Source organism: Zonotrichia leucophrys, chromosome Z, assembly GCF_028769735.1.
Source record: "Zonotrichia leucophrys gambelii isolate GWCS_2022_RI chromosome Z, RI_Zleu_2.0, whole genome shotgun sequence".
Lineage (NCBI taxonomy): Eukaryota > Metazoa > Chordata > Aves > Passeriformes > Passerellidae > Zonotrichia > Zonotrichia leucophrys.
In genome coordinates, this window is record NC_088200.1 from 58,186,286 (window position 1) to 58,464,240 (window position 277,955).

A 277,955-nucleotide genomic window follows, 5' to 3' on the forward strand; every position below is an offset into this window, starting at 1 on the left:
GGGGCTGGCCTCCGATGCAGCTGAGGTGTCAGCCACTCGACCACAGCTAGCCGGACTCCTCTCAGGTGGCCAAATATGCCCGGCCGCAGTTTGGCGCTCAACGTGGGGCCAGAAGTGGACTTCTGGACATTCGGACAGTTGACCACCTGACCCCGCGGGTTGGAAATTCCGTTTTCCTCAGGCCGCCAAGCTACCCCAGATAGAAGCAGCGCTCCCTGGGGATCGAGGTCCCAACTCCCGGCACCCCATCGAGGAGGACCTCGGGGACGAGGACCCCCGTTTGGATTTTTCTTTTCGTCATCGCCATCAGACAGGTAAGGTCGGGCCCCGCTCTGGGGACCTTTCCGACTTCCCCCCTGCCTTTTTAACTCCCCCTAGGAGTGCATGCCCTGCTCTGGGGACCCACTCCCCACCTTTTACCCCTAAGGGCTGATTTCCCCGACTTGGGGACAGTCCTCACCCCTCGCATTTTTTATTTTTCCTTTCCTGTGGGGCCAGCTTCCCCAGACTTGGGGCCCAGACCCACCACCCAAATTCCTTTTTTCCCCTCATTGAACCCCCAGACTTGGGGACAGTGGGGGGAGCAGGGGCTGGCGGCGGGCGTCCCAGTGTTTTAGTTTTCTTTCTTTTCCAAGCAGGTGTCATACTATCAGCGGTTTTCCCCCCTTCTAAGACAGCATTTTCTGGCTTAGAAGGGAGCCATGGGTGTGGGCTTAGGGAAAACCCAAAAAGGAGTGTATTATGTTGTTAAAGGTTTGTTGCTTGGGGGTGGTCACCAAGCCCCCAAGTCAGAGTTTAAGTTTTTAGTTAGATGGGTATTTTCTCAATTCCCTGATGTTTCCCCGGAGATTGTAGAAGAGCCACGGTTTTGGGCAGCCTTTGTGGCCAAATTGGATAGAGCCATTGACTCTGGGGAAAATAAGCTGGCTCCCGTGGCTTACTGGGCGCGCAGAGTACATGCTGCACTGCGTCCATCAGGGGGATTGAAGAAAGGCCCATCCAGTTCCAGTTTAGTCCCCGGTTGTCCCAGTTCTGTTGCCCCTACCCCTCGATCCTTACCCTCTTCCCTTAGGCAGGAGCCCTCGAGGGGGATCCTAAAGGCCGACAAGAGGCAGGGGGTCCATCCTGCCCCTGCTCCCTCTCGACCTGCTCGGCCTCCCCCTCCAAGGGACCCTGGCCAAGTCCCTTGGAGTTCTCTTCCCGCTCCCTCTTTCCTTATCCCAAAGTCCCCAGTTGTTACCCCCAAGGTTGTTCAGTTTGTTGGTGGCTTGCAAGATGGCTCCCATGGAGCCCAAAATGGCGGGGGCCACGTGGCCTTTCCCGCCTCGGCTCCTTCTTCTTCCCCCAGTCCCTTCTTACCCAAAGCCAACCCCTTCCAACCCCTTCCTTCCCCGGGACTCAATCCCTCCTCCTGCCCCTTCAGATTCGGTTGTCCCTCCCTTAGCTCCTCCCTTTTACCCTCCCTGTCCTCCGCCCTCGGCTCCTCCCAAGACTCCTCCTTTCAACCCTCCCGTTGATCCGCCCCCATTTGACCCCTCCCTCGCTCCTCCTCCGCATGGGGCTCCGCCTCCGAATTCCACCCAGGAGGCGGAGTGGGGTGGTGTGCCGCGCCCACGCCCTCGTCCCGCCTCTCAGCCAGACCCCGCCTCCACCGCCTTCCATGCCAGTTCCCACGCTCCTCCTTCCGGTTCCTACGCTTTGTGTTCCGGGGGCGGGGGGGGGTGGATGACCGGAAGCCGGAGCAGGAGCCTATATTAGAAGCCGCTCTGGTCACATACCACCTTGGTGGAGATGGGAGCTCCCAGGCCCAATGGATGCCATTTGCACAGGCCCGGATCAAGGAACTGTGCAAGGCGCAGAAGGAGTACTCCCAGGAGTCTGAGTACTTCCGGGGGATTCTCCGTAATGCCCTTGCGCAGGGAGATCTGGTGCCAGCGGACCTGAGGGCCCTCTTCTCCAGCCTTACTAGACCCATGGAGTTTAGGGTCTGGGTGGCAGAGTGGAGGAGGGAGATCTCGGAAGTTCTCCCAGTTCTGTGGGGAAGTCCTTCGACATCTCACGACGCGGATGGTCTGGTGATTTCCCAAGACCATCTGGTAGGCGAGGGACAGTGGGCAGAGGGGGCAGCTCAGGCCAGGGCTCTCTTCCCACAGCAGCTAGCTGAGTCCACTAAAGCCGCGGAGCGTGCTTTTTACAAGCTGGCTGTCGTGACATCGCAGTGGGAAGATGAGGAGATTCGGCAGGGGGCACAGGAGCCCTACATGGCCTTTATCGAGCGCCTCTACCGATACGTGGAGGCACAAGAGTTTGGGGACAGTGAGAGGGAGAGTTTGCTCCGCAGAATGGCGTATCACAACGCCAATGCAGAGTGCAGGAGAGCTGTGGCGGGAAAACTGGGAAGGGCAGAACCATTTCATATAAAAGGGGGAATACACTACATAAAATGGGGGAGTAATACAAAAAACTCAAACCACACATTACAACAATGCTGCTCCATGCTCTGCCTTGCTCTGTGGCCAAGGTGACAGGAAGGACCCTGTGGTCCCTTGGTCAGAGGGGTTTCTGGGCAAACAGGCTGGCAGGATGGCTCATGCCTGCCAGTCATGACAAGCTATATGACTGAAAGGATGATGTTCCTCCCAGGGTATACAGGGCACTGGGATGTCAGAGCAGTTTCTCTGAACCCAAACACCACTTTGTAGGAATAACCAGAGTTCTGTGGCTGATCACAGATTGGCTCTGGCAAAAGAAAACAGTGGCCTTGATGCTGCTTGTAGAGCTACATTTGCATGAAGAAATAGGCTTCAAGGAAGACACTCTTTAGGTGGCCCCTTGGCTGATCCTCAAAGTCAGGAAGTGTCTGGCTGATGGAGTGATTCTCCCTCCCTCCCTCCCTTTTCTATTTTCTTTTCCCTATCTCTCTTCTGCACCTCTGTCTCACTGAAGAAAACATTTGATGGGACAGCACATCCCATCGAGACCAGGATCTTGGTCTTCCTGGAGTAGAAAAAGGTTGTGCCTTTTACCTTATTCTGGAGGGACAACCTTATTCTGGAGGGACAGCTCCTTCCTCTGTCTATGGCAGCGGGTTCCATTGCCAGTGGTTTTGAGGAGCACCAATACAATAGCTGGCCAGAAGCACCAGCTTCCAGAAGCATGGCAGGCATGGTAAGCGGAGAGGGACCTGGCACTGTGGCCATGTGCCAGTGGCAGTGGATAGAAAGGTATTGTGGTTTAACCCAAGTCATCAATCAAGCATCATGCAACCACTCTCTCACTCCACTACCAGGGGCAAGGGAAAAAGAGCTGGAAGAGAAGAAGTTACAAAACTCCTGGGTTGACATAAAGACAGTAATAGGTAAAGCAAAAGCTGGACATAGAAGGAAAGCAAAGCAAGGAACTCACTCACTGCTTCCTTTGGGCAGGTGACGCCGCCAAGGGGCTATTTACACACCACAAACAAGACGGGGCAACGCTCTGGAAAGTGTCTCGAGCTGTTTATTTTTCAGCATCAGACTCATTACATGATTATGATACTGGGAAGATGCTAGCAGCTCACAATCTAGGCAGCAGGCCAAAAAACTTAATGTTACAACATACTTTATAAGCTTTTTGACCAATCACACAAAGCAAAAGCATATTGACAGTAGTTCTATCCAATCACCATAAGCACATATACGTTTGGTTAAAATAATGCTTGCTTATTTCAAATACAATACCTATTTGTAAACCTTAAAACACAACACACAGAGCTCCATTCTTGAGCTTTAACCTTCCTAATATCTTGCTAGATAAGTTTTCTGCAACTTAGAGAGCTATTCAGACAAGCAGTAATATGCAGGCCATTGTTCAATTTGCCCTTGCTTTTTCTACAGTTTAAATACTTTTTCTGCTGACATAACTCATGACTGCTGCTTTAGCTCTTCTCACAGTTCTTGCTGTATCTGAGGCCTGCCTTTTGCAACTTTCCCAAAACCCTCTAATTTTATGGATTCCCACAGGCAGGCAGATGTCCAGCCATTCCCAGGAAAGTAGGACTCCATCATGTGTAATAGTTACTTGGGAAGACAGACATTACAGCTCTGCATGTCCTCTCAGTCCTCTTTCCTTACTCTACTTTGCATGCTGAGCATGATGCTTTTGCAGTTACTGCATCAGAAGTCATCCATCCCATCTTTGCTTCGTCTGTGTAGCTGAGTGTTCCTGATCACCCAGAGTTATTCTTCCTGTGTACTGCCATGCAATAATGAAATATTCTCCAGCAGAGACTCCAAACCTGCCTGCCAGCTACTGAGAGCATTGTCCAACCACTCCTTGAACTCAGACATGCTTGGTGCCTTAACCACTTCCCTGGGAACCTGTTCCAGTCCACAGCCACCCTCTGGGTGTAGAAACTTCTCCTGAAATCTAACCTAAACTTCCCCTGATACAACTTCATGCCATTTCCTTGGTTCTATCACTGATCACCAGAAGAAGAAATCAGTGCCTGCCCCTCCACTTCCCCTAATGAGGAAGCTGTAGACTGCCAAGGTTTCCAGAGTTTCTTCTTTTGCTTTTTTTATTAGGAGGCCTTGTTGTGTCCATCACTTTTCCTTCACAGACTGTGTCCATACTTGGACTTTTTTTCTTTTTGTTGCACTTTGTCTCACTGCATGCTAGAAACCCTGAAAGGCTGTGTGTCACAGACATCTTTTGTGGAAAATCTTTTCTTTAGGATTTTTCCCCCTTCTGGGAAGCTGAGGCCCCAGAAGAAGAATGTAAACAATGGTTATCTGCTGCTGTGGAATGCAACAGGTGCACCTGTGATTGGCCCATGTTCCATATGTACAATTAAGGGCCAATCAAAGACAAGCTCTCTCTGGGACAGAATCGGAGAGAGCTCCGTTGTTGATTCATTCCTTTATTATTCTTAGCTTAGCAGCTTCTGAACTTTTCTCTCTATTCCTATTAGCATAGTAATAATGTAATATATATTATAAATTAATAAATCCAGCCTTCTGATCATGGAGTCAAGATTCTCGTCTCTCTCTTCCCCCCTGAGGAACCCTTGCAAGCCTGTTAATAGCTGTGTTCATCTGTGTAGCAGTCACTAACTTATGATAGTTTTGTCAAGGTCATTTTCTCTCCGTAGACTTGCAAGCTCCTAAATTGTACTCTCCATATCAATTTTTGTATTTCCTTTACCCAGCAGATTTTTCACTTTTTATCCTGCTGTTTTCTCCAGAAGCTGCCCAGTTACTTTATCAGTTTCTTGATCTGCTGCTTTTTTCAGAGTGTTAGCATCTGCTGTGGTGTCCCCTCTAGCTCTACAGACCTCTCCATTCAGTAAAGGATTTTATTCTGTCCAATAGATTGCCATAAACTGTGACCAATAGTCTGAACCCTTCTTTGCAGAAGGATTAACAATTATTTTCAACAATCTTACAAAAAGCAGAACCTTCCCAATATTTACTATGCTTACTGTCTCTTCTATAATATTGATTGCTATATCTGTTTCTTTATTTCCTTTTGTCTTTTTCTTTACTACACAGTCCTGATCTGCTTACTTCTCTGAATGTAGTACTCTTATGACTCAAAGAACGAGAGGCTGTCTGTAGAGAATGCAGAGAACACAGAAGCACAGCATGGTTGAGGTTAGAAGGGATTTGGCATTGGTGCAAGAGGGTTAGGTCAGGGACTGCTTCAGCAAACTAGAAATAATTAAGTCCATGGGCCCTGATGGGATGCACCCATGAAATACTGGGGGTTGAGGAACTTGGCAGATATAACTGTGAGGCCCCTCTCAGCATCCTCTGACCAATTGCAGCAACTGTGGGTACTGCCCAAAAACTGGAGAAAGAAAATGTCATTCCTATCTTCAGAAGGGTAAGAGCCCTCCCCTACCTTTTCCTGTTGCTTTGAATGTTGTATATTCCTTGCAGAATAAAGAACAGAATTATGTTCATGCAAGAAGCTCTCTGGATGTCATTTGCAAGGTTTTTCAGGTGATGCAATAAACAATTTCCCATTTTCTTCTATGACAGATAAAGGCATATGATTTTTGTGAAAGTTAAATGACCGGTTCTGCTATTAAGGTTCCATGGTGAAACTCAGTAAAGACAGCAGTGCAAAATATTTTTTATGTATTCTTCTGGAGGACAAATAATATTTTTTGATAATGAATATGTGGAAGGGTTATGTCTGTCATGTAAAACCTCAAAATTAGTTAGCCCAAATCCAACATTAGATATCTGTTATGCAAACATTGATGTAATTTAATCAACACCCTGTATTCTCGATACTTTTTTTTACCACTATGACTTTACAGACCAAAGCTATTATGGCATAACCTTTACTTAGGGGAGATATTTTCATTGTTATGTTCCATTTACTTACCTCGGTTGTTACCTCCACACTTACAGCATTTATGAAATGACTTTGTGTATGGCACTTCTGAAAGTATTTATTTTGCTTTGAAGTGGCCTGCTGATAAATTGAAAAGCTGGGATTACATTTGAGATATATTAGCTGTATGTCAGAGGGTAGAGAGCTGTGTTTCTAGGTTTAAATTGTAAACATGAAAAAAAATATTATTCTGGTGGTAACATTCTATGTTTGTATTGTTTTGTGAGCCTTAGTAAAAGATGACAAATACCTCTCATTAAAAACATTTTGGCATTTTGCAGTTCATGCCATTACATGGGTAAATGGATGGGGATATCCAAGAGAGGTTCACTGTGGCTTACTTAAACAGCTCATATATAGTGTAGAAAAACTAAATAGTCCTAAGGTAACCTTAAATTTTAAATAAACTATCTTGCATTATATAATCACCAGAATTACAAAGAAAACTTCAGAAAAACAAGGTAACAGTTTTACAACTTCTACACCTGATATGTCAGAATTAGATACTCAAATCATATTGCACCAAACACTGTTGTCTTGCATTTTATTTAATGGAGACTAATGAGAAGGGATGATTGTGTCAAATGAAAACTGCTCAGTCATTCAGGTGTATCACTTAGATAACAGATTTGTTCTCGGTGATATTTTGTAGATTTTGGGGAGACCTCACCTTGATGCTGATCTCTTGAACACTATCAGAATATAATGTTGCTTTTTGCACTGGTAATTTTTGTTCTGCATTTTTGTATGTGTAACACAAGCAATACATTCCCTTTGGTAGTATTAATGGATAAAATGGATGCATGGTAATAATGGGGAAAGAGGCAGATAAATATATAACTGTTAAGTTCTCTTAGTTCAATAGAGATTTTTCATCTGCCTCTAAATCCAAGTGAGGGTTTAAAACCTGAGTATTAAGTTAAAGGAAGGTTTTTTCCTTGTAGTTCATATCATTGTAAAAAGAGTTCTTAGAAAAATAACCTAAATGAAAGGTTTTCTTTGTCTTTTTATATTTCAGTGAGAACTTATAGAAGTCATGCAAATAGATGAGAAATTATTAATTGAAGAGAATGCAACTGAAAGATTATTTATGTATATTTGTATTTCTGCTTTATTTATAAAGAAGAAATTTAAAAGAAAGGCAAGCTGTACACTCATCAGAGCTAGAATAAGTAACCAAGAATGCCAGGTTCTCTTTTAGATCAGTAGTTCATTATTTAAAAAATACTCCACACCCTGTGTTTGGCTTAAGGCACAAAAGTCGAATGGAGGTTGTTTAAGTGACCATGTGCTAGTTTAGGTGACTAGGGTTGCCTTCCTAATAAAAAAATTCTTTTAGTTCTTTTATTTATAAAACCTTTTCTGTTCTTTTTTTTTTTTTTTTTCCCAATTTAGAACATTATCAGTAGTGGCCTTAAAAAATGAATCATACTCTTTTTCAAATATTAAATCAAAAAATATCAACACAAATGATTGGTGTTTACTATCTCAAACATAAAGTGACAGCAGTATCTGGAACAAGGAAAGCATAGTTGATATTTCAGAAAAGTAGGAGATGCAAGGGGCAAAGATACTTTGATCTGTGTTTTCCATGCTCAAGGGGAAATAATTTACTGCAAAAGTTATAAGTCTTTGATTCATTTTTTCATTCTCAATGAGAAAAAAATATCAGCTTCTCTAGCTAGGTTTGCTAAGTGAGGCTTAAGTTCACCTCTAATTAATGCTTGGACATAATAACAGTATAAAAACAGTATTAAAAGTTTGTGGTAACTTGGATTGCAACTGTCTACATCCATTAGCTAAATAGCACACGCTTCAATAAAGATCTACTACATGTATGTAATAAAACTGGATAACTAGTTGCAGTAAGTTCATGTGCCATCAACACAGCAAGCCAGGTAAAAAGTCACCACATCTGCTGCCTTGCGTGAAAGCAAAATTTCCTTTTTGTACAGAATTTACACAGTGGCGTGGTTATGTTTTGTATTTCTCAAAGATTCCAAAACAGTCCTGCAGCCCCTCAGCTACTGCTTCACTTATTTGTGTACATGAGTGTGATCCCTTCTACTGTTTTTTCCTCTCTCCTTTTATCTCACCTCCTTTATGTCTGTTGTCAGAGAGAAATATGTGTGAACTCCTTCCTGATCTAGAAGGTTTTTCCACCTCTCTTTGCAGCCCTATCTCACTTTCTACTTCTATATAATGCTTTCCATTTTCCTTTTATTGAAAATATGACATTTTATACACTCAGATTATGTACATTTACTTCCTGCCTGCTCCCTATATGGGGCCACAGTGTGAGTTTTTAACATTTAAAAACTGTGGTTCATAAGAATTTTAAACTTATTATACTGCAATACTATCTGCACTCCACTAAATCAGGACCCATGATGCCATTGGCTGTCCATGTTTAGGCAACAATTTAAAGTTCCAAAGTCATTTGAAGAGAAGTAAGGAGATGAGGGGATATGAAAACAATTTAATAAAGCATAATGTAACTAATTAGATGTCAACTATGTAACACAGACTACGCAATTAAGTACTTACGCCTGCATCAAGAATATCCTAGGAACTGAAAACAATGTAACATAATGGTCGATGGAGTCAGAAGTTGCTATAAATCTTGTTCCAGATACATGTTAAGATGCTATTATGCAGCTACACAACTCGGTTCTTGCTTCTTCTCATCTGTATTCTAATTTTTATAGACATTGCCTCTCTTTCTCTCTGACCAGCTGACTATAGGGGGTGGAACTTTCTTTGCTGCAACCTTTTTTCACAGGTGCCTTTGATCCTTCTGCTCCACAATGTCAGAAGGAATCTGAGCTCACCTTTCTCTAATCACCAGAGCTAAGGCAGCAAAACATTCTGACCCTGCACCTCACCATTAGCTTTTGTGAAGAAAACAACCTTCCTCCTGCATGACTTCTCAGATCATGAATGCCAGCTCCCTAACCATCTATCTTAGATTTCATAGGATATTTTTCCTTTTACAATGCATAAACCTTGGACTATTTTTTTCTAACTTGTTTATTTCTGTTTTGTTTGTATGTTTTTTTAATAAGGTGCTGTAAAAAAAATCACATATGTGTGCAAAAATGTTCAACCTATATCTTCACCACAGCTGTGCAAACTTTTTTTTGTACATGGATGATGTCAGAGATACAATGAATACTTAAGTACTGCTGTTGTCCTTTATAGGAATAATACCTAGAAATGAGAATGTAATTTCTTATTCATATATGCATTTTTTAATACCCTGAAACTGAACTTCTAGATTCTTCTCTAACTCTTCATGAAGGCTACAAGACAATTATTTTCTTACAAGCTAGATTTCTTCTTATGTCTAGTTTAGTGTAGGTGACAGTGACCTTAATGACTGTTAAACTACATCCAAAGTAAGAGGTTTTGGATTATATCTGAGCCCTAGAGGTTCCTTATCAGTAAAAACATAAGTGCTCGGTGCTTTGAGGGAGATACTACACATAAATCTGTTAGATAAGTAAGTAGTGCAGATAAGATTTCCATTCAATGTTAAACTGGTCACATATTTTACTAAAAGCTACCTTTATGGAAACAGATGCTTGAAGAGGTACATTTGTATTTTTCCTTGAATGGAAGAATAAATTCATGGCCTCTTACAAATTTTGTTCTCTGTGTCCAAGTTAGTATCTCTCTGTATTTCTGAGAGAATCGTAATTCCTTGTCCATGGAAACAAAAGTAATGTAGAAATACCGCAAAATATTCCCAACATTAACTTTAAACTTATGCAGTTTCAACCACACTGTCATGTAAATGTGACAGTTTTTAAGTGCTTATCAAAAGTAGCTTGCTTATGAGATACCAAAGCACTTGTCAATTTTTTACATTTGAACCAATACTTTCACAGAGTGCAGCAAAAAAAAAAGTATATTTGTCTGCACTGATGGCAGAATTTATGGTTGAAGGATAAAAACTGTAATTATGATATCCAGTAAAGGCAGAAATTGCGGAACTCACCATATTTGTGATCTGTATTAACTGCTTTTATATTTTCTAGATTCAGTCTTCAGCAGCTTATGTGTAGTTATCATTAAAGGCAACTTGCTGTTTTTCCTTGCACAGAGTATATAGATTAATTGTGGCATAGCAGGTTTTTCACTCCTGTTTTGGTGCTATGTTCCTCTCTTACAGTATCAAGAGAACAATCTTGTTCCAAAATCTCTTTTCAAGCTGCTCTTTACAACCAAAGCATAGTTAGATGGAGCTACTGCCTTAAAATGCTATGTCATTAGCTGACTGAGTGTAACTCTTGCATTTAATTGTGAGGTAGTTGTTCATTCGTTGATTTTTGGGTTGGGTTTTTTTATCAGTAGGCATACTGACACATTTTTTGTAACTGAAAGTATCAATACTACATCTCCTTTTGCCTAAAACCTCACATATCGTGTATAGATATGGTGGGTAAATAAATACGCTTCTAGTCACACAGACACATAGCCAAGACTGAAGCTCTCCTGTTAGGTTTGTGTTGTGAGGAATGGGTTACAGCTTGGGAAACTGTTGAGAAGGATTGTAAATCACTCAAGTGACCTTGCAGTTGGAAATAACTCTTGATAAGCCTCTGAGAACCACAGTCCAGTGATCCTGTAGCATGAACAATCTCTGCTTGTGTGCCTCTGCCTGGCCGCTGCTCTGGGGATCCCCTCATTAGCAAGGTAAATGTAAATAAATTTATTGGTTTTGTTCTAACTGCAAGTTTGTAGCTGTTCTGGCTGCCTGCCTGTGTCAACTCACAATTTGAAACAACACCAATAACATCTTTAAAACTTAAGTAACTTTATAGAATTAAATAAGTATTTGTCCTGTCAGAAATGAGGCATATGTTATGCTTTAGAAATACATGAGTCAGGGTCCTCATGTTGCAGTATTTTAAATCCTTCATCTCTTTTTTTACTGCATGGATTTCAGGTGTTTGTGTATGTTGAATTTGTGATGTTATTTGCCATGCAATCTCTGAAGTCCTGGCACAATTCTTCTGGCAGAGCACATCCTTACAGGCCTAACTTAGCATCAGCAGCAAAGCTGCTCATCTCAGTCTTCATAGGGTTCCCTTTTTTTCACAAGGTTACATTTAGGAATGTACTGGATAGCCCAGGTCCCAGCACTGATCTCTGCAGAACTGTAGTGGCAAGTTTCCTCCATTCCAGGAGTTAACCATTAACTCATACTCCCTTCTCCAATTTCCTTCCCATCTGTTAATTATTTATCAAATCTAAGAGTGAAGTTCTTATTTTAGGCTTAAGCCTTCTTTTATGGCTTAAGGTTCTTTTAAAATAAGTCTGCTGCAGGAGATGTGGTGAAAAGCCTTTTGGAAATCCCATAGACTCTATTAACTAGATCCTCATTGCTTACTGATCATTTTTAAGGCTTTAAAAGCTTTTCCTTGTGATAATAAACAAAGCCAAAGTTTGCAGCACATTTTAAACATATGTATGATGCAGCAAGTACCAGGCGATTACTGTGTATGGTATGTAATCCAAAAAACAGTGTTTAGACACCTGGGTCACTAAGCTATGTTAATTACTCCTAATAAAAGGCTTTATGTCTTAACCAAGGCTTTACCATCTGGATTAATTCATTTTTCAATGTGTGTAATGATAACTGTGTGATAAATACATAGCTTAGGGACTGTAGGACTTTTATTATTTGGAGGCAATCTGTAAATATGTTATGAAAATGTGAGAAACACTTCAAATATATATCAACTTTGGTATCCAAACTAGTGCAAACATAAACAGGACCACTTAACTAAGCACATGAAATAATTATTTTCCAGTGCCTTTAATTCTAAGTGCATTTTGATCTACCCAAAATGGTACTGGTGATTATTTTTCTTAGGTCAGATTTCTTTTATGCAAGAAGACACTACTGTAAAGGTATTTTGGGAAGTAAGCTTAGAACTTATTTTTTTAAGAACACCTTTTTTTTTTATTAAATTAAGGAATAACTCTTTATTTTTAACACATTTTATTTACTTTGCATTTGTACAGTTTGTTCCAGAGTCCACGATTAGTAAGTTGAGAGCATTTGAAGGTTTAATTAAAATTGATACTTTAAAAATGATCACTGTTTGGAATTTTAAACCTTGTAAAAGAAGAGACTGAAGCATACCATAGACAATTCAATAGGCCATAGTGACAATGTAAATAAAGCTCCTATGCATTAATGCTGTTTTGTACTTAGCTGCAGATTTTGTGGTGAATGTAGAAAGTCATTTGCAGAAGACAACGGTGCAGCACGCCAGATTTCTTCTTCAGCTCCTGAACCTGAAAAACAATGGCAGAAGTGTTGATTTTTCAAACAGACTGCTCGGTGGCTTGGCTTTCCCTGTCACTGGGCCAGCTCTGTGCCAGGTGTCGCCCAAGCACCAGCCGAGGCTGGGACTGAAGCGCAGCTGTGTTGGAGAAGGACCGTGGGGCGCTGCAGGACAACCAGCTGTCCATGAGCCAACAGAGCCCCGTGGACAAGAGGGTCAACAGGATTCTGCAGGGCATTAGGAACAACCTTGCCAGCAGATCGAGGCAGGAGATCCTGCCCCTCTACTCAGCCCTGGCAGGGTCGCACCTGGAGTGCTGTGTCCAGTTCTGGGGTGCCCAGTACAGGAGAAACATGAAGCTTCTTAAGGGGAGGGCAACAAGGATGATGTGGGGACTGAAGCATCTCTCTTACCAGGAAAGGCTGAGGAAGTTGCGCCTGTTCAGCCTCGAGAAGAGATGACTGAGAGGGGACTTTATCAATGTTTGTAACTACCTACATGGAAATATCAAGAGGATGGAGCCAGGCTTTCCTGAGTGGTGCCAAGCAACAAGACAAGAGGAAAAGGGCAGAAACAGATGCAAAGTAAGTTCCACCTGAATATGAAGAATACCTTTCTTACTGTGCGAGTGACGACGCGTTGAACAGATAGTGGAATCTCCTTCACCAGAGATATTCAAGAAGTGTATGGACGCGATGCTGCGCGATATGCTCTAGCACGACCCTGAGCAGCTGAGCAGGCAGGTTGGAATACCTGTCCCTCTGCGGTCCCTTCTAACCTGACCCATTCTGTCATGCTGTGAGTCACGGCGCCAAGCCCGGCCGCGCCCCGCCGGCACCGCACCGCGATCTCGGGAAAGCTCCCGCCGCTCCTGGCCGGGGCGGTCCCGCCACTCCCGGCCGGAAGCTCCCGCCTCCCCGGGCGAAGGCCGTGGGGCCGCCGCAGGTGAGGCCGCCGGGACCCCTCAGGTGTTGGGCGACTGCTCCCGGGCCAGTGGGCGCTCTCCGCTCGGCTCGTCCTTCTCCGGCGCCGGCTGCCCTTGGGACCCCGAGGCAGTTCCCTCCCGTTGGTGAGGCGAGCGGCGCCGAGGAGCGCCCGGGGCCGGGCTGAGCGCCGGCCATGTCGCGGAGCTCGCAGGGCGGGCGACCCGGCAGGTCCCCGCTGCCCCGCGGGGCCAGCCCCGGGTCCACCACCGCCCCGCTGCCGCCGCCCCCGCTGCCCCTGCAGCCCCCCTTCGGCCCCGGCAGGGCCAGCCCGGGCCCCAGCGGGCCGGCAGAGCTCAAGCCAGTTCGGCGGTTCATTCCGGATTCGTGGAAGAACTTCTTCAAAGGGAGACGCCACCCCGGTTCCAGCTGGGATAGCACGGCCTCCGACATCAGGTACATATCGGACGGGGTTGAGTGCTCGCCGCCTGCCTCTCCCGCCCCCCTGCAACCGGGGACCAGGACGGTGCCTGGCTCCTACACCGACCCATTCGGGGGGTCGGGCGGGAGCTACAACTCTCGGAAGGAGGCCGAGGCCATGCTGCCCTCCGGAGAGCCCTCGGGCTCGCTGGAGCGCCGCGGCGGCACTGGGCAGACTTACAGCGAGCGAGTGGAGGAGTACCACCTGAGGTACGCCTACATGAAGTCCTGGGCAGGGCTGCTCAGGATCCTCGGCGTGGCCGAGCTGCTGCTTGGCGCCGCCGTGTTCGCCTGTGTCACCGCCTACGTACACAAGGACAACGAGTGGTACAACATGTTCGGGTACTCGCAGCCCTACGGATACGGGGCGGGCAGCGCCTACGGAGGATACTCCTACAGCGGGCCCAAAACGCCTTTCATCCTGGTAGTGGCGGGAATGGCGTGGATCGTCACCATAGTGCTGCTTGTGCTGGGCATGTCCATGTACTACCGAACTATCCTCCTCGATTCCAACTGGTGGCCTCTGACCGAGTTTGGGATCAACGTGGCCTTGTTCATCCTGTACATGTCGGCTGCCATAGTATATGTAAACGATACCAACCGAGGTGGGCTCTGCTATTACCAGTTGTTTAAGACGCCGATAAATGCGGCTTTTTGCCGTGTGGAGGGCGGTCAGACTGCGGCGATCATCTTCTTGTTTGTCACGGTGATCCTCTATCTAATTAGTGCGGTGGTTTGCCTAAAGTTGTGGAGGCACGAAGGGGCCAGGAGGCACAGGGAATTAATGGAACAGGAGGTAAGTCATTAGTTAACATTTTCTATCTACCGGTTACCACATGATGGTGAGCAGCTGTAAGATCTTATCGTGGCATAGACGATGTCAAATCAAGTGTCTTCTCTACAGCAGATCTGTAGTCCTGAGGTTGAAAAGGCGTTTTTAAGGTGTCAGAAACAAAGTCTTGGACATGTTTTTTTTTTCTTATTCTTTTTAATGTTTATAATTCATCTTGAGTAAGGACCTGGCTCTGTTCTCTTCATAATACTGGTCTCTGTTCTTGAGTCAGCTGATGAACTACTTCCTAGTGTGTATTTTCCAAACAAAGGAAGAAACGAACAATGTTCATCTGTTCAGTAGGGTTAGGTGGCTTAAAGCCACCTAGCATTTACTCAAAATCTGTGCGTTCAGCACATCAAGTGCTAGTGTGAATAAACCTAAGAATGTGAAATACTTATTTTTACTTTGCAAGCAAATCTCCAAACAACTTCTTAATGCCTTTTCAGCTTTCTTCACTATAGTTATCAGCAAATATTTGTAGTAACAGCCTTGGCTAGATTTTGATGTGTCAAATTTTAGTCAGCCACCTCTTTTTCACATCAAATATTTTGCCTGACTACTGTCCTTGCCCATACTAGAAGCGTTCAGTATTTGTCTGGTTAATGATAAATTATAATAGTAGAGATTTAACACTCTTACCTAGAGAGTTCAAAGTAATTTGTGTAAAACTTCCTTCATTTGAAAACATCGCCAAAAGACCCTTTAAAAATGAGTAAGACTTAATGTAGCATGAAAATTAATGCATGTGAAACGTACATAAGCCTAAATTAAGGAGGGGTCTGCCTTTAAGGAATTTTAGAAGAAGAGAATTTAAAGCAGCATGTCCTCTGCTTTCTGACTGCAGTCTGATTTACAGCATTTTTATTTAGCGCTGGTTTCCAGTACAACATCTTGCATAAAATTGAGACTTTTCTTTTGCAAACTAGTTATAATACTTCAATAAAAGCTTTTTAGCTAACTGATAGTGTGTCCTGCAAGAGTGAGGGGATTGCCAGAGTTGTACACAAGGTGTTCATTCTTCCTTGTTGCTATCCAAGTTCTTTTAGTCCACTGACTAAACATTTCTAAAGGGAGTACTTTAATACTAGAGGTTAGAGACTGGACGGTGCTGTGCAAAACAGCTGCAGGTTGAGCTACTGATCAGTGAGTGCACTGTTGTGTGTTCTAGGCAATGAATTAGGCTCAGCCTGTTAGTGAGTTAACGTGGGCTGGAATGTGAAACAATAATAAAGGAGCTTGAGAAGTGGATGGAGTATTTCCTGCAGGCTGTTCCTTACAGCTGTGCTCTGGGAAATCCTGTTGTTCTGGGGTTTGGATGGTTGTTTTCCTTAAACAAGTCTTTAAATAGTGGATCTGAAAATACTCCTTATGCTACATTTCATCATACCTAAGAGTAAAAGTAATTTTCTGTATAGTATGTTTTTGAAAGTGTTAAAATTTTAGGAATCTGTGCTTTTCCATACTATTTTTGCTGAAAATAAAACTTTGTTCTTTCCTTTTTTTTTTTTGATAGATGAAAACGCAATCCTCTTTTCCAGAAAAGAAGGTAGGAAATAGGAATTTATTTTTCTGTTTACTGGTAATTCTAAATTATTATTATTTTCCTTGTGACTATTTTTATTTATTTATTTATTTATTTGACCTCAAAGAGATTATGTTTCGTTTTTTAAGCTAGTTTGGACAGCAGTCTCCTGCCTAGAAGATTCAAAAGGAGCTTGTAACAAACTTACTCCTAGTTAGGCTAGGTTATAAAATCTACAAAATTGTAAAATAGCAGATGTGATGGCTGCCTCTCCGTGTGCTCTTACCCTTTTCTCTGAGGTGACAAGTTCTGTAGCATTCATCACAGAGTTTGTAGATATGACTAAAACAGCAGGTCGTCTGATGCATGATAGGTTTGAGTCTCTGTTTATTCCTGGCTGTGCGCTTAATTTGCAGGAGAGCCAGTGGAAGCACAGAGTAGGTGCCCTGTGAGTTGAGCTTCCTTCTTTGTTTCTGAGACTGCTCCAAAGACCCTCTTGCCAGTTAATGCCTCAGCAGTGTTAATGTTTCAGCCACACAAGGTGTCATTGCATACGCTGCAAAGATTGTATGGGCTTTCCAGAGAAATTACAACATTAATTTCACCCTTAAATGTCTCCTGATAGACACTGTGAATTTCCTACCACCGTTTTCTCTGTTGATGTAGTGGATCAAGATCCTTTTGTTTATGTTCTAAGATTTCACATTTTTTTATTTCTGGATCAAGGGATGAATTGTACAATAGGAATCAAGGAGAAAAGGGAACTCCAAAGAACTGAATTATTCCAGTTCATTCACAAATTAAATGAATACTGAAGGAAACTTCCTTGCGATATTTTTTTAAACATGCAAGCAATTCTTTACAAAGCTGCAGAAATATTTATCTGTACTGCTGTTAGGACAAACTTAAGAAGAATACTGTGTGAGAAACATTATTTTAAGTCAATAAACTGATTTTCTAATTAAATAAGTGTTGTAGAAAATATCTGATTTGCTTTTACTGCTGCTCAATACATGCATCTCTGTCTTAAGGTGTATTTTGTGATTTATGTAAAACTGATTTCATTAAGAACAAATTTTCTCTTTTAAAACAGTATGAAGGTGATGACAGACCAAGGGAAGAAGTCAGTTCCAGGCAACTCAAATCACTGGAAAGAAAACCCGAGCTACTTAATGGTCATATACCTGCAGGCCACATTCCTAAACCTATAGTGATGCCAGACTACTTAGCGTAAGTGACTTGATTTTGATGGGCCAACTTAGCAGAGGATACTTGAATCGTGTTTTTCACTGTGCATTTCTCAAGTGGTTTCTCTCCCATGCACATGATATGGGAACTCGTAATTGTGTGTTAAGTTAACATTAAGAAGCAGAGAGGATGGGGCTGGTAACAGTGGCATTAAGTCCCGTAACTATAAATAAGGATTCTTAATTTAAAAAAATAAACCCACACAAACCTCAAATGTTGAAAAAGAATATCATAATCTAGCAAGTACTTTAACTGCCAAAGGAAGAGAAGACCATTACATAGATATGACAGGAAAAAACTAAAATACATGGGAAGTTGCCTTTTTAGGGCTAGAAATTTGACTACTCTTACACTTTCTAATGCTGCATCTCTAACGTGCTGCCTTAATTGGAAAGGATAGGCCTTTCCAATTAATAAATTAGTTTGTATACTATTTGCTGTGGGCACAAGTAGAAACAAGGGAGGTTGCACCTGAATATTAGGAAAATATTTTTCTCTTTGAGGGTTGGCACAGGTTTCCCAGAGAGGCTGAGTCTCCATGCTTGGAGATATCAAAGCTGTATGGACATAGTCCTGGTCTAACTCCTATTTGTGCAGGAGGTCAGATCAGATAACCTCCAGACATCTCCTATAACCTCAATTATACTGTGATTCTCTGATTTCAGTGCTTTACAGACATGCAAATTTCAGCAGCTTATGAGATTAGCAAAAAATACAGAAATACTCTGTCAAGGTGAAGAGTCTAAATGTTGTTAGTAAGCTGTATCTCTAAAACTAATTCTTAATTATTTTTCTTTGTAGGAAATACCCTGTAATTCAAACAAATGAAATGAGAGATCGGTACAAAGCAGTATTCAATGATCAGTTTGCTGAGTATAAAGAACTGTCTATGGAAGTTAATGCTGTATTAAGAAAGTTTGATGAGCTGGATGCATTGCTGAAACAGCTTCCACACCATCCTGAAAGCATATATGTAAGTACCTGTGAAATGGGCTCATGAAAAATAGCTGTATTAGGTGGTATTAGACAGTTTTTGACTGTCTTTAGCTAGAGCACAATGTCTTACAATAGTTAAGAACTATACATGGTTTTCTGGGGGTTTTAGTTTCTTTGTTTCATACTAGTAGCTTTTAAGTTCTAGTGAGTCACAGCTGATGTATTTTCATTATTTCTCAAATACAAGATTTACATCTAAAATGTTATAACCACAAGGTATTGATCAAATGAGAATTCTGATGAGTATTTTGTAGTATTTACATGCATATATGGAGCACACTCAAAGTTTAAAAATCTGTGGTTTCTCATTAGGAACAGGAAAGGATATTAAAAGTTCTGCAGGAATACAAGAAGAAGAAAAACGTAAGTGTTTTAAATTTACATTGCTATTGAATCTAATGACTGGCAAAGAGAGTGTAAACAGACAATACTTCTGATGCTGGGCAGATTTCAGTATCTCAGGGTACCTGTAGTGTTTTGCATATTTTGTCTTCTAAAACGTCAGCAAAGCTATGGCACAACCCATACACTCATGGCAAAAGCATTTTAGAGAGTAATGATTCCAGTAGCCACATGTGGGGAAAAACCCATCCCAACAGTTGAGCATTTTCATCTTCTGAGAGTATGTTTAATCACTGAGCATTCTGCATTCAGTTATATTCACTCACTGACACAGCCAATGGATAAAAACAGAAAACATAGTCTTACATTTGAAAAGACATTTTTGTATTTTTTTGAGGCATGGAATTAGACACACTAAAAAAGTAATTACACCTCTTGGAAGAGGTTTCTCTGTAATTTTTAAATGCAGACAGCATATATGTATCTGTGTTCCATTAAAAACATTATGCGTTACAAATACAGTTTTTTTTCCCATGAGATTTAGAGTTTATGTCCATGTTAGTTAAGCTTCATTACTTTTTGAGGGGGAAGGATGTATTGCACGTACAACAAATACATGTGTAAAATCTAAATTACATAGTAGGATGTCATTTATATTTGCAAATTTCTGCTTTAAAGCAGCTCTGTTTACTAAGAGAGCTGCTACAGCATATAAAGGCAGAACATTTTCTTCTGTCCTTTCATGAAGGAAGGGGAAACAGGAAATAAGAAAGGGCCAGGGGAAAAGAGTGTGATTTTTTTGAGAATTTTTACATACTGTCCTTTTAGTCAAGAAGATAATTGATAATAGACTATTCTTGGAAGAGTCTGAAAGCCTAATATATACTAATGTATAGGTTTTTGTATTTTTGGTAGGATCCTGCATTTCTGGAGAAAAAGGAGCGTTGTGAATATCTGAAGAATAAGCTTTCTCACATAAAACAACGAATTCAGGACTATGATAAAGTTATGAATTGGAATGTAGAAACCTAGTAATGACTGCACTTCATGGATACTATTTTCTGGTTTTAAAATTGATATGTGTATTTTAAGCTATTTATTTACTCTTTAAACAGTACACTTATGGGGATTACTTAATCACTGTCATATGTTTGGATGTTGTACATTACTGATAGTTTTGTATGCAGATCCAATTGTAATTGAAGTTATGACATAAGTTAGGAAACTGCTGCTAACATTATGCTTTCATTAGTGCAAATCCTGGCCTCTTAAATATGAATACTTTATTTGAAAATACTTCATTTGCAAACTTGCAAAGCCGACCAGAGAAAGCAGTTTCCATATACCTTGTGGAAACTTTGCATAGAAATGCTGTTAACAATTTTGGATTTTATTTATATGTGATGTCTTAATAATATCAGAAGAGCTGATCTTTCTGTGTGGGGTCTGATGCATTGTCTGATTCTCTTGAATATTTTGGGCAATTCAGAAGCTAGTTTTATATGAATTTTTGTATTGTATTTCCAAATGCTGTCAATTATACCAGAAATCATCTTGAATTTTGCCTAACAAGTGAGGAAAAATAGCTTCTTATTTAACCAGCTGGGGGAGAGGGACTTGGGTTTGGTTTTTGTATTGTCCTCTTCAGAGATGACACAACAAATCTATACTTGGCCTTAAAGGTACAGGACGAGGCATATTTAATGTCTCATTAGTGTTGCTATAGGTCAGTGTGCTCTGCCTGCCTTCTGGATCATGCTGTTCGGGGTAAATGTGTTTAAGGGCTTCACTCTTCATCAGCAAGTAACAGGACTTCTTGTCTGTACAGCAGCTGCTAATGAAGTTGGCATTCAGAGAGCGAGTACAGCAGAATGAATTCTCATTCAAAGTATAAATTGTTAGTATCTTCTTTAAGGCCAGATAAAATGTATTAAAAGACATACTTTCCAGAGCATATTTGCATAAATTCTATATATATTTTTATATTTTCTTGGGGATATTATGCTGGCGATAGGTTTGTATGTGCAAGTATTTTCATAAGCCAGTAAATTTTCTCTTTGCATCCTTTTTCATATCTTTATTTACTTTAACTTTTTTACATACTGTCATTGTTAGAAGCATTGATAGTTTTTGTACAGTTTTCTACAACTGCAATTTGTCTGTTCTGAAATATGTTTTTTAATATTAAAAAAACCCCACCAGTGTAGCCATATTACTCTATTGCTTATAAAGGTATTTTGTTTGAAAAAGGTGCTCTGATTACAGTTACTACAAATTTTTGTTAGTGATTTGGTTTTTTTCTTTGAAAGTTTTAACTTCTGCCTTAACTTTAAGGAACAACATCAGGAAAGCCATTTCCAGTTTAGTGTGATCATGGTAGTACTACCTCTGCTCTTCACTGCATACCTCACTCTGACCATTGTAGCCCTGCTGGTTTTTCAACTCTTATCATTGATGCTGCAGTCCTGATGGCCATGCACCCACCTTCATACTTGTAAAATTGACATTCAAATTTTCTCAGCCATTTAATTCCAAGAGCTTTAGTGGATGAAGTAAATAGCACAAGATGCCATGAGCACACTCAGAGAATTTGAAAATTTGGCACCTCTTAATTTCAAAGCTTTCAGTCCCATCTACTGGAAGGTGCCTCAGTATTTTCATCTTTCTGAGAACAGGTGACAGCCAGTGCAATGCCTTATTCTCTCTCTTCAGTGCCTTTCTCTCTGGTTCTGGTTTGTATTCATTTCAAAGGAAAAACTTCTCTTCCTTATAAAGGAGATGGGCCAATTTTTTATACTTGTTGTGCTGAATACCTGTTAAATTGTTCTTTGTAAGAGAAGTACTTGTCTAAATCTCCACAATCTAAATAAATTACCTGTCACACCCAGGTTTCTTGTTTTTTTCTCAGTGAGAGTTCTGGGCATTGCATCAATAACAGGAGAAGATTAGCACAGGTTTGAGGATCAACTGGTGCTCCTAAAGTTCTAACAATAACATGACTGATGTTTTCTTTGGAAGATTCACAGTCTGCACACTTAATAGGTCTTCTTTCTGTAGCACCAAGCTTCTTTTGACAGTGGTGTGAGTTTTAGTCTTTGAGAAACTGGCTCCTGGTCTCTCAGACAGTGTCTGCATAGCCTGTGGAGAACGGTCGTTCTGCTTCTTTCCTACAAAGTTTCCAGTAAATGGATTGGGAAAAGGCAATAGCATACCTGTGCCAGGAATAAGGAGATTAAGCAGCAACATCTGTATGTGGATTCTCATGTTTCTCAGCAAGATGCCATAGGTGTGCTAAGTAGATTTTCCAAAGGTTGGAAAGAGAAGCTGGGAGAGGTATACTCCCTTCTGCCTGCCTTTTGGATTTCAAACAATTGAGGGAGGCCACGACAGAAGCAAGCTACCATCCTAAGGTACACAGGCCATCCTAAGGCTGCAGCAATGTGTTGCAATCATTACAGTAAATGACTTGCTCAGTCCTGTGTCTTGTTTCAGGGCTGCTGAGGCACCTCTGGTGGGTACAATCTGTGCACTTGTTTTGCTCTAACCTGTGGGATCTCAGCACCTCAGGACTGAGGTGCCGAGTCACCGAGACCACCCTTGGGGGGCTCGGGAGTCCTGGAATGTTGCCAGAAGTGTCTGGTGGCTGGACTTTGATCCTACACAGGAGACGACACCTGTATGAGGGTAGGAGGATCCCACCGGGGTGAATGGTGAAGGGATTAGTTAATTAGAGGGTGAGACACAGGGTTTAGGATTTATGTACAGGGGGGTTTAGAGAAGTAAGATGGAGGAATTGGGGCGTGTCCTGTCCTTCTTCTTCTTCTTCTTCTTCTCCTCCATCTTCTGTGGTGATGGTGGCACTTTGGGATTGGTCATTACTGAAAGTGCACCGGACAATAAGAATAAAAGGTATTGGGGAAAAATGATAAATATTGTACACGTAATTATGGGTATAAAGATAGGTGACTGTCCGGAGGGCAGGACAGTGTGCTCATGGCTGGCTGCTGAGCAGACCTCTGTCGGGCCGAAAGAAAATCTTTTAGATAAACAATTAATAAACATAAAGACCGAAAGAAGAACTGAAGCCTCTTCTCGTCCTTTGATACGCGGGCTGCCCCAAGGCCACTCCGGGCCCTTCCAGGCCCTCCAAACAGCCAAAAACCGGACACTAACCTACCAATGGACAGCTGAAAAGGGTCTTGTCTACAATGCTACAGCCACGCTGGAGAAAAACTGTTACTCTAAGATTAGTCTAACATGTTCATCTCTCAGAGAAATTGAGATGAACTAAATAAGAATTAATAGCTGGAAGCTGAAGGAACTTGAAGCAAGGAGGAAAGTGATGGGCGAGTCCCTCAATCTGAGTTACCATAAGAACTATCAAGGAAAGTGGCTTCTTGATATTAAAGAATAGAACGCATACTCCAGACAAAACTGGAGTTTTGGATTATTATCACCTTAATCTCTCTGTGCAGTTCCTCTAGGCTCAGCTCTGAACCTACATTTTTGCATGTATGTGTAAATGATGTGCTGTGTGGTCTTATGCGTGTGTCTGGGTTTTTGCAGAAGGTAGTTAACAAATTAATCACCAAGGAATACTGCCTTAAATCAGTGGGCTTGCTTTTAATTACAGCCCGTCCTCAAACCCTGAGTGTATACAACAAGAAGTTTTATCATTCAGCCTTCCTCTTAGAAAACACTTACGTGGCTTCACAGATCTACAAATTGAGATGCTCAAGATTCTTAGTGTTTCCACAAATACCATAGTTTCTAAACTGTATTTGTGTTTCTTCTTGTCTTTGTAAGCAGTTGATCAAGACAAATGTGGCAAGATTGGCATACTTTTTACTAAACTGTACATTTTTTCAGGCCACATAAAGTAATGACTAACAAACATACCCCAAATTTTGTCTTGCCTAACAGCCTGACCAGCTTTCCTGGCAGCACAGTGACTACAAACGCTCATGGCAATGAAAAACCTAACTGCTTTGAAATTGTAAGTGAAGGTGTCCAATATGTCATTTATGAATTTCAAAATCATGGTGGGATTTCAAGCACTTGTACAATAAAGTTTTACAAAATTATTGCATATCCTGTGTTCCAGTCCAGCACTGAGATTCTTGGTCTTGAGAATAAAAAATACTCCTGTTCTGAAAGAAGTCTCATTTCTCACTTATTTTATTCAAAGTGTTAGCTTAGAAGACACATTGTTTTGGAGATTGGACTTTTTCCTTCTAAAGAAAAAAATGGTGTATGTTCTAATTGGAGTTGTTCAAACAACAACTATTTCAGTTCCAAGAAGAAAATGCTGAGTTTTCAAAGAATTCTTCTTTTCCTGTCTTCAGATTGCTTTCCTTCAAAAAAATAATTGCTTTTTCCCAGGTATGGTTTAACTGAAAGCTAATTAATTTTTCCTCTCTTTCTGTTATAATTATACACTTCTCCTGATAAATGCAATAAGCTGAAGGGTACAAAAATGGTTAATCTTAACCCCAGTCTCGCTTCAAGGATTGTTACTACTGTTTACATGTTTCTTCCTCATGTATTGTCTTGCTTGGATGCAGAGTGAGACTCCTTAGAAACGGATGTTCAGTAACTTTCCTGCAATTCAAGAGCTGAAGCCCGGTTTTGGCATACTTCCACGTATCCAGTAAAGTTTTAATTGCTCTGCAGAGCAATCAGCAATTAGCTCAGCTAGCTCTGAGCTAATCCTCACTGTGGTGCTTATGAAATGGAAACTCTTGGTGATGTGACATGAATACTCAGAAATATTTTAGGTAGATGGAAAACATGATTACTTAACATCAAAATACCTGAAACTTCTTGCTCTCGCTGGTGGGGTGATAGATGGCTGCCTTCATTAACCGGTGTGTGAGCACAATCATGTGTTAAAATCCAGTGCTTTTTCCAGGCTCCTGCGTTCTTCCATTAATTACTGAAATGTCTTCGGTTAATTGCAGAAGCGCCACCGACACCCAGGCAATGCCGTGAGCCTGGCGGCTGAGCCCGGGCACACGAGCGAGGCGCTCCTCATGGGGCTCCGCGCCATGTCTCCGTCAGGGCGTCTTCCCTAGGCGCTCGTCCTCTCCATCGATGTCTCCGTCAGGCGTCTTCCCTAGGCCCTCGTCCTCTCCATGACCGCATTCGGAGGATTTTGATGACCCTGTGGAAAACACAACGGAACCTTCCCGGTACGGTCGCTCCGCGGCCCGGGCGGAGGCCGGGACGGTTTGGCGGCGCACCGAGGCGGAAGAGGGCGTCCGCCAACGTGTCGGAGACCGCGGGGCCTGGCAGCGAGCGCGGGTCTGGCTCCTCTCCGTGTCCCGCGCGCTACTCAGTCTTCCTCGGCTGCCCTTGAGCCCCTTCGGCCCTTCTCACCCCTCTAAGTGTCCCTCGGCTCCTCTCAGACCCCCTCTCACCCCCCTCTTCTTCCCGCAGTCCCCCTCGTCTCCCCTGAACTCTCTCATCTCCCCGGAGCTCCCCTGATATTCCCTCAGCGCCCCGCATCTCCTCTGGTCTCCCCTCAGCTGCCGCGGAGATGGATGACGAACCCGAGCGGACCAAGCGCTGGGAAGGAGGCTACGAAAGAACATGGTGTGTTCTTCCCCCCCTCACCTCTCTCTCCTTTCTGGCGAAAGAGGAGGAAATGCCTCCCCTCTGCCCACTGTAACAGTCTGTTCTGCCTAGGGAAATTCTTAAGGAAGACGAATCCGGGTCTTTGAAGGCAACCATCGAGGACATTCTTTTCAAGGCGAAGAGGAAAAGGTACGTGGTGTGGCTACGAGCCTGCTAACAGCACTGATTTGGTCAGTCAGAAGGGCTTGATCATCCCGAAACTGGTTCCTGTGGGATAAATTAGCCATAAGGCATGCCTGCAGGATGTCTTTATGGCCCTTTTCCTTCAGAGGGACAGGTGCATGCCAGGAAAAATGATGAAAAATTAATTTTTATCTTTTAACACTGAATGTATACAGGCTGTGTATCCCATGTGTATGCAAGCTACAGGTCTTGATCTGATGAAAAGCTGCGGAGCACTGCAGCTGCAATCTGCACAACTTAGAGGAATCTTCCATCAGTGTGGGTTTTTTTTTGTTTAGTATACAAATCAGAGAATCGCAGGATAGTTTAGGTTGAAAGGGACCTTAAAGATAACTCACTCCAACCTGCCAGGGGCTGGGACTCCTTTCATTGGACAGATTGGTCAGAGCCCCATCCAAACTGACCTTGAGCTCTCCCAGGGATGGGGCATCCGCAGCTTCTCAAGGCAACCTGCTCCAGTGCCTCACTACCCTCGTGGTAGAAACATGTTTATCTCCAATCTAAATCAACCCTCTTTTAGTTAAAAACATTGCCCCTTCTCCTGTCACAGCAGAATCTACTTCTGGTATCACAGCTACAGATTTCTGTTTCAAATTTCAGAAAAATGGCTAGAAGAAAATCCTGAGTTTTATGTTATTTCAAGTTATGCTAGAACTTGATTTGTCAAGTTTGGATAAAATTTTAAAGCTTCATTAAACCTGGTAGTAAGAAATAGTTCTTATTTATTTTCTGAGAGTTATGAAATCTGTGATTGATCTGTGGGGTTTTTCAGCATGAATAACTGTCTGCAGTTTGTTGCTTCTACATTTTAACTTGAAGTCTAGTATTGGATTTGTTTGGACTTTTGTTTTAGGAGCCATTCACTCATTTGAATTTGACTTAAAACCTTCTGTGTTTTGTTAGACTCTATGAACACCATGGACAAGTTCGGCTTGGAATGGTATGTTAATACTTTAAACCCCTTCTGTCCTTAGTGCAAAACTATTTGGCTGGAGGTGGTATGCCAGATCTGAAATACACTTCTGCTGGCCTGGCATACTTCGTACCAAACACTGTGTTTTCCGCTGTTATTTATTGGTTCTTTAAAGCATTCTTTTTTTGTTGGCAGTGTGTACGTGAAGCATGGCTCTTCAGGGTTGGAGAGTTGACACACAGGGTGTGTTTGGCAGCGAAAGTCAGATCACATGTGCTCACACTGTCCATTTCTCTTCATGTGAAAAATGGACATGGTGGAAGTGGGTTGTAAATAACCACATTGCTTTGTACAACACTGAGCTCTTCAGGTGAAGACATGAATGTTCAAACTATGCATGTTTTGTAGCTTGTCGTGAGAGGAGAATAACAGTGTGCATTTTTCAAGAGAAGGGTTTTTTTTATTTTAAGAAAAAAATGGAAGAATGCATTACTTTTCAGTTGCTGTTAATTGTATCTCTTTATCTACTGAATCTTCCCTGTCAGAGGGAGGACGTAGTGGCTTTTTAAAGTAAATGGAATAATTAATTCATTTCACTACGTATTCTGTGAGTGATTTTCACATATGGTGGAAATGCAGATGCGTCACCTTTACGTGGTTGTTGATGGATCAAGAACGATGGAGGACCAAGACTTAAAGCCAAACAGACTTACTTGCACTCTGAAGGTATTCCTGCACTCCGGTTTTTTCTTATTGAGCCACCGTTTCTCTATAAACTGGTTACATTTTGCATTTCAAAGAATTGCAGTCTCCTGTGTCTGCATAGCCTCATCACTCATCCCTACATTTGTCTCCTGATTTCTGCCTGTCACTTTCCTATTTTTTGAATAGTAAAATCTGTGTGGCATTATTTTGCCTTGCATATGTGCTTCTGTACAGCAAAAACACTTTGCACAGGCATATTATGGGAAGACACATTTGGAAACTATTGCTCAGATTAAGGGGATGACATGTTCTCATTACACATCTAGAATTGGTTTGTATTTTTTTCTTACACTTGAGTTTTTTAATTAATTCTTACTTGAAAGGATGCTAGATGAGTGTTGAACTGGATTGCTGTTTCAGATTGTGGGCATATTTCCACTGTATCTGGTATTGGTATTGAATATATATGGATGTATAATATTGAACTGTATACATTGTGTTCTGTGTGGTCTTCTCCAACAATACTTGAGCCTGAAATCTTGCATTTTGATGGTTTTGTACAGAGTAGTGCTTTTTGGTGTATTAAAAACCTCCACTTGAAACAGCAGGAATCTAGAACTTTAACATTGGACTTCAGTAAAATAAGGGGAGGTGTAGTTTCTGAAATCTCAGTTAATTGATTACTTGGGATGAATGGGGAGGGATAGGGTGAAAGAAGAATGGAAAGAAAAGGCTCATTCCCCCTTTTTGTGTTACTCAACAACTTTGTTTTGCTTTTTTAGTTTAGTAGATGTTTTGCATCTACTTAATGCATGTGTGTAATAAAAGTATAATTAGTTTTTAACTGCCTTGACTTTTCTTTATAGTTATTGGAATATTTTGTTGAAGAGTACTTTGACCAGAATCCTATTAGTCAGGTATGTACAACCATGCAAGAAGCAAATAGCAGAAAACTATTTTAAAAGGTAGTTTTGGTTATAACACTGCCAAGTAAACTGTTTTCAATTTATGTATACCTTCCCATCCTTTATTCATCAGTCTAGTGAAATTCTTGTTTCTGCCTGTTTCTACAATTTAAGTTTTAGAAGATTTCTTTTTGTACTTTTTGGCAAAAGTAATGAAAGTATGGGAGTGTTTATAAATTAATGCCTCAAGTTGTGCTGCTGTTGTTACACTTGAAGTAAAACTTTTATTATAGCCTTGTATGATTAAACAATTCTGGTCCTTAAAGACGTAAAAAAGTACAGTAAAATTCTAAATAAACTCACTGTAAAACTTTCTAAGAAAAGTTTGGTCTTTTTTTTCCCTGTTTCAGATTGGCTTAATTGTAACCAAGAGTAAAAGAGCTGAAAAAATGACAGAACTCTCAGGTAGGGAAGTAGTATTCTTTTCTTAAATTGCAGATGTTTTTGTCCTTTTCATTGGTGTTCTAAGCTGTGCCTGATACACTGCTGAAAATGAAGTTATGCTATCATAAATAGTTTTAATCTAAAAGATAAATTATTGCAAGTTGTTTGAAACCATAATCTACATTCTGATCTGCTTTGATCCAGAATCGTCATTGTGTGCTTGTTTGTGATCAAGTTTCAAACAGAATGCAAGTCTGATATGTTCTGGTTTCCCTATAGTTAATTTTCTACCCTGTTTGTTAATTTTGTATGTTACAACATCTGTGGTTTTGTGAGATCTGATCAGATGTTAAGAAGTGAAAGTTTGTTTGGTTCCTGCCTGCTGTTAGGCCAGTCTCTACGGCTTCAGCAGGTTTCATGGGGGAAATTGGGGATCAACCAATCTTTGAACCATGCTTTGAGGATAACAGAGGAAACAAAACTCTCTTTCTGTTTGTGGGAGATGTCACGCTCATGTTGAGTGCTTAATGATTCCCAGCAGTGATTTTACTCTTTTTGGCTTCTAAACTTTCTAGCATCTGAGTGCCTATGGAGTAAAAGTCTTTTTTACTCTTTTCTGCATTCTGATCAAAATACCAGTTTCTAAGGAAAAATACAGACCTGCCTCTGAAACCAGTTCCTGTTGTACAAGTACACTTCATTACATATGCACTTTAAACATTTCTGTTCTTTAACTTGTTGTATCAGTTAAATTGATTTCATTTTTTCACTTACAGGAAACTCAAAAAAGCATGTAACTGCTCTGAAGAAAGCAGTGGATATGAACTGCAGTGGAGAGCCTTCTCTATATAATTCCCTAAATTTGGCCATGCAGACTTTAAAGTTAGTACATACAGGATGTTTTTTTGTTTTCTTTGTGATTGTGGCTTTTGAGAGGCAGAGACAGAATTTTTTCGAAGTAGCATCTTGCATCATGCTGACTTGAGTCTTTAAAAGGCTACTCTCCTCTTACAATACAAATCATTAAGTTAAATACTCCAGTAGTGCAGAATTTTATCTTCTACCACTAGATGCTTGCATTTAGGGTTGTGTTTCTTACAGAAATGAAATTTGGAAACCAAGTTGATGATGGTATGTAGATATTGAGATGAAAGACACTGCAGTTCTTTATTACTGAAGGGCTGCAGTATGAGAGAGATCATAGTTAGGGGTTAATAATGTAAGAGAACAGGAAAAGAAACAATATTGTGTCACAATAAACTTGTGAGAATTTTGGCATACTTTAGAAAGATCAATTTTCAGGTAGGATAGATTCAGAGCACTTTTTTGCAATGTGAGGTATTGAGATGCATCCCAGTTTGTGGAAAACTGAAAAAGAATTACAGCTAAAGATACTGACTGAACAAAGTGGATAATCAGTGTCATGAAAAGCCATTTAAATACTAGCAGGAAGGGAGTTTTCAACTAAGAACTACAAGTAATTAGAAGTAATGGATTTACACTTAAAAACTGATTAGAGCTTTTTAAGAAGTCAGGAAGATTTACTACAGTATGCTAGTTTGGAGATTAATTTTACATGTGAGTTTGGCTAAGGTACAAAGGATTCATTACAGGAAATAATCAGGTAACAACTACCCAATTAAATACTGTATTTTAGATATTGGAAAGTTTGGCTTTCAGAAGGTGAAAATCTGGTGCTCGGACAAGGATCTTACTACAGTTTGTAGAGTACTTCATATCGTGTCATCTTCTGACTTCAGCACACTAAGGTCCTTGGAGATGTTATCATACAAGTAGTTTAGTGTGCATAAGTAAATTAACTGTGTACTTTCCTTAGGCACATGCCAGGACATACAAGCAGAGAGGTTTTGGTAGTCCTCAGCAGTCTGACGACATGTGATCCAGCCAACATCTATGATCTAATTAAGGTACAGAACTGAAGTTTCACTACTTCATTGAACATCCAAGCTGCTGGACAAAACACAGGCAGTTGTAGTGTTATCACCAATTAATTTTCATTTAAGACTTAAACGTTTTTACTGTTTCTTGTTCTGCACATGAATTGAGTATGCTTTTTTTTTCTCTTTTTTAAGTGTTTAAAAGCAGTAAAGATCAGAGTATCTGTCATCGGCCTAAGTGCTGAAGTTCGAGTTTGTACAGTACTTGCTCGAGAAACTGGTGGTATGTATCTGAAGTTCAGTAATTATATTACTAACACAGGTTTAAAATCAAAATCAAGTAATTTGTTATATATTTATTGCTGCATTTTGTAATTTTTAAGGATAAATATTTCCCATTTTGCTGGCAGAAAATTAAAGAGTTGCCCAAATACACAAAATATACAGTAGTAAGTGAAATTACTAGCAGCTGGTAGCTGCAGCTCTAGAGAGAAAAAATACGTATATTTGCAAACCTTTTGTCCCATATGTAAAGCTATGTGGTGTGAAACTTCATCTGTGTAACATGTTAATATCCATTGCTACAGTGGTAACTCTTGCAGTATGGTTACTACAGTTAAATGCTGAAGAAAAAGCTCTGTGTCTTCATATCTAACTTAACATTCTGTTATTACTAGTTTTAAAACTTGTCATTTAGGGTAGCATTAACAGGGCTGCTTTTTAGGAAGAGGTTTGGATAAATTGTGTTTTCTACCTAAGTTATTTTCTGTCATTTGGAGTATATGTTTGTATTTTTTTTTGGCTCGTAACCTGATAGTAAGGCATCTCTTTGTCTGTGACAGGAACATACCACGTTATTTTGGATGAAAGTCATTATAAGGAACTGCTGATGCACCATGTCAGTCCTCCACCTGCCAGTTCAACTTCTGAGTGCTCCCTTATTCGAATGGGTAGGATATGGATTTGTCAAACTCCTAGCGTGAGATTTTTTCTTTTTCTTTAATTGCCTCTTCTGTGTTAAGGCAATACAAATAGTAAGACATGTAGTAAAGACATTGTGTAATTTTTTTTTTTTGTTTTAACTTTTATTTTGCTAGATTGGTGTTATTCCTGCATCATAGTGAGCTTTTAAATAAAGCTTATTAAGTAAGACAAATTACTGAACAGAATTTGGAAACAATGAAGTGGAATGATATTGATGGCACAGTAATTGTTATAAATTTAATACTTAGAAATGAAGGGTGAAAAGCTGTTATTTCTCCCTCTGCTTTCTTCCCTGCAGAAGGCAACTATTACAACTATTAATTGATTTAGGAACCGTGGATAGTACACATTAGCAACTTCTTGAGTGTTCTTTCAAGAAGTAGATTACCTTTTCTTTTCTTGATCTGTTTCTCAATAAATTTAAACTTGGAGTTAAACCAGTATAGGAACTGTAATGCTAAAGTAGAGCATTGAGTTCTCACTTTCATCCATCCTTTTCATAGATAAGAATGCATGTATTTTTATGTCTAGGTATAGATAATGAAAAGGTTTACTTCTTGTAGGTAAAGCCTGAGCAGCAGTTGGAAAAACCAACTTCTCACCTCTCATGATCTTTAAAAAATAAATGATACAAGGAAAGAAAGATATCAGTCTCCCAAAAGTCCTGTAGTCTCATCTATCATACACTGCACTTAGAAAGTGAATATAGGCTGGATGAATGCTTACAAAAATATTTCCTCCTTAATTAGAAACTATTGTTTAAGTGAACATTTGTATGCTGCTCACTCTGCTTTCCTACCGTTTCACATATTTTACTTTTTAGCTGTTCTTCTAAAATGGGGTTCCAGTGCACTTCAGTTAACACAAAGTCTATGGCAAAGACATTTTTTCAGCTGAGGTGAAGTCAGAGAGGTGTGGGTGTAGGTAGAGACCTTTGGGAAGAATTTGATATAGCAAGAGTGTATCAGTTCTCCTGTAATAACAAATGGGAAAGAGAAAGGCCTGAATATCTAGAATAAACTTTGAACTTCTTCGTTGAAGTAAGAAATGGACACATTATTGCATGTTTAAAATTTTTACTATGGGATGTGTTTCTCTTCAGGTTTTCCTCAGCATACTATTGCTTCTCTATCTGATCAAGATGCAAAGCCTTCCTTTAGCATGGCGTAAGTAGCATTGATTAGAATTCAATGAACTGATATGAATTCAATATTAATTAGTCATATTTAGAAAATCTGCTCAACAGTGAAAGTATTGCAAAATAATCTGAAAAAGGCTAAGCCTTGTCTTGTGACTTCTTAGTAGACATTTTATTTCCATTAGTAGCTCCAGTATTAAAAATATCCTCTGTTAAATATGTGTTTTAAAATTTGCATTTAAATTTTTTCAGGGTAGTAAATGATACGTAGTTTTGTTACACAGTGATTGGGGCACACAGGTGCTACAAGGTGTTGAGTAATTACTTGCAGCTCTTGATTTAATTACTACTATCATTATAAAAGATAATAATGAGGATGGAAGAGTATTATCTGAATAAAGTATTTTTTATGTATTTCCTAACATGACTTTAAAGGGAAGTATAAAATAGAGGCCTCATTTGATGATTGTACCAGTGCACTTCTCAATGAAAAGAGTCATTGTTTGCCAGGGTGATAGGGGAGTCTGAATTTCAGAATGAAACAACATCTAACAGCAGTGTGCTATTTGAAAGAATAGTTACCATGTGCATCTTAGAGGCAATAGAATGTTTTTGTCTCTAAAAAGAAACAAGCATGCAGTTATTGTTCATACCTTTATTTTTAAAGATTGGCTCCTTTATATGGAAATGTTTGGTCTTTGGTGAGAAAATGTGGTAACTGATATCTGTCCATATCAATTGTTTTCTGACACTTATACATTAAACTGTTACATGCAATCTAGTGAAACTTTTTAAATTATTTGATGTGAAAACATTATTTGTACTTATGTAGTAGCATGGTATTATTTCTTAAGTACTGAATTGTTTCTTTCTGCTGTAGGCAATTGGAAAATAACAGTGACCCAGGTCTTACACTGGGTGGATATTTTTGTCCTCAGTGCAGAGCCAAATACTGTGAGCTTCCTGTGGAATGCAAGATCTGTGGTAAGTGGTAAGAAGAGGTGAGCAGATGAATCAAGAGTTCATGGTAAGAGAGTTAAGGGGTAGAAAAATTCAGCTATACTTATTTTGAGTCCTGCATTTCTGTGACCTGGGATGTCACCTTCATAGAAATGTCTCTCAGGACTGTACCTGTAACAGTAAAGCTGTATCATATTCGTTGGTATAACGAATATACCTAAGGCAAAATAGGAAAGAGAGGTGATGCACATGGGAATGATAACTTCTCAACACACTCATGTTTCAGAGTTCTCAGTGTAAAGCCATGAAAATAGAGTGCTTTGGAGCAGGAGGACAGAAGTACTCTCCTCTCCATGTGTATGTGGGTGGAAGATTTCCAAGTTGAACCCAAGGGCAGTCTGCACAGTGACACAAGACAGGCTGTAGAGTTGTAAACGGGGCCCTTTGGTCTTGCGAATGTTAATGGACTGTGCAAGCAATGATGCCTCTCTCCATTGCTCCTAGTGAGGGTGGGAGGGAGGATTAGTGTGGTTTATAATATTAATATTTTGAGGGGGTGCTGTTCTCCTAGCTTCCAGAGGCATATGACTGAAACACAGTAGGTATTACCAGGATGCCTGTATATGGCAACAGGATGAAATAATTATGGGCTTGGATCACTTTATCCTAGTTTAATTTCAAGTTTTTCCCACTGGCATGAGTTGCATTCCAGCAAGGGGATAGTGTAACTGGAGAAATCCTGTGTATCTGCAGTGGATTCTCCACAGCTGCAGTGATCAGGAGAACTAGTTTGGACATGTACAGTACGAGTGAGTGAGTGAGACATTTGTGCCAGCCATGCCCCACCTGTTCTCATGGTCTAACCCCAGCTGTCAACTCAGCCCCACACTATCCCACACACTGGTGAGATGGGGAGAGAATCAGAAGAGTAAAAGTGAGATAACTCACAGGTGGCATTAAAGGCAATTGGAAAGTTACGGCAATAGCTATGCACACAAGACAAGCAAAGTAAGTAATTCATTCACCACTTCCCATCAGTAGAATCTCCAGGAAAGCAGGACTCTTGTAATGGGTAACAGTTACTTGAGAAAGTAAATGCCATCATCCTGAACATCCTCCCCTTTCCTCCTTCTCCACCCAGCTTTATAGGCTGAACATGATGCCACATGGTGTGGCATATCCCTTTGTTCTCTTGGTGCACTGTTGACTGCAGTCCTGACTGTATCCCCTCCCAATGCCTTGTGCACCCCCGAGCCTACTCACGGGTGGAGTGAGAAACAGAAAGGGCCTTCTTGATTGTGTGTAAACACTGCTCAGCAGTAAAGGAAACACTCCTGCCTAATCAACCTTATTTCCAGCATAGATCCAAAACACAGCCACATGATAGTTAGTGTGACAAAAACTAACTGTTTTAAAACCAGCAGACCAATGTTAGCTGAGATGGGACTGTGGCGTGATTTTGGCAGTAGTACAGCAAGCTGTAGTAGAGCTTTGTAACAGGGCATCATTTTAGCTGGTGGTGAGATACAGCAGAGCCATCATTGCCAAAAGGAGCTTCCTAACTTCACCACTGTGTTGTAAATGTATTTCTGAAGGCTGAGTTAAACCTTTTCAGTAAAATTTTATCGATTTGCTTGTTCTTTGTGTTTGGATTTAAAACTGGATTGCAAGTTTAGGTAATGGAACAAGTAATTTTACTTTTTAAAGTTCTTAGAAGCTGTCAACCGCTGAGTAATTAAAAATACTATTTTTCCTTTTTAGCTTATTTTATACAGAAAAGCTTTTCAGTACCTCTTCCCTTGTAACAATTCTGTTGTCTGTTTGCAGGTCTTACGTTAGTGTCTGCACCTCACTTGGCTCGGTCTTACCATCACTTGTTTCCTTTAGATGCCTTTCAGGAAGTTCCACTGGAAGAATACAAAGGGGAACGGTATGCAAATCTTACTTGTGATAATGAGTGTGCTTGTAGATTCCATAACTTTTTTGTCACAAAAGTAAGAATAGCTGGCAACAGCTTCTTTGCTGCTGGAGATCCTGGGTGTTTGGGTGGTGTGGGGCATCTCTGGCATTAAGAAGTACTTGTAGTTTCCATGATCTGTGAGTTCAGTTGAATAGGTGAAGTAATTGCCAGAAATTGTTACAATGTATGAGATCTTTTTAAAACATTGATTTACACAGTCTTGACTCCTTTTTTTTCAGTTAAAATATAAAATTTTGCTTTTAGGTATTGTCAAGGCTGCCAAGGAGAAATGAAAGATCAAAATGTAAGTATGTTGAAAGGCATTGTAACTTGCATTGAGGGGTGTGAGAAATAAAGGTGATCCTTTAGAATTATATTCTAAATACCAGAAGAATACTTATGAAAGTTAATGTCATGGTTAATTAGACTTAGGTGTTAAACAGTCACAATTTATAGACTGCAAAGTCTGTAGAAGTGTGGGAAGTAATTTCCTAGGGAGCTGCATAAAAAAAAGCTTCCCATTTGGAAGCATTTACAGTGTTCTGAGCTCAAGCCTGCGAATACATTTGCTGCCGGAAGATTTAATTCAGTTGAGTTTCTGTGATGCTAGCAGTGCAGTCTGTTTACATTATCATGATGATGTAACTGTTGCCCTACTGTAGTGCGATGATGATAAGTTCCGCTAATTTGACTTGTCTTTCTATCCTTCCCACACAGGTGTACATATGCAAAGTGTGTCAGAATGCATTTTGTGTGGAATGCGATCTGTTTGTTCATGATTCGCTGCACTGCTGTCCTGGGTGTATTCACGAGCACCCTGCTCCTGTATCTGTATGATCTCATATGTTCTTAAAAAATTGCTGTATCTTTGTCATTCTTGCATGAATCTAATTAGTTTATTCAGCCATCGCTCTAACTGATGCACCTCTAAACAAGATGATTACAGAGGGATGAGCAGTGGAGTAGGAATGTTGATTATTATGTTAAAATGCTAATTTTTGAATTTTTTTATTACTTTTAATATATACTTGAATTATCTGTATCTATTTTTTGTTCTTATCTAAAGAACTGTGGCTTTTTCCAGCAGGTATTATAATAACATGTATATTTGTAAATGTGAAAGTGATAAAACTGCTTTTTATGATAATGTGATGACTCATCTTCATTTCATTACTTGTTCAAAAAGAAGCCCTGAAAATGCATTTTACACATCTGTTGTTCCAAACTTTTGGTTTTGGCAGATGGTGGATTTCTGTAGATCTGTCTTGGTGTGAAAAGACAGATGTCTACTAAGGAAGGCAGGAGCCTCTCTTGAAATGGAAAATGTAAACCCTCTCCCTCTGTATTATTACAATTTTGAAATTAATGACCTCTCAGGCAAAGATATGAGAGTAGGAATAACAGTTCTTTATTAGGAAAAATAGAAATAAAAAAGGAGAAATACAAAAACCACTGACAGAGTCAGAATACAACCTGACACTCTGTAGGTCAGCGTGTTGTTAGCAGTCTGATTGAATGGTGGCTGCAATCCTCCTGCAGTGACAGGGGTGGTTCTGTTGGAGCAGGGATCCTGTAGAAGGGTGCAGTTTTCCTCTGACGGTCCAGTCGGTCCAGTTGGGCCTGGTATACTTCTGGGAATCCAGTGGGAAAAGGCTTCCTGTTGTGTTCCATATCTCAGATTGTATTTCAGAAGGAATGCTTGGCTTCTCCCCCTGGGCAAAGCATCTCACAATAGGATGATGTGATTTTATGAGTCATGCAGTGAGACTCAGTGCCCCATTAACAGAGGATATTTCCTGGAGAGAGGATTGGCTGTGGAAGAGATAAAGAAAATGCCCAATTAACAGACAATAACTGCTCCACTTCTAAAAGATGGCAATAGAATACACACCCCCAGCCGCATCTTGCATTTGCAAGCTAAGACAAAATCAAAATACTCTTTTCAAGAATTTGACAAAGATTGTTTTAAGCAATTAATTGGTGGACATTTCATGTATTAATTTCAAGTATTATGAGTATTCACCTTGCAATTCGGTAAGGCAGCTCAAATACAGCTGTTATTAATGTGGTGAAAACATATTTTAGGTTTTAATGGTGCAACTCAAAGGTAACTGAATTCTATTACTCCTGTGTCTCGGTTAAGTTTCATTTTTTTTGTAGGAGGGTAAGGTTGCTGAAAGGCTGAGAACTTGCAAAAGAGCAATACCTGAGTTAATACAAACTATTGTTTGGTGGACTCAGTGTTAAAGACAAAAAGACACGCTGTTCGGTTCTGAAGCTATACTGAATTGACAGACGTGCGCGTCATCTTCTCTCCTTGGCTAAACCCTAGAGCAACGGTAAAGTAGGTGCAGGAGGGGAAGTGTCTATCCTTACCTGAACTTTGAAGAGTAGAGATTGAGACAAATGCAAGACTGCCATTTTGCAGTGTCTGTTCAAAGTGTGTTTGCAGCTTGAACCTGTGAGAATTGTGATGTGCTACACCTCAGTAAAAGGAAGTTACGGGTGCAGTGTCTGAAGCAATACATCACAATGGGTTTTCATGAGTTACCTTGTAATGATGGTAAATATATCAGTGACTGAGTTGCTCTGGGTGTATATGACTTAATTTTTGAGCTTTTTTTTTTTTTTTGTCAGATTGGAAATGGCAATATAACAGCTGAAACTTAACACAGAAACAAGCAACAAACCCAAACCTCTCATCTTATGTTAGTTCAATTTTTCATGCTCACTTCATATAAGTGATACATGCAACTTTTCACTTAACTTCAGGAAGTTTTCATTCAATTGTTAGTAAGCTGTTTCTATGCTTTTTCTACTGATAGTGCCTGCTTGCTGAATAGAGTGCAGTCATTCTCTTGTGTTGTCAGAAAAATTACTGTTGAGCATCTGCATCTCATTTTGTGCTGAGTCAGACAATCCCTATATAAACAGTTTGTGCTGTCAGGTGGTTGCAGTCCTATCACTAAAAACTAGCAGAAAAAGGGCATTGAGTGTTCTGGTCTAACAGGTCACTCCAAGCTCTGAGCATCTGGCTCTTATATATTCTGATGCTGGTGACAGCCTCTTGAGATAGCGTTTTCTGGTAATATTTTCATCTTTGCAGTCAATATTTTCTAATGGAAATCAAAGGAAATTGTCAGAGCACTTCTAATCCTCCTTCTTCTCTTGTTAGATACCAAAATAACATACTCCTACCCAGCTTCTATTAATGAAAGTTGGAGTTGCAGTTGTATACTCCATTATCAGCTTGTGATCACAGCGGTAATTTGGTTTGTTCTTTCCTACCCTTCTGTCCAGGTTTAGAGCAAATTTGGGGAAGAATCCCCCCAAAGGAGCTCCGGTGGGAAAAGCAGATCAAATCGCCCCCCCCCCCCAACTGGTCCGGGAGGAAAGAAAAATACCTCCTTGGAGAAAGGTGGAAAAACCCCCCTGTTTATTAAACAATAAGACCAAAACAGTATCAAAACAATGAGACCCCTTGCCACTCTAAAAGAGATGACAAACTGAGAAAACCCCGGGTTCAAGCAGCAGCTCACTCAGTCTCTGATCAGTCTCTCAGTGCTGGAATTGTCGCAGGCCAGGGCCGGCCCAGTGGGCCACAGCTGCAGCTGCCGGTGCTCTCCTGGGTGTTCAGTCCAGAGCAGTTCCAAGAGGTCCAAAGAAAAGGGAAAAAAACAGTCCAGGGAACTTCTTTGCCTCAGCTAGCTAACACTAACTAAAAAGCAAAAGAAGAGCTCTCTGTCCCGCTGTCTGTCCGCAGACAACACAGTCAGGAGCAGGAATGTGGAGGAGTGAGTGCAGTGTCTGAAAACAAACTGCGCGCTTCTTCTCTCTCCCCCTTCACTCTCTGTAACACTCTTAAAGGTACAAAACTTATTATTATTCAACATAAACAGAATGAGACGATTGGGGATAAAAGCATCATATAGTCAACCCAGGACATTCCACCCCTTATCCCCATATCGTCTGCTTACTACTAAAACTAATATAAATTCTAACTCTACAAGTACATACATGATACATCCATTATACAACTATACACAGACAATGGTAATAACATTCAGGAAACAGTGATATTTATACAGGTTTTATCCAACAATCAGGTCTCCCTGAGGTACACATCGTGTTCTTCCATCTTTTTGCATTATCCACCATGTGCAACCTGGTCCCTGAGCAAAAACAACCCCACGAATGGGTTTGTCTGTATCTGAGGCAGGATTAATCCAAACTGTCTTCCCTAATAAACCTCTGACATGTACCACTGGGACTTTGTCTCCATCTACTCTCTGCAAAGGCTCAGATTGGGCAGGGCCCACTCGGTTAGTAGAGCCTCGAGTGTTAACTAACCAGGTGGCTTTTGCCAGATGCTGATCCCAGTTCTTGAAAGATCCCCCACCTAATGCTTTCAATGTGGTTTTTAACAGTCCATTGTACCTCTCCACTTTGCCTGCAGCTGGTGCATGGTAGGGGATATGGTACACCCACTCAATGCCATGTTCCCTAGCCCAGGTGTTGATAAGGCTGTTCTTGAAATGAGTCCCGTTGTCTGACTCAGTCCTCTCAAGGATACCATGTCTCCACAGAACTTGCTTTTCCAGGCCCAGGATGGTGTTCCGGGCTGTAGCATGAGGCACAGGGTAGGTTTCCAGCCATCCAGTGGTGGCCTCCACCATGGTCAGCACGTAGCGCTTGCCCTGGCGTGTCTGGGGCAGTGTGATGTAGTCAATCTGCCAGGCCTCCCCATACTTGTACTTGGACCACCGCCCACCGTACCAGAGGGGTTTCACTCGCTTGGCCTGCTTGATGGCAGCACACGTCTCACAGTCATGGATAACCTGAGAGATACTGTCCATGGTTAGATCCACCCCTCGGTCTCGTGCCCACTTATAGGTGGCATCTCTGCCCTGGTGGCCTGAGGCATCATGGGCCCATCGAGCTAAGAATAACTCTCCTTTATGTTCCCAATCTAGGTCTATTTTGGACACCCCTATCTTTGCAGCCTGGTCTACCTGCTCATTGTTTTGGTGCTCCTCATTAGCTCTACTCTTGGGTACATGGGCATCTACATGGCGGACCTTCACAGGCAGTTTCCCTACCCTGGTAGCAATGTCTTTCCACTCTTCAGCAGCCCAAATTGGCTTTCCTCTACGTTGCCAGTTAGCCTTTTTCCACCTCTCCAGCCATCCCCACAGAGCATTGGCTACCATCCATGAATCAGTATAAAGGTAGAGCTTTGGCCACTTCTCTCTCTCAGCAATGTCCAGGGCCAGTTGAACAGCTTTGAGTTCAGCAAGTTGGCTTGATCCACCTTCTCCTTCAGTGGCCTCTGCCACCTGCCGTGTGGGGCTCCATACAGCTGCTTTCCACTTCCGGTTCATTCCCACAATGCGGCACGAACCATCAGTAAAGAGAGCGTATTGTGTATCTTCTGCTGGCAGTTGGTTGTATGGTGGAGCTTCTTCAGCTCGTGTCACTTCTTGCTCCCCTTCGTCAGAGAGACCAAAGTTTTCACCTTCCGGCCAGTTTGTAATTATTTCCAGAATCCCAGGGCGATTCAGTTTTCCAATATGGGCGCGCTGTGTGATAACAGCAATCCATTTGCTCCATGTAGCACTGGTGGCATGGTGCGTAGAGGGAACCTTTGCTTTGAATATCCACCCCAGCACTGGTAGTCGGGGTGCCAGGAGGAGTTGTGCTTCAGTGCCTATTACCTCTGAGGCAGCCTGGACTCCTTCATAGGCAGCCAAGATTTCTTTCTCTGTTGGAGTATAGTTGGCTTCAGACCCTCTGTAGCTTCGACTCCAAAATCCCAGTGGTCGACCCCGAGTCTCCTCAGGCACCTTCTGCCAAAGGCTCCAGGACAAGCCATGGTTCCCGGCTGCAGAGTAGAGCACATTCTTCACCTCTGGTCCTGTCCTGACTGGGCCAAGGGCTACTGCATGAGCAATCTCCTGCTTGATCTGTGCAAAGGCTTGTTGCTGCTCTGGGCCCCAGTGGAAAGTGTTCTTCTTACGGGTGACCAGGTAGAGAGGGCTCACGATCTGACTGTATTCGGGAATATGCATCCTCCAAAAACCTATGGCGCCTAGGAAAGCTTGTGTCTCTTTCTTATTGGTGGGTGGAGACATTGCTGTGATCTTGTTGATGACATCAGTGGGAATCTGACGCCATCCATCTTGCCACTTTACTCCAGGAACTGGATCTTTTGGGCAGGTCCCTTGACTTTGTTCTTCTTGATGGCGAAGCCAGCTTTTAGGAGAATCTGGATAATTTTCTCCCCTTTCTCGAACACCTCTGCTGCTGTCTTCCCCCACACAATGATGTCATCAATATATTGCAGATGTTCTGGAGCCTCACCCTTTTCCAGTGCAGCCTGAATCAGTCCATGGCAGATGGTGGGGCTGTGCTTCCACCCCTGGGGCAATCGGTTCCAGGTGTACTGCACGCCTCTCCAGGTGAAAGCAAACTGAGGCCTGCATTCTGCTGCCAGAGGAATGGAGAAAAATGCATTGGCAATGTCTATAGTGGCGTACCACCTTGCTGCCTTGGACTCCAGCTCGTACTGGAGTTCCAGCATGTCCGGCACAGCAGCGCTCAGGGGTGGGGTCACTTCATTCAATGCACGATAGTCCACAGTCAATCTCCATTCTCCTTCAGATTTTCGCACAGGCCAGATGGGGCTGTTGAAGGGTGAGTGGGTCTTGCTGACCACCCCTTGGCTCTCCAGCTCTCGGATCATCTTATGGATGGGGATCACAGCATCTCGATTCGTTCGGTACTGTCGGCGGTGCACTGTTGAGGTGGCAATTGGCACTCGTTGCTCTTCCACCTTCAGGAGACCTACTGCAGATGGGCTGTCTGACAGTCCAGGCAAGCTCTTCAACTGCTTGACACCCTCTGTCTCTACAGCAGCTATTCCAAATGCCCATCTGAGTCCCTTTGGGTCTTTGAAATACCCACTTCGAAGGTAGTCTATGCCCAAAATACATGGGGCCTCTGGGCCAGTCACAATAGAGTGTTTCTTCCACTCATGTCCAGTCAGGCTCACCTCAGCTTCTACCAAAGTAAAATCCTGTGATCCCCCTGTCACACCAGCAATAGAAACAGACTCTGTCCCCACATGTCTTGATGGGATTAATGTGCATTGTGCACCAGTGTCAACCAAAGCTTTGTATTCTTGTGGTTCATATGTGCCAGGCCAACGAATCCACACAGTCCAAAAAACACGGTTTTCCCCAGTCTCTACCTGGCTAGAGGCAGGGCCCCTCTAAGCCTGGTTATCCTTCTTTCCCTGGGCATATGTCTTGGAGGTTCCTTCAAGGGGATCAAAAATATTGTCATTATCATCATATGTGACAGTTCGGTTACTGGCCACTGGAGCTGCTTCCCTTTTGGAACTTCCTCTCTGAATCTTCAGTTGTCTCACCCGTTGTGCCAGAGCAGAGGTAGGTTGTCTATGCCATCTCCTCATGTCTTCTCCACAATCACGCAAATAGAACCACAGCTCAGCTCGTGGGATGTACTTTTTCTCGCCGTCTGGGGAACGTCTGCGTTGGGTACCAGAACCTCTGATCTGTACCGCCGAGATTTGGAGAAAGCTCTCTTTAATCTCCTCCCTCAGTTTCTTGTGACCCTCCTCTATCTTGTCCTCTAATTTTTGAAGACGTGTTTCCACCGCTGCGATTCTGGCATGTGTTGGGCCATTCACAGTGTCTGCATACGCTCGGAGCTTCTTTGCCATATCCAGCACAGTCTCCTCACCATCATCCTGCTTCATCATTGCTAAAGCAGAAGCATATTCTCGTGGCCCAAGTCGTACAAGTTTTCTCCACATCACAGATGTGCATGGTACCAAGTCTGGAGTTACAATGTTTCCATCATCTGAGAAGACAATCTCAGCTACTGCCATTTCCCTCAGGCGTTGAATCCCTTGTTCTATGGTTTTCCACTGGGTTTGCTGCATATAGAGATCGTCTGAGCACAGGTATCTTTGTGCTACACTTCTTAGGACCCGTTCCCAGAGGCTGTGTGGATTAGCCCCGCTCATCATTCCTTGGATGGCAGGATCCTGTGACAGGGATCCCAAATGCCTGGCTTCAGTGCCATCCAAAATTGTAGCCTCGCCTGCAGCATCCCAGAGACGGACCAGCCAACTAATTATGGATTCATCAGACCTTCGAGTGTAGTCCTTCCTTAGGCCACGAAGGTCCTTCAGGGAATAAGACTCAATATTTGCGTCTGATCTTGCACCTGCTGCTTTGACTCCTGATTTTACGTCAGGAGGCATTGAGGTTCCTTCTCCTGTATCACCATCATCATCATCCACTGGTCGATCAGTTTTTTCCGTGCATTTCCCACTTCTAGTACTGGTAGCAACAGCCATGGGTTTAGATGCTGGCTTAGGCTCACTGTCTGGTCTGGCTGCTGGCTCCGAGCCTGGGCTGTTGGCTACAGCTTGAGTGACTGGGATAGCTGATTTATCTCCCTGCCCCCCTGCCTCTGTCTGCTGCCCGACAGTATCTAACAAAGTGCGATAAGCATAGGCCAGGGCCCAGCTTATTGCAATTAGCCTTTTCTCCTTAGAATCGTCATGGCACTTCTCCTTTAGGTATTTCCCCACCTCTGCTGCGTTCTGAATTTGTTCCCGTGGGAAATCCCAGTCTACAGGATCAGAAAATTCCTTCAGGGTTTGGCCTATATTTTCCCATTCTCCACCCCACTCAGGATTTTTCACGCCTGCATCTGCTTCTGGATCAGGGGTCTCACCAGCTCCTCTGGATATCTCAGCCCTCATTCTAGAGAAGCTGCAGACCATATAGAGGAAACTTACCAAATTAAATACCAGAAAGATGGTCTCTTTAACATTCAGGGGAAACTGAACATTCTCAAAAAGTGACATAACCGATCCAAAGGAGAAGAGGGAAAGGGAAGGCTGGAAAGTCTCATTCTTAGCTCCTCCTCTAACAGACTGAGTGTAGTTACTAATAAATTCCCAAAACATACCACTGGAATTGGGATGCAGGGTAGGATGAAGAAACCATAAACCATACATGCTGTAAACAGAGGTCAGTATCTTTTTGAACGCTTTATAAATCAAGGCCAGCACAACAGCTATTCCAATCCGTACCCCTCTACCGTAAAAATTACTTGTTAAGGACAATAATCCTAATGACCAGAAAGGTATTGAAACCTCAAAAAGGTCTAGAGCCCAGAGCCATACAGAGGCTTTCACAACCAGAGACATCAGGGGTTCAAGCAGCATAGCTACTAACTGCTTTAACAACAACAGACACACAATTAATAGGGCTTTTTTCCACATTTTCCAGCCGCGCGTTGGGCGCCAATTCATGTATTTGTCCAGGTTTAGAGCAAATTTGGGGAAGAATCCCCCCAAAGGAGCTCTGGTGGGAAAAGCAGATCCAATCGGCCCCCCCCCCCAACTGGTCCGGGAGGAAAGAAAAATACCTCCTTGGAGAAAGGTGGAAAAAAACCCCTGTTTATTAAACAATAAGACCAAAACAGTATCAAAACAATGAGACCCCTTGCCACTCTAAAAGAGATGACAAACTGAGAAAACCCCGGGTTCAAGCAGCAGCTCACTCAGTCTCTGATCAGTCTTTCTGTGCTGGAATTGTCGCAGGCCAGGGCCGGCCCAGTGGGCCACAGCTGCAGCTGCCGGTGCTCTCCTGGGTGTTCAGTCCAGAGCAGTTCCAAGAGGTCCAAAGAAAAGGGAAAAAAAACAGTCCAGGGAACTTCTTTGCCCCAGCTAGCTAACACTAACTAAAAAGCAAAAGAAGAGCTCTCTGTCCCGCTGTCTGTCCGCAGACAACACAGTCAGGAGCAGGAATGTGGAGGAGTGAGTGCAGTGTCTGAAAACAAACTGTGTGCTTCTTCTCTCTCCCCCTTCACTCTCTGTAACACTCTTAAAGGTGCAAAACTTATTATTCAACATAAACAGAATGAGACGATTGGGGATAAAAGCATCATATAGTCCACCCAGGACACCTTCTCATTGGTAGAACAGTTCAAACCAGAAAAATCAGCTTCTGAAAAATCTCTACTAAGGCAGTATTTCTCTTGTGTATAAAGACTTTAATCTGTATCATGTGTATTTAAAGCAGCATGGAGGAAATCTTCCCTCCACCTGTTCTCTTTGGCTGGGATTCACTGGCTCTCAAGTCTTCCTTGCTTGTGGGAAACTCCAACCTTCTTAATTCTTGTTTATTTCCTTATTTATTCTATCTGCCATAAGATCAATCAATGAGGTTATTAGGAGACCTGTGAGAAATTCTTGTAGGTCTTGAAGATGTGTAAAAGGTTTCAGACTTAAAAGTACTGAAGGAAGGCACCCTGTGGTGCTGTTGAGGATGCAACTGTGGCAAGAATTTTTGAGCCTAGAGAGTGCTGCCATGTGGAAAGGAGAGGATTTCAAAAAGGCAAGGGCCTTCACTTTCCTTCCAGTTTTTATTTTCTTTGTAGCAATAGAAGTTTCCCTCTGCAACAACACTCATAGCTAATTTCCAAGAGTGGAAATGGTGCAAATGCATTCATGAGCATAGGAGTGAAAGAGGACCCCCACTGGAGCAGGTGAATGCCTGAAGGAGGCTGTGACCCTGGAAGGTCCACACTGAAGCAGATTCTGTGCCCCATGTAGTCCTGGAGCAGGTTTGCTGGCAGAACTTGTGACCCTGTTGGGGATTCATGCTGGAGCATGAATATCTTGAAGGACTGACTGTACCTTGTGGAATAGACTGGATGCACACCAGAGCAGTCCTTTAAGAACTGCAGTCCTTGAGAAGCAGAGTCCCACAATGTGGAGTCCCACATTGTAGAAGTTCATGGAAGACTGTCTTCCATGGGAGGGACCATCCTAGAGTCAGGGGAAAGTGTGAGGAGTCCTCCCCAATGGAGAAGGAGCAGTAGAGTTGTGTGATGATTTGATCACAGCCCTCATTTCTCTGCACTGCTGGGGGGATGGAGGTAGAGAAAATTTTAAGGGAAGTCCATAAAGAAAGCAAGGGTGGGAGGAAGGTGTTTCAAGATTTGGGTTTATTTCTCATTAACCTACTTTAATTTGGTAGCAAATTAATTTCCCCTGTTTAAGTCTGTTTTGCCCAACAGTAACTGGTGAATAATTATTTGCCTGTCCTTATCTTGACCCACAAGCCTGACATTGTTTCCTCTCCCCTGTGCAGCTTTGGTGGGCACCTCTTGTCCAGCTAGGGGCAACTCACCACAGTAATTTTTCAAAATACAGTAGGACTGGAAGTATTTTGTTGCGATCTTAGCATGTTTTGGTTTGGGATTTGGATGAGAGAGAGGAATGTGACTTTTATAGCCAGAAAAGAAAAATAGATTTGAGATCCTGGATTTAGAATCACTTTCTTAAGGATGAATTTGTTTGGCAAATGTCATAAATCTTTATGATCCCTCAATAACTTGAGAAAACATAGCTCTTTAGACTTATAGGGAGCAGAATTTGAATATATATAGCTGAACTGCAGACATCTGCTACATTCTGAACCATCGCATAGTATTTTCTATCATTGTCTTACCACAGTACTAATAATGACCTGACAGAATTGTATGTTTTGCCACCTGTTTTTCCCTTAGTCTAAGCAGAAATTCAAAATGTGCTATCAGCAGTCAGTAATGGCTTTGAGATGGAAGAAATAAGATTGAGAGTTGTATTGGTTCACTGAGGCCACTCTAGGTTTTTAAGCTACAGGCTGAAGTTCTTTGGATCTGCTAATTGCCTGTGTCATCTTGCTCAAATCTCATGTCTCTTCTTTCCCTCCATTTTGGTTGTAACGCCTTCTTAGTAGTTGCTATTGTCATTGTAAAGGCGCCAATCACTTTGAGTTCACAGCAATTTCAATTTGGCTAATCAGATTTAATAATACACCTGTTGATACCATCTCTGCAGTTACCTTATCTCTTCTTACTAAGCTAAAATCAACTTTTTATAACCTGTAGAAATCATGTTATTAAGGAAAGAGATGAATGTTTTCTAAAATATATACATAATATAATTTAGTAGTCTTGCTTTTTCAAAAAATGTCAAAAAAGGTCCTGTAGCAGAGACAAATAATAATTAAACACATGAGCCGAATCTTTCTGCTTCACACTGATTCCCACATGTAGTCTTTGGCTTTCTCAAGTTACGCAAATACATGGACACAGATTTCCAGGAACTTCTTGAACAACTGCAGAAGAGTTAAAACCCTACCATAAGAAATGAGTATGATAAAGTCTTTTTTGTCCTATACATCTCATTCATCATGGTCTTTGACAGAAATGGCAACTGTTGCTTTTTTCATATACCCCTGTTCAGTCAAATGTGCAGTGTTTTTGCTGTGGGTTAGTTTTATTACCATGATGGTTAGATGTACCCCGTGTGAACAGCACAAGAAATTCTGTCCCCCTTGTGAATTTGTCCTGGGCAAAAGTTTGGGTAATATTTCAAAGTATGATGTCCATGTTCAGAAGTTGAAGAACCCAGCAGAGACAATTACAGGTACAGTGTGCAGGATGCAGTCCTGTGAGAGATGGCTGTTGTGTGCCAGAGGAGCAAACCCTGATTTACTTGTCAGCCCTGAGCCTTTCTTTACAGGTAATTAAAAGCAAAGCTGGGAGGGATTGTTGATTTATAGAATAGCACAAGTCTACTTACAGCATTTTAATGAGTACACATTTTATTTTCATGCATCATTTGTCAATGCACTGTATCCTCCATACATGCTCTCATCCTCATGAAGAAGAATACAGGCAACTCACTTGATCCTCAGGCAAAAACTGTTCTACTTTATCATTCCTGCTGTGTTCCCTGCACCTTCTCTTGTTCTAATGTAGTATTTTTTGAGTTGAAGGGACTTGTTTCAAATGCACTTTTTAAGATGTAGATCAATTGAGGGTTTTTACAGTGACATAATTATATTTTTTCTGCTTATTAGTCTGTAACAGATGCCAGCATTACAGATACAATGTCTCTTCCTCTACCCCAGAGGTGCAGACTGCTCTTGAAAAATTGGCAATATATTTTCCCCACTGAGTGATAATTGCTTTGATTTTGGATCTACCTTCTGCTATATGCTCTCTCCTTTTCTGATTTAGACAGTGGGAATCTCCCTGAATTTGTCTCCAGTAGACATTAATAAAATTATTCCAGAGATTGTCACTTCAAATCCTCTGCAATTATGTTGTCCCTTTGGAAAGGTTCTTTTACAGCCTGGTTAGCAGATGGCTCTGTAAGCTCTCTTCATGGACTTTTTGTTTCTGCTGTCTGGAAGAAGGTTTAAATTAGTTTAGCTATTTTCATTTTATTTTTTTACCCAGCCTATCTGACTTTATTTTACCCACTTCAATTGCCAGAGATTTTGAGCCTTTTGTTTTCTTTGTCAAAAAAGATTCAGTTTGTTGAATTATGCTTTCTGTCATGGTCAGAATGGGAGCTTCAGAATACCTTTATCAGGGAGACCCTCCCATTGAGATATGAAGTGTAGAAAGGCCCTGCTTACCTTCTAAACTCCTTCTGAGAAAGAAGTTCAGGTGCGGCTGGATCCACCCTCAGCCCCAGATTTTGTTGTTTTCCAGTAAGCCCAAGATGCTGGCAATCCAGTTCCGCTTTTGAGAATGTGATAGCAGGCCAATGCTTTCCTAGCTAATAAAGTATGTTTGATTGCAAAGGCAGTCTTACCTTGACCATCTTTGAGGATGGAGGAGTCTGACCAGCCTTTTTTAAAACACTTGGCTTGCAGAAGCCCATGTGGAAGCCACTGCTCTTACCAGTGTTTTACATGAGCTTGACCTGAGCTGGTTAGCTGCATAAACATAGGACAAGTAAAAGATCCACTTTCCAGTGCAGGTGGGACAGAAGTTCAGTATAGTCCTGGTGCCTAACTAAAATCTTGTCTTGGCTTTCCATTAGGAGAGTAAAGCAACTGAAAAATGAGAATGGCTTTTGCAAAAGCTGTGACAAGGAAATTGAAATGAAATTGCCCTAGCCCTTTCCTTCCTGTGGGTGCTTTGAGTTTGTCAACAGAAAATTCCTTGTATCTCCAAAGTACTCATGAGACCTCTTACATACTCTCTGGAGATGTAGTTTGCCTTTTGTGTTGATGACCTTTATAAGCTATTGAGTTACAGAATGAACAACAACAGCAGGGGCAGACCTGAGAAAGGAAAGCAGATAGTAACCTATTGCCCAAAATCTAAATTTTAATAGTTTTTTTGCTTGCATCTGCTGCTGTTACTCCTTGGTGCAATATTCAGGAAATAGACAGTTGTTTAATCTGTAACAGGAAAGGTATCTTCTCTCTGCAGCATAAAATTTTGTTGTTTTTCTTAATCTGAAGGAGCTCATCATTCCTGCAGGGTAAAAGAATAAAGTCTGCAGCCAAACTGATGGTTTAGCAGTGTCTACATCTGCTGCACCTCAGATGCTTCTCATTTATCCTGTGACTGCAGGATGACAGCCTGTTAAAAGTAGGTGAGTTTAAAGGAGAGAATTTCAAATGAAAAAATGTGTCTGAGTAGAGAGGCCATTGCTTCAGAATAAATTAATCTTCTATTTGTACACAACAATTGCAAATCATCATTTTTAATAGGTATTCTTCCTCCTGTTTGTTCTGTACACAGCCCAAAATATGTCTTGTTTCTCAAAGTGTATTCAGCCTGCTTACATACTAGACTTTGTTGAGACCTCTACTGAAATGCCTTCTTAGTTGCCCTTCTACAAAGCAATGGAAATTACAAGAAAAATAAGCAGTGGAAAAATAGACTGACTTGAAATAGAGCTTCATAACTTTGTTGCTAGTTATATTAGCTTATATGCCCAAGCTATTTTCAAAATGTTTTTCGAATGTAATTCTTTTCTAGTGTGGTCTTAAAACTACCAGGTTATGCATAGACCAGGGAAAACGTTTGGGTTTTTTTTCTGTAAACAAATGCCAAGTCTGTCATATTCATTTTTGACATATACTTCAGTATATATAGTGACTTAATTATATGAGTCACATCTTGTAAGTAGAGTGACCATAAGGGAAGGCCGGAAAGCTCATGTGATGGTACTCAGGCCTGAGATTGTTATGTTTGGTATCTTGATCTCTGCAGAGTTGATCTGATGTCTGATCTCCAGTGGCTGCACAAAGGGGTGTTTTATTTGCTTTGTTCTCTAAGAGTGGTATTTTAACACTTGTAAACACCCTGGTATCTCATTCTACTAGGCACTGATAGGCCTGCTAGAGTACCCTTGACCAGATAGTCTCCTCAATCTGAGTATCACAATGCTCAGTATCACAATGCAGAGTTCAAAGCTCTATTATTTTTTTCAACCTAGCAGCAACAATTTATTTTTAATGCATTATATCTCAGCTTCACTGTTTATTTGTTCATGTTTCATATGGCTTTAGAACATCTTTAAATCCTTATTGATGCTTGATTTTTCAGTGAAAGTAGCAAACTATGGAGGTTTCCAGAAGCTTGGAAAGCTGTTAGCAAATCATCATGTTACAGAAATTTCTTAAGAAAACTTACTAATGCATCTGCTTTAAAAGAAGTGGCCATCACCTACATGATCACACATTGGAGCACAGCCAGAGCAGCAGTAATGGTGGCTTTTCATCGCTGTTCCTTGATTGTCTGGTCCTGTGACAATAGCAATGGTGGGTTGGCTCCTTGATACAAAGGCCCTTAAAATGTCTAGCATTGTGATGAAGGATCCCTAGTGTAGGAGTTTAAAATTACCTTGGCAATGGATTTTGCCCCTTTAACCAATTTTTCAAGCCTAGAAAAGTTTCAGAGTATTAGGGTTTGGTTTTTTTTCCCTGTCTTCTTGTGTTATCAACTATACATTTCCATTGCAAATAAGCATTGTCCTGGTTCCAGCCAGGATAGGGTTAATTTTTCCATCAGCCAGGAGAGGACATGACTAGGAGTCCCAGATTATTCTATACCACCTCACATCTTCGATGGGGATGGGACAAGGAGCCTTTCCAGGTCACATATCCTGGGAGTGGCCAGCTGTTGTTGGGAGTTCTCAGTGTGGTCAGCCCTCATGTGTGAACCATTTGCCTTTCTTGTACACACTTTTGTTAATATCCTATCCATTGTTTTGCTTGCAGTTAAATCAGTTACATGAATAATTTGTTTAAAACATAAGCCTCTTTACTGAAGTCAGAACTGCAGTAAAATTGCTGTATGCAAGATTTTACTAGTGTTTAAAAATGATTAAGGCCACATTTTCTAACAATGCCAGACACCAAGACAACTGATTGAAGCAGAGGGCAGTTCTGCCTCTTCAGCAATCTGAAAAGATGATTTAGAACCTTTGCCTCACTGCAATCAGTCTTAATTTACATCACCCAGACAAAGTAGCTTAGGTAAAATATGAGTAAGTCTCTTCTTGCTCAATTACTTACGGGAAAACTGTATTTTTGACATATATGGAAAGACCACAGTAAGAAAAGGAAGTGAATGCAGCTATATTTCACCGAAGAGCAAACCACTGGCATTAACTAAATTACTGCCTGGTTTTGTGACTACAGCCTCTACTAGGAGTAGAGCAGAGTAAAATTCAGACCTACCTTGTAAAGGCTGAAACCTATGTCCATACTTACCTCTCCACAGGCTTTCCCTATTTTGCTTTCAGTAATGGTACTCAGAAAAAGGCAACACATCAAGGCTTTCTGCTGTATTTCAGCCATTCATCCCACCAAGAGATGCCTATGGATGCTCAAAACAAAAAACACCCCAAAACAAAATACATCCCTAAACTCAAAGTTTAAGAAGTAGAACTTTATTCACACATTTGAAACAAGACAATAGCCATCCTGAAAAAGCTGTCATATTTCATGATTCTAATCAGACCTGTAAGATGTCCCTCCTACTATGACAGTACATTGTTTTCCATGCCAGTGCCACCAGTGGCCATTGTAACACACATTGCTGCCACAGTTCTCTCCTAAGATTCCATAATGAATTGTTCTGGTGCTGCCATTCTGACAGAAAATCTAAGGAATGCAAAACATGTTGAGAGATATATGAAATCTATCACATGGAGTCAAAAGAGTTAAATCTATCATATAGTAAGAAGACTTGAAATTGCCTCAGGGAAGTAAAAAGTATTTTGTTGCTGCAGTACTTTGAAATATATTTGCTAGAAGTCTTTAAGAAAGAGCTCATTTCAATGCACATTCAATTACTAGTCTGAAGTTATTTATTTGTTAACAGGGACAGCTCAGTGTTACAAAAACGTTATGACTAATTGTCTTGATAAAATTCAGTTCTTCACCATCAACCACCAATGCATAAGTGATACACACCTCTCAGTGGAAAAGATTTGTACCTGGCTTTAAAAAAGAAGCAAAAATTAGTATCAAAGAGCTTTGTTGTTTTAAACACACATAAGAACTACTAAATTACACAGGAATTACATGTGGTCAGAGAAAATCAGAAAACAATTCCCCAGGGGAATATACTTTTGTTTTATAAGGAAGTGAACAATACACTGGAGAATTCTGGACAAAGCATTTCAAATAAAAGCATAGGTACTGAAGTACTGAGAACAGAACTGCTCAACATTACCAAACTGAATTTGTCCTGAAAACAAATTTAGCTACAACCTTTCCATCTGCGTAAGGAAACACAGATGAAAAAACTGCATTTCACTTGCAACCTTTTGTTCCAAGAACAGCCCACTATGAACCATTAATAATTCAAATAAGCCACACTGTTAATCGTGATGCTGTAGTTAAAACTCTTATCAGAGCAATGAATACTTTCCTTCATTCTAGCTACAAAAATACAATTCCACAGCTGCAAAGAAGGGATTACTACTGGCAGAAGTAGTCTTTTCAGAGAGCCGTAAGAATGGATGGAAGTCCCAAAGCCAAGAGGTTTCTGAAGGGAGTTCAAAACTTGACTGTATCTTCATTTACCACAAAGCTGCAATACTTACAATCCTTCAGAACAATGGTAGGTATGTGGTTACTTTCTATGTGTTTCTCTCTCCTGCGCTGCTTCCGTTCGGCTTTGTTTTAAACCCTATAGGATACAATTTAGTAAAATCTTGGTTTGGCCAACATACAAACAAAAGCTTTAGTTGCAGAACAAAAACATTTCTGGACAATCTTTCTCAGTCCTCAACAAATCACAGTTTAAAACTTTCTTTGGAAATCAAAATGGGCAGTTTAGAAACAGTTTTGAAAGCCCAACTACATGTTCTCTTTACAATCAGAGGCTATAAAAAATAATTTCAAACATGTTCAACTGAAAGTAAATTAAAGCAATCCACAGTTATATGTAACCTGAAGCACAAAATCTTCCTTTTCCAACTTCCTAAGTGCAAACAGTAGTTAATCACATAATTTTCCTTCTTCAAAAGTGCACAGATGAAAATATGAGTCAATAATACAAGTCACAGATTTTCACAACTACGTTGGCAGTTTCTACTGGACCTCCACAATGACGTGAAACAATTACTGATGAACAATCTCTGCAAAAGTGACAAATCTGATCGTAAGTGTGATACTACCACTCATACTGAATGAAAATACATAGAAGACTACTGAAAAATAATCGTATTTACTCCATCTGTCTACAAAGACAGAATTGTTTTTTTTTAAATGGCTGTAAAACAGTGGCTATAAAAGTACGTGACAGGACTCCCCCAGTCAAACAAAGTACAAAAACATCAACAAATGTATATATATAAATATATATATACATATATATATATATGTGCTGGCTCACATGAATTCTACTCAACTCAGTACTTACACAATACAAAACACCCTTAAATGTAGCAACTGTATATCAGAATAAGAGACCTAAAAAGCAGCCCTTCCTGTATGGCTTCTTGCTGCAAACAGAAGCACCAATAGCAGTGCAAAATTACCAAGACACTTCAAACCACAGCAGCACATACCAGGTAATATCCAGTGTGGTAACCACTCATGTACCAGGCTATCAGCATGCTCCCCAATGCTTCGTCGTCCTCAGCAGATTCTGGCCTCATGGGTGGTGGAGGAGGAGGAATCAACTAAGGAATCACAAAGGAAATGTCTGTGTTTCAACAGGGTGTTTCCCAGGTTAGAGAGCACCTAATTCTATAAGATTAAAACATAAAACTGAAAAATAGGAACATATCCTCAATATGAATAAGAGTCAGAGATTATGTCTCCTGAACACATGTAATTTCCAAAGCCTAGGAAAAACAAGACTTCTGTAGCTCCACAAGAGAACTGTAAACAAGGGAAAAATACTATCTTCTTCAGTGAAATGCTGTTAACTTAAAGTGCAGTTTCTTCAAATAATCTACCCCTTGGCATTCTGACCAACAGCTTCACTGTCACAGAAATGAGTGCAAATCAGACCTCCTATGTTAGGTTATCATAATATTTGGAACTAAATGTGTTAACAAATATATGAAAAATACAGGCAAACAGAACAAATATGTTCAAAAACTAAAGGTAGTGAGCACATTCAGTAAGAAAACCTGAGATCACCAATGCTCATCTTCCCCATCCTTCTGTCACTTACTGGTGGTCCTGGTGGGAAGGGTGGGGGCCAGCATGATAAAACTGAGGGAGGTGCCTTGAATTTTGATCCAGACTACATGGAAAAAAAAAAAAAGTAGAAGAGTATAAATTAAAACAGAATTTGGGGTAATAGCATTTTACTTAAGAGAATTATGTGAAACAATTCACGTACTTTGAACAACAGATAACGCATTGCAGCAATTTAATGAAAATACAGACATGTATATAATAGTGAAAATAGCTATTTCTGAGGCACATTCCACAACTTGAGAAGTGCAACTTAAGATTACTCATGTCACTGAGGTAAACACAGCTGAAGCAGGGCTCTGTTTAGAAGCATTTTTAAAGTATTTTCAAAAGGCTTTCCTAAGTGGAAGTCAATGGTCACACTCTCAGAAGGAAGAAACAGATCAAATATTCACACAGGAAAACAGATAATTTCTCTGCTTCTGTGCAGAGGGGGCAAAAACTGACTAAATTCCATTGTGCTAGTGAATGTCCTTAAATAAAGATCTAGATACAAATCTACTGACACAGCAGAAAAAAAGAGAAAATAGAACCTTATAAAAAAAATCTTGCACAAACAGTAACATTTAGAAAACATAATGCTGTGTTTCAGAAAATAACTGCACTGTTATTTAGACTCATACACAATAGGAAAACTGAGGGGTGTATCAATATCCCATCACTCCTAATTCAAGAGAGCAGCTACAGCTGACATGTCTCTGTGACATGTGGGCATCACCTTTACTGCCTTAAATGTCCTGTGAAGTGAAGCATATCAATTGGCTAGAAAATGCAAAATCTTAAAATATCAACAGCACTGTCATTAATCACACCACCAGAATCCAGGGAACAATATCCCTTTTCTAAGTTAAAAGGCAATTGGAAGGCAAATGTTAGAAGGTTCTTGTCACAGCAGCACTGCAGAAGGACTATATCGAGGCCAGATAGTTACAAAATGGCAGACCAAGAGATACTGACATGCATATCTGTACATCCATTATCAAAATGCTGCTAAGTGAATTCTAGACAATGATAAATATCATATTGTCTCAGGATTCACAGTAATACCATACTTAGCAATGGTACATAAATTATTTCAATTAAGGTTGAGCTTACTCTTCCTAGGCCTGGGGCTGGTGGTGGTGGTGTGGGAAATCTCAAGTTTTGAGGGGAAGATCTTGCTTTTGTGCAGTTGCTTTTGTTTCGAGGCAACTGGGAAGATTTTTCACTTTCATCTGTTGAATACGGAGTCTCATTTTCATTCTAGAAGACAAAGACATTTTTATGACATGCACTAAACAGGAGTTTACAAAAGCAATTTTAGTGCAAAAAAGCTTGGAAAGTCTCATTCACATCCCTCCCTCTCCAGCCCTCCCAGTCCTATACAGGAATAACTTTATCTGCTCATCATTTTAGCTATGTTGTCTTTCACTGGTGAATTTCTTATTGTCCACTCCCTTTCTTCCATGCTGAGTTCAACAAGTAAAGGGATGCTTTCATTCCCTCCATCAGCTTGTGTCGGTTTACAACAGAACTGTGCATCACTTCTCACTCTGAACACCAGCAGCACCACCGGACATATTAAAAAAAGTTGATTCTCCCCCTTCCCAACTCCTTACAGAAGAATGAAAAAGTGCCTCACCTCCCCAGAATGCCCCATCGCATTTACTGTTTCATCGCTGGTTGGAGGAAGCAAATCAGATAAGTTCTGCTCCTCCCGATTTCCATATCCTGTGTAGGTGACAACACACGTGCCTCTCTTCTGGTTGATGGAGGCAATAGTTGCTAGATACAAATTGCCATCCTCGGACCAAACAGCACTGCAGCTGTCACCAACTTTCCACTGCAAAAGAAACAAGAGAAGCATGTAAATACCTACATGACTGGGCAGAACGTACCTTTTCCTAAGCTACTTTCTGTCCAGAGAGATGGATCCCATCTACAGCGTTTCCTTTGCATTTACTGAAATTCCTCTATGTAACCTAAAGTTTATTACATCATCACCCCACACCACCATCCCAAAATGTTACTCTCAAGGTGATGAAGCAGCCACTTCTGCGTATGGAAGTACAACATGCAGCACAAGCAACACTGGTATTTACAAATGAGACGACCTGTTTCAAAGCTGCTGTATTGCTCTTGTTGTTATTTCTGATCTTTCTATGGTTTTTTCTCTTTATCACCAGGCTCTGTTCCTGCGTGTCTGAAGCCTCCGAGCACTCCCCATTTTTTAAGGCATTCTTAAGGAAGAGAAAGGAGAAAACAAATAAATGCCAATCCAGCGGCCTCAGCCCCAGCATCCAGCCCCGGTCGCGCCGACCCCTTACCTTGAAGGAGGCCACCGCCTTGTCGTACGCCTTGATGAGGGCCGTGTCGTCCCAGATGTCCGAGTCGTCGCTCTGGGGAGGCCACACACGGTTTAGAGCCATGGCGAGGCCCCGCTCCCGGCCCCGCTCCCGGCCCGCCCCGCCGCTCCCACCTGCCCGGTGCCGCGCCGGAACAGCACCGCGTCCGCCATGGCCGCGCTCCCGCCGCGACGCACGCGCCGAGCGCCGCGCCCGCCCCACCGCCGGAAGGGGCGAGGCCGAGCCCGGGCCGCCGGGATCCGCCGGGATCCGCGTGCTTCCCTGGGCCTGCTCTGCCGGGAAACCCGCCCCGGCGAGCTGCGCGGCGGGAGCCGGGAGCGAGCCAACGACAGGCGAGCGAAGGAATTGGTGCAGCACTCAGTGCTGGGCTCCTCAGTACAGGAAAGACAAGGAGCTACGGAGAAGGTCCAGCAAGGGGTCCCAAAGATGATTTGGGGTCTGGAGCATCTCTGATATAGTCGATTCGAGCCTGTTCTGTCCAGACAAAAGACTGAGAGAGGATCTCATCAAAACAGGCAAATATCTCGAAGGCAGGTGCCCAGAGGATGGTGCCAGATTCTTTTCGGTGGTGCTCTGCGACAGGACAGGCAGTAAAGGCCATAAAGTGAAACACAAGTTCCACCTCAACAGACAGAATTTCTTTACATTGAGGGTGGCAGAGCACTGGAACAGGCTGCCCAGGAAGTCATGGAGTCTCCCTCTCTGGAGACATTCAGACCTCACCTGAGCACATTCCTGTGGCATGTGCTCCAGCTGACCCTGCCTTGGGAGGGGGTTTGGACTGGATGATCTCCACAGGTCACTTCCACCCCTAACAATTCTGTGAATTTGCTTAACTTCTCAACTACTGCAGGTGTTACATTGCCAGCACCAGCTACATCTTCCTTCCAGCTCTCAAGCTGTGCCAGGGGCCTGTTACCAATGAATGAATGCACTTAGATGGAACACAGTTTAAAAAGCAGAGGCTTCAAAATCTTTCTCTGGAGGCTGGATCAGTTGCTAAGGAACATTCAGTGCAGGCAGCTGGCGAGAGCAAGGCTAGAGGCCAGCCCACTGCATAACAAAAGGCACAGGGACTTGTGGCACCAGCCGGGGAGCTGAGACACGGCAGGAGCCGCACCCAGACCTAGACTGGGAGGGTATAAAAGCCCAGAGGTTCCTTTGTTTAGGGTCCCTCCCCGAGGCACCAAGTGGAGCTGTGACTTTGTTAGTTATTGCATCAAGACTAAATTATATTGAACATCAGCATGTCTGAGACTGCCATAGGAAACATGGGGTTGTGCTGATAAGGCTTTATGTGACTGTGAGGGGTGTAGCTGTGAAGGGGCTTCATTCCCAGCTCAGGTGGTGGGAATGTGACTGACTGCCAGAGTGGCTCCTGGATGGTCACCAGGGAATTTTCCCCAACAGTTTTCCCCTGGCCAGTACACAATATACTCAAGCATCCCTGTGAAGCAAGGGCTGAATTTTTCCACACTAACTTACAGTCCTGAGGCAGGTTGAAGCAGTAATTTCAAATCATTTTAGTGGTGTGACAACTTCAAGATCTGCTTCCATTGGAACTCATTAACATCAAGCCTGCAGCCAGCTTATTTAAGTTGGTATCAGGACTCGATTGAGTCACTTTTGTACACCAACAAAGTCTGCAAGTCAAGAGGCATTTTTCCTATAGGGCAGATTTAAACTACATGTAAGGGTGCTTATAATACGCATTTCTTATAAACTTTATTTATACTTTATATTACACTTACGTTCTTATACTGCATTTCTCCACAGGATGATCCATTCCTTATGTTCTTGGTAACTTCTTGGAAATCAACTGATTATGAACCATAACCATTTCAGACTACAGTATTTCATGCAACATTTTATTGTAAAAATATTTTGAGATTTACAGTTCAGACCTCTGCAAGGTTAAGCACATTTTACAAGTATGTTCCATTCTGAATGCAGCTGTACTTTCAAGAATTCAGGCAACCAAATCTGGTCTAACTGTAGATTTAGAAATTCTGTTACTGGAACCATTAAGTAAAACTAACAAATGCAGCAAAAGCTAGAATAAAGCTATTGCTTAGTACTTTTATTCACAGACATGCAGAAGAGTTTAGTCAGTTTTGAAAGAGCACTGTAGACAACTAGGCCTATAGTAACCAGAAAATACTCTAACTAATGATAATTGAACAACTCTGCACAATAAATGTTTAATCATTTAATGGCTGGACACTTTTATGAATGATCTTCTAGGTCCTTCTGCTTCATCAGTGCACTCTACCTTCTCCATAGTGGCAGCTCACTTTGCTCCTGCCTGCAGAGACTTCCTTTCATTAGCTGCTTTTTGCTTTTGCTGCATGATTTCAGAGTCCCTGTGAAGAAAAAACAGCTGCATATCAGATACTGGCTCACAATTTTTCTAAGCAGAGTTCCCTCCCTTAGTAACTCCCACCTGAAAAAGGAAAAAATAATTTCTCAGTAAGCCACAAGCAGAGTGTTTTATTACCCCGTTTTTTCAGTGCATGCGTTACTCCATGAGGCAGACAATTCACTTGATTAGTACACCTCATATAATTCTTTTGGTTTTAGAAGTAAAGGACAAAATGGATCAAACATCTTGAAGAAAGCATTACACAATCTTTTCCTGTTTGCAGTACGCAAAAATCTGGTCACAAAAATTAAAAAGCATTACAGAGCATAATAAAAATACATCTTTTTAAGCAGAGACAGCAAAATTTAATCATCAGTTTATGCTCTGGCAAGTGATTAGTCAATGAATAAAACACAGTATTTAAATGTTATGTTAGCTAAGACACTGGATTCTTTCTGACCCATCTGCCTCTCTTTTTCAGCCTAAACATTTACTCAGCTTTACTAGATCTTACCTCTGTTTCCTCTGAGAAGCAGACAAGCTATCTTCTTTCCTTTTGCCTTTGTGGATCTCCTGAGTTTTCTTCAGGTTCTTTTGGCGAGCAAGTTCACGCTGGTTCCCGCCTGCAAGATAATAAACAGTTAAACAAGTACTACCACTTGCTTTTTCCCCACACAGTGTACCTGTGTAAAAGTCTGTTATAAAGGCAGTACTGTTTGGCACAATGTGTAGAGCTGATATGGTCATACCTGCTATCTCAGTGTATAACAGGAGAAATTAAAGGCTCATAGTTGTTACTTTTTTAATTCTATACATCATGTTCAAGAAATTACCAAAATTCTAATATTCCTTACAGAAACAAAATGTAGTTTGCCACAAAAGGCTGAAGGAAAACCATCACACCAATAGGCTGGGCAAAATCATGTCAGTAACTCATCCAAAGACAAGCCATCCACTCTCAAACACATTCCAGCATTCGATACAGCTTACAAATTAATTTTAGACTGAAATAACAGCACTGAAGTTGACAGCACTCAAAGACTATTCAAGAGATGACCTTAAAAGGTTTTTTAAATTTGAAATAAAGTGCAGAATGTAAGCCTGGGCCTTAGCAAGTGGGTGGCATTACTTCCACAAAAGTGAGAAGGGTAACATTACTTCTGTATGTATATAAAGACACAAATGCACATCACAGCCAGTAGAGAGGACACTTCAGGGAAAAGACAGCCTTCCCCACGACTACCAACAAGATAGGAATGCAATCTCTGATCACACAAAGTTCCTGAGGGCACAACATCAAAACTATCTATCCAAATACTCAGGGTCTTCCAGGTAATGGCCAAAGACTGAAAGATCTTCTGCACAAGCTGGCAATCTCTCCTCAGTATTCTCTTCCTTAGTTGTATTTTGCTCCAACCTGCCAGACCTGGTTCACTGGCTTGGTACTTCTTGCTCTACTTCTTTTGGACTGACAGTGTTCCAGATATGCTATGCATAATCATTTGTCCTGTTGAACTAACACGATCTTTTATACTCAAAAATGACAATTCCACCTCTCCATAATTTCTGTTGTCTCCCTTTTCAGTCTCTCTCCATTATTAAGACTGTCTATGCCATCTTTCAGTCTCAAAGCCAGATATCTCAATCTTGAGGTGCCTGTAATTTCTGGTCTACAAAAGCATCTTAGGACTAGGTCACTTTTAAACACCAACCTGCTGGTATGATCCACCACTTTGTACCCACACCATTTCTGAGCACACAAAGGTACCTGCCATGTCAGCAAGCAGACAAGATCAACCCTGCAGAAGCAGGGGTTTGTGCATTCTTCACAACAGCCGATGGACTGCCTGGTAAGAGATGCCAGAAGCTCAAGTGAAAACAGCCCTGTATGACTGCTGCTTCCCAAGAACCACTCTTGTCTTGGAAGATAACTTTTGTCTGTGACAGGACATAAGTACTACCTTTTGGAAAAGCTAAGAGAACTCTACTCATCATCCTCACTAGCATCCTGTCCCCAAAGTCCATCTAGAAAAAGGGCAGCTGTTTGTTCAGAGACTGAAGCAAACCAGCTGTCTCTGGCAGTACTAGTGTTGATTAGAATTGATGACTCATGAGCAGATGACACATTCCAGGCCATAAATGGTTCCTGGTACTCAGGAGGCCAGAACGTTATATGAAGGACTGAGCAGCAATGAAAGAGCTCTTCTACTGTGCTTAAAAAAAAAACCAAACCAAACCAAAAAAAACCACCAAAAACCAGAAGTCTCTTCTTTTATCATGAAGAAAACAGAGAGGAAGGAAAAACGATCTGCTAAAGCCAGAATTACCCTCCACCCCAAACCTCATGTACTTCCTTATGAGCAGTTACTCTCCACCCTTAAATTCCGGTTCTTCCTTGTTTTCCAAGCAGACTCTGCAGACACGGGCTCTGCAGAGTTTTTCCATAGACACGGTAAGGTTTTAAAATTAGAAACAGAACTCAACTGTATCACTGAAAAGCAGCTGGCACAACAAAGCAGAGAAGATAGAAAAGCTGAGCAATACAGAATGCACGCAAAGCATAGAATACCAAACAATTCTCTGAAGTAAAACTTACTTCTACCTTCAGTGCTTCCACATAAACATTGCCAAGGACTATTTGGTCCCATTACATCCTCTAGGATGCTGAATAAGTGTCCCTACCATCAAGGGAATCACTGGTCTTTTCTTCATTCTGTAATATCAACCTAAATCTTCCATGAAATTGTTCCAACAGAAGACAATTCAGCTTCCTGAAATTCAAGCATGAACTACCACAAAAAGAGCAGTACACTCCTGCTTATACACCTTCATACATTCCTCAAGCATCCCCATCCTGGCCTGCATATGCAAGACCTACACCTCATTTCAACTTGTCTTCGCTCTTTCAACTCCAGGAGAAGAAAAACGCCAACAAAAATCCTAAATGCGCTTCTTTATTATGTTCTGTGCACAAACTGTTTATGTTCCAGGTCTTCAGCCGCACTTCAGCAGCTGTGTGCTCTCAGAACTGTATTTTCCAAATGAATGTAAAAGTACAGCCTCAAAACTGTGTTTTTTCGAGTGAATGTGAAAGCACGAGCTCAATTAAACACAAGGAGTTTCTGTACTGCCAGACATAGCAGGCAGAAGGCACAGGAGCCCTCCCAGCAGTCGGGAGCCGGAGCATCCTGGGTCCGGTTAACAGTTCTCCGCCATTTTAGAGCGGGTGTACGAGCACTGCTGCTCGCCAGCACTGAACACGGTGACGACTTACAGAGTGCTCCTGCCCCTTCAGCAACAGCCTCAACAACCTCAGCTTAAACAGCAGAGTATCCAATGTTCAGCACTGATATAAAAGTCCTTTATTTTCAGTCTTGATGGCAGCCGGGACTGAAATGAAGGGTGGCTGTTGTTTCAGCCCATCATCACCTTAATTCCTGCCCCCGATCCCGCCACCACTCATATGCCGGAAGGCGGAGGATGTTTTCGCCTCCAGCTTCGGATGGCGGCAGAACGTGGGTAAAAACCTCCTCCCCATACACTCACTATAGGCGAGATTTCGCTGGTGGGACGCCAAGTCCGCAAAGAGCCGGACGCGGCAGCGGCCTCACACAGCGGCCGACTCTCAGACCCCGGCCCAGGCATCACCCCCAGCCGGACTGCCCTCGGCGTCGCGCCCATGCCTGGAGCCGACCAGGAGATCGGCCCAAGTCCCACCGCCCACTTCACGACCCGATAGGCCCCAAGCAGCCGCCAGTACTCACGGGTCATGGCGAGACGATCAGGCCGCGAAGCACCACTACGGCTCGCACCGCTACTGCTAACCACCTGCCTATAACTACCAGCCGCCGCTGCCACCGCCGGAACCGTCTGAGGCGTCGCCTGCTGCCGTTGCCCCTTATGCCACCTCGCTGGTCGCTGACGTCACGGCGCCGCGCGGACTTGGCCCAATCAGCGGGACGCGCGCAGCTGCTTCCCACCCCGTGGGCGGGAGTCCTGCGAGATTGGTGCCGTGCGTCCTCTTGGGCTCGGGGGTGAGGGAGAGGGTGGGGGTTTGGTATAGTAGCCTGGGCTCGGAGACAAAGCGAGCGCCTGGAGAGTTGCTGAGAGCCGGCTGAGCCGGCTGAGGAGCTGCCGGGGCCTTACAGGCGGCTACGGTGCCGTTATTGGTTGCCCCTTAGAGGCTCCGCCTCCTGCCGCTCCTCTCCTGGTCGGCGCACGCTGATGACGTCGCGGGGCGCGCCGCCGGGGCGGCACGCCGTGAGCCGGCCGGGCTCGCGGCATCAGCCGGCGCACGCCGCCGCGCGCTGCTGACGCCGCCGAGTTCGCGCCTGTCCCGGGAGCGCCCGGCGCGCGCCTCTCCCGGCGCCGCCGCCATGTTCCGGCGGGCCCGTCTCACCGTGCGACCCAATGTGCGGCCCCCGGGCAGGGCCGCCGCCACCGGCGCTGGCGGGGTGGACCCGGAGCCGCCGGAACCCCCAGGTTCCGACACCCCGGCGGTGGACGGAGCAGGGACCGCGGCGGAATCGGCGGACGCGCGGCGGGCAGAGAGGTGAGTCCCGCCGAACTTCCCCCGGCTCTGTGTCGGGCCGCGGATCCCCGGGAGCGGGACGGGGCTGTGCGGGGCAGGAGCCCGGCGGATCCCGGGAGGTTGCGGTGGCTCTGCGTAGCGCTGCGTGCCGTGGCCCGTCACCGTCTGGTTGTCAGTGCTGTGAAAGGGCGCTGGCTCGTCCTGCAGATCTCGTGGAAGACGCGTGCGGTCGGTGCCCGGTGACTCCGTGTCCAGGGTTGTCAGACAAAGACTTGGGGGTGTTCGCAGCCTAAGATGAACCCCCGTTTCTTCACTGCCGTTGTGCAGCAGGTCCTGGAATAACATTGCAATTGGCTGCCCCGGGAGGTGGTGGAGTGGTGACTTCCTTGGAGGTGGTTAAGGAAAGATTGGACGTAGCATTTAGTGCTGTGGTCTGGTTGACAAGGTGGTGTTGGGTCATAGGTTGGACTCGACGATCTCGAGGTGTTTTCCAGCCCAGTTGCTTCTGTGATTCTGTAAGTGAAGACTGCAAAGGAGGGGCCCAGTGTGGTCCGACACTCATTATTTCTGACTCCACGGCAGCCAGTAGCTCTGGTTTGTTGTGTGCTGCAAAAATTATTTGTGCTCTGTAACCAGATGAGTTTGATTTTGTATTCCTACAGCATTTGCTGTTTTATGTTCATTTCTTTATGCATTGGCAAGGGAGGACTTTCTTCCTTTTTGCGGGCTTTATTGTCTATTTTTTAAGTTCTTAAAGGGCTTTTTATTGTGATGGAAGCACATGGTGAAGTTGGCCTTAGGACTGGCCCTCCCTGAGGACATCCCTGTTGTAGGTTAAGCCTGGCTGGTTGCTAAACCCCACCCAGTTTCTTGCTTGCTTCCCCACACCCCTGCCCATCCCAGCCTTGTGAGATGGGCAGAAAATCAGAACAGCAAAAGTGTGAGAAAAGTTGTGTCAAGATAAAGACAGTTCAGTAGATCCTGTGCACATAAGTAAAGCAGAATTGGGGATTCATTCAGCACTACCTGCAGGTGCTTTATTGTCTCCAGGAAGGAGGGGATCAATCACTCATAACAGGTACTTGGGAAGACAAACGCCATAACTCCAAATGTCCTTTTTTTCTTCTTCCCCTGGGTTTTATTGAGGAGCACAATGTCACATGGTGTGGGGTAGCCCTTCATCTTCTGAGATCAGCTGTCCTGGCTGCGTCCCCTCCCAGCTTCTTGCTGATCCCCAGTGGTCAGCCACGGTGCACAGTGAGCAACGACCCTGTTGCTGCACAATCATTGCTCAGCATTAGCTGAAAACAGGGTGTGCTGTCAGTGCTCTTGTGTCGCAATTCTGAAACAGCACCGTGTGAGCTACTGTGAAGGAAGTTAACTGTCCCCACCAAAGGCAGTACAGATCACTGTTTCAGGACATCCTCAGTCTGATAATCGTTCTTCAGAACAACATTCATACTTCTTTTGTACAGCTGGGTTTGAGTCTTTCATAAATACCTTTATTCTTTCAGTTGAAGCTTGCCCCTTATGACAGCATGATGAAACAGTGTTAGTGTCTTCTGTTTCAGTGGCTGGAAATTCAGGTATTAGACTAGTTGGCATGGCATATCTTTAGGAAACCCATACTGCCTTTTATTCAACTTGTGTCTTACATCTTTACTTGTTTTACATTGTGCTTCAGGATGTAATTTTTATGTTACAACAATCACCTTACTGGATCCTTGGCTATCTGTTGTTTTTTTTTTTTAAATGAAGAATTTTTTTCCATTTTTTGCTTAGAGGCTATTGTTGCTGTTTCAGGAGATTTGTAAAAGACTTTTGTGTTTGTAATTTAACAGGAGCATCAGTGTAATATAATTTTAAGTTTCAAAACTAGAAATTGGTGTGACTCTGAAAAGCACTGCAATCTGTTCTCATGGCCTAAAAACAGGCCTTTGCCATATAGCCTTCTGACAGGGTAGCCCACCTAGCTGACCAGGAATCCAGTTCATGAGAACTTCTTGGATCTCAGTAGAGCTTTCTATACTGGCTGTCACACTATCCTTCCTTCTGGACAAAACATCTAGCACACACCTGGATGAACGCATCATGTGATGGGTGAGCAACTGGTTCATGGGTTGGGTTACAGTGAATGGGGTGACATCAGACTGGTGACCTGTCACTGGTGGGGTTCCACAGGGCTCCTTCTCAGCCCTGAGCTCCTCAACAGCTTCACAAATGACCTGGACACAGATTTCAAAGCTATATTAAGTAAGTTTGCCCATGATACAAAATGCACATGATACCTGGACAGGGAGGCCCTGCAGAGAGACCTCAGCAAATTGGAGGGCTGGGCAAACACCAGGCATATGAAGTTCAACAAGGGAAAGTGCCAGATTCTGCACCTGGGGTGGGGCAGCTCTGAGTGTATGGACAGACCAGGGAACAAGAGACTGGAGGAAAATGATCTGAGGGTCCTGGTCAGTGTCAAGTTGAACGTGAGTCAGCAGTGCCCTGGCAGGCAGAGGGGCCACCCGTGTCCTGGGGTGCATCAGGCACAGCATCACAGCCAGGCAAGGGAGGGCATTGTCCTGCTCTGCTCTGCTCTGCTCTGGGGCAGCCTCACCTACAGTGCTGGGGGCTGTTCAGGGTGCCACAGTATGAGAAAGACATTGAGCTGTTAGAGGGCATCCAAGAGGGGGGGCAACAAAAATGGTGAGGCCTTGGGGTGAAGCTGGATGAGGAATGGTGAGGTCACTTGTTCTGTTCAGCCTGGAGGAGACTGACGGGAGACCTCATTGCAATCTACAGCTTCTTCATGAGGGAAAGTGGAGGGGCAGACACTTAACTCTTTATTCACAGGTGCTCAAGTCTGTGTCTGTAGCATCAGTCACTTTACATAGTTTTGTTTTCTATATACTGAATAAGTTTTGTTAAATATCAGGGAAATTAAAATTCTGTAAGAGAATTCTAATTTTTTAATATACTCTCTGTTAGATTTTATTTAACTGTTCAGAAATCCAGTGCTGCACTCCAATTAAAAACTCACATAACATAGATGGTGTGGAGAAGGTGAATGAAGAATTACTTTCCAATGTCTTTGCTGTACAAAGAACAGTGGATGTTGAGTGGAACTTGCAAGATCTCATTCAAAACACCTAAATAGGCACCATGTAAGAAGCCCTCTAAACTCTTTGCCCAAGGATTTTCTGTACTAAAAATGTGTATGAACTCACAGTGTGGGACAAATTGATTCAGCCATTTAACAGAGGCTGCTAAATGCAAACACATAATCTGCAGCATATACCTGAATCATCGAAAGTAGCTGGAGAGAATTTTGAAAAGTTTGACTGTGTGTTTATACTTTTTTATATTTCTTGGAAAACATTTACTTCTGACCACCATTTTTAAAATGTGTACATGAACCATTGTTGTCCTTACTTACAGAACCAAGGCATAGTTCCAACATAAAAGTAAAAAAAACTCTCTTTATGACTCAGTTGTAATTATATACTACAATCTTACTATGAGCAACAGCCATGAAGCTGAACACTGGTGGAGTCAGCAGATTTGGGATGATCATAATGGTTGGCAGTTTTACTTGCGCTTTGAAAATCATTTCTATATAAGTGATAGAAAAAGTACTTACATACCAAATTTTCCAGGGAAGCTAAGAGCTATTAATGTGTTAAGTGTGAGCAGCAGTTTGACTGCTGAAGTTTTTGTGGAAGTCACAGGTTACATATCATCTACTTGCAAATGTGTGAGAGGAATGTTCACTTTTGTTGTAATAAAAATCATCAAACCACTGTTACATACAGCTTTGGTTTTAATATATCACCTATGTTATGTAAATATTTTTTTTAAAGTTATGTAATTTTTTAGAAAGCTTTATGGTACTGATATTTTCAGCTGAAAGGAGAGAGCCTTCCAGAAAAAGAGGTGGGGTGTGAGAATGTGTTACTATTGCAAGCTTGTGCATCAGTGATTAGTATTAGAAAATAATGTCGGCTCCTAGAGCTGATTATTTGATGAGGAAGTACCAGCTACATGTTGGTCCTAGCATGGCTTCTTGTGTATAGCTGCTTTCCTGTAGCCTAATGTTGGGCCATAAACACATCTTGAAACTAAGAGCAACAAATCTATCACTGTAAAGAACTTCAGAATACTTTCTTAAATTTTCCAGTGATGACAAAGCGGACAATACAAGTGGCGCTGGGGAAGCTAGTAAACCTGCAGAGATGCTTACACAGAGAAGAAAACGTATCTCCACCATGCCAAATCTTGTCAAACCCAGAGCTGGACCATCATCTACTCAGCGTTCTGCACCAAAACCACAGAGGCGAACATCACAAGCTTCTGATGGCAGTGCTTCACTTCAGAAGGATTCCTCCCCATCAGAAAAGAGTAATGTTGAAAGCTCTGTAAAGTCTCCTATGCTTCCTGAGAAGAAAACACCTGTGCCACAAGTGCCACAGTTTTCACCGCTAAAAAAGTCTGTGAACAAAGAGCAAACTGTTGGTGTAGCTGCTCAGAAAAATGATGATAGCTTGCAGAAGAATGTACCCTCTCCTCTCAAGGAGAGACCAACACAGGAAAGATCACGAGCACAGGAGGAAAAGCTACCTGTGAAACCTTCTCCTGAGAAAGTCAGACGAACATGTTCTGACCGCGAAAGGATCCTCAAAGCTCGGAAATTAAGAGAAATGCTTAAAGAAGAGCTGAAGAAAGAGCGGATGGTAAGGCCTGTGTTGAGCGGTGCTTATCTGTGAAGGGCAAGACGTTTGATTCACCCTGCATACATTATCTCTTTGCAGTAGTGTTTTCTGATGATTGTCAGCTGCTCACTGCTAGTTGTCTGTCACACCTCATAACTCTCTATGTATTTATTCTGTTCATAAGCAGTAACAGTGCTTTGTTCCCTAATAATACAGATTTTACAAAGAATTGCCTACGTTTTTCTTTGATTAGACCACAAGTCTTTTTGGCATGACACCTGTTATTTTGTAGTCAACATCCCAATTTTGAGAGTTTCACAATACAGCAGAGAAGTGTGCTGCAAGCAGGATGGATTTGGGATATTTTTTCAAACTGGTCATTGTCAGAGTTCTGTAATGTTGAATAACTTTTAACTTATTTGTGCCAGGTATTGAATGCTTCTGAAAGAATAAGTGGCTTAAGGGTCTGTAATGCCCTCGCTGAGAAAGGGACACTTTTAAGATAATCTTGTTTTGGTTCTTGGGAGTGGTATGTGTGTGTGTGTGAATAACAAAATTCTATGAATGGGGTACTTCAAAAATAAACAAAAGTAATAATAATTTGTGAACTATAAAATATTTTCAGGGTGAATCTAAGTGCTTATTGGTTTTTTTTTGTTTCATTTTGATTTGTATGGAAGAAGTTGAAACACAGGCCTCCAGTAATTGAAGGACGTTCTCCACCAGATCGTTCTAAAATGACCATGAGAGACTTAATATACTATCTGCCAGAAAACAATCCTATGAAGTAAGTATGACTTTTTGTCTCTCTCCTTAGGTTAAGTTACTTTTCAACCTCTATAATACTTAAATATGGAGTATTGGCACAGATACAGAGTTGTTGCAGTGGTAACAAAGGCTTCTAGACTAGCTTCTAGTTTTCACATCTACTTAATTCTAGTGCAGAAGTGAGAATGGAGCTTAGTGTACTTATTGAAACACACGAACATGTATCTGTCCCTAGAGTTGATTTATCTCTGCAGAAATACAGACTAGTAGAATTTTTTTTTCCAGCTCCCTGCTGTGAAATTTTTAGTTGTGGTTGTTAGGGATAATTGCCCACCAGACTCAGTGGACTTAGGAAGCTAAGTATTTCTCCTCCTAGGTGCTGAAGTGAAAAATGCACTGCAAGACCCTAGTGGTGTTTACCGTGGATGAATGTAGTTGCTGCTGCTTCACTGGCATGTTTCACTAATGCAGCTGGCTGTACAGACTGCCACAAACAGAGCAAAGCAGGGCCTTTTTCCTGCAACTGCCAAAAGCAATCACATGAATAGAAGTTCAGTTATCTAAGTCCTGTTCTTTCACTAGTAGATGAATTTTCTGGTATCATCTGTTATCACTCGCTTCTTAACAATTGTGTGTTTGTGTGTTTTATTTATCACTTCCCTTATTTTTTCTTTTACACTGAATAGTCCCCTAGGGGTAAAAAGCAAGATGCTTTCATGTTACCTGTATCCATACAATGGATTTCTGCTTGAAGTATCTTTTTTTGTCCTTGCTTGTACAAAAAAGGGCAAAATTTACTAAGCAGAGGTTGTTTGTAGTTCAATGTAGATGTGATACAAAGAGCTGAAAAAAAAGCTTTGTGTTTCTTTGTCCGTTGTGCACTAAAAGCCAGTTTCCTGGAAGAAAGCAGAAATATATCTGTACAAACAATAATCTCTAGCTTTTTATGACATTCTAGGTCTTCATTGGTAGAAGAAAAGAGAACAGAAAGAAGTTCTACACTGTGTCAAATGAAGGAGTAAGTCTTGATGGTGAAGTATAGTTGGAAAGTTTTCTGGTGTAAAAACCCCTGCATTTCTGTGATAATATATTTTACTGTTCAAATATCACAGTCTAATTTATAAAAATTGCAATTTTGGCTGGTATCGTGGTTAAAGAACATTTTGCTTGCAACCTTAAGTTTTACATATTTCCATTTACAGTTGAATAAAAAGCAGGTTTCAGAGTTCACATATTGACTGATTTCTTGATGTATTGCATTGGTGGGTGGTTTATCAAATTGTTGAATGTCTGTTGAATGAGCAGCAATTCAAAACACTGAACAGTATTTTTGTGTGCTGTCTTAAAAATTGTAGACAGGAAGAGAAAAGTACTCCTCATCATGAAGAAGAGGAGGAGGAGGAAGAAGAGAATGGGGAAGAGAGTCAGGATGGCCCACTTCTCGTTCCTCGTGTGAAAGTAGCAGAAGATGGTTCCATCATTCTGGATGAAGAAAGGTGACAAATTCTGTGCCTGACTCATGGACAGTATTGCATTGCGGCTCAGTTTGCAAATAGAGGACTACTTTGGATGGGGATGAGAATGAGTGTATTTATGTTTGAGAGTTGAGCTACACAGACCTAGGAAACAAAGACGTGGCAAAATACAAACAGCAGTAGTCTGCATCTTTGTAATGGCATACTTTATGAGAAATATTTTTGGGGAAAGAGGTAGAGAGGAAGATGACATATTTTATTACTGTGAATGAACACTGAAGATTTGTCAGACTTTCAGATGTCTTCTTCTGTTTTGCTGACTTTTTTGCTTCTCATAGTTAACATGTATCTGCTTACTGTTATTTGGTTATCAGTATGATTTGCTCCGGCTTTGCATCTTGACTGTTGCTGCTTTATTCTCCTGTCAGTGTTTTCAGTAACTTTGCTTATAATATGATGTTTAAAAAATAGATTATCAAATTTCTGAGTTCCCCAAAGGTATTAACATGAAATTTATGCCAAGGTTAAAGGATAAAGGTGGCCTGGTAAAAGAATTTGAAAGTATTGAAGAAGGATATTGAGAGGTTGTCATGGTTTTATAAAATAGCATTCTCAAATGTTAAAAAGTCCTTTTTTTTTTTTTTGAAGCTACTTAATTATTTCTGTCTGTATTACATATATATATATATATATATTATTTATATTATATGTAAAACAGAGAAAGCAAATTTACTTACAGAGGATGAATAGGGTCGTGTTTTCTTACTGCATTCTCCCATTAAAGTCCGTGTTAGTGTAATAATTAAAATTATTACACAATAGACATGCTCACTTGTGGAAAAAAAATTTGAATAGCTGTCTTATAAACATCTACTATATTTTTTCTTAGTAATATTTTGAGGTGTGTCTTTCTTGTTTTCTTTCCCAGCTTAACTGTAGAAGTTCTAAGAACAAAAGGTCCATGTGTTGTTGAAGAAAATGATCCCATCTTTGAGCGTGGCTCTACAACTACATATTCTAGCTTCAGGAAAAGTTTTTACACGAAGCCATGGTCAAATAAAGGTGAATGTATTTTTGGTTTCAAGCTTTGAGTCCGCAGAAAAGTTATTGTTTTCATGTATGCTTTATACTTGACAGTTTTCATTCCCAGTGGAGTAAATGGATCTACTTACATGTCATCTCATGTAATCTCAACCCTCCACACTCTTACAACAGGCAGAGCTGGGGTATTTACTGTGAAAACTGACATTTTTAAAAAATCCAGTGCCTTTTAATGTGCAGACTGCCTGTACTTTTTTTCTGCCATGGATGTTTAGATGCTGAGAAAATGCTAGTCTGCTTTACCAAGAGCATAATTTTGGATTCTGGTTTACAGATATTTGAGTTCTATATGGTACTTAAATAGGTTCTTCCCTCATGGGCAGGAGTAGATTGTATAAGGTATTTCTGTGTGGACTGGTTTCAGTGCAAGTGGACAGCTGTGTTCTTATGAGTGGGTAGGTTGGGTTCTTCATTACTCCTGTTGTGAATTGACTCTTATCTCCAGGTTTACAACACTGTGCAAGACTTTTTACAATTGGAAATTACTTTTTACTGCTATGGATGGAAAAATTGGCTTCAGAATTCATTGTGGTCTCTTTAGAATGCACTCTTTTCCTTTTGATAATGGAGAGGGTAAATTTACATGATGATTTTCTGATTTCTGTTTGTGCTTATGTTCATAATAAAAATGGATATGGACAATTTGAGGTTGGTTAGCTTTGATTTACTAGCTTTAGAAAGCACACTTCACATTCTGCAGTTTTCTAATAGTTTAGACAATTCTTTCTGTTGATAGTTCATTCAGCAAATGTTATTAGAGGGACCTAGGTAAAATAACAAACATGTTCCATACATACTCACCTGGACTTGCAGCTACAGTAGACAACCTCAAAGTTACTGATCTTATGAAATTAAGTTTACAAGTTGTTTTTATTTCTGAAGAAGGATGGTTTAGTAAATATTTAAGTGTGTGTAATTTTGTCTTTCTTTTCCCTTACAGAAACAGACATGTTCTTTTTAGCTATCAGTATGGTAGGAACAGACTTCTCCTTGATTGGGCGGCTGTTTCCTCACAGAGCCAGAGCAGAAATTAAGGTAAAAATTAAAGCATTCAATAAAGAAATTAAACATGTGATTTTACTTTTCTTTTTCTTATTTGCATTCCCATGCTTCCTCTACTAGTGTTGATAATTTTTGGTGCGAATTTTCTTGACTGTAGTGCTTGTTTTCTGATACCTGTTTCAAGAGATTGTATCTGAAATATTAGAATGCTAGTTGAATTTCTATGGCTGTATGTAGTAAATGTAGCGTCCTTAAACGTACTTTGTTTTAGTTAAAGAATGCCGATAGGCCATTTAGACTGTTATCTTTTTTGTTGTACACAGCTGGGAAAGTCTTTGGTATTTCAAACCTTGCTCAGATTAAATGGCAGGAAAAGGTGTAGAAAATAATAAAAAAGGTATTTCTGGTGATAAGCTGTGGTAACAGATTTTATATTTAAAAATTAGTTACAAACTTGTGTTCTGTGGATAGGCATGTGAATTTCAACAACTGTAGTTGGTATGTTGCACTGAAGGCATAGCTTGAGCTGCCATTTTGTGCCACATATTGTTGCATTTCTTTCTTAAGATAAACACAGCTGTGCATTTGCTTTTAGAACAAGTTCAAACGTGAGGAAAAAGCTAATGGATGGAGAATAGACAAAGCTTTCAGTAAGTAAATATTCCCTACCCTACAATGAATCATTAAATGGTAGCCCATCTATTTTGATGGTATTTTCTCTGCTTTGCCTTGTTTGAATTACTTAGAAGAAAGTTTTTGCTCATAGATGAATCCAGAGGCTGTGGCATCTTAGGTTTTCATTATAAGTATAGTTCACAACAATGATATTTAGGTTTGTTTTCTATTTTTTCTGGTTGTCTGGTAAATGAGATTAATATAAACTTTCTCTATATTCAGTTGAAGATAATTCTTTTTATTAATGGGAATTTCTAGCACATTTATTTATTGTGAACTGCTTTGAGACTCCTTAAAGACTTTCTTTGTTAGTTGAATGAGGTACGTATGTTCTACAGCAGTATGTTCATGCATTATTTGATAATGTGGTATAGTTAATGTATTTGTCAGTCCTTACATTTTTTGAACTACTTAGTTTATAACTTGTTTTTTAAAGTCAAGGTACCATATTCCAGTCACCTTTATGTCACCTTCAGCCCCTGCCCAAGTGATACATAAAATACTTTCAAGAACTCTCTCTTTAAATGTATCTGACCTTTGCTTTTTAATATTATGTCATGTATCACTGATTATTTTACAAAGATGAAACTTGAAAAACTAATCAACTTCAAAATCTGTTCTGTTTCTTTGCTTTAATCTGATAGAAGAAAAACGACCCTTTGATTTTGAATTCTTTGCCCAGCTGCTTGAGAAGGTCTTAGCAGATGAGGGAAAGAGGAAGCAAAAGACTGTTAAAAGCCAAAAGCCAAAAGAAAAAAAGTCTCCAAGGCCACAAAGGAAGTCAAAAGGTATTTTAAAAGAGTGTTTGAGATGACATTACAGAGCAGTGATCAGTAATATGTTGCTATCAGAGGAGAAATCATGTAGGGCATCACATATTCCTTCCCTATTGTAGACAGGACAAGAAGATTTTAGCTTCATAGTTGAACTTTTTCAGATGTAGTTTACTGATGTACAGGATGGTAATAATTAGTAACAGAGCAGAAACATGATACCATGGTGAAAATGGTGCTGTTCCACCAACCGAAGTGCTGATATTCTAATTTACTGAGTAGTACATATCTCCATGGGTTGCTAATGAATTCACTTCTAGAATTTTTTGGGCCAAAGTCGTATCTTTAGCAAACTCGTCTGTGTTGAAAGTTTTCTTGCATTTAAAAGTCTCTTCTTTTAAGGGTTCTGTTTCTCTTTTGATAGTAGTTGAACTTTCTGAGTCTGAGCAGTATGATTATTTTCAGAGAATGATGTGAAAGTTGTTTTATCTTTCTGGTTTGTTCAAAATAAAGATTACATTTAATTACTGTGGATCACCACTGTGTTTCACTACCTCAGTACCTGGGAAAGGACCTTTGACAGATGTGCTTTAATTAAAAGCAGGTATATTGATACAGTTTCATACATTTTTTGCTGATTTTGTGGCATTGTTCACTTGTTTCTTCCACAAGGACCTATCATTTTGTAAGTGGTATTGTGAAACAAACAAGTGAACATCTTTTTGAAGAGGATGCTAGCTAGGAATAAAGATCTCTTAAAATGGAAGAAGTTACTGCTTTTCTGTTCCCTTGGTTTTGGATGTGAGTAAGTAAAATATCTCATGTATTAGGACTTAAAACCATGTGGAGAAATCTTGTTTCTACACTTTAGTGGTAGATTAAAGGTATGTCATGCATAAAACAATGTGACTATGCTTTTCTTCTTCTCATTCATTTTGGAGTTCTTAGTTACAGAGAAATTAGTTCATTTAAGATGAATAACAAGGAGAGGAAAGTTCTTGGTGGTTAAATAGAGGATCAACTCAAAATGTCCTTAAAATAGGGGTTTAACTCATTAAACCCAGAAAATAACTTGTTATTTATTAGCTAGATAAAATTTCAGCTTCCTTATGTAAGCTAGAATGATCAACTGTTACACATTTATTGATGAAAAATTGCTTTTTTGTATGTATGGCATATATTGGTACATGGCATATATATACATATATATATATATATATATATATGGCTTTTGGGTATATATGGCATATAAAGTATGGCATATATTTTGTAACCATCATCACCTATTTCTGCAGACATACAATAACTCTTTGTAGGAGTAGCAATGTCTGTTTTTCACTGAACCCAAATGTGACTGTATAAACTGCAAAAAAGCACAGGCACAATAACATTTACTAAATTGGCTTTGCATCCCATATTGACTTTCCCCTGCTGAAGTGTTGTCCCATGTACAGAATATGTTTTGTACTAAATGCTGACACTTTTCTGGCAAGTCAGTGGCTGATGTTCCCCAGTCCTGCTCATACACCTGGCATTGTATTGGCAGTGATGCATGAGTACACAAATGTTTTTAGTAGAAATGCCTTTGCTCTTTGTGGCTCCTAGTACTCCACCAGACTGTTGACCAAGAGCCATATTGTTGTCTCAATAGGAAAAGCTGCCAGCACAGAAGCTGCTAATGATCAAGATGAACCTCAGGAAGATGGAATTTCTGATGCAGAAACAGAAGCAGATGGTGTGACAGCTGAGAAAGAAAATGAGGAATCTTTGAACATTTCTGAACGAGCAGAAGAGGTTGCATTAGAGCCTGCATTAGCAAAAAAGAAGAGAAAGAGGAAGAGAAAAGATGATCTTGAACAAGAAGTGGAGAATATTCCAGAAGTAGTGCCTGTTCCTTCAAAAACTGCTGAAGAAGGGAAGTCCTCTAATAAAAGTAAGAGGCAAAAATGCTCACTTTCAAATGTTCAAATAGAAATTTTATAGAAAGTCATGGCAAACTTTAAAGTCAAAATTTGCCTTTATGTTGCTTATCTGCCTTGTAGGAGATTGTCTTTTAAAATCAGCTTTCATTCTAAATCTAAACATACTTTGTTTTAAATGAGAATAGATCTCTTGAATCTTAGTAGTTACATCTTTTCTAGTGGGATTTTAGTCTTACATTAACTCTTCTTCACTGTAGCTAGGATTTGATTACTGAAATTCCAAGATGTTTCCCAGAATGTCCAAACTGATTTAATTCCTATTAATTGTCAGGGAAACAAGTGATACATGATTCAAGCAGTGATGGTGATACTACCTGTGGAGAAGAAGTGGATTGTGCTACTGAAGGAAAGGAAAATGAGACTGCTGTTATAGAGGAAGAGAGAACAGAGTCCTGTTCACCAGTGAATAAGCAAATGGAGAGCAAAGGTGGAGTCAATTTATGCAGGTAATATTTATAATGGAAAGCTTAGGCAAAACAAAAAAATAGCTTAAAGTTTATTATTGTTTTTATTTATTCATGATTGCCACCATTTAACTGGCACAGAATATGCAGGTTTCTGAGAACTGTCCTGGGCTCTAGTAAGCTGTTTATGATTTATATACTCAAAATATTCTCTGCCCTAATGGGCCACCCTTGCAAAATTAATGTACGTAATTACTAAATTAATTTCCAAAAGTTATTTCATTTTTAAGAGTGCTTAGGAAGACCTTTGTTTATCCTAACTTCTAATATTTCTCTTGAAGCACAGGTTGATGATGTTGCTAAGTTGAGGTACTATATGCTTGGAATTTTTATCTGTAATAAAATTTTTCTTGTGGGAAAGGAATGATGCTTAGATTTTATTTATGCAGAATTTGAGTGAGATCCAAGCTTTTGGGTTCAGTTTTGGGCATACTTTTATGGAAAAGAAAGTGAATGCTTGATTATTAAACTCATTATATGTGAAAGTGGTAAATTGAAAAATTCATTATAATACTGTGAGTATTATGCTGCTTCAGAATTTTGTGTGTTAATTTGCTGTATTTAGCTGCGTTGTAATTGTTTGTTATTTTATACATATTCCCAGAAACTTACGTTTTCTTTAGTAGTTCATTAGAAGTATTTGAAGAGACAGTTATTTGCCTTTGGACTCAACCTAGATTGTTATGAAAGATGAGAGGAAAAAACCATTGGCATGCAGTTGTTTGTGTTAAAGTTTATTTTCTTAAAAGCAATCAGTCTAGAATAATCAGATGAGATTTTTACATCATCTTATAATTGCAGTGCAAAAGTACAAAAAATGTTTTAAAGCTCATAGTCTGCAAATATTATTAAAATTGCATGAGATTCTCTGAAACATGGGTAGTTATTTAGTGTCAAAAACTGCATTCTTTTTCTGTGCAACTTCCTCTGTCTGTAAGCAGAAACAACTTTTTTTTTTCTACAAGTACACTAATGTTCCTGTATGCTTTTATTTATTTCAGCCTTGAAGATAGCAATGATGTTATACTAGAATCAGAACCTGCTAAATTGAGAGCCAGAGATATTAGAGATGGAGCATCAGAGGAAAGCCAGATTCCAGAGTTACCAGTTTCAAATATTAGAAGCAAGGAAACAGAATATGTAGAAACTACAGAATCAAAGGTATCTTTGTTTTTTTATCTAGTTCATCTCAAGATCTTGCCCTTGATCATTGAAAGTGGTGTGTAAAACAAAGCCGTTTTTTGATTGTTTTTGTGGTGTTTTCACCATCAAGTGAAAAACAATCAACAGACCTAAGAAAATCATCAAAATTGAAATACTGTCATATCTTGTGGGCTTAATGGGCTGTCCATTAACCTAAATGTATTCAGAGAGTATACTGTGCATGCCTGACTTACCTCATAGACAGTTTAAACAGCTGAACAGTTTTAAGTGTTCAAAAGTGAATGACTGCAATATGAATAGCTAGGCCTTGGAGCAGGATTTTGCTGGCATGTGCTTACTGGCACAGTAAAACTGCACGGTAAATCACGGTAAAACTGGAAACTGATTTGAGTGGAATGCACATTGGGTTGTTTGTGCTGCTCCATGAATGATCTAGATAATGGAGCAGAGTGTAACCTCAGCAAGTTTACAGATTAGGCAAATCTAGAAGGAATTGCTTCCCAAGGACAGACACACCCAAAGGTTATATTGGCCTCCAGAGGGACCTGCAGAGGCTGGACAAGTGGGCTACAGGAACCTCAGGAAGTTCAGCCCGGGGAGATGCAAAGTCCTGCACCAGGGCAAGAGCAACCCAAGGCACCACTGCATGCTGCAAAGCCACCCTGGTGGGAAAGCAGCTTTGCAGAAAAGAGCCCAGCTGTCCTGACGGTCTCTGAGTTAAACGTGAAGCAGCAAAGTGCTGTGGCTGCACAAGCAGGTAATGGTGACCTGGGCTGCAGCAGGAGAAGTGTTACCAGCAGGCCAAGGGAGGTGATCCTTGCCCCTTGTTCAGCACTGATGAAGCCACACCTGCAGGACTGACCAGTTCTGGGCTCCCTGTGGGAGAGACCTGGATACACTGGAGACAGCCCCTCAAAGGGTCACACCGATGGTAAAGAGCTGGAAGCATCTCTCCTGTGACAAAACGCTGAAGGAGCAGGAACTGTTCAACTTGGAGAGAAGGCTCATGGAGAGCCTTCTCTGAAGGATCTGAAGAGATCCCTCTTCAACAGTTCCACAAAAACTCAAGGGGAGACTGCAAACAGGACAGAGCCAGGCTCTTTCTAGGGGTGCCCAGTGATGGGACAAGAGACAATGGGCAAACGCTGCAAGACAGGAGGTTCTTCTGAGCACCAGGAAATCCTGTTTCACTGTGAGGGTTACCAAGCACTGGCACAGGCTGCCCAGAGAGACCGTGGAGTCTCTATCCTTGGCAAGATTGAGAAGCTGTCTGGACACAGTATTGGGCAACCATCTCTTGGTGCCTTTATGTATTAGTTTTACATGGCCTGCTTTTGGTAGCAAGGGGCTAGAGGGATGGCTTCTGTGAGAAGCTGCTGGAAGCTTCTTCCATGCCCAGTAGAGCCAATCCCTGGTGGCTCTGAAGATGGACATGCCACTGGCCAAGGCTGGGCCAATTCGAAATGATGGTAACACCTCTGTGATCACATACTTAAGAAGAGTTGAAAACAAAAAGTGGTTGCAGATCTGTAATTGCAGCCAGAGAAGAGCAGAGAGAGAACATGTGAGAAGAACAACTCCGCAAACACCAAGGTCCGTAGAGAAGGAGGGGCAGGAGCTGCTCCAGGCTCTGGAGCTGAGATTCCCCTGCAGGCTGTGGCGCAGGCCGTGGTGAAGCAGCTGTGCCCCTGCAGCCCATGGGGATCCACAGGGATGCAGAGATCCACCCACAGCCCATGGAGGTGCCCGTGCTGGAGCAGGTGGATGCCTGGAGGGGGCTGTGATCCTCTGGGAGACCCGTGGAGAGAGGGGCCCTTGGAGGACTACACCCCACAGAAGAGTGACCCACACTGCAGCAATTTGAGAGGGGCTGGTGCCCATGGGATGGAGCCACATCAAAAAAGCTCGTGGAGAGCTGCCTCCCATGGGAGGGCCCCCAGGTGCAGCAGGAGAATGACTCCTGAGCAGTGGGAGCAGCCTCAGGTGATGAACTGACCATAACTCCCATTCCTTGTTTTCTTGTACTGCTGGAGTGGGAGGTACAGCTGGAAGGAGGGAGAGGTGAAGGGAAGATATTCTTAAGGATTTCTTTTACTTCTCATTATCCTGCTCTGATTTTGTTAGTAATGAATTCATTTGGTATTTCTAAGTTGAGCCTGTTTTGCCTGTGATGGTATTTAGTGAGTGATCTCTCTCCTGGTCCTTACCTCCACCTGTGAACCCTGCCTTAAATTTTCTCTTGTCTATCCAGCTGCAGAGAGGAGTGGGTGAACAGCTTTGGTGGGTGCCTGGCATCTGGCCCAGGTTAACCCGTTACACTTAATCAGGGGGGTTGGACCAGAGGATCTCTAGCAGACCCTTCCATTCTCAACTGTCACAGACATCTTTTATGAAAAATCCTTTCCTTAGGATTTTTTCTCCTGGGAAGCTGAGAGGCCTCAGCAACAAAATGTAAGCAATGGTTATCTGCTGCTGTGGAATGCAACAGGTGCATCTGTGATTGATCTCACATGGTTGTTTCTAATTAATGGCCAATCACAGTCAGCTGGCTCAGACAGAGAGCCTGAGCCGCAAGCCTTTGTTGTCATTCTTTCTTTTTCTGTTCTTAACTAGCCTTCTGATGAAATCTTTTCTTCTATTCTTTTAGTATATGATGTATATTGTAAAATAATAAATCAAGCCTTCTGAAACATGGAGTCAGATCCTCCTCTCTTCCCTCATCCTAAGATCTCTGTGAACACAGTCACACTCAACCACTGTGGAAATCTTGTTTCTGATTTTTGTTACATTACAGTAGAAGATCATCTAAGTTTATTGTTTCCTTCCTACAACATTTCTCCCTCAGAGTGAAGATACGCATCACTCACAAAAACCAGATGGAAAGCAGAGTGCATCAGAATGTGGTTCACAATCTGAAATCATGTACGTATAATTATTTTGCTTTGTGGTGGCACTTGAACTAAACCTGTATCTACTCAATTTGAATATAATTCCAATTGACCATAGCAGATTGAACCAGTCAGGAGATCGTGATGAGTTGTTTTCCCTATTCAGTGAAGCTTTTTGGTAGAAATTTTGATTACTCCATAGTAGTGCATTAGCTAAGATCTAAATGGTAGGTAGGAATAGGGAGAAAGACTTAGCTAAACTTTGAGAAAAAAGCCCTAGCCTTTCTACAGCCAGCAAGAGCAAGAGAATGATGAAATTCTGCCACATTGTGGGTAAAGGTTGGTTGTAAAATTTAATTTTTGGTTTTTTAATAGAAGGGCCTCACTGAATCCTTTGACATTCATAGTTGTCCATCAGAGCTTATTAGCTGTACACGTCATGTGTATGGTATTTCTTCTTTCCTATTTGGAAACTGTTCCTCTTTGGAAGTTGGTGCAAACTTTTAAGATAGAAGATACTCCAAAATATCTCTGTTTTATCTATACTCCTTTATGAAGTTAATTTTGGTGACACTGAGAAATCATATATGAAGTAGTCTGTGCCTAAGGTTTCCATTTTTGCATGATCATCAACTTCTTATTTCATGATACAGTTTTTTAAAGGTAATTTAGAGATGAGCTACTAGTTAATGCTATTTTGTTTTTCATACTTCTGTCTTTCCCTTTTTGAAGGACAGCTCACTCCTATGATAAAGACTGTCAAAGCTTTATTTGTCCTGTTCTAGGGAGAATGTAAGAAAAGGTAGTAGTTCCCAATCTGAAGATTATTGATAAGATGTAGGGCTGTGTCAGTGTGTGAATCCCAGGACATGCCATTGCAGTGGTTAAGGACAAAGAGAGTGATGTACGTACCCCATTCTTCAGTAAGATGTGGATGCTGGCAGTAGGACAAGGTATTTGAAAAAAAGTTTGGTTTTCCATGACTGAGATAGCTTTGAAAGGGGATGGGGGGACAGAAGAGGCGGATGCAAAACATTGTATATAGGGCAGATTTATATTGTTTCTATATAAAATTAATCACACTGACATGAATTGTGAATCCCAAGGAGAAAAAAATATTCTTATTTATTTAACAGCAGGAAATGATTCCTTAAAGTATTTTGAAGTAGATTCCACTAAAAGCCAGCAAAGTTAAGGTTTATTTGATGCTCTTTTCATAACTTCGTAGCATATCTTTTAATATCAGAAAGATGCAATGGGTTTTTTTTCTCCTGTTTATTGTCTTGCTGCATGCAGGGTCTTGACCCATGCAGTCTGTGATGGTCTTGAGGTACATCTTGAACCATATAGGACTTTAAGTTTCTCTTTGGTAATAATGTATATCACCTTTCTTTATATCTTAAGGAAAACTGAAAAGTCAGCAGATAGAAGGCGCTTGCAAAGACCTAAACCAAATTTAATGAGATCATCTGGAAGGAGGGAGACAGCAACACAAGACAGAATGGAAGCCAAAACTTCTTCTCCAACCCTTGCAAATGCAGGTGAAAAGGTGAGAAAGAGGAATGTTACTTAGTATGTTGTTCTTGATGCTTCATCTGTTTTGCTCAATGGAGATACTGTGGGCCAGCCACAGAAAGAACATTTTAAGAACTGCTGCTATGATACTTGCACACTTGTCAAAGAGTGATATTCCTTGCCTCAGTTCCAGTGCTCTGAAGAGGAGAGTAGAAGAAAAGATAATGAAGCCACAGAAGTAGAAAACAAGGATTTGGATACTGCATCTCAGTAAGTATTGAGATCACTTTTCCAGTGTCCTGGTATGAACTGTCTGTAACTGTTAGTTTATTCCATATAATTCTCCTGGAAAAAGATAGCGGTAACTGTGAAGCTTTAATGTAAATGTCAGAATTGACTTTAGCACTTTTTTGGATGATATCAGGTGGTACTCAAGTAGAAGGTATATACTTCTTTTCTGGAAAGTTGATGAAAGTACCAACAATACCTGTAATTTGAGAAGGGGAGTGTGATAACGATGGCTTTGCTTCCCTGCCAGCCTCAGTTATCAGGTAATGGCTCTGCTTCTGGTGCTTGCAGAAGCAGCTGTGATATGCAGTTTAGTTAAATTCCTCACCTGTGTGACAAATTAATCTCTTTTTAATACGTAGATAAATCGAGTTTTTGTGCATTGTAAGACTAAACCAAGCTTGTTTCTTATGTGAAGCAACTTCCATAAGTTTATGCAAATCTTTCTGAAGACAACAAAATTCAAGTAAAGAAATATGTGCAAGACTGTGTGGTATTTGTAGACTTGAATATTATGGAATAAATGTTATTGTGGATCCTTTGTGCAGAGAACCTGAAAAAACTGCAGTTGCAAAGACAATAGTTAGAGGATATCGACAGAGATTTAAACCTAATGTTACAAGAGCATCTGGAAGGAAAGAAGAGCCTGAAAAAGATGCAGGAAATGATAAAATATCCCATCTACAGCCTAGGGGAGAAACTGAGAAGGTATTTAATAAAGTAACATAACTGAAGATAATAAGCTGCTGGGTACAACAGTAATGTTATCTTTTTTTCTTTACTTTTTTGCTCCTGAGTATGAACAGGAATTAGCCACTTACTTAACCTGCTGTCAGTGGTAGTGTGGTATTGCTTAGTGACCTCAGTTGTGGTGAGAGGTTGTTACACAAACAATAGATGCCAATAATCTTTCATGTCCTGCAGCACATACAACTTTAGGTATATGCTGTAGTTTTTTCTGCACCTGTCTGACTGAGAAATTGATCCTGTAATTGTTTGTGTGTCATAAGCAATCTATTTTGTCTCCTTTTACAAGCAGTTATTTGGTCGGTTAGGTGATGCTGTACTTTATGAATGTAAGACATTGACATTTCATGTCAATACTCTGTTTTTGTTCAGAATAATGACCAAGGCAGTAGATCTGATGATACCAGTGAAGATACTGCAGAAAAAGATGACAAAGTCCTGGAGACAGTGTCTCAGTAAGTATGAGAAAAATAAGAAGATAATCACTGCTGTCCTGCAATTTACCATTCTTGTCGTTTCTGGTAGTATTTCGTAGTGTGGTAATTATGGAAGTTTTTTAAGAAACTTCTGCACTACAGAAATTGATGGCAAAATAGGAATCTTCATTAATTATGAAACATTTATTAAGCATTTTCATTTTTAAAGTTGTACTTTTAAATTATAAGTCAGTCATGTAGATGTAAAAATGCTGAAAATTTTTAGTCCCTCAAAAACTAAAACAAGCCTTAGCTACCTACTTTTAATACTAAAATGCATCCATTTCAGTGTATAAGTATTTAAACAATAGGAGTAAGTGTTCTTAAAGTGTAGTTAAGTGTTAGATGTCAAATAAGAGGAAGAAAAAATCTCAATATGTGCAATGTAATACACATATTTGTTAAGTGTTGCATTTTTCTTCAGTGAAGTGGCAGCTGTAGTGTAAAAGCAATAATATGTTTTATAGAAGAGATTGTAAAAAATAAAAACTGGAAAAAGCCAACTTTCCCCCAAATACTGCCCCACAAAAAAATTCCCAAAACAACCTAAACCAAGAACAGAAATAAAAATCCAAAACCTCAAGCTTGTCTTTTAAAGGGAGATACTTGAGGAGGATCAGTGGAGATAAAGTGGGTGTGATAATGTGCCAGAAAAAAATTTCAGTTACTTCTTTCATTAACCTGCTCAGTGGCTTGATGCTCAGTGTAAAATTTGTAGAAGAATCTGACCATTGTAGTAATGCACTACTGATACTTTTACATTAGTAAGATAAAAAAGTTATTTATGTATTTTCTGAATTCACTGAAGAAAAACTCTGAATATTTACATATTTTTAAACTCTTTATTAAATTGGGTCCATCTGCCTCTAGACTAGATAGGAATACAAAGAGGTCCATTATGGATCAGAGAAAGTTCTCTCTAGTGTCATATCCTGTCACCAATGGGAAGAGGAAAATAGCAGAGCAAGCATAAGTTTAAACTCTCAGTCCTTAGTACATACATTTCCAGTTTTATTCTTTCAGGAAGATAGTAATATATTTTAGTAAGTGTATGTTAACAACTATTTAAAAGAACGGAGGGAAAAAAAGCATCTGTTCGCCAAGTCTTCTCCCACTTTCAGATGTGGTATGTACTTCAGGGATCATATATATGTTTTTCCAGGTCTAATGAAACAGCTGGTTTAAAAGAAGATAGCAAACGGATTGTGCTGAATCAAACACCTCTAAAAAGAGGTAGAATACAGAGACCAAAACCAAATCTAGGAAGAACTATTGCAAGGCAAAAAGAACTGATAGATGAAAAAGATCCTGAAGAGGAGACAAGAGAAGGTGGAGAAGCAGAAAAAGGTGTCACGCCCCATCAAGATGAAAACAATGATCTCTGCCTCAAAAGTGTAAGTTTCTTGAGCAATTGCTTATGCATACTGTTTTGTTGGGTCCTTAATAGAAGCCTTGGTAACAAAGACCTTGGTACATGCTCCATAATTTGTAGGGATAGGCTTTGCATCTTTATTTATTATTTCAGAATAAACTATATTTGTAGTCATAGAATTTCCTCATTTTTACACTTGGTTTCCGTTTTCTATGGTGTGAAGTTAAAGTGCAGTCAGCAACCAAGTACCAGCTCACTTTCTCACTGCCCCACCAGCAGTACTGGAGACTTGGAAGGGTAAAAGCTGGAAAACAGGGCCTGAGATAAACTCCTGAGTGCTGGATAACCCTGAGTAAGGTTTAGTAGGGAAAGCAGAAGCTACACTCATGTGCAGAGCATAAACAGAAACTCTTCTACTACTTCCCATGAACAGGCAGGTGTTTAGTCACCTCCAGGAGAGCTGGGCTTCATCACACATAATAGTTACTTGGGAAGACAAAATCCACTTCCCCCACTTTGTATGCTGAGCTGCCTGTCCATGGCTCAGAAGGACGTGGAATATCCCTTTGGTCAGTTTGAGTTACCTGTTCTGACTGTGTCCCCTCCCACCCTTCCATGCCCCCTCAGCTTCCTCTCCAGGCTGGCAATATGAAAAGCAGGAAAGGCCTTGGCTCTGTGTAAGCCCTGCTCAGCAATAATTAAAACATCTCTGTGTTATCAACCCTATGTGCAGCATAAACCCAAACCACAGCATGACACTTAACACTGTGAAGAAATCTAACTCTACCCTAGTCAAAACCAGCACACATGGAAATGGAATGTATCTGACTTGGTTGTATTGTGATACCACATCTGGAAAGAGAAATGAAAAGAAAAAACGCCTTGGAAGATGAACCACTTAAAAGAGAAAATATAAAGAAAAAGAACTTTTTACTTTTATAGTAGACACTGATATTGGTTGGATGACAAGAAGCAAGAAAAATTTTAATGTTTCTGTAGAAAATATTTAAACTTTATCATTTTCTTCCTGCTCTTGTAGAAGAGAAATTGAGTAAATATTTCATCTTAACAAAGTGGAACTTTTATTCATTTTAGGATTTAACAGTTCATGAAGGCACTCAGCTATCCAGTGTGACGTTAGAAGATGTTTCTGCAGATTCTGAGATGAGCTCAAATACAAGACAGTGTTTCCAAGGAAAGTCCTCAGAAGCAGAAAGCAATGAAAATGAAAAGGGATTGTCAGATGTCTCCAAACCGGTTTCAGATTCTAGTACAGGGTAAGGTTATTTCACTTCATTTGAGAGAAGAAATGGTTCGAAGCTATCAGTATCTCTTGGTATTATACCATATTACATTCAACTTTGGCATTACAAACAAGTTGTATATATATAAAGACATATATCAAGACAATACTAGACTTTAACTAACAAAACCCCAAGAGCTTGAAAACATTAAATTGATATGCTCTTTGATGTTAAATTGATCTTTGGACTATTCGCCTAATTTTCAAAAAAATACACTTTTCTGATGTTCAGTCCCTGTGATTGTCTTCTCCATGTTGGTCTCCACAGTGCATTCTAGTGTGCTTTTATAGATCCTTGAGTACAGGGTCTGGTTTTGTATAAGAGTGCCGCCTGAAAAAACAGTCAACCACAGGTATTCTGTAAGTCTTCTGGGTATTTTTAAACATGATTAGAGGAAGGTATTTTTAAAATGTATGTATCATAGTAAAATGTCTCAGTTTGCCTTCCAGGTCTCAAGTGGAAGGGGCGGTAAACTTCTTTGCTTTTCTGTTTATAAGATACAGAGGCATTTATTGACAATCACTGTGTTTTTATTGGCTCTTTTTCATGTCACTAATGTTGTTATTGCTCTGAGAGCTCTAAACAAGGATGCCATATTATTGTCCCATGTCTTTGATTGTTCTTTTGCTTGTTTTTGCAGGGAATCTCATCCTCAGAAGGAAGAGGAGAAAACTGTTGTATCATCTGCTAGGCTACTGAGGATGCGATTCCAGAGACCAAAGCCAAATTTAAGAGCAACTTCCAGAAAGGAAGTTCTGGATGTAAATAGTAAAAGGGCATCACAGAAAGATACCAACAAGGAAGAAAGTTTGATGCAGTGTGATAGTGAATGTAGCATCCCTCCTGACACAGATGTAAGGCTTTTGTTTTTTTCCTTTAGTTATATGTGAGCTGTTGATTTTGTGAAATGAAGTACTGATGATTTTAAAAAATACAAAGTTAACTTTTTGAAACAATTTTTTCAAAAGCTTGAATTTTCCACCTTAAAACTTGTGTACTTTTCACTTGGTCATATGTGAGGAGAAGAAGATGACTCACACTTGATGATATGATGAATCTCTTGTTGCACGTCCAGATGTCTTTCTGACCCATAGTGGCATTATAGAGATGACAGGGAAGGAAGAAAAAGTATTAATAGAAGATGGCACAGATTTCAGGCTTTGTTGTCTTAAATAAAAAATTGTGTATTTGTCCTGGACAGACTGGGAAATCATTAGTGAGCAGTTACAGAGGAGTTTGTAGGAGAGCGCAAAAAACTCTCATGAGTTTTTCAGAGTGTGGTGTATACCAAACTTCATAGACATCATAAACTCTCCTTTTGGTTTATTATTACAGCTTTTTGTGGTTCTTGTGTTTACATTTTTCAGAAAGCAGGAAAATGTGAAGCCTTAAATGCACTAGAGTCCTTGGGAAAGCAGATGTCAGTTTGCTCTCAGGAGGTTTCTGAGAGGCCAAGTTGTAAGTCCCCAAAAACATTTTCAAGATCAGAGGATAGTGGACTGGAGACCTGCCTATCTGAAATTTGCCAAGATGACATTTCTACTACTATTGCAGGGTAAGGGCTTATCTACTTTTATCCTTGACTGTAACAATGAAAGAATTTTACAAGGAAATTATTGCGCCAGTGGCTTGCCATCTGGCAAACATATTCTAATGAAAATACTGCACAAAATTTCCATTCTCATAGTTTAACACCAGTGATACTGCAATTTCAGTAGCTTCTATGCTAAGCATGACATGAATGAGCATTCACTTTATAACTGTTTCATCATCTGAAAGACTGGATTAATTTCATGCAGGGAAATACTAGTTTGCTTATCAAAGAAAACATGTAAAAACTGCTTTGTTTTTATAGCAACAAGTAGTCAGTAAGTTAGTTAATTCTTTTGTTGGAAATATTTAGAAGACCGGTGCTTCAAAATTTTCACTGGAACAAGTTGTTGTTTGTAGTTTAAACTCAGCTGAGCTTTTAGTTCACAAGATTTCTTCTCAATACTCAGTGGTTTTTGTGTGTAGTATTAATGGATCTGTGTTTGTGTTTGTACTAAGTTTTGGATTATTTTTTCTGTCTTAACTTTGCATTGATTATACAAACAGCACTCAAGAAGAACATCAATGTGCACCTCTCCCACCTATTCAGCTGGCACAGAACAAGACATATAAGCCAAACTTGGTAAGAACTATTAGAAAGAAGGAGTTACAAATATCAGAAAGTGAGAGCAAGAAAAAGCCGGATGCAGAGCAAAAAGATGAGTTTGACAATACTGTCATGGTAGGCCTTAATAAGAGTAAGGCTTTGCCTTCAAAGTTGGCTTGAAGTGCATGTTCACTTTTATAAAGTGAAATGAAAACATTGAAGTTGCATTGCCTGAAGCTGAGACTATATATTAAATTTAAAAAATTCCCAAAACATGGTAATCTGAGATATTGTAGGTATGAAATCATTGAGGTCTACAACTTGAAGTATTAATTATTCTTTTTACAAATGATCTGCTTTTTGATTGAATTGCAGGATAGGGAAAACAAATGCACATTTATACCATTCTAGAATAAAAATGCATAAGAATTACCTTTCTTTTCTCATTTCATCTTTCCTGTTTAGATGAATCAAGTCTGTGGTGAGCAATCTAGTATAATGTCTCAAGTGAAGGCAGAGGATAGCTATTTTTATGAAAAAGGGGTTTTATTAATTTGATAATCTTTAACTGGCTTCATCACTACAATACCTGATACTCCTCTATTTCATACAAGTAAATGACACTGTATATCCCCACAAACACTTACTAGACACTTGTAGAAGACAAGTGGAAATTCTTGAAAGCCATTTACAGTGTGATGTGTCTGTGTAACTGTTTGTTGAGTTGCACATGAATCATGTCACAAATGTAGGAATATCTTTGTAGACTTGCCTTAGATTTGGAATACAGCTAAATTTTGCAAGAGTGACTGTTTTGGAGTGATTATATCTGGTTTTGCTATTGAGCCTATCAGAAGTACTTGTGTCCTGCAGGAATCTCTCAATTTCCATCAGTGCCACAGTTGGCTCGCCCCTAGCTGGGATAGTTCCTTGTGGTTCAACTTTGGCTGCTTTGGACCTGAGGCCTGTGAACCACGCACATGCATCTGCTCTGTACTGGGCAAATCTGTAGAACCAGAGCAGGTCTGAGGCTCCTCTTTACGAGTCAAGCTGTCAGGCCTGAAGTGTTGAAGGATGTGTTTGAGGGGCTTCTTCGTGGAGCCAGTGTGGTAAATACAGACATGAAGCTTATTAGGCCTTCTGGATCTTGAGGCTCTGTTATTGTGGCTTGGGTGTGTCTGTGCTGCCCTCTGCTGTGTCCAGTTTTCAAAGGTTTTCCATTTGCTGAAGTATCTTGTTTCGACCGTGCTTCATGTATTAGGGAATTGATTGAATAATAAGTAGACGGGTGTTTCCCATAATGCTTGGGTGCACATAGTGTTTAAGAACTTAACTCTAGGTATCCCAGGAGTATTAAGACTTCTGTTCCTTTTTGCATATAACTTGAATTATGATAAGATTATTTTTACCTTTACTTCAGTTGGGAAAATAACATTGTTTCTATTTTAGTATATTGAGTGTATGTCTGTTTTAGAAGCTTACGTACTTCTATTTTTCTTCATGCTTCCTTTACTGTAAATTGAAGGGTGAAAATGAAGCTGTATTGTGTCAAGCAGATGTATTGAGCAAAGAGGAACAGGAACAGCAAGAGGTGCCTCAGGTGCTCTCTATTTCTGAAACCTTATTGTCTGAACAAAGCAGGTGAGGTTTGAGTTTAGCAAAATAGCATTTGAAAAGCTTTTGTCTGTGTATAATGAGATATCTTTGCAAGTGTCAATCCTTCTGTTCCTTGTCTTTTGTCTTTTTACAGTATTTCATTTCCAGTGCCTACAAACGGCTTTTTCCAGTGTTTTCAGAGTACATTTTTTTTGCCTGCACTCTTCATTATTATTTATCTGATACATACTTGATCTGTACAAGCTCATAGGTGTTCCTAACCAAGATTTTTTATTACTTGGTCTGTATTTACTTAAGTAGCAATCACATGTGTAAGATTTGTTGTAAGATATGTAACATTCAAGTTTTGCAAAATGTCAGAGACTTGACTCTCATTTGTCCATCCATATGTTCTTCTATTTTACTGCCACTGTTGTTGAAATAAGATCTTAAATGTGTGTTAGACCGCTGATGCTTTCATGTTGGTGTGGTTAGCGACACGACTTGTTTTTTATGTTAAAAATGCCTTGACAAAATAATTTTGTTATTTCTGCTCCAAAGTTAACCATAAATCAGAAATCTATTTGAAAATATAATTTTATTAATCTTAAACAAAGCAGTCTGGTAGTCTCTTGTGTAAGTGTTAATTCAAAATGTAAGTGCAGAAGTGCTTTTTTTCTCTCCCAGCCAAAGTAAAATGTGTATTTTCTTTAAATTTGTTTGTTTTGCTTTAAATTCATCAGTACTGAAAAACTTACCCCCCAAGAAGGCAGGCTAAGTGCTCTGAAACCAGGACAACTCGTAAGGATTGAGTCTCCAAGAGCTAGACCAAATCTAGAAAGAACATACAGCAATAAAGTATCTCCAGTAGTACAAAAACTTACTGCCCCAGATGAAGAAGAAATGAATCATGGAGAGAATCTACCTGTGACAGAAGAATCTGAAAACCTTCTCTCCTCAAAAGTGAGATTCTATTTCTGACTACACTTACTGATTCTTGGTTCCACTCTAGCTTTTTTTAAGGCATCTAAATAAGCTGTTTGTAAATACATTAATTAATTTCAGCCTTGTAAGAATTCCTGCTCAGTATTTGCATGCTATTACAGGGTTTTCCAAAATCCTGCTAGTGACACATTGATAAGACATACAAAGACTTCACTTGGATTTTGACATTTCAGTCATATTCATGATACACAAGTAGTTACCTGCATGTTGTATTCTGTTGCTGGGTTTCTCCTGAGCTCCTTGGTTGCTTTTCATGAAGGACTATATTGGTTTTAGTATCTGTCTTTTATTAGCTAAATGCCTTCCTAGAGGAGCAAGGAGCAGTGATGGTACCATAAACTACTTGGCAGTTTTTAAATGAAGTTTCATCTCAGTTTATCAACTTGATCATAATTTGCAACACTTTATTTTACAGGTGATTTATTTTGTTATAATAATAAATATTTTTATATACTTTGCTAATATTGGGCTTTTTTTTTCTCAAATCAAAGGATGACATGGACATATTGTTGCTTGTGGGAAATTTGGCTGAGAATGACAATCTAGACATAAATTCAAGAAGCATGACATCAGAAACGCTTTATTCTTCTAAAAAATCACCAGATTATAACTGCAAAAGAGTGCAAGAAGTGTGCCTATCTACAGATGCTATAGGAGGCGTTCAGGATACCACAGAAAGGTAAAGTTACCTCTTTTCAAAGTAAAAAATCTTTCATTTTCAACTGGGGTAGAGTTTATTTTCTTCTTATTAGCTGGTGCAGTGCTGCATTTTGGATTCAATATGAGAATAACATCAATAACACTCTGACATTTTAGTTTTTGTTGAGCAGTGCTTACCCTGAGTTGAGGACTTTTCAGTGTCTCATGGTCTGCTAGGGAGCAGGTGCGTAAGCAGCTGAGAGGGAGCACAGCCAGAACAGCTGGTGTGAACTGGCCAAAAGGATATTCCATACCATGGAACATCATGCTCACTCTATAAACTGGAGGGACCTGGCTAGGAGATGCTGAACACTTATTGGGCACAGGCTGGGTGTCAGTCAGCAAGCAGTGACCAGTTGTGCATCACTTGTTTCCTTGTGTTTTATTCCCCTCTGTCTGTGTGTCTGCCTCTCCTTTTCATTATTTTATATTTTACTTTGTTATGATTATTAAACTTCATATCTAAACCCACAAGGTTTACCTTTTCTTTCCAATTCTCCTCCTCCCAGGGGTTTAGGGACTGACTGACTTCCTGACACTTGTCAGCTGTGGTTAAGATGTGACAGTACTTTAAAAATTTTGTGCATTTTTCCAGTTGTTATACAGCACTTGCTTCTGGAGCTGTTACTAGTTGTTATCTGCTATGTGCTGTGCAAGTCACTAGGTGGCGTTCTTAAGTAATAGAACAGTTTTTAAGAGGATTAGGATTTTTTTTCCAAGGCTGTTTTTCTTTTTAGAAGGTACTTCATGGGTGAGAGTGGAAGCAAGTAATCAGGGTTTAGTTGTCCGAATTTCTCACTAATAAATTCTTGGGGTACAGTGCACCCATGATGTGGAATGTGGACCAAAGACTGAGCAATGCCATTTGCACTCCCTTATAATTGAGAAATGAGAAGAAAACAGCAAGCTCACTTTGTTTCTGTAAGAAATATTCTGAGTCTCTTCAGTTTTTCTTTCCAGTAGTAAAACTTCCTGTGATAGTGCTTATAATCTATGTGCAGTATGAGGCAGATTGTGGCACTTACATGCGACAGCTCTGTGTTATAAGCTACCTTTTGCTCAGTCTTAACTTACACAGAGCAGTCCCAAATCTATTTTAAAATTTTGCAATTTTCTGGAATTAACTTGTGGTTTGCATCTGTCCCTAAAACTCTCTAAAATCTCTTCCAAAAATTATGTTGAAATCATGTCCCAGAGTCTTTTGGCTAGCAAGACAAGGGCCTTACTTGACAATCTTATCATCTTCTATGATGGGGGACTTTCACAGATTCACAGAATGGTTGAGGGTGGAAGGGTCTGCTAGAAGTCTTCTGGTCAAGACACCTGGAGCTGGTTGCCCAATACTGTCTGGACGGCTTCTCAAATGTCTCAAAAATCTTGCCAAGGATAGAGACTCCACGGTCTCTCTGGGCAGCCTGTGCCAGTGCTTGGTAACCCTCACAGTGAAACAGGATTTCCTGGTGCTCAGAAGAACCTCCTGTCTTGCAGCGTTTGCCCATTGTCTCTTGTCCCATCACTGGGCACCCCTAGAAAGAGCCTGGCTCTGTCCTGTTTGCAGTCTCCCCTTGAGTTTTTGTGGAACTGTTGAAGAGGGATCTCTTCAGATCCTTCAGAGAAGGCTCTCCATGAGCCTTCTCTCCAAGTTGAACAGTTCCTGCTCCTTCAGCGTTTTGTCACAGGAGAGATGCTTCCAGCTCTTTACCATCGGTGTGACCCTTTGAGGGGCTGTCTCCAGTGTATTCAGGTCTCTCCCACAGGGAGCCCAGAACTGGTCAGTCCTGCAGGTGTGGCTTCATCAGTGCTGAACAAGGGGCAAGGATCACCTCCCTTGGCCTGCTGGTAACACTTCTCCTGCTGCAGCCCAGGTCACCATTACCTGCTTGTGCAGCCACAGCACTTTGCTGCTTCACGTTTAACTCAGAGACCGTCAGGACAGCCGGGCTCTTTTCTGCAAAGCTGCTTTCCCACCAGGGTGGCTTTGCAGCATGCAGTGGTGCCTTGGGTTGCTCTTGCCCTGGTGCAGGACTTTGCATCTCCCCGGGCTGAACTTCCTGAGGTTCCTGTAGCCCACTTGTCCAGCCTCTGCAGGTCCCTCTGGAGGCCAATATAACCTTTGGGTGTGTCTGTCTTTGGGAAGCAATTCCTTCTAGATTTGCCTAATCTGTAAACTTGCTGAGGTTACACTCTGCTCCATCATCCAGATTATTTTGTGGAGATACTGGACAGGAGTCGATACAGTATTAACCCATGGGGCACAGTGTTGGTTGTTGGTCTCCAACTGGACTTTGCATCACTGATCACAAACCTCAGAACTTGACAACTCAATCAGTTTTTAATGTTCTTTCAGTCCATACTTCATGAGTTCAGTTATCAGCATGTTACAAGAGACAGTGTTCAACAGTGTTAACAAGCCTTGCTGGAATCCTGGCAGATACTACTTACTTCTCTCCCTTTATTTATTGAGCCAGTCATTTCATTGAAAGATGTTATCAAGTTGATTAAGCATAACTTCCCCATTACTAATCCATGCTAACTACTCCAAGTTAGGTTGTTTTTCATGTGTCTGGAAGTAGTTTCCAGATTCAGTTGTTCTGTCGCCTTCCCAGGGACTCAGATGAGGCTGACTAAATTGTATTCTTCTGGATTACTCTAAGTCCCTTCTTCTCAAGCCATGAGTTTAGAAGGCCAAGATTTCTCTCTTACCTATCTGAACTTGTTTGAAAAGATGTAATAATTGTATCCTTTTTGAAAGCAGTAGAACCTTGAACACTGGAATTAGTGAATATAGTGTTCCTATGGCTGCTTAATTTTGGAGACCTGTGTTGGTCTGACTTTTTCCAGTCTATCTGACCTTATGTTCTTTTGTTTCCTAAAATCTTTCCCGAAACTAATCAGGAAGGTCCACTACTGCAGATGAATTATCTCCTTTATGCAGTGTGTTTTTTCTTCTTTTATGGTTTTTTTTTTTTTTTACATTTAGCCAACTAAGCAAATAAAAATTCAGAACATAAGTTCATTTCTAGCTAGAAGTACTAAATATCTGATAGTAAGCCACACTTATAGAGTGTACTTTATAGTTCTTCAGAAGTAAAAGTTAAAACATATTTTTGTAGGTCCAGTGATAAATTAAGTTCTGGAGAAGAAAGTGAACAGAGAGGAAGGGAACCCCATTGGAACCCGACGCCAGACCTAATGAGACTTACTGGGAAAAGAGATTATCCTGGAGAGTGTGAAAACAGAGAAGAGGACAGTACTGAGAGAAATGAAGAATTTTTGGTGTTACTAAAAACAGGTGTATCAGGGGTAAGTGCTTATCATGTATTTTGAGCCAGTTACACCTCAATCCTTTTGTCCAAATTCTTAGAAAGATAGGTGGCACAGAAATCCAGTGTGTGGCTGGAAAATGTTAATGTGATTATTTGATTTTTTAAAAATTCACCATTGGAAACTATACTGAATAAATGGAATTAGAATTTAAAACCTATGGAAATACCTAATATACACTGTTGTCCTAAGTTTGATGGTTTATATGATCAGAAATTTGCATTATAATAAATACGTGCTAACACTATTGAAAATTAATTTATTGTTTGTTATTCATTGAACAATGGAAATTAAGGCAGTTACCTAACTTCAGATACTGCCTACAATCTGTGTTAGTACACTTAGAAATTAAAATGAGTGTGAACAAAGGTCAGACCTTCTTAAATTTGCTCAACAGGCCTAACTTAGCCCAGACTAGTTCCATCTCTAATGCTGGATAACTGGATCAAGTTTATCTAGTGTTCCTTATTTTTTATATGTATGACTAAAACTTCTAGTTAGCATATTCTTTTAGCCAAGTATCCATAGTTGATAGAATTGTGGTTGCTGATGTTTGTCTGTGTATATGTTGAATAATATTGAAATGCTTTTTTATAAAGTATGTTAGTTTTTTCTTCCTACCTTGTTCCCAAGGCAGAAAAAAAATAATTCCTGCAAATTGATCTTTAAATTAATAGGTAATTTTAGAAAGTTATTTATCTTTCCAGCTTCTAAAGGGTTGTTGCTCTTGATAAATTGAGTACGGTGTTGGTCTGTTAACTACCAGCTGCACTGCGAATTCAAGTATCATAGATAATATCAGTTAATGACACCTCTGCTATAGAACCCAAAATTAAAGACATCAAGGAAGAATATCCTAAGTTATCAGAGATGACAGCTGGGCACATTCTCGAGATCCTCAAACTAAGTTCTTTCAGTCACCAAAACCAGTTACAAATGTTTGGCACTTAATATAGTAATAATAATCTCCTCTGTTCAGGAAAACTCGAGTAGTACATTGGAAGCTGGATCCTTCTCAGAGGCTACAAGGAAACACAGTTTTGCAGAGAATGTTGAAGAAACATCTCATAAGAGAATCAGGCTGGACATTACACTCCAGTCTCCAGGGATATCATCAGAGAGTGAGAAACACGTAGAACAAGATAATGATTCTCAGCTTTCTACCTCACAAGAAAAGTGTCCAGGCAGTCTCACAAGGTAAAACAGCTGTTTTGCTTTGTAAACCAAACTCAGTTGATTGACAGTTATTGGCTGTAGTTCTGCCATGTGTAATGTGAGTGCATGCAGCATGTCAGTTTTTTTTTTTTTTGTGTCTTCCATCTGAACTTAGCAGATGTGTGCAAATGCTCCTTTGTCTCTTACTCTGCCTGTATTCTCATAAAATGAACACAGCCAGTACTTTCACCAATCTATCCCATGGTTTCAACAGAAATTCCTGATTTTTTAGGGGAGGACACGAGAGTACCCATTTTTGAAGGCACAGGATTGTGGGATTAACCTAAAGAGAAACTTTGTGCCAGTAGTGTCCTCTGCTACCATTTGCTTCCACTCTTCACCAGTTTACCAAGGAGAATGTTTTGGGGGCAAAGTTTGTCATTGCTTTTGGTACTCAGAGTGATTGTGCTCATGATTTTAAAGGAGGAAACTGTAGGTAACTGATTATTGAAGAGAATGCTGTCTGAGAAACCAAAGCAGATAAGTAGTTATCACCTAATAGTTTCAGTTTGTAAACAATAGTCTAATCAATTAAAGTATCATAGTTGGGGGCTTCTAGTCTAGCTTTAGCAAAAAACAACTGGAACTGTTCCTATGACTTAAAAAGTATGTGACTTCCACATCCCTCAAAATTAAAATAATTTCATACTTTTCTAATCAAAGAATTGTGTTTCTTGCAAGTTTAATTGTGAACATTTCTAGCATTTTGAAACTGCTTAATACATATTTGCAATAAGTACCTTATGTACACAGGAAGAAGTTAAATTTCTGATTAAATGCTTATGTGTCACTAAGAAGTTAAGAAGTAAATAGTTTGCATTGTTGGTCACAATGATAACTTATTTTTTTAAATTGGGTTTATTTTGATTTGTTGTATCCCTCCCTTTGGAAAGTCTTGGATTTCATTGTTTTTGTTCTGTACTTTAGAAGGCAGTTCAGGAGATCATCAAAACAGATGGCACTGCCAGAACATGTGTTGGAGGCAAAAACGGCTCCTTCTTCTGCCTCTGAATGTGAGCCTGATTGCAGTGAGAAGGGGATTCAGAGGCAAGATGCTAAACTGAGTGTTACCAGAGACAAAAGTTTGAAAACTACACAGAGAAGAAAATCTGGGAAGGAACCCAGAAGTTCAAAGATAACCTTTGTTACCCTCCGGGCTTCTCAAGAGGAAGAGGAGGAGGATGAGGAGGCAGATGATTTTGAACTTGATGATGAAGATGAATGCTTTGCATCAGAGGAAGTGAACAAGGCTCCAGTGTTTGTTCCTATAGGGCTTCGATCTCCAAAACCAATTCCTATGCAGATACAGGAAACTGTGGAGGAGGTATGGTGTAGCTGGATTCTATATCTGTAATTTTGTTCTGATTGTTTAAAAAGATTGTATACTAGTTGTATCTCTGGGTATTTGGGTTTTATCCAAGTTGAAGTTAAGAATGGTGTTGAGAGTAGCAGGGATGTTACTTGGCACATACACTTGGTTTTGAACTTAATACAGCCTCAGCCTAAAATCCAGTTATGTAATTATGTTTACAAACTGTATATAGGTTTGCAGGGAACTCACCAGTTTGTTTATTGGGATTGAATATAGACCCAGACTCGATGCTTGTCCATGTGTTTTGAGGCCCAAAATGGATCAAATGGAACACTTCAATTTCATATTTGAATGTTAGGAAATGAGGGTATGAGGAAAATGTTTCTGTATGTCATGTCCCCCTTGCCGAGAAACTTTTAACTATTCAGGTAGGCTGACCTGACGAGCAACCAGACACACACATCTGCTTGCTTACTCCCTTTTCCTGTGTGACAAGGAGAAATTAGGAGGGCAAGAAGATTTCTCTGTTGATATAAAGACAGTTACATACATGAAGGAAAAGCTGCGTGTAAATGAAAAACAAAATAAGGAATGTGTTTGCTGCTTTCCACTGTCAGATTACTTCCTGGGAATCAGGGCCTCAGTTTATGTAAGAGTAACTTTGGAAGACAAATGCCCTAACCACAAACGGCTTCATCTTCTCCCTCCTTTCCCTGGGCTTTTATTGTTGAGCGTGTCATGATATGATACAGAATTTCCTTTTGATCAGCTTGGGTCAGCTGTACTAGCTGTGTGCCCTCCTGACCTCTTGCTTACCCCTGGCCTCCTTGCTGGATAAAATAGAAAAAAAGCATTGATGTTGTGCAGGAATAGCAGAAACACTGGTGTGTTACCAACCATGTTGTAGTTAAAAATCCAGAAGACAACATTATGTGGGTTGGTATGAAAAAAATTAACTTCATCCCAGTCATGGCCAGTACAATCTTCATCCTTTATTTCATACCATTTATCATGCTTAGGTCTTACACCATCCAGTAGAAGACATTTTTCTGTTATTTTTCCTGTCATTGCTACTTTCCATTCACTTTGGTGCTTTTTGCTTTCTAGTGCTTTTTTTCATACCACTACTGCTGGTCCTCTTCTTCTCTTTGCCCATTGAAATCCTGCTTTTTATTGTCTCCTGAATGAATCACACTGTTTCTTTCTCCAGATGAAACAGCAGAATAATTTAAAGCTCAGTCAAAACACAAAGGGATTTCTAGAATGATAATTGGTGGCAAAGTTGCCGTATGGAAACTTTTGCTGAATCCTTAATTTCAGAGATGTAGAGTATATCTAATGCTTGGGGATTACAATCAAGTTGCCTAGTTTAATGCTTAGGAGACATGAGTAATAATGAGGAATGTGGTTAGATACCCAAGGACCCGTTGTTGTAAAATTTAAATAGGTCAGTTGAAAGTCTGTAATGTGCAGGCCTTTGAGAGCAACTCAGATTGAGTAGTGTTTTCTGTAAGAACTTCCCTGGAAGTATAAACTTTCTGTCAAATTTCAAGTCGTCATTTCTGAAAATGTCAAATGTCTGAAGTTCTCAGTGAAAATACATTGCTGAGGAAGAAAAAAAAAATAGGTGAAATGGTGAGTGGGTCTGTTTCTATGTGTCTGCATGTTGATTCCCTATCTTGCTTTGGAAATAAGTCTGTACTGATTTTCCATCCTGAACACTTAAAAAGCAGAAAAAGACTAAAAAATAAGAAAACACATTTGAGGTAAAGAGTCACTATAAAAGATCTCAGCTGCATAGCTTAGTTCAGTGGACAGGTGAGTGACTAGAAACAAGGCCTTAGGTTGTCTGATGCTTCCACTTAACTACAGGCAGCAGTACCTGTTCTGCCTTCTATTCATACCACTGCTTCCTTCTCAAATCAGAAGGTATGATTTTTGCAAAGGATTTCTCTAGATGTTGAACATCTGTTAAATATGTGAAGTTTATAAAAATTTGCATTTGACAGATTTTCTTTTGCATCTGATGAACTCAAATACTTGTAAAATTACTTTTACAGCTGGAAATATCTGTGAATATCCCAGATTTGCAGGTGGCTACTGATGCTGAAAGTCTTACTTGTGCTTCTATCCAACCAGTAGTACAGAGGGAAGAAGAAAGCACCTCAACAACTGTAAGAATGTCTTTCGTTTGTTTCATTGGTCATACAAAGCTATTTCAGCAGTTTCATTTTGCCATGTCTGAATGCAGCTGTGTAGCTTTTTTTATTGGTACCTGTAACATAGAGATGTGAAGCACACCTGTGGGAAAACTGTGTTAGTAAATATTGTTAGCCTTAAAACCAGGGTAACTTGTGGGCACAGAATTTACATGTAAGCATTAAATAAAAATGAGGTAATTTTATATAGAACTTTGATATTGTGTTTCTTTGTATTTAAGGAAACAATCATACATGAAAATCCAGATGTGGACAAAGGTAGATATGAAACAATCTTGCTTATGTATTTCCTGTTAACTTGCTACTGATATACACATATCCCCCTTTCTTAAAATTTGTTTCCAAAGGTGCCACGATCTTGATTGAGAAGCTCAGCTGTGTCCTGCAGTGGGTCAGCTGGAACTGGCTGTGTCCAGGGCAGGCCCCTGCTGGCAACACCTTGCCACCTGTATTCAGTACACCCTTAAAGGCAGTTGTGTTGCTGCTCAGTGTTTTAAGAGTAGTTTGGATTTGCTGGATTAGAATGGCTGCTTGCCTACAAGCATTTTGATTCATAAATAAGGTCAATTTAAAAAATACGTACTTCACTGTATTGGTGGTAGTATCAAATATTTTTTGAATATGTTAATGTTTCTAGTTAATGTGGTTCTAACTTTCAATGTGTGTGAAAGACTTCACAGGAATTAATGATGGAAGCACTGAAGCTGCCATGACTTTACTTGCCATGGGTGATCCAAATTTCCAGTTAAAAACAAGCACTGAAGGTATGATCTGATTTATGGGACAAAGCCTCGCTCGCATGCTTTCTGGGTCCGCCTAAGGAGGAATGGAGCAGTGGCTGCAAAGCTCTGCCACGTGCTGCTGCATGGCAGGAGGTCAAGAGCCTTTCATGCTTTTAGTCCTGTGCATTGTAACGCATAATGAAACAGGCAGGCACCCTACTGAATACTGCCAATGGTATCACTGCTAGAGAGTTGTTTTTGTTGCCTTTAGGATACACATGTTTAAATTGATCTGGGCACATAAACTGGATGAAAGAAAGGGATCAAGCTTAAACGACTGTAACTTTCAGTGACCTTTTCAGACCTTTAATGTTAAGCATAGCCTTTTCATCCTAACTAGCTACAACCTGAAATTACCTGGGTTTGTTACAGATTTTGTCTACCATTTTTTAATCTGCTTTCATTTGCTGAATGTTACTTTTTGTGTTCTTACTACAAAAAGTATTCTCTTAGGACTGTGTTTATCTGGGATTTCAATCCGTGTCTTTGGAGAATAGAAACTTTGTTAAACAAGGCTTGAAGTTACATAGCTTTTTATACATGCCAAACCTGAGTGTTTTAAATGAAATTTTCCCTTCTGTTTATTTTTATAACCAGAACAGACACATATGTTACCTGCTCAAGAGGACTTGGACGTGGCTCATAGCCTTGTAAATCATGCCTACTCCAAAGAATATAGAACTTCTAGTCAGTATTTGCTTTCTTCAGACACTTCAGTCAAGGAATTGCTGCCTTCTGAGGATGGAAACAACATCAATGTAGAGCATCAAATCACTGGCACAAGAACAGGGATAGAAGAATATTCAGAGATGGATGCTATTGATACCAGGTTGACTATTTCATTTTCTTTAGTGAGAGAGATCCTCTGGCACTGCTTACTTTTGCTAGGTTCTTTCTGGCATTTTTATCAATTTGCAAGCAGTCTTGCTTAAGTAAAGGTTTCTCAGTTAATGTAATGTAGTATGTAATTTGCAGGAACTCCTCTCATCTCTTTCTTCCTACTTTTATGAAGTGTTTGTGTGTAATTTTGGGTATCTACAACTGTTTTTTCTCTCATGAAATTAGGTTTACTCGGGGAAGAGGGGGAGAAAAAAATGTGCAAACTAATTATGTACTGGATCATTCTTAATTATCAGGCTCTTTCTTGCAAAGTTCTCTACAGCTAATCAGACCAAGGCAAATCACTTAATTGTCACTGCTGCTGCAGGGGTGTAGATCAAAGATTTAGAGCAAAGGGATGGCAAGAAACCAGTTGATCTTCCATCATTATGATTTGAATGAATGATCATTAATAATTTTTACATTTGTGAATTACTAGACAGCTTAGTGGGACACTTTCCCAGAGAAACATCTGCTGATTATCATGATTTATTTGAGAAACTATTTAACTTTTTGACTGCTTGAACAAAGTATGAGATTATGCTCTTTGAAAAATGTTAATCCAAGATAATTTATTTTGCATCCAGTTTAATTATATTATTTTTCTTTGTATTACTTTTATTTATTATTTTCTTTGTATTACCAGAACTTACTACCATGTCATATGTATTAGATTTCTGATCTTCTCCTGTTATTTAAACATATACATTTTTCTCTTTTTTTTTTTTTAATTCCTTTACGTTAGAAACATACTAGTTTGCAGCATACTAGTCTGTTTCAATTCACAGAAGATTTTTTTTTTTTTATCTTGCCGGGTAGTTTTCTGTCTTCTCTGCCAGTTGTAGCCTGCATTTCAGGTCTTCATTGTTTGATCTACCCCATATCTCTTATATCTTCTCTTCGCTAACCGTCAAAAATCAGGGACTCTGTTGATGACTTCTTTCCTTTTACTTGTAGTGGTAGCTCTTTGCCTGTGGTGAGTAGTATGAGACTGACAGGAGGCGGACACCTGGAGCCTGAGCCAGCCTCTGCAATATTGAGGTCCAGTGAAAACATAATGCAGGAGATATTTAATGCAAATATACTTGTGGAACAACTAGAGCAAATTCAATCTGGTAAGCCTGTTTCTTATCCTAGGGCTCTGAAAATGGTTATTCAATAGATTCACATCTGTTGATGAAATGAAACAAAGCTGAAAGTTTTCACTTTCCATTCACATTTACAGGTGAAACATCGCCATTGTAAGATAGGGTACCCATTTGTGATATCGTTTTATACATATATAATGTTTATGAGAATACCTTTCAGTATGAAATTAAATGAAATTTGAATGGCAGGTTTTTTCTGCAGGTATTAAAATACTTGCAAGGCACTTAAATTACTGGACTGCCAATTACAGATTGGCAGAATCTGTAACTATACAAATACAGAAATACAGTCAAATCCACTGTACTTTTTTCTGTTATCACTGTCTTTTCCTTCCATTTAAAGTGAAAGAGGAGATAGAAGGAACTGGCTTTCTATTCTTAAAGCAGTTGCAAGAAAGATAATCTTCAAACTCTTGTCTTCATGCCACTGGCAAAATAGGAAAGGCAAGATGAGATATGTGTGTATATATACCTTATTTATGTAAGACACAATTATTCATGCGCATATTCGTGTATATGTGTCTGTATAAACATACTACAAAACTTTAATTCATACAAGATTATATATAAAAAGGAATACAGATATATATACCTGCAGACTGCAAAGACAATATTTTAATTTTTGTTCTTATAAAACTTAGATCCTACAACCTTGAGGAGTAATGCAGAAATGCAGAAGGTGGAACCAGAGCCAGTCAGACAAGCTGCAGGTGATTCTTCAGTTCTTCATGACTTTGCATCTGGAAGTATGGAACTTAACAAGCAAGTAGACAAAGTTGAGAGGTAAGAAGACTCATCATTTAATACTGACTTTATTCCTACTGTGTCTTAAAATATGCAGCTGAAGTTCAGGTGTAGTATGTGACTGTAATGGAAAAAGTGTGCTCACAGACACTGTGTTTACACAGATAGTGTACAGTTGAGACTTCAGGTTTTTCTCCCTTACGTGTTCTGCTACAGCTTTTGGAGATAGAACATTAACTTTTGTTTGCTGTTTTAGAACTTAGAAATTACCTTGTTGCTTAACTGTCTTTCATGAAACTGCAAGGAAATGTTAATGAGTTGATTAATTTAGAAATGTTAATGAGCTTATAAGGCTTCCTGCTTGGTTGTGCTTTCAAGTAGGAGTGTTTCCATTAGTGAAGTTACAGAGGCCTTTCTGTGAAATTCTTTATGTAGATTTGTTCAAAGATTATGCGTTCTGTTTAGTACAATGATGTAGTCTTTAAACAGGCACTTTGTTTCCCTGTAATTACATATTATTCATATTAAATTCATTGTAACACAGAATTTAGCATTTGCATAGGGTATCTTTATCTGGTTTCAAATTAACGAGATATATACCTTGCAGAACAGAAGAGCAGATAAGAGATGCATGTGGAAATTCAGGAGATTTAGGACATCTAACTGCATCACCAAAACCTGAAAAATCACACCTTGGACAAGAAGATTGTCCAAATCAAAGTTCTGTGGATGAACTGTCTGAGCAGAGTCCTTGTCCTCTTGAGCACCAAATCTGTACAGTCAGCTTTACTCAGGTAAAGAACAAGAACTTAATTACAGTCCAGAAGTGCCAAGATTTTGAAATTCTGTAAAGAAAGAGGTTTTCAGTGCAAATATACTCACCAGTTGTAAACACTTGATACTTCAGTGGTAAATGAAACTTACTTTTTCACAGGGGCATATCCAAACAATCTTTCAGACAAACTTAATCTTTGCAAACTCTCTTTAGAACGTTTCAGTAATAAGTAATACATATTAGCAAAACTGGGAGGAATTTTTAAGAAGTCCTGATGGAAGAAGTTACCTAAGATTCTTGTATCCATTCAGTGTGACTGACATCTTACTGTTACGTTTGTTTACATTAAAATGAAGTTAAAGTGTTACTACTTGGATGGAGCAAAGCAAACTGCATTCTTCGTTATGTTCTTTCTCATTTATTTAAAAAAACGATTAAACAATTCAGAGCTTTACATGCATGATTATATGACATACACAAATTTTGCATATTTTTACATATATCTATATCATTTATATTATCATCATTTATGTTGTCACAGGTAAACAATATGTCTTGCACATGCATTTCTTTGCAGTGGCTTGTGGCTCCATGTTGTAGTATAAATGAGAGTTACCTTATTTTTGTCATGAGAGACAGGTTCATTCACAGTTCCCCAGGGTTTCTAGTGTTGTGTGAGATCAGTGAGCATATAGTTACATTGGAACAGCTGATGCATAGTAGCTTGTTTCCTGAGTGCAGCAGGTTGCTGTGTCAAGGCTGATTTCATATAAGGACAATGTGCAAAAATGATGTTGCTCTTACAGGCCTAGCAGAGAGAGTATGAGAAAAGGCAGCTTGTGGTAGAGCTGGTTCAATTAATTCCTGGTTTTAGTAAAGGGATAAGCTGTAGAAGGGAAGGGATAGATGAGCTGTAGAGGTTAATGTTTTTATTTGGCACTCAGTGGTTTGTTAAGGGTTGTAGGAATCTGCTTTCTTAGTGCCGCTGAACAATTTATTGTGTGAGTCATCTCTGACAGAATTGTGCTGTAGGAAGTATAAATTTATTTTGACAAACTATTAATATAGACAACAAGCTGCATATAAATTTTATATTTCCCCAGTGTTTCTTGTCCTTGTTAGACTAATACTCTTCAGCCTAGAACAGCTAGAAGTGAAAACTAATAAATGAAATAATGATGATGTGATTGGAGTTTTTGGATCTTCAGCATTTGACATGCTTTGTTTCTTCCTGTTTCCTAGAGTAATTTTCCAGATTTATTAATTTCAACTGTGTTGTTTTATTTCAACTGTGTTGTTTCTAGAATGAAGCTTGTACTCAGGATGCTCAACGACATTGCATAAGCAGCAGAGAAGAAACTTCAGGTATAATGTGCTAATATTCAAAGTTAGCAAAAGCCCACATTTGTTTATTTGTGCTTACTAAAAGATTACAACCCTGAAATTTTCATTTTAAAAAAATTTAATTTTTCATTGACTTATAATCAATCTATTCTATTAACACAAATAATGATCCACAGCATAATGATATTCCCCTCCCTAGCCTCTTGTCTTTACATTTCATTAGTAGAAACTAGACTTAAAAACTATTTGAATAGCCCTTCATTAAGTTTAAGTATCAGTGGAAGGGAAACTTGCTGTCTTTGCCCTGTTGAGAGCTCCCACTGCTTACCCTGTGGTAGGTATAGTATATAGTTTTTAGAGTCTTTTTTGCACCGCTGACTCACCCGACAAAAACTGAACGTGACAGAGGGTGAGAAACTGTAGTTTTCCACTGGCTTAGTGAGCTGTAGTTGCTCATAAACTTACCGAGTGAATGCTGTTTCAGAGCTCTGTGAGTAGGAGGGCTGTACTGTGCAAGTGTGGAGCAGAGGGAAAGAAGACAAGGGGACGTGTAAAACAATCAAACTTCCTTCTTTAGCTGTACTGAGTCAACAGATTAGTGCTTAACTGATCCAGTACGATGAAAGTTATGAAGGTGATGTCTGCTGTTCCCTAGAACAAATTGAAATACTTGATTTGGAACCATTACTTGTCTAACATAGGGGATAGTCACAGTGACGGAGGCCCAGAATACTTACTTTTAGTGGAAACTACAGTCCAAAGCTGTAACTCATGAGCTTCTGCAAAAGATAAGGCTACTACTTCTTCTTAGGCATTTGTTGCTGTGCTGTATTATTGCCAGAATCTTGCGGTGAAGCATCTTAAACTGTGTTTAATTAGATGAAGAATCCAAGCAAGCTGAGGTTGGAATAACAGCTTTACCTCATTGAGAGCTGTCTTAAATAATGGAGTACCATTGTTGTTTTCCATCTTTTGAAAACTTCACAAATGTTTGTTCCTTAAATTCTAATGGATGGCAGCTGGCAACTCTCTGTTAATATCTATTTGTTGATTAAATTATCTCAGTTTTTCCTCTTAAATTCAAGACTATGCTTCTCAGATCCTGTTCTGCCAATCTGCAGTGAGGGGAAAAATCCTGTGCTTACCTTCAAAATAGTAGACATCTGCCATTTAAAGAAGTAATTCTTAATACCTGAGAGTTGCAATTAAAGACAGAGGGGCACTTGACCACCATGACTTATGTTTAATTAAACTGCAGATTGCTCTTTAATGCTAGAACACCCTTTTAAAGTCTTCATCATTACCAGGCATTTTTAATATTCCTCATTCTAAATGGTAATCAGGATTCCTCTGCAGTGAATAAGCACCAGGAGATGATGATGTGTATCTTATCAGGGAAGTCAGGAAGCTTATTGTCTCAAGAATATGTCCAGTGTCTTTTTCCATGGAGAAATGAATGCCTAAAATTTCAGTACTCTGTGTAGGGAGGATATGAAGAGAACAGCATATTTTCATATTTGATTAATAGGTTTTTTGTTACTTATTTCCTTGAAAAAATTATAGTAGTGAATGATGATCACAGATGTCCAGAGGAAGAACAGACATTCATTTTAACATTGGTGGAAATCCCAGCTGGCTCAAAAGAGTTTGATGCATCTGCTATGGTGGAGCAAACTTCAGAACCAGTACTACCAGCCCCAATACTTATCAGCCCTGTAAATGCAAGTGAAACAACTGTGACTGAAATGGAGAGGTAAATGCTTTCTTTTTAATCAAAGTGAAACAGTTTTTTGTGTACCTTGATTGTTCTCTGACTGTCTAGTACAGATTAGAACTTTCAAAAGAAGAAATGCAAGAGGAAGTAGTTTTGACAGGTGGCTAGAGAATTAAGAAAGTAAAAAGGGCTCTAATTCGATGTGAGGAAGATTCTATTGGTGTTTTAAATTTAGTGTTTTAGTTAGCTGAGATTTTGGTGTCATCTTAATTCCGATTTACCCTTTAGAGTAATTCTTCTTTTTTAGTAGAAGTCATTTGCCCATCTTGAGCTTTACTTTGCAATATGGATACTTACAATGCAAAGCAATTGAAATGAAAAAATCTAAGCATGTTTGCATTTTACATTACTTCAACAGTTTTGTAGAGTATCTGTTTATTAATTGCTCATCCAGATTATTCATATAGATGGTTTTCTGGAAAACATGATAAACAGTAGATGTAAATTCTTATTGTCTTGAATTTACTATTTAAAAGGCAGACAATGTGAAAACACAATTAATTACTCCAAAGAATAATAGCTGGTTTGTCTACTACAATCCAAAAGGGTTTGAATTTCTTTTACAAAGAGTACCTCTGAATGCAGTGTAACAAAATTTTTAGTTCAACATTACTGTTGAGCTAAATCTCTTAGTCCATTTGGGAGGGAAAAAAAAAAACCAAAGGAAAAAGACATTATGAAAAATGGAACTTTGCAAAGTAGTAAAAAACCCACAAACCCATATACTGTACTAAGGAAAGTCCTCAGATCATAACTAGAATGTGATGCAATTACAGCTTTATCATACTCTGCTGCTTCTCTGTATGTCTTATATATGTCTGTATGTTTTTGAGACCATACAGCATGTGGGGGTTCAACTGTGCAGATAAATAATACTGTATTTTTCCACACAGAAACTTCATACAAAGTAAATTTTGGCTTCTAGTACTGTCACAATAATGACTTTATATATCTATAAACAGTATTGGATCCTTGACAACTGCAGCTGGTAAGGTTGCTGGACCTTTGAACAGCAGCATGGAAACCAAACAGCTAGAGAGTGGAGTAGACCCTGTTCCAAAGTTGCAGACAGCTCAAAAACGGTTGGCTGCTGAGCTTGAAGAGAATGATTTTCCTCCTTCCAAGAAAACTCCATCTTCTGTTACAGTGGAAAATAGCCTGGAAACCACTTACAAGGTGAGATCATAATTTGGTGAGTTTGCATCCATGGGGTAGATGCATAACACATAATAGAGCATTTTAATTATTTTTTAATGGTGTTACTTGCTTAAATATGTACTATATATGCCTATACAATTTAAAAGGAAAATCATCACCTATAGATGGCTTTTAGTTTTTAAATCTACAACAGGTTTTGGGTATTTGTTTATTTATTATTAGGGTTTTTTGAGAATCTGTAGGCTCTCAGGTGTTTTTGAATTAGACTTCCTAGTAGACAGACTGGTAATATGTCTTACTTGGTTCATTCTGCATCACCCTTATGACAATGGCATTGCAGGAGAGGAACCTCTGGAGGTATATTGGATGACTGGCAGGATGTCTAGGTGCACTGAATGATGTTTTGAATCTGCATTGTGTCTGTTACATGAAGAAGCTTTAGATAGATATGTTCCTATTGATTCTTAACATAGCAGGTACTAGTTTAAAAAGCAAGTTGCCAGTGAAAACAAGCCACCATCTTTCCAGTATCCTTTTGTGCTTTTTTACAATATGACCAAGCTTATGGCAGCAACTACCATTGATCTTTGTAAGTGGGCTGATATTGTATAGTGTACCTTGGTGTAGGCATGGGTGGTAATTCCCCGGATGATTCAGAGAGCCTTTCTAGGAAGGGATGGATAACCATCTTCTTCCTTCTTTAATCTCTTATCTCAATATCCTTGTCTTGAGTAATTCGTCATAAGAACACCTTGAAAAACCTGCTTAGGAAATGAGTTAAGTGATGAATGATGCTGCACTGTCCTACTGTATCAGTCCTGTGCTTAGAACTGTGCATGTGTGATATGAGTTTATCAATTTCATTGTCTTTTCTGTATTAAGAGCAATTAAAAAAACTCCTTTTTTTTTTTTTCTTTTTTAAATACAGGGTTATTCACTTAAATCCCCAGATGTGCCAATGGTAACTTCTGGTATGTACATGTAAACTGGCAAACCGAAGTATAATGAATATAAACACATCACAACTTAGTATTGGTTGTCATGCTAAATAATTCTTTCTGAGGCCATCTAACAGAATAGTAGAAACAAGTTTTCCTGGTACTACACTAATACCACCATTCCATGCTTTCTGTTATAAACTAGGTGTACCGACTTATATAAATGTTGGTTATTTAATAATGGTTTTAAAAGCATTGCTGTAGCTAGTTTATTAGTGAAATTTGAGAGGTTTTTTTGACTAAACGTGTTATCGTCTCTTAAGCAAATATTTCCACTTTTAAAGGAGCACAGATAATCAAAAGTATTAACTGGCGTTTTAAGCATGCAATGCCAAAATAGTTTGTTTTTATTTTGTTTTGCATTTTTACTGAAAACGTACGGAATTGTTTAGGAGATCAATCATCCTCTGAAGAAACAGAGGAAAAGCAAAACTGCTGACAATGCAATCTTCATTGATCTGAGCCAGTGAAGGGCTTGGTGAACCATAATTTTGGCTCTGAAAAAGACCGCTGAGGGAAGCTGTAGAAACAGGCTAGGTGACTAGACTTAGTTCTGTGGTGTGCTAATAAAGGATAGGGGAAGGGGGAAGAGTGTGCTGTAACTTCTACCAGCTTCTTCCTATAACATCCATATGATCTTGAAGGCTTTAAAAGTAGACCACAAACTTTTAATTCATAGTGGTGACTCATAAAAATAAATGGACAAATAAAACTAAACAAAAATTCAGCCCTTCTGCTGTAATGGTTCAAACCATTTTAATATAATGCATTTTTTGGGCTCTTGTGTTATCATGGAAGTCTTTGACCCTCAACTTCTTTTACAGGGAATCTTTTTCAAAAAACAGAGGCCTCAGCAAAGGAAAAAGTACTTACTTCTGTGTTGGTGTCTGAGTCTATCTCACAACTGGCTGAGAAAAGCCAGCTTGAGACTTTGGAGAGCTTAGGGAAAGCACCACTTGAGAATGCAGCATCTGAAATGGAAGAGGATGTTACGTCTAGATTAACCTCTAACAGAAGAGCAGAAATAAGTGGACAAGGAAAGCAAGAGAATGTGCATGAATCTGCACAGTTGGAGCAAACTAGAAGCCCAGCATCCTCTTCAAAAACTCCATTACTCAGGTATGGAGTAATTGCAATAATGTTTTGTCAGCTTGTTCTGTAAAAAAAGATCATGTTTCTATGTTGACATCTTTTCAGTACCATTGTTTGTGACCAGCATGGCTAAGAGTTACAGTTTCTATTATCTCCTGCAAATCAGAAAGCATCAAACTGACTGCTTTGAAATTTGCATTATTTTACTCATTAAATGAGTAGATCAACTGAAGGGCACTACTGACATATTGTGTGTCTGTTTAGACATGATAGATGCCTTTTGTCAGGCAGGCATCCATGGGCTGTGATAGGAACTTAGGATAATTTGTTCTTTTCCATAGCTAGGTCTCATGTTGTGTCATGTATACCCATCCATTTGTTTGGATGTTCATTCTCCCAGTAAGATTTGTTACTGAATTTTTAGCACTGACATAAGTAATTTCCCCAAAGAAGTTTCAATCTTGGCAGCTCAGAGGATATTCCTCTTACCTATATGTTGACTTGATTTTTAAAATATACCTTTCTGTATTGTTTATTTAAATGTTTTGAGTTCATGTTCTCTGTTGCTCCTGTACTTAATTATTTTGATTGTGATGCTCCACTGGCTTCTTCTAATCTGGCATTTACTTTTTCATTATGCTTGTGTGAGTACCAATATTGTGTATTTATATTTGGGACATCCACAGCAATTGGATAGTGATGCATTAACATCGGAATCCTTGCCTTAAAGTTTACTTCTCTAATTTGTAAACTCTTAACAACATGAAAAGTTAATGCTTTGTGTGTGACTCACATAAGCTCAGTGCTGTGACTTCCATAAGCTCACTAGTCTGGGTTTACTGCTGTAATTAGGCTAAAATCCTGCAGCAGATAGTCTGCTGTAGCCCCATTCTTGGGGATCAGGTTTTCCATTGATTACATGAAGGATGCTCAGAATTTTCAGTTTGTTCTTCAGAAGTGTGCCTCCATCCTTCTTGAAGCCACTCTCCGAAAGTCTGGTAGCTTGTTACGAGCTGTGGAGTACCAGCAAATAATAAGTTCCTGTTCCCAGGCTTAAAAATTGTCAAGAATCTCTGTGACTAGACATAAAAACTCTTGTACCAGAATATTCAGTAATACCAAAGCCTTTCTCAGAATGACTTTTTGGTTTTTTTCCTTAGAATTTTCATATGTCCTGTAGGTGTGTGTTTATTTTTTTTTCCTGTGTATAGAATTGGACTCCTGCAATGCTATTTACATCTTCCTTTTATCGAGCAATCCTATGACATCCTGACCATATTTGTTTTGAACAGGGGTGGACGAAAACCATTGGGATTTTTATCTTTAATTTGCAAAAAAAGTAATTCTGAATCTGCAGAAGACACCAAAGGGAATAGAGGGAAGATCCAAAAGCCACGAATTGTGACTCCAAAACGAAGTCTAAAGAAACCCACTCCATCCGCTAAGGATGAGAGGGAATCTTGTTCCTTTCCCTCTACTTCATCATCTGCAGAACATGAACATGTAGCTGCTGATGCTACAGTTACGGTATGAGTTTACTTTTGAACAACCATGCATTTCTGAGGTGTGAAGAACAGAGAATTAGTTGTTTCAGGAGTGAGTAGATGGGTGTGTAGCATTCATGTTTTGAGTGCAGTATCTGTTCCGGTTGACAAGATTCTGACTTGTGCATGTTTAGGAAGCTTGCAAGGGAACTGAGGTGATTTTTGTCTGCATGGATATCTATTTATTTCTCATTTTCAGTAAACTCTGATTTTTTTTTTCCCCCTTTGGTCAAAACTTCCTACATAAATAAAATACCCTTACAAATAAATCATGTGCATATATATGTAAATATATTTACACATACACACTGATGAAGACTCTTAAGAGCAACCTTTTCTTGTTTTATCAGGTTCCAAGTAACAACTCACCTGAGAAGTCCCCTCTCTGTGCTAAAGATCAAGAGAAGGAAGGAGAACCAATCAAAATCTCTGAGTACTTTTTCAGTGACATCTTTATGGAAGTGGATGATTCAGAATAGCAAAGGGTTTCATAAAAATCTAGGATCACAGAATATACTGCAGCAAGAAAAGAGTATTTTAAAAGTTACAATTCATTCTGATATTCATTATGCCACACTTAATGTCAGCCAGTAATAACAGTAGCAGATAATATATCAGGAAAGTGATCTCTTTAACATTCAGGGGAAACTGAACATTCTCCAAAAGTGATGTAACAGATTCAAAGGAGAAGATGGAAAGCAAAGGCTGAAAAGCCTCATCTCCTGCTGCTCCTTTAACAAACTGGGTGCGATTACTAATAAACCCCAAAACGTGCGACTGGAACTGGGATGCGGGGTCGGACAAAGGAACCATAAACCAAACGCCTTGAACAAGCTCCTCTACCTATGTAAACTCCCTATAAACTATTATCACTGAGCCCAGCAGAATAGCAACTCAAATCTGTGCCCCTCCACTGTAGAAGCTACATGTTAGGCACAATACTGGATCTATCTCCAGATAAGAAAGTATGCCTAGGGACCAGAAAGGTATTAAACCCTCAAAATAGCCTAGGGACCAGAGACAGGTGAAGGCCCCCATCCAGAGAGACATGAATTCAATCAACATGGCTACTGACTGCTTTATCTCAATGCAGAGTAAGTAGAACCAAAATGCAATCAGTACAGGATTTTTCCCTTTCTCAAGCCACATGTTGGGCTCTAAAAAAAATGTATTTGTCCTGGTTTAGGGCAAATTTGAGAGGAAATTTTCAAAGGGGTCCCTCTAGAAAGCAGATTCAAGCGGCCCCTTCCCCCACTGGTTTGGAAAGATTTTCTTGGAGAAAAGTGGAAAAAGCCCTGTTTATTTAACAAGCAAAGTATTCACAAGCATAAAAAAATGAACAATACTAAACAATAACACCTGTTGCTGTTCTGAAGAGATGGCAGATTAATAAAGTCCTTTCCTTGGAGTGTAGCTCCAGCTCAGCTCACTCAGTCTATTACCAGTTCCTCCTGTGCTGGAAAATGCTGTGTCCTGGGTTTCAGTGGGCCACAGGTATGAGGTGCCCATGTTTTTCTGGGTTTTCAGTTCAGAAGAAGGCTGATCAGTTCCCAAAAAAAAGAAAAGCCACAGTCCAGGGAACTTCTCTGCCTCAGCTAGCTAAAACCTAACTAAAAAGAAGGAAAGCTCTCACCTGCCATCTGTCTGTTCTGGAGACAACACAGTCTGTGAGAGAGAATGCAGAGGAGCAAGTGCAGCTTCTGATAACAAGCTTCCCCTTTGCTCTCGGAACCAGTCTTAAAGGTGCAAAACTTAATATCCAGCATAAACAGAACAGATGATTTGGGATACAAGCATCATGAAGTCACCCTAGGACATGTTAATTCGTGCTGTGAAGATGAAGTGGATTCTTTCTGAAGCAACCCAAGAACTTTCAAAATGCTGACATAGTCTAAACCACTACAATGATGTCATAGCACCAGGCTACTTACTGACTGCCAGCTTATGGTTTCACTTGTTTAGACACTGATAGTGAGTGCATGACTATCCTACAGAAAAGTGCAATGAAATAATGTTTAATCTTGCAACAAGTATCCTTTTCCATTTTAATGCTAAAGCTTCTTAGTACTGACTATTCAAGTTCTTTACTTCTTTTTGTGAAGTATGTTACGTTAGAAGGAGGAATTAACCTTTTGGGTATAATGTAATATCTGAAGATCAGAAGGCAAATACTGGAAGTGATGTAGTAAATACATACATGCATATGTCAAGCACTTCAGGTGTTTTTGTTTGAATCTCCAAATTACATATTTTTGTAAGAGTTTTTTAACCACATAGTTTAAAAGATTGTAGCATGAAAAGCCCAGTAGGATTGGTTCCTTAAAAATTTGTTGAAAACTTTAAAACGCAATTTACTAAAAGATGATAACAAAAGGTTAATGTTTGCAACCTTTTTTATCACTTGGAGGAGGAGATTGATGTTTCCTAGTATAAATGCTAATTTTCTTCTAAATTGGAAAACAAAGCTATAGATACAATTTCTTCTCCCTATTTTTATGTGTAGTTGTTTGTATATTTACTGACTTCCTCAGTTTCCGTTGTGCAAAGTAGCACAAAGAGATCGGATTAAACCATGATTATATAATGTCACTTTTGAGGATTTCCTGCTTTGAAGCACTTGAATTAAAAGGGTTTTCTTATGTGCATGTCTGCTTGTACTGTAACTTGTCATAAAATTCTGATTTAGCTTTAGATTTTAGTTTAAGTTTTTATTTACCTCATCAAGAAATTTGTCTGGGTGAGGTAATTAGGTTTATGCACTCTGGTTGCTGAAAGAGTCAATATTTAATCTGAAACTCCTGCTTGCAGTAGTATCTTGAGTAGTCTTAAAATTTTTCCCATTAATTAATACTTGCAGGTACTTTTTCAGAGCAATTTATTATGAAGGTTAAACTGATGTTTAAATGGTATTGTTAATGCTCTCAAGAAACCTATCATCAGGTTTGGACTGGGTAATCCTTTACTGGCAAGTAAATAATACAAATATGTAGTTAATTTTGAAATAGTGGATGAAGTTTGAGAATGTTTTTCTTTTCAGAAGTTGTTGGCAAAGCTTCTGAAGGAACCTTTAAACTATTGTCAAAGAGGAGAAATACAGAAGAAAGCTAATGTTACTGCAAATTGGTATATTAGCTCTGCCAGTGAAATGTCACTAGCAGCAGTATTCCTTGAGGTGATGGAAAAGGGACTAGTGGTCTCAGTGTAGAGTAACTTACTTGAAAGCATCTGATCAACCCACTTCACCCCCCAAAAAACCCTCAAAAATACAACCACAGTTTCTGTTCAGATGGTATCTTGTGCTTTGCCTAATCTGTTTAACTTGAAATGTTTATCTAAGTTTTGTTCTACTGTAAACATTATGAAAGAGATTCATGTATACATGTAACTCCAAGTATTGTATATCTTGTAGATATTAAGTATGCAAGTGTTTACTTCCTGATATGTCTGGCATGTTTATATCAATTGCACTCATAGAGCCTAAAAATAGATTCTTGGGGAGTGGCTATGAAATAATTGCTGTGAGTACCTTTTGAGTGAGTTCTGAGGGGATAATCATTCTATATTCAGTTGCATACATTTTAGCTTGCATTCATGTTATAAGGGGAAAAAAATCAACTACTTCATTACTAAGATTTATGGTGCCTTATCTGCATTGTTAATTGGGGCTATGCTTTCTTTTTTCTTGCAGCAAATAACATGCACTTTGATAGAGAAATTTTTTTTTAAGAACAAATTTAATTTGAATAGAAATAAGAGAATTTTGTGGTTTGTGTATGGAAGTTTTATAATGATGAAGGATGTAAGAAGATACCATTGAAATCTCAATATGTATGTGTAGCATTTTTACAAAGATGTGGCATAAAACTGTTTTGCTTAGAGTTGTCTAGCGCCTTGTATCATCACATACAAGCTTTCTGTGTCAAAGGAAGTAGTCCTATTCTTTATGTAAATTATGTGAATAAATTATTTTCTTTTACCTGTGTTGCTGTTTATCTAAGTTTCAAATGCAGTTTTTAAATACTTAGAAGTCCACAAAGCTAATAAGTGTGAACTAAAGGAAAAGCTGAAGTTTGGGCTGCACCATTGGGGTGCTCACAGACCTGCTGGTAACAGGCTGAGCATGGTTCAGGAGGAGGATCGTCGTTGTTCCCTGGTTTTGTTTTAAGAGTAGAGCTTAATTTACTTGGTAACAGACTCCCTGCTGTTACCTTTCTCTAAAGATAAGGGCCTTGACTTGAAGTAAAACTGGAATACTGAAGAATAGCAAAGTTTTCACACAAGGGAGAAACTCGGACAAAGATGGTTTGGATTTTGAAAATATTGTCCCTATTACTGTACGACAAGTTTCTAAGAAGGGCAAAGGCTTTCCTAGGCTGTGCGTGAAAACACAGTTTTCACGTGTGCGCGTCCCAACACAACTCTTCCAAAGGGTGTTCTACAGCATTAGTTTGTCCAGGGGTCTGGGCTGGGACTCCGCGGCCGGGCCGGCCCCGCTGTGCCCATTGGCTGCGCCGGGGGGAGTGGCGGCGGCGGCGGCGGCCTGGGACGTCTGCTTCGGCTCGGCTTGCTCGGCCCGGCTTGCTCGGCCCGGCCCGGCCCAGCCCGGCCATGCTGCTGGGTGCCCCGCGGCTCCCGGGCCGCTGCCTTGGGCTGCTGCGCCCGCTGCTTGCCCGCGGGTACCGCGGCGACGCGGTGGCGGCCGTGGGGTCGCGCCCTGACGCAAGCTCCGCGCTCTACCAGGTAGGGCGGCGGGGGTTACAGGGCCCGGCCGGGCCGCGGGGCGGGGCGGGCCGCAGCAATGCCATAGAGGAGTCGGTGTGGCCGGGGCGTGAGAGACGTGGCGAGCACGTGTCCGCGCACGGTCCCGGCCCCGGCCCCGGTGCCGCCCTGCGGAGCTGCGGGGGCAGCGCCGCGCCCCGAGCGCCGAGGCCTGTCAGTTTCAGCGGGCCGAGCTCACGCATACCGTGTGAAAAAAAGGCGGGTTAGTGCAGTCGTCTGGCTCATGAATATTTTTGCCCTTTTAAATCGGGATGCCAGCTCTTGCTGCGTTTCAGGCTGATCGATACTGTGCTAGTGAGGTGGAGGCAGGGTTTGTAGACCGTGGAAGATGGAGTCTGATGATTTCAAAGTTGCATGTTTTTGTGTTTACAAATTGATTCCCGAGTTGAAAACAGCTGAAATAGCTGTACAGAGCCATGGACTTGCATCCAAAAACATCATCTTTTGAGGAGGAGAGCTAGGTGTAATTCCAGTTGTCTTTACGAAGAGAGCAGTACTTCCGTCTGGTATAAATACATTTATTTTTAATGGGGCATTATTAACACCATCATATTCAAAAATCGTGTTTACAGTTAGTCTGAGAAAAACATGGCTTTAGGTATGAATCGAGGCTGATAGGAGGGCATGTGTTTGTTTTCGTATTTGTTCATGTAAAATATAAAACTGTGTGTGAAGCAACGGCATGTACTCTTAATGAGATACTCTTAATTGGTTCTGTGTTTGGTTCTGTGCTTTGTTTTGCAGAAACTAAATTTGGGACAGAAATTAGGTGGCTGAAGCTTCTCTGTAATGTCAGAATTTGTATATGTATATACATATATATTTATATTTCTATATATATGTATATACATACAAAGCTTGTGTATGTGAAGTGTGTCTTTATATGTGCACGTATTCATATTTTGTGTACCAAAAAATGATAGTATTTTAATAAAGGTGTTCACTTATCTGAGCTGCCCCCAGATTTGCCCTTATGTCTGGGTTCCTTTCAACCTCAAAAGAAAAGCAAGGCTTGGTAAAATAGCTAATAGTGTTAGTATTTGGTAGAAATAATTTATGGAACACGTTAAAGTGCAAGCGCTGCTTTACAAACACAAAGAGGCACTTCACCACCTGAAAAAAAAGTAATACAAGGAATAACAGCACAAACACAAGAAGACATTATGATAGGTGATGAGGGTCTTGCCTTCCTTGGCTGCTGTTTACCTTTCTGGCTGTGAATTCAGCTAGACAGGCTGGCCTTGATGATGCAAACTGCCTTTTGAACCAGATAGGCAGAAATGTAATTTAAAGGTGAGTGAGTCTAAATTCTGGAAAATGAAACAAAGTCTCTTTGAAGATTCCAGGCACTAGCTCTTACATGCACTGTGGTGGTGTAGCAATAATTCATGTAGCTTGTGCAGTAACTGTTGGATTCGTGTTTAGAGTTTGCCTCTTAATTTTGCATTGAAATTTGTAGAAATCCTCATATTAACAGCAGAATTTCACTCAGTGTGCTGGTGCAAGGACCACTTTCCAGAAGGAACTTGATGCCAGTTCACTGACCTTTTTTTTCTTTATTTAATGACCATGATGAAAAGCCCACAAATACATGGTACAACTAGCATGTTTATTTCTGAGAGTAGTCTTTTCTGTGTGTATTCAGAATTATTTTAATACATCCTTATTTCTCTTTGGTAAAGTATAACAGTGTTCTATTCTGGTTTAAGGCATGAAAGATTGTGATAGAAGTTGAATGAGTTTAAGCAACTCAGATGGTTTTGCGTAGTATTTTTTACAGTTTATCTAAAAAGTCCTTTCACAGTTTTCAGGTAGAGTAGCTAAACTAGCTACAGTGAGTCAAAATCTAATGAGAAAGGTTATGACTGTGATTGCTGTTCCTCTGTTAACGTCCTCTGCCATTTTACCTGCTTTTTGGTTTTTTCCTATGTTAAAGGTGAGTTTCTAAGCACAGTATTGTGTGCAAAAGGAGAACGTGTTTAGAGGGAAAAGACTGACTGAACAAGGAGAAACAGGAAAAATTTTTGGTGTGTAAAGGTGCAAAATGATCCAGGTGGACAAGCTGAACACTAATGTAAAGTAATATTGGGTGTTGTGACAACTCCAGACTCCTAAAAGTATGGAATTACAAGATACATTTTTACCTTTCAAGAGAGTCTGTTCTATCTATTTGTGGCAATTACAAAGGCAGAAAAATAATGGTGTTTTGAAAGTCACTCTACAGTCAAAGCACTTCAAATGTGAGCTGAATCTGTTCATGTTTTTATTTTATTTCTGCTTTGTTTCTTTACCTTTCAATGCCTAAGTGAACAAACTCTACTGCAACATTTGCAGCATCTTCCTAAAGGAAACTGTAAGTCTGTGTGTTCGAGTATATATGAGAGTTATAGAGAGTTAACATGGATTTACCAGCTGGTTTTTTTTTCTGTGAAAGTAGGCTCAAACATCATATAAATGAGAATTAGACAAGGCAATCAGATCTTTTTGTGCAGCATGTTCTTTTATTGCAGCTGTATTTTTCAAAAAGGTAGTAAAGTTCTTAATGTGTTGGCAAAAAAACCCCAACAAATTAAGCTTGACTAATACCTTCAAATTCCTAAGAAACTGTAAAAAAATCCCAACTTGCTGTAGTGTGCACATGGAGTTTTGGATAATTTGAATGAAAATGGTGAGCTCAGTACTGATTCACTCATATTCAGATTTTGAATCTTTGTTTTTCTAAAAGTATGATAGCAAAAACAACAGCTTAAAAAAAACAAAAAACCCAAACACAACCAAACCAAGACAAAACAAAGCAAAACCAACTATTGTTTTATCTTCTTTTTCAACCTAGAGAATAAGAATCTAAAAAGTGTTTACCAAAATCTATTTGACCTAGGTCATTCATCCTTTGGTACAAGTAATAAGGACACTTAATTCAAATCTGTGGTTTTTACAAAGTTAGATTCAAAATGCAAACAAACCCATGCCAAAGATAAACAAAATCTAAGAAACAGCACTTCAACTCTATAGTAACCAGTTTATTTTAGTTTATTAATTTCAGAACTTGTCTTTTCCTATCCTAACACAATAAGATTTTATTGTATAACATTTTGATTAAATGCTTTGGGATGCTTGAGAGAGGCTAGTTCTAGGGTAGAAATGTTACTACTTTAAAGACAATACAGAGACAGTATTTAGTAAGGTAAAATTAGATTTGGAAGAGAAATTAGTCTTGTACTTCTTATGTTTGTTTATTAAAAAATTAAATATAGTCACCCTTGGTTGAATTTAAAATTCTGTTTTGCTCTCCACTTAGGAGAACTATGAACGAATGAAGGCACTGGTAACTGAGCTACAAGAACAAGCAGAAAAAATCAGGTTAGGTAAGTATGAAAGTCTAGATTTTAGAATAATAACCTGGTGCTTGGGCTTGTTGAACCTCAAAGAGTTGGCCTTGCCTATTGATCCAGCCTGCCCAGATCCCTCTGCAGAGCCTTCCTGCCCTGCAGCAGGTCAACACTCCCATCCAATCTGGTGTCATCTGGGAAGTTACTGAGGATTCACTCAATCCTCTGTCCACATTGTTGTTAAACTTATTAAACATGACTGGATCCCAAACCAAGCCCTGGGGAACCCCACTAGTTACACGAGCTGGATGTAACTCTAGCCAGAGACAGGGCCTAGCTGTCCAGACAGCGCCTTTTACCCAGCCAAGAGTGCACCAATCCAAGCCATGAACAGCCAGTTTCTCCAGGAGAAAGCTGTGGAAAATGGTGTCAAAGGCTTTGCCAAAGTTCACAGAGACAACATCCACCACCTCCCTCATCCACTAAGTGGGTCATCCTGTTATAGAAGGAGATCAGGTTGGTCAGCCAGGGCCTGCCTTCCCTAAACCTCTGCTGGCTGGGCCTGATCCCCTGGTTGTCCTGAATGTGCTGCATAATGGCCCTCAATGTGATTTGTTCCATTTGTTCCTCTGGCACCAGTGTCAGACTGACAGGCCTGCAGTTCCCTGGATTGTCTCTCCAGCCCTTCCTGGCAGTGCGTGTCTGGACTAACTTCTGGTCACCTGGGACCTTCCTCTTTAGCCACACCTGCTGGCAAATAATTGAAAATGACTCAGTGACTCCACCAGCTCCCTCAGTACCCTTGGGTGGATCACATTTGCCCCCATAAACTTGTGTGTGTTTAAGTGGTGTTTAAGTAGTGGTGCAGGCCACTGCCAGTTGGATTAAAGGAGCTTCAGTTTGCTCCCTTCCCTTTGCTCCCTGTCTTCCAACTCAGCGGGCTGATATCCTGTTAAAGACTGAATCAAAGCAGGTATTAAGTACCTCTGCCTTTTCCTCATCCTCTGTCACTATAACTCCCCATGCATCCAATAAAGGATGGGAATTCTCTATTGTCCTCCTTTTATTGGTTGATCTTTTCCAAGTTTCTAGCTATAGTTGAGCTGGCAAGGAGAAAGCAGGTTGGTAGTAGTTTAAAAGATCAAAATCTGTGTTTCTTCTTTTTGACTTGTAAGGCTGCCTGAATGAATTGCAGTTGACTATAATTAATGGAAACAATAAAATGAAAACATTTAGTAAATACCTAATTATGCTGCTAGAGGCTGAGCATGTAGCTTTAATTGTGCCCTATCATTATGCTGGTTTTGTCATTTCATACACTGTTTCTTATATAACACAATTTCTTTCGCAGCTTTGGAATGGAGCACAGTTAAGATTTTGTGCTCAATGCTTTTTCTTTCTTGCTGTGAAACAGGGATCCAGAGTTTCCTGAGGAGATGTTGAAATCCATGGGCTGCCTCTGTCTTTTATGGGTGTAGAGACTGTTCAGCAATTAATGAACTAATGATATGTGCCTCATAAACTAATGGTTATGACCTTCTTCCTTGCTGCTTGTGTGCCTGTTACACAATGACAGGACAAGACCATAGTGTTCATCTTTCCTTCATCTGAGCAACCTCTACCAGAATGTTAGAGTGACATTGATTGAAATTGCTTTACATAGCATTTAAGTATATAAGAAAAATTAGGTACCTATGTTGAATGCTTCTGAAGTATATGTGCAGCATCTTTAGATTTCGCTGTAAAAGCTGTCAGAGGATGAGTTCTTGTTTGAGGTCTTTGCAATGAATGCTTCATTTGTTAGCTGTTACTCAGTGTGTAGGGTTTTTCTGAACCCATATCCCACTCTACTGAGTAATCCCCAGCTGTGCAGTAGGAGGTGGTCCCTGCCCCTTTACCACAGGTGGTTTTCTGACAGGAAGCACAAGAAGCAGGTGAGATATCTTTAATTTCCATGACTGATCATAGGACATCAGCAGTTACAGTGGTGTAGGCATTGTTGTAAAGAAGAAATTAAGAAGAGGTTTCAACTTAAATGCTGCCAAGTGTGTTTCATTGTTAGGGACACTACTTCTCAGAATGGAGGTTAGTGCAGGGTAGAGTGTCTTGATGTTGGAAGAGGAATGTTCAATAGAATCGCTACTGGAAGCAAGCATGTGTGGTGCGCCAAGATGACAAAAGTCTCAGGATGGAAATTATTTTTGCAGCGTCACACAGTGTAAATGAAAGACTTCAGAGGTCTGAGATAGTGTAGTTATGATGTAACGAGATGTTGAGAACATGGATGAGAGTAGTATCTCTGTGGGTGGATATGAGAGGTTGTTTTTTAAGAAACTTGTACAGAAAGAATTTACAAGATTTAGACTTAGGCTGGATATATAGATCGAATTAACTGGCTGAACTGAAAATAAATTGTGGGCTTTCTGGCATGCTTGACAGGTAGGAAATTATGTGTGTGGTGATCAAGGAAGGAGGCGGGGAAAAGGACTTCAAGGGAGGCTTAGAATCTCTGTTTCAGTTATGTGTAGCTGACAGAGAAATCCTGGAGTCTCAGGAGAAATGTTAGCAAAACATAACATCTTCATTTTGGACAGGGAGACAATTTTAGAGTGATGAGGCAGATCAGTGATCTGTCTACACTGAGACAATGTTTCTGTAAGTTGTTACAAAGAGGCTGAGGTGTGTCAACAAATCTTGAAGTATTGAATGACACAAAGCTCTAGAGAGCAAAAGATTTAGGATGACCTCTAGTGAAGAGTTGAAATGAAACAAATATAAACTTGATATTAAATGCTGTATGTCTGAATTCTGCCTACAGTTTTGGCATGGTCTAAGGAAATTAATCTAGATGGTGCTGGGTCATTCAAGAATGCATTCAGTGTAGCTGTTATGAATGAGTTCTAGGGATTAGTATTTCCTGTAGGTCGACTGATGTGCTTTCTACATATTTTTGTTTTCTGCGCTTGTGTTTATTGCCAAGCAGTGGGGGAAAGTTTCAGACAACTATGTTTATTAAAATCTCTGCCTCAAGACTAACTGTAAAAAATGAGGTGGAAATAAATAGGTTCTAAAAAACAAGCCTTTTTATCAATACCTTAAATCTGTTTGAAGTAGAAACTATTATTTATTATTAAGGTTCATACTTCAAAAACTGGAACTCATCAACATTTCCATTCAAAGTTTTAATATAACTGACCATTTATCTTATCTGCGTCAATAGAAAATGTGACAATTTACTGTTGTATCACAGGAGGTGGAGAAAAAGCTCGTAAGCTTCATACATCAAGAGGAAAGCTGTTACCCAGAGAAAGAATTGACAAGCTTATTGATCCTGGGTAGGTGCTTCCTTTTTCTTTTCTTAAACATTTCAGGTTGTCTCCTGCAGGTAAATATTGCAACAGGCTTCTTTCCTCTTTAGCTTCCATAAACACTAACATGATGAACACTAAATAACATTATTGAAATTTTACAAAAATGTTCTTTGGAATACTGATCTCCTTTGAAAAAAATCTTTCAAAATTTAACCTTTAAAGTAAGATTCAATGGCAGATTGAACTAGTAGTATTTTACCATTTTATTTCATTTGTCATTATTCAGGTCTCCATTTTTGGAGTTCTCCCAGTTTGCTGGTTACCAGTTGTATGGTAATGAAGAGGTACCTGCAGGAGGCATTATCACAGGCATTGGACGAGTATCTGGGTGAGAGATTCCAGTCATCTACATTACTTATGATATGAAAAGGAAGAAGGAATAATTTTATTCAATTTCCAGTATTAGGCTGTTAGTGTTTTTAATGTTTTGTTTCAGACACTCAAAAATCAACAAAATCAGTATCTCAGTTTGTTTGGCCATAGCTAAAAGGAAGTGAGGTATTTTATTTTGTTTTTTGTTTGTTGGAGATTTTTAGTTAGTGTATCCCACTAACTAAATAAAACATACATGGAGTTTCAGATGTCCAGTGAAGGAAAGAGATGAGTGCATTTGGAAAGCTTTAAAAAAATAGCATGGTATTTTAGCCTAAAAATTAGTTTTGCTTACTTAAAGTACCTCCAAGATTGTTCTTGAAGTTAATTATGGTGCTATGCAGGATTATTTTACTCCTTAAAATAATGGCACAGGACATTATAGTGCTGAGGCTGCTGTTACAATGTGCCCTTGAGTGAAGGCAGGTGAGAAGAGCTCTCTTAGAGCATCAAGGCTTCAAGAGTCCTTGTCATGTTGCATTTCTTAACTGACATACATATTTACTCATTAGAAATACTTTTCTCTCTCATAAACTTTTTTTTATTTTTAGGACGGAATGCTTGATTGTTGCTAATGATGCAACAGTCAAAGGTGGTACCTATTATCCCATCACTGTTAAAAAACATTTACGTGCTCAAGAAATTGCAATGCAAAATCATCTCCCTTGCCTTTATTTGGGTAAGTCCCATTGCAGAAATAGCCAAGGTCCAGTGTTAAGGGCAGCTATGTGTCTGCAGATCTGACTAACCAGCAGTGTGTTTGAAGCACACCTATTCAAATGTATTTTCATCCATACTGTATTATCTTTACAGAGGGTTGGCACATCTTAACAGGGGGGTGTGTACACTCCTGCTATAGGGCTGGGTTCATAAAATACAGATGCAACTGTTAGCACTGTATCACTTCTTTCTGTCATGGATAAGCAACATTTCCTGTGGACTCATCCTGTCAATTCAAATTACATCCTCCACCAGAACGTACTTTTTTTTAAACTGTATCTGTATGAGAAAACATCCCAAGGAAATAATAAGAGTGATAAAATTGTCAAAAATATTTTGGATTAATAAATTTTTAGGATTTGGGATTAATTTTTTTCAAGCAGATATTTAATTGTATTTTATTTTACATTTTGAGTTAAGCCTATTAGATCAGTATTTAGCCAGATCAGATGTAAGGTTTGCTTACATATGCTTTTATTATAAAAGATGAACAGAGTGACAGATATCTGTAATGTATTACTGATAGTGTTTTCTTATATGGTTTTATACAAATACAAGAGGTTTCTGTCAATGTCTTCCTTTCAGCCTGAATTCCCAGTCTAATGACTTCTGAACCTATTAGCCAGTTTCAGTCAGCTTTGATAGAGAGTTGTAAGAAAGTGTGTATTCCTGTGGGTTTTGTGTATGTCAGCATCAGAAGAGAAAGACCTTCTACTCCATTTTCAAAAATAGGGCAGGTTATTCCTTGTCTGTTCAGCTTAGTTTAGCAATTTAAATATCAGCTGTTTGCCGGTCTGGATGCTTGCACTAGTTAAATAGTCAACATAAATACAGGTTCTGGCCAGCCCAAGTGTTTGAAGTTTCTTGCCCTGCTGATAAGTCAAACATGTGAATAACACCAATAGAAGGATTAGGAGAAGTGGGAACTTGAAACTGTTGGTGAGATGGATACAGGGACAAGGTGGGTGTAGATTTTGTGGGATTGCTATAGAAAGAGTCCTGAAGGGAAGGAGAGGACTAAATTTGATTTTAGTTTTTAAAAAAACAGAAGAAACTTAGCTTTGCTGTTTGCGAAACAGCTCTTACCATGTTTTTCATCTGAGTTACAAGCAAATTCTATCTGTTCAGAGAAGTCTTTTTTAGTGAGTATCAGTGAGCAATTGTGGGTGATTCTACTCTTTTAAGATCTTTTGGAATGAGGAACTGAGGGACACAGCTATGCCTTTGAAAGAAAAGTTTAGGGGTTTTATTCCGTCTTGGGAGGTATAATCCTTGAATGAACAATGTCATTCATATCTGGTGAGTTACTTTAGCCTTGCAGTTTCTGTACCTGGGCTTATTCCAGTTGATTTGAACAATGTGATAAGAGGGAGTGCTTTGTAGTCAGTCAGCACTGTGCTGCCTGTGTAATTTTCATGTTGTTTGAACTGCCTTTTCCACCAGTGATAACAGCTGCCTAGGTGCTAACTCTCATGTGGACATCTGCTGCCATTTGTCACTGAGTCAGTCACTGGTGTGGACATTTTGTTTAGGCTGCAGTCATGTAGGATGAGAGTATGCATACAGACTGGTGGTTGTACATAAAAATTAGTTGCCAGGAGCCAGAATTCTCAGAGATGCTTTATCTCCATGTGCATTTCTTCATAGTCTTCTGTCCTTCTTTGGATACCTCTCGTGAGAGGTTGTATTTTCATTAATTGGGAGCAGAGAGGTAGCTGCTATTGGAGACCTGTGAGCAGGAGGGTGTATGTATGTGCAAGGGCACATAGTAAATGAATCATCTTAAAGTTAGTTTAATGTCTTTGTTGTGAAGTTTAATTAAGCTATGAAAGAACAGAGGAGGCACCTTTTGAACTCAGTGGTGATTAGCTCTGCCTTTTTCTGGAGCTTGTGACAGAATTGTAATAGAATAGTTGAGTTAAAATTGTACATTAATAGTGTTCTTAGTTTGCAGCAAGATGAGTTTAAGTTTGTTTAAGGAGGTATGGTTGCATCTTTAAGTGTGTCTGAGTTTATTTTCCATGAAAATTATTGGGATGGATGTTATTTTGGGAGAGCTGTTTACTGTTTTTCTTCTTTATTTTTCCAAAAAGAATGTGCTATTATACCTACATTCATGGAAATATATACACAGTGATAGTAACTGCTGTATAGTTTAGGTAACATGCAGATGCTGTACCAACAAGTATGTAACGCCATTCAAACCATGCTAATATAATTCGATTCATTCTAGTTGATTCAGGAGGAGCAAATTTACCACGGCAAGCAGAAGTATTTCCAGATCGAGATCATTTTGGCCGTATTTTCTATAATCAAGCAGTCATGTCCTCACAAGGAATTCCACAGGTAATTTGCTTTTATGTAAGAATTAATGTACTAAATAGTTTTTATGCTTGCTGCCATTACCTCTTTTCAAGGCTTGTGCCCATGTTTTGTTTCTGATTGCATTGTGTTGTGCTAACCTGATGGCCCAGTCTGGGGCTTGGAAGCACTGTAAATACAGTAACTGTCCACAAAAATTCATTATAGTTTTGAAGAAACTGTCTACTTTCTTAGTGTTAATGATTTGACCTTCCTGCTCCTGTCTGGGAGTAGGAGAGAAATGGACTTGAGAATGGTATGTGGGGCCATATGAGAAAGCCCTAGAAGATCTCTTGGGACAGTTCTGCATCAGCATTGCAAAGGTGAGGACCCCCTTGAGGATGGCTAATAAATGAGACATATTTTCCACTAACAGGGGTATGTGTATATATATAAATCCATTTTATACCCTGATGTGATTTATGCTGAAGCGGCCCTAATAATAAGGTTATTTTCTAATGCGTTAATGATGCACAGAATTACTGTTAGTCACAGTTCCTGGATTTAGAAGTGCTTTTGTGTCATGGTTCACTCAGTAATACATAGGGATCGGTTTTTTGATGCAGGTGGTGTGCTAGGGAAGGAAAACTACATATTTTGCTGAATCTATTACTCATGAAGAATGTAAAACATTTGAGGATTGCTGATGGGCAGCTGTGGCTGCAGTGACAGTGAAGGGCAGGATGTACAGTCCCAATGGAGTTGAGAAAGACAGGTAACAGAATAAAGACTCAAAGGGAATTGTTAGCAGGGACCTATGAGAAGCTGCCAGGGAGAGTGGAAAAATCCATGATCTTTGAAGATAACCTACTGCAAGTAAAGGAACACTACAGAAGAGCAAACAACTGGGTAATTCACAGCCCACAGAATTGCTGTCTACTCGGTCACTCCCTACCCCTTTGTATGGTTTTGTAGCCCTCTCTTATACTGGCCTATACTCCCTTTTGCAGACCAAAACATTCAAGCTTTCTTAGCTGTTCTTCCTGCAGTGTTCCACACCTTTGATGGTCCTAGTTCATCTTCTTTTCCCGATCTTACTGTATCTTTTTAAGCATGAGGAGGAGAGACTGCACCAAAAGTCCTTAGAACAAGTCAAAAAAGCAAATTGTATGGAACTTCTTAGAACTACCAGTTCTGAAAACCAGTTCTCAGAACTAGTCTTTTTTTTTTTTCTTTGACCAGAAGGGAGAGCAGACAGCTTCCTCATTTAGCACTGAGGCACAGCAAAATTCATTTGAACTGAAGAATTCTTTCACTTTACCAGGGGAAAGTATATACAACCTTCCAACAAAACAATATATCAATAGAAGAAATAAAGACATTGTTTGAAACCTGAATTCTTTATGGGCATCTGCAAGTGGTCAGAGCAAAAAGAAGTTATGGTCATAAATCCAGGTTCTCTTTAAGACCTGTGATCTATACAATCCTGACAGATTAATCTATGGCTAATTACAGTAAGAGCTGAGGAATGCAGAACATTAAAAATTATTGAACCTCTGTTTTCTATACAGTGAGAAGAGCAAAATCTATTCTGAGTGAGAAACAGATCACACATACTGTGGAACTTGTGATGACAGTATTTATTTTCAAGAAAAAGTTCTCTACCGCACTTTGAAACCCGGAAAAAGCTGGTCATTATGCTAGCAAAGGGCTGGGATACAGTTTAATTTATGGGTGCCTGCAGTGGGCTGGTTCTTGCAAGTTATCTGTCACAGCGGTTATTTCACTCCATGTTGTCTGGTCTGTCACACAACCAGAGCCCATGGCAGTGCTATGACACAAATGCCACCATAATACCATTATTCAGTGTTCTTTTTCAGAAGGAATAAAACCCTTGAGAGACGATCGTTGCTGGATTCTGCTGCCCTGAGGCTCAGGGGGACACGATTCCAGCCGCTCACAAAAGAGACACCACTGAGGCCTTGGGCAGGGTTTTTTTGTTTTTTTGTGTTTTTTTTTTTTTTGCGGGAAGGAGTTAATAGAAGCCAGTACTTTGAGGGTGAAGTAGATGCACCAGTTAAGGATACTGTATTCAGTCTGACTCCTTACATGACAGATACTGGCTCCGCAGGATTTCTGAGGAAATGGCCTGTGTTACCTTGATAGCTTTCTGGCACATTTTGGAAGCAAGTAAGAGTTCAAATCTTCAACCATCTTTTACTCTTCCAAAGAATCCCACAGTCCATTGTCTCTATAAAAATCCAAGGCTGAAGATTCCAACAATGCACTAAATCTCTTTAGGAAGTATGACATATTTTACCTTCTGCAGTTCTTTCCTGCAGTAGAAGTAGACCACTTGTAGTGATTAGGTAGGTCTCTAGAGAAAAGCAGTGTTTAGTTAGAACAAAAATACTTAAGAGAAAAATACAGTTTGTAATCATATAAGACTCCCTGGTAGACCTAGATTGGTCCTAGTGGTTTTTTTGGAACAGCAAATGCCAAAGGAGTGATGTTTTGCTGAATTATCTTTCTTGGAGAAATTTTGGAAAACCTTATTTTTCCTAGAGAGTTCAGTCGTGATCTGCTTTGAGTAATGATTTTCAGATGTTATATCAAAGATAGATGTGTATACCCAGCTGGCAAGGCTGAAATTACTGATCTTGGACAGGACCTTTCGAGAAATGCTTGACCCTACAGTCATACTCTTGTTTCCAGCATATCTTGAAATGTATTTTACATACTTGTAAAGTTGCATTAAAAGATTGAGTTTGTTTTTCTTTACCATATGGTGTTGTATTAGGAGTAATTGTATTCATATACAGTAAGAATTAAATATAAGAAATATTTATCTTTTATTAAAACACTTTTCTGTTTGTTATGACACTGATGAAAGTTAAATTTTCCACGTATGACACTGATGAATGTTTGTCTTTAAATATTTATGGAAAACTGAGAAAAATGTTTTACTGAAGCAATCCCTTTATTTAAAAGCATGTGATAAGGGTGCATTTTGTTTGGGAGATGTATCTGCTTTGTTTTATTTCAAAGAGGCACTGTTAACGTTTGTAAATCTATTATTAGTCCTGTGCTAACAGATTGTGGTAGCTAGAACCATCTTCCCTCTCTGAGAACATGATTCTTTGGAAGATGGGATTAGGAAATTATGCTCTCTCAGATGTCCGCTCTGGTCAATTCTTCTGAGATGGGAGTCTGGATATTATTAGTTTGGTACCTGATGATCTGTGCTGTGGCTTGCTTGAAGCTCTGTTCATCAGTTCATCACTTCTTCTCAGTTTGGCCCTCAAAGTGCTTGCTTTTTCCCCCCTCTTTTGTTTTCTAGTTGCTGATATGCTTTTAATTTCCCCCTCCAATTTTACCTGTGACTAATTTATTATTCACCCACCACAGCTTAAATTACGTTGCTGTCTATATGGGTGTGAATCAGAAAGCTGTGATTAGCTCCTCATTAGCTGCTTCCCGAGCTCTCTGCGATGGGGGATGGATCACTGGATGTGAAATAGTAGAGTGTATGTGCACTCAGGACTGTTGACTGTTATTGAACACATCAATAATTTCTTTGCAGCAATTTAGAAAATTAAGTCAGGAGGTAGGACATTATTTGGAAATTTGACAGGTTTTAATAAGTAGGTTTTATTTTTTCCAGTAGATACATATTCCAGTTTTTATGTTGGAAAAAATTAACAACTGAGTTAAAGTTTACATGCAGGCACATTTTCTCAGTGTGAGCATGGTAAAATTAGGAATTGGAGAAAACACAAATCCTAGAGGGAAAAATGAAATAAACTTATTTACACCAAGTTTCTCCCATTTGTAGAGACTTAGGTTATTTTTGAATTTGCCCGGAGTTTTTTATTAAATGCACAAGAGAAGTACTGCAGATTAATCATGTGACTCTGAATATATATAGTTTTACAATCCTGAAAACTGTTTGCTGAAAAGGCTGTTTGATTTGATGACAGCAGATTGGCATATTTCATGTAGTCCTTCTTTAGATGTGCATAATGTGATTTAGAAGTTTTATTTTTCTATCCAGTGTTTTCTTCTTCTAAATTATCCTGTAACACTAATTGTTGTCACCTTGGAAATATCTTGAAACAAACTTAAAATAAAATAATGTTGTTTTCCAAGTTTTTTTTTTAGTGGTGATGTGTGTGTATATGTGTGGTTGTGAAAGAAAGTGTTTGCTTTTTTCATATGAGTATTCCTTTTCTTCTGCTCTGCAAGTGTCTTGAAAGGATCTTTGAAGATGCTCCTATGAAGGAGAAATTGAGAAACTTCCCTTCCATTATTGTCTACAGTTACAGTAATCATCATATCTGGGATCAAGTTAGTTTTGTAAATGTATCACCAAGGTATTACTGGTAGAAAATGTTCACTGGCTAGGTGTTCATCTCAAAATTAGGCAAAAGGATGAAGCAGGAATTATTCATGTTGAAGCCTATAATGAGATACTCAACACATCTCTAAAGGGCAAAATTAATTAGTTGATCCATTGAAGACCTGAAGTAGCATAATAGGAAATGGGAGAAATTTCCTTCAAAGGATGTTAACATTGGTGCAATTATGTCAATAAGCAGTAATGGAAGCCCTGACTTAAGTGTAAATACCAGGAGAAACCTATACATTTTAACCTTTAGTGTTCATGAGTAAAACCAAATTCCATGGTAGAATGTGTGTCTCTTGAAACATTATCACGTAACTAGATCATGGTACTTCATATTTGAGTTTTCCAGCAGGGTAGTCTGAAGATCATAGTTCAACAGACTGTTGAAAATGGAAGATTTCTTATTTTTAAAAGAAATGCTAAAACATAAAAAAAGTTTGCTCTATTAGACAGAAGTAATTTTGCAGTGCTGTCCAATGACCTGTATTAAAATACATAATATATTCTGACTTTGCTATTTTTAAGGGTTGGACAGTTCATTAACTTGTCCTTTTTGTTTTTCTGATAGATAGCAGTAGTCATGGGATCCTGTACAGCAGGAGGAGCATATGTACCTGCAATGGCTGATGAAAGTATTATTGTTGGGAAGCAGGGAACAATATTCCTGGGAGGGCCACCACTGGTAAGGATACAGAAGTTTCTAGTGACTGGCCTCTCTCCTCCCCTCCCCCCCAAATCATGCTGCGATAATTGTACACCTGAAACAACTGAGTCATTTCTTGGTGAGATATTTCTAGATACTCTGTAGATTAGATTGTGTTTTTAAGTATGTCTGAATGTTTCTATCCTAAATCAAATCTCTTCTGTTCATCAGAGGTATATAGATATAAATCAGACTGTGCCCAGGTGTTTTTATAGTACTGTTTTTAGATTGCTGTGCACATTTTAAATAATAAAAATTGTTTCTGTATTCAATTATGTACTCTCTAGGTTTGACACAAAATTTGAAAAATCCACAACCATGTGTATTGTATCTCAAAGTTAAAATGAAAGATAAAAGAACTTCTGAAGCAGGACTGGTCTGCTGTATTTTTATGTCAGTTTACTGCCAAAGGAGGCATGCTTACAGTGGAGTTTGTCCTAGTTCTCTCTCTCTCCTTCCATTCCTTCTGTCCTTCCATCCTTCCTTCCTTTCTTCCTTCCTTCTTTCCTGCCGTCCTTTGTAAGGAAATTGTTTCTAAGGACACTGACCTGATGATTTCCTGTGAATTAAACCTTGCATTTTTGTGGAACTCATAGTGAAATTTGTGACTGTGAAGTACTGCAATGTAAGAAAGCTTTAAAATTACAGTAGCTTGGCAGAACAAAAGGAATGCTTAAATGTGGCTTGTTATTTTAGACATAACTGTATGTCCTAGTCTAGGCTCAGTTCTATACCAATACAAATAATGATACTATAATGTCAGTCTTATGCTGACAAAGATTATTCTATTTAACACAAGCTTTATGAGAATAAAAATGAATTTTTAGTATTAAATGTTAGTGCTAGAACTAACGGAGCATCATTCGTCACAACTATTCAAGTCTCAATAAAATGTGGCTGGATAAACTTGCTACTTTAAAATAGTCAAATATGTGCCAAATTTACTGTACAAGCTGGTCTGAGGCAGCACGATGGCTTTGTTTTGGTTACAGTCTTTTGGGAACTTTAAGGTGTGCTTCCTGTGACAAAGCCAAATGTAAATCTAATGTCTCTCAAGGGTCCTTCCATCTAAAGCATGCCGAAGTGGAGAAATTGCTTTGTAACAGCATTGCTAATGAAGATACTGCTTCATTGATTTCTCTTGTAACAGAGGAGGCAAAGTCTCTTGGAAGTCACTTCCTTCAGCACTTAAAATACTAGGAAAATGTGGTGTGTCCCATTAAACTGTGGGAAAACAGCCACTGACAGATTTATTTGTTGACTGGTTCCTAAGGCAGGATTGTGTTACTCTCAAAAGTACGAAGGACTCATCCTTTAATGTGATTTAGTGTTTACCTGTGTAGCTTTTCTCTCATTTCCACAGCATATTTTTGCATTGCTTTCTTTTCCTTTAGAATGAATTTTTCCCCATTGCGTCATCTTGTTTATAAAAGTAGATTTGGCATTTTATACTTCTTTCAAAGTTCAGTGTATAGATGGCCTTTAAATTCTTGTGCAGTTTAAAAAAAAATAAAAGAAAAAAAGGAAGAAAAAAATCTTAAATCCTTTCAGAATTTAACTGGCATATGGAAAACAGGGGCACGGGACTCGCATCTGAAAGTAGAAGGATACTTTGTTCCCCACCCTAGTAAAAAAGACATTTAATTTGAAGTAATTTATTATTTTAGTGGAGGCTTTCCAAGTTGATAAGAAGAACAAAGTAATCAGGAAAAGCAGATTAAGTAATGAATAGCAACTGTGCAATGTAATGGTAATTTATTTACTGCTCATTAGGATTTTGTTGTTAGACATTTGACAGTAATTGTTTCAAATGTCCTATCTAGGTTTCTGTTCTTTTTTATCTTGTTTGTACTAGTGTTTTTCCACTTGTTTTTAGGTAAACATAGACAAATCGTCCTCAAAATTAAGTAATTCTCTATAAATACATCACTGTAATTTAGATACTTGGAGTTTCTTGCTGAAAGTGGCATATGCACGAAAGAATATACTATTTGAGAATATTAGTTGAGTGAGTAACATGTAATTTGTACGACTTTCCTTTGAGATAAGAAGACTAGTGTGATGAAAGACATGAACTTTGTTCATCAGAGTGTTAGTAGGTTCGTTACTATAACTAGGAGTAATTTCCCTGGTTGCAGGAACACCTGAGCTGTTCAAGTACAAACCTTTTTAGGAGGTTTTCAGTGAGACATCTAATACCCAGTGTGACCCAGAAAACTGGATTGGAAGATTTAAAAAAGAGAACCAGATGCTTGTTCTCTGGGAATGGTCATCATTTAACATCACAAGGCAATTTAGATCATATGTGTATGCCACTGAGATGTAGCTCATAAGACTTTTGCCAGGATAGACATCTGGAAAAGGATGACCTGAGTCAGGCCTCAAGAGGAAGACTTGACTAGGGAAGTCAGTGACTGCAAGAGTGTTGTGATGTTAAAAAGTTTTTAAGTCTTTCCCCATTTCCAGAGGAAGATTTCACAACTATCCTCCAATTTAATTTGTTTCTTAGCAACCTGCAGATGTAATGATCCTTGTCTTTGTGCGTATATGTCAAACTTTATTATCTCCACCTGTCAGCCTTTCTGTTCTGTAGAGCTTTTCATATTCTCACTGAAAATATTCTACTTGCCTACTTCTAAGCTTCAAAACTACTTCAGACTCCCACAGAAACACCCATTCCATGCTGTAGCAGATATTGTAGCTGTTATTGAGTAAGCTCTGTTCCCCAAAACGTCTTTCCTATATAAAGGAAATTGGATTGGATTTTATTGCTTACCTGCCTAAAACAAAACATCCTGAGGAAGTGAAAAAAGAAATATCCCTCATGTTACTTATAATTAGTCTTGAGATGTGTACAATAAAAAAAAAAAAATCTGAATTGTAGGTACAGTCCACCATCTAAAATGGAAGTTTTCTTGGCCTCCTTTTTTGGAAAGGTGAGGAGTAATGACTTCATAGACAGACAGATCTCAATAGAAGAGGACAAGTGTCACAGTAGCAGTAATATTCAGGCCATTCTTCTGCATTTTCTCAAGTGGAATATCTGTATCCTTATCTTTGGCAGTACTGCTTGGTAGTTCAGGCCGTCATGTAAATCTATAGGCTCTTGTTCCAGAAACTTCTGATTCTTCCTTCCTGAGGTAAAATTTGCTACTTTCTGTGCTCAGAGGTGAAAAAAGTCTGGTAAAAATAGGGAATAAGTTTTTCAAATTCATGTGCATTTATGTACTGGGGAGTTTACTCCATGTTGGCCTCATCTGTTATGAGGAAAATACATATTATAGCTAAAGTTTACATTTATAGCTTTCAATAATTTCTAGCTGAAGTAGCTTGAGCAGGTGTTTATTAGGAAATGCCCAGATATATTTTTGAGACTCTTACTTGCAGTCTGTTAGAATTTAAAGACCTTTAAGGTAACTTCAACCACTAACTCTAAGTAACTTTAACTGTTACTTAAACTCTACAGTTTGTAGAATGCTCTGCTCCACTACCTTATCTGGAAAGGTGATGAAGCATATATACTAGTTCTCACCTACTATGACAAAGTAAGACACGTTTGGGCTGCAAGGTGCAGCTCTGAGCACTCCAGAATGAGCCTGAATGAGCCAGTGAAAATCCATGAAGATGATGGAGTGGAGCATCTGTAAAATTAAGAGGGTGTGAGAGAGATGAGACTCTTCAATCTGGTGAGTTGTAGGGCAGATCTATCCACAGCTTGCAAGGGGGAGTAAAGATAGCAGAGCCAAGCTCTTTGTTGGTACTCTGTGGTAGGTCAAGAGGCTGCCAGGCAGAAACTGAAATACAGGAAGTTTTTTTTAGTTGTAAGAAAACATTTGCTGTAAGGCTGGTCATGCCAAACCAAGTTGTCCAGAGAGTTTGTGGAATCCTTTCTTGAGCTATTCAAAACTCATGGTCATTACATGGTCATTAGCAACCTTCTCTGGTTGACCCTGCTTTGCAATCTCACATGGTGGCAGACAGAGTCCTCAGCTCCAATATTGTGATTTGGAGAACGAAAACTTCACCTCTCTGGAAAAATAAAATAGCTTTTTTTGTAAAATATCTTAAAATTAATCTCTGGATTTCTGTGCCAATGGAAATGATTGCACTATTCAGCTTTGTGCAAAGTTCTGCAGTAGTTAATAGTTTGTTATAACTGGTTGCATAGTGACAGATGTATGTAATTATTTTAGAGAATCATAGAAAGAAACCATATATCAAATGATGGAATCACTTATCTTATAATACACCCTAAAGGTCATTGAGTCTCGCCATTAACCTCACACTGCCAAATGTATCACTAAACTGCATTAAACCCTAAAATTCCACATCTGTAGGCATTTAAATACCTCTGGGGATGGTGACTCAGCGACTACTCTGGACAACCTGTTCCAATGCTGCATAACCTTTCCAGTGAAGAAATCTTTCTCACTTCTCTTAGAAGTATCTTATGTTCACTGTTTAATGAAGACTTACATTAATTGTCTCTGACAGAAAATTTCCATTTATTAGTATGCCATACCTTCATATTCCATGGGTAATTCAAATTTCAAAGCAAGAATCCACTGTTGAAGAACTATCTATACTTAAATTTGCAAATTTGACAGTTTGGAATTGTGTGTGAAAATATAGATATGTGTTTATATAATTGGTGTGCTTCATTGTTAGATATGAAACTTGGAAACTGAAATCTGTTTTGGAAATTATGATAGTTTTCCCTTCCCTTGCTTGTACTCTACCTCGGTAATCTCTGTGAATGGTTTCTCCAGCTTTCAAGGAATCCTTTTCAAAGCACTTACTGTAGCATAGAAATGCCTCAAGAAGTCTTCTAAGTTGTTTTTTTTCTTTTAACCCCACTAGTAAATGGTACTGTTTTGTTCTAAGAAGGAGACCATTCACTTTGAAATTACCCTTTCAGGTCTAAGATTACACAGATCTAGGCTTTGGATTGTGCGGTCCAGGTACTTTTATGGAGATGTTGTACTTGATCCAAGCAGTTACATGCCACTGATATGCTCTTTTAAGCACTAACTTACTGTATATTTACTGGAAGGTTTAGAAAATAAAAACTTCTAATGGTTGTTTAAACTACTAATGTTAGTATTTAATGATAATAATAGTACTATAGTATTTAAATTTATAGTAATAATAGTACTAATAGTGCTAATTAATAATTAATAGTAGTAATAGTAATAATAGTATTTAAATTACTATTTAAACTAGTAAGTTAAAATTCACAGAAGTGTTTACATAGAGAGAGCAAAATTGAAAAATCCTAGGTTTCCGGTGTATTGTTTGCTTGAAACAATGCTTGGAAATATCCCATTTGAAATTTCATAGTAAGTGCTCAGAAAATTTTAGTGAAAAAGCATATTTATGAATCTGAAGGATGTGTAAGTGTATGCACACAAATTATGAACACAGCAGTAAGTATAACAGTGGGGAGTATCTTTGTAAGTAAAAACTACATATTAACACTAGAATAAGCATGCAAAGTCAAAGAACAAAAATTTACAAGATTCAGTGTTGTCATATTTTGATGCTCTGAGGGAGAGAAAAAATATGATTAATGAAGAAGAATTTTGCAAAGATCTCTATTATTACTGTACCTAAGATGGTATAAATATTAATGCAGGACAAGTGTCAACTGTGGAGCTCATTTTCCTTTCCTTGTGTTAGGTTAAAGCAGCAACAGGTGAACAGGTATCAGCAGAGGATCTTGGAGGGGCAGATCTTCACTGCAGGTTTAAAGAAATATTTTCCCAGAGTTAATTTCTTCCATATGGTAGACTTCCCCTCCCCCTTTCCCTCCCCCTCCCCCTTCCTTTCCCCTTCTCCTCCCCTTTCCCTTCTTTTATTTTATTTTGATTTTAGATCTTTGTTAAGCTGTGTTTACCTTTTGAAAATTATCTCTGTATTATCTGATGCAGACTGATTGTTTTATAGTTAGAATATCACAGTTACATTGTGTTAGTCTGGTTAGCATTGCTTTCTTCATTTACTTTAAAATGCATGTCTAGTGTACTTCAGCATCATGCATAATATGGCGGACTTTAATACTGAGTGTTAACAGAATATGTATTGAGAAAGATAATGCATTTTGCAAATTGTATCTTTCTTACTGTCATGTAGAATTCACTACAAGCAAGATCAAAATAGCTTGTACTTTTTGTAAAAAATACTTCTTAGCAAACCCAAAAAACATGTGCACATTCAAGTTCTGCAATAAATAATAAATAAAATTAGGTATTATTGCACAGTAAGTTATGCGTTGCTGTATAATAAACACTTACTTGTTTCTTCAATTTGAAGTGAATAAAGAATTATTTTGAAGGGCACTTCATGCCCTTTTTGTAAATATGTTTTTCTTTATAATTGAAATTAATTTTTACGGCACATGAACAATGCTTGTTATATTTTATATTGCCATTTAGATTTTTTGTTTCCTGCATTTTATTTCACGTCTGATAACTTGAATGAACTATTTTGAAGATAAGGTCAGGCATGGGTTTATTTTTAAAGTAATTTCATAATAAAACAGAGCTGAATTGTTTCATCTATATTTTCAAGGTCTAAGAAGCTTTAAAATGTCAAGTTTTCATCATCTGATTTATGTTGTTTTTTTCCCTGAAGTATTCATCTTTCTATTGTTGTTTATGTACAGAAAATCTGGTGTAACAGATCATTATGCTTTGGATGACAATCATGCACTTCATCTGGCAAGGAAAGTTGTAAGAAGTTTGAATCTCCGGAAGAAAGTAGATGTAAGTGTATAGAGTCTGAAAACACTGCATTGTTGAACTTTTGAATGTTTTTCTCTGCCTGATTGATATAACACTTGTTTTATAGAGCACATGTTTGTCTATGACTTTACACATCTAAAAATGAAAGTTACGGTTCTTGTCCTTAAATATTTCTCTGATGCTTCAGTTCTGTAATTACATTTCTGCTGTATTATTCCAAATAAAACTACTGGGATTAAATGCAGGAATGAAGCCACTAGAAGAGTGCTTCAGAGTCATAGAATTGCACTTTTAGATTAATCCGGTCTTGCAAGACACTTAATTTTAAACCCACATGATTGTTTTCCGTGGACTTAAAATTAGACACCTGCTAAAGCATCTTTTTGAGTAGACATTTTCTGAGATTATTAAGGTGTTGAAAACCAAGTGGATAGACCTAAATCTTGACGATGAATTGTATTGATTTAAGAATTCCTTGTAGTAAATGGGATGGATAGCATATGGGGGTGGAATTGCTGTATTGTATTTTAGTAGGAGATATGAGAGGGTGAATGGAAGTTCAAGGAAGGCAAGGTACTGCATTCAGTTGTGTGACAAAATCTTCAGCTGTTTCTCAGAATGCTGCCTGCCTTAGAGGGCACAGAGGGAAAATAAGCAAACAGGAGGACATGCCTGATTTTTTATAACATGGAAGAAGGGGAGCACATATGGACATGTATGCAGGAGTAGGAAAAAGGTAACAGTAAGTGAGAAACTGTTATCAACCTTCAGTTTAGGAAACTTGGTCTTTGTGCAAAATGACAAGCCAATACAGGCATTTTAATTTTGTTGGCGAAGAGAAGTCTGTGCTCAAGGAAATTGACAAATTAATTGTTTGAATGTTTAAGTCATAATGTGAACTTTGTTGTGTAAATTGTTTGTTAAATTGCTATAGGTGACTATAGAACCGTCAGAAGAGCCTTTATTTCCAGCTGATGAAATATATGGAATAGTTGGTGATCAGCTAAAAAGAAATTTTGATGTCAAAGAGGTATGAGTATTAATGCAAGATCCATATGCCCATATATACATACATCTATTTTGTTGCAGGAAATCACTCTTTGTATTGTCATAATTGATAATACCTGATTTGGGTACTTACTTCTTTATATTTTTGTCCAGCAGATGCATTGTAATAGCAGTGACTTGTTGAAAATATAATGAGTTTTGGTTATACTTTAGAAAAGGATGTACAAGGATGAGAGATAGGTAACATTCTGAAAAAGCTGACAGAAATGGGAACTCCTCTTTGGCAAAGTATTCTATGGACTTGCCCACGGATATGAAGGCTTTCTTTTTCTGTCAGTCCTGTGAAAGATTGTTTAAGGATTTATGGCGTATAGGCACACCAAACAATTGAGCCTTGTCCCAATGGTGTACAAAGACTATTGTACCCTACTGCAGGTTTAGTGTAATTATCTGCCTTGGAACCTTCATATGAGCTAACAGGCTTTCTCATATTTTCCACAAATCTCACATTCAGAGCCTTTTTCACCACTAGCCAAGTATGTATTTTAGGAGGAGTCTTAATATGTACCCATCTTAAAATATTTCGCAGAAATTACTAGGATTTGCTTTGCATTCAGGGGAAAGAGAGATGAACAGTTTCATTGAGTTTCTTCACTCTCAAATGTTTAAGAGTTTGGATTTATGTTCCTTTTAAGTGGAAATAAGTATCATCTGGCAAATCTTGCTAGCAGTGGATCTGTACTTATAAAAATGGCTCCTTTGCATCAAATCAGATCTTCATTATTTTTGTATGTCACAAACTCAAGCAAGCCTAGAAATAATCATATCTCTAAGAAAGTGACTCATGACTGTACATGTGTTTCCTTTACAAACAAGAGGCTATTGATTAACTTTTAATATAAGCAGTGGTTTTGCTTTGAAATTCAACTAATGAGGAAAACATTGTTCCTGTGTAATTTAGCTATTTGGTTAGAACATTCTTATCTTGAAAATCCATTTCTTACAAACATGTGAGTGAATCACACTTAGAAAACGAAATGGGCTTTGCCTGCCATCCAGACTGTTTGTATGGTGGACTGCTTGATGTTCTATAAATAGAAAGGTTTTAAGTTATATCTTGTCGTGGCCGTCCTTTCTAAACAATTAAAAACATTGAAGGATTAAGAGTTTAATGTTATTTTTCCATTTCTTCTTAAGGTCATTGCTAGAATTGTAGATGGAAGTAGATTTGATGAATTTAAAGCCTTGTATGGGGATACTTTAGTTACAGGTAAGTAGAAATATAGTTATTCTGTATACGTTCCCACTGATTTTATAGTTGGATTTATTCTGGCTCACCACTGATATTTTTAATATGTTTATTTTCAGAAGAATAGCATTTTTTGTTGCCAGGAGAAAGTCTTACCTTTATATGCTATGGAAAAATAAATACATGTGGAAGTTTATGAATTAATCTCTTGTCCTTTAGGATTTGCAAGAATTTTTGGTTACCCAGTAGGAATAATTGGAAACAATGGAGTTCTTTTCTCGGAGTCAGCAAAAAAGGTAAGTAGATTATTATCTTCTTTGCCATTGAGAAACAAAACTTCTGGTGGACAACTTGCTCTTGAGAGGAGGAACTTTTTTAAATAATGAAAGAGAACTGGCTCCGTGTTTTTCATATAAATGTGGAACAGGTATAAGCTGTTAATAAACTGAAAAAAAACCTGACCATAATTTAGAAAAGGAGTCTGGTAGATTTTTCTGATGTGAAGAAGATCACCAACATCAGAACAGCATTTGGATTTGTGTGAATACAGCATAGTTGAACTAGTATATCCTGAAACTTGCGTCTGTTGCAAGACAAGTCCATCCTGATTACATCAGATACCCTATTGGGTATTTCTAAACTCTAAACCATGAAGGATATGGAAAATCACATCTTTGTTTTTGTAATAACTGGAAAATCTTAAACCTGAATTCCAGTACTCAGTTCATTGGTTTACCAGTTTTAATTTTCATATTTTGCTGGCTTAGAATAATGATTTAGTACCTGTGCGGTCTTTTCAAAATCTGTGAGCTAAAACACCTGTTATGTGAATAAAAGGCTGTATATGAAGGAATATTGTGATTTTTATCACAATTAACAGTGCTTTACGGTTTGAACTTAAGGGAATGATGGTGATAAAGAGTATCTGGGTATTGCAAAGTGTTTACCTTGGTCTGTGTTGCTTGCTTTAGTTCTTTATTTTTTTCAAGAAACAACTGTCAGTTGAATTTTTTGTAATAGCAATTATAGATGCTAGTTTTATTCTAACAAGCTTCTTGAGCTAACAGTGAGGAAATTGGTATTGAGAATATACAGAAAAAGGAAATATTCATGAAAGGTGGAGAAAGGAAGTAATTTTACTGGATTTATTGCTGTTATAATACGCAAAATGTAGTTTCATGTGCTGAAGGAATACTTCCAACTTGAAGCACTGTAGTACCTGACATTTTTTTCATCTGAAACTTGTTTTAACAGTTAGAAAATAACTCTTGCAATATTTCTAATAGGTTCATTATTTTTCTAACATTTTAGTACTACAACTTTTTTTCCTAACAATGAAAAAAAAGTAAGAAATCTTCATTTTCTGACTTTTACTGGCATTTCACTTCTCTAAAAGGAAATTCAGCTCTAGAGAAACATTTGTCCATGATACTGGTTCTATAAGCAATATCCTTAGCAGTACTCCTTTCTTTTCTTGCATTTTTGTAATGAATTGTTGCACATTTTCCCCGTGATCATCACTGTGCTATTCACATGTTTCTCTGAAGGTTATACTTAATTATTTTTCTCACTTTTTTCTTTTTATAACCTTTGCAGGTTTTATTTAGTGAAGATGTTAGATATTTTTTTCGGTTGTTGTGCTACATAGCCTTGTTTTATTTTGTTTACCAGCAAGTGTATGAATAAGCTGAGGAACTTTATTGATTTAGATTGGTTGAAACAGAGGCTTGGAATCTACTATTTGTAACTTTGGTGGGAAATTGGTCTTTTGCTAGTAAATAGGGAGAGGGCATCTGCCCTCAGGAAAGAGAGAAAATGTTACAGCAATTGGCAAGGTCATGGGTAAATAATGTATATGGGCCTTTCTCAGTTTTAGAGAATACTTTTATTTTGTACAGAAAATGGAGAGATAGGTTTTTCTGACTGAGTGACTTGATTTCTCTGACACAGTCTTACCAAGTCAATGTCAGAAGCCACACTGGCGCTGTCCATGGCTTAACTGCATATTGGCTGCGTCACAGCAGTGGACCTTTTCAGTATTAGTAGTAATGCTTTTTAAGGATATTATTTGTTTTACCCATGGTCTCACACAGTTTTGGAGACCTCTTACTTCTGCTACAGTGAATGCATGTTTTGCAGTTAACTTTGGGTGAAGGAGAAGTAGTATAGCATTTCCTGATGGAAATACTGTGATGGACTTCTGTGGAAGGATTTAGCACAGGCTTCAGGATGCTGGTAGTGATAGCTTCATTTTTCCAACTTTTAATGGCTTACTCTTTTATTTTTTTTCCTCTCCACAGGGTACACATTTTATCCAGTTGTGTTGCCAGAGAAATATTCCCATTGTGTTTTTGCAGAATATTACAGGTGAGTAAGATCAAGTTTTTGAGGTTTCACTTCGTTGTAGACTTTGCTGGTAATTGTTGAGTCTGTGTTCTAGACAGCCTCTTGTGTGCTGTGTAGTACTTACATCTCCAGCCTGTCAGCAGCTGGTGAAAGCCTTGCCTTATGACTTGCTCCTCAGTTCTTTCTGCAATGTGCTGTGAAGCACACAGTATGACATAGGGCACAGTATTATAATATAAACTGGTGAGCCTTTTGTTCTTGTTGTATTTCTTCAGGTTTCATGGTTGGCAGAGAATATGAGGCTGGAGGGATAGCAAAAGATGGTGCCAAGATGGTAACTGCTGTAGCTTGTGCTAATGTACCTAAAATAACTGTCATTATCGGTGGCTCTTATGGAGCTGGAAACTATGGGATGTGTGGAAGAGCCTATAGGTAAGTGTTGCTTCAAATCGTTACAGCAGACAGAAATAATTTAAGAAAACATAACCTTAAAGTACCATTCCAAAAAACCATCTGAACTCTTGAAGAAGTTGTGCGATTTGGAAAAGAAAAGAGTTCTTAATGAATATGCTCATAAGTAAATAACAGCCTGAAATTTGTAGACACTGATAAGGGTCATGATTCACCTTGAATTAGGTGACAGAGGAGACCTTCTAAAAGTAAACCTGTTCATATCTTTTTCTCCTATATCAGTTCTTGGCAGAAAAATTGTAGTCTTAAACAATCATTGGGCAGTATAAGCTGGTCCTTTATTCTGCATTCATAGGAAAAGTGTATCAGCTTGTGTAAAAATCCCTTATTCACTTCAATCAGCCTGTTTTTATGAATAAGGTTTGTATAACACCTAAAGGTTTTTTTGTTGCCCTTTGGACATGGCTTATTTGATTTTTTAAATTTAGTTTTTCAAGGCTTCCTATGCTATTGAAGTTGGGATGTTAAGGACAAAATTTCCTGTGGGTTGGGAATAGGAGCTGAAGAGATCCAACAAAGAGAAATTTTTAAAAAAAGGTGAATAATAGAAATGACCAGAATTTTTACATTTTTAAATGTAATGCTGCAAGCATTGAAGTATGTTAATGTACCTTTTAAAAAATGTTATTTTGTAGAATTGTCATACATAACAATGTATTCTTAGTTGAGTGAAAATTCTTCACCAGGAAATGTGACAAAGTCTTACTTTGATGTTTAATATGTATTTTTTCAGTCCAAGATTTTTATATATGTGGCCAAATGCTCGCATATCGGTGATGGGAGGGGAACAAGCTGCAACTGTTCTAGCTACAATAGCTAAGGACCAAAAAGCAAGGGAGGGAAAACAGGTATATCTTTCTTCTTCACTTACTCTTTTACTGGAGTTGGTCACTTGGTGAGCTAGGAAGGGGTGAAAGAGAGTGAGTCACCAGTGAATTATCCCAGTGCCAACTAGTGCACTGACAAACTTGAAGAATTTGTGAAAGGTTATTGCTTACTTCTTTGAAAAGTGAAGATCATTCATATACCATTGTATTTTTGTACTTTGTGCAACAAGTTATTAGTTCTACCTGAGATAAGCAACCAGGAATCCTCCTTGGCTTGGGAGTATGAAGAGAAATGTTGGGAAGAGTGTCTTTCCAATTATGAAGGTGGCAGTTTTAGAGAGATCTTTAAATGATTCACTGATTGAGAATTATGAAACTAGTAACAGCAGAAGTCTGGAGAGGTTTGGAAAAGTTTTTGCTCATTTCAACATTTTAATTGAAAATTAGAGGTATATTGTTTATGTAATAAACATATCTTACTAAATCTTATAGTAATATTTTATAGTTTCACTGTACACTCTTTTCTGCTTTCTGCTGAGTTGTTTTTTTTTTTAATTGCAAGGTTTATGGTTATACTACTGCTTTGATCCCATAAGAAGTGGTTTTATTGATGTCCAAAATTGTTCATATTTATCATAAGTAGTTAATCAGAATAGTGAAGCAATAGGAACATATTATCTCAATGTTACTACTTTTCAACACTTGACTTGTTCTTTCTGTGGGTAGAATATACTCACCCTTATCTCTCTCTGTCTTAATTTCCCAAACCCATGATACCCAGAAAGAAGGTCAAGAAAAATAATTAGTAGTAGTTAAATGCCAGTCAAATGTGGTAGAAACCTGAAAGTTTTCTGAATTGCTATTACCAGTCTGGATCACACTGGATCTAACGCAGTGTTAGAATACTGCAGACTTACTTTATTAAAAAATCCTGCCAAAGGCAACCCAATTTTTTTTTTCCAATACACTAGCTTCAGAAATTTTTTAAGTTCTAGTCACCAATTACTCTTGTATTCTACTAAGTATATGTTTATTCTCTTTTTTGCACCCACTTGGAAGGTACTATTTGAATTTTGTTATCAAACATGCAAAATTGACAATTGTGTGCTAAAAGAGTAAAAAAAAACTCTGGGCAGAAAATTTAGGCATTTTCTTCAGGTTGATGCTGCATATAAAGCTCTGCTATCATTGGAGAAGAGAATATTAAAGAATATTTTATGTGGTTTTTCAGTTGTCTGAGGCAGATGAAGCAGCTTTGAAGGAGCCAATCATTAGGAGGTTCGAGGAGGAAGGAAACCCATATTATTCCAGTGCAAGGTAATATACAGATAACTATTCTAACGCTTGATTGTAATCATGGGACCTGACTTCTAATTCACGGTACTAAATAATAGCAGAACAGAGCAATTGGAAGCAAAAGTTGTGTTTGATGTGCATTCAAATCAATGCCTTGTCTTAGCTCTGGGACCTGATATCATGAACTGTTTCAGAAGACAGCATGTGCTTGCAGGAAGTACTTCACTGGTTCTGTAAGAAATTATATGGTGTAATGGAATTATATTGTTACATGTTTCATTCTGAATGAGTTTTATATCATTCTTCCCAGTGTAGTATCTGGTCACCTTTCTAAAGCTTATTGAACAATATAATGAGCAGTTGCATGTGTGTTAGGAGGAATTCATTTCAGTGGGGTCCTGCAAGTAGAAGAGGCCAGTGGAAAAGGAGGTAGCAGTTTAAAGATGACCTGAAGCCACAGGCAAATTTCAGGTCATGGTCATAGTAGGTAATAGTATTGGATAATAGCAGTGAGGGTTAGGGCTTTAGCTGATGGATGCTGCATCCTCATGTTTGCTGAGAAGTCCTTTGCAGCATTTCATGCTCAGGCTGATGCAATATTAGTAAATGACTAGGAACTAGTTAGGCTGATGAAACAAGGTGGCATCCTGAAGTGATCCAGATATCTCTGGAAAGTAGCTTGGGGGGCTTTTTTGGCCTTTGATGGTTATTCTCCATTAGTTTCATCCTGTCTGTACTAATCTTCCTGCATATATTTCTGCTTGTGGTATCCAAAAGCTAATTTTCTACAGGCTCTCAGCTGCTAATGATGGTAGAGGGTAGAAAATTTCAGTGACCCATATGTCAGCTGTGAAAGCAGCAGAGCTGGCAGTGAACAACCCAGGAGACTCCTGGAGTATGTAGAGAACAACCTCTGGTGCAGGTATCAGGCAAGCCAGCCCGAGGCGCGACGTTCCTGGGCCGGGCACTCCCAGTGCAGCAGGGCTCCCTGGAGAGGTTACAGCTGGAAGCAGCAGGCACAGCCTGGTTGAGTTCAGCATCTCAAGGAATACGAGGCAGCAAAGAGAAACTCCAGACGCTGAAATTTGGAAGAGTGAGTTTCCAGATGTTTAAAGGGTTAGTGGATGAGATCGCCTGGGAAACCCCTTAAAGGCAGAGGGGCTGATTAGAGCTGGCAATTCTTTAAAGACACTTTTCTTAGAGCACAAGAGCTTTTTATTCTTGTATGTAGGAAATTGAGCATGGCACGGTGGAAACTGCCATAGCTGAGCAAGGATTTTCTCCTCAAACTGAGGTGTAAGACGGAAGTATACACACTGTGGAAGCAGGGGCAGGTAACCTGGGAAGAGCTTCTTCATGATCAAAAGTGAGATATGAAATGACTGTTAACTTTTACTCTTTTGTGTAGGGATAGTGGAATATACTTAACTGAGATATTTATACCTGGGAAATCAACATTAATTTTAATGTTTCATCAGATGAATACCTTCATCAAGCTTGATCTTCTATGGATAGTAAGAGAAATAGCACAGAAGTTTTAAACAGCTGACCTTTAACAGCTGACTTTTTGTTCTAAGGCAAGAAGGAAAAATGAAAAAATAGGTATAATTTTTTATAACTGGAAGGAGTTTTTGAGGAGAAGAATATTCCACTTATACAATAACGTTTAAAAATGAGTCAAACTGTCCATATTTAAAATTAATCCCTACCCCAGAGAAGATTAATAATAGGATTTTTTTTACATTTATTTTTTTAATATGTTCACTGGAAACATATTCTTTTACTCATGATTTATTTAACATTCAATATATTAGATATATTAGCAATATAAAAACTTATCTGCTCCCAAAAACCCACAGATGATTGACAGTATTTACAACAGTAAGTTACTAATCTGTAAGAAAGCAGTTTTGCATGTAAAGTTAAGACTAAAGATAAAAAAATCACATTTTGAGTTTTTAATGATTTCTGATTTTTAGACATGAAACTTGAGTGTTTCATGTCAACTTTGTGCTCTCTGATGAACAATGCTTACCAGTTTGTTTTCAGAACATCTGGCCGTTTTGTGAATTGTTAAGTTGTTAATCTAGTAGTCATCCCAGCAAATAGCTTAAGTTTGCCCAGCCCAAGTGTTAGAAAGTGCTTTCAGTGCGAAGTGACATGTCATTTTTTTGAAAAAGCAGGGTTGTTATGTTCTTCTTACTGTTTCCTTTTGGAAGGGATATGTGACATGCACACATGTAAGTTGGCTGAGAGAAGCATGGGTCTGGATTGCATGTGGTTGGGTTTGTGTGATGCTGCATTCAAGATAATATGCCCAGCTGAGACATGAAGTCAAATGTCAGATCTGAAATGCTGTGGAGGCTGACCTGGCTATAAGCAGTGAAGGTAAAAGGCCTCTTTTCATAAAGGAGTGCTTTTGATAACAGTGTCTGAGTGGCTCAGGTCAAGGCAGTTCTGGCTAGTTTCTCTCGCTTTTCAGTTCAAGTAGGTGCACTCTGCATTGTCTAGGAGCTTTTAATTGCTCTCTTGTAGAGTTAATTGGGCATTTCAGTGGATATACTCATGTTTCCTGCCCTTTCATGCTTTGCATTAACTAATTCCTAAGCAAGATCTCAGATCAATAGTTCAGAAGTTTTCATTACTGTGGAGTAGTCTGTCCAAGCAGAAACAATGAGATAAGTGGATTATAGTCTTCACAGCAAGTGTGCTCAGGGGGAAGGATGTACCACTCCCCTTGCACCTTGGAGACAACCCTTTCCAATCAGCCAACATCAGCTGCTTATTAGCAAGCATTTGCTGTAATTCGGGGAGGAGTAACCCTGTCCCTTTTGCAGCCCGTTCCTGTTGGGCTCCAAGCACGGTAAAAACCCAGATGATTGTCTACCAAATGTCAGGGTACTATAATTGAAGCAAAATCCAGACAGCCTTCGTTTTGTAAGAGCCTTCTACCAAAGAGGTCAACGAGGAAACTCTAACAAACAGCTTTGCATTTCTGAGAGAACAAAAAATGATAGGTGGGCACAAAGATTGTTGTCGGTATTGCTGCTTGTGTGCAGCTGGTTTGGAGGCTTCCTCATGCTGTCCTCCTGCCTAATGTCTGCCTCACCCTTAATAGCCATTGAGATTGATGTGACCCTTCCACTTGACTTCATTAGGCTTTGAATCAAGCTTTTAGCAGTAATAAGGAGAGAAAAGGAAACTGCCCTGGCGATCTTAAAAGATAAGAAAATATCTGTTTATTCTGTTTATATTGTTTTGCTTATAAGTGATAACTTGCTATATATACAGGATGTCAATGCTGTTCCCTGCAGTTGTATTTTCTAATCAGACTTTAACCAATTTTTTGATTAGAACCTTTTACAATGAGCAGTCTTAATTAATGGCAGTCATTAGGCAGCACTGTTTTAATGAGTTATATTAATCTGCTCACAGGTCTCCTAAAGGATTTCACTGGTTTGCATCTTAACAAATTGTGCAAGCACTTGACTTCAGGCAACTTCATTTCTTTTACTCACACTATCTCAGTTACAGATATTTTATGAGCATTCTGTGACTCATGTTCCTGCAATGGGGTTTTAATAGGCAGTTTAATTATTAATGTTACATCTCCAGTAGAGAATACAATTTTCTTTAAACAAAGAGAAGCAGAAGCCAGGGGTGACCATATGACAGCAGCTTGACTTCCATGCAACATAAAATTTCTGCAGTTGTCAATATAAGTCAATTGTGTTGTTACAAAAAAGGGAAAAATAAAAAACAACCCAAATCTGCCAATGAAATGTGCTTCATGTTTGGATATTTATTACAGAAGTAATCACTGTGAAGTTGTGTCTTGCAAGGTACTGCACTAAATCGGTGATTCTTTTGGAGTCAGTTCACCCCTGCCCTTTCCAGGCCCTGAGCATATGTGTTGAACATTTTAAGTGTTATGAGTTCCCTCATTCTGTTTCAATAAAAAAGAAAGTTAATTGCAGGTATTTATTGGGGGAAAAAATTATATAGAGAGCAAAGAAAGCTGTAGCAGTCAAAAAACCAAAATTTGCTTAAAAATATAAATTAATGTATTTGGGATTGTTCATAAATTTGGGGTTTTTTTCATAGTCTTGAGAAAACAGAAGGTTGGGATTGATTTGACCTCACAGAACTGCTTTATTTTTACTATTAAGGAGGATCTTCTCCATTCCTTTGTCAGATAATTCTGACTATATTCATCGTAACTAAATCAAAATATAAATACAAGGTGAAGGAAAAAAACCCACATGCATTAAACTTTGGTAAGGCACACTCTGTGGAGTTGAAAGTATAGAAAATACTGTCTTGGCCATTCCGTCATGCTAGATTGTATCAAGAGCTACAGCCATTGTCTTGAGAAAAATCAAGAAAATTCAAAGATCTCTAAAGTAATTTTCTGTATAACCAAGTTACACTTTTCTTCGGGTATTTTAAACAAAAAAATAGCTTCCAATTGCTTTTACTTTTATATGGTAAGAAGCACTTCCTCTTGAGCTTTTTCAATTGAGTATTGCCCAAATAAGCCAAGTAAGCTCAAATAAGCCCAAATACTTTAACAAAATGAGTTACTAATTAAAATTTAGTTACTACTTAAAATTTAAAAGTACAGTTAGGAAATAAGTTATTCACAGGAGTCAGAGAGCAGGAGCTTATTAGCCCATTTATCTGAGTTATGATACAGACAGCTCTTGTGTCATCTGAAACATAATTTGCTGTTAGTGTCACTTCCATGCAGGTACAAGTGTGGCTGTTAGAATATTCCAGTTGGGTTATTAGCCCTATTGAAGGGAGGTACTTACTGAGAATCCTGAAATGAGAAGAAGTTAGCTAGATACAATTTTCTTATATTTGTACTTTGGATTTATAGCAGCGTTTTGGTTTTTTTTGCTGTGCCACAAGTTTTTCTTCTTTTTACATTTGAGGAAATTCTTCACTGTGGTGGTGAGGCACTGAACAGGCTGCCCAAAGGAGCAATCCTCTGCCCCTCTGCCTGGAAGTGTTCAGTGCCAGGTTGGATGGAGCTCTGAACAACCTGGTCTAGTGGAGGGTGTCCTTGCCCATGGTGGGAGTATTAGAACTAGATGATCTTTAAGGTCCCTTCCAACGCAAACTGTTCCATGATTCTATCATTTTTCCAGAATTTGTTCTCTTATTATTGAGACCTGGTAGCCAGGTCAGTGAGTGCCACAACTACTTGTAATACTAGACTTCTTAAATAAAAATTTGGTTTTCTCCCCCCAGAAAGAAAGAGCCTGATTTTGCCCAATTAGCAGCAAAGCCTTCCCTTCTCCAAAACCTTTCTTCTTCTATACTTCAATTTTACTCTTGTTCCCCATTTAGTTTAACAGTCTGCTGCTTGGGAATCTGCACTGTGATAAGATCTATAGTAGAGTATTCTTTCTGAGCTGAGTATCCTTTTTCTTGTCTAACTTTTAAAACATGCTCCTAGAGCTGAGCCTGAACCCTTGTGTAAAGGTGTCTTCTACTGCAATTCCATTTTGTGCATCCTAGGATAAATACAACTTGTAAAATGGAAAGCATATATTGTCAGTCTCTTAGTATATTTATCTGATTTGATCAATATTACTTTCACAGCAAATGACAAAATAAAGCAAATATGGAAAACACTCAGGTGTCTGCTGCTGCCTTGAGTTTATGACTATGTATTTATGTACAGTTTGCAGTCCTCCTGGGAGTGAGGTTGGCACATTTAGGATTGAAAGAAGAGTGCAAAATATCTTGTTTCCTGTCTAATAGGTTTTTCCAAAAATTATCTTCAAACAAAATAAAATTTGCAGATGTAACTTCAGTTAGAAGGGAAAGGCTGTGTGTCTTCTCTTGGTAGAGTCACTCTTGAACAGTCACCCTGTTCATGGCTGCTTTTTGTATTTTTAAATTTTCCACAAAGAATTAAGCATTAGCCAACACTGAAGTAAGTTCACAAAGAATGCAAAATAAGTCTCTCTAGGAAAAGATGGGATGGAGGAGGGGCATCCTTCTCTTAACCAAAGATGCACGTGTTCTGCAGATGCTGATTAAAGTATGTGTGTGTTTAAGTGAGACTGTGTTTCAATGAGCAGTGTGGTATCTTGTTTAAATATCTCGCTGAGGAAATAACAATATTTACAGTTTCATTTCAACATGGATTTTAATTTAGGTAGGATGGAGTTGTCATTGAGAATTGATACCACTCATACCTTAATTTTTGGATAATATCAAAGAGTCTCTTTACAAATGTTGGTGATTTTGGGGACCTGGTAATTTGACAACTGCTCATTTATAATTTAATTGCCTTCAGGCTTTGGTTAAGGAAGGTAGTGTCTTCCAGTTGTTTAGAAATGAACTTAATGGTAAAATAAATTGTGTTGGGTCTTGCTGAGGTGGAGTTCATTTTGCCACAGCAGCCCTCATAGTGCTGTGCTTTACTTTAGTAGCTGGAAGGGTATTGACAGCACAGCAGTGGCTTGGCTGAGCAGTGCTGGCACAGCACCAGCTCCTTTCTCCAACATTTTCCCCCATCAGTATTCTCGGGTGGCAAGATCCTGGGAGGGGACACAACTAGACCTGCTGACACAAATAAACCAAAGGGATATTCCATAGCATATGACTTCAGCTCAGTTCCAAAAGCTAAGGGAAGGAGGAGGAAGATAGAACTTCGGTTATTTACAGTGTTTGCTTTCCCAAGCAAATGCCATACTGAAGCGTTGCTTCCTGGGAAGTGACTAGACATCACTTGCTGATGGGAAGTAGAGAATAAAGTTGTTAACGTTTTTTTTTCGCATGGTGCACATGCAAACTTTCACTTGTGCTTTAGTAAACTGTCCTATCTCAACCTATTGTTTTCCATCTTATTTTCTCTTCTCTGTCCAGCTGGGAAGGGGGAGAGATAGAGCCGGCCCCATGGGCACCTGGAATCCAACAAAAGTCAACCCACCACAGAAATTCTGAAAATACTTGAAATTTTTTCTGGCTCTTTAATGATGAAAGAATAATGATTTGTATCATCCTCATCTGGCAGTTGAATTAACCTGAATAGTGTAAATAATGATGTGACATAATCCTTGAAGTGCAGGCATTCTTAATAGAATTAGGTCATTGACAGATGGTCATTCTCCTCATGAACATTAAAAAGCACAGAGGGCTTTTTTTCCTGAAGGAGATGATTAAGTATGAAAAATCTATTTAAAATATGTAGGTCTGACATTCTTCACTTACCTAAAATGGAAACATTGTTCTAGAAGACAAATTCCATGGAGTAATGCACACCAGTCTATTGCATTGATGAACAGTGAGAATTGACTCCATTGTTTTTAGTATAATTTAGCTCTTTACTCCTCTTTCTTTTTCTGAAGCATTTCAAATTTCATGGGTTTGAAAGTATACCAGTTGTATATGTTGATTTCCTTTAATTATTAAAAGTTTTGATTTGTTATATTTTTGGCTTTTCTCTAGATTGTGGGATGATGGAATTATTGATCCAGCTGACACAAGACTGGTTTTGGGCCTCAGTCTCAGCGCAGCACTAAATGCACCCACAAAGAAGACAGAATTTGGCGTTTTCAGAATGTAAACGTAAACATGTGATCATCAGAATTACCTCTGTGTTTGTTTGGGGATGGACAGCATACTAGCTACAATATTATGGTGATTAAAAATAAAGATTTGTAAGATGCTATTTTTTAATGAAACTTTCATCATTATTTTCACTGACTGTAATTGTCACACAGTGCTTCAATTTTTTGATAGTGATTTGAGATTAATCATTTAAGTGCTGATATAACTGCATCGCATTAATAATTTGCAAGTTCTTGCATTGTACTTTATGTTACAAGAAACTATTGATACTATCTCTTATATAAATAAATGTACAAAATAAGCTACATATTTGGTGCTTATCAGCTCTTGTCTTTCTTTTAATTCTGTTTTGTATGTCTTCTAAAAATGCAAAGTACTTTTGCAGTCCAACAAAGAAAAACCCACATTTTCTAATAAATAATTTTTGTGAAAGGGAAGTGCTGTAAGGGTAGCCAGGGATTTCAACACAGCATGACATTTTAGATTTCATGCATTTGTTGTCATCTTGTTCTGTCTCTGGCTTTCATCCAAAAACATTGTTTTTCTGTGTGGTTCCCTGAAGTCAAAACAACTATTGAACCTGATGTATGCATAATGTTGTCTGGAAGAGATGGGAGGTTTGTGCTGGTATCTATGAAATCAGCAGGTTGCTGAGAGCATGTGTGAGGACAGAGACTGGCTGCAAAAGTGTTTAAACATCTTGGCATGTGGTCCTTCTGGTAATTTTGGTTTCACAAAGACAGAGTGTTCTCTGCACAAGGATCAATGCTTTGCTCAGAGCAGAAGCCTGAAATCCACTGACTTAAGGAGTTCTGCAATGCTTGAGTGCTTTCTGATTATTCTGATTTATTAAGGGTAGCTTGTTGGAGTGTAAAGTTTTCAAGAACTCACTGTCTGTCATTTAATTTGTTCTCTTCAGAAACATTGTGTGCCTTGAAGAAACTACATACTGTTCTAGCTGGGAGGTGATTTCAGTTTATCTAGCTTTGCTCTACAGGTGCCCAGATAGCCATTGCCAGAAATATCCTTGACGGAGAGTCAAGTGCAAGAAGAGCCAGTGTACATGAGTAGAGGTCCTCTCCTTGCTGGCCTGTGGGGAGAGGAAAGACTGCTAAGAAGAGTGATCACCCAGGGTAAGGTACTAGCTGTAATCTCCCTAGGCTTGTGTGGAAAGGAGTTCTCCTTGGATCCAGGAGGAGGATTGAAGGTCTGCTGTCTACCCGCCTTTTGAGTTGGGTCTCAGACAGATGCAAAAAAGAAAATTAAATAATTCTTTGGAATCAGGATCTTCAATGTAGGATACAGATAATGTAGACAGCCTAATGTATGTTTAGGTGTGTGGTCTCTGGCACACTTGCCAAAAATTGCACTAAAAGAGCAATTTTCCCTCTCTTTTTACCAAGATGAAATGTATCCAAAGCCTTTCTGCACCCACTAGAAAGATTACTTCCGTCATGGGTCTGCATTCTCATGCTTACTCTTAGTATATTAAATAAATATTTAATAGAGAATAATAGTTTAAAGTACTGCCAGCTAGGCACAGAGCTGTGCTTTTTTGCCACTTGTCTCACTACACACATTTGTGAACATGTCTGGCATAGATCCAAGATTTCTTGATCCAGAAAGCAAAGTGTTATTATTTATGGTTAGTAGGCTTCTGAAATGCATTTAAAAATACCCCACTTTTAAATACTGATTTATAAAATATATAAATATAAATATAAATATATTAAATATTAGCAAGGAGAAAAATAGTTCCGTACCCTGAAATGCTGTTAGTGGCTTTCAATAAAAAGAAATGCACTGTATTTTCTCCTACTCCAGTGGAATAATCAGTTCTGGCACTTGACTTTGTGTTCTTAATTATGGGGGTCACTTTTGCCTGTCACTTCCAAAGCCATGAGGACTACTGCCTGTTTCTGCTAATAAAACTGATCTCTTCTGAATAATATTTTTATTTTGAATGCTTACACTGGTAATTAAATCATGCCAAGTTAGAGACAGTAACAGATAATCCTGGAATTCAGGAGACAGATATGTTTGGAAAGATGCTTCTGAGAATGGTAATTCCCTGTTGATTGTTACATCAATTTCTTTTCACAGTTCTTTACACTTGTGAAAATTTCTCTGAATATGTATGCAAGTAAAGTCAAAACACATGTCTGATTAAATAAGAGTGTTCTGCCTTAATAATACTTAGCTTTGGAAACATGTTAAGTAAATGAAATTAATCATCACAGGCTTAGCATCCTATCAGCATGATCTGGTTAGCAATCACTACCAAGCAGGATCTTCAGTGCAGAACAGCGGTTCAGAGAGCCACTAGTGGCTATCACTGCTCCATTACACAGCTGTTTTGGAAAAGCTTTTCCATGTTACCATGCTGCATTCTGTATGGGGCACTGCATGCAGTGCCCATCATGTGTGATGGTGTTCTGATTGCTGAGATGGTCTCTTGCTGCCCAGAGAATTGCTGAAAAACATTTTTTTCTGTGGAGTCAGCAGGAACAAGGAGTTGAACCCCATGCTTGTACTACATTTGATGATGTTGGTAGATCTATTCATGCTGTCTCAAAATAATCACTCAGAGCTCTCACATTTTGTCTGCCACCAGGACTCCCAGCTTTTGCAGTAGCAGGTCCTTTTTAGGTTTAACATGGATGCCATTACAACTGTAATTTTCAGTTTTCATTGGCACTGAGCTACCAGTAGGATCTTTTTTTTAGTGAAAGGAAATTTTAAAACTTAGATTAAAGGTAGCTGCCACTGTAAGGGCATAATATTCGTGATGACAGAGGCAATGTAAAAGCTGTGGGTGACAATTTCAAGACTTCTCCTTCTTGTCTCTGGTACATGTAACCTTTTCACTATGGTATTGAAGCAGCTCACAACCACTAATCTGTTTCCTTACTGGAAAGGCTGGTACTTGGGATGACACTGATTTTTCAAATGGAGGTTGAGGAACAAGGGAAATAGCTGTGCTATATCAAGCTGTGCTAAATCAAGCACACAAACTGTGGTGGACCAGAACATCACACCAGGTGCTCTAGACTTCTGGGAACCTTTGCTGCTATCTAGTCTTGCCTTGGGCACAGCTGTTCTGAGCTATGTGCCTCCCTCCAGCCCTTGAGAAGAGAGAAGGCCAAGAGGTTTCCATTTCTCCACGATAGTTAGGCATGGTCTCTTTAACAGGTTAACACTTAACTGCAAGGAGTTTAAAAGAGTTGATGCTGTGACGTTGAGGGTGTTTTCAAACACCTCTAGAGAAGGAAATGGGAAATCATGAAGGAGGTGGGCTAAGCTTCTTTTCAGGTCCCTAGAGACTGTTGCAGTAACCAAGGGTTTCCTTTTCAAATTACCTGGGCTGAGGTGGTGAATTCAGGATGGATATAAAAATGTACCCATTGCCATTTTCCTTTTAATTTTCATGGCAGCTAGGAAGGCGCTGGGAACCTGGGAGCTACAATTTGGGCTTCAATCAAAATTGGTGACAGTTTGTTCAACAGACATCAAGGTAGAGCCTCTGGAACACAATCATTACAAGCCTGCTTCTACTAGGGCTGAAATGACATGTGGATAGTGCACAGCCTCTGTGATAGCTCTACCTGCAGAAATGGAGAAGCCACTGGGGACCTGTTCTCCCTACTCTTCCACCTGTGTGGGGTTTGTTTATTGGAAAATTTGTAGCTTCACTGTTTGTGTGGGCATTGGTATATGTACTGTTGTTCTGAGAACCCATCTTTTATTTAAGTGGCTTTTTTCCAATCTATTACTCATCAAGATGAATTGCTATCTCCTGCTGAAATAGATATACTGTTTCAAGTATGCCTCTGGACTCTTATTACTTCAACAGTAACTCTGATCTATCTTAGATTTTCCTCACTTTTCAAGGGTTCAGTAAAAAAAGTCTTGATTCAGAAAACCAGTGATGGTATATTATTTTTTTAACTGTGGTTTATAAATTAAGGCAATTTAACAATGCAGTTATAAAAGCCTGCTGCTTTCCTGCAAAGCCTTAAAGCATCCACTTAAAGCCAGATGTCCATTTTTGTGTCTCTGATTCAGTAGAGCACTTGTTCAAATGCTTGACACTAATCTCTACAGTCTAGTAGTCCTAAAATCCATTCAACTTTATGCCTGTGCCAAGCCAAAACTAGAACACACATAAATGCCTTAGAACTGCTCCCCAGCATCAACATAAACCTCCATTATTTTCCCACTTTTAGAAGTACACTTAATTGATTGATCATGATGGAAGAGTGTGATTATGAAAAGCATATGTGACTTTCAAAATTATCCATCTGATGTACAGATGCTAATGCACATTGGTAGTGTTCTGTTTGTACCTTATGTGCAATAACATTTGCATGGAGAAGGTAAACTTTGAGAAGCTTGGATTAAACTTTGGTACAACAGAGCTGTCTGTCCCCGAGGTCTGTTTGCATTTCATGTGGATTACCCAGAGCTAAGCGCTTCGGTGCCACAGGCTCCCCTCCTTCCATAGCCAGCTGTCTTATGACTGATTACTGATGCTGTTGGAAAGTACCTGCCTTTTTGTGATTGTAAACAGTGATTTTCTGGTTCTGTACCTTGACCCCTTCCTCTGACACTCTGGTAGCCTCTGACGCTCTTATTTAATATTCAGCTATCCTGCTGATGTTAATCCTTCTGATTTTATCCCCTAGCGCTGGAGACAAAGTGTACAAAAATGGCTGAATGGGGAACAAGGGACAGTGATGTCTGCAGAGACAGTGTGATACAGACACTAACAGGCGCAGAAACTTGTATAGTTCTGTGGGTGTCTGTAGCCAGACAGACAAAATGACTTCTGGAAACAGAAATTTGTAATTGCCTCTACATTCAACAATAATTTCACTAGAGTAGCTAACATCAAATTCAGCTTTTTACTGGAAGTGTAAGTTGGAAAGAAAACAGTGATGTTTTCTGAGCATCTCTGTTGTGTTCAACACTGCATGAGTAATCCTCATACTATAAAATATGATTTGAAATGTTGGTCAGGCTTCACAGATGCTGCTTTTAAAGTTGAATAGGCCATATATCTGCCTCTCTGTATGAAGTGTTGCATTTTTAATAGCCTGTGTTATTTCTCTGTTCTAAGAAACTTTGTTTTGGCATACCCATCATTTTCAGTATTGCATGTAGTTGTGGTTTTGCTCCAGCCTGGGAACAAAGCCTGGACTTTGCTATGAGTGGTTTACCACCAGCCTGACATCAGAAATCTTAACCTTCCCTGTGGGTAAATGAGGATCCACGCAAACAGACAGAGGATCTCTCTCTGACCAGCAATTACAAATGAGACCTTCGCTGGATGTGATGATCAATAGGAGTGTGTGGGAGGAGGTAGCAGCAAGAGGTGAACACACAGTACTGGAGGCGAGCAACGTGATAGAGAGATCAGAACCTCAAACAAAATGCTGCTGTTGAAAATTACTTTTTGAACCACACTCATTTTGTACCCTTGAAAAAATGCCCATCTGCTTGGAAAAATACATGCCTGGGCCCATTTAACTTTTCTTTAAACAAACTTGTGTGGGTGCTCACATTGCATTGCCTTTTCAAGCAGTTCCTAACTCCACTTCCTAGCTTCCCTACAAATTACCAGCTGTTAAGAGTTTGTTAACAAGCTAGGAAAGTTTTGTTAACAAGGTTTTCCAGTTTTCTCCTCCTCCAAATGATCCTACCTTCACCTAAGGAGACACAGCCCAGTTCCTGCTGCTGTTGACTTGCAGGCAGGAACATCCCCGTAGCCACTTCAGAACCATGAGCTTGAAGTGAAACCTCTGCACAGGCAGACCCAACTTGTTGCCTCCTTGTCCCAGCAACCAGATGGCCAAATGTCTCATGCCAGCAAACTGCTGCTCAGCAACCCTGTTTTATCCCAGCCTTGGCCCAGAGGAGGCTGGAGAAAGGCTGAGCACTGACTGTCCTTCATCTTGCATGCTCTTCCTGGCATACCACTGCTTTTCCTAATGGGAAGAGCTACCCCTGCCACTGCCATGGCCGTGAAGCCTGGGCAGGCATGATTTGCCCAGGATCTTTTTAGTGAGAATATTCATGGACACGAGGCCAGTGGGCTGGTAGAACCAAACGTCAGTGGGAAGGTCTGAATGGTATGTCTGATACTAGGTCTCCTTCTGGCAACAGCACTTTTTCTTTCCTAAAATGGAGGTGGCCTCATTCCACACACAGGGTGTATAATGCTCCCCAAGAACCTGCTCAGTGGTGTGATATTTGACCTCAAGCACCATTTACAGTTCTGCTTGATATATTAGCAGTTACTTTTATCCTGGGCCTTTTGATGCTGCTTCTTACCTTGCCCTCGGCGGCCCTGAGCCTCCCCACACTCTTGGTTCTCACGTGGTCTTATTCAAGTACTCACATCCTCATCAGCTTATTGCTCATCACCGCTATCTACCACCCCCCCACACACACTTCTTTAGGCTAATTATCCCACATGGCTCTTCCTTCCTTCTAGCACATCATCTAGTTTTTCCTTAGCCCACGGATACTTACCCTCCCTCCCGTCAGATCCTTGTGTTGACTTCCAAGTCTAGTCTCCCTAGTCTGCAAGCCCAACTTCCACTTTCATCTCTGTGTGTCCAAGTCCACCCTCTCCCTCAACCATCCCAGCCCCCAGGGGCGAGGCAATACTTTCCCACTCTGCCCACAGCTCTCGACTGTGGACGAGCGCAGGGAGCGCGGGCAGGGCGCGGCTGGCCCGGCCGCCTTCCCCTCGGCCGCCCTCAGAGACGGATCCGCTGTTTGGCCCCAGGGCCAGGGACGGCCGGCGCTTTGGGGCGCCGACCGGGGCGCTCGGGCGGTGGGGGCGCGGAGCCGTGCCGTGCCGTGCCGGCACTCGGGGCGCGGCGGTGGGCGCTGACGCACGGCGGGGCGGGCGCGGCGCTATAAAAGCGGCGGCGGCGGCGACGGGGCGGCAGCACCATGGAGAGCTGCCGGGCGCTGGCGCTGTGCGCCGTGGCGGCCGCGCTGCTGCTGAGCGCCCGCGGGCACGGATCGACCCCGCCGCGCCGCGCCCGCGACCTGGGACCGCCCGGCGGCGGCGGCGCCTCCCGGGAGAAGGAGCTGGTGCGGCGGGGGCCGGGAACGGGCGGGGGGCGGCGGCGGGGCGGGCGCGGTCTGACGGCGGCTCTCTGGTCTCTCGGCAGATCGAGGCGCTGCAGGAGGTGCTGGAGAAGCTCAAGAGCAAGAGGGGACCGCACTACGAGAAGAAGTTCGGGCAGGTGCCCATGGTGGGTGTCCCAGCGGGACGGGTCGGGACGGGACCAGGAAGGGAATAAAAAGGAAGGGAAGGGAGTAGAACAGAACGAGACGAGACGGGACGGAATGGTAGAGGGAACGGGAAGGGAAGGGAAGGGAAGGGAAGGGAAGGGAAGGGAAGGGAAGGGAAGGGAAGGGAAGGGAAGGGAAGGGAAGGGAAGGGAAGGGAAGGGAAGGGAAGGGAAGGGAAGGGAAGGGAAGGGAAGGGAAGGGAAGGGAAGGGAAGGGAAGGGAAGGGAAGGGGTAGGACTTGGTCTAGACGGGAAGAGACGACACGGGAGAGAATGGGACTAGGCTAGACGGCACAGGACGCGACGGGACGGGACAGAACCGGGCGGCCGCTGGTGGCGGTCCCACTCACGGCCGGCCGCTGCCCGCAGTGCGACGCCGGGGAGCAGTGCGCCGTGAGGAAGGGGGCTCGCATCGGGAAGCTCTGCGACTGCCCTCGGGGGACGTCGTGCAATTCCTTCCTCCTCAAGTGCCTGTAAGCAGAGGCGTCCCGGGACAAGCCGCCGGGAGCGCAGGCACCGACGTCTGACCGCCCCGACCTGCCGGCGACTTCCCGCAGCTCCTCTGCCCGAGAAACGCGGCGAGAAGTCCCCGCGTCGCCCGTGTAACGCTGTCCGTGACATCCGACATCCGTGGAGCTGTTTTCTTTCTCTCCCACGCCCCACCCCGTCCTCTCCCTCGCCTCCTCCCCCGCTTGTTTTTGTCCGTCCAGGAAAATCCCGGGCCGTGCCTTGGGAGTAGAGGTGCCCGTCCCGGGAGCTGCAGTGCCGTCCCAGTGCAGACCCGAGTAGTGCCAAGCCGTGCCGGGAAGCCGTACTGGCCCCGTGCCGTGCCCCGGGGTGCTCGGCTCCTTCCTCGGGCGGAAAATATCCACCCGCTGCCGGCCGGAGGAGCCGGGGCCAGGGGACTCCCCTGGGGTGGCTGGGGGTAGCGGGGACAGCCGGGTTGCGGGTGTGTCCACAGCACCCTGACCCCTCTCTCTTGCCGCCCCGCGCCGAGGACCCAGTTGGGCACAGGCCAGAGTCAGCAGCCTGCAGCCCTCGGTGGGGCTCACCCGCACCGCTGGCCTCAGACCAAATCCAGCTGTGCTCACCCTGGGCTGTAGACAGTCCGGCATGAGAGGGACACTGATGGTGTGCGGGGGGTCCGGCACTAGCACGGCTGGGGTGGGGCTGGGGGAATATTGGCTGCTTTACCAGGGCCACCACGGAGAGAAAGCTGTCTGGATTCGTTGCAAACTACCTGGGGATATCCTACTCAAGTTTCTACAATGAACTGATGTATATAAATATGTCTGTCCTCCAGAGGTACACTGCGTATTTCAGCAAACTCATAACGTGTTTTAATCCTTTGTTTGTCTCGATTAATAAAGTCAGTGTTCTGATGACAGTATTTTGGGTGTTCTAATTCACACATAGGAATTAAATCACATCCCTAGCACTCAGAGGAAGAGGCTGAGGGTATCTCCAAAACTACTGCAAGTGTTACTGTGTGCTTTAGCCAGGCTTATCAGCCAGGTCAGGACAGGACTAGAAACCAAGGTTTATGTGTTCTGGCACTGTTCAGCTGATGTCCGCTCCCTCACCACAGGCACCCAGGGGCACTGTGACAAATACAGAGGCTTCAGGTTTTTCTTTGGGAGAGGACAGGGTGTATCCTGGCTGCAGGGACTTGTATGGGAGTGACTACCATGAGCTGGATCGTCTATGTTACTTTGTGTTAGATTCCAACAAATGATGGATGCCTGAAGGAAATTCCTGCCTCTCATTTGTCACAATTCATCTGTGGGTGTCTTTGCAAGAACCAGCTCTTAATTCTATCAGCATGGAGATGAGGGGCTGCATGGGCCAAGGCAGACACTGTGGAAAGACATCACAAGGGAATCTCATATTCCATGCTGAAGAGAGCACAAATATAAGTGAGAAAGCCAGAGCTTTGTGAGAAAAAGGCTTCTGTAAGGCATTTGCTTTACTTCTAAACAGTAAGAGCACATAAGGAATTCTGACTGAAACAGGTACAGAGGAGCTGACTTCAAAAACAAACCCACCACTGCTCATTTTGCTACGGGTATTGCTACTATTATTATTGCAGGTATTGTAGTTGCTGGGGTTTATTGTTGTTATTAGTTACTATTTTTCAGGACTGGAATGAGTTCTTCTTAGCCTGGAGAAGGATAAAATCAAGTGTAGCTGAAAACACCCAGAGTGTGAAGGCTGTTTTAACTGGTGGGGCCTCAAGACTGAGGTGTGCCATGGCCTGGGGGAATGTGTCTGTGGGGGCGTCAGGAGGGGAGGGTGAAATTAAAGCAGGAGCCATGGCGCGCTTGGTGGGAACACTGTGAGGAGGACTTGACAAAGAAAATGGATATATTGTGACCAGGGCAAGAGCAGTCAGGAGCGGCAGCCAGCTCTGCCGGCAGCTGCTGTGACCGTGGGTGAGTAAGGCCTCTGGGGGAGGGTGAGATAGTGCATTTGCAGGGCTGGAGCCAAGCACCAGGTTTTGTAAACTTGTAACTGCTTGCAGATGTTTTTTATGGTATTTCCCCGATATATTGTAGAAATCCTTAATTTCTCAATGAAGAATGAAACAATTTTTGTAGCATCTCTTTTTGGTTCCATACAAACAAAAACAAGGACTTATATTTCAGTGGTTTTTATACTCTGGCTGTTTGACAGTCCTGTCAGTATCTGTTGTGGTACAGAGCACTGCTAGTGAGTGTCCATACGACTCTATCCTTTAAATACAGGTTTTTACTTATAGTAGCTAACAAACACGAGTGTTTTTTTGTGTGTGTACAGGTATTTATAACTTATATTTAAAATCCAGGATGTAAGCTAAGCCACCCAGCTTCACTCCTTGGCATCAGTTTCTGGATGTATTTAATTTTCCCATTCAGGATAATTTTTCCATGCTTCCCTCATCTGAAACATCCCCTTTTGCTACCTTATATGGTATATATAATATCCTGTTATTACTTCAGGATCATTCAGAAGTGAAACTAGATTATTAAGGGATTTAATAACCAATGGCTGTGTCCAGCCCCAAGCACCATAAGCATCTCAATGAACTGCTTGTGTAGACTGACTCTACATGTAGCATTTATTGAAGGTGTATTTACATAGAATTGGACTGAAACATGAAATATTGGACCAAAATATATCAAGAAATATTCAACTTATGTATTGATTTTATAGTTATTGTTTTGCCAGATTATAGTGCTCAAAATTATAAATGTGTCTTACATAAAGATCAAAATCATAAATCTAAAACCTGACTTAAGGAATCAGGATTTTGGGACTGCTTTCATGATACTGACATTATGACTATACTCCCTGCAATACTGTGTGCACTAACCTGAGGGCTCTTATCTTGTTGATTATACATGATCACTTACATGACATGATGGATATTTCTATTGTAGAGATAAAAAAAATTAGGTCAGGAGAGAAACTTATGCTGTAGGAGTCAGGACAGACTTGGCATTTGCATATTTTTCACTTGAAATAAATTGCATGAAATGACACAATTTTTTAATTTAAAATATCTCTTGATTTCACCTTACTAACACTTCCAGGGTGGGCCCTGCAAACGATGTGTCCACAGCAAGAAGCACAGATTTTGAGGGTTCATCTTGGATTTAGACACCAGAAAGGGTTGCAAGAAAGTCTGGATCCAATAGATGTGGTTCAGAATTAATGTGTTTACTGAGTACGAAGTAGAAAAACCCAACTGCTTCAAGTCCTATTGTATTAGGAGTCAACCACTGTAAATCTGCTTGTCTCCTGCTAACTCCATCTGAAAAACAAATTTTTCTTTTTGACTGGATCTTCCAGCTAGAAAGAGCTGTGAAAACTGTCCCTGACGGGCTGTTGTTAGGTTATTTCTTTCTGAGTGGTGACCAGCAGTTGGCCAGCAGTTTCAGCTGGCCCCACAGCCAGGGGATTCGTGCTGTGTGCCTGGGTGGCTCAGCCGTTTCAGAGGCTTCTGGCAGCTCCCAGGTACCTGGGTTGGGCTAAAAAATTACCCCTCTTTTCAGCTACTCTGCACATGAAGACTGAAACATAGAGAGACATCATTAAAAAGTCTAGCAAAAAAGTGTTAATTCAAGAGAGTGTTTTATATAACTGATATCTGAAATAATTAAATACAGTGCTAGAAATCAAGGAATCCATGCAGCAGCCCCATCTCTGCCAGCAGTCAAACCCCAATGAAGAACTAGTTGAACATCAAGCAGCTGGACAAAGAGGCACAGTCAATCTGTCTCTTTTCCATGCCATCTGTGGGCTTTCCCCATGTCACACCTGCTAGCACGGTGTGATCCTCCTCCTTCTAGAGCAAACTTCTTCCCAGAGACCACTTAGTTCTAAACTCAAAGACAATCAACTTACATTATTTATCTGCAGCCAAGTCTTCTCCAGGAGACTCTACATAATTCTTGGTGTTCCTGGTGGAGGCAGGCACTGCTCTTCTTTAACCAGCATTGGCAGCCCCTGGGTAACAGATTGCACAAGTACTGAGAGGAAAACTGAGGTTCACATTGGAAGTCACAGAGTTTGAAGGTAACATTGCACGGATAAAATGTATTTCACATATACTGGACAAACCCCATTCAATTTTCTCCTGAGGTGGATTTTGCTGCTTCTCAGATTCTAGGGTGGTTTTTTTTGTTGTTGTGGTAGGTTTGCTTTGTTCCCCCTCTTTCCCCACCCCATTTCTTTCAGTCTCTCCTTCTCTGAGTTAGCAGGGAAAATAGTTACACACTAATCAACACTGATTGATAAAATATGTGGCTCTTTTCAAGTGCTCTGCTTTTTTGCAGCTTGTATACAAGTACATGACATTGCATCCAGCCAGTCGCTCTTCCTTGTAAGGTTTCAGTTTAACAAAAATAGTGGAGAGTTTATGCCTTTCTGTTGGTGGTGGATCCACCACAGATTGGAGTGGAGCTGGGCAAAAATGAAACCAGCAGAAGAACAAGAGGTGGCAGTGTTGTAATGGAATAACATTCTCAGCACGCAGCTGTCTCTTGTCTAAATGAGTGTGTTAGCTTAACAGTGATGAATGGGATTTTGAGGAATGGATTTTTTTTTTCTTACAGTAGAGCAATCTGGAACACACAGCAATACCTTGCCTGTGAATCTGTGACCTCTTACAACTACCAGCAAGTCACCCTTCAGATCTAGGTCCCTAGGAGATGAGGTAACACCCCTTGCTGGCAAGGAAGGCTGCACAAAAAGAGACTCAGGAACCTGAGCAGCCTTCCTTCACCACCCCCCTCCCCAGTCCCTCATCCATCTGTGTGAGCCTTTTTTCAGCTCAGGTCTGGGCCTTCAGACTTTGGCAAGATTGTGCAGAAGGGACCTGTGGGACCTGCCTGGAGCCCTTCCACAGTCTGTCTGCAATAGCAGCCATAATGAGATTGGAAATGAAAACATAAATACTGATTAAGCATTCAAGGGTGGCTCTTTTAATTCCTCCCAAGTAAATGGCAAATACTCTTTTGTATGTGGTAATTGACTTGATTGCAATTTGGAGATCCTGCCTGTTTTGCCTGGGAAGCAGAATGTATTCTCACTTGTAGGCACTGCTGTAACAGAACAACCACAACCACACAGGAGCTAGACTTTGTCCCAGAAGTAATTCCCATCTTCCAGTCCTCTGTTATTGTCTTCTAGGATCCTATAGGATTCACAGAAATGATCACACCGAGGCAAATAACCAGCTGCTGGGTATTAACTGTGAACCACAAATTACGTCTCAGGGTCTGGCACAGAGAGAGTGGATGGTGGTGAGGGCTCACTTCTACGCCTGGGAAGACAGATCCCCTTGTAAGCTGTGCTAAGGCACATAGGGAACAGGGGGATTATCTGAAACAGCCAGCACAGCTTCACCAAGGGCAAGTCCTGCCTGACCAACCCAGTGGCCTTCTGTGGTGGAGTGACAAGAGAAGAGATACAGATATCTATCTGGACTTCTGTAATGCCTTTGCCTCCCCCCACCATCCTCCTCCTAAACTGGAGAGAGATGGACTGGATGGGTGGATTGCTTGGTGGATGAGGAATTGACCAGATGGTCACATCCAGAGGGTAGTGGTCAACTGCCCAATGTCCAGAGGGACATCAATAAAAAGCAGTGTCCCTCAGTGATCTGTATTGGGATCAGTACTGTTAAATGTCTTCAGCAAAGACACAGACAGTGTTTGCAGATGACACCAAGCTGTGTGGTGCAGCTGACATTCCTAAAGGACAGGATGCTGTCCAGAGGGATCTGCACAAGCTCAAGAAGGAGCCCACAGGTATCCCATGACGATCAACAAGGCCAAGCTCACGGTGCTGCACCTGGGCCAGGACAACCCCCAGTATCAGGGGACAGGCTGGGCATGAGCAGATGGAGAGCAGCCCTGCGAGAAGGGCTTGGGGGTGCTGGTGGGTGAGAGGCTGGACATGACCCAGCCATGGCACTCCCAGTCCAGAGAGACAAACGTGTCCTGGGCTGCATCCAGAGCAGCGTGGGCAGCAGGGCAGGGAGGGGATTCTGCCCCTCTGCTCTGCTCTGCTCTGCTCTGCTCTGGGGAGAGCCCACCTGGAACCTGCATCCAGCTCTGGCCCCCCAGCACAGGGAGGACATGGAACTGCAGGAGTGAGTCCAGAGGATGGCTATGGAAATGATCAGAGGGATAGAAAACCTCACCTGGGAGGAAAGACAGAAATAGTTGAGGTTGTTCAGGGAACAGAAAGCTACAAGAAAATCTTACTGCAGTCTTTCAATACTCACAGACAGCTTATAATAAAGATGGGCACTGCTCTCAGCAGGGCAGTGACAATATGACAGAGGGCAGTGGCTTTAAACCGAAAAAGGGTAAATTTCAGTTGGAAGTAATTTTATGATGAGGGTGGCAAAAAGTAATTTTATGATGAGGGTGGCAAAAAAAAAGGCACAGGTGTCCCAGAGATGTAGTATGTGCCCCAACCTGGAAATACTCAAGGTCAGGTTGGACAGGACTCTGAGCAACCTGATCTAGTGGAAGATGTCCCTGCTCATTGCAGGGAGGTATTGGACCAGATGGACACTAAAGATCCCTTCCACCCCAAAGAATTCTATGACTCTATAAAAAAGACATCATACCCTGCCATTCTTCACAATAGACTTAGTAACTCTAGTTAATGTTAATACCAATGTTAGTAGATGTGCTGATTTTGTCACTTATGGAGCAGGAGCTCCAGTATGTCAGTTTGTACTGATCTGGTTAATGTACATTTCCCCTGACTAACCTTCCAGACTATTTAGAACCTGCCCATACAGAGTAACAACATTTCAGAAGGCTGCAAGGATCTGCACTTCTTGCCCTTTAGCCCAACCCTTTACACCCCTCACGTTCATGCCCTGCACCTGTGCGCCCTTTGCTCCTTTGGTGCCCCTGGGCACTCCATGGCTCACTGCTGTCAATGCTGCTTCTCACAGCTGTGCCACTGGGGACGAGGCTGGGCCCAGCCCCACTCCCAGCTACCACAAACTGTGTACGTACATTCAGGTACACTCTTCTCGGTTGTATCAGCTAGAAATTCATCTTCTTTTCCCAAAAAGCTCTGTAGAGCAAGCACGCATTTGTTCACCTCGTTTTTTATTAGCCTGTAAGAGGTTGGGGGTTTTCTTACCTTTTCTTTCCTGTTTCCTTGTGAATTTTTTTCCCATTGAGTTGCTAGGAAACACGGATGGCTGGGTGTTTGAGACAGTACTCCTCTGGGTTTTGGGAGTTTACCTCGGGGAAAAGAGGTACAGCAAAAACAGAGGCAGGAAAAAGATGGGGCTGGGGATTAGGGGGCTCTCTCTCTCTCTCAGTGAGTTTTGGAGGAGCATGGTCGGACTTGCAGCTTGCGGAAGGGAATTTGCTGCCATCTCCATAACCCAACTGGGAGCTGCTTTACTTCAGCTGCTGGGTCCTGCACCCTGCCCTGCCCTGCCCAGACACCCAGCAGGTTCCAGCTATGGCTGCAGAGTTTCTGATGCATCTCGTCCACCACCCCTGGGTTTCTGCTCATCCCTGCCATCCCAGCCTGGTGCTCCCAAGAGTCCCGCTGGGCCCCGGGATCGGTGCCATGGGGTTTGCGGAGCGAGGCCTCTGCCCCATCCCTGCCCGTCCGGGCCGAGCCGCCATCGCCACAGCGCCCCCTGCAGGCTGGGGGAGGCACCGCCCCCGTCCCGCCCTCGGGAGCAGCAGCGCCCCTGCCGGCCAAGCCCGGAACTGCAGCAGAGGGAAAGCGCCGCGGCCGAGCAGGCCGGGACTGGGCTCCAGGGTCTGTTAATTGCTAATGCCGTAGTTGTTGTTGGTTTGTTCTCGTTATACACACTACTAAAGAACTGTTAGTCCTACTCCAATATTTTTTCCTGAGAGCCCCTAATTTCAAACATATAGCAATTTTGGAGGGGAGGGTTTACATTCTCCATTCCAAGGGAGGCTCCTGCCTTCCCTAGCAGACACCTGTCTTTCAAACAGAGACAGATTTTGGTGCCCAAGCGTGGGGCCCAAGGGCATTGGCAGAAAAAGGGTAAAAAAAAGGAATAACGGTTCTTAAGTAACCTATTAATTTTTTCTTTTTGTGTGCTGGATATAGAAACCTCATTACATGTCACTATGTGGTCTTGTTTATCCCGGTTTGGGTGGTGTGTGGTCATGGCTATATTTCTCCCATTTGCAGGCCCTTATCTAAACATGGGTCCTATAATTAGGGCTACTGTGGCTGTTATCCAGTTTGCTTTATAGGTTAATAAGGTGAGGAATTAATGGATTTTTAACTTGCTCTGGAAGGTGGGCACATGGATTCAGAGCTATCACATACTACCTGTACGTATTAAACTGCAGCTATTAAGTAGTTTCTACAGAGGACTGTATGGAAACTATATGCAATTCTGAATTTCTGTACAAAGTAAATAGGAAAACAACATAAATAACACTTCAGGGACAGTTTAGTGGCTGAAGAACTGATCCACTGGTGGTTGCACCAGTTTTTCTTTTATTTAGATACCAGTACTGTACCCTAGCCAAACTGCATATTTGTTCTGATTTGGATTTACTTGTGTCATTTCATTGCTATTACTTTATTTATACGGGTTTCTATCTCATAAATCCTTAACTGAGTAAAGCATAGGAGATCAGAAGAGCCATAGAAAACTTCCTGGCTTCTGTTGAAGACATTGTGTAAATTCTATCTTGAAAAACACCCAAGCTTCTTGGAAAGCTCCTCTGAGCTTTGTGGTAGTTCAAAAGGAAGACCTGGGGCAGAAGTTGTTCAGATTATTTGTTATCAGAATATTTCTGATGGTGTTTGAGAAAATTAAGGTACATAAAGTAGTGCTAATTACTGCTTTCCTGTCTGGGCAATAGCCAGCAGCTATTGGAGAAATATGTATAAGACTTCAGGCTCCTGCTGTTATGTCAGGTTTGGGGCTGAGGAAAGTGCTGCAGGATGAAGCTCCAGAGTGATCCGGAGTTACTAGGCACACGGTTTGTCCTCTGCTCGCCGTGAACACAAGAGGGTGCTGGTTACTGTGCAAAGACTTTCCCTTAGGAAATAACTTTTTCTTCCTGGTTCTAGAATGGAAAAGAGAGAGGGAAGTCTGCTGCCCTGAAGACCCATATGTCGTGTACTGAAGAGACATGATGTCACCAGTATGCATGAAATTACAATTATTCAAGTAAACTTCCTTAACAGTATTGAAATTACAGGTATTTATTGTTTGCATCCTTCTTCAGCCATTCTTTACTCTTCCTGAAGTCATAAAAAGAAGTACTAAGAAAGAATGCAACCTCATGCCATCACTTCACCAGGTCAGGGCACTTGGATAACGCAACTGTGTAGCTCTCCCACATGAGAGTTTAGCGAGGTTACCCCTGGGCTCAGAAGACATGCTGCACTGGAAACTTTTCATGCATTCCAAATTCTTGAAAGGCTTTTTTAGTCAATTTTGACTTATTTATGGCTCCATGACGAGAATATGCTCATCCAAATACTGTTAAATATGTACACAGATTAGTTCTTAGACCATGTTCTACAAATTCAGCAGAAGATGGAGGCAGAGGTATATGCACAGTGTTCCTTGGGATATTGCTGGAAAACAGTTTAGCAGTTCGTAGAGGAATTATCACATCAGTTTGCTGGATTATGTATATTTTGCCTGGAATTGTGATATCTGCATAAATGAGTAGCCAGGAGCCCAGTTTGACCATCCAGCTAATGGTCACCTGAGTAAATCTGGAACATTGCCTGAGGAGGTACCACTTGAATTAAAATTAGTTCAGATACATACCCGGAGAAGAACAAGAGACATTTGAAGATAGACATGAGAAATTTCTTATGCTTTGATTTACAGTATCTTATGAATGTTGGGAATTTATTAACCAGCTTCTCAACTATAAGGCAGGGGTTTAAGAAACATGGAATTTATTCAGAGAAACTGTAATTTTGGTTAGGGGTGGTGGGATTTCTGCTGTGTAAATAAGACACTTATTCACACCTGTGTGCCTTATTTGGTGTCTGCTGTGGTTCAGGAGAGACTGATGTTGAGGTGGGGAAGATAATCCAAAAACGACATGGTACTGTGTTAATTTTAAAATACCTTAAGTAGATTCTTAACAATGTATTTCAGAATTGCTGTTGTGGGCACACAAACTTACCTATCTATGAATCAACCAATAAATCTCCCTATATGCACACAGGTCAGCAGAAGATGTAAGCAAGTTTCATCATGTGAAGGAAAAGGAGGAAAGAGCTTTGCAATAGTTTCCCTTTTGTATATGCCAACTTTTATCCAGTCTCTTCTTGTTCTTGAGCAAGCAGAATTACTTTTTTAGTACCATTATTAACTTTGTATCATCTTTCTCAAGTAAGCCTGACTTTTTCTCCTTGAAATGGCAGTAAGTAAACAGTTTAATCCCATTTCCTATTCAATTATGTCCCTTTTCCTTTTTCCTGCTCTGCAGTCAGGCATGTACTTCAGCACTGGAAAACATTTTAGCTCTGAAAGAATGCAAATGCAGCAGTGAACACAAAAAGTGAGCTCCCACAACTTAAACAGGTACCTCCTCTTAATAATGATTTTATAGGGTAGAAACCAACTAACAAAAATAATGCAATTTACCCTTGAATTACTGAAGAAATGCTCTACAGAGATTGCAGACACCATGAATGAAACTACTTCTAACTGCATCCAAAATACTTAATGCCAGGGACATTTGGCAATGGAGCTATCAAAAATTGAGTATTCATCAAGTAGTTGCTTGAGCATACTCTTAGAAAATAATCTAAGAAATTACTTATGAAAGAGATTATGAAAGAGAATATTTTAAGGAACTTTTACCAGCAGTCAACCTAGATTCAAATTCATTTTTTGAATTGAGATGTAGCTTCGCCTTTTTGTGTTCTATCCTTCCAATCTCATTCTTTATGACAGATCAGCAAAGTCTTTGTTATTTACTGAAAAAAAATTCCAAAGTGAGAAGCAAACCATGCTGTTGACAAACAGCTTCCAATACTGTGCATCATCTGAGGACTACTTCTTGTTTTGACTTATGCACTGTGAGTGAACAGTTATAATCTCCCTCTGGAAAAGATGTTTTGCAGTTGGTCTGGATGAGGATAGGCCTTTGTCTTCCAGAAGTCCTGACTGCTACTCTCCAGACAAGTCAACACACTGAAACAAGCAGTTTGTTTTTACTTGTGCTATGATCACAAAAATATGAAACAAGAGAAACCTTTGTTCTGTGTTTTTTCTTGCCTCACCGCATGTCTCAATTGTGTTAGCAATTATCAGGTAGCAGGGCAGAGTAAATTCAGTGCTATACAGAACATGTCATCACATGAAATCAGGTAGAGATTCTAAGTACTGGATCCAGAGTAGAGGATAATGGAATCACTGGAAAAATCAAGTCTGTTTGCTTCCTCTTTTACAGAAGACACTTTGTGTTACTAGTCTTCAGTTACTTTTGCCTCTTCTGCCTTCCCCCTCCTGAGTTCATGGTATTTTCTTATTTTGGACATGTGCTATACTCACAGTATATTTCCATAGTCACAGGAGCCAAGTTGGCCAACTGCTGTTGAATGTTGATGACTAATGAAGAACATCACTGGGCTGGCTGGCGGAGTACTTCCGTATTCCATTGCCCAGCTCCCTCCTGGACTAATTCTCTTCTTTTTTTATCAGCACAAAGAGGCCTCCAAGTTCCCTCTACTCCTGTGTCATAAAGCAGGAGCAGAGTATGGAAGTGCTAGTGTTAGGATGGTAAATGAAGCACAACAACTGAGCATTGTTAAGGATTGAGGCTCATAGAAGATGCTATGAGACCTTGCTAACAAAGAACTCAATTCCATGTCTGTATCCTCATCCTAAATCGATGATCCTAAAAGACGGAACAATAGTTGTGCTGACACCAGCAAGGTCAGAATCTCACCCCAGGCCCTTGCCTTCCCCTTCCTTGTAATTCTGCCCAGTTTTGTATTTGGCAAGAAAGATATGGAAAATTTTCCTTGTTCTTGTTCAGCTCTTTCCTGCACCATTTATCATTCTTCTCAACAGGTCACCTTCAACAAAAATTTTAAGTTTATATGCACAAAACAAGTAAATCAGTTACACTTCACTTGAGGTACACCTGTTGAGTGTGCGTCCTATGATGTAGTAGACAGTTTACAGTCCAGAGTATCTAGAGTATCATAGATATATTGTTCCTAAAGCACAGTTGTTTCCTACAGAAATAGTAAGAGCTTGCCATAACTTCTGTCTCATCATAGAATATGCTTATGCTGTGTAGTTTGTTGAGCATAAGGCCAGTACTGTTTAGGATCTACATGCATACCACTAAAACAGTATGCATGTAGACCCTATGTAATATATAAAAAAAGAAATTTCTTCACTCTACGTTCCTCACAGGAGAGTTTCTGTCGTCCAGCTGCAGGAAAAAATAACCAAATAACTGAATGGTACATCAATAGGACAACTAGAGCCCGGTTAATCTATTGAGGAATCCTGTACCAAGACCCATGGGCCTTAATTGCCTCAGAATTTATGCATTTGTTCCTCGTGCCCTGCACATGCCTCTTGGTGCAATGGGAGCTTTTGGTCTGGGGCACCTAATTTTTAGGATTCTTTTCCCATGACCCCATGGACAGGCCAGTAACTGTTCTTATCTTGCTGAGACTCAGCTTCTGCTGAGGACTGCAGCCTCCTCATCTTCTGGTTTGTGCTTCTGATTAACTAGTTTAGTTGGTAGAGAATGGGAAATTCAGAAACCCTCGGTTTAAAGTAAGGACTGCTAGGCAATAACTTAAACACTGGATTGTAATCAACATTATTCTCACTGTATATGCTAGTAGGAAAATTACTAAGAAAATTATTCCAGCCATCTCTAGGTGACAGTTGGCAACTACTGGCATGCAGCTCCAGAAAATTCAGCTACTCATGCTAAAGTAAGTAAATTCAAGGCAAACTTCAGACTACATCACACTGTGTTGTAACTCTAAGTGCCTTATTCTTACTTAAAACTTATTATGCCAAACATGAATATCTCTCCACAAGGACCAGACCATAATAATTGTTTTCCGATATCAAATCTGTCTCCATTTTTCCTTGATCCATTTTAACAGGTTAAGTATCTTCTCACCATTATTTTCCTTTCAGAAAACCATGTAGTATTTATTTTGCTTATTAGAACAGTAGCACAAGGTTCAGTATCACAGGAAAGGGGCTCAAATAAGGGGACACTACTTGTTTGAGAGCAAGAATTCACCTTTACACAAGAAAGATGATAGCTGCTCTCTGGATCTGTGGTAGGTTTGACACAATAGGGGAGCTGAATTTTCAGTTCTTTCTCTATCCTGCTTTTAAAATAAAGGTGATGTGTTTTAGCCTTCAGATCTTGTTATCTAAATTTCAACATCAATCAGGAGAGGAGTGTTCTCTATGTTTGCTAGAATGATGGAATTTTTTACAACTATATTTGCTGTGCTACTTCATGTTTGTCATCATGAGTGCATTAAAATACTAAAATGTGTTATATACAATAAACATATATATATATATGTATATATATATACATATACATATATATATATATATATATATATATATAAAAGTTTAGGCATCACTTGAAAGCTTTCCCACTACAGATACATACCTGGCTCAATGTAGAGGCTATAAAACACTGAATATTACATAGCTGAAAGTAGTAAGAACATTTTATTAGAATATTTTTGTTTTGGTGGGTGCAGATAGTAACCCCAAGTTAGGTTTGGCAATGACATAGCCTAATCATAATAAACTTCTTTTTTTTTTTTTCATATACAGATCAAATGCAGAGCTTCTGTGGCAAGAATGAGTTAGAAGTGTAAAAGGACTACTTTTATGTGTACTTTCATAGAATTTTGTGTATGCAATGTGAAATCAAGTTCTGCTTCATTATGTTTGTTTTAAGTAGCACTACTACTTATGATCCAGCTCTAATTTTAGATTCTCAAAGCAAAATTCTAATTGTGTGAAGGAACACCTTATATAGAATAAGCATACAAATGACAGAATTGCTGCATAGAATTTATATTTTTCATGGGGTTCCCTGTTTAGTAATCACAAGACCTTATAGATCAAGTTCTACTGTTTTGGTTTTTTTTTTTTGTAATTATTTATTGAAAACAGATCAATGAAATGCAGCTCCAACACTTCATTAGCGGATACTTGTTCATTTTATGACTAGTACTGTATTCTCATTGCCCAGTACCCTACTAGATGGCTCTTACAGAAAGTTCAAACATGAAAAGTACACAAGGATGGAGAATACAATCAGAAAAGTAAAAAAATATGTAAACAGAAATACTCATATGCAAACAACTCATAACCTCTCTGCAAATATGTAGAGGCCAGACAGAGAAACCAATCAATTCTTGTCCTGTCCCCCAATGGCCCACTCAAGCCCCTTTGTTTCTGCATCTCCACACTAACTTTTTCAGAGCACATTAAGCTGTTTGCTGTTTAAGTAATTAAAAAACCCAAGTCCAGTTCTATCCCTCCTTTGCTTGTTAGGTAACTAACAAACACTTGCCTCATTGACTCAAAAGCAGGGCTAGAAAATAGTTTAAGTTGTCTATAAAGACTAAAGCTGTTCCAAATGCCCATTACAATGTATAACTTCCCTCTGCCGCAAACAGACAGGAAAGATGACAATATGTTGGCATAGCAGGTTTTTAGGTCAACAGCTATGCCAACATCTTGCCTCCTCTCCAGCTCTGTATAAAGGAACTGCTTGGAAAGGTGTCTGTGGGAATTGTACAGTCTTTAAGTGTGATTTGTTTGGTCTAAAATAGAAAAACAAAATTTATTTTAAAAAAGCTTCACACTGCTATGTAAAACATTTGAATATCAGTCTCACTTTACAGTAATGCCAATGTGAGTGGATTTTTACCCCTTAGGCTATGAGAGCTAAAAAAAAAAAATCTCTGACAAAAGCCAAGTTTGTAGTTCTGTGTCTATAGCAGCTGCAGAGCAGAGACAGTGTTTCTTAATCATTTTTCACAAAGCAATAATGTATTCAGGACATTTCTTACCAAAGCATCAACAAAATCCAAGAGAGAGGGTGGATGATCTAGACCTGTATATTATACACCACAGTGAAATCATATTCTCAAGTGACTTAATTTTAAACTCATTTTGTTTGGTTTCTCTTTTTTTTCCCACATTCACCTACACAAAGAAGTGATTACAAAGGAAAAGATTTAAACACACACATTTGCTCTTATAAAAATACATCAGCAGCTTCATTCATACTTAGAAATCACACTGCCACCTTCTTGTAATCTATTTCCATTCACACAAACATTTGCAGACAGTATTTTTGGGGAGAGTGGATTTGCCAAGGAGACAGGTTTTCAGGAGGAAAGTGGTAGTCATTACAAAACTGGAGACAGGCTCCTCCAATTTACCTTGCCCACAGTACACACTTCCACTGTTTGCTGGTTATTTGGTGTTTGCACTTATTTTAAACAAACAAGGAGCGATATGTTAATTTATTTCTCTACTAGTGTACCTGGTTCTATAAAGTAATCAGAATGGCAAGAGTGAAATGTAAGAGTTTAATGAGTCTAAAGAGTGTTGATAACTGTCTGGAGCATATTGACTAAGTCAGTCATTCACAACACCAAACGCGCTTTACTGAACACATGATGTTGTCAGCTGTAGTTGCCAAATGTATCTTTAATTTTCATTTCCAAACTCTGTATTCAAACCTGACACGTTGAGTTCATATTGACATTGTGAAGTTTTGGTAGCTTTGGGGTTTTTTCCTCCAGATTTTTAAGAATGAGGAGAAAAGCAAAGGAAAAGTTGTTTGCATTTGTTACAACATCTTTAACATAAGTACATTCATTGTCACAAGACACCCTGGTATTTAAAATTTTGTAGGCAATCTTCAAAGACGCTGGGGTTCAGTAAAATCTTTCAAAGCTGAGGTTGCACAATGAAGCCTCCTTCAGGTATTACCTTGCTATCAATGATCAAGCTGCTTCAAAATATACAACCTAGAACCCTCCAAAAAAAGGAATGAACATAGAAAAGCACATTTTTCCATATTACATAAATAGACACAGAATGACACTACATTTCAAAGACTCCCTTCGGAATGATATTTAAGGAAAAGTACTTAAATCTACTATTTGGGAATATTATCTGTGAATGCTATTAGAATTTTCCATTTATGTATCTCAGGATGAGAAAAAGTTTAAATTCTTCAAAATGGAAAGCAAATTGTAAGTTTCAAATGCTTATTTCATAAAAATACATGGACGTACAAAAAACCATATTTACTTGCCTGTTTTGTACTGGCTAAACCTTTCTTTCTGCCTTCAGAATTTAGTTTATAAATCTGTATGATTGTATGTTCATATAAAACTTGTATGTTCATATATAACTTTACCATTATCTTACAGATCTCATATAACTCAGTGTGGTCATTTTAAAACTTCTGCTATAATCTCTGAATCTGCTTAAGATAACAACTTTTGCAATACTTTTTTTTCTGAACTGAAAACTGCTTATATTTGGGATCATATTCTACAGAATGTTTGCATGTGTGTGTACTCACATCAGTAGAGAGTTTTCATACTCTGACATGACATAAAATAAACAAGATTTAAATTAAACAGCTGTGTCAGCAGACAAGATCAGGGTGTGTTAACATCGATGCTCTCTGACCTGCCAATCTGATGTCTCAAACAATCACTTCTGTCCTAACAAAGCCTGTTTTTTTGGAGGGCAGTGTATGAAATGCAGTGTAGTCTGGACTTAGGCCAAGGGAGGCATTATTTCAAAGATTCATATCCACTTTGGGTTGTGCCACTAACCCAAAGAGCCTGGACTTGGCATGCTGTGATGACCCAAAATCTAATCAGTTCAAACACAGGCAAGACTATGCTTTGCAGCAGTAACAGGCTGCTGCTGGAAGTTAACATGCCATTTGACAAATCCGCCACTGAAACTGAAAGCAGAGATGTGTACAGCTTGCAGAACTAACATGAGGAACTTGCAGCACAAGATTCTGACAATCTGGTGATAAAGTACCTTCGATGTCACAGCTCATTTTAGAATAAGTTTACTTTGAAAGAAAAAAGTAAGCTGAAAGTAAGAAAAATTAATATAATTAATATTTTTTGAATATTTTATAGATTTTTCCACAGATCCTATGAGATAAAAAACCAACAGGTTAAGTATCTGGCAATACATCAAATGCTACCAAACACATAAAGCTGTTGAAAGAACCATTTTCTGACTAAGGAAAAGCATGTAATTATAAATGGTAAAACCAGAGGTAGAATAAAGCATTTTTCTAGATAACTTGCCAACTTCTTCTGTTCTCCCTGTTAAAAAGTTCAGTAGCACACTTATCTTCAGTACAGCTAACTCAGAATATGAAGGGGGAGAAAGCAAGCAGTCTACAGGGTTATTCATTTGAAGCATTAAAGCATCTCCCACTCTAAGACGGCTCTTCACAATTTTCAAACATGCTGCAACAAGGGAGCAGGGAAGACAGAGAGCAAAATGTAACACACACAGAAGGAAGGGGGGTGATCACACAGGAGAATGGAAGCTTGCAACAGCAAGGACCCACAGAAAGAAGAGAATTCCCCAAAGCCTGAGATGCCCTTACAGAATCACTTCAACACCCTGCAGACTGAGAAGAAAGACCTGCCAGATCAGGAGAAGCACCAGGGCTGAGTAAGGCAGCCCCATCTGCTCCCTGCATAACAACCACTAAGGCAGCCCCATCTGGTCCCACATCACAGCCAGCACAACTAAGAAAAGGCAAGGGGTGGTAGCAGTAGGTGACTTCTGAGAGGTTCAGAGGTACTGAGAGACCTGACACAGTCTCTGGAGAGGTGCTGCTTACTGGGGAGTCATAGCAGGGATGTCACTGATAGGCTGCTGAGCCTTGAACAGTCCACTGACTATTACACACTGCTGTTGTTTCACATGATAGAGCAGCAGTGACACAGCCAGAAGACAGAGGACTTAGGTGAGAGGCAATGTTTTGTCCTCCGTTGAGGAAGTTAGTTTTGCTTAGGTGGTGGATTAAAGGGTTAAAGTATCCTAGGGATGAGGAGAAGTTGAGAGAGGGGTTTGTTTTGTGAGGATGCGTGTTTTGTGAGGATTACAGAGGCCTGGCTACAGAACAACCAGCACGGAAAGATGCTGTCCTGGAGCTTGTTCTCACCAACAAGGAATGACTAGCGTGGAATGGGAAGCTCCAGGACAGCCTTGGCTGCAGTGATCATGAAGTAGTGAACTTCAAGATCCTTAGGCCACAAGGAAGGGGCAGAAGAAGCTCACTACCCTCAACTTCAGGAGAGCAGATTTTGCCCTCTTGAAGGATCTGTTTGGTAGAGTACCATGGCATAAAATCCTGGAGGGAAGAGAGAAATTAAAAAAGAGAGGGAGAGAGAGAGAGAGAGAGAATTCAAAATTCACCTCCACCAGATTCAGGAGTGATCCCAACAAAGATCATGTCAGACAAAATTGCCAGGAGACCTATATGGATGAAGAGCACCTAGACAAACTCAAACACAAAAAGAAAGAGCAAAGAGCATTGAAAGAAGGAGAGACAGTATTCCTTTGGAATACAGAGAGATTGTCCGAGCAGACAGATTGTATGATTCTATAAAAATGAAAGCCCTGATAGAATTAAATCTGGCCTGTTTTTAAAGGGATGTCAAGAGCAACAAGAAAATCTTCTATAGGTACATCGGTGATAAAAGAAAGACTAAGGCAAATACGGATCCTCTTCAGACAGAAACAGAAGACCTGACTACCCAGAACACAGAGAAAGCTGAGGTACTAAATTACTCTTTTGCCTCAGTCTTTACCAGCAAGTGCTCCAGCCAACATGCAGAATGTAAAGGCAGGGAATGGGGAGAATGAAGAGCCAATCCCTGTGGAGAGGATCTGGTTTGAGACCGTCTAAGGAGACTGAAGGTGCACAAGTCCATGGGACATGATGAGATGCACCTGAGGGAACTGGCAAATGAAAAGCAAACTATCCATCAATTGGAGAAGTTGTGACAATCTAAAGAAATTCCCACTAAACCAGAAAAAAATGATCCCGATTTTTAAAAGGGGGAAAAAAAGGAAGGCCTGGTGAACTGCAGGGAAGTTTGTCTCACCTCTGTGTCTGGCAAGATCATGGAATAGGTTCTCCTGGAAATTGTGCAAAGGCAGTGGAAAATAAAGAGGGGATTAATGACAAACAACACGGCTTTACTAAAGACAAACTGTGACTGACAAATCTGGTGGCCTTCTATAGTGGGGTTACAGCAGTGGTGGACAAGGGAAAGGCAAACAACATTACCTGCCTGAACCTATTCAAAGCATTTGACACTGTCACACATGGCATTTTAGTCCCTAAATTGGATAGACACAGATTAATTAGATAGATGGACCACTCAATCTATAAAGAATTGGATGGCTGCACTTAGAAGAGTTGTGTTCAATGTCCAAATGGAGACCAGTGACAAGTGCTGTCCCTCAGGGGTCAGTACTGGCAATGGTGCTGTTCAAGATTTGTCAGTGACACAGACAGTGGGATGGAGGGCACCCTCAGCAGTTTGCCACAGACACCATGCTGCGTGGAGCAGTCACGTGCTGCAGAGAAGGGATGCCATCCAGAAGTGCCTGGACAGACTGGAGAGGTGGGGCTGTGCAAATCCCATGAAGGTCAGAAAGGCCAAGTGCAAGATCCTGTACCTGAGGCAGAGCAGTCCCAAGCACAGATACAGACTGGGGAGAGAACAGAATGAGAGCAGCCCTGGAAAGGAGCACTTGGCAGTGTTGGTGTACAAGAAGCTGGCTGTGATCTGTCAATGTGTGCTCACAGCTCAGAAGTCCAAGCATGTCTTAGGCTGCATCAAAAGCAGCATGGCCAGCAGGGGAGGGAAGGGATTCTATCCCTCTCCTTTGCTGTGGTGAGAGCCCACCAAGATTACTGTGTCCAGTTCTGGGGCCCCCGGCACAAAAATTATGTGGACCTGCTGGAGAGAGTCCAGTGGAGTGACAGATTAAAGGGCCGGAGAATCTCCTACAAAACAGGCTGAGAGAGGTGGGATTGTTCAGCTTGGAGAAAATGCTGCTCTGAGGAGACCTTATAGCAGCCTTCCAGCACCTGAAAGGCGCTGGAGAGGGACTTTGACAAGGATATGCAGTGATACGGCAAGGGGTAATGGCTTTAAGTTGAAAGGGGGAAGGTTCAGATTAGTTATCACATAGAAATTCTTCATTGTGAGAGTGGTGAGGCCCTGGCACAGGTTGCCCAGAGAAGCCGTGGGCACTCCATCCCTGGAAGTGTTCAGTGCCAGGCTGGATGGAGCTCTGAGCAATCTGGTCTAGTGGAAGGTGTCCCTGCCTATGACAGAGGGGTTGGAACTAGGTGATCTTTAAGGTCCCTTCCAACCCAATCCATTCTATGATTCTGTGATTCTATGAAAAGTGCTTGAATTAGACACAGAATCAGCACTTCACTAAAGCAAAGCTGTAGCTTTAAAAGAATCTTGAAACAAAGGGAAAACTACACATGGACAAGGGGAGTTAAGCTTTTGGGAGGGAAGAAATGAAGGGAGAAATAATGATTGTTGATACTGATTCACTGGGATAAACCTTGCAGTAGAGAACGCAAAGTTATCTTCCAAACCCCAGCATTACATGGTTATTGTGTATAGACCTGCTCGGAGCAGGTTTAGACAGCCAGTATTCAAAGCACTGGCAGCTGCCTGGAGCTTCTTGTATTATAGGTCTCCTACTATCTGAACCAGGAGCTGCATTGGCATTAGCTGTAGCACAGTATGTGTGAGGGAAAGCACCAGGAGAAAACAGGCAGCCTTACGGGCATAGTTTAATCCCTGTAATTATGTCGACCTGGTAATGTAAAGATCTACAAACAAATTCTGAAGCTTCATAAAACTGGGAGTTTGGTACATTCTGTCAAGGATCTTTGTTTTTAAACCAAGTATTTTGGCAGCCTCTGACATGCATGATCCATTTCAATATATTTTTTTCACTAATTATAGAGAGACTATGCCTAATTTCCTCAGAATAATAGCCTGAATTTTTTAAAGATAAGAGTCTGTCATAAATTGACTTAATTGCATTTTAATTAATTTTCATTTATTGCACTGGTTAAAGCATTTTCTCCCATTAAGTGCAGAATAAGCACATTTTTGAAGGAAAGAAATACTTCAGGAGACCAACCCAACATATGCACGCACAATTCTGCTGAGGAGTAACACTCTTAACCCTACAAGAATGGGGAACAACCAGGAGGAGCTCCAAGTTGTAGGGAGACTAAGGCCAAAGACATGTAAAGTCTCCTACGGACTGGGTTCCCAAAGAACATTTGATAGATTTCTGAAAATCTGAAAGCATTCTGCACCAGGAAGTAGATGGAAGGAATGAGCAGGCAAACAGTTTCTAGAAGATGCTGCAAAGCTAGTTCCCATGCAAATTTTCAGCAGGGAATGTATCAACAACAGAGAAGCAGCAGCTGGAAATAGAAAAACATACAGCTGCTTGAAATACCCATTGAGGAAAACCCTGTCATACTTTTATAAAGGCTCACATACATTCCTCCCTCACACCAAATTATTTGACCATGGGGAATTTGACAAATTTTTAATCCAGAAATATTTATTCACTTGTTACAGTATAAACCGTTATTCATTCTAACTGCATTTGACTGAATAGGACTGCCCTTTTCCTTTAACTGAAGGATTCCTCCATACTATGTTTTCCATGGGTTTTCTTCTAGTTAAATTAGAAAAAAAATTTCTTCCCTCCTTTGTTTCTAAAATCTATGAGCCTAACGCATATAAATTTTCCTGCATGGCCTCAAAAGATACACCCTTGTCAAAGAGATTCCTGTTAATTTCTGTGGGTTTTTAATTGAGCCTGTTTGGTATATATATGCTACTTTTTTTTTCTTTCCATTTTCTTTTCAGACATGTCTTGTGTCGGCATTTAAAACATTTTTTTAAAAATGGTTGTGCAAATATTTGTGAATCTTTGTATCTCCATGTTGAAGTTAGCTACGGTATGACTGATTCTCATCTACCTTCACAAATGGCAATGTTTAGGTTCAAGTGGAAAAACAATTTTAAATTACTTTGAATAAAATTAGCCTGTGAGCTCCTTCGATCTTCTCATTGGATATTAGTTCAATCACTGAAGTAATCACTTCTTTAGACTGGGATTTTTCTCCATTAAAAGAATCTAATTTTGCCGATGGCTGTGGGAATAACAGACATATAGAACAGACTATGTCTTTTGAGGACTGATGCATTATCTGTCTTTCTCTGGATGCTGAAACTGGGGTTTCAAAATGAAAGATTATCGGGAAGATCCCAGAATTAATCCTATGGGGGCCTAGTTTCTCAGATTTAGCTGAATTCCAAGGCTCTGGAACGCTCAGGAATATTTAAGGTGACCCCAGTGCCAAGGAACTGAGGTGTGTAAATGAACGGGTTTGTCTCAGTATTTAATGATGCATCACTCAACCTTGACCCACTAATATCCCTGACTTCACCTGATGATGGAAAAGCTGTCACCCTTAGGCAGGTATTTGATTCTAACAACTCACTTTCAAAACATTATGGCCTCTGAGTTTGTTTAAAGACAATGTAGCTTCAGTTTAATTTCATTCACTTACATTCATGTTTATGCAGATACAAATAAAATAGACATTTTATCAATATTTGAATTAAGCAATACACTTTGCATGTTCCAATGGTGAAGTCTGCAACATGAATAACAAGTTCAAACCCTATTGCTTATGAGTTAGTTGGTAACAAAACCAATTGAAGTGGAATCAGATAAAAGCAGATTGCAACACATAAAATTTGCCAAGATATCTCATGCTACAGATCCACCAATATTCCTGTTGTTCTTATACATGAAAGAAATTCCTCTGATTTTAATGTCAGCCCCTGTACTAAAAAATTACCTGGACAAAAGCCCCAGATTTTGAATTTCACTCCAAGTGATGGATTCATTTCCTCAGCTAACTCTTCAACTTATCTAAACGGTCTGCTCATTATGCCAATTTGTAGAAGTTAAAAGTGATACTACACTTTTAGATATTTAATTTTGGTTAGCTAGAAGGTCATCATATCTGTTACCAAAACTGAATCCAAACTTGCATGAGATACCAGTGAACAAGTCACTAAGTAAAGTAAGTGACTAAGCGGGAAAGTAAGCATATTTTTCGAAAAATCAAACCAGTAACTTTTTAAGATCAAGCACAACAATGACTGACATCAGTACATCTGATAAAGGTGCTGGTCACAATTACATTAGACTTCTTGCCTATCTTTAAGATTAAAATATTTAGGAAGAAGTTTGGAATATGAGATCCTGAGACTTCTCAACCTTGTATTTGTATTCAAACAGGTGTAACATGAACACCTCTCATCCTTACTGGAAGTAAAAACTCCAAAAATCAAAATTAATTAACAGCAGACAATTCCATCTCCCGAGTCAATGGGATTTTGCCACTGACTTCCTGAAAACACGGACAGACTAATGGTTACATCTGGAAGTCAGAGTGTGAATGAAATCAGAACGAGGTTAATAGTATTTCCTGTCTCCCGTGTGAATTCTGTCCTTTTAACACACTCTGCGAGGCATTAGTATGCCATGAGAAAAAATAAGTTGCCATAAAAAGAAAAAAAGAAAAAAAAAAGAAAAAAAGAGAGAGAGAAGAATCATGAACTAATTCAGGTCTTCTGAATAGTTATCTTTTTCCAATGAAAACTGATGAGATCAGTTAGCTAATATGTAGCCAAATGCAAAAAATAAATGTTAATTGATAGAATAGACATCAGTGATGATAGGAAGTTCTGCAATCTTTAAATAGGAACAGGGTATTCTCTAAGCTTACAGGAAACATAGCTTTGTCCCTGGAAGACTAATTTTACCAGCATTTTAATAATGAAAATAATGTGCGCAATTTGTTTTTCAGGAGTATCTTGTATACTGCTAGTACATACATCCACAGTAAAGGGGATGTAATGGATAGCACCTGAATGCATTGTTCAACAAGATTATCATCCTTCAGCTGGAACAAAGTTTGATTTAAATGACAGATAACACTCTTAAGTGGAACAACTAAGGTAAATGCTGTTTTGTGAAAATGTAAGCCAACTAATATTTGTATGTTCTCTACTGGCAAAGAAACAGGCTAGGCTTTACTTCCTTTATTTGTCCAAACAGATTAAGAGAAGCAGATTTCAAGGCACAATTGAAAAATTCAAATGTGCTGTAGCAACATGGAAGTGTTGCCCACACTGTCCTGTTCATATAAATAACTTTTTTACTATAGCTATCCTTTAAGGAGACTCTTGCTTTGTATGTGATGGTGTAGGATACACATGCTGAAAGGTCGTGGGAATGGTAACGACAATGGCTTTGGTGTGTAAAATTGCATTTAAGTGCACTGTGATACGGTGACCCAAGGGCGCAGCTGGGTCTAAACAAATACGTAACAAATATATAACAAACCCTCTCTCTCATCAATAGGTCATGGTAAATAGCAAAAGATGTATGGAGCCAAAAGCAAAACAACAGTAATTTGTTAAGAGTCTTTATGCTTTTTGTTATTTCTACCCTGTGTATTTTACTTGGACTGCAGGGTAAGGCAGATATAAAGGACTTCAGGCATATAGTGGCATTAGTTACTGACCTGCTGTTCCTCCCCAGTCTACCAACTGAACCACTAAGTCTAGAAAAATAAATCACAACAACATGAGGTACAAAGTGCCCTGCAGCTCACAGGCTGTCAGTTGTCCAAATTATTCAGCCATTTTTTCCACTCAGTGTAGAAATAAGACACTGATTTCTCAACAGGAAAGCTCAGAAGTTATAAGGCAAGTTACTGCAATACAGTCCTCAGAGAGGCATACAATATCCATCTTTACCTTTGCACTACAGTTACTTCCTATCAGCCATAACATTAGGGAAATATGTTTGTGTTACCCACAAACTGTTGTCTGTTACTGTTGACACAATTACAATTTATTAGTTTATAGGACTTACACCTAAGTACAACTACACCTGGTTACAAATTAATAAAACATTGGTATAGGACATTTGCCATAAAAGTAAGAGTTGGAGAGTTGAAAACATATCATTATTTCTTCAAGATTTTGAAAAAAAAAATTTCTACTTATGAAATCAACTATTCTGTGCTATTTTCTGTTTCATTTTACTGTTTCTGACCCTATCTATATGAAATTCTCTGTTGCACTTTAAAGCAAGGTGTTAATTACTATTCCTGGGTAACTTCTTACAGGGGCAGGTGTCTTGCAAATGTGTTCGTGCAATCTAAAATGTTCTTAAAATAGCTTGCTGCCAGCAGCATGTTCCTAAGTAGGTCTAAGAAACACTGATTAAGTAAATCTCCCTACTGTGTCAAGAACATCTTTATTGGAAAGAAATTTGCAAATTAACCAAACAGCTGATCTGGATTTCTGACTTTTAAGTATGGCTTAATCCTGCTTTAGGCCAAACCAAGAGAGTTTTGGTTTTCAGTTTTGGGTTCAGACATTTTCAGTTCACTGCATAGAAAGCTATCTAAGGTCTACTACAGCGCTGCTTTTCTTCCCCTTCATGTCATGACCCACATTGCAGATGCTGCCAACAAAGATACAACTTCTTATTGGAAGTTAAGGTGCATCAGTGATGAAATGCTGGGGACACAGAAATTGTTGACAGAATTTTGCACTTTCTTGTATTTTCTGTTTTTTAATGTGGAGTTTTAAAAGATGGTAGATTGGCAATTCTAAAGAACAATCATAGGAAAAAGGAAAGGTTCACCACGATTAGCCAACAGAAATTATGTGGACAGCACATAGTAATTACTCTTCCTCATGCAGGTTAAAGAACACATCCCTCTGCACAACTGGTTAAACCCAACAGCCTCTAGAGAATTAGGTTTCCGGGGTCTACAAGTAGTGTGGCTGGTAGATACATATTGAATCCCATCTAAGGACACAAAAGGCATCACTAAAGAAGACTCAGAGTGGCTGGTCACTTCTGATGGAGGATTCCTTGGGCAGTCATGGAGAAGACCTGGTCTCTGAGGGGTGGCACACCCAGACCAACACAGTAACAGAGAAAAAGTAAATTTTTTTTCCTGTCCTATTTATAAACACTCAAAGATTTTTATGTTCAGTAAGTGTCTGCCAATACCTGAACATGACTTAATTTACCGAGTAAAATTAATTGCATTATTTGTTGCACACAGTAACAGAAAGATCTCCTTAAAACAGCATTGGATTGGAGAACATCTACACAGCTACTGCCAGGCTAGCTAACCTCTAAGTGGATTTTGAAAATAATCCCATTATGTTATATTGCTTATATGAAGCTACCTTCTCTTGTAAGATCTACTTTAAAAAATCTACAGAAAACATATTGACTTAGTCTTTGTTCAGTTTTGGTTTGCTTGTTTGTTTCGGGTTTTTTTAAATAATTAAATTATTTACCAGTATTTTAATTCTTAAATTCTAAGGTAAAAGGATGAAACCTATATAAGAGTTATTTTAGGCATAGATTTTGTATCAAAAAAGTGCAATGGACTGAAGATTTCTCATTAATTTTATAATATATTGAAGTGGGTTATGCACACATACACGGTAAAAGGAAGAAGTATCTTTTTTGCACCCCGTAAACCGTAACAGTTAATTAAAACAAGATTTTGTGACTATAAGGTCTCCATCCACAGATTTCTAAACACCTTTTGTGTTGAAGTCAAGAAAAAAGGCATCCTGTTAGTGGCAAATAATGTTGTATCTATTTAAAACAGTACAAATCCTGAAATTGGACTCCAGTTGTATGAGTTTGATATTTTTCTTTTTTTATACTAATTTTAAAGAAGCTTTAAAATGCATTCAGAGCATAACAGGTCACTGCTCATTTGCTCTGTTTTTAAAATTTTATACATTTTAGCCTCTGATTTTCATCATCTGTTTATCTTGAAAATTTGTGAATACTATTTATAAGGACAACTGCTTCCTGTATTTTTTCTGCAGGAAGTACTGGCTCAGTTTCTCTGGATGTAAGGGCTAATTCTGCTAAGCAAGTCTGTGGAAATGACTGGTGCATTGCACCCTACCAGATCAAATCTCAACAGATAACTATTTACTGCCAAACACAAATGTAGTTTTTTATTTCACTGACTTTCTTAAAGAAATTTGATTTTGTATTAACAACATTTACTAGCCATATTGTCAAAAGGTTTTCTTCCCACAAGTTTTTAAAATCTTCTACCTTGTGCTGTCAGTTCAAAAGACTATGATCTGGGAAATCAGTAATTGTAGTACATGAAAGGAAAGACTTTGTACTGCTTGTTGCAGACGTGACAGGAGATATGTGAATTAATAACAGGGGTGGGAGAGATGAAAAGAGTGATTTTGCTGAAAGACCTCCTAGAATACTGACTTCCTTCTCAAGCCTGTATTTCCTAAGAAAAGCAGGTACCGGACATCTTTCAAAGCTTTTACCAATGCCTACTAATTGCAAGCACCTTGTTTTCTGAATAGCCAGGATGAAATACACAAAGACAGAACAACAGGTGTGATGAGAAGCTCCCTGCTATGATGCAGAAATAGTCACTGAAAGGATATCCAACTGAGCTGGAATATCCAGAACATGCATCTGACTGTATTAACCCTACTATTTACCGAAGTTTTGCAGGTTTTGTGAAATTTAATTAGGTTGTTATGAGACACAGAAATCATACACAACACTTGAACTAAAGGCACATTTAGAAAAAAAATTAAGAAATAATTAGTCCACAATAGATAAAATTAAATAAAATCAAAGCCTGATTAAATAAATGAGGTGAAAGGTACTAATTTTTTTTAAAAAAAGAGAGAGACAAAAATTATTTCACAAAATGAAGACGGGACTCTACTAGGTCAAAAATAGTCAGTAAATCTTCCTTCTCTGAATTTTGTCTTTTGCGGCCTGCTTTCAAGTTTAGTACAAGTGTTCATACTAATTTTACAATAATTTTACAATAAAGTTAGCAATTGTCTTTTAAAAGAAATTACATCTCTCTGTTGTGGCCAAAAAAAAGGGAAGAAACCAAGAAGTGTGCAACTTGTGAAGGCCAGAAGCCTTTGCTAAGAAACACCAATGCTGGTGCCATAGGCAGACTCATTTCATTGCTGCCCTGGGGATGAGTAGACAAAATGGAAGTTGCTATAAACTGACTTTTTTTTGGTCAAAACAGAAAGATGTAACTTCTTTTAAAATATAACAGATAAGATAACTGTAAAATTTGTATCAACACGTCCACTAATATTGAAAACAGACAGCAAAAGATGAAATCCAGAGAAAGAAGATCTACAGACTGTACAGTAGGATGGTACTATTCTATCATTTAACTTCAGGTCTCTCTTTAAAAACAAATGTCAAATTTAAGAACTAATTCATCCGCCCTATTCTCAAACTTGTCATAGCTCAAAAAGACATTCCTTCTATCACTAACCTTCCCTCTGATGGAAAGTTCACACAGGATCTGTTCATCTGACAACTGGACAGCATCATCAACAAGCGAGGGAAGACCAAGGCACAGAAAAGACAGCCAGGGCTATTCTGAGCTGAGCCCAACATTAAATTCACCTATACTATAGAGGCAAATTCCTTTACCTTCTGCTCTCAACCTCCTCAAAGAACAACCAAATCCCCAGTATTATTCTTCATTGAACTTTACTTCTATTGAATAATTGAATAAAACCGTGCTTCAATTCCCTAATTTTGCCCATCCTGCAATTCCTCCCACCCTCTAGACATTTTACTGCTCATATCATGTGGGGGAATGCTGTGCCTTCTTTTTCTGGACAGCACCTGACTTTCCTCCCTATTGATTTTCAAGGAGAAATAGTATTGCTTAACTACTGGTTTCCTGAGGAGACACAGCAGCCACATGGGTTGCTGAAATAAATGGAAATAACATGAAGAATCACTAGCTAAGACCACAATTAGAATTTAGACAAGGATTATTTTTACTCATAATTTCCTTACTTTCTTCCAGCCCTGTGCTTTCTCCTTCTATTCACAGCTCTTTCATGCAATACTCTTGCACTAAGAAATAAAAAACAACGCAAACAACCGCACATAGTAGAAAAAATGTCATTTCCGTATCTGAGATTTTACAAGGTACAATTTTTACAAGGAAGGCAAGGTGACAGCTGGCTTCATTTCTTGGAACAACTTGGTCAAACAAAAACTGCAAGATAAGGGATCACTTAAAACTAGCCAGGGAATGGGCTTCCTCCCGTAGCTAAGGACAATACTGGCTCGTTCTTTTGCCAACCATCCCAATACCATGACACAGATCACCTCAAAGCAAAAATCCCGATTCTATTCCCAGGATAGAAACTCTCCCGTAACTGCAGAGTGTTCTGCAAATATTTAAAGGAGACTGCTTGTTTTACAAAATCCAAAAAAAGGCACCAGCCTGCTGCCACCACTACTTGCACAAAGTCCAAAATCTGAGGTCAATCATAGTGCTAATGCATTAGTAATCAGCCTTTACAGCTACAAAGATACTTAAGAGATTTCTTTCTCTACATACTGTTATACTATTGCCTGCAAGGAGTAGTCTGCTACCTTGAAAACAACACTTACCTTGTGTCACTCAATAGGAAAAATCTTGCCTTGATTTTAAAGGTTTAAAACTCATTCCGTATGAAGAAAAGTTTTATTTACATTGAGAATTCAGTAATATACTGGGTTAATTATACCAGGCTAACTGTGTATCTAAACTTTTCTTTACTCCTCCCCAAACCAGATGCAGGAATCATTAAAAAAATAATGGCTACCCACAACTGTGGCATTTATAGAGTCCAGATATCAAATGCTGAAGAATTAAATAAAGGTTATGACTGTTCAGCATAGACTTGGGCTACACAGGTGGTATAGAAAGATGATTTTTTTTCTCCTGTTTTTAACCAACCCTACTGCACGTGGATTCAGACTAGCTGAGAGGGTATTTTATTTCTCATAGTATAAGTTTTGTCTTGAAATAATCTAGAAAATAAACATGCCCTCTTCAAACTATGCGTCTCTGAATACATGTGCAGGGTAAATACTTTTGTCTTAGTTCTATTATATAAAGAAGTTTCCTGAAAAAAATTCAGTTAAGCGGGTTTAAACTGAAGCAGTGTCAAAGGGAAATGTGACTCACAGTATAGCCCCACTGCGCTCATGGGTCCCTTTTAAATACAGAAAATTAAAATCAAGAGATTCCAGCAAGTCCATACTGTCTGGCAACTTTTTGCTGAATTAAAGACCAAGGTGTCAATAATGGTCTGTAGCATAAAGGTCTAAAACTCACTAGCACAGAATAATTACCAGGTTGCAAAACAAACAAACAAACAAACAAAACATCAAAAAACCCAAACAACAACAAAATTACTAAAGTAGCTCAGAGACTAAAGAAAGAAGTAAAAAATGTAAAATGTTGTATTGTTTATAAGTTTTTGCTCAGTGAGAGCACAAGCTTCAGAAATTTTTTTGTTCTATGGCTCAACTCCTGTCATAGGAATGAAAGGATCCAGTTAAATACTGTGAAGGAGCAACTGGTGCGAGTAAAAAGTGGCATGTTTCATAGTATCTCCAGGAAGAGATACTTCAGAGATCTGCACAGGGCTAAACATAACTAAGTATGTAATCGAACAGTACGTCTTACCAATGGCCAGCTGTAAAACGCGGTAGTTGCGCTATAAAAGCATTTACCTTACACCACATCTCAGCACCACGGCAGGGTCTGCCTGTGGCTTTGTCCCTTCCCCATTATTTGTGTGAGAGAAATTTGTTCTGTGATCCTTACCGTTCACTCACTCCTCAAATACATTCCACCTAACACGATACCTGTTTCGCCTTAGCGCAACTACTGTTCTAACAGCAAAGTGACTTTCAGTACTTCGACTCTCCAGGCGGCGAGCAGAACCATCCTCTCGTCCGGGGACGTCGGCGGGAGGGAGCCGAGCGCCGCCGGCGGGCCCGGGAGATCCGCGTCCCTCTCTCCGTACCTGCGTCCAGCCGGAGACGCGGGCTCCGAGCACGGCCTGCTGCCGTCCCACGCCGCGCCGGGGGCTGCGGGACACCCACACCTCCATGCGCGCCGCCTGCGGCCACACCTCTGGCGAGGGGCGCCCGGGTCCCTTCAGCCCGAGCTCGCCCGGGGCGACCGCTCCTCCGGAGACACCGCGCTCCCCTTCCTCCAAACCAAGCCCGTCCCGACAGGGGGGCTCACTGCCGCGGCTCCCCTCCGGCCGCGGGAAGCGAGGGCGGTCTCGCGCGCTACGGCTTCGGGCTCCGCGCAGCCCCCGGCCCCCACAGGGGACCACCAGGGTCCTGCGCCAGCGCATCCGCCAGCCACAGCTCCGCAGCACAACTCCGTCCGTACCTGCAGCGGCGGATGGGAGAGCCGGGAGAGCGGCGGCTCGGCTGTCTCCGCTCCGTGCCCGTCCCCACCGCCGCACACCTGCCGCTGCCGCGCAGGAGCGGCCGCCGCCGGCCCAGAGCGCGGCTCTCGCCCGCGGAGGACACGCCTCGCCTGCTGGGGCGGGGGGAGCACGCTGGGCCGGGGCCAGCCCCGACGGCCGCCGCCTACGGCCTCCCCCCCTATCGTCCCTCCGTCCCCCCGGGCCCTGCTCCCGGCGCGGCCGGGCCCGCGGGGGCGGTGTTTGCCCTGCGCTCCTGCGCCGCGCCCCAGGTGATGCCCCCCTGCGCGCTGGGCCGAGACCCGCGGGCTGCCCCGGGCTCCGCTGGGCAGCCGCGCCCGAAACACCTTTTCCGAGAGCCAGCCACCGAATGGCATCCGGCTCCTGGCCCGGAGCGTGTCCGCCCGCAGGTCCCGGCCCCAGACCCGCCCCTCGGCCCCGGAGCTGCCGGCAGGCCCCGGCGGGGCCCGCGCAGTGCTGTCCTGCCCTCCGATCGCCCGGGACCGCCACCCGGGCAAAAACCCCGCAGCGAGCGCTGGGGCCTCCGGGCTGCACCCTGTCGCGACAGCAGCCGGCGACAGGGGAGAGCTAATCTCCTGGTGTGGGTTTACAGATTGTTCACATAGGCGGTGTACGCATCTGGACTCAGAGAAATCTGTGCAACGTCTACCATTTCAAAACCATACATCTCGAACACCAGCTTTCCAGTTTGAGTGTTCAGTAGCTTTTGCCACCTTCTCTTCATTTTAGAGCAACCATCAAGATATCCTACCATACCCAAAGTGTCAACACCACCTGATACACCTTATGGTAGTAGGACAACTGCATCTTAATTTAATTTTTTTTTTAATCAAATGTCTTTTTTTTTGTAGGTACAGAGAAAATTGTGATTATCCAACCTGACAGTATAGCTGGGAAACACAGTCAAACTTTTGGACCTAATTCCTTGTGAATTCAGAAGGAATTTCAGAAACAGCAAAATGCAAGATTAAAAGTGAAGTGTAGATAAAACTTTTAAAGTAATCCGTTGGGTTGGTTTGGAATACAGGTAGAGAACATTGTTGTAGCAGAGCAGGGCAATGGGTTTGTTTTGTATCCTGTTTCTCATGGAAGGTGAACCCTCATGATTTCCCTCCAGTGGTGTTTTACTCACAGTCTGAGTTTATGCTAGAAGCTGCAATACAGAAAAGCTAAAAGCACATTTAAAATGTGACCTTTAAAATAACATTTCCATATGAGATAGTAAACTCTGAACATTTGTTCCAAAAAGTGCATAGGTATGCACCATAGAAAAGCATGCTGCTAATTAAAAATTGTGCTAAATTCTAAATTTAGCTCCATTTACTTCCAATACATTTTTTATAAAGCAGTGATTAGGCAAATATATTTTTCTTTATTCCTGTTCTGGTTTGTTCCCTTATCAAAAATCTTTGTATAGAGTAATTTTCAGTATTTCCTTCTGTGCTGTGTTAATTGCATAGTGCCATGTTCTTTTATGCAGTGTTCTCACAGCAATTTGAAACATTCTTTTGAAATTAAAAGAAGGCAATTGTAAAAGAAGGCAATTGTAAAGCAGCTAGTGAGATAAAATCTTCAGGTGCCTAGCTAAGAGGATTTTTAGTTATGCACATGTGGACTGTTTTTCCTTAATGCCTTCTGTAAGAGATGGCTCAACTGTGTTCCAGGAGAAAGTTTGCTGACTTGAGATAACGATTAGTTCTCTGCTTTTTGCATTGGAAAACTGGCTGCAGATTTTTTACTAGCTGCAGAACTTATGTCAGTTTTAATCACCTTTCTCTTGATGTGAGAGGAAAGCAATATGTGCTACAAAAGCAGTCCCACACCAATTTGCTGCATAACCAAGCAAAGCTTGAATAAACCCGCAGCACATGTGAAATCCCTTTCTGCCTGTGCCGTGCATTGTAACTCAGTTAATTTCTGGTGATGGGAGTTGTTACTCAGGTGTTTTTCATGGCAAAGACAATATTCACATGTGTTGAACAGACTTCCTCTGCTTCCAGTCACGATTAATATAGGCTAACTTTGTGAAAAACACAGAAATTTCTTACTTTAAAAGTAACATTAGGGGAGCAGTCTAGAAATATCTTAGTCATAGGGCTGCTACTGTAGTTAGCAAAATCTTTTGAAATAGAGGAAAGAACCACGGAATCAGACTGGATTATTAGAAGAGAAAAGCAACAACAGCCACACAAGGCTGAAAGATGTGTGTTATCAAGCTGGTAATATAATTTCCCAGAGATTTGTGTATGCTTAGTGAATGGATATATATCAGGAAATGCAGGTTCCCTGGATTTGTAAAGTATCATGAGTGTTACTTTTACACTTTCTATTGTCCGTGTGTGCTGTGATTCTAATGTGTGGTCCAGTCAAACCTAATCCTTACCCTGTAGTAAAATTGGATATACCAATACCTGCTTGTTGATCCACATGATAGGTGACGTGTTAGGTGTTATAAAGCGGTTAGAATCACAGATTTCACAGAACCACTAGGTTGGGAGAGACCTTCAAGATCGTTGAGTCCAACCCATGCCCTAACATCTCAACTAAACCCTGGCACCGAGTGCCACGTGCAGTCTTCTTTTAAACACGTCCAAGGGTGGTAACTCCACCACCTCCCTGGGCAGGCAATTCCAGTACTTTATCACTCTTTTGGTAAAAATGTTTTCCTAATGTCTAGCCTATATTTCCCTTGGAGCAGCTTAAGACAGAAGATCATCAGCTAATTTTTTTATAGTTTTTCTGATATTTCTGTTGACCAAGAGTGCTTTGTTTTTTCCTCCCCTTCTGGATTTGACCAGAAATGCTTTTTTTTTCCCCTCGATATTTTTCTCAGAAGTTTATGACAGCACAGCTTTCTCACTCTTCAAATAATTTTGAGATATATTCTAAATGAAATCCCAAATTAAAACTATGCTCTGTTCTGTTGACTCTTTTTCCCCATTTGGTCAAAACCTGAAAGCTTTCAGACTACTTAAAACTGCAGATGAAATGGGAAAGAAAAAAAAGAAATTGAGAGAAGGGAAAAAATTAGGAAGACATTCTTTACTGTGAGGTGGTGAGACACCTGAATGGGTTGCCCAGGAGGGTCCTGGATGCCCCAAATCTGGCAGTGTTCAAGGCCAGGTTGGATAAGGCCTTGAGCAGCCTGGTCTAGTGGGAGGCGTGACTGCCCAGGGCAGAGGAGGTTGGGACTAGAGGATCTTAAAGCTCCATTCTAACCTCTTTACATCCTATGATTCTGTGAGATACTAAAAGGATAACTGAATTCTTATGCTGAAAACCCAGTATGTCTTCAAGAAACGTCAATAAACTGAAGGGCATGTATGTCCACCTGATGTTTAAGGATTGTCCCAACCACATTATTTTTAGAAGCACCTACAGATCCACTGACAGAAGTTTTTATTTTTATATACATTGTGGGGCTTGAAATACTGCACATAGTTCCTGCTGCCTTTTCCTCTTGAAACTTAGAGCTCTAAAACCTAAACTTCAGTCTCTGGGTTTGCTGAGCATATAGTAGTGCCACTTTTTCACACCCATGTAGCAGTTTTTATTCAAGATACAGCCACTTTGAGAGTGAGTTCTCTGAGAAGTCTGAGTTCTTTGAGAAGTCACCCACTCTGTGTGCTGTGCAGGTAAGGAGCAGGGCTCAGTGAGCTGGCCGAAGCACTGTAATGAATCAGGGGTGTGATTGGTCGGGCAGCTACAGAAAGACCAAACAGTCCTCACTAACCAGAAACAAAGAGCAGCCCGTGAGAAGGGGACTGCTCAGCTCCAATAGCTGCATTCCCTGCATACTGGCCTCCTTCAAAGACTGAAAACTTCCCTGGTCAAGTTTGGGAGCTTCTGCCCGGTGAAGACGGTGGAGGGGATGGCATTGTAAATTACAGTTCTTCCCCTGAGTTCCTGTGTGTGCATAGAGATCTGAGATGGTGAAGGGGAAGCCACAGCTTCTTAGGCAAAACTGGGAGTTTTACACAGTTCTGGCTCTTCCCATCAACTTTGCAATGTGAGAGGAGAGGTAAGGACCTCACTCAGAATTTATATGTTCTAGTTATTGAGCCATGAGGAAGGTAAACATAGAGGAGGTAGAAAAATTTCTTCAGTTGCTTTTCTGGCAATGTGTAACTAGTTCTTTTACCAACATATTATACACAATGAACTTTTACTCTGACTTTTTAATGTCTTCTTTGAAAGAGAGAAGGCAACCCAGAATAGTAAAGAAAACTTTTAAGTAGTTAAGCAGTGCCATGGCACTGTCATTTCCCCCACTTTTATCCTGTAAGGTCAGGACTGATTTCCCTTCAAATTTGATAGAAAAGAAAATTAAATTATATATTAAATTATTTAAATTACAAATTACATTAAATTATCTATTACATTAAAATATATAATTATTAAATTATATTTTCCCTTAAATTATCTCTTTGCATGGAACAATTGCTCAGTTCTATCAGAGAATCAAAAATTCTTATTGATTTGGAGTTCTACTTCTGTTTTTCAAGAGCATTCATCTTCTTTTGATCTGAAAATTCTACACTTTTCTCACCAACTGTGCTACTATATTCAAAGATTTTAATAGCTCTAATATCTGGAAACCAAAAAATATTAAGAACTTTTTGTCATAATGAAAGCATTGTTTCTTTAATCTTGTGTGAGTTTTTTTTAAGCTAACCCCTAGATCTGGAGAGGGAAAAGAAAACAGCCTTAAGATTTTTAAAAGCCTTGGTATAGCAAAATGGTGTAGGAGTCTATAGTTTTAGAATTCCTGTTTTATAGGAATAATTTTTTTCTTATATCTCCCTTTTTTTCTGTTTATTGGGAAGAGTCATAAGTGATAAAAGATTCAGTGTATACAGAACACTAATAAAATACAGAATCTCAAATCTTTATGAGAAACCTTGAGTTGTGTGGCAGTGCTAGTCCAGTTTGAGGCAGTAGTAGGTGTTTTTGAGGGATATGAGCAAAACAGCACAAGATATCCTGTCTGATGGCTTACCTGCTTTATTCCTTTGCTTCAACACATGTCACTTCACTACCTTCACACCGACCACAGAGGCTGCAAACATGCCAAAAAGAATGAGTTCAAGAGAAAGTGTGTGCTTGCACGCTCACAGCTTTCATCAGGAAGAATCCAAGATGCATGCAGAGACCATGAAAGTGCTGCTTAACCCTGTACAAGCTGTTTTGGTAGAACATTTGTTCAGCTGTGGCTTTTTGATGCTCTTTTGTCTTTCATTTCAAGGTAAAAGAGACATTGTGAAATCAATTAATTGGGCTGTAAGACAGAGGTGTGGATGGCAGATCTCAGCTACCTCTCCATGATCAGTTGATTAGCTCTAAACAAAGAGAATGTGAACTGGACCTCCTGCCAGCCTGCAGAGTGGCAGGTGGTCTCCTACATGCTGCTTTTCAATAATACCAAAGGGCCTCTGTCTTGACAACAGCTTCACATAGAACTAATACAGAGCACTCATTGCTAGTCTTCTCCCTCTCTTTAAATGTATATAAGGCAGTTCTCTTGTCAGTAGCTAAGCTAAATTGCTCTGACCACCAAATTTTGCATGGCAGAAGAAGTGTAGTTAAGCTTTTCCTTTTTTACTGTATACCTGAAATAGAGAAAATTTCTAGTGCTTTAAAGTATAACAAGACCTAGAAAGCCACATGGATGAAAGAAGTTGCTCAAAATGAAAGTCTTTCCTTCGTGTAGAAAACAAAATCCTCAAAGAAAACTCCCCAAACTTAATTAGCAACCTGTTGATTCTTGAATTCTGCCTCTCCTAGGTGTTGCAGTATTGGGCATTCATTTGGTTTACTTTGCTTTACATTAAAAGCTGCATGACTTCAGCGGAAAGCAAGAGTTCACAACTACTAGCTGATTCTTCATTAAGAGTTTAAACCCTTCATAAATGTGTACTTTACTGTACTTCTACAGAAGCATTATGAGATACTGCAGACATGTCAAATATAGTAACAGTGTGTTTGAGGTTGACCACTACATAGGAAATTCACCCAGAAGCAAGACTACACTAAATATTAGCTTCCTTACACAAATCAGTGTGGAACTTGTGTTACCCTTTCCACAAGCTTAGCTAATTTGAAGAGCTCCGTCTCTGTTCTTTCTCCTTTTTTTTTCAGACCATAGTTTGACAAGTTCTTGGTGATTTGCTTGTAGGATAGATTTATATACAAGAACACATTTTATCATGAAAGAAAGATACATGGAGGATAGCATGAAAGAAAGATATGTACATATATATGTTTGTAAATATCTGTTCATATGGGCTTGACATAAATAGTTATCAAAGCGAAGTATTGGGCTGATAATCAAATAGATCCATCCACATAAGTTTTCATTATCCATGTCACTGTAAAATTCTGGTATTTGTTTTCTGCTGTTTTGAAAAATTAAGTTGCTGTAAGCTCCAGTGCCCAGAATATGAAGGTAGAAATCAGAAGGAAAAAGATTTCTCTTCCAGCTGTATTAGGCTTAGTACTTTTCACCTACAAAGTTCTGGTTAGGGGACATTAAGTAGGTAGGTATTATGGCCTCATTTTACTGGTGAGGAAGCTTGGGATCAGACAACACAGTAATTTGTGTGAGTACATGCAGTGTCATAAAAAGGCCTCTTTTGTTTTCTACATTAAAACATAGATCCCGAGAGAGCTGCTTCTGTTTTAAGGGACAGAAGTTTTGGGGTGGGGTGTGCCAGAGTATGCCTTTTACAACTACTCAGAGCTCCTGTCTGCAGTTGATGACCACTGAAGATGAGCAAGAGGCTGGAGGGTAACACCTGAGTAAGACTGATAGGCCAATGATTTTTGGTATTGTATGGCACTGAAACTGGAGGTAAGAAGCCATGTCCCTTACTTAGAGCAGCATAGTTGTGTGGTTACAGATATGCAAAGGCAGTTTTAGAAGAACCCTATTAGTGTTAGGAAAACCATAATACAGGGATCCTCTGATTTGAGAAAAAAAGAATGCTAGATGTTCAGCAAAGTCACTTGGTTTAACTGCTTGGATTTTGTCAGCCTGTCAGTACCACTGATTTGGAAATTTCTGTTCACTTTTAATCAGGAAAATGCTTCTTAGGAGCATATAATGCAAGATTCACCTGTTTCTTGAACCAGATCAGTTACAGAGCAAATTTACCATCTTTGGTTATGTTGGGCTTTGTCTGCTAGTAAAGGTCTAAGCACAGTATCCATGCTTCATTTGTCTCCTTTTCCCTCCAAACCTGCAGAGCAAGTGTCTGACAGGCTAAAAACTGTTCATCTTTCTATGGATGTCGTGGCTGTTTCTCCTTGGGGGCTTTATACAGATGGTGTTGCAGGAAGCAGTGAAGACAAAAACAAATGAAAAGATCCAGGCTTTACAGCACAGCTGCTACTGATCTGCTGGAGTGATGGATCTTGCTGTCTATGGGATCCACATGTTGTAGAGGGAAAGGAGCAGAAAGGTAGCACAGCAGTTGGAACTGGGGAATGGTTGCCCATGGGTGCTCCCTTCTGGAGGTCCCCACAGTTTGTACAGCTGTCAGTGTTGGTGCCTTATGTCAGCTCTGCCCTCAAAGCAGCAATAAGAGGGGATACCCATGAAAAGTAACACTCAGGATTGCATTAGTCTGTGTGCTTTGTGGGTTGTATGGAAGCAGGTGAAATGCTGGGAAAAAACCTTGTTGTGTTATGACAGTGTGTGCGGTTCTAGGGATGGCCTTTTCAGCTCTTCTCTTCTTGTCTCTGGTAGATTCAGAGTGGTAACATTTTCATCCCTAAACTTTCCATGGAGTGCTTGTATAGCTCTGCCCTAATTGTTTTTTAGCTTACATCTGTTTCCTTGAACTCTTGCTTTAAGACATTAATTTAATTCTTATGTTATGATAAGTATTTTCTTTGTCTAATCAGGTAATAGTCATTCACTGTGAAGCTTAGGTGCTTTACTGTTGCATGGGAAGGTTGTGCAAACCGAAAACATCCAATGAGAATGTATTCAGAAATTGTATTTACTCTCTATGACTGAAATAAATTCACACAGAGATGGACATTTGAAGACCAGTTGCTACAATAACCAAAATTCTCACTTTGTATGCATATTTATCTGTTTTATTTATTTGTTATACATGTGCACACTCAATTTATAAGGCTGCTTTTGAAAGTTTAGTCTAAATTATGTAAGTCTAATACAGGTAGTGCATCTGATAAAACGTTGAGATACATGAAGTTTCTAATTAGAAACTCTCCTTAGAGCCTCTGGGGAGTAGCTAAAACACTTTTTTGAGAACAACACTCTGTAAGAGGCAAATAATCCAACAGCAGTCAGAAAGTGGCTTCGATATACAATACCTCTAGGTGTTGGGGAGAGGGATTTTACTGTATTGTCATGATGTCAAACCAATACACCGGTTGAATTTAACTGAATGTGGATTAGGCTTTCTGGAAGTAATTAATGACTGTTTATAAGTCATCATTTGAGTAAAAGTTGAGCTGTCTCTTTTTGCCTCAAGATTTTTTTTGTTGCTGTTGATAAATGTTTAAGGAACAATAAATTCTAAATGACTGAGGCATCTTTTCTTGGTCCTAAATGAAGAAAACACAGAAGCTCTGGAATTTTCCAGGTCTGTATGTCAATAATCAAGTGTTCAGCATCTAGACATCTATTCTTAGGCAAACTCTGTCAGGCAGAAATGAAAGGAAGAAAACTTTGTATGTGTTTGGAGATTTTCCTGGATAGTTTGTTTTGGTTATTTTTTTTTAAATAGAAGTAAAAATTTTATATTTTGAGATAACTTATTATCTTGTGTATTTTGAACATTGCATATAGAAACAAGAAGAGGATAAAGAATTTGTTTGTTTGAGAAAATTATATTCACTTCAAACTGATGACAGGCCGGTCTATAAGAGTGAAAAAAAAGAAAAATAGAGTGAGTGCTTTGCACTGTGACATCTGAGCAGTTCCTTTTTTGACAGTGGAAAAATGTGATGTGCATGAATGAACAGGATTAGTCTCAAGAGCATGTCCATATGTCTGTAAACTATATAATATGTATGAGTACATATTACATAATATGTATGAAGTATATATATGTATGTATATATATACATACATTTTGTTGATGATTTAGCAGGTCTGCAAAGAATCCCAGAGGCAAAGCTCTCAAAACTCCATGGAATAAAATTCTGACACTTAATATATGATAGAACCCTTTTCTTCAGGCAGGAGTGTTGTGTCAGATCACTTTACCTCATTTGCACTGCTTTAGGATTCTTCCTTTACTAAATGAGCCTTGCTTGGTCGTATCCTATGCAAGCTGTTACAGCTCCAGAGCTCAGTCCCCAAGGGGACTGGGTGCTAGAAGCCAGCTCGCTCTCAGACCAAGGCCGCGGGTTAGCCCCTAGCAAGCAGGGAGATATTCAGCTCTTAGTGATTAGGCAGCTCTTGTGATTTCAGCTTTGCTTGCTAGGTAGCTTTTCCCTTGGCCTAAGGCTCCAGCAGACGGTAGAGAGAGGAGAAGCAGAAGACGCTGGCTGTTCCACGAGTATGGCTTTATTGTAGGGTCCGTGAAGGGTCTCAGCTCTTCTTCTTCTTCCGAGTTAGTAGGGGTACAGTATGCTACTTTTATACCCTTGGCCTGGATCCAATCCTGACCAATGGCAAAGGTGTTAGAGTGACCATAAGTGACCAATAGTAGGGTTTAACACAATATTGCCTTACATGGCTATAGGGATAAGGTACAAGGCGGATGTCCCTGGAGACAGGAAACTTCTTTGCCGCTGTGTCAGCATTCTATTCTCCAAGGGGCCCTGGCTAAACCTGAGGGGTTTACTACACTTTACTTTTTCTAGAGGGTGTTGATTTTGCTTGAGAGCTCAGACTGTCACATCTCATTCAGGATATTTTTGACCTGATGTATTATTTTTGTAGCCAATACGTATTAAAGGAAAAAGAAAAAATGTAAAGCAAAACAAAACCCTAACAACAAGAAAACTAGAACAGTTAGGATTACATTTTTGAGGTAGAATTTCTCTCTGTTTTCTATGTTATCTCATGTATTTTTTATAAAAATTCATGCATCTTTAATGGAAACTTGTAGAGTACTACTGCCTGAAATGAGGTTGCAGATCTCATAAACTGAGTTTTAATTTGAATATTAGTAATTGGGGGTTTAAAATTTTTATTATTATTTCTAAGGAGTTCGTCGTATTTGTTCATGATTCCTGGTCATAACTGACCTGATCTCAGGTGTCCCTGCTTTGAGGAAGGTGTCATAACAGATATCTCCAGCTGTTAGAGTATTCTGTTCGTACAGAAACAGGAAAAAACTCATCTGGGAACAGCTTAAAGGGCTGTGCAGCCAAATCTAAGATTTCTTGCAAAGGCTGAGGAAGTTCACTTAGCAGTTTGCTGTGCAGACGTGGCAGTCTGAGGTGGTAGAATCATCCCCATGTCCATATTTACTCCTGAAGTAACCTCAAGGACTTCAACCATGGCGATGCTCAATCAGCTTTGCTAGTTGCTTATGTCTACTCATACACTTCCTGATAACGTATTTATTAAAATTGGGTGTGAACAACAGAACAGGCATTGGATGACACCCTTTGCTGCTTGGGGAGTCAGAGAATTCTGTTTTCCTCTTGTTTTTGCTTTCTAATCTTGCAATAGGGGAACAATATTAAAAGTATGATTCTTAAGAAAGCAAGAATTTAGAAAAAAAGTTCATACTTTTTTGTTTATTTTCACAGAACAGAAGCCAGATTAATTCCCTCTTCTTCCTTTCGCTTTTAGTTCTTGTCCTGAAGTCTTTGTTTGGCATTGGGAGCAGTAGACCTTTACTAGTTCTAATACCTTATATGTGCATTTACTCTAGCTTTTTGGCGAGTTAGGATTTTGCCAAATACTGTGGAGTTTCTTACTCTACAGCAGTTCAGTCATACATTTAAATTCTAAAATGAGACTTGAAATGAGAGCTGTGAATGCAGAAAGGTGTAGAGTAACAGAGCAGAGGCTCTTCATCACTTTGCACTGTACAGTACGGAGCTATCTAGCACAGAAAGACTTTTGAAATACAGAGTGGCATGAGATCCTATAGTATGGCTGTAATAAATCACTAATGAGAGAAGTGGACATAAAAAGAGTTCTTTCATATTAAATGCCTTTTTTAAAAAATGCCTGTATTTTTTAATATTCTGTATCTGGATGCTCAAGAACAGAAGTAGTGCTGCTGTGTATATTCATGCTATTCAAAGGTTCCTTTTATGGATAATATCTCTCAAAATTGTATTGTCTTAAGAGACATTTAATTTAGTTGAACTACACACATACATGTTGCTGGTCACACGTATATAGACTTTAAAAGAACGTAAAGATAAGGTAATATAAATGACCAGAATAAATGGTGAGTTTTTTCTTCTTTATGGAGGGTAGGCTTTCAACACTGTATATGAGGGAAGTTTTTTTTTATTTCAATTATATAACTTTTTGGGGAAAGGAGGACTGCATTTATGGGGCAATACAAGTATTGAATCTGTTTATATTATTCTGTAAAGTCTTACAAGAAGCAGATGTTTGAAAAACTGTCAGTAGCAGTTTCAATAATATTGCCTTAAAGAGCTAGGTCTCTGTTTTTAGAGATCTAGATTATAGAGGCAGGGCCTGAATTTTAAGTGCATATGTGTGCAGAATGCAGCTGGAGCCTGCATCCTTAAGAGAGCTGCCTGGCTTACAATAAACGCAGTTGTCTTATGCATCAGTATGCAACTTGGTTTGAGCTTGTCACTTAGTTCAGTCGAAGTGGACTTTTTGCAAGGGCTGATGGGCATGTTTACACTATGGTCGCTCCTAGAGACACACCTGAGTTAAGCTATTGAAATGGATAGTGCTGGCGTAGTTGCAGCACTGAGTGCAGTGCAGGTCACTGCATGAATGTTTACTCAGCTGGTGGAGTGGAGAGTTTGCAGTCTGCTGAGTTTCATGCTACCACTGCCGCTGGTAGGCAAATATTTTAAGGGAAGTGGATGGACAAACACTGTCCAAAACTGTTTTTGGTCTCCTTTAGAGGATGTGGAGATGCTGAAACTACATTAAAATTAGTTGCAAAGTGTGGGAACTCAGGACATCCCTCTGGCTGTCCAGAACAGCCACGACCCCTGCCAGGGGGCCCAGAAGCCTTGGCATGGAGCCCAAGACTTACCTGTGGTTTTGATTATGACCCGTGGAGCAAATTACCAACCTTATATGAAGATCAGCAAGCCACAACAGCTTAAATAGAATAATAGTGAAGTTATCACGGGGTGGAAAAGTAGATTTTGGGGTTTCTGGAATGAGGGTTCAGGAGGCGAGATGGAGGGATCTGGGCATGTCCAGCCTTTCTCCTTCTTCTTCTTCTTGGCCTCCATCTTCTGCTGTGATGTTGGTGCTTTTAGATTGGTTTTGAGTAGAAGCTCACTGTCTAACATAGGTGATAGGTATTGGAAAGTAGTTATAAACATTGTGTGCGTAGTTTTTAGTAAAAAGATATAACACCACCCTGGGGGCAGGCAGTGTGCCTGGAACTGTCCTGCTGGACGGACCTCAGCAGGGGCGGAAAAAATTTTTTATAGATAAGATGCAATAAACAACCTTGAGACCGAGAAATTAAGAGCTCTGACTCATTCTTCAAGCTCTCAGGCTGGGAAAAGAGACTTTTAGCATCTCCTGGGGTCACAGTGACCAGCAAACGATCCCAAGAGCAAAGATTCTCCATGCAGCACTGAATGAGCAAGTTTCAGAACTGGTCAGATGTACAGCTATCGCTGTGGGACCTTTAGACAATCACTCTGAGAGAGGGAACCAGCTAGCTGGAGGTGACAGCAGCAAACAGAGTAATGTGGCTTCTGACATCTGAGCTAGAGCCTAATCTCAAGAAGTTGTTATACTATTGACCTCACCGGTTATCTTGTTTCTTCTGACAGATTGAAATGTAATCTCATACATAGCCTCAAACTAGCTGAGTGCTCCTGAAAATGCTGCCTTTAGAACTTTTTGAAGGCATCTACTCCTTCCATAATGTTAACATGTGTCAGGCAGAATTTAAATCCTAATGCAACCCTCCAGATTTAAATTTTACAATGAAACTTACTGAAAATTCTACCCCTTTCTCATGATCTTCAATGTGACTCTAAAAGACAGAAAATAGTATTTTGCAATCTCTTTTGACAGGAATCTGCTAGTCTCATGATGCCCACACCCATCATGGTAGCAAGTAATTCAGTTTTTCATTATCAAGGTGGCTTCCACAGTTGAATGCCAAAACAAACATTTATGGAGTTGTATCACTAAATGGAGAGATTATATCTGTAGGATTGTAACCACTCCCAAGTTTGGTGGTAGAAATCATTACTAGTGTCTCACATATGCACATCCTATTCTTTGAGGGGTTTTGGGGGTGAGTTTTAAAGCATTGTAGGGGCCTCAGCGGAGCAGGAGAGTTGTCCTGGCATCACTGACATTTAGATAAAGTATATTCTCTTTCTTAACCTGTAGTCTTAACAAAATCTGAGATCTCCATTCACTGATTGAGGTGTTGCTTTATTCTGAAAAGTTATTTTGGGACAACATGTTGTTATACAATGTTATATTGGATTCTCCACTGCAGTATGGAAGAAATGCAAGAATACATTTACTGTGGAGCCCATTCCAATGGTACATGTTTGGTGAAGGTCTGGTGCATAAAGATCAGCCAGCTTGCTTTTGTTTCGAACAGTGGCCCAGGACTGACACAAAAGCGTGTGTCATTTTATGACTATAATAAATCGACTGTTTCAATAGCAGTCAACATCAATCTCAAATATGAGTATGTTGGACACAATTAGGTAAGCATTTTATAAGCCAGAAAATTACTGGCTTTACTTTTGTTTCATAGTACCTATGAGAATTTATTAGCTAGATTTCACAGATCATTGGAATATGATAGATATAAATGTAGGAGGATTGTGGGGAGCATAGCTTTCCTTTTGGAATAATTTTTATTTGTAAATATTGGAAAAATGGGGGTATCTGGTGGCTAGTTCCTTACACAATGTGTCACACCTTTAGAAGCCAAAGTATCTTTGATTAAAAAAATATGCTCATGATTTGTCCTAGTTGTAGTAAATCTGTGAGACCCTTTAGAAAACACTGCAGTCTGACTGCATTCAATGTATTTGTCACCACTGGCCACCATTAATTTAAATATAGATTAAAGGAACCCTTGTCAAGTCTCATATTTCTCCTAAATAAGCAGTATTAAAGTATGGAGAAGAACTTTATTTTCCATTATTGGAAATAAAAAATCTTTATTTTCCACTCTTGCTGTAATAAGTGTTCAGGAACAATTAGAGAAACAAATTCATCATGAGCATTGTTTAACTTGTGTAAACACTTCTGCACATATTTGCATGCACATGTGTGTAACAAAGAAACCCCATGGTTTCTTTCAAATCAATTGTAGAGAAAAGTAGTTTCTTTCATCAATTTGTTTCATAAGAAAGCCAATACAGTATATATCAAATTATCTCGAAAAAAAGAGAGCCAGAAGTATTACATGAAAGCACAAAGACAGCATTAATAGATATTACATGTGCACTTCACATTATCTCAGTAATTACTCATGGTTCCTGGGACACGTTCACTGTTTGCAATAACCTGATTTTTCTGTCTTACTTAATTTTCTTGTATTTTTAACCAACCACTAGCTCTGCTTCTAATCATATGTAATGTTTCCTTCATTCATGATAGAGATCCTCTTTTAGTTTAAATGAGATTAAATATTCAGGAATGCCTTCTTCTCAGTGTCTTGTCCTTATCTTAAAATCCCACTGTAAACTTTCAATCACTTATATATTTGCTCCATATTATCTTGAAAATGTCTCATGGTCTCCTTTAATTTGAGATTCAAATGAAAAGTAAACACAATTTTCTGCTATCAATAGCACTTAAGGTGTGATGGGTTACCAATTAGAGAAAATAAATTAAAACAATTAATTCACAATTTATTGTAATGTGTTAACAGCATGCTGTGATAAGCAGATGCTGGGTGTGAGCAAGATCAGGAGCTGAAATAAATATGTATTTCAGGACTTGCAATTTTCTATATAAAGCCGAAGGTAAGAAAAAGTTAATTTTGTAGTTTTGGAGACCTAGGGACTTGAGTAATGCTACTTTGGTTACTCTTAGTGTGTCTTCCAAGCATTCCTGCAATTTGGAGAGTCAGTGGTGGAAGTAGAGGAAAAGTCATGAAAGGCATTTATTGTCTGCAATTAATCTCATTAAGAGTGATTCCAAAAGACATAGTGGGGATCCCTCTGGTTCCTCTTACTCTGGCTTTTTTCTGCTTTTTCTAAGCAGATGGACAAAGGTCAGACACTATTTCTTTTGAAACCAGGGGTAAAAATCTCTGAACATTTTTCTCTCTATGGAATTGTAAAGATCCATAAAGAGGTTTGAAGAAGCTTTGGAGTGCAGAGTCAAGAAGCAAGGGAAAGGAGTAAAGCAGAGCAGCCTGCAGCTGAAGAGGAGTTTTTCATTCAGCAGCAGATAGAGTGTGTGTCAGAAAGGCAGCTGGCTTCTTCAGTCCTTTCCTTGGAGACCACAAATTATACTAAACCAGGTCAGGAGTCTAGTTGAGACCTTCTGTGGAATATTTTTTTCCCACTAGCTGCTCATGGGGGCACCAATCAGTTTCCTGCTGTAAGCCCACTGTAATGGTGGGCTGAGCTAAACCTTACCGGGACCTAGTATGAAGTAAATCGGTAGGAGAAGGATTTAACACATGCAGAGTGCAGACCACTTCATTTTGTTATTGGTTCCCACATAGACAAGCTATTACTTGCAGCTTGAAACAGCATATGCAGCCAAGTCCTCTAGGTGACTTCAGCTGGTGACAGCCTCCATGTGTGGTTCTGCTCTTGCAATCCTCTGCGTGGAGGAATGGAGTTGCCTCATTTTACTATTTTTTCTGCTCTTTGTAGTCAGGCCTTTCTGACAGTTGGCTAATAAAAAGGTTCACTGTCTTTCTTCTGGTAATGCTGGACTATCAGACACAATTAGAGGTAATAAGCCAAGTATTCCATGCTTCTGGGGAATAGGTTTTCCTGTGAATACTTTAAATACATTCTCAGTAGTTATTCAAGTATCAGCTGTCTCCACTCTCATTTAGACTCCTCTATAAAATGTGATAATTAGTAGGAAGACCAGATTCTCTATTGCACTTTACTTAAGTCTTCACTTTTGCATTCTGTAGACTGAGTGATACAAAGACCTAGCAGGTTTGTGTTACATACAGGGCACAGACACGCTTTCTTATTACTGAAAGCATGGCATAGTTCTTGCCGTTCCCTGTGTTGCTGCTATTTTTCTTATATGATGCAGATTTTATTTCTCTTATGGATAACAAATATGATTCAAAGTCTTTTAAATTCTGTTGAAGAACATAATCATTCTTTCATTTATGGGACTGAAAAGTCTTGTTTAGCCATGATTATTTTAATTAATTAAATTTATGCTTAGAATATTCTGGAAAAATATTTGTTTGCCCATCTGTTGATGTGTTTGCCTTATATAATAATTAACATTTTGCACCTGATAACTGGCTATCAGATTGGGCATTTCCTGCTCTCTAGAGGCCAGCTTATCTGAGATTTAAGGTTACCATTAATATCATATCCCATGGGAAGTGTTCTTAAGGATTTTATCAAGAATGTCTTAAAGATTTCTGCATCAGAAAAGCGGAACAAGTCTTGCATTTTTATCCTGTAATTACTTATTCATAGTGTCTTTTGAGCTGACAATGCATGATAAGAAATAGTCTCATTAAAATTATTAAATTATTGTCTGTATATTTTAAGCCTTGTAGCTACCCTTTTAAAGTTATTTTGAACTACTTGAAGGAGGTGGATGATTTTTTACAGCCCATGAAACAGTAATGCATTTTCTTACTAATACAAATTATGCAAAAAATGAGCTACTATTGATGCTAGCTCAATCCTTCCTTATCTTTTTTTCCCTGAAAGACCTGTTTCAGTTTGGGTGGCTTCTTATGTCATTCAACTCATCTGTGTGAACACTTCCAGCTGAAGCCTTCATCTTGAGGAACTTCAATACAGCAGCTTTTAATTGCAGCTCATTTGCTGTCGTGTTCAATGAAATTCAACAGATTTCTAAATTAGGATCAGGCCCACAGTTTATTCCAAATATTTTTCTTATAATCTGGCATTTGTGGGTCTTCGTGGAAATGCATGAATTTTAATCATCAGCTGAAATGAAAAATATACTCCACAGAGCTGCAGTCCTCATCACCATGTCTTGGTTGTTAACAGCTTATTATGTATACGTGCAGAAAGCTTTCGTTGCACAGTCCATGAAATAGTTTCCAGAGCTGAAAGATAGTAACTGCTTTTTGGATGGATATTGAGCACCTTCAATCCTTAGCAATTTTCGCAGGACTAAAGAAGGCATAGGATATACAGGATATGCTTAATGTTTTACAAGGCCAAACTGAAAGAAATTAAAATAAAAGAAGTAATCTTACATAAATCCATCTTGACATGCGGTACCTCTTAGACATATTTATGTCTATTTAATGAATTCCAAGGATGTCAAACAAGTCAACGTTATTCCAGTCGCAATTGAGATTATTGATTCCTCTGTTACACGTTTTTTTTACTTGTGGCTAGAATTTACCCTCCATGTCAATGAATATTTTGAGTTTTGCAGAGTCAGTGCCATATCATATGTATATCCTGTAGAAATGGCACAAGCCCTACACTGTGAGCAGACATTAATGGATCAATAGTAAGGCTGTCTTTGCTGTAACTTTTAGTCTCAATAATAATTCTCATCAGTAAATTCCTTTATGCAGCATCTAACAAAAGGGTTTGGTAGTGATTTTCCAAATCACTGTAGACAGATATTTTCAAAGCTGTTCAGATACACTTGGGCTGAAAGAAAAAGAGACCATCCAGTGTGGTCTTTTTCATTAAGGGTAGTTTGTCTAAATAATTGAGATTGCCCTGAAAATCATACTAAATTTGATTCATTTTTGGCTTTTAAAAAGTTTAATCCTTATTTTAGTTGGATGTGGGTTGCTTCTATCTACAACAAAATTCTTTAGCACCTCTCTGAGCACAGAAAAGAACCTTACAGTAACTGCAAATTAATATTGTGAAAACTCCCTTTAACTGTGTACTGTGCTTTAACTCCCCTTAATGTGAAAAGCAGAAATGGATTTATAGAGGTCTTGGTGATTACATCTGACAGGTCTTTTATAGCAAGTGCCTTTTAGGCCCTTAAGTTTCAGAGGAAACACAATTGGGAGCAACAGGTTGTCAGTGCTTTTACATTTCTTCTAAAAACAATACTTGCTACCAGATATCACCTAATAATTAATCTGTACTTCAGGAGTTTTTTTACCACTAGCATGGAGTTGCAACATGTTTTTTTCCTCAGAAAGCCTAAACCAGATACAGAGGCCATCTAATCATCTGAAGAAAGGGCTTCATCTGAGAAATGCTTTTTGAGGAAAAATCCAGGGTTTTTTTTTTTCTGAAACAGTCTATTAAACCAGTGCTGTCCACTTGGAAAAAAAAACATGGAAAGTCACTTATCATGTGTGAACTGTGTCTGAGTTTGCAAGGATTTGTGTGCCATCAGAAGTGCCCTTTTTCTGTACAGAAGTGGCATTCTGTAAAAAGGCAAGCCTTGCTTTTATTAACATCTTACTCAAAGTATGTTCAAGAGACAAAGTCATACAATTTCATGTACTAGATTACCAACACTTATCATTCCTCTGCTGTCCCAAAACATGGTGTTGTTTTGCTCTAAATGGCTTAGAAGACAAAACTAGTATTTTACCATGTATTTTTCAGAAAGTTATTTGAGTGGCCAAATATTTTAAAACTATTTCTTCTTGTGTCAGCAATCTGATTAAAAGCAGTTGTACTGTTGTGAAGCTGCTGAGATTGATCAGTGAGTGATAAAATTCTATCAAAATACATCAGTGAAGACACTGCTAACCAGGAGAATCTTCCTCACAAAAAGGTATACTTCTTTTCTGGTTCCTCCTAATGCTAATCACAGGCTACACCTGAATTATCTTTATGGAGTCAAGTTAAAATCTAGTATTAAACTGCCATTTGCATTGTCTGTTGCACAAATGTCATCCTATCTTGAATATTTTTGAAAATTTTTGCTGTTTGTACTACTATATAAGTCTCTGGTTTGTTTTTTCATACTCTTATCAGCAGGCCCTGGATTAAGCTATCTGTTGCCTGTAATCAACAATCATTTGCCTGTAATGTAATCAAACATTTTCTAGTTTTAGCTGTGGAGGAAGCAAGGCTTCTGCTGTAGCTGGCTCTCTTGTTTTCCAGTACACTTTGTTAAGATGACTTTCCGATGAAAGTCCCATCTGGTTTTAACTGTATGGCTGCAAGGCAAAAGTCAACTCCTCCCGCTTTTCTTTCTTTTTTGTTTTATTCATTTCCCTCTCATATGCCTTTTTGTGCTAACTAGATAATAATCCTCATATGGATAATTCTCCTTTCACCCTGCAGCAGGAGAAATACACTTTAGAGGCATTGATGTACTCAGGGCAGATTTTTCTTCATATTAATACTTTAAGATCCCGACTTTGGCAGGAATTTGGAAAGTACCACATTCTTGGTGGGGCTGGAGGAGACCAGGTGGGGCTTCTTCAGCAGCAAAGTGATTGACACACATGCTGTGTGAGCAATTACCACAGTGAGTTACCCTAGGATTGAGCACCTGACCTACTAAACAACAAAGTGTTCTATAAAGGTCTTCAGCTTGTAGATACAGATATTTTAAAAATCTGTATGCTGTAGTGAACCTATATTGCTCAGTTCCAGTTTTAAGCTTGCTTTGAGCTGCTAATCATTGTGGCTTTCCATTGCAGATATCTGTTTTGATTTTTGCATCTTCCATAAAATTATTATTATTAATTCACTCAGCTGCTATCTGCTTCTAATATCTGCCTATTCAGTAAGATTAATTTTACTGAGGTGCAAGAAAGGCATCTGCAGGGTGTTTTTAAAAGTGAAGAGTAACAAGGTGTCCCTGTTTCAACTGACTTAACATTTATTGCACTGATGTGCTGTTGTTAAATATGTGACTGTCATAAGAAGAATCCCCTTAAGACTAGAGGTGACTGCAGACCATGTGGAGTCACTAAATATATCTTTCATTTAATCTCTACTGATTTCCAGGGTTTCCTGATTACTGCTATCTGGAGCATAAAAGTGACCCAGCCTGTCTGACATTTCACTGGTAAAGCCTGACAGATGAGATCAGGTGGCACATTTGTGCACCCACCACAAAAGGCCAAGAAAAGCTTGGATTACATATTCCTAGGTCTATTGTGAACCAATTGTACAACCTCAGGCTTAATAAAGGAATGGGATCATCTCCTGAATTTCAAAGCTGAGGTCTACAGCAGTACACTTACTACTCTTACCATAGAACACTTACTAACATCTAAGATGTTGAATAACAGTGTTTTTCAAATTACCTGAAGTATTTTGAAAAATATCATTTGCTTAACTGATAAATCAGGGTGTAACTTATCTCAAGTAAAAGTACTGCTTTAGCACAGAAAGAACTTTAGCTATTTTACTTACTGAAGATAAAAACAGCTGAGCAACTTTTTAAAATGTTGCATTCTCTTGTGTTATTTTTGTAGAAAAAAAATTTCATATATTTAGAGGATTTTTTGCTTTTCTATACAAAGGTGTGAAGTTATGCTTTTCAGAGTATGTGGCATACTGCAGCATTGTTTTCCTTTGTGAATACTAAAATGTTTGCTCCAAACTTGGAAGTAAATAATTAATAAAAATGCAGCACATTAGCAGTTGTGCAGATTTTCTTTTCATATTTATTCTCCTCCAGAAAAGGAATCAACTGCCAGATGGAAAACTTTTGTACTGCATGTGTTACTTAATGTAGAAAAAATGATTGGCTTCTTTCTGGGTAAATTTTTCGTTCTTTAGGTATTGCAGTTAGTTTCTCCTGGACTGTTGATGTTTGTTTATTTGTAGTTTCATTTAAAACCAAGGGGTTTTTTCCTTTTTTATTAGGCAGACATTGTCCATGGAAGGACTTCTGCAGGAATTAGCCTTATATATGTGATTACTGCACTTGATAGGGGGCAATGTTCATGCTTAGGGTAGAGATTTAATTCTTAGAAGAAGGATTCCAGGAATCCATAGTGAGTTTAAATGTACAAATTTATGTTGTTTGAAACATAAGTGCTGGAGTAATTTCCAAAGCCAGCTGCAAAATGGTAAAAGGCCCTGCTGGTACATATAAAAGTCACCATCTATGATATGAAGGCAAATAGAGCTCAAGCTGAATAAGCATGAAGCACACATCACAACACATACAGTTATCTATTTGCACAAGTGAGATGTTTATTTTCAATATGTAAATATGTATTCATATATATTCAGTATGTATTATATTGAATTTAGGAGGATTTGTCAAAGGTGGACAACAGCAGTAAATAACACCTATTGTCATTTTTAACCAGAATCACATTTTCTTCAAACCATGGAATATCCCTGAAGAAAATGATCTAACTCTGAGGAGCCTTGTGTTAGAAGTAAGATTGCAAAGTAACTACAATTAGAATAGATCACAAAAGATAATATCCTGCCTAAAAAAGGGAATATTTTCTATTGACCATTTTAAACTAAAGTGAGGGTGTGAAATGTGTGAATATTTAATCATTCTGACTTACAAATTTTATGTTTTCTGAATAGCATCCTGGCCTCTGAATGTAAGTGTGATTTAGGCTGTAAAAGGGGTAGATCTTACGTCTTACAGTTAGCAGGGATGAGGAAGGCTTGGAAGTTGTTATCATCCTTTAAAAAAATATTCACAACCAAGGGTATTTGCTATCTACTCAAACAATATCTGTTTTCACATGAACCTTGTTATTTTTGCAAGTCTCTGCTGTTTAGTTGACGTGTTCAAAGTTTATAAGGACCCACTGGCAAGTAACCTTGGATGTTAAATGAGGATAAAGTGAAAGTGGACTGGTTTTATTGCTGTGTTTTAGAAAAGAACTACCACAAAAGGCATGGAGGGGTAGATAAATGAATGGATATTTAAAAATTAATTCAAAGGTGTGTTTCTCCACATAATAGAAAATTTGAAAGAGATACTATGATATATGTAAAATTTTCTCATGTGAAAACCAATTTGTCCTAAAATGGCTACAATCTTGGAATGTTTACTAGCACTGCCCTGAATATTCCATTACCATACATGCTCACATAAATATAACAGTAATGCCTGCCTGCAAACACATATTATATCAATATTAATATTTTAGAATTGCACAGAATGGCCTTCAGTGCTTCACAAAAATATAAAAAAAAAAAGCTGAAATGTTGCCCTTACCTTTTAGTGACTGTTGTTGGACTGTCTTTCAATCTGCTGGCATTATAAGTTCTGGCTGTTCCCAAAATTTGCAATATACTTATTCTTCAGCTTTGTTTCTCTTTCATGCTTTCATTTTGGCGGATCAGAAAAATACGAATCACACACAGAATGGTTCAGGTAGGTTTGAGATTGAGCAGAATGAGTCCATCCATCCCCAAATGAGGAACTTTTGAGCCAGAGCCATGGCCTTTGGAGACACGTAATTATTAGTCAACAAATAGTCTTCTCACTGGTGATGGATGTATTGTGATCCTTCTCACTAATCCTTTCTGTGATTCTTCTAATTAATTGATGAGGGAGATTAGTAGGAGTTTTTATGGACCAAGGGAAAACCCAGCCTTAAGGGAATATATTTCTGCTGTTTTCTGTTACACTTTCTTTTTTTCCTCTCTTTCATTTAATTACTACGTAGGAAGAAAATATTGACTCATTTCCTGGGTTTGCCAGGTACACCTCACTGCTGTGGTTTTTTACACCTACACTTAAATGAAGTCCTAAGAATGACAAATTCTGAGGCTATTGTCCCAGGAAGCAGAGAAGTTTTCATGTCAGTGTGCTGCTGGGTCCAGTTGAGGCACAGTCAAACAAGCACAAGGCCAATGACTTTGGAATTACTCGTGAGCCTTTCTTCCTGATCCAAGGAAGAAAGGTCTTTGGCTGTAATCCTGTTGTCATTCAAATAGTCTTGGGTACATATCTTTCTTTTTGTAAAACTGCTACTCAATAGAGTGAGCACATCAGCTTTATGTATCATTACTGATATAACATAAAATCAGATAAAATAATAGATATAATAATTAGATATAAATTGATATAACATAAAATTAGTATTGTGTGCATTAACCATACTTGATCTTGACTGCAGCCTTTTCAACAAAATTAAAGCTACAAAGTCTTGTGAGCTACTTTGAACAAGCAGAATTGCTTTATACTGCATCAGCACTTTGCCACGTGTGACTACATTATTTTTCATGTGATAGGAGAAACCCCAAAGACAAACTTATCTCTTTACAAAACCATTGCTTCTTACATGAAATGGTTTTTCTCAGAGAGAATCTTCAGCTTACAAGACACATAATTTATTTAATTTAAGCCCATTTCCATGGTCTTTGAACACTATACACATTTGCTAGAAAAAATTATGGATACAGTACCTCTTTTACATCGTGTGGAGGTTCCATGTAATTTCCTATGCTTGTATCTCCTTTCTAATGTTTCTCAATTTGCAAACTATAAATGGAATATTTTCAGAAAAAAATGGCAGATGTAATTTTTAAACTTAATGCCTGGGGAAACAACAGCTGGGTAGGGAGAACAAGTAATTTTTTTTAATATTAAGTTTCTCTTAAGAAGCAATTTTTTATGTGTTACAGTATCTCAGTGAAGTAGGCCTATTCTACTTAAAGCCAAAGAGGATTTTCTGCATAAGAAAAGCCTTTTCTCCTTTGAAGGACTCTGAGATTTTCTGTTTAGCTTCACATGATTGCATACTAGTTTTCATATTCCCAATTCAGAGTGAAATGAACTAGGTGTCCGCAGCAGCTAGTCTGTATTCCCCAAACCAATACAACAGGAACAAATTTTCTTAGAGTAGAATTTACTACCATTTTGACCTTTGCCTGCGAGAACAGTGCAGGCAATGGCTTCAACAGTGTGATATTCAACTTGTTTGTGCCGCCAAGAATCCCTTCAGAGAAAGGTAGATTTAAGCTTCTGTCTCAAAATAACTGGTTATTGCGTGTGGCCTTGAAGCCAATGTTCCCTGCAGAGAATGGGGGCTATATATGGGGTAACCATTGCCACAGCAGGGAGGGAGGGAGGTGGAAGGAAGGAAGTGGCGGAAGGAAGTGGCGGAAGGAAGGAAGGAAGTGGTGGAAGGAAGTGGCGGAAGTGGCGGAAGTGGCGGAAGTGGCAGAAGTGGCGGAAGTGGCGGAAGTGGCGGAAGGAAGGAAGTGGCGGAAGGAAGTGGCGGAAGTGGCGGAAGTGGCGGAAGTGGCGGAAGGAAGGAAGGAAGTGGCGGAAGGAAGGAAGTGGCGGAAGGAAGGAAGGAAGTGGCGGAAGGAAGGAAGTGGCGGAAGGAAGGAAGTGGCGGAAGGAAGGAAGTGGCGGAAGGAAGGAAGGAAGTGGCGGAAGGAAGGAAGGAAGTGGCGAAGAAGGAATGGCGGAAGAAGAAAAGAAGAAGGAAGGAAGGAAGATGAAAGGAAGGAAGGAAGGAGGGGAAGAAGGAAGGAAGGAAGGAAGGAAGGAAGGAAGGAAGGAAGGAAGGAAGGAAGGAAGGAAGGAAGGAAGGAAGGAAGGAAGGAAGGAAGGAGGAAGGGGAAGTGGGAAGGAAGGAATGGAAGGAAGGAAGGAAGGAAGGAAGTGGCGGAAGGAAGGGAAGTGGCGGAAGGAAGGAAGTGGCGGAAGGAAGGAAGTGGCGGAAGGAAGGAAGGAAGTGGCGGAAGGAAGGAAGTGGCGGAAGGGGGAAAGGGAAGTGGCGGAAGGAAAGGAAGTGGCGGAAGGAAGGAAAGTGGCGGAAGGAAGGAAGTGGCGGAAAGGAAGGAAGTGGCGAGAAGGAAGGAAAGGAAGGAAGGAAGGAAGGAAGGAAGGAAGGAAGGAAGGAAGGAAAGGAAGGAAGGAAGGAAGTGGCGGAAGTGGCGGAGAAGTGGCGGAAGAAGGAGAAGGAAGGGAAGGAAGGAAGGAAGGAAGTGAAGGAGATGGAAGGGAAAGGGAGGAAGGAAGGAAGGAAGGAAGGAAGGAAGGAAGGAAGGAAGTTTCATGATATGGCTGAGATGAGGCTGTTGAACTTCAGTCTAGGAGGAAGAAGGAGGGAAACAGGGAAATATGGTACAAGGACAGAGCAAGGCTTCACTTCAAACCCCTTCATTTGAATGTTTTGGGCCTTTTTTGCTCAAAGTCCTATATTTCAAGCTGTACCAACAGCCCTCTGTACAACTTTTTCCATCTAAGAGGATGCTGAACCATTCATTCTTCTGAACTGAGTTTGAACAAGTCATATGAAGTGAAAATATTGCAATATTTCAAATTATAAAACTGTCACTATCAAAGACACACAACTTCTGATTGGAAATATTTCTGCTGCCTTATTACCTATACCTTTATTATTTACACTTTTACAAAGACAGCTATACATATGACCTTGCAAGCAGAAGTAGAAGGATGGATTTGTTCTTGTTGCCATATGAAAAATCCATGTTACCTCAAAATTCTTTCAAGCCCAGCAATGCATAGTGAAATTATGGCATTTTAACTCTTTCATAGTAGATAGGAAAGCAATCAACAAACTCTGATTCGGTATATTTCTGAAAAAAATCATTCTAATTGTATATCACATTAATAGGGAACTGACTGAGAATTGGACTTCAAGCGAAGTAAGTTGGTGTTCTTTGGGACACTGTGTCCTTAGACGCCAAATCTAAACATGACCATATAATTGAATCCAGCATACAAACCACAATTTCTTGCTCTTTTTGCTGTGGACATTAATCTGCATGTGCTCCTCCTTATCTGACCAATCTTGATGCTTTTTCTTAGTTGGGATTCAAACTGTATCTGGAAAGAGAGTCTTGGCAATCAACTGAGATACATACAACAAATAGGAACACACTGAATTTTCTGGGAAAGTTGAGTTGGAATCAATCTAAATCAGAGGTAGTTCATATCAAAGGATACAAAAGGAACAAGAATGCTGCCAAAGGAAGTGATGCAAGGCCAAAAATGCTTGGATTCACCTTGCATACTGAACATTTGTCTTCTCCCGTCAAAGTAATGAATCAACATCATTTTCTCACACCTTTAGAACTCATTCAGTTCCTGGGCAAAGTCTTATCTCCTGTGATTTAGAGTTGTGCAATAAGCTGGTTAACGTGCACTGATACAGGTGATTACCCTCCTATCGTCACTGCCCTTTAGTGTTTGCTTTAAGCCCCTGTTACATTCAAGAGGAAGCCTATCTCTTTTTACAGGTATTAATCATCTCTTAGTCAGAAGTCCTGGTGTGGGTGCAGGTGAGCTGTGCTCAGGAGGCATTGCCCTCAGCAAAGGTGTTGCCTCACAAATGTGTGCAGTTGTGCCACTGCTAGGCCTTAAAGGAGCAATTAAAAATAAGGCTTAAAATATGGCCCTGCCTGGATTAAAGACACTTAGTTTTAATGTAGGGTTGAAATTAGGAAACAAAATATTTAATGGACGATGATGTCTCTCAGTAGCTAGAGTGGAAATAAGAGTTGTGCTACCTGTACAACATGCAGATGGGGCCTGTCTCCCCCTGTGGAAGGACTGCTTTTCTTTTAGTTTTGATGTCTTTGGGAACATCTTTATTTCTGCTCTCAAGATAGTGCATTACACAACTGTGACTTGCAGACTAGTTTTCATTCAAGGATGGCTCTGTGAACAATATTTGTATGTAGCTGTGGCTCCTTGTAAGATACTCTTCATAAGGTATCTGAGCTGCGCTCTGGAAGAGACTCTCTGTCCCCATTCACTGTGTATTAGTAAGCCCTGAAAGACATAAGTAGGTTTTTATTCTTTTTCTGTCCTTGAATGTCTATCATGAAAACTGTATGAATGTGGTGTTTCTGTCCCATTTAGGTTTCTTGGAATATTGATTCAAAGGTAGTTTTTCAGGGAAGTCAGACATGCCAAGTCCTTTGCCCTGATTCCAGTGTACAATTTCCTTATGATTTTTCTCAGTGCTCTGCGCTGAAAAAATGTTGGTATGCTTTTAGTCTCCCTTTGCATCCATCCTTCCTGCTTAGAAAATGAGAGGGATGGGGGGTTTTTGCATAATGAAGGACCAAGGGATCTTCATCCACATTCATAAACCCTATTAAAGATATTTTAGATGAAAATAAAAGGGAATGTTTGTATATTTTTGTCCTGTAACATTCTTAAGAGGCTGCATTAACACTGCACATTAGAGTGAGAATTCACAGTATGGTTTCAGGGTGAAAAATCTAGTTAAAAGCTTTTCATCAAACCACTACCCTCAGTAACCTGTGGGGAGTGTGCCTTGTGCCAGTGAAATGAACTGGGTTGTGAACAGCCTTCTAAAATATAGAACAACAACTTCAGCAGCTCAGTCTTAATGTGTTCTTGGTGACTGACTCTCTCTGCATCACAGGAGTATTTCTTGGGGGTGAAGTGCGTTTTCTAAGACATTAAAGATCACTTACTATTTTTGTTTGTTTGTTTCCTTCTTTCAATCTTTGTTGTGTATGGATTTTTTAGTCACTTTAATTTCTAAATTAAAGAAACTTAATTTTCTTTAATTAAAAAGGGAGGGTTACAGTGTCTGACCTTCTCCAGAAAATTACTTTAATTATTTGTACATTATTTTGATGATTGCGTAGTCTTCATATATAGTTAGTTAATATATAAAATAACAAAATGAAAAGTCACATCTGTAGATGCTTTGTGGTTGCTCTCCAGACCATCAAAAATAAAAAGAAATCTTATAAATCTTACAATCATACAATCATAGCATAAAATCTCACAAACATGGGATCTCATTAATTCATTTACTGTGCTCCCTTCCTTGTGGTCATTTATCAGGGCTAGACAAAATGTCATGCAGTAATTATGTAAGTTACAGTCTTTGAAGCACATAATAGTAGCTGCAGGATAGGAATAAGGTAATGGGATATGTAAAGGTATGTAAGCTCCTTATCTTGGATTAAAGAAATTGTTGTAAGTAACAAATGATTTCCAGTTACTTTCAGGATTCCTCCTCCATGTATTCAAACTCTTTTCCATTAAATTTTTTCACTGCAAATGGCATGAAATCAGAAAAAAAAAAAAATGGTAGCAGAACTTTAATGTCACAAAGAGAAAGCAGACATATTTATCAATGGATGCCATATCTTGCCTATCAGGAGTGGCAGGGAGTCTCTGACAAGCAATACCTGTGTGATAGCTCTTCTGGGAGACCCACAGCAGATACAGCCCTGGCAAAATGAAATCAGGAATTCTCTCTTCTATAAAACTGCAGAGCTATTTCTGTCTAAAAAGAGTTCAACCATCACAGGATAGATGGGTTTTCTATAGGTGATGTTGTTCCTTGGCTTCTTTATGGGAGGGAGGGAATTTGGGGGGTTGCCACCAGATACGGTGACAGCACAATTTTTCCTCTCTGCTCTTGATTGGTTGACTCAATTAACTGCACAATATTCAGAATGTCTTCCTTGCATTATGGGACCAAGCCCAAAGCAGAGTTTTCAAAATTGTATTCAAGGAGGGCCAAATAAGGAATGAGACATCATGCTAGGGAGTAGGCAGCAAAATGTGTCTGCTCTGTGAAGGTAAAGATTTATAAAGTAATTTTCTAAGCTCTTGCTCAAGTTCTGCAGGATATGTTTGAGATTCCCTGCTCTGTGTCACCCTGAAGAAAGCCCACACATTGAAACAGTTTTAACTCAAGGGCATCTGCGTCAAAGTCATTAAGCAGAAAAAATACTCTTATGAATAGAGACCACAGGATCAAGTAGCATATGTAATATAACTGTCTCTTCTGGGAATTGGAAAAAAATACTCAAGTTTTAACATTGAATGGGTGTTGTCATTTCTGACGGCAGCAGAACTCTGGAATTTGTATTAATTGTCAAAAGTGAAATGACTGTACTGTTTTAACAGTTGGGACAAGGAAATCCTCATTGAGAGTGAATGAGTCATAAAAAGAATTAGGTTTATTCACAGTAATTAACTTCTTGTTGTCCTCATGTATGATCTGTTAGCTACTGGCACTAGGCCATCAGATTAGAGGACTCCAAAGTACCTGTTATGACTACTTCTCCTTTTTGGGAGAAAAGAGCAAAAAACCTACATATCTTTATGCAAATTTGGATAAATTTGCATTTTGGAAAAAAAAAAAAAAGGTTTTTTTTCTTTTTAATTAGTTACAAAACTAATTTTTTAATACTTTTTTGTATTAGTTACAAAAAACATAGAAAAATAGTGAAGAGAAGAAATAATTCACTAAATAGTGAAGAGAGCAGAAGTTCAATGCTGTATGTGTTCAGGAAGTGCATATGTACAGAGTATGTAGTGTATTTTGTAAATCCTAACCTGTAAGCAAGTCCCAAAGTGTGTGATTATACTGAGTCTCGCTCCTCACAGAAATTTCATTGGCCTCTGTGAAATATCTCTGTGTGCAAGTAGGTAAAAAATCCTTGCTGGACTGCATTGATAAATTAATGTTTGCAAGATAGACAGTAAAGAATTAGACTTCATTATATTTACAGTTTGTGCTACAGTGTGTGTGTCTTAGGGCTTGTTTAATTTATATGTAGTAGAACTAATTGACTGAATCTCAAGCCTATGAAAGATAATCCACCAAAAAGACATACAATGCCAAAGTTTAAGAAAGTGATCACTTCCTCTGATTGGCTGTCTTCATTTGAATTGTACTTTGGCTTTGAATCTATTTATTTATTGGATATCTTTGGAATTGGCTTAAGCAAAATTTCTCTTCTGACTACATTTAGCAGAATTGAGGTGCTCTATTAGGAAAGACATAGAGAAGGAAAGTATGTGAAATACACATGTAGGTTTTTATTTAAGACAACAGCATAAATATAAATTTTCTTATGAGTGAAGTATTTTATAACTCCTGTTCATTGTTAACAAATAAAGACAAAATACATAATAACATTAAAATGAGGAGAACTTTGTAACTGATATGACTTGCTGTCAAAAGATGACCTACAAAAGAAAAAATAGGATAAATTAATCTCACATTTAAATTGTAAATATTTGTCTAAAGTTTATGCATTATGCTCCTGTCAAAAGTAGTAATATGTGTGTATGCTAAAACAACTTCTTATTCACACAACTTCTTATACACAATAGTGTATATTTATAGTTTCCTTATACTTTGATAAGAAGTTAAATAATGTGCTTCACTTTGTGATTTTTTTTGAAAGCAAAGTCTCATCACTGTACTTTGACCCATGGCCTGTCAAAACATGCTGGATAGAGGCAGGTGAGAAAGGCCTGGAGCACCCACTGGACTTGAAGGGTGTCCATGCAGCATCACGGGCTGACATGTGACCCAAAGGGGCAGCAATTATGCAAGTGTCCATTATCTTATCCTGTGACATCAGATTAGCTCTTCTCAGACCCTTCTGGACAAACTGAGAGTTGTATTATGCACTGGCAGGGACTGCAGGAGCAATCTGTGACTTTAGGGCTTCTGAGCCTCTCTCTCTGCAGTGGGTCCTGCTGCCAGCAGGCAGTGCAGCAGTGGGAGCTCACTAGGGACTGCACACCCCAAAAATGAGCAGTGTTTTCAGAGCAGTGAGTACATTTACTGCTTGGTTGGAAGAAGGCAGAAAGGAAGTAGTGTTTTTTACTGCCCCACAATGTTTTTTTTTAGGGTTTAAAAATATTCCCTACCAACTTCTTAAAAAAGGTTGATTTAGTTTCTATTTGGTCTTTGGGGTTTTTTTTTTCTTGACAAAGCACCCTTGTGTAGGAAGATTCTAAAAGGAAGTAAATGCCAGAGTACTTTTCTTTGTCAGTGAGAATTTTCCAGTGTGTGATCGAAATGTGTTCAGCAAAGTCCTCTGGCTTGTTGCTACATATTCGTGCTGGGGTGAGTTGGACAGCTGCTGCCTCTGGGGTTATGCACACATTTAAGTGCTTTGCTCAATCAGGGCCCAATTTTAGATAATTTTTGGTTCTTTCAGCTCTTGGTCTACGATATTGATAATGCCATGTCTGAAAATAGGTTTGCTATGATTATGTTAAATGAGCCACACTACAGGCATGAAATTTTTGGAGTAGGTGGTATTGTTTTCTAGATGATGGTTTCTATTTTGCTTTGCTCCTTTACATGTGTTCTCATTTCCAATCAACATAGATATAAAATATTGATACTTGGAATGAGTATAGAATTCTCTTCTTCATAAGTATTCTCTGTATTGATATTTCCCAGAGGAAATCTTTTCAAAAGTATTATAATAACTTTCTGTGTATCTTGTTTCAACCAGAGGCTAAAAAGCCTGACTCCATTTTTTTTTCTTTTATTTTTTCATTTTGCCAAAATATTAATTTTTTAGGAGACTGGTCAATTTTCCCATAAGTGTCCAATTTTCTTATAAAGTACCTATTTTTGTTGGTACTCAGACTTGGCCTTTCACCATATTCTGGCATCTAAAAATGTCTAATTCAAAAAGTATTTGTCCTTTGCAGAAAGCTCTGCTTTTGGAAGGGGTCAAGGTCAGTCTGGATGGGGCTTTGAGCACACAGGTTTAGTGGAAGGTGTCTCTGACCACAGCAAGGGAGTTGGACCTGCATGATCCTGAAGGGCCTTTCCAACCAAACGATTATGTGACCTCTGAATATAGAAGTATGCTGTAGCAGCCTCAAACCTCTGACTGATTCCTCTCTTTCTTTTTTTATTGATCCTCTGTTATGGGGTTTGGAACCCTCCACCTTGTTAGAAACATTTCTTTCTAATTATTAAAAACAATGATGCTGCGTTTAGTTAATTCTCTGTTCTATGTTTCTTTCAGCTTGAATCTTTATGTACCAGACGTCCAGTCTAAATTTTTATCTACAGCTTCTGGATCATTGACTTCATTGATTTTTATGCATTTGTGGCAGTATTTGCATTGTAAATGCTCTGAGAGATTATTTGCTTTTAAACTGGATTTTACTTTAAACTTTAACTCTTTCAGAGTAGATAGAAAAGCAATCAAGCAAAACCTGGGATACCAGGTATTTTTCTGAAAAAAATCAGTTCTAAGTGGTATATCCAATAATGGGGAACTGACTGAGAAGAAACAAATTTTCACTTGTCCTAGGCACTGTAAAATCTGTATTTATTAGCTGTCAGTTTTATATAAAGTCTCAACCACTTATCCTAGTTAATCGATCACAGATCGGTTAATAAATCATGAGAAAATTATGATCTATTCTTTTTTATTTTCTGCCTCAAAGAAAAAAATAGAATGTAAGAAAAAACAATTTTTAACAAATCAAAAGAGAGAAATTACTAATGAAATGTATGTGAAATACACATAAAAAGCAGAAGTTGATGGAAATTGTAAATAGAATTCTTGTAAGGTACAAATAGTATAGACTTTTATATTTGTACTCTAAGTTCAGAGCACATGTGAGAAATTATAATGTCACCAAATGCCAAGCCCGTCACCAGCACGGGAACCCTTATATGTGAATTATTTTCTGGAGTGAAAAATTACTAAGTCATCACAGAGAAAACACAGATTGATTTCTACTCTTCATTTCAAGGATGTGATGAATCTCACTGAAACTAATGTTGTAAAATGACATTAATAATATCTCCTTAATGTTTAAACTTACACATGCTTTAATCAGTGTGTTATGCAGTACTCTTCTCAAAAAGAAATGCTTGTAGTTTTGGGTTTATTTGTGACTTTGTTGTGTAGTGCTATTTATCCATGCCTAATAGCATTAATAACTTGATGACAATAAAGTTATCTTGTGACTGTTCTCTTTGATTAAAAGCAGGTGTCCATCACTTGAGAAAAGTTGGTGTCCATCTCAGGATATGCTAAGACTTAAGATATAGAAATTAGTCATTGCAGCACCTAGAGCAAACTTCTTGTGTTATGCAGACTATAATCCCTGACTGAGGAATTGCTTATTTGGTTTGCAGAACATTCATGTACTTTACTAAATTATAGGCAACAACTTTTTTTGGTTTTTAAATACAAGCAACCTGCAAGCAGAATAGGTGCTGTCTTGTTGTGATGTTATTTCTTCTTGTTGAGTTAAATGGTAGACTGTTATTGTGTAAAATACAAAAGAAGGGAGAGTTATACCTTGAGGTAACAATATTAACATGGACTACAGAATTCAACATTTCCTTTGAAGTTTATCCTTGTGTAGAGCCGGAGTGCTTATGTTCCCCCACTTTTTGGAGGAGTATATGCAACTGTAAATATTGCATAAATGAAACTGTGTACCCTGCTGAGGCTTGTATTTTACTCATAGTTAGTATTTCGGCTCTGGAATTTAATATTAGCTTTTCTCAATTTTTTCCCCTAAGAAAACCTAGCTCGTAAGTCAATGCAAAATTAAAAGAGTGCTTAAATTAAATTGTTTTGAAATGGTCCTTTCCACTGAACCCTATCAGAATTTGTTGTTGTACAAAACCTAGTTTTGTACAACAACAGAGAGAAAAATTTTCAACACTATTCTGGAACATGTTCTTGCCAAGCAAATGTATAGTAGCATGCCTTAGCATAATAGAGATTCCTATTTCCAAACCTAATCTGCTAAAGGAAAGCTATGGATCTGTGCATTTGACTGCAATTTCCAAGTCCTCTTCAGCCATTTTGTTTCAGTCATAACAGGATTAATACATGTCTGTGAGCTAAATGACAGCATGGAGGAACTTCAAGAACTGTTAATGTGCTATTTATTTTTTTCCCTGTGCTTCTCTACAAGAAGCAAAGTAGAGAGTCCTTCTTTTTTCCAGTGCTGTATTTAACAGAAAGTGGTTATGTCTAAATGCATTGTATTCATACGATAATCCAGACTCTTGCACAACTATACTATTTTCTGCTCCTTAGAATGTGACTCTTTGAAAGACTCAGTTTCAGAGGCTACCCTAACTCCTCCCAACCAACAGTAGTTAATTTTAGAACCCTCAGGAATCAACAGAGGGGTGGGTGCCAATTAAAAACAGGGATATGATGGTTGTCCAGTGTTTTTCATGGGAAAGCCCCATGGATGTTTTTACCTTCACATGGAACAACACCAAGCCTCCTTTGCTAAGGAACTCACAGGAGTGGGTTCTTGATTGTACTAAAAAAGATGCATCACAACAATGATGGTTTATTTATCTCACTCTGAATCCCAAATTTCCTCGAGATAGAAGGATGAGGAGGTTTTCTGATACTGACGAAAAATGTCAAGAATTTTGAAAGTCAGGAAGAAATAATCATCAAGTGACCTATTTGATGCTCTTTTTCATTAAATGGTCAAAAAGTAGGGCTTGAATACAATTGTCAATTAAATTGAAAGCCACCATATACCTCATTTTAGCAGATGAGGAATAGTCAAACTTAAGTGTTCAGTAAAATTCATCTGTGAATTAGGTTCCACGAAGTGAGATGGAGTTATCTCACATTGTCATTCCAAAGCCTGAGAGGGGAATTTGTCTACTGTTTCTGGTTCACATCCATCTGCCTCAGTATTGGTACATTTAGCAGGAGAAGCAGGAGGTGATACCTAACAAGAACTCCCACAGATTCCAGCTAAAAGCAGCTTTTCTAACAGCAAAGGAGACAAAGGGGATCTGATTCTTTTCTCTGTCCTGCTTCTCTTTGAGTGCCACTTCCCCAGCTCACACAGCAGGGCCGTGCTCAAAGAGTTTTCTTCGTAGCCTCTTGTCTTTTGACACACAGCCAGTTGCAGTCAGTCCTTTAATAAGTCCAGGTTTGTTCTGTTCTTTAACCAAGTTATAGATGGATGTGAACAGTGACTTTTCCTCTTGATTGAGGTCATCTTATACCTCTTCAGTTTGTTCATGTCTGTTTGTTGGAAACTGGGCAAGTGGTTGTACCATTATAGAGACTGTAAAGTTATAAAACATCAGGACTTGGTGTAATGACTTGTAATACCATTTTTCTCTTCCTTTCTTTTAAGGCAGTAGTGGTCAAGCTTGGGGGTACATTATACCAATGAATACCAGGAAAAAATCTACATGTTTTCTGAGTATGTTTTATAAGTTGATTTTCTGGAAACTCATTTTTTTTCAAGTTGTTCTTGGGCTCCTACCTGAAATCTTGAAGTAGGTGTTATCTAATATACTACCTACAGCCAACAGTGAGGGATACAAATCTCTAGGGGATGACTTAGACTTAGAGATCAAAAAATCTGAATTTTCAGATTTCATTTTGACAGTGTCATTGCTTCCCTGCTCTGCCACTCACACATCTCCTAAAACTTTGTTCTTCTCTGTATCAGACAAGCTCTGACTTTCAGATTGCTCTCTGCATCAGTCCTTGATGTTCCCCTCCCTTTCCCCTAGGAGAAAATCTGCCTTGTCTCTGACTCACTGCCATGTTTAGCCCCCTCATGCTGTTGAGTGTTTCTCCCACAGGGCCAAGGTTGTTTCCTCACCCCACACCCTGTTTTGTGACTGTACCCAATCTATTCCTCATACTCAACCTCTCTCTCTCAGACTTTTCTTTACCTCTTTGAAGATTACCCATCATGAGAAGTCATAATTAACATAAATTATAAAATATGCATTAGTGGGAGACAAAACTCTCAAGTGCTGTTTCATATTGGCTGTATCTCAGTTTTCAGGTTTCTCCTGCAAGTCCAAGCAAGCAACTCAGTAAACTCAAAGTATTTAATATTGTGTATGTTGTTCTTCGCTTTGGTTTGCATTATTTGACAACCATTTTTCAGGTTCATTTGTAAGAAACTTTCAATAGTGCCAAGTTCTCTTGAAAACTCAGTACACTCCACTGAACTATTTTTGGGTATGTGTCTGTGGACGTGTGAATATACACATAAAAATATTGTATATATACTCCTGTAAACATATTTACCCCTCCATTATCTTAAGGCTTTTTGTATTTCCTTGTGTAAGGTAACTGGTGCAGATATTCAGGATAAATTTAGCAGTTAATAAAACATGTTGTTTCAGAGTGATTGCTGATGTATGTCAAACGGTTTATGTGGTTACTAATACTTTTTAATTAGTAATTATTACTTAATGAGGATATCTGGTGAGAAATGGCCAGAACTGTCCAATATCCATCATGATTTTTAAGATGCAGGCTCTTATGTGTTATACTACTAGAAAAAGCTGCAAACTGGAATACAGCCTTCATTACAGAAATTCTTTTCTTTTTTGTTTCCCTTGAGATAACCTTTCCCACTCATTATTTGGGTAAAATTTTCAGGAGCAAGCAGCTTTGTTTCCTTCTAAAAGGAACAATTCGGTACCTGCTGACAGTGGATCATAGAGCTTTGGGAATTTTTGCATTGTGGGTAGGGTCAGGAAGGACAAAGGAATATGCAAAGCTTGGGCTTCAGTGAGATGTCTGTCTTGCTAGGAATCTCTAAGATGTCCTACGATCTTAAGATTTTTGTGGTACAGTGACAATACTGTGTCCTGTTGTACAGCTTCTGGTACATCACTCAAGGTTCTTGATAGGATGCAAATCTGGGTTTGCAAGAAGGTGCTCAAGGTGGCAAAGCAGAACTGCCCTCCTTGTTTCCTTCCCTGCTATAACTCATTCATGCTGCCACAAACTTTTTTACAGAAGCAAGGCCTTTTGCATAGCATCACTTATCTTCAAGAAAACATTTTGTTGAATCAACATCATCCTTTTTGTTTTCTGTCTCCTCCTTTCACATTCCTTGGTCAAGTGTTGGCTTACTTAAGCCAGCATGAGTTAAGTGGATTCAGTCGAAACTCAGCTCCTTTTGTATATTGCCTTGCAATCTAAAGAGACTTGTTTTAAAAGAATCAGTCTATTAGTTTTGCATTCAAAAACAGTCTTACCTGCAGGCACAAAGTGAAGCTTGTTTTCTTCCTGTGGTTATTCCCTGGTTATAATATTTATGTGCTATATTTTGATACTACCTGATAACAATAGCCAGTGTAAATTAAGTAGTTGTGAGATAGTGAAACTAACATCCACGGCTTTTGTCCCCAAGGGACCACCCCAGAAGTGAGACTAGTTGGATGCTGTGAGTGTCTCAAAGCACATTCACTTTCACTGGCCCTGCCCCTCACACAAAAGCTCAGGAGCGAATGTTTAAAAATTTCCGTATGCCAAAGGCAGAATGTGATGGGTAGCTGAGGTAGGTTTTGAAATGTGTAACACCACTGGAGCTGGTGGAAAGCATGTGGAACAGACCCAGAATTAGCCCACAATTTTAATTGCATGATGACTCAGGTAATACTCCTTGCAGATGACGTTTTTATCCTTCTCCTCCCTCTATCTGCTTAAAAAAATATTGTACTCCATATTTTTATTTATGTACCAAACCTCAATTGCTTGCATTGAGCCATTTCAGGCTCCACTTTATCTGATTTAGATTTTTATTTAATTTTTATTTCTGTTTTTCTAGGCAGATATCTAAACAGCATGCTGGTGCTGAGTTAGGGTGGACATGTAATAGTGAAATTAAAAGACTTACGTGTGGCTTCTGTTTTAGAAGGTCTCTAGCCTTCACCTTGCAATGACAAAGAAGTTGTACTTGTCTTTGTCCTTTAGTAGATGAACCTACCTCACCTCATAATAATTTCTAATCAGAGGATGAGGAATACACCTTGCAGATGAACTAAGTAGCACTTTTTCCAAAAAGAAACATAAGGGTTGTTTTTACAAATAAATATTGAAAAGCAACAATTACTTATATCATTAGAGATGTTTTCATAGGACTAGAACCCTCCATCAGGTTTGACAACTTGCACACAAAAGATGTTTAAGTTTAAAGAAATTCAGTTTAGTTTTACTTACAATATATATTTTTCTCCAAATTAAATAATCTTAGGTTCAAACTTTAAAACCAAATGTTCTGGAGAGCTGGGTGAAAACTTCATGAAGAGACATCATTTTCCTGGCAAATATTTGTCTTTAATGGCCATTTTCTGATGAAACAGAAGTATGATGCTTTCTTGATCAACCTGCCTCACTATTACATGTAACCTGTGTGATTTTGAAACCATCCCTTAATAACCTGGAACTCCAAATTCCCCTTTGTGTAGTCAATAGGCATCAAGCTATTGTATCCATATTATAACACCTCTGCCCTGGAGATATCATCTCACACCATAACACTTTGTAAGTCTGATACTTTTTATAATTGGGACATTTCTATGGGCCTCCCCCTCTTTTTTAAAAATGCTAATGTTGCTATCTTAACTTCATAGGTTACGTGTTGGCAGCCAATATCAGTCCTCCCTGTTGGACACCGGTGGTGGAAAGGGGATGAGGCTGTTAACTCTCTGGCATTGAGAAGCAAATCACATCAAGAACATTTGTGTCTCTTGGCAGTATTTAACTACCAAGATATACTGGGATGCCATAAGAAGAGAATAGTCCCATTTGGCAATTGTTACCAGGTGATAAATTGTCTACACCTGGTGAGCTAATACAATCCCTCTTCTCTAAAACTACTGACCTACGAACTGCACAATACCCATTGTGTAAGAAGGAGAGCTGGAAGTTCAGCAGCCCCAGTGCCCTGCCAACTCTGCCAGGTCAGCTGGAACATGGGGGTCTCCAACCACCAGGAACCACCAGAATGACCCCAAGGACAGAGGAATGCATGTGTAAAGGGGAGGGAAAATATGTTAATGATTTTAGGGAAATTATTATCATATATATGTTTGGTCAGGGGCAATCAATGAATATGTATGTAGAATACATATAAACAGCAACTTTCAGGTACACAGTATGCATGGATTTGGGAGGAGCTATTCCCCCACGCCTCTGACCAAAAATAGAATGACTGCTTCTTAATCCTACATTGGTGTTAAGGAGGTTTTTTTTAATTTAACCAAAATTTTGGTAACACAATGAACAAGTTATGTGAGAGCCTAAAGCATGATACAAAAAGTCTAGGATAATAGATGCCATCTTATAGAAAGCCTCACTATCTGCTAAATGTTGTTTGCTAATGAATATTGATAGAGTATTTTAAGGGATGCCGGAGGCCCATTTCTGGCTTGCTAGGCTTTTTACAAATAGAATTGTATGACAGTCCTGTCTGAAAAAAAGTAATATCCAAAATATTTACTGCAAAAGAGACTCAGCTGCAAGTAGGAAAGATAATTTTTTGCTGTTGCAGTACTCTCAGGTGTAGGAGAAATGCCTGGAAATAGGCAAGTTTTTCAGATCTTACACTCCACATAGTGAATTTGAAGTCAGCCTGTGGGCAGCATGTCTAGGTGCACCTAATTGTTGAAGTGAAGGAAGACGACCTACCTTTGTTGATCAGCATTGACTCCAATTTATTGATCAAATCAGGCACTTTTTATAACAGTGTTAATTCACTTCATGCATATTGCAAAATCTGAGCTCCCGATAGGGTGTAGAGAAAACTTCAACTCCTCCTTTTGTTTACAATACCAAGATTTGTGATCTCAAAACTTACTTTTACTTTCCCAAAACAGCCAAAGATAGAATATTTACCTGTTATGAGAAAACTGTCTGGGAACCCTGAGAACCTAGTTGTTTACAGAAACAGGCTGTGAGAATTTGCTCCTCACAGCTGCCTTTTAAGCCATTTCTGAAAAAATCTCCAACACCTAATGACCTCCAGACAGCCGAAGTCCATTTGTCACATACCAGACAGACTCAAGGAAAGCAGTCCTTGCCTGGGTTTGGTACTGGCTGTGAGTGGCCTTGCAGTACTCTTAGGCAGACAGCCACAGATATTCACCAAGTCCAAATCAGGATTTGTGCTGCTCCTTCACATCTGGGGAGTTACCCAGGGCTGCTTTTGCTACTTCCAACTCAGAAAGAATGGCTTACATGATCTTAGTGACAGAAGGAATCCCTGATGCTATCGCACTGTGAAACACCTACCAACCACCTTTGTGCACTGGCTTGTCTTTTCACATGGGATGTGGGTTCAGGTATGTGGAAGCATCTCTAGAACGGTAGATATGTGAGATATGTGCCACGGTGTTCTTTGAGTTGTGCCATGCCCCTTTTGGAGTGGACTCTATTCCAGCTGAGATTTGTGTCCATATATAACACTAAATATCTCACATGTATTTCTTTTTAAACAACAGATTATCAGAGAAGCAATTTGCTCTTCAGCTAAGTTAGAAATCTCCAAAAGTAATTTCATACAATAAATATACTTCTGAAAATTCCAGCAAGTGCAAAATGTCCTCCTAATCTTCTTCCCTGAATGGCTGCTAATCAGATGAGGGGAATAAAAATTAATATAAAGCATAACTGGACTCACCTCCCTGTCATCATTTAGCCATGGCTGTCCCTTATGAAGAAAGCAAAAAAAAAAAAACCCTGACCAACCAACAACAACAAAAAAATGTGCACCAGTAACACAATTGCAAAGATTGGACAATTTTGAGGAAAATTAAAAGAAGAGGACAAATGGAACAGATGTTGAGTTTTCTCTTCCACTGGAATGACAGAATTTTTGTCATCTCATCAATAAAAACTTATTAAGGGAGAAAAGGAAACCATCAACCATGGTACTAAGGACTGAAGGCCATAAGATTCATAAATAGATGAAATAATTATTTATGTGCAGACTTCATGCCACCAATGATATTTTGCATCTCTATAGGAAAATAGATATGATGGTATATAGACTAGGAGACAGTACAAGTTGTTAAGTTAGCTCTAGAAAAAGCAGCAGAAAAAATGTGGTTTACTATCTTCTGTAGAATTATGTGGAAGGCTCTGTGGATTCTCCCATGGAAACCTCAGTTGATTCTCACATTGCAGACATTGTAGAATGGAGTCTTAGCCCATGGAGGATATTAAAAATGGAGGGCGGAGAAAATGTGCAAGGATTTATTGATAGAGCATAAATAAAATCCAGCCCTTCTGCCAAGGGCATCTGTTAGGTTTCCTTTCACTATGTACTGGCTTCGCCATCAGTTCCAGGAGCACTTCCAAGCCCCAGTGTACAGCAGTGAAATTTGTTCAAAACAGAGAGGAGCCCAGGGCCTTTCATAATCCACCTACACACAACCATGATAAGGAATAGAAACACAGTCTAGCTGTAATTGAAACTGGGTGTGGTTAGAGCAAACCTCATTACTGAAGAGGGACTGGTGACAGTGAGCAAAGCTCTGTGCTGGGATGCATGAGGATTCTTGAGGAATGGATAGGCTGCTCAGAGTAGGCAGCAGGGACCATGGGAGGCTCTTCTCAAGTTACGTGCTGCTGTAGAACTGAAGATGTCCCCCCATAACCAGTACTTCTGCTCTGTGTGTTTGAATGGAAAGTCTGTGTTTGGCAGCCCTGTTCTGATGGACTGCCTTGGGGGGACCAAGGAATTGTTATTCCCCACTCACACCCCTTAGGGATCTCCTCCTCTGATTGATGGCTCTACCTGGGGCCTCTGTGTGAGAAGGTGGATATTATATAACAAATTATACTATTTGTGTGCAGTTGAGTCTGGGTCTCTGCATGTTCAGATTGAAGACCTGCAGTTGGAGATGATGAATGGAAGGTTTTAATTCATGTCTTAACAGATGGACCTACAGTCAAGCTAATAGGCTACTGATGACCATGTCAGAGACATTAATAGACCTTGAGCTTAGCTGTATGCTGAAGTAGGGGAGAGCAAGCATCTGCTTAATCTAAGATCTAAATTAGAACTGAAAGAAAATAATTTTTTCATTAATAAAAAGTGAGCTAGACTATGCCTTAGGGTGGGATCATATTCAGGAGGTGGTACTGTCCATAGGAGGCCAGGAAAGGAGTCATGACTGTTCAGGGTCCTCAAAAGCAAAAATCCACAGTGGCCTTACCATCCTGCACTTCCACTTGGCACCACAGATTCTCAGAATATCCAGAGTTGAGAGGGACCTACAATGATCATCAAACCAAACTTTTAAGCAAAGGGCTTAACAGTGATTAAACACACAACTTCATTTTGCTGACACCCTGCTCTAACCAGTTGAGCCATTCTCAGCCGCGCTTTGACACAGTCCAGTCTCCAGCTGTGCTACTCAAGGGAATAGTGCCCCAAAACCTGATTTTAGCTTGTTCCCAAAGAGTCTGCTTTCTTGTGTTAAGTATGTACACTCTTTTGGAGCAATACATTTGGAGCAAAACGTTTGCACTATCTTTTGGCCTGTCCAGTTGAAATTATTTTTCCCTCTGCAAAGTTCTGTGACAAGCTTTTCTTCTTCCATGTTGTCAAGAAGGATCATGACTTCCTTTTGATAGTCTGATTTTCCTCATGTGTCATTTTATTCTCTGCACAGTCAGTACTTTTTGTATTCTTCCTTCTTAGAGTCATCTATTGCAAGGCTTTTTGGAAACTGTGACAGTTTTTGTTACGTTTCTCTGTGATTGCTGTCTGTTCTAATAATACATTTCTGTGATAAGGACATGTAGCTGCTCAGTGTTTTGGCACTGCCTTTCCCTTAAAATCTATTACCAGAAGAGCAAACCCAGAATACATCATTCACATTCTCAGCAGGTCAGAATAGATTAAAATTTTCTTTTTGTACAATTGTCGGTGTACCAGTTACAATTCAGTACCTTGTAATATTTCTTTGTGGTGTTGTAATGCTTCTTAGAGGGACTTGCTGACTGAAAGAAAAGTAATAGTATGGTGATTGCAACTATCAGTTGCTTTTGGGACCTTAAGACTTCATTGGATGTTACAAAGTCACAAAATTGCTGCTTCACAGCTGAAAATCTGATATTTGTAAAAGATACAAACATCCTCCCAATATGAGAGTAACATTTGAACATACACAGGCTGAAGCGGTCCAATAAAACAGCCCAGTTCTATACACTTCTGATTTTAGAGGAAAATACACCATGGTGCAGCACTGGTTCTTCTATTTACTTTGAATTAATTAATAACTTACAAGAAAAAGATTATTCCCTTCTGTGATTTTTTTAACATCTCCCTGTAATATGTATCCAAAAGATGTTAAAATGCCTAAAGATCTCTAAGTAATTTTCATATTTAAAGTCAGTTAAAGCAATTTTAGATACACTAGACAAGATAAAGCTATAATACATAAATACGTGTACAAAATGGAGCAAGTACATGTCTATTTCCTATTTCATTTGCATAGAAGTGTCACAGTCATCATCAATTAGGCTTTATTTACAGAGCACTTGGAAAGCAAGAAAACTGGACTTGCCTGGACTTACCTTTCTGTTGCACTTGTGAAAATCGGAAGTGCCTCAGCTTTGATTTGTAGTTTGTATTACTTGTGTTGAAGAAACATCTGTGTAATCTGTGTATTGCAGAAAGCCCGCAGAAAGCCTGCACTTCAGCTGTTCATTCTGTCTATCATAAAAATGCACACAAATATTTTCAATTGGAGCAGTTTCATTTTAAAAAACGTAACAACTACCATTTCAGTAATTCTGCATTTTTCCCTTTACTTATGGAGATCAAAAAGTACTGTCTGCTGCTAAAATTAAAACTTTCTTTCCTTTGTGTTCAATAGTCTTTAATTTCTAGCAAGGAATTATTAAATCATTTACAGAAGTTATCTACCAAAATCACCTGAGCTTTGCTATTTTATGTGGCTTCTATTTTATCCCTACCTCCTGTTCCACAAAAAGATTCCTGATGAATTTATTTTCCAGCATTTAATTACCACCAGAGATCAGATGTTTGGCTGATTCATAGACAAACTTAGAGCTTTCCTCACAGCTGTGGTTTTTCAAGTAGGAACTAGCTTCCTGATTTCACCTTCTTCCCTCTTGTGATCTGATTCTCTTTACGAGTAAGGGCTTCGCTCTTCATTCTGACATGACTGCAAGATTTTTCACTGTAGGTAAGGCTGAGGTTTACTATTTTATATAAATACATTTATATATCTATGTGTGTGTGTACATATATATATTTATATATGCACAGAGAAATTTTTATAAGAATATATTATTGGCTTGAGTTCTCCATAGATTTTTTTAAATTAGTTTGTGTTTGCTTTTGAGGTGGTGTGGTAAAAAATTATAACAATCTTTGTAAGTAACTGTGGCAATATTTTTTTCAGTGAATTCATTTTAGCACAGAGCGCTGCTATCGTTTGCATAGTAACTCTTGAAAGAGCTGACAAGATAAGATTTTGTGTTAAAAAACCTGCAGTTTTTCAACTGTCTCTACTTTTGTCCAGTTTTTAATATTCTTTTCAAATACTGTTCAAAGCTGACATTTTGTTGCTCTGAGAAAAGTAAGCACCATGTTCTCCCCAGAGGAAATTAGAGGTAAAATGGCTTTTGAAAAGATCGGTGCCTGCATTGAAGGGTTGTATAATGTGTCCTCTGATCAGACACCCTGATTATTTATTCTTCAATAATGAGCTTTCAAAGTGATAATCTGCAAAGGGTAATTTGATCAGTCGAAAAATATAGTGCTTATAGTAAACTTGTATTCACAGTTATGCAGAAAAACAACATATAAACTCTGGAGAATACAGTGAAATTCACATTTATTCCATTCCACAAGACAAAAAGGGATTGCATCCCTAAACCTCACAGAGTAATCTCTAAACTTTGTTGCTCTAATGGCTATCTTCATACCTTACTTGTTTTGACCTTATTGCTGTCACTCAGAGGTTTCTCTCCTACCCATCAGACGTTCAAGATAATTCCTAACAAGCTTCTACAGGATTCCAGACAGTACAGTGCAGAGATATAAATATTTTTTTAATATAGCTTTGCAGGAGGTTTGTTGGTTGGGGCTTGGATTTTTGGTGTTGGTTTGTTTTTTTTTTTAAACTGCAACAGACTTTTCAGACTTCAGCAGAACCACGAGTTAATTACAGTTATTATTGTTGATAAGTGAAATAGAACATAGTTGGAACGTCTCAGTCTTCTGTAGGCGGTATAAATGGCTTTTGGTCTGGTGAGTTTCATATCCAGAAACTCTCACTTTAAATAAGGGGTGGAGTGCTTTATGGCAGTTTTGCATTTGTTGTAACAAGAAAAAGAAACAAAGCTCTCTCTTCAACACACAGGATAAGCCATGTAAACACTAATGCTTTTCTTCCTTTATTTAAAGCATTTTTTCCTTGTATTTTTCAAGTACAAAGTAAAAGTAAAAGAAGAACAATTGTGTGTCCAGTTCCCAAGGAATATCAGAGCTTCTTCCTTGAAGAGGTAGCTTAAACTAGACAAATTTAAAAAAGTTTCACAGTCTTATTCTGGATATAAAAATGCCTGGTATTCTCAGACACTCATGGTTTTTCACTTTATTCAAACCAGCAACTGGCAAACCTCTGCTTGTTTTCTGTTGTCTGTAAAGTTTGGTCCTGCTCTGAATTTGGTGAATGATTAGCTGACACGTCTCCAAGTTACACAGATGACCCTGACTTCTGCAGTCTTCCTCTGGTGCTCAACAGTCAAACTCATCATCTCTCCCCTTTTTCTGTCCCTTCACCTTTGCTCTCTGCCACCAACCCTTCACAGACCTTCTGTGTTGCACTGTCCCTTCCTGCAAGCCTCATCTCTTCACACTGTCATTAGCTGACTTCCTTGCTTCTTTCAAAATTAAGGCCAGAATTATCTTCCCTCTGCTGTCCATGGAGATTTTTTATAAGAATACCAACGTTTTAGCCAGGGGAATTGTGAGAATCGTGCTTTTTATGGGCCTCATCTGAAACAACATTTTTCAAGTGTTTCAGAATTTCAGCACAAATATTCAGAAAGAAATCAGAAATTAGGATGGCAGGGACACATCTTATGGTAGCAGTAACATTTTGCCCTTCCTACTTTTTATTTTAAATATTTTCCTCCAGTAAGATGTTTTTCATAACCAGATAAATTAAATCTTTATGACACAATGGGAGATTTTATTTTATCTTTGTTGCTTACTGTGTAACTCAGATGATCTCCCCTTGGTAATATTTCTGATATCTTTTCTCCTCTGTCACTGCTGAAAAAAAACATGTCTGTTGATAGGCATCAGTCAAAAAAATTACTTTCTCCAACCTAAAATGGTAACACTTGGACATCTGTGAATCTGTACACCTAGATGTGAAATCCAAATATTAAATTAACGTATTAACAATGTTTATAGTTTTATTACCCTGTAATTATATCATACCTTCTGATTGTTTTTCTTTTCATCCCTGTCTATAAAAGGTAGTTGCCTGAACCTGTTGTGAATGTCTGCACTTCTAGTGTTAGTCCCAGTGATGTTTTGCCAGGTTCAGTGGAAGGAAAACCAGTTCTAGAGATGGAATTGTTATACTAGAGGATCTATCAGATGGTGAACTAGAGACAGCTGGAGCTGATTTGGCCCTGTAGCTATGTTGGGCATCCTTTCTGCCAAAAGTCTACGTGGAAGGGGTCATTAAATGCAGTCTTGAACAGTGGTGGCTGGGAAGTTATAGCAAGGCTAAGCTGTGTGGTGTCAGGGAATTAACTGGTTGCAATAACACGGGGAGAAGGGAATCATTAGGTTCTCTGAGCACGCTGTTGACTGACTTAATGCTGTTGTTCTCACTGTTAGATTCCAGGAAAAAAAACCCTCTTTGTATGCTTCTGTATTTTTTCATCCTCCAATCAAAATAACTCTGCAGAAGTCAGCATATTGGCTAATATTGGCTAATCACTGAAGCCTAAGATGAAACATTTTCACCATTTGATTGTAGCAAGGGAGTCCTTCTGTCATCTTGGTGACAGCTGAGACTGGCTTCGCTTTGTTTACAACTGTGGTGCAATTGTTATTTCGTTATAAAACTACTTTCATGACATGGAAGACACTTTGTATTAATTTTTCCTTATTTGTTAATTTAAAATGACAACATGCATTTTACTTTTATTTTATTAATGGAATTAAATATTGTCAAATATTAAAATGTAGGTTATTCACTAATTACATTGGATAAGAGTCTGAGTTTTTTCTGTTGATTTTGGACAGCAGTTTCTGCAATGAATGTTGCGAAGAGCTTCATGGAAAACAATCCCATTATCCACATAATTTCACAGAGGCAAGGAAGCATTTTGCCATTGCTACATCTATCTGCTTCAGCTGTCTGGGGGATTGAAAATTGGAGGGATTTGGCACCTAAACAAACCCATGGTAATTTTTAGGAGTACAAAGCAGTGTTTTCTGCTGAAAATAAATGCAGGATAGTTGGGTCAATGAAATACCAGAGGCGTTCCAAGCTGCAAAATTTCAATGATCATTTGTAAGCAGCACTTTGCTTTTGTATTACGTCAGATGGTCTCAGAAATGTTTATGGGTAAGTTTTATAACTTGTTCTATATAGTTTATATAAGATTTGCAAAGCATTGTCCCACCAGATACACTAGCCTTCAGTGAGGACAACTGCCTCCAAGTGGGTCATTTAACAGAGACAGAAGGTAAATCTCTGAGTTCTGGTTGAAAAAGTATGACAATCCTGAAGCTGGAGGACACCGGGCTTTCTAGATTGAATATGATATTATAAATTCATTAGTGGGAACTATAGAAAAACATGTAAACATATAAAATTCCTCCTCTTCAGCTTTAGCTCCCTTAAGGTGTTTTCAACATCTTAGTTATTGGTTGTCTTTCTGCTAGTGCTCCTGAAACCGCCTGATCATCAGCTGATTTCCATTTTAAGGGAGCCAGTGGCTGAATTTAGTGGAAGATCCTGACTTACTGGAGAACTGGAGAGAGTTTTAGCTAACAACTGGTCAACTGATACATTCCCATAAGCTGGAATTGGTGTTGCTCAACTGAAGGTGCTCCAGCTCATGCTGTCACTTTTGGCTTATTGTAGGTGAGAGAGGTCATCTGCACTCTGCTGGTGACAGAACTGTCACCTCCAATTCTTACAGCCAATCTGTGTTTTTTTCCTGCTGACTTTCAGGAATTACTCGCTTGAAATTTAGGAATGGCAGAAATAAAATGTTGAGCATTGAGCAAAACTTCTGTTGAGTAACTTGACTGTGGGTGTAGAGGAAGGATTGGTAAGTTGGTGCATAAACTCCATCAAGGGAGGGAGGCCACATTTTTTCATTTTCTTTTACCTTTTGTTCCTCAGACAGTCCATTAGAGTCTCTCTAGTCTCTCCAGGACAAAATGCAGAGAAATATCAAGATACATGTGTAGCTATTTGTTGTCTACGGAAGACCCAGCTCTTCACACAAATGGAAGAGCTGCACTGATCTTAAGGTGGAATTTCCTTTGCTACCTGTGGGAATTTTACCCCAGGAAGGAGAGCAGGTCTGGGCCCAACAAGTGAGATTGGTCTGTGTTGGTTCTGTTGACACTGAAATTCCCAAAGAGAGATAACCATTATGATGGCCAGCTGGTACTTAACAATGTCCTGTCTGGGCTTGCCCAGATGAGTAATTCACTTGAAATGCTTTTTACTTTGAGTCAATTGTATGGCTTTTGGCACCGAAATTTTTAGCAAATTTGCTGATTTTGAGATCTTTTGAACATGCAAGTAATGCATCAGGTTTTGGGGTCACAAGCTTAATCTTGCCTTGGTGTGATGGGTCAAATTTTGCACTGTCCTCTTAGAGACATTCTTCTTCATCCTTTGACCCTGTGTGTAGTGAATTTGAAACCAAGCAATATAACTTTAAATGGTGCAGCTCAGGGCTGACCTTCAGGAAGCTGCTGCTGCCTTGGCACCTCTACTCTTCCTCTGACAATGATGCAGTCATTATTGTGGAACTTCCTCTCTTTCCTTTCCTCCATCTTATAGATTTGATTCTTGGCCTCAGATCCATCCGCACATTTTGCATGGGAGTGTTTGTGTTTGTTCCCATTGGACTACTCATGTATACTTAGGGAAATGCATGTAATAAGGGTTCTGAGTCCCCAAAATCCTCTTCCAAGGATGGCTACATAACCTTACCAATCAGAACAACTTGAGAGCTGCCAAACAGGTTGGCTGATGTACCCCTATTCAGATTTTCAAAGCATTGGATTTAGAGAGGTTTCTTCCTGGAAAATTAAAAAGATAAAAAGAATAAACAGACTAAAGGGAATAATGTGGGCAGACTTCACTACACAACTGGGGTATTATGCATTTTGGTTGATCCTTTGATCCACCTTCCAATTGCCACGTTGAATACAATTTATGCTGAACACTAATATGAGAGATCTCTTATTTATTCTTTTGTTATTTCAAAGTTTGGAATGACTGTTCAATTAGTACCTTGGTTTTCAGGACGGTATGCATAAAATAACTATTGTCAGACTTAATATATTAAGCACAAGAAATGGATGTGTTTATTAAATATGAAGTTTACATGTAAAAGGGGCACAATTCTGGCCTTCTCTATTTTTCAAAACCCAACCCCCAAATTTCATACACATTTATGTAAAACAATGAATGGATGAATTAACATGAATGAAATACATATTTATAAACTAATTAACACAATTTTATTGCAATCCAATTTTTTTAAATGCTGTCAACTACATCCCAGTTTCTCCATTTAAAAAATCATATATAACATCTTGTAGTACAACCCTCTTTGCAATGTAACAAGCAAGAAATAATCTGCTTTTCTACTCTCTTGTTCAGAATGTGATTCTAGGTCCTGAACTTTGAATTTATTTGCTCATGAATTTTACTCATGCAAAAGTCTCGCTTGAAACTAGTAAATGTTTAGGTGACTAAGGATTGTCCACGTGTGATAAGATTTACAGGAGTGAAATTTTACTAGGCAAAAAACAAAACAAAACAAAATAAAAACAACTGTTTAAAAAAAATGTTTGAGACCAATTTGCTCTGTAGAGAATGACTGGTTAAAATGACTTCTCCATAAATGAAGAGATGCCTCCCTTGTCCCTAGTTTTTTAAGAAAATGTTTGGGGAGAGGTTGAAGAGGGGAATAACCGCTAAACAAAATTCAGTATTAATATCTATTGGGAAATTATTGCATACATACATACAGCTTAATTTTTGTTGTTTTAATCTTTAGATGGGAGTACTCAGAATGGAAAAAAAATTAGAAATATTTATTTTTTACTTTCTTTGAACTGAATTTGATAAAACTGAGATGATGAACAAGAAGCATTTTTCTCTGTTCGGTGTTGAAATACACAAGCACAGTCTTTTCATGCATTCAGATCTTGAGCCTGAATTAACTGAAGCCTACATCAAGATTCACATTTTCTTGACTGGACTTTTTCTCAGATTTATCAGTAGAGGACATTTTTAGAAGTCTAACAAATTATGCAAATGGAGCCCAAGCTGTGCTGCTGTAGTGATCCTTACTGTGTCCCCAGAATCTCCCCAGACAAAGAGGTTTAAGATGCAGTCACAGAAACATAAAGCTGAAAGTCTTCACAAGAGACTATGCTTCTGTAAATTTCTGTTAAAAGCCTTCTGCTTTTCGAGCAGATCACATACTGCTTTGGAAATCTTGACTGATTTCATACAGATTTTTTTGCTGCTAATGAAGTCAATCTTTACTTTCCCGGCACGGAGAGCAATTGATCACTTCATTAAGCACTTCTTTACATAATCTCCCATCTCTGTACCTTTATATCCAAGCTAAACATATCCACTCATCTCACTTTTTATTCTACAGGACTTGTTTTCCGAGTCTGTTACCATTCGTATTTTTGGAGTGCAGTGCAATGAATCTCTTTTTCAAAGTCAGATCCAAGAAAGGATACAGGACTAAATCTGTAGTGAATATTAATTAGCTTCCAAATCTGCTATATACCACTCCTCTGAACAACATCCTAGGATAGGTTCCTATTTCTTGTTCTTTCTAAGGATTCTGTGCTGTGCTCCATTTAATTTTATATGTGCCATTTTTTTCTGAGCAAATTCTTTTTACATAAATGTGTCTATTTCAACCAAATTTGATTGAAGAATAAATGAGGATCCATAGTTCTTATGAATTTTGTGAAAATCTGTGTCTGAACAGGTAACAGAGAGCTCAGCTACCTTCCCAGATACAGACACCTGACAGGCTGGGGGGTTGGCATGTATGCCCTCTCCACTCTGTCACTGAAATCCACGTCCAACTTCCTCTTCCTCTGGCACGTGAGGCAAAAAAGGGGATTTGAGAGAGGAATTTGACAAGCATGAGAGCATATTGCAAATATTTTTGAGGGCTGATGTTTAGGAAGAAATAGCTGCAGGTGTTGATCTGGAAGAGGCTAAATATAAGGTAATATTTCATTAGTTCCACCACTGATAGCAATCTGGAGCGATTTTTTTGTTTGTTTTATTTTGAATTTGAGTTTGGTCATTTGTTTGCTCGCTGTCCAAAACTTATTCCTTCTGGCTAATTTTCAGATTGCCATACACTGTAATCCTTATATGATTTCCTTCAATTATGCTCCTGGATTCCTGGTGTTTTATGCCTTCTTCGCAGGTGCAGTTTGCACTTTGAAGTATATACTCTCAAAAAAAAAAATTAGGGGGATTACATAGGTAAGTGAAATAAGCATTTAGATGAACTTGATGGGAAGTTTCAGTTGCTGTACATAATAGGACAGAAAAGAAAAATATTGCAAAAATCCTCTTTGTATACCCTCACTTTTTCCCAGAAGAAATCTGGGCATCCTTTCAGCAGCCCGAGTTTACTTTGCCCATGATTTTATAAAGTTTGTACTGAAATATTTAATGCCCGGCATTCCTTGCTTACCCCAAAAGTTATGGTTACTGCGTGAAAACCGATCTGCAATATGAATATGTTAGATCTGTCTGCTGAAACTTCTCTTGCCCTGAGGAGTGGAAGCAGCTGGGCAGAGAGAGACACTGACCATATTCTCACTTCTTTGCAATGATCCCCTTTTATTGCACTTGGTGCTGGTGAAGAGTTTCACTTTGTTGTCTGCAAAGGACAGGTGGTTTGGATAGAGAATTGCAGAGCTCAGTATTTCCAAAAGTGATGGGATAATTTAAATGTTAACAGAAAATAGGCTATAAATTCAACACTGGCAATAATATTGCTGTTTAGTTGATTAGCCTTAACATAAATTAACTGCTGGTTCATGTTACTTATATTCTGCTTCATTTCCCAGTCTTACCAATCTGATGCTGTACTCATAATTCAGACAAACTAGAATACAGTAAATGACAAAAATCTACTATTCCAGCTGCAAATACTAACATGTGGCAAAGCTGTGTACAGCGGCAATATTTGCATTTACGCTGCTTATGTGATGTGCCAGAGTAGACAAAAGGTGCACAGGCATTCTATTCATTACTTAATTTTGGAATGATAACAGAATATTTATTTGAATTTTGGTAATTTTTATTGTAGAAAATGAAAACATTTCCTTAAATATTGGCAGGCAAGACATCAGTTGAAGAGCAAAAGAGTAATTTTTTATTTGTATGACTTGAAGAAGTCCACTTTATTATATTAGGTGCTCAGTGTGGTGCAAAAATAGCTGCATTTTTCACGTTCTTTTTAATGTCAAAGACAAATTTGAAGCATGTTACATTGTTTAAGGTGAAGCTCCTGCTATTTTTAAAAGAGCAGGCATTAGTCTAAAAACATAATTTTGAAACCAGGCATCATTGCGTGACCTGTCTACCTTAAGAACAAAACTGGGAGGATGTGAATGGCCAACAATATCCATCGCTGAAAACTAGGTCTTCTACATGTGCAGTGTCACAATAATTTACGGGACCTTCTGTTTATTTGTTAATTTTGATGGATAGAAGAACAGCAAAAATATGTGATCATCTAAGACTTATGTAAGTAATCAAAAATCAAAACAGATATTAATGTTTGGTAAGCAGGGTGGGTATGCTTACCCTTGCACCCAGGTCAAATTTCCCCTTAAAAGAGAGAGTTACATGGATGAGAATGTTACCTCTCCTTTATCTAAGCACATGTACATGTGCATGCACATGTATGTATATATGTGTATTTCTTTCTAGATACCAATTTAAATGAAAGAACTAAAACCAGTCCTATGGTAAGCGGCTTCTTTATAAGTTATTATATCAGCATTTTCGTGAATGAGGAAAGGAGAGGAAGCCAATATGTTTCCGTGCTGATCTATAGGTACCAAATACAGAAATATGCACATGAAAGCATATGTATTTACATACAAGTGTACGTAAAATAGGAAAAAGTAAAGGCTTGACTGCAAGGCTAAAACTCTGAAAGCAGATGTGTCTTTTTCTTGAAGTGAGACTTTGTGGACTGCAAAACTACTTTTTGTCATTTTTGAGCCGTCCCATGTCATAATGTTGGAAAGATTAGATCCACTTGCTGTCTTTCCCCTTGGTCCTCGAGACTTACACAGTGCTGAGAGGCACTTGGCAAAGAAAAAGGCAGCATATAAATTTTCAAAGGCATGGCTAGAGTCTGGAGTGGCAAAGTGAACCGTGGCTTGAACAGAGTGATCTTCAGGGGCAGACGGTTCTGTGTGGGACCCTCCTCAGCAGCGTCTGGTACAGATGTCAGGCACAGCTGTTTGTGTGAAGTTACTGCTCTGCATGTCTCAGAGACACCAGGGGCTGTTAGGTTTGGACAAGTGGTATCCGAGGTAAAATTGCTCTTGAAGATCTTTGGAAGCCTAGTTCAGCTCCCAGACACTTTCCTGATTCTGGCCCCCGGTTTGTGTCCCAAAGAGCTGTAGGATGGAGTCTATGTTTTTTACCCAATAATAGGTTGTGGAGTTTTCTCTGAAGCATCACAGCTTTCCTCTTCTGTTTCCTCCATTTATGCCAATGGTCTTCCAAATGTAATGTATTAGAAGCAGATTATTTTTCTTATCCCAAGTTCAGGACACTGGGTTCTGGAAGAGATTAGTTTAATAGTATTTTGTTGGGTTTCTAGTTACTTAGTTAATTATTGTTTGATCCCTTTTTCTGTATAGGCCATTCAGAATCACACACAGCAATGCAGACTTGTGAATGCTCTTATGGGGGAGGTCAAAGGCTTATGAAAAAATAAGTGCATGTTCTTCTTTTCTGACAGACATGGCATATTTTTTCACTTGCACTTCAAGTCTTCCTTATTTCTCCATTTTCCAATATCAAAATATCACAAATGGAATTATTTTACATGCTCTGTTCTAGTGAAAGAGAGTGTTTCTGTGTAGGTCTGATGAAAAACCCCTGGTTATTTTTCAGTTTGATAGATCTCCATAATTTATTGTAAGGCTATGCAATTCTGCAGCTGAACTTCATATTCCTGCTTTTTATAACATAATAGGACATATTCCTTCAGTTAACAAGAAGGAACACAGTAAATAAGGTAGTAATTTTATTTTAAAAAAATCAAAGAGGTACAATTGCACTGCATCTGTCTACCATCCCTTTGCACTAAAAACAGGTTGCTTGGATGAGTAAGAATGACTCACGAGAGCATACTGATGCTTAAAAAACCTGACATTACATTTAACCTAATTTATAACAGACATTAACAGACATTTCAGAAATAATTCAAGTTGCTATCGGATCCTTTATAAAAGCAGTCAGGGTATGTAATGTCTGGGACTGTATGAGAGTGGGTTACACAACTTGCTTAAGTCTTTTTCTTCGCTCCTGTTTATAAATTATTGGTGGGGTGAGATACAAAAGTCTCCACAAAATTGCTGGCCTTTCTTGGGGAGCTTGTTCAAATTTTCTCAGTGCTCTGTGTGTGTGAATATACTGTGACCTATCCACATAATCATGTTTTCATTGCCCACTCTGGCATCACCAGCTGCTTTCACTTTTTCAGTGAAATTCTGTGGAAGATTGAAAGAGATGTTCTTTAATATAAATAACTTTTATCTTGTGTGGTTGTTACCTCACACAGCTTCCGAAAATTTCTTTACAAATGGATAAGTTTCTCTTTCCCAATTATTACATTTTTTATTAGGCATTGAAATAATGTTTATATAAGGAACGTGGGTATATTGACTATTGTATTCATGATCTATTTTGGGACAGAACAAAAGCAACATGAAGCAAATTTTAAAAAATGAGATGGGAAAAATTGTGAACTACATATTTGTATGTCTGCTTGGAGAAAAAAATAAAAGGTGTTTTTTATTTAGTCATACTTTAAACCATAAATCAGGAGGAACATTACAGGAAAGCAGAGTTTTGACATGCTAAGTCTGAGCACCAGAAATGGCACTTTTGTTTTAGGCAATGTAAAGAAAAGAACTCTAATTTCTGAGGAAAAACACTTAGAGATTGTATTTTATCTCTGAGTTTCCAAATAACATCCTGCCAGCCAAATCAACTAAGAGATTTTGCAAAACAATGAATACCGTGACATGAAAGCAGGTTGTGTAAGTAGGAGTGCATAACTTTTAAACAATGTTTATTAGTAAGCAGTAAGAGAAGCACAGGCAAATATCAATTCTGTTTGAATTCAGAGAGGTTTATTTGTGATGTCAGTCAATGCATAATAAGCTCAGGCCCTTTGTAGCCAGATGCTTTGATGCTGCACAGATCTGACTTTGAGGCTATTTTTACAAACTATAATTAAAAATCAGAAAAGCAAACTTCCTCACAATTAGGTAAAATGTACTGTATATACTTGTTCTAAAACAGCAACAAGTGCATTAGAATTCCATAACTATCATGCTATTATGAAAATAAATATATTTGTTAAATACTTACAGATTTTTGCACTGATTTATGGAAAGAGCAATTTATAGTGTTCATTTGCCCAGGCATGCATCCAGAAAGGTAATTTTCAACAAGCCAAAGAATTCTGTCCTCTCTCTCATGAGTGAATATTCTTTGCCTTCACTAGGAAAAGAAAAAAATTTCACGTACTCTGAAATTTCTTACATAAGACTTTTTCAGGACCAATGATTGTCTTTGCAGATTTTCTGCAAACCTCAAAACCTGAAGAAAACAAATCCTTTGCAGAGTTATTAATGTTAAGCATGACTCAAAAGAAAATAAAGATGTGGAGGACTGATTTAATTAAAAAAAGCAAACATAATCAGCTAAAAAGAGCTTTTTGGTATTATCAAACATGGTTCTACCAAACCATGCATTCTGGACAATTAAAAAATAGATAGCTCTGCTGTAGGGTGGTGGTGATTGAGAACAAGGGTATTTTTGTTTGTATATTACCCATTTTATTAAATTGACCAAAGACATAAATATATTTACATTATCTGTATTTTATATTTAATTTTTATACTTAATAAATCACAATAGCATTGGGGTTAAGATACCAAACACATGTGAGCTGATTTAGGAATTCTTGATTTTGGTTCTAGGGATATAATTTGTACATCATACTTCAGTCCACTAAAACATTTAAGCACACCTTTGCCCTAAGCAGAGCTGCCTGCAGCACTTGCCCATTTGTTTGGGTCTGTAGCTTTTACTGCTCTTTCCTTAAAACAATTTGCAGCTGCTCATCACAAAGCATTGTGCTCTAACATGAACAAGAGGCTCTTCCAGGCTTTCTTAAACTCCTCTTGGGGTGCACGCTGCCAACAAAAATAAAATTGTTACTGAACATGACTGGAGAAAAGCTTAATGATCACCATAGGTTTTAAAATACTCAATAGCCACTTGGTTCTCGTGCAACAACACAGCTACTGGTAAAAATCCTATGAAAAGCTAGTCAATAGAAATCCAGAAAATGAAATCTAAAGACACCAATTTATTGTACAGTTCCCAAGAACTTGCAACAAGTTTTTTAAAACTGCTAGTTAAAAACATAAAATTATGGATATTTGTCTTTTCTCCCTTTTTCTCTCTCCCTGGTCACAGCCAACACAAGATATCCTGTGAGCTTGTCCCTATGGCCTCAGCTGAAGGCGGGGTGAAGTGGTGGAGAGTCTCCAGCAGGCCTGGCAGCCCAGTTCGGAGGCTGCTGTTTGCAAGAGAAGGGAATGTGCCAGCTTTCACAGATCTGTACTTGCAGGAGGAGACCCAGACCTGTGAGGCAGCACCCTGCCATCCGGCTCCTGGCTGGCACACAGACGCTGTGAGTAATCCTCCCGTCGGGGAGGCGTTCCAGCTGAAGGGAGCCATCTCTCATTCCTCAAGCCCCCAGAAAAAACCCCAAACGAGCCTCTGTTTCCACAGGACAAATTAGGGGCTCACCAGGCACATGGGGCTCCCAAGATCTGCTCTTCAGAGATTTTGAGGAGCACTGGTGTGCTCACATATGCTTAGGTAGAATGGGAGAACTTCCTGTTATGTGAAGGAGCCAGGATTGCTCCTGGTTTTTTGGACCCTCAGCTGATTTCCAGCCCCAGCTGGATGTAAAAGGCAGGTACCCACTCCTCCTTGGCACTAGGCTGACAGCACAGAAGTGTAGACAGCTATGCTAAGTCCAAGAAGCTGGGAAACCCAGGTTTCATTGCTCACCAGCAATGTCACCGCGGTGTCCCATGGGCAAGGATCAGGGCAGGCTCAGCAGTGGTCATGGTGTCCCCACATCACACACAGCCAAGCCCAACACCCACAAGGCACATGGGGCAAACCTCAGGGCTCTGGGCTCCAAAGGTGAGCAAGCAGTTCGGCTGTGCCAGCACTCATCCTTACGCCTGCAAGCAAAACTCTTTTATTCTTTATTCCACTGCCAGTCTTTGGAATCACTGTGTCCTTTCCCTGCTTCCCTCTCACTTGTACTCACTTCTAGCTTGCTTATGTATTTTAAAAGGTGAAAAAACCACCAAGTTTTCTGCCTACTGATGTTTTGGGGCACTCCTGCCTTTGCCATCTTCATTGGGCAAGGCACACAATGCAGCAGGAATAAAAATGTGATTTTTTTTCTTGACCTTTATACTAATAATTTCATATTAAACAGAGAAATAATTTCAAAATACCAGGAAAGCAATTAAAAGAAGAAAAACAAACTTGACATGTAATAAATAATTTAACACCTCACCCTAACGCAACCTGCAGAGTCTTTCATTCACGTTATGGATGTACAGTCATCAGTTTTTGTGGTGCTTTGCATAAATTTCATTAGTATGAACACAGTAATATTAAAACACACACATAGGCACAATTTTCTGGCTTTTCAGTTCATTATGAAATACTTTACCTCTGGGCAGATGACTAATATGCCCAGAGGTAAAGTATGCTATTAAATTTCTCTATCCTCGAGTTGTGTCCTAGCCAAAAAAAGGGTGCAGTCACTCATAATCTTTATTAAATGAGCTGAATACACCCACTCAGGGAAAATGCTGTTATATGACTTCAATGTGTCCTGCAGCAGCAGTAACATGCTTTTAGGTCATTCACCTCCATATTGTGGAGTTACAATAATAAATCCATGGTGAAAACTGGGGGAAATTCCCTGCCTGTTCTGAATAGTTTGGGTGGCATTACCCAGAAGGTTTAAATTCCTGCTTAGCAGAAGGAAAACTTCCCTCCACGCTGTGTTGTGAAACTATGGAGTTTATGTATCTGGGGATATAGTGAACTCTAGCAAACCATTTGAGTAGGGCAATATAAATCTGAAGAAAGTTTTAGTTTCACCTGTTTTGTGAAACACGTTAATATAAAATTGCAATCTTCTTATGGATTAATCTTTAGCAGAATTGACATTAAACTTTAATTGTTTCTTTATTTCATTGCTGATTCTGTCTAGACCTAGAGATGAATTCCTATGGTTTTTGCTTTTAAACTGAGGAAGGAAAACACACAACCACTATTAATCATAAATAAGAAATCGTATTTATATAGCATAAAAATACATCACAAAATCTTTTGTGAATATAATTTCGGCCAGAACTAGCCTATTTTCAAGGTGGAATAGAAAACACTTTACCAGCCATTAATACGTCCCTATAGATTCTAGCTGGATTAAGCTAGTAACTTCAACTGGAAAGGAGTTTTCTCTGGTAACTTGCAATGAAGAAATTTCCTTGTCACTGTAACTTCTTTTTCTACCCTTAGGACTAGTCCTATTGAATGTTGCATGAATGATTCAAAGGCATTTAGAAAAACACACAAATCTATTTGTTCATACAGGAAATTTGGGATATATTCTGGTAGTAGGTGACAGTGACCATACTGGAAATTAATTCACCTTATAAACAAACCCGATTCAGTGTCTTGTTATAAATGAAGAAAAATCATCTGGTTTGCTTGTATTTAGGAATGTATTTTTGCTTGGGTAAGAAAATTATTTTTAAGTTAAAAAAGAGGTATTCAGAAAGCTATTTCTAATATTTGTCATTTTTTTTCTTTCCAAGCTTGCACTTTTTGAAATTAACTTGGAATATTTTAGACATTTTATTTCGTAATTAAGAGTTTCATTGTTCTCTCATTGGTTCATATTCTAGAGATAATGTTGTAAATTCTAGGAATTCTAGTAAATCCTAGTTATTCTAGTAACTCGAGTAATATGATATGTAAACTCTAGTGTTTCTAAAAAATATTTATTGCAGCAAAAGAACAATATGAAAACTAAATTTTAACTCTTTTCAAGAAAGAAAAAGCAAAATTCTTTTAATAACTTCATCAGTAAGAATGCCTTCCTTTACACCTACTTGTTGGTACATTGGATTACAGTAGAAGTACCTGAATTGATGAAATAAAGAAACATGAATGTGAACAGCATCAACAAAGAAACATCAGCATGGTAATGAATCAAGGGCCTTGTTAAAAATTGCTCTTCAAGATGCACATTTATGGTGAATGCCTTGGCTTTATGACTTTTATCCTAAGCCTTACGGTGATGTGTAATAAATCCTTAATTTTCTATGCAGCAACATTTCTCGTCTCATTTCTTGGACATAAATTGCCTAAGGTTGATCTTTAAAGAACTTTTAAAGTATCTAAATGCTTAATGGGGAAGATAAAGAAATATGACTGTGACTGGAGTTCTACTGAGATAAAGATTAAATTGCCAAAACTACCCCACTAATGAAAGGCAAAACCACCATCTTTATCTTATTATACTTATCACAACAGTAAAAGTTTATACCATGTAACTATTTTAGTTTATTCTTCTGTTTTTCTATTACTTGCAACCTCATTCAAAACAGACACGATCAAAAACAAAACAAAACAAAAATGCACAAAACCAAAAAAAGTCACCCCAAACACTATGTGAATTAAAGCGAAGTAAATATTTCAAGTCCTTCTTCGTGAAAATCACTTGGTCTTAAGGATTGTTAGTAAACCTAAGTGATTCAAAATTAGGGATGTATGAATAACTGTTATTTCATAATGCCAGGCTAAAGACGAAGACAGAACGGCAATTGTACAATTGTACAGTTCTTACTAAGGTAGCAAACCAGCAACTCATAAGCACATTAGAAAAAATTTGAATAATTTAGATGTCAACCTGACACATACTGGACCAGCTTCCTTACCTCTTAAAATTCACAAGTCTATACAGGTCTTATAGTATGATTCAGATCTCATAATTTAATGAAACAAACTTAATCAGAAGCATTCATTAAATAACAATTCTGATAAAGAGATAATTAAGAATGACGAATTGAAGACCTACTTTCTTTTCCTCTATCATTCTGTGAAATGTTCTACAAAGGTGTAATTTGCTAATTAAATTGTGCGATCTAAATCAATGTTTCAGGCATGTAATTGCATGGAGTTTTGCTCTTTTTGAAGAAATCATGGAAATTTTTTTAACTATTTTCTCATTTAAGGTATTGATAACAACTTTTTCTGTAATGTTTTAAAAAGGACTGGACTAAAAGCAGGAAAGACTTAGAATTTGGAGTATATAGAGATTGGGTGTGCTTAAAATTGTGTATTTGAGAGATTCTTTCAGGAGTAAGCTGGTCTTTAGTTTAAGAGCAGAAATGCACTTTACTGCATTCTCATTTTTGTCCCTGTTTGTGGAAGGACAAAAACACATATTCTGTATTTCTGCAATTTTGTGCAACTACTTAAATTCTGTTTTCCTCCCCTTTCCTCCTTGCTTTTATGCGCAAAATAACGTCTTAAAAATTAGTGATGACTCAGTTTAGATGTTTTCACTGCTTCTTCCTGATGCAGATAATTTCTGCAACCATATAAAGAATTAAATATTATTTTGTATTGCATACTGCTATGAATGGAAGTGATTATTGTCTATCTTTGAGAAGTTCCATCATCAAAAGGTTAGATGATAACTAGATTTGTTAAAAAATACAGAATGTTTAACATCTTTTCGTAGATGGATAGAATTTATCCTTCAAAACTGCAAATAAGGCTGAGTGCAGTGCATAATTCTTTATGATAAGGGAAATTACAAACTAGAAATCATCCATTCTGGTAAAAAAATCCCACAATCCTATTTTTATAATTTTTTAAGGGGTATACCTAAAATTTCTGGTTTATTCCAGAAGGTTTTCTAGTTTACTCAATAATAGACCTAGATTTCTTGCTTAAGGAGTATACATTTTCTGTGGTTCATTCACTGCTCTTTTCTTTGTCTGGTTAGCTTTGGGTTTTTTTCATGTTTCTAGCATTACTGTCATTACAGAAATGTGACAGGTCTGATGTGAAATGTCTTTATGACACCACTGGGATACTAAGAATAAGAGGAGGGAAAAATCAATTGGAGTCTCATTTAACTAAAGTTGAATCTTTATTACAGAAGTTTTTTACAAATTACCCAACTGCAAGCCATTTTTCCAGCTGCTGGTTCCTACCATTTGCAGTTGACAAATGGAAAAGCTAAGAACAAGTGGCACAGAGACTGCAGTTTTTGTACTTTCCCAGAAATGTTCTCTTTGTTTTAGTGCACTGTATTAATACTTACTTTTTCTGATTTGTGATTGACTACTTGTACGCTCTATTATTTTCAGAAATTGCTCAGGTAGCCATAGCTTGAGATTAGCACATCCTTAGAAATGTGACTAGTAATTCAATTGTAGTTATTTAGCTTCCAGTTGGTAACATCGAGTTAACCATTTCCTAGTAGTGGGACTTCAATTCCATATGGGGAGGTTCTGTGGATTATCCAGTTTTCAGAAGTTTTCCAGGGACAATACTGCCATGGGCTGCAGATATTCAGATATTCATGACTGATATTCAGCCTTGCAGCAGTTTGGGTGGCATTTTCACATGCTGCCCCATAACTCAGAGACATTTAGCACCTACCCATCACAACTTTGCTCGGCCTGTGGTATTAATCCTTGTCTGGAGAGTAGCTAAAATCACCATTTTCATACCCATGTTTTTGCATTCTGTGACTACTCTTCTCTCTGACTGCTCTAACATGTCTTGGTGGCATCATTAACCCTGAAAGTCAGGAGTAATGGATAACGATGCCTGGATATGCCTCTCCTCCATGCCTGTTCTCCTGTCAGCCTACACAGGACTTTGTCAGGCTGATTTAAGCATACCCTGGGAAAGTGTATTAGACTAGAAATCCATGAAACTGCAATATCTTCCAAATTGACATTCTGACTTTTTTACAGCTTTGCATTCTCTGTATGTTTCTTAGCTAGATGTAAAGACACAGACAAAAACTCCCTGACTTCACATCTCAATGTCTCCATTACTTTTACAAGAGAGGTGACCTGAAGACACAAAAACATATTACCATCATGGAAAATCCCAAGAACTTTGAGTCATGACAGAACGATAAATATACATGGTCTCTGCATAGGATAAACCACTTAAGTATCCATTTTCTTATCTGAAACTGCTTAAGCATGGTCCTATGCCCTGAAAAAAAATCTATCCCAACTATGTCTGAAGTTTCTGGGGTTAATATGAGGGTGGCAAGATTTACAATATCAAATCATCTCCTGTTTTGTATGAACAGTGATAAACTCCTAAGTACTACTGGAGCACAACCTTTATTAGACATGACCTGACCAGACTTGCTCTTCTATTGTAGCTCAAGATTAAAGCATTTGTTGCAACATTTTTTAAAGTAATCCTCACTCTGGCTGACTCATAACAGCTGTAAAGTAACTAGATATTTAGTTTAAGATGAAATGAACCTATAAATTTAAAATGATATAATAACCAACCCCTTTATGCATAGCAAAATGCTTCTGTCATCATTTGAATGCTTCATGCTGATGTCACTATCTGCATTTGATTGAACTGATCTAATACCATAGTTGACAAAAGATGATACCAATGGCGATTATGTATTTTTGATGCATTATGGAAGAGGAAAGACACCAAATAGGAGTGAGAGGCACCACGTGGTGGGAGACGGAAGAGTTGACATAATGTTCTTGAAATGTCCAAAAGATTGTTCAGAGTTTATTGCTAAGTGTTTCAATGGCAACACATGCAAAAAGTACACATGCATTGGTTTTCCTTATTTTCTTTACCCACTTTGCCAGTTATCTGGTAGTCTCTCTCTCCTCCCACAGAGCTGGCAATGAAATCATAGTTTTGTTGGTGGTATATTCACCTTTTCTTTTCTGCCCTCTTAGAGGTTCTGATTTGTCAGAAACTTCTTAACAGCTCCTACAGCAGCTCATTCTTTCTTGACCGTAGTGTCTCAAAAGTGTTGACTTTTTCTGATGGGAGAGGTTGACACCTAGAGAAGTAAAATGATAAATGTAGAGCAGATTCAGTCTTTATATCCATAGCCCCCTCCTAACTTACATCACAAGGAGTCCTCAGGCTTTTTTTTCCCCGATGAAGAGATGACATGCATATAAAGGCTTTTATTAAAACAAAACTATGTAAAAACTCAGCCAGATAAAAAAAAAGCTTTTATTTTCTCTTGTTGACAAAAGTAACTTGCTTCCTTTTCACATATACTCTTGTTTCAATTTGCACTGGTCCTAAGGTCTCCTTTAACCTTTTCAGTAATATTTGAAAAGACATCATCTACTGTTGGAATTAACTCTAGGAAGTGAGAGGAGTTTTTTCTGGTAGCACAGGTTTCAGAAGACTGAAATAAAATGACAATTTTAAAGATGACAGGCACATTCCTGAAACCTTTTAAAAAGACACTCAGCTTTAAGCCTGTGTAAAATGCCTTAGGACTTGAAGGTTAATGATTTGAGTAATGTGTTGTCTCAGCGCAGACCTGAATTCATGAGATAATAATTCATACCCAGAAGTGAAAATACTCAGTTATATTCTTCCCACAGTAAAAATGAGAGCACCAGTGTTTGTGAGCACCAGTGGCTTCAGGACATGTAATTTCCTTATGTTTTGAGCTACATTTGGGATTGGTATCATTGGGAAGTTGAAGAGTGCTTAGTTATGCTGTACTCTGTGCAAACATGGAATGAAATAACAGCTTTTTTGAGACCTGATAGAGCACAATAAGGCAGTGATGCAGATGCATCTGTCGTGTGAGCCAGCTGATAGTAAATCTCACTAATGTAAGTTCTTGTTCTCCTCTGAGTGTAAGGAGCAACCAGAGAGAAAGTCAGAAGGTGTTCACCTGAAAATGAGGCAGAGGAAATTCTGGCTCTGTGAACTACTCTGCAGTATCAATCACCTTATTGAAAAAAGAGAAGTAGAGGTTGGTATGGGAAAAACCTTGACAGTGACAAGAAGTCACCTATATTTGGTAAGGAAGACAGGAAAAAATAGAACCAATGTGGTATTACAAAGACTGAAATCATCTAAGCTGCAATATGAGAACATAATATTTTGCAGCATCAAAGCCAGAATGGAAAAGGCTGGTCTAAACTCCTGCTTACCAGTCACAGATAATAATGTCATGATGAATGTGTGGCATTTTAAGAGTCGAAGAAATCAAATGTGTTGTTTGGAATAGCCACATCGCTGAGAAAGAGAAAACTGACAATGAGACGATCAATTCAAAATTATAGATTAAGTGTCTGTGAGGCACGTAAGCATAAAGAAAGGAAAGTAAGGAAAGTCGGCCAAAAGAAAGGCTCAAAACCTCCTGAAGAAATGTAAGAGAGACGGGACAAGACCTTTTTTTTGAGAATAAAATTGGCCTAGAACAGTCTGTGGTTGCCTTGTTTCTCTCATGTGGCCTTATCTTTTTGTAACTTTGAGGATTAAATAGGAATATCTCAGATAACATTAAAAAAAAAAATCACAGACCTCTATCAGGTCAAGTGAATTTATATTCCTCTATCAGCTAATCAGAGAGTCATTTTTTTTACTCATTTGAAGAGTGTGCGAAGTAACCCAATTCAGGAACCCAGTGATGACAAGTGTCAAGTGCTCAGTGATATTTTAACCAGGGGAAAATTAACCTGAATGTTACTGGAAGTAAAACCACTCAACAAAAGACATGGTCAAAATGGTAGTGGGAATGGAGAATTACATTCTGTCCTGGTCCCAGGAGGCCATGCCTGCACAGCAGTGGATAGCCTCACAGGGATATGAGGGCTCTCTGACCTCTCCTTGCACAGCCTCTCATTTTAGCTACACAGGCACTGCTTCTGTATACGTAGCCTGGTTTCCCTTGGGAAACTGAACTGAAACCATATTGTTTCAACTGTAACAATGGTGTTAGTTCCTCTCTTTTCCCATTCCTTAATAACCCATTATGAAATCTGAGTCAGTAGAGCCAAGTTCAGAGATGTGTTCCACGCAGGCCGAGGAAGGAGGCTGACAGTGAGGCTGCAGAGACTGGCACCAGCCATCACTCCCAGTTGTGAATATTATGCTCAAGGGACCTCCTGGCCATGCACTGTCCTCTGCCCAAGCTGAGAGCAGTGCTTCCATCAGGGCCAGGGGTTTCCCTCCTGGAAGAGGATGTGATGTGATGGGAAGGGGCAAAGGGACATAGCACATTGCACCAGGTAAAACTGGCTTTTATCAGCTGTGCTCCTCACACAACAGCAACTGCTCCACAGCTGCAGTTTTGCAGCTCAGGCTAAGGATTTGCAGGGGCTCTGCTCCAGGGCTATGAACAGCTCAGTGTCCGTCTGTGGGGTCTTCAGTTAGCTGTCAGAAAAAATAAATAGCCACACAGTATCCAGTGCTTCTGGAAGAGGAGGAACAGGTTTCTTACAGTCTTCTCATCTTTCACCCTCTCCCTTTGCACGCCTTTATGTTCTGCCAAGTGTTCCCTCTTAAACAGATACACATCTTTGTCCCAGACTTAATTCCTGTCATCAGCTTTGCTTTGTCTGCAATCATCATGATGTTGAAATCATCATGTAGTGAAATGTACAAAAAATGTTTGCAGACACGCATCAGCTTGGCTTACAAACACGCGCTTGGAAAGTGGACATTTTCAGCTCTTTAGCGCCTCCCATTTTAGCTCTATGTAGCGGCTGTGCTCATGTCATGGCTGCTTGTGGCTTTGGAAGATGGAGTATTTTTAGATTATTGGCACCAGAAACACAGGAGAGACTGGCTCAGAAGTCTAAGCCAAGCTCCATGCTGAGCAAAACCTTTGGTTAAGAAAGTGGTGTTTTCTTCTGGCTCCTTCTCTCCCCTCCACCCTCCATCTGGATAATTCAGCTTTTTTTACCTCAGGCAAAAAGCCATGGGGAAACCGATACTTATTTTATTATTTAAACATAACTATTTATCAAATTTCATAGCTTTTAAAGGTCAGCCCTGTGTCTAGTGTCCCTCCTCAAAGCCATGCCCCCTTCACACTCACTAAACTACATCTTGAACCGGTTTTTTAATGGACACATACCAATACACAGCTGGTGATGAGAAAGGTAAACAAAGAAAGGCAGAAGCAATATGAGCCTGTGCAAGAGCTCGTAGTAGTTGTTCTTCAGAACAGAAAATCTAATACTTCTCTTTCTTCTTCAGGAAGGACCTTCTCTCAAGAGAGACCATAAACACGGGCAAGCAAAAACGCAGGGACGGAGTAAGTCACAAGCTGGAGAAGTCAGATGATATCAGTAGAGTTTTTAGTAGACAGTAAAACACAGCACAAGCTGCACACCTGTAGCATGTGCAGCTTTGAGAAGGGTGTCTAGCCCTTTCTCTCTGATAAGATAGCGTTAAGAAGGTCTAGTATTAGAGAACAAGGAAAGGAAAGCAATGTGCTTCAATTCCTGGCTCATGCCCTAGGCTATGCCATAGGTGAGGCATGGGTTACTGGGGAATATGTCATTCACAGAAAAAAATACCTGAAGGTGTGTGTTGCGGTTTAATATTGGTCAAACACCAGGCACCCATGAAAGCCATTCCCTCACCCTCTTCTGCTATAGTTGTACAGAGGAGAGGCAAAAAAACAACGAAGGGCTCATGAGTTAAGTACTGTGAGAAAAACACTCAAAGGGCAAATAAAGGTTCAGATTTAAAGGTATAAGGTCAATATATTACTAACAGAGTCAGATGAGAATAATGAGAAGTAAAAGAGGCCTTTAAAACACATTTTTTCCCCCCAACTCCTCCTTCCTTCCCCCCAAGAGTGCAGGGAGACAGGACATGGCGGTTTTGGTCAGTTCGTTATTCAAGATCCTTTTGTATTCGCTCAGGAGAGGAATCTTTGCTCTGCTATGCCATGGGGTCCCTTCCTCAGGAACAGGACCAAACAGTCATGCACAACTGTTAGGCCATGAGTCACTCGTCCACTGGGTTCAGTCTTTCAAGGATAGGCTGCTCTAGTTTGGAAGCAAGGGCCCTGCCTATATTTCTGGAAGCAGGGGCCCTTCTCTCTCTATTCAGGTCTCCTACTGGATCACGGTTTTCTTGAGCATCAATCTTCTCCAGCATGAGCACTTTTCCTATGGACTGCAAGTGGATCTCCGCATGAACTGAATTTATTACAGAGGGACAATTTGTTTCATCATAGTCCTCACTACAGCTTGCAGAGGAATCTCGACTCTGATGCTTGGAGCACCTTCTCCCTCCCTCTCTTTTTTTTCCCCTCTGACCTTGGTGTCACCATGTTTTTCTCACATGTCTTAACTTCCTCCTCTTCTCCGACCAGTCTGCTGCTCATAGGTACCGTTGCCGACAAGTTTCACCAATTCAAAGTATTCTGCAGAATCCCGCCGAGCCAAGAGGTCCATCTCATCTAGGCTCCGCCCTGGGGAGGTGCCTGCCCCCTTTGCACTATCAGCCATGTGTCCCTGCTGCCTGCAGGACACATGTGGAGTGGCAGTCAGCATGGCACTGGCGCTATGTAATGCCTCTCTTCATGCGGGGCGTCGGGAAGGAGAAGCCACTGCTGCCACACCTGCCCTTCCAGCTGCGGCACTGCTGGCCAGGAGTGGCTGGGCAGGCCAGGCCTGCCACAGGCTGTGCCGAGACAGTGGCAGCCACCGTGGCACATCACCGCAAGCTGCGCCACAATGGTGCTGGCAGTGGCGCCTCACCATCCCTGGAAAAAACTGTGCTTGCCGTGTTATAATTTTCTCCTTAAATACTTCAAAACAGAGGTGCTACCAACCTCTTTATTTGGCTCAGAAGCATGTCCATCTTCAGAGCCATCAGGGATTTATTGACTCTGTCAGACATGGTGGAAGCTTTCCAGCAGCTTCTCACAGAGGGCCTTCTCACAGGCCCTCCCTGGCAATGGAAAACCAGGCTGTGCCAAGTCAAGACAATGTGACAAGTATGATAATGCAAACCAACAGATCATGACATGATATTTTTGAGCCCATGTGTACAAAGATAATCCCCCAGCTACAGATGATCCTTTTGGTCAGTATGCATTGACACAAACACATACGCTGATGTGTGCTTCCATGTGGCCATCAGGTACTCTTACAACGGCCATGGGGAAAACTTCCCAAACTGAGGTGTATATTTTTGGGTCTGCTGCAGTTACCAACTCTACTTATGTGTAGTCATCATGCTATTAATTCACTCCAATACAGCCCAAAGGCTTCCTCTGAAATGGAAACACGGTATCTCCAGGGTTAGCAGGATAGAGAATTTTGGTTTATTCCACTTACTACATCTGATCCAGCTGATAATTACAACTAGAGGTGCTTTTAATTTATGATATACAATTGTGTTCAACACAATGTATATCATAAAAATTATATACAAAAATAAAAGATCTGCAAAAATAAAGATCACAAAAATTCAGATATAAATTGAACACTTGCCAAATGTGAGGACATGTATTGCATTTTATGTGATGTATGTTTTGTGAAGAGTAGACTGTCTAATAGTTTGAACACTGAAGAGATAAACTCAATATCAATAACTTGTGGTGTTCTCTGACACAGTGGAGAGACTACTTAATTGTTGATAGGACACCTTATATATCCAGGAAAATTGCAAATGAACATTGTCTACACCAAGGCTTTTACATGTTTGTCATGAGGTGAACTTTCACAAGCATTCAAAACTGTCAGGAAATTTTGTTCCCCCTTTTTTTATCATTGAAGAGGAGAGAGAATCCCTCTTGTCTATGAAAGGTAGAGAATGTGGGGTTTCTCATATTTTCAGCACCTTACTCCTCCATTATCATGATGTTGCCAAAATTTCATGCCAAGAGTCAGAGATTTGGTTGAGGAACAACTCAAACATTTGCCTTACCCCATGAAACAGTCTGTGGTTAGCTTTCCTCATCCCTTCCATCTGATCTGTGTCAGTACTAGAATAGGAATTTCATCCACAGGTCCTTGGGTTTTGTTGTCTCTCAGTCAACAGAAAACTCAGTGAAGACCACTTTGTTCCTTGACTAAGAACTGTATATTTGCATTAAAAGGTCTCAATTTGCCACTCAGTGAGCTGTGCGACAAGACCAATATATTTTCCCCCAGACTGCTATGCCACGAAATAGCTGGCCTAAGAGTCATTTAGTCCATCTGCTGGGTCTGTTGAAACTTCTGCTTGACAAGGAGAAAATTTTCCATGTTATCGCAAATTTTTATTGTCTTTGTGCATCAAGACCTTCTTTATAGACTAGAGAAAATAACACACTAATCCAGAGATGAAGAATTTGAATATTGTGTTCATGCCAGTATTTGCAATTCCTCCATCAGAACAGATTTCTTGAGTTACTTACAAATCGTTGCTAAATTTATTATTCCACAAAACAGAGCAGAGGAACCATCACTAGTAATCACAGCCCATGTTCTATTGCCCTTTTTGCTTCATAATTAAAAAAAATAATTCTATTCATTTACATCTCCATTTTTAGGCCACCTGGAGCATTTTAGAGAGGCAGACCTTGCTATGGACTGTTTGATCATTCTAGCATGTTGAATGTGTGTGGTGACACAGTATTAGAGCTATAATTGACGAGTGCCTCTGGGGGTGGGTGGAGGGAGCACACGCAGAATGTTTTAGAGAACTCATGCAGAGGTAGCAAGATAAGCTCTGGAGGTGGGGAGGCATTAGCATGAAGAGGTATTGCCCAGAAAAGGAAAAAGGAGCTATTTAATATGCCAGATCTATACAATGATGTTTAAGAACATATGCAATGTGACAGTTTATGCAACTGCAATATATGAATATAATGCAAGCATGACAACAGTGTTTACAGTTATGGTGTAGCCCTGTTCAATTCTAAGATAACTAAGAGATTACTTTGATGATGGCAGTGGGTGTCTACAACAGCCTTCGCAGCATGCAGTCATGGAAGAGTTAGCAGTACCCTGCTATGGTTATGATTGCTGCACCCAAATTCCTGGATTTTTTTTTTTTTTGTGCTGAAAGGCCTGCTTTTGTTCCTGAGCATCCCTGTTGATGGCTTAAGGCCTCAGGATGTTGCATGTGGCCAGGGTAATCTGCTAAAAGAACAGCCACCGTAGCAGCTGATGCTTACGACTTGGTGGTAACAATGCTGGCCCTCTTCTGCTGACCCCACCCTTGACATCCTTGATTTTTCCATTTAACTGCTTAGACAACATGACCTATGGCTCTCTGGCCTTCCTTCACTCCATTTTCTGGACAGATTCATCATTACTGAGTCACTTGCTGAGCTGATCCAAAAGTGACAAATCATAACTTCTTCCTATTATCCTGTCTTCATCTTGCAGCTCTTCCCCAGGGGACACCATTCCCTGAAACTAAAACTACTCAGAGGTCAGATGTGATCTCTGCTTTCATTGATCTACACACCCTAAACATGCCATTTTTGCACTTTCTGTCCAAAGTTCTACAAATCATATTATATAAGCAAGAGAATAAATCTTTTCATGACAATATCAGCAGTTTAATTGTTGTCTTACACATACAGTGATAAGGATAGTAGAACAGAAAAAAAATTTTACTCTGACAAGGATTAAACAAAATAGCACAGCTTTGGAGAAACAAAGCATGTAACTTAAGCAAACAGAAGTCATGCAAAACATAACAGGATGCCAGCTTAGCTTTGCAAGTCCGAAAAAGCAGAAGTTATGCAAAGCAACCATGTTGCTTTGGTTGCTCAAAATGATAGCTGAGGAACAGGCACCTAAAAAGGACACTGGACATTGAAGACAAACCCCAAAGAACCATATAAGGACTTCCAAAAAGAGGGTGTGACTACGTAAAATAAAGTAATTCATGTACATCCCAGTGATCAGGGATAGCCAATGAGTATGTCATCAGTGTGTATGATTAAACTCTCAGTTTTGAGCTTTTACCAACGTTCAGGGCACTCAGTTAAAGGAAGGATTCTGTGAGTGATCAGCACACTACAGTAAAGACTGCAGCTTTCTAATACTCAAACCTGTGTTAGAAAGATTTTATCTGGCCAATATCTGTATCAATGTTAAGGTTTTATGGTTAGGATGGGACAATGATACATTAGTACACTAGTCTTTCACCACAGGCAATTATAAATCTGTTTCTTATGTTAACGTAAGTGAAGTTATATTAAGGTATTATTGTGTGCCAGTGGTACTCAGCCCTCTGTGAACATAGACTGCTACAGACATTGTGTTTTCTTTTCCATATTTATATAAAGATTTTTTCTTTCTGATATAATTTGCAATTTACAAAGTATGTCACCTTATGAGCTATGTGACATAGCATGGACCATTTAAAGTGGGAGATGTTTGGGTTTTTTTGACTAAGTACTGATAGTAAATCTGATCCTATATAAGTGGTGGCGGAGTTGGGGCTGAGCACAGCAAAACACCCACAGCAGAGTGTATAACTCATCAGGTTGTTTTGCTAGGACAGGAGATGGTTATTGTTGAAGGTTCTGAGAAGGAGGACTAGGGATGCAGGACCTGCATCCCTGTCACTCCTACAGGATGCAGCTGACTGAGTTCACTAGTGCTTTTCCTCTCACCCAACCAGAACCCAATGAGGCCAAGAGCACCTTAAGCCTGATTTCACCTACTTTTAGGTTGCGCTTTGTATGCACTTATTGATATTTTCCAACAAAAACCCTCACCCTTATTTGAATGGAAAATATCTTCCAGATGATCTTACTAGGAGACAATACTTGACCAACTGTTTCCCTGTGTATGACCTTTCAGCATTCACATATTCATTTTCTTGTTCTTCCAAATGGCTCTGGGAATGAGTTACATTCCAAGCTGTAATTAGTAATGATCCCTCTGTGAAGCTAAATACAATTTCTAGAAGAGCAGTTGCTTATCTACTGCCTAGTAAAATATATGCCATATATTATAGCTAACACATTACATTATATAATACAATCTAATGCACTATATTGTACCATACAATGTATTGTAGTTACTACAATATATTGTATTGTACAATATATTGCACTTAATACAATACATGGTATATTTTTCCAGGTATGTGTTTATAAAGACATTTGTAATTTTTCTTGCTAGTATTTTTAACAAAACTATAAAATAAAGAATGGTAAATTTTCCCCAAACCTTTTTTTTCCTTGCCATTTCTGCAGAAATTGAATGTTTAGTCCAGGCAGAACCTGTAATTTAGCTGTTCCATGGCTCCCATCACCTTTGAGTCACGTTCACAGAGGGTACTACAGCTTGCATGATTGACTCCCACTATTGCCTAGCTGTCTTTTACGTAATGTTATGTCTCATATCCCATATCACAAAAAACTCTTCTTTCCCTGGGAAGCTCTAAAAAAATTTGGTCAAAAAATCATCAAATTAAACTTAAAATTGGTGAAAAAGGTAAATTATGTTAACATACAGCAGAGTGGAAAGTTAGGCCTATCCTGAAATATATTCTTTATTAGATTTTAAACTACACATATGCTTCAAACACTTGTTGGCTTAATAAGGTATGTTTGATGGAAGTAACCATTTTTTCAGTATGAAGATTTTGAACTTACTTTTTTCCACTTTTCAGTTACAGAGTATTGAGGCCTTACTGTGTTTTAATTACACTTGTGTAGAAATATCTCCCTACAATGATAATTTCATCTTGGGAACACTGGCATTTGCATATTGTTGAGTACATTCATTAAGGTATGTATGTGCCCAATTTTCAGAGAAGATATTAGCAGATCATTAATCATTTGTGTACATTTACTGCTAGCTTGGTGATTGAATTTATGCCAACCTTACTAGAATGAGCTGTCACACAGCATTAGTCACTTTTTTGCTTTACATTGGTGACAGAGGAAGTAGAACTTCTGGGAACTATCCAAAGCTCTATTAGTGGTGGTGGCAGGCCTACACCTCTTTGAAATACCTCAAGAGATGGTGACTCAACCACTTTCCCTGTTCTAGCCTGTTCAAGTGCCTGACCACCCCTAAGCAGAGAGATTTTTCCTAATATCCAATCCAAACATCCCCAGGTAAAACTTGAGGCCATTTCCTCTCATCCTTCACTTGTTACTTGCAAGAAAAGACCAACCCTCATCTCCCTATAAGCTCCTTTCATGTCATTGTAGAGAGGGATAAGCTGTCCCCTGAGCCTCTTTTTCTCCAGGCTAAACAACTTCAGCTCACTCAGCTGTTCCTCATAATCCTTGAATTGAAGAGCCTTCAATTCACTGGCCCTTAATCTGAATTTACAGTTTTGTTTTGGTTTGGTTTGGTTTTAATTATATCCAATACTTTATCATTTACAGGACTCAGTAGTCTCAATAACTAAGCTGTCAATAAACTGCAGCATTATTTAACTGCCATTAAAATCAGCATTATACCACTACTGATCCTCTTTTACCAGTTTGTAAATAGGTCTCCACAGAGAATTTCAACCCTTAATCATTGAAGTCTTGCTAACAAATCTTGGTAGTAACAACCATATATCCGCGTCATGTAGGAAGACTTCCAGATCCTCCACATTTTCTTGAGCTTTATGTATTAATATGGAGGTAACTTATATTAATTTAACATTTTGCTTGTAATAGTCTTACTATTCAATTATGATTATATTCTTCCTTCACAGTTCTCAAGCTCCATCAATGCAATGAAATATTTTCTGCCTGGAAAAGTCATTCCAGATTTGTATACAAAAGTAATTAAAGTATCAACTGGTAATTATGAGGTGAATGTTTTAAGCAAATTTATAGAGTTGCATGGTCTGGTTTTGGTAGCAGTGGGGCTACAGAGATGTCTTCTATGAGAAACTGTGGGAAGTTCTTTCATGTACCTGGTGGCTCCAAAGATGGACATGCTGCTAGGCTAATTAGAAATGATGGTAACACTTCTCTGATAATGTATTTAAGAAGAATTCAAAACCAAAAGGGGTTGCAGAGTTGTAATTTTGACTAGAGAAGAGCAGAGAGAGAACATGTGAGAAGAACAACTCTGCAGACACCAAGGTCCGTGGAGAAGGAGGGGCAGGAGCTGCTCCAGGCTCTGGAGCTGAGATTCCCCTGCAGGCCGTGGCGCAGGCCGTGGTGAAGCAGCTGTGCCCCTGCAGCCCATGGGGATTCACAGGGATGCACAGATCCACCCACAGCCCATGGTGGTGCTTGTGCTGGAGCAGGTGGATGCCTGGAGGGGGCTGTGATCCTGTGGGAGACCTGTGGAGAGAGGGGCCCTGGCCCCAGGCTGGAGCAGCCTCTCCTTGGGGGGCTGCACCCCATGGGAAGAGAGCCACGTCACAGCAGTTTGAGGGGGACTGGTGCCCATGGGATGGACCCACATTACAGCAGTCCACAGAGAGTTGTTGCTCCTGAGATGGAGCCATGTTGGAGAAGTTGATGGAAAACTGTCTCCTACGGGAGAGTGCCCATTGTGCAGCAGGGGAGCAACTCCTCTTCCTGAGCAGTGGGAGAATGATGAACTGACGAAAATCAAAATATTTGAGTAAATTTCCTTTTTTGGAACAGCTTTCCTTAAAAAAGTTTTCCTTAAGAATTGTTTTTCTCCTCATGCACAAAGTGACATTACACACATTTATGAATAATAATAATGTCTTACATTTTAAAATCTTTTGTCAGGAAGTACTAATTAATCAACCGAACAGCAACTACTCATTCTGTTTTGCATTATTATGATGTTGTCATGCAGCTGACAGCTAACTGGAGAGATAGAGAGAATATTTAAATACCAAATACATTTCTTCAGCCTAGTCAGAAAAGTTGCTCTGCAATAAGAAGCATTTCCCATGCTTAAATGATTGTCAGGTAAATTTGCTGAAAACTTGTCAGGCAGCAAGTAGTTTATTTGGAGTCAGTGTGATCAAATACCTATACAATATTAACACAGAATAATGAAGTCACAGAAACTATACAAATTAAAATTTATTCCAGTGCATAATTTCTTGGAAAAAGCTTGTTGCACAAATGTATTTGCCACAATACTGGAAATAGAGTAAGGCATTGTGCATCAAATTGTTATCAGGAAATCAGGGGGTTTTCCAGTTTTCTTTGGAGTTTACTTTATTGTTGTTGTTATTGTTGTTGTTGTTTTTCCTGAAAGCTCAGAATGAATGTGGAAGAATTGATAAGGCAAACTGGAAAGATAAAATGAGATGAGCAAAACAGAAGACTAAAATAAAGGAAAATGGGAAGTATGGCTTAATGGTGGTAGTGTTTGATGGTCATCATAGCATGGTGATGCTATGTTGTTGGTTGGACTTGATGATCTCAAAGGTCTTTTTCAATCCTAATTATTATATGATTTTGTAAAATAGAAATATATGATTTTGTAAAATAGAAATATATGATCTGAGCTTTACAATGAAAGTAAAGGGGAAAAGTACAAAAAGTAATGAAATGTGCTAATGGAAAATAAAAAAGTAGTGTGGTAAGTCTGTACTCCTACTGCCCAAGGATACATTTTTCCTCCTTTTAGCTTGTGGGTTAAATCAATAAGAAATTTTTTCCTGACTTTGCATTTTATTTTGTCTTGTCCAGTCATTACATCCTGCAGAGATGAAAATTATTATCACTGTTCAGAAAAGGTACCAGTTGCTGCCTTGGCCAGAATATAACTAACTAAAAGAATCCTGAAGACTGGTTTTCAGTACATTTTTTTCTTTAACAATAAAATGACAGTGCTTTAGTCTTCTCCTTTGGAAGAAGTTGTTGGAAAGTATTGTTTATTAACTGTCTCTCCCTATTCTACCCAGCCACATGTTTTCACAGATCTCAAGGGAACCAGTATCTTTGAGACTTCTGTCCACTTGGATTGGAATGGCATTAGACAGTAAAATAGGAGGAGGTGAGAAAGACAGGTTCAGATAAACAAAGAGGTATAATGGTCCAATATGTCCAGTTGTCTCCTGGAAAAATCCCCTAAAATAACTATGTGAAGCAATACTTAAATTTTTTCTATCCCCATATGCCTTCTTGCTCTACTTTGTAGAGAAATGTAGAGACCAAAAACTATTAAATAGCTACATTTGTCTGTAAGGATCACAAGACTCTTTTCTCTCTCTGTACAAAGTGCAAAGATCCTTTCACATGAAATGAGCACATGCTCTGTTTACATATGTCTTGTCATCTTCCTTTATGGTCCAGGACATCAGAGCACATGCAATGCAGAGCATGAATTCATAGCAAGAATACTTTGCTTCCCTTTCAATTTCTTACTGGCCTAGAGAGATAACTAAACAGAAGTTTCCCCTAACAAGAATATCAGCTGAAAAAATTAATTAGATAATTAGCTCAAAGTAACTCATCGTATTTGCTGTGTATTCTAGTCTGTTGCTTGTTTTTCTTCTCTTCCGTAACCAATACCTTTTGTCTTATATAACAAGCTATTATTATTAGGCTAACGTCACTCAAAAGTCTGACTCAGCTATTCATAATACTAAAGATAAAGGAACACTTACTGCTGGCTTTCAGATGGGTTTTAAGTTATTCTGTTCCCACTGAGTCAGGAGCTCTTTGCCAAGAGCTTTTGAAATCTTCCACTTCTGCCATTTGAACTTGTGCCTTTTTCACAATAGTAAGCAGCACATTCAGACCCTCAGTATGTACACCCACACACCATGTCCTGCTCATACATCAATTTACATTTACTTTGTTATTCTGCCAACCTTTCTTAATTCTACCAGTCATCCTTCCTTTCTGCAATTCAAATGAGTCATGGAATGCTTCGACCTGTTGTAGCACAAGAAGTTTTCCTACATTCTTGTTGAAAATTGTTTCCTGAGAGCCTCACTGCAAGCAGTGACTTTTAAGTACTTTCTAAATAAGGTCTTGAGAATTATTTCTGTAAGTATGTATTCATTTAGCAGCTGAAGTACCCTAGCTCCATAATGCATTCCCCAGCAATATTTTTGGGGAATTTTAGCTCCTACCTTAATCAATAAAATTGATAAAATCGATGAAATCCCTGTTTCAGGACTGGGAGAAATGCTCTTCAACTGTGGTCCCTTAGATTGTAAAGCTCTGTATTTGGTCTGGCTGAGATGGAGCTAGTTTTCCCACAGCAGTCCTCACACTGCTGTGCTTTGCATTAGTAGCTGGAAAGGTGTCGATAACACAGCAGTGCCTTGGCTGCTGCTGAGCAGTGCGGGCACAGCACCAGCTTCTCCTTTCACAATTAGGCTGGGATGAGCAAGATCTTGGGAGGGGACAGAGCCGGGACGGCTGACCCAAAGTAGCTGAAAGAGTATTTCATATCATGTTATGTCTGGTCAGCAATATAGCAATACAAGCTACAATACAGCAATACAAGCTAAGGGAAAGGAGGAGGAAGTGGGGGAGGGGGGGAGAATATTTGTTCTTATGATTATCTTCCAGAGCAATTGCACATACAGAAGCTTTACCTCCCAAGAGGTGGCTGGACATTACCTGCTGATGGGAAGTAGAGAATAAATCTATTGTTTTCCTCTGCTTCCACATGCAGCCATTGTTTTTACTTTATTAAACTGCCTCATTCTTTACTATGTGTTTTTTTCATCTTTCTCCCCTCCTCCAGTCCTCCTATGGAAGGAGGTAACTAAGTGGCTTGGTAGGCACCTAACATCCAGCCAGGGTCAACCCACCACAAACTCTTAATTTTGCACAAATTCTAATCACAGGCCTTCTGTGAGCATACCTAAAGGGGTCTGCAACATGTTTCTGCATTGTTTCCTTCTAGAACTCTGCTTTCTCCTCATGACCAGACTAAACACACAAATCTTCTTAACAGCTGCCGAGTTGTACACAGGTAACTGCTATTCAGTTTGCTAAAGCTTGTTAAACTCAAATGGTCATTCATTACAGTAACAAGACACATCAATCACCACAGCACAACTCTGCCCCTTTCTATACCTAAAGATTTCAACTAAGTGCTTAGAAAAGCAAGTTAAATAAATCTACTCCTATTAAATGGGAAAACAGGAAAAAAGACATTTTCAGAAGCATGGTGGTGATTCCACAGGGCACAGAAACCTGTGAAACAATTCATCATGGGGGTTTTTAGGCTCCTGTTTCATTCAAGCAGATCAACTCTAGAGATAATCAGTCTCCCACTGCTTCCTTTCTGCTTTCCAGAGTTGAGAATTCTCTAAAGTAATTGAAATGTAAATCTCTCTTATACATTGTCCCAGGGACAGTTAGAGAAGTTTTGGCAAAGTTCTTTAAAGAAGGGAGGGTTGCAGATGGTAGAGCTGATTGGGGGGGGGGGGGGGGGGGGGTGGGGGTGTGTAATTAGTGCACAGCAGCATCGGGGTGAATCCTAAATTTAAAATTAGTTCAAAACTAGGATTTGGATGACTACTACTTGTCATTGTTTGAAGAAGCTCAGAGTCCATAACTTAGTCTGGCTCAGTGGAAGTATGCAATTAGGAGAGCTGAGACATTGGGTTCTGTTTCCACATTTTCATTGCTCAAATATCTTCAATTCCTTCTGTCTCTCCTCCCTGCCCATTTGGATCACCATAAACAGTAAGCTCTTTGAAGCACAGACCATCTCAACACATTCTGTGCAGTTGCAAATCATTGTCTTAACCCTTTTGTTCATCTACACTAAAGATTTTCCCTTTCAAAGATACACTGGTGGCTACAGCAGAGCATCCTTTCAGAAGAGAAACATCATGCACATCAATACTCTTGTTAATCATGTTCAACTCATTTGGCAGCTAAAAAGAAAACAGAAAAGGATGTTGATCCCAAGAACCTTGATTTTTACCTTATACTTGTCTCTTAAATCTTGCTCAAAGACAAATAGGGAAAATTAGATAGACAGACAAAATTTCATCTGCTGAAAACTATGTCTGTCACATGAGCATCTGATGGATGTTAAATGTACTCAGTGCAGACAGCTCAGTGTGCAAGCTGTAGTGCAGGCTGCAGACTGAGCTCTGCCAGGACATGAGCCTGAGCCTTAACAAGAAGCAAGAGGCCATGGACTGCTGACCCTTTGCACATCAGAGGGCACGGGGACATGTGGCTGGCCAGGTGATGGGACACCGAGACACAGCAGGAGCTGAGGGCTCTGGATGAAAAGGGAGACTTTGGTGTGCTTAGACTGTGAAGGTGTGAAAGCCCAGGGATTCCTTTGTTCAGGGTCCCTCCTCAGAGGCACCAGCTCGAGCTATTATCTTGTTATTTAGTTATCACATCAAGATTAAACTATTTTAAAGATCTTGACATGTGAGACTTTGTTTTAGGAAACTTGGGGTTGAGCCAGTGAGGAATGCTGGTCCAACTGAGAGCGGGGAGATGTAGCTGCAAAGGGATTCCAGCTCAGGTGGTGGAAATGTGACTGCCAGAGTGGCTCCTGGGTTGTTGGACAGGGAAGCTTCCTTAGCATGGAGATTTCCTCTTACAGTCAAAGAGTTTTTCCCTTGTGCCCTGAAACTGAATGAGACTCATGCCTGGGCAGTGATGTCTCAGGATGCGTCTTAGTGATTAATTGAGAACCAGAGAATTCTCCTGAAAAATGATCTTGGGAAATTCTTTCCCTTCTGTTCGGAGATGTGCAGACCATGGTAGAACTACTGGGTGCGATACCACGGCTCTCCTGCTCAGGTCTGCCAAATGACTCACGCTGTAACAGGGACGGCATGAAAGTTACTCCTGATGTCTGTCTTGACATTTGGGGCACTTTGATCTCACTACAAAGTGTGCAGCTTTCTCCATTAACTGATCACCTATTCAGAGACATGAGGCTGAGATCTTCAGTATTTTGACACAGTGACCTATTTTTTTTATCAACCCTTTAGCCTATCATTCATAAGTAGTTTTACCATCTCATTTGGGTGTTGTTAGGAGATGATTTTTTATAATATTGCATATTTCTAAACTACAATAAGATTAATTCAATAGACAATAGATACCAGCAGACATCATCTCATTATTCAAAGCATTACCCCTTTACTCAGCTAGAAAGTATATGTTCTCTGATCAGAGGATTTATGTTACTCCTCTTATGACACTAGATCAACTTAGATTAGCTAAATTATTAGGTATAAAATTTTAAATACCTTTTTAGCTTCCCTCCAAATATTTTACAATAGTTAATGAATTAAATTGTATTTTAAGCTGACACCTTCTCATCTCAAAACTCCTTTATCATTTTGGAAGATGGCAATATAAAGAGACATTTTAAAAGCCTCTTTTTTCATTTTACATGCACAAAACTAATATTTAATTGCTATTTAAACCCGAATTATGAGCCAGAAGTTGGCATACACCACAGTTTAGCTAACATTGCTACACAGGCTACATTAGCAAAGAAGTCAACCGCACAATAAAAAGGAGCTATTCTGCTGCTAGACATAAATCACGTTGCTGAAGGACAGAATCTGTACCTACAATGGATACACATGTAAGAGTTTTGTGGGTTTTATTTGGCACAGAACCACTACATTGGCTAGAAGCACTGGCAAACCTCAGATCTAAGTATTAAATGCTCAGACTCTATTCACCTCCACAAAGGACCTGCTGGACCAGGGAGCTAACCACAGGGAAATGGTACTGCAAGCCCACTAAATGGAAGCAGGCAGAAGCATCAAAAAGGTGAAGATCTGGTCCCATCTAGAGCACAGCTGTGTGGGATGGACATGTAATAACTGAAGGATTTATTAGGTCTGCAGCGAGTACCCACACGCCCATGGCCAGGAGGAGGTAGGGAAGCAGCCTCTGAGTCCATGTTCCTCCTGGGCCAGGACCTAACTTTTAATCAAAACCATTCAGAAGTGATGCCTGAGCAGAGCCAAGGAAGGCACCTGAAGTAAAGATGCAGTCAAAGAGGGATATGGGAAAACAAAATCCAGCTGTGGTTTGAATAATCATACCTCAGAATAACCAATTAAATACTTAGGCCACTCTTTTTCACTCTTCTCCTTTTAATAGCTGTGTGGTGGGAGCTAAGCTGATATGTAGATTAGAAAAAATGCTGGAAGTAGAAGCATGTACTAGAGGAACAAGTTCCAGCCAAGACACATAGGAAGGCAGCTTTTACTTCAGCTACTTACATTAGTTTTATAAGCACTTCTATGCACAGGTGATATGGATGCACTCATGTATTTCATGAACAATAACTAATTAACTGGTATGTGGGCCAAATTAGAGAGAATCACTCACATCTTAACATTAGCAGATCAATGCAGCTATTCATTAAAATAATGCTTATATTCTGTAACCATTTCCTACGTGATCTGAGGTTCCATTTTCTCTGTAGCATCACTGAAGATAATGGGGACTTCGAATCCTCACATTGCAATCAGGAAGAAAAGTATGACCACATAATTGCAGTTTGCATTTTATCTTCTGAACTGGTTTATGTCAGTAATGTCAAAAATCAAGTTTCTGAACTACACTATCTTATCTTGCACATTTGACATACCTGAGCTCATAGTGTGTGTTTCTTTGCATGTACACTTTCAGAGTTATTATATCAGTAAATTATCTGTAAGACGAAAAATTCTCTTTTATAAATGCCAGAGTTGCTCTGTCTGTGGACTCTGCAATCTTCATTAAATTAAGGTTATTTAGTGCACAAGAAGCACATCTCAGCTTTGAAGATGATGAGGTCATCTTCTTCATGGTTCCTCCTGGTGAAAAAGATCATGCTAGAGAGGGAAATTTCTGGTGTTTGTTTTGCTAAAATGGTCCCTTCAAGACACTTCCACTTGTTTCAAATTAGGGAAAACCCAGCTGCTCATTTTACAAATGTATGGGCCAATGTAAAGTATTACAATCCCACAGCAGAGTCAGTGTAGAAAGACAGATGTTTTCAGCTCCTGCTAAAGGTCTTTTTAACTTCCTCAGTTAGCCTTTTGCTGGCATGCTTTTAGGGTTCACAGACCCCTCTGCTCCACATGACATCTGCAGAATCAATAGACTAGCAGTTTCAGTAGTAGATCCCAATAAAGAGTTTGAAACTTTAATTTTCAAATATTCCTGAACCTGACTCAGATGCTTATGTACACTAGTCCTTAAACTTATTTGTTCTTTAAAAGTTATTTTTCCTAACACCAAACGCAGAAATTAATTTTTCTTTGAAGTCAGTTGAAATCATAAATCATTATTTTGAGGACAGGGGCCAGAAAATTGTTTCCAGAGCAAAGATGAAAGCAACATGGAATGTGAAAGAGAAAGCCAGTCTCCCAGTAAGAGCAAATGGCAAATATGGGCTTCCTTTTTGGGTCAAATTTTGTCTGACACAGAATATTCGTCTTTTAATGTGTGCAATATTCCATCACTATTTAAAACATTCTGTGAACTTTCAGGGCAGAAACAACAAAGTCAACAAGCAATACAGCGTAATGGGAACTCTTGACAGCGAGATCGGCAAGAATGAATGGAGAAGGTAAACTGGACTTGACTGAGGCTTTATTTTCCCTTTTTCCATGTAAATACTGTTTCTTTGAAGTAACATTAGCAAAAGCAATTCAAAGCTCAGCTATGTGTACACAGCACTGTTATTTCTTTACAGAAACTTTTGTTGTAATAAAAAAAGTAAGACCTTTTACCTTGATACAGAGCTTTTCATCTTCAAAGCATTCTCACAGATACATTCTAGCTAATCTGAACACCCCTTAACACAGTTGATGTTGATTACTATCACAATTCTGATTCAGGAGGGACAGAGTTTAGATTATGTATATGGACGAAAGTATTTGATGTCTGAAGAGGGATTAAAACTCAAGGGTCACTACATCCTAATTGCCCACAACAGACCTTTCCTCAGCTTTGGTTTGTACTGTGAAGAATTATCTTCCTATACACAAACTGTTTTCTGTATTTACCTAAATAATATACTATTTTTGTAATTAAAGTGTTTCTTACACTAACATGTTTCTGTCCATGTGATCAAGGTTTCCAAACTCTGTCAGCCCTATGACCAAAACTGTTAGAATAGTTGTGGAGGACTTAAATTGTCAGGTCTTCCTAGACTTCTAAGGACTTTCAGAGTTTTCGGGTATTGGCTACATGTAGAGCTCCACAAAAATTCCCTTGAGACATAGAAAAATTACTTTACATTTAAGTTTGAAAGGCATTCATCTGATACATTAACTACCTATTTTCATCTAAAGGTTCTTTTGTATTTTTTGAATGGTGTAATGGTTAAATTATTTTTACACATTATTTTAACTTCAGCTAAGGAAACACTGCCCATGAGACAAAGCCAACAAAAACACTGCAAAATAAAAGCAGAGAAATTCCAAATAATTGTGAATTTATTTTATTTTTGAAAAAATGAAACATCATATAACTGTTCCTCTTTATTCAGAAAAATGGATTTACAGTTCGTCATTTAGAATATGAAGTACAAAATGCAATCTCTGCAATCTCTGGGAAAATACAAAACTATAACTTTATTTTATGGCATTCTTTTCTGCAATGCCATAAATGGAATTGAGACCTGAAATTGCAATGTCTCTAGTAATCCTGTAACAAGCTTTTTATAAGCAATTCAGCAGAGGAGAATTGTAGGATTAAACAGAAAGACTTGCCAAGAATTATTCATTAAAAGATCCTGCACAGTAAAAGAAGAAAACATGCCTTCAACAGAACAAGAAATACATGGCAAATTTCAGTAT

The 277,955-nt window shown here is 39.5% G+C and overlaps 7 protein-coding genes across 12 annotated transcripts; 5 read left to right on the forward strand and 2 right to left on the reverse strand.

Moving 5' to 3' along the window:
• Positions 1 to 13,628: 13,628 nt before the first annotated feature.
• Positions 13,629 to 21,917, forward strand: MARVELD2 (MARVEL domain containing 2). Its single transcript, XM_064735556.1, has 6 exons — positions 13,629 to 14,882; positions 16,435 to 16,467; positions 17,537 to 17,673; positions 18,493 to 18,664; positions 19,000 to 19,050; positions 19,945 to 21,917. Exons 1-6 carry the CDS (start codon positions 13,803 to 13,805, stop codon positions 20,059 to 20,061), a joined length of 1,590 nt encoding a protein of 529 aa, XP_064591626.1. The 5' UTR covers positions 13,629 to 13,802; the 3' UTR covers positions 20,062 to 21,917.
• A 3,127-nt stretch (positions 21,918 to 25,044) lies between these two features.
• Positions 25,045 to 36,905, forward strand: GTF2H2 (general transcription factor IIH subunit 2). Of its 3 annotated transcripts, none has more exons than XM_064736339.1 (16): positions 25,045 to 25,220; positions 25,557 to 25,623; positions 25,717 to 25,794; positions 26,752 to 26,788; positions 27,401 to 27,487; positions 28,333 to 28,383; positions 28,782 to 28,836; positions 29,592 to 29,697; positions 30,653 to 30,743; positions 30,909 to 30,996; positions 31,556 to 31,663; positions 32,800 to 32,863; positions 33,716 to 33,819; positions 35,623 to 35,725; positions 36,020 to 36,059; positions 36,473 to 36,891. In XM_064736339.1, the coding sequence occupies exons 1-16, from the start codon at positions 25,187 to 25,189 to the stop codon at positions 36,590 to 36,592; spliced, it is 1,233 nt and encodes a 410-aa protein (XP_064592409.1). In that variant the 5' UTR covers positions 25,045 to 25,186; the 3' UTR covers positions 36,593 to 36,891. The 3 variants fall into 3 exon arrangements, with proteins under 3 accessions (XP_064592409.1, XP_064592408.1, XP_064592406.1); XM_064736338.1 differs by having other exon boundaries at positions 25,212 to 25,332; positions 36,473 to 36,905; XM_064736336.1 differs by lacking the exon at positions 25,045 to 25,220 and adding an exon at positions 25,271 to 25,332 and having other exon boundaries at positions 25,468 to 25,623.
• A 15,626-nt stretch (positions 36,906 to 52,531) lies between these two features.
• SMN1 (survival of motor neuron 1, telomeric) lies at positions 52,532 to 57,879 on the reverse strand. 2 transcript variants are annotated; one of them, XM_064735551.1, is made up of 9 exons: positions 57,782 to 57,879; positions 57,630 to 57,701; positions 57,417 to 57,542; positions 56,945 to 57,145; positions 56,419 to 56,565; positions 55,298 to 55,369; positions 54,684 to 54,797; positions 53,715 to 53,800; positions 52,541 to 53,106 (listed from the first exon to the last, which is right to left on the reverse strand). In XM_064735551.1, the coding sequence occupies exons 1-8, from the start codon at positions 57,818 to 57,820 to the stop codon at positions 53,744 to 53,746; spliced, it is 828 nt and encodes a 275-aa protein (XP_064591621.1). In that variant the 5' UTR covers positions 57,821 to 57,879; the 3' UTR covers positions 52,541 to 53,106; positions 53,715 to 53,743. The 2 variants fall into 2 exon arrangements, with proteins under 2 accessions (XP_064591620.1, XP_064591621.1); XM_064735550.1 differs by having other exon boundaries at positions 52,532 to 53,800; positions 57,782 to 57,863.
• A 1,495-nt stretch (positions 57,880 to 59,374) lies between these two features.
• On the reverse strand, positions 59,375 to 64,253 carry LOC135459386 (small EDRK-rich factor 1-like). The gene is made up of 3 exons (XM_064735364.1): positions 63,795 to 64,253; positions 60,545 to 60,653; positions 59,375 to 60,031 (listed from the first exon to the last, which is right to left on the reverse strand). Exons 1-3 carry the CDS (start codon positions 63,799 to 63,801, stop codon positions 59,959 to 59,961), a joined length of 189 nt encoding a protein of 62 aa, XP_064591434.1. The 5' UTR covers positions 63,802 to 64,253; the 3' UTR covers positions 59,375 to 59,958.
• A 13-nt stretch (positions 64,254 to 64,266) lies between these two features.
• Positions 64,267 to 116,969, forward strand: BDP1 (B double prime 1, subunit of RNA polymerase III transcription initiation factor IIIB). Of its 2 annotated transcripts, none has more exons than XM_064735362.1 (42): positions 64,267 to 64,582; positions 68,730 to 69,282; positions 69,942 to 70,048; positions 70,988 to 71,047; positions 71,385 to 71,525; positions 72,433 to 72,566; positions 73,546 to 73,640; positions 74,203 to 74,257; positions 74,927 to 75,070; positions 76,707 to 76,988; positions 77,309 to 77,483; positions 78,503 to 78,662; positions 81,511 to 81,587; positions 82,958 to 83,102; positions 83,256 to 83,338; positions 83,905 to 84,064; positions 84,476 to 84,558; positions 85,742 to 85,973; positions 87,047 to 87,228; positions 87,896 to 88,109; positions 88,623 to 88,810; positions 89,353 to 89,527; positions 90,918 to 91,033; positions 91,732 to 91,951; positions 92,485 to 92,672; positions 95,806 to 95,995; positions 96,996 to 97,213; positions 98,159 to 98,555; positions 100,604 to 100,717; positions 100,984 to 101,020; positions 101,434 to 101,526; positions 102,142 to 102,373; positions 103,381 to 103,538; positions 104,213 to 104,354; positions 104,923 to 105,109; positions 106,395 to 106,455; positions 107,998 to 108,187; positions 109,171 to 109,384; positions 110,295 to 110,337; positions 111,189 to 111,483; positions 112,749 to 112,983; positions 113,351 to 116,969. In XM_064735362.1, the coding sequence occupies exons 1-42, from the start codon at positions 64,407 to 64,409 to the stop codon at positions 113,477 to 113,479; spliced, it is 7,080 nt and encodes a 2,359-aa protein (XP_064591432.1). In that variant the 5' UTR covers positions 64,267 to 64,406; the 3' UTR covers positions 113,480 to 116,969. The 2 variants fall into 2 exon arrangements, with proteins under 2 accessions (XP_064591432.1, XP_064591433.1); XM_064735363.1 differs by having other exon boundaries at positions 89,353 to 89,428.
• A 566-nt stretch (positions 116,970 to 117,535) lies between these two features.
• On the forward strand, positions 117,536 to 154,817 carry MCCC2 (methylcrotonyl-CoA carboxylase subunit 2). Of its 2 annotated transcripts, XM_064735724.1 has the most exons (17): positions 117,536 to 117,740; positions 121,078 to 121,144; positions 124,359 to 124,443; positions 124,706 to 124,807; positions 125,403 to 125,530; positions 127,805 to 127,917; positions 132,846 to 132,959; positions 138,660 to 138,724; positions 139,645 to 139,744; positions 140,658 to 140,753; positions 141,929 to 142,001; positions 142,200 to 142,276; positions 144,281 to 144,347; positions 144,602 to 144,758; positions 145,531 to 145,645; positions 146,856 to 146,941; positions 154,388 to 154,817. In XM_064735724.1, exons 1-17 carry the CDS (start codon positions 117,609 to 117,611, stop codon positions 154,503 to 154,505), a joined length of 1,695 nt encoding a protein of 564 aa, XP_064591794.1. In that variant the 5' UTR covers positions 117,536 to 117,608; the 3' UTR covers positions 154,506 to 154,817. The 2 variants fall into 2 exon arrangements, with proteins under 2 accessions (XP_064591794.1, XP_064591795.1); XM_064735725.1 differs by lacking the exon at positions 124,706 to 124,807 and having other exon boundaries at positions 154,388 to 154,651.
• A 6,655-nt stretch (positions 154,818 to 161,472) lies between these two features.
• Positions 161,473 to 163,210, forward strand: CARTPT (CART prepropeptide). The gene is made up of 3 exons (XM_064735877.1): positions 161,473 to 161,617; positions 161,698 to 161,781; positions 162,190 to 163,210. The coding sequence occupies exons 1-3, from the start codon at positions 161,474 to 161,476 to the stop codon at positions 162,295 to 162,297; spliced, it is 336 nt and encodes a 111-aa protein (XP_064591947.1). The 5' UTR covers position 161,473; the 3' UTR covers positions 162,298 to 163,210.
• Positions 163,211 to 277,955: the final 114,745 nt, after the last annotated feature.

Excerpts from the sequence above, each read along its gene's own strand:
- GTF2H2 (XM_064736339.1), top strand. The coding sequence starts at position 25,187 with ATGACCCTGTGGAAAACACAACGGAACCTTCCCG. Across the intron at positions 31,664-32,799 it reads GTGCTCCCTTATTCGAATGG|GTTTTCCTCAGCATACTATT; the intron begins GTAGGATATGGA and ends GTTTCTCTTCAG. Across the intron at positions 33,820-35,622 it reads TGTGGAATGCAAGATCTGTG|GTCTTACGTTAGTGTCTGCA; the intron begins GTAAGTGGTAAG and ends GTCTGTTTGCAG.
- LOC135459386 (XM_064735364.1), bottom strand. Across the intron at positions 60,032-60,544 it reads GCTTCTCAGAGGAAACAGAG|GGACTCTGAAATCATGCAGC; the intron begins GTAAGATCTAGT and ends TTTTCTTCACAG.
- BDP1 (XM_064735362.1), top strand. The coding sequence starts at position 64,407 with ATGTTCCGGCGGGCCCGTCTCACCGTGCGACCCAATGTGCGGCCCCCG. Across the intron at positions 73,641-74,202 it reads GAGCCAGAGCAGAAATTAAG|AACAAGTTCAAACGTGAGGA; the intron begins GTAAAAATTAAA and ends ATTTGCTTTTAG. Across the intron at positions 87,229-87,895 it reads GTTTCAGATTCTAGTACAGG|GGAATCTCATCCTCAGAAGG; the intron begins GTAAGGTTATTT and ends TTGTTTTTGCAG.
- SMN1 (XM_064735550.1), bottom strand. The coding sequence starts at position 57,820 with ATGGCGGACGCGGTGCTGTTCCGGCGCGGCACCGGGCAG. Across the intron at positions 57,146-57,416 it reads ATACAGCAGCTTTGAAACAG|TGGAAAGTTGGTGACAGCTG; the intron begins GTCGTCTCATTT and ends TTTCTTTTGCAG. Across the intron at positions 54,798-55,297 it reads CCTTCCCACCAGGACCACCA|TTGATTCCTCCTCCTCCACC; the intron begins GTAAGTGACAGA and ends GTGATTCCTTAG.
- CARTPT (XM_064735877.1), top strand. The coding sequence starts at position 161,474 with ATGGAGAGCTGCCGGGCGCTGGCGCTGTGCGCCGTGGCGGCCGCGCTG. Across the intron at positions 161,618-161,697 it reads CCTCCCGGGAGAAGGAGCTG|ATCGAGGCGCTGCAGGAGGT; the intron begins GTGCGGCGGGGG and ends GTCTCTCGGCAG. Across the intron at positions 161,782-162,189 it reads AGTTCGGGCAGGTGCCCATG|TGCGACGCCGGGGAGCAGTG; the intron begins GTGGGTGTCCCA and ends CGCTGCCCGCAG.
- MARVELD2 (XM_064735556.1), top strand. The coding sequence starts at position 13,803 with ATGTCGCGGAGCTCGCAGGGCGGGCGACCCGGCAGGTCCCCGCTGCCC. Across the intron at positions 14,883-16,434 it reads GGGAATTAATGGAACAGGAG|ATGAAAACGCAATCCTCTTT; the intron begins GTAAGTCATTAG and ends TTTTTTTGATAG. Across the intron at positions 16,468-17,536 it reads CCTCTTTTCCAGAAAAGAAG|TATGAAGGTGATGACAGACC; the intron begins GTAGGAAATAGG and ends CTTTTAAAACAG.
- MCCC2 (XM_064735724.1), top strand. The coding sequence starts at position 117,609 with ATGCTGCTGGGTGCCCCGCGGCTCCCGGGCCGCTGCCTTGGGCTGCTG. Across the intron at positions 142,002-142,199 it reads TGGGGATACTTTAGTTACAG|GATTTGCAAGAATTTTTGGT; the intron begins GTAAGTAGAAAT and ends CTTGTCCTTTAG. Across the intron at positions 145,646-146,855 it reads AAGCAAGGGAGGGAAAACAG|TTGTCTGAGGCAGATGAAGC; the intron begins GTATATCTTTCT and ends GTGGTTTTTCAG.